At 51.5% G+C, this 286,240-nt stretch overlaps 4 protein-coding genes across 4 annotated transcripts; 1 reads left to right on the top strand and 3 right to left on the bottom strand.

Moving 5' to 3' along the window:
- Positions 1-32,668: 32,668 nt before the first annotated feature.
- C15H1orf159 (chromosome 15 C1orf159 homolog) lies at positions 32,669-43,320 on the bottom strand. The gene is made up of 9 exons (XM_075721732.1): positions 43,304-43,320; positions 43,068-43,158; positions 41,512-41,587; positions 39,585-39,689; positions 38,569-38,634; positions 37,052-37,186; positions 34,888-34,913; positions 34,514-34,544; positions 32,669-32,784 (listed from the first exon to the last, which is right to left on the bottom strand). The coding sequence occupies exons 1-9, from the start codon at positions 43,318-43,320 to the stop codon at positions 32,687-32,689; spliced, it is 645 nt and encodes a 214-aa protein (XP_075577847.1). The 3' UTR covers positions 32,669-32,686.
- Positions 43,321-73,463: 30,143 nt separating this feature from the next.
- RNF223 (ring finger protein 223) lies at positions 73,464-74,705 on the top strand. The gene is made up of 2 exons (XM_075721711.1): positions 73,464-73,515; positions 73,858-74,705. The coding sequence occupies exons 1-2, from the start codon at positions 73,464-73,466 to the stop codon at positions 74,703-74,705; spliced, it is 900 nt and encodes a 299-aa protein (XP_075577826.1).
- A 5,474-nt stretch (positions 74,706-80,179) lies between these two features.
- LOC104028853 (tyrosine-protein phosphatase non-receptor type 11) lies at positions 80,180-136,495 on the bottom strand. The gene is given in 14 exon segments (XM_075721585.1): positions 80,180-80,326; positions 81,789-81,856; positions 82,259-82,413; positions 82,628-82,681; positions 82,683-82,760; positions 83,755-83,897; positions 84,532-84,645; positions 85,241-85,337; positions 85,766-85,879; positions 86,184-86,291; positions 86,403-86,604; positions 89,715-89,909; positions 99,918-100,040; positions 136,464-136,495. Coding segments are annotated over 14 exon segments (1,587 nt in total). The 5' UTR covers positions 136,478-136,495; the 3' UTR covers positions 80,180-80,204.
- Positions 136,496-145,334: 8,839 nt separating this feature from the next.
- AGRN (agrin) lies at positions 145,335-276,651 on the bottom strand. Its single transcript, XM_075721584.1, is given in 40 exon segments — positions 145,335-145,492; positions 147,129-147,232; positions 147,916-148,140; positions 152,769-152,856; positions 153,587-153,776; positions 154,102-154,218; positions 155,598-155,609; positions 156,744-156,855; positions 157,208-157,372; positions 157,808-157,904; positions 158,070-158,204; positions 159,272-159,501; positions 159,760-159,975; positions 160,636-160,828; positions 162,850-163,206; positions 163,932-164,051; positions 164,385-164,499; positions 166,798-166,925; positions 168,353-168,487; positions 168,642-169,025; positions 169,259-169,364; positions 169,798-169,922; positions 170,301-170,444; positions 171,016-171,180; positions 172,867-172,980; positions 173,340-173,445; positions 173,619-173,764; positions 175,432-175,632; positions 176,869-176,943; positions 176,946-177,062; positions 178,816-179,037; positions 184,790-184,996; positions 185,145-185,369; positions 187,513-187,737; positions 188,842-189,057; positions 210,212-210,259; positions 225,591-225,611; positions 267,234-267,495; positions 276,096-276,596; positions 276,598-276,651. Coding segments are annotated over 40 exon segments (6,561 nt in total).
- Between the last annotated feature and the right edge of the window lie 9,589 nt (positions 276,652-286,240).

The raw sequence follows: 286,240 nt of genomic DNA, 5'->3' as shown, positions 1-286,240 counted from the left end.
TTTAAGTGGAAGATGCTGACCTGAGACATGGTACCACCAGTCTGGAGTGTCAACAAGAGTCAGTTCCATGTTATCATATTCATTTTATAATAAATAAACAAATCCATTTCCATCTAAGGTTTTTGTCATCATCCCCCCCCCCGATCCTACTTTTGGTTACTTTTAGGTGTCCATGAAGCACCCAGGTTGGAGCACAAAGTCAGCTGAAAGACTCTCACTGAACTCCATGGATATTAAATGAGGCTGAGGCTGTGTCATGCTCAGGTTGGCTATAACTACAACATGAATAACAAGAATTTCTATTTTTACACTAGTGTTGATGCAAGAGGGTGCATTCTGGTTCCATTCTCTCAGTATCAGCATATATTAATTTTGACGTTATTCTTACATCAGTATATGGAATCATCATTCTATATAAGATAGTATAAGACAGTATATATGTTATACAAGAGAGTATAACATGGATTTCAGACTGAGCTACACAAGCATTTCCAAAATCACCACCGAGTCTCACAATACCTCTGTAGAATATGCAGTATTATGATGCAGATTATAATATCATAGCAAGTATCCCTGTGGACCAAGTGGTGGGTTCACCTGAACACAGAAAGGAAAAATAGGTTCCTGCCTACATTAGCCAGTTGCAGCAGACCTGGAGACATACGGCTTCCAAGGCACACAGGACAAAAAGGAAAGTCAGCATATATTGCCCCTTGGATCAAAAACTATCCCAAATTCTGCTTCTCAGTAATAAGAAAGGAAGAGATCTGCCTCGGGGGTTCCCAAGACACATCAAGAGATGTCAAAAGATGTGACCCTGTGTACCCCCCTGCCCCCGGACCAGCTGCTCAGCAAGGTCAGAAAGCTCCTGAGTGTGATTCCTCCCAGAAAACGTTTTGCCATTCTTTTGAAATGTGTTCTCGTATTACCTCTCACTGCCCCATAAATCATTAGCAACAGTTATCCTTTTCACTTGAGCCACAATGAAAACAAACCACTTTTTTGTTAGAAAAGAGATAGTAGATACTAATCAAAATCCTGATCCAAATTCCAGGGAAGTGGGTCAGAGCTTTTCTGTGGCCTTCTATGAGTTTTGAATCCACTGTGCTTTTTTGACATTTTTATTGCATATAGCCTATATGTATACTACATCCAGCCTAGAATCCTAAGGGGTGATTTTATCTAAAGAGTTGAAAACTTCAGTAGTCCAAAGTGAAGTTTTATCCCCTGCAACTGGCTCTGGCCCCGTACATGCAAGCAAAGATCCCTCACATCACAGCGCAGTGTCGCTGATGCTGCTTTCATTATTGCCACCCCAGTTCAACTGAAGGGCACAGTACTAAAAAGGAAGGTCATGACACCTGAGGGCAGGTTGTGGCACAGCCTCTCTAGAAATACGTGAAGCCCAGAAGCACAAGAGCAAATAGGAAAGAAAGAATGGGAATCAAGAAAATCTTGCAAGTCCAGCACATCATTTTTACATGTTGTCGTTTTCAAAATAAACACACGCAATCATTAGCAGTAAGCAAACACTTCCTTCAAAGTCCTGGCTCCGTTGACATTGTGATTTGCCTCCGCAGTATCTGTGCCCCGTTCCTGGTTTGGAAGCCGTTGTGCACAAGTTTCCCTGCTAGAGCGTAAAGAAAAGGCACCACAATAAGAAGGGTGCTTATTACTCTATTTAATAAAGCCCAGAAAATTTTTACAGCTATGCAGAGATTCTCAAAAGGAGGGGACAGACACTTGGTGCTTTGAAAATTTCCCACTGAAATAAATGGCAACCATTCCTACAGTGTTCTCAAGAGCAATCTGAAGCAACCTTAGGGCTTCATTTGCTTTTTCAAGTTGCCCTGAATGCTTGGCACCGCATCAGTGGGGGCTGCAAATTATTGTTGCTATGTTCTTTTTGATGATTGTATTTCAAGCCCAAACCCAAATTTTTCCTCCTGCATTGTGCTATAGTATTAACCTGAATTTGCAATTTAGAATATGTAGCTCTGCTAGGATTTCAGTATCTTTTTAAAACAAAAAAAATTCCCTCTCCCACAGATGTTGGACATTCATAGACATATAAAAGCATCCCATAAAATAAGAAAATAGTACCTAGTTACTTCATTTTCAGACGGCAAGCTGGAAATATTCCTACAGCTTAACCTTTGCATGCATTTTACATCTGCCTAAGAACTGTACCCCTCTATCCAGTCACTTTTTTTTTTAGCTAGCCACTCATCAGAAAGAACACAGGTTTTGTATTAGGCCTCCTTTGTTGAAAGATTCGCTGCATACCTATTTCCACAAAACCTACACAGCAATGTAAATCTCCTGACTTGGCTGCTAACACTTGTACAACAAATCTAGGATCCCTCTGAATAGGAAATGGGTTTTCACAGGCTGACTGGTGATTACAGCAACAAGCCAACAATGGAAGTTCACATCCCCAAGTAAATATCCAAGATACGATTACAAACAGTATCAATCACTACAGATCCCTGTGTTTAAAAAAAACAAACTTAGAGAGTGTTTTGTCTTTTTCTTCCACTGGTAATTTCCCTCCTGCTTCTCGAGCAACCATATCAGTGGCTGAGCATTTTCAGAAATTATCAGAAAGCTAGGAAGTAACTTGCAGGTAGCTCTTTTAATACACAAGTCGGCAACAAGCAACACCTTGCTACTAATCACTGTCTCAAGAAGTCACCTGGGACCAGAGAACTGTTGCCATTCAGCCTTATTTCATTTGACTCGAGTGCCTTAAAATTCAGTAATTTTTACCCTTTTGTTCCTAAACCATTTTCAAAACTGCATCAAAACACTGCAAAGCACAATTACACCTGTCCCTCAAGAAAATTCTTCATTAAGAGAAGATAAAGTCTAACCACTTACTTGTTCTCTCCAGTCGTCATTTAAATGCGAAGAAAAAAACACCACCAAAACAACATCTAGCTTCATTTGGCATTGTTCGCATTAAGAAAAAAAGTCAAGTAAAATATCGATTCTAAGTTCACGCAATAGCTTATTAAGCAAAGGAAAAACAAGGTGGAAGATGAACACCCCGATGGAATCTCAGAACCGTAGATTTATTCCACCAAGTGCTTTACAGTGGCTGTTATCTCAGCCTTGGCTAAGCAAGAGAATGCTGGTGAAAATCTTTGCCTGGTACAGTACGGAGCCTCTGTTTCACAGGCCAGGAATTTTACATTGAATAATTTTTAACTTCAGCTCTGGGAGGAAAAACAGGGTCTCATACACTCTGTCTGCTTGATTAGGTTTTATTTATTTATTTAATGGAAAGAGAACTCCTAATTGGGAGGGGGGGGGGGTGGAAACACGTGCTAACTATCCCTTCCAGCTGCTACTCTGGGGTGGAAGGAACAAGGGGAAGAGGTTAGCACAAAGATGATGAACTTTTCTGGGAAAATGAAGAGATAGTGACACAGCTGAGAGACTGTATCTTTCAAGAACTGTAGATTATGTGATTCCCCAGTTAATTTTCTTTTTTTTTTTTAAAAATATAATTTTACTCATCTGTGGCTAACACAACCTAATCCACTCAGGACTGCTAAAACAACAGTAGTTAGCAATTCTAATCAACTCTATTGTTATTTGTATTATGTTACCTCCGTAGAGGGCCAGCTGAAATTCAGGCCCCACTGTGCTAGGCACTTTACCAACACAAACTAGGAGAGTCTACCTTAAGTCACAAAATAAATATGCAAAAATCTAGGACAAGAAACAAAGGAACACGTCAGCTCAGCTCCGTGAAGAAGTTACATATCAAACAAGTGGGAGAGCTGGGAATAGACCCCATTCTCCCGAACTGTACCCACACACTTAAAAGATCAGATTTTCAAATGGACTGATATTCAAACAACTTTGTGTAATGTGAATTATTCAAGTACCCTTCCATCTGGCAACGCGGGCCAGGAAATTGAGAAAGAGGTGTAGCAAACGGCATCATTCAGTAAGACAGCACCAAGAAGCCACTGAACCCCAGACCCATGGTCATTCCACGAGTCTGTGATATTTCCAAGCGATGTTTTTCTTCTTCCAAGGTGATGAAGTCCTCAGCAAACAATCACAACCCAATCCAATGCCCACATAGAACAGAACAGAATACTTCATTCAAGGCTTTCAGAATCTATTTCATCATCCCCATTTTTGGCCTCAAGTCCATTTTACCATCCTTCTGGTAAGAAATGTCTGTTCTCACAACAAAGCCCAATACAGAAACTGCCTCCTTTCCTGCAGGCAGAAGCACGTGCAGACGCACTAAACCACAAACCTGGCAATGCCAACTGAGCCCCACTGCAAATATCTTGGGCTTTCATAAGGCACCATGTCATTATTGTGTACGTCATTGTTATACCCAGGTTTGATCGCTTTTCTTCAATACAACAGCTGCCCTTGCCACACTGAAAGCTGTGGAGTTAGTAATATAGTTGCTGAGCACCTGCACAATTAAAGCTTCATTAAAACAGACATTTAAAATTGCTGTCTCTGTTGATTACATGTTGTTAGACCAGAAAAATCAGTTGAATAAAGCCTCTGAGTTGGTCAGGAAGAAGCAAACAAAATTCCCTGTTTTGTTCCCATCTTGCTTTCTGTAGCGAACATAGAGAACACGTGTAATTCAGTAAGTTGAAGTGTCTGTCCTCAATTAGTGAACTGGAAATATAGCATAGCCAGATATGAAAAGAGAAAAACATTCTCTTAAAACAACTTGTCAATGCTCTTAACTCAGAAAAATGTTTCTGTATACCTGTTGTCCCACACAGCATTTATTGCACAACATAGTTAAGCAAACACCTGTCTAGGATGTATAAACAGGTATGCATGTAGTTATAGTACAGACCAATGGCTTTCATTGTTTAACTGCAGCAAAAGCATAAAAGAACTTGGATGAAAAAAAAATGTGGAACCTTCCAGGCGGGTGATGTAGCGGTTCTGGAAAGGGAATTGTTCGGAACACATGGATATTGGATATGCGGCAGATAGCAACATAACTTGCAGCTCTTGTGTTGCGGAAGCGGGGGAAAGGGCTTGCTTCTAAACTCAGGTGTGGACTTTGTCTAATGGACAACGACGTGGCTTACTGTAATGGCAATAGATGGCATAATGCAAGAGTCTCGAATGCTTCAGAGACTCCATCCAGCCCAAGAAGTGATTGGCACCATTATTTCAAAGCACTCAGCACCACAGTTACAGGTAAATAACAGGCAGAAATAGGATTTGGCCAAAGCACAAATAAAAGAGAGAAGTTTATAGAAATAAATAATTTCCATCTCAAATACAGCACTAGCAGAAGCATCAAAATTTGAGCCTATAGCCAGTTTTTATACATTTTAAAAGTTATTTTATGTTGGTATTGAAGTGTGACTTCAAAGACACTCTCACATGCAAATACAGACAAATGTTCATAGTTAGGCTCAATGAAAACTGCAAAGATTTACCGTTTAAATCCGAAAACAATAAATTTTCCCAAATTCAACTTCCTGATAGCCATTAAAATTTGCATCAACTGAAAATAAAGGCCTGCTGGGGAAGGGCTGAAAGACCGGCTGGCCTGTTTTTCAGGTAGGCACACAGCAGCATGAATAACAATGTACATTAGCTGAAAGCACTGAAACAAAAAACCTGCAAAACATCCGTGACTGACGTTGCTGAATGTAAACCTAATCACGCCCATCTCTGGACAACTCAGTAACACACACACAGGTGTTTCTTAAACGGATGCTGCCCATAGCAATTGGAAACTATCACTAAGCAACATCCACCATAGTGAGTTCAAAGTCACAGCTCACTTCTCCACCCACACAGTTGACGAAGGACAAACACCTTGTGTTGCTTTTATGGATAGAGAAGGCATGGAGGCATTTAACATCAGGCTTACAAGATTAATTACAGGAGCTTAACTTTCCCAATACGTACGTCCCAGAGCAGGGCTACTTTGTGCAGCACCAGGGAATCTTCACTCTGGAAAAAGCAGCTAAGTAACATCTGTAAAAATTATTTTCCACCTTTCTATCTGTAGCAGAGTGGAAGGTACAGCCAGACTGGTTTGCCCTCCAGTGACAGTCAGCCACCGCGTTCTCCTGCGGGCTGATGCAGTTAGCCACCAGAGCAGTCTGAAAGCTGCTCAAGTTGACAGTGGGAAACAAACAGGTCCAGCATGGATTACCTTTGTCTGTAGATTCCTCACGTTGAGCACAGTTCACGTTCACCACTAGGTTTATATAGCTTGCACCAGATAGTTTATTAATTACATGTGCCTTCTCAATTACGCCCTTCATCTTAAATGTATTCAGGTGCCAATAAAGCAGAAGAGAAGAACCTAACGAGCATCAGCTCAGGTCTTCAGCAGGCTGAGTCACAGGCAGCAGACAGCCTACCTATTGTGCACAGCAAAGGCAACCCAGTAGTTTTTACGTAGTCCTGAGGGGGGCGGGGGGGGAAGAGTCCTAATTTCAGGTAAAATTAGTGCTCAGGATTAACAATAACCTTGCCCAATTCAAGAACTGATTGACACGGAAGGCAAATGGCAATGTCCTCCTTTTTCAAATGCATGCAAAAGCCTCCCATGTACCTCAAAAAAAACCCCAAAACTTTCCCCAGCAATCCCCACATCACAAGAAAACCTCAGACCTGTATTTGTACAACACACTATCCCTTCCAAAGCAAACAGACACCATCAAACTGCAGCAGGCATTTCATATTGAGATGCATCAATAAAATGTGATTTATAGCAATGTCACAGGAACATTTTGTACTTATCAAGCTCAAGATAAGATAGGAGGCATTGAGAAAGGCTCATTAAAGCACAGGCTGGCAGTCAGCACATTAACGAACTGGCTTTTCAAAGCTTATTAGCAAAGAGGCAACTGGTATAAATGAACAGCTTGCAGGAGTAGGTGTGCGTTGAGAGGGGAGGATTAACCTGCCGGTGATGATTATATGAAAATTCTGGTTACAACACAACTTCTGTGTTCAAAAAGTCCACTTATTTTATGATCCTGAAATATTCAAAAGCTCCCACGAGGATGAAGAGCTCACCATGCTACTCCCATCCATATCTATTTCTAGTTCAAAGTTTAATAAGTTTTATTGTTTTTCTCCTACAGGAGTGCCCTGAAATAGTACTTGTATTTTTCAGGAGCACACAAACACAATACAGAAACAGCACCAAAGTTAACTGCCTATGTTTAGTGTCCTGTAGTCTTCGGATGAGGTAGCAGTCGGACAAAACCACCAGCTGAAAGCCAACTGGTGGGTGGAGAGAACTGGCTAGTACTGGGAGTTACTGCTGTTGGGACACCCAGATGGGACTGCACAATGCTGAGAGGCAGGTGTGACACCACTAAGAGAAGGGACTCGTTTGTCTGCAGTCCAGGTGGGGCCCTTTGTTTCTTATTCCAACAACAGTTAATGCTGCAAGCCAAAAATCAACCTCTTTGGAGAAAACCCAACCTTGTAGAAGGAGAAAGGCTTCATTTCTCTTGCTAAGATGATTTTTTTTTTTTTTTTTTTGGGGGGTGGTGAATGGCTACCAGTTTGCGCTTGCCATCAGCCATCAAGTCTCCTGACACTCAGAAATTTGACCAAGCCAGGAACGCTGACTAAAGTATCTCCTGGAACACCAGTAACCCCCATTCTTCTCACCGCCCTGCTTTGCTGGGAAGTCAGGTGCCTCCTGGGCAGGAGGAGGGCACTACGCCTTGCCTTCACCACCCCCAAGTGGCCACAAGGACAGGGCGCTGCTTGCTCCTCTCCATGGATTTCCACTGCCCAAACATCAGAGGGAGCAGACAGATTGTGCTGTGACTGCAAAAGGAAAACTAAAATAAGGGGAAAAAAAGGAGGAGAGGGGGAGGTGCAGACTTTTTATAGTAGAAAGTCTAAGTTTTTAAGGTTGAGGCAGAACTGGTGAAAGCAATAGTCTGTGATAGGCAAGGTCCTGATCAGAGAGACCCAAGACTTGTACCAATACAGAACAAAGGGTAGAATAGTCAACTGTCTGGAAAGATACATCCAATACAGTTCAGTCTAGTTCAGCAAATTGGTGGCCTCCTTTTACAGCCATGTCCATTTTAATTGCTAAATGGCTGTATCTTTTTCCCTCTTCAGCTGCACGTTACATTTTCTAGCAGAAGCAGTCATCAAGACTGACAATTTTGCATGCATTACAACTTAGATTCCTACGTCTCAAAGACATGTCTGAAATCCATAGAGCCTCCTGCCACTGAGGCTAAAGACACTTGGTTGGGTTGCAAACTATGAAAAGCTTGTAGCTTTACAACCGAGGTGCAACTGCATTGCAAAGTGACGCCACCACATTTACCCTAGTTCTACCTAGAGCTACATAAAGAACCATTGTAAGCATTCAGTGAAATTAAAAGCTGCTACAGCAGTCAGTGGCTCTACATCAGCTTACCCCAGCAGCAATGTGATATTCCACATGCATCAAAAAAATTAGCAATTAACTGCTAAAAAGTTCCTCAAGATTGATGGGGGGAGGGAGGAGTGAGGAAGGGAAACAACAGCTCACGACTCCCACGCATTTCCTTGGGAGACCCACTTAGAACAAACCCATGCTCTGAATCCCGCAAAGTCCGTTCCTTTTCAGCTGGGGTGCTGTGTTTCTCACAGAATGAATGGGCATTGTTGTATACATCTATTTACCACCCAGAGTTGTTGACAGCTATGCATGCAAATACCTGTCCAGTGTGAAAAATACCTGAAAAGGGAACCAATGGCTTAAAATAGATATTTAATCTGTACCTGCCCAAGGATAAATGTCTCATATACTACTTCAGGTATTTAGGGAAACAAAGGTAAGCTGACACTGAAGTTGTACCTAAAATTTAGAAGTGCTGTAATGGTTTGCTTTTCTTGAACAAAGGTATTTTAGAAATGCTTACAAGGACTTCCTTCATCTGCCAGCTTTCACTAGGAAAAGAACAAATATAGACACTAATCAGTCCTGTATCTAGTCCTACCACTGATCAGTAATAGCACTTGTTGTTTCACATTCTCTAACTCCATTCCTTCTCTCCATCAGCAATTTGCGTCACAGTTAGGGGTACATCCAGCAGCTTGTCACATTTGAAGCCCAAAAGACTGCTACCATGCAACTGTAAGTATAAAAACCAGACATCTGCTGCAGTAATCACAGACATTTATCCGAAGAGGAAAGTAATAAGAATACACTTGTTCTTCTAATTCTACTACATAGAGTCACACTGAGAATGTGTTTGCCCGACATTTTAAAAAATTGCCTATTACCAGCAAAGCAGCAAGAATGTGCACTATCCCAGAGCTCACTAGTAGTCCGCTACTAGCTAATGAAATAATAAAACACAGCTCATGGAATCAATCTGGATACTCACACATCTCTCTACCAAGTTCTATTTTTGCGTTCCCTCTCAAGGCTCATTAATACTCAGTGTAATAAAAATACCTTTAAAATAGATAACATCACTAAAGAAGAGAAGAGCATGAGTAAGGTAATGCATTTTCTGCTGTCTGTGATGCTAGTAGAGGAAACCCTAACCTGTACTTTCAGAATTATTTGACCATGTCAGTCAACGTGCCACATCTGAAATACCCTTAGAAAGGACTTGATACAAAGAGAATGTTAGCTATTTTGGAACATGCAGTCTTATACACCGCAGGGGCAACAGTGACCTAAAGCATTCAGCTCTACCTGCCCTGAAGTATTCAAGCCTTCAGCCTCTGAGCCCCCTCTAACACCAGCAGAATGCCAAGTTAAATCCTCAAGGTTTGGGATATTCACTTATAAGCTGCTTCACTTTCATCCCTCTGTCCTCCAACTTCTGCCCCTGCAGCCTTTTCCCTCCCTTCACGAACCATCCTTATCATTGCCTTCCTGTTTTTGAGCAGGCATTAAGATAAGTCAAACAGATAAGTAACCTCTCCCACACAGATTTACCTGCATAATCTGATAATTTGCTCCAATTAGAACACAAAATACTTCAGTCTCTCCATCCTGTTTAACCCAATTTGTAAAGTAAATATTTGCCTGGTGGTAGCTCCTATTGCCGAGGGCACTGGGACGGTACACAAAAGACATCAATAAATAGATCATTCTTCATCTTGCTTTAATTTGAAAGTGGTCTGCAAATGTAAAAGCACTGCAGAAGTCATCACAAGAGAAATTAAAACATGGGAGCAGTTTACCTAAGAACACAGGTGATTCCCCCATTTGACATCTTTGGAATCAAGGCTGGGTGTCTTTTAGGAAGCCATATCCTAATGCAACTAGAAGTTAAGTGGGTATCACTAGTTCAGGGTTAGAGCTTGTTGTTTAAGAGGGACCAGACTAGCCGACCTTTATGTTCCCCTCAGATTTAGAATTTCTAGCTCTCACTGCAGACTCCAACAGTGAGCAGAGCTGGCAGGAGGAGGAGGAGGTTCAAGCAACCAGGTAAGATGATGGGGTTTAGTGAAACTGGTTTTCGTCTTGGTTTTGGTGGAAGTTTGGTAAGATGACAAGATACATGCAAAAAGTATGAAGCTCGGTTCAGTATGAGAGGCGACATAGGATGCCACCTGTTGCATTTCGATGGGAACAGTACCAAGTCTCATGTTAACCATGAGACACATTTTACATACACTGCTATTCCTCTCCTTCCCAAAATCTTGAAGTATCACAGAACTTCTGCTGTACGTGCTGCCTATCAGCCTCTCGCATACTCCTATTTATCAGCTGACGATAAAACAACTGTAATAGAGACCACTGCTGCCAGCAGAATTTTTACAATAAAGAACACAGAGAAACAATATTTAAATATTTTTTAAAAAAACTACAGCAAACACAGGACTTCAAATAATGCTAGACATAAATATCCTTGAGCTTTAAGTGATTTCATGTTTGGAGCAGAACCTCTGAACAAAGAAAAGACCATCTCTGATGAGATATGCCAGTATTATGCTCCCTGTGTTTAGCTGGCCCACCCACGTGAAAGAGTCAAGGCCAAAGGGAAGAGAGCTGGCCTTAATGTACGACTTTTCCCCACTGGTTTTCAATACCTCTTAGCACATCTGTTCTCCAGAGCAAAGCACAGACAATAATATTTATTGATTAGTAATTGTTGACTTCCTGCTTCTCACAATGGCAACACTCACAGCACTAAAACATTTTTTGAGGTTATTCTATCATGTAATACACAGAAGTAGAGGGAACCAGAAAAGAAATGCATGAGGGTTCTTATTCAATACAAAGTTGAATTAAATCATGCAAGTTTAAATAACTGTTGCTTTCCAAAAGCAGTTAGTTGGCATGAGAGTTGAAGATGGCAAACAAGTTAACTAAAAGTAGCAAAGAATCATGTTTCATTATAAGTAAGATGGGCTGAGCAGATATGAAAGCTAAAAGAGCAGGCTTCATTCTTCTTCTGAAGATAAATTAACCCAGTATGTTAGCTTAGCGTTTCAGCATATTCACGTGACCTGGCTGGCAAAGGCTTTCTTCCCAATACGTGCTCAACAAACCCCTTAACTTTATAGGCTTACAAAGGACAGGAAGAACACCTTCTCTCATCATGGTCATTTTTAAAGATGTTACTTTTTCAAAAGAAACAATGCATGGGTGAACTTGTTTAAGTGAAAGGCACTTCTGTGGCCAAAACCATCCATGATGGTGCAATTCTTGGGCCAGAATGAGAACGCTAGCGCTCCGTAAATGAGAAAAGGCAATAGCTGCCTGAAGGCCCCTTTTCCACTCCCTGCTCTTCTATGAGCTTTGCAGGACCTTTTGCTTTCCAGTTGTTCTGGTAGGAGATGGTACAGTTGCTAAGGTCCTGCCCAGGGACAGCCCCTACAGCTTTAGCATTATTATTCCTTGTGACACCTGGAGGTGAGGTTTATGAGCCTCAGGTCTGCAATCCAGCAAGACGCTACCTAGCCCAGATTTCTGTATGGGTCTGTTCCTCAGCTAGTCTTCTGTAGGCAGCAGTTTTACTAGAAGATAGGAGTCTTTACAGGTTCTTATAAAAAATGTCTGCTGACAGATGGGGAACAGATCTGTTATCTGGAAATATTGCAGCTTTAAGTAAATCTGATTTTAAAAAATTGTCATACTAGACACCTTCTGGAGTAATTACGCATCTTCTTTAGAAGTCATCATCTGTATGTTCAACTTCTTTGTGGCTCTTTCCACTATTCTGTACACAGGGAATAGGCATCCTGATCTACTGGACTGCTTTATGAGCTGCTTTGGATTCAATATTAAGCTTAGTTTGTCTCATCTACACAGCTGAATTCATAATGTAAGCAATTGATTTTACAATATAGCAACATAGGGTGCTCTGGTCCATGCAGTAGATGTATAAATATCTCAGCATCTCATATTAGATATATGTTTGGGTGGCCATACCTGGAAACTGGTCTTGAAGTTACAGAGCAAGCCAATTAGCCAAACTTACATAGCGTGGGAGTTCTGGCTTTTCCAAAGCCAAATCTGACACCACAAAGGACTTGAGGGGATTGTGTTGTTAACTTCTGAAACACCTTGGAAACAAGCCTTAGACAGCAGCCACTTGGGATAAGGGGGGAAAAAAAAAAAAAAATATCCTCCTGCCTGCAACAGCAGACAAACATCCCTGTTTAACCAAAGTGCTTAGGGAAAAGCAAGCAACTCCAAATATCTTTTAAGAGGCTTTAAAGTCTGTTTTATGTATGCTTGCAATTGGGAGGAATAGTTATGAATGTGAAGTGATTAGCAAACATCCATATCCGTTAAGTATAAAGGCAAAAGGCAGACCAAAACAACTGTCAAAACTTTGCTGCCTTTGTTGCTTTATATTCTGTTATTTGAGCTAGATAATCATTTGCCAAAACTCAATCTTAAATCTTTAAATTAGCATATGGTAGGGAAACAAGAGTGAAAAGCAAAATGTTTATGCCCAGCTTTATATGCAGAGGCGGCTTTGTCTGATCAGAGCAGAGAGGTTGCAAAATGTAAACATAGTAATTAAGGCACTCATTCTAATTGCAGGCAGTTAATTGTACTGTATACTGCCTAATTGAACCACTCTCTGAACTACAAGCCTTACATTATTACAGCCTCCTGACAGATCACTGGAGTTTACTTGGGGAGAGGTGTTAATCCCCTCACTGTTAATTAGCCTGACTTTTAGGGATCCCCTACTTCCACATCAGCTTTTTCATTCTCATTCAACTCTAACCGCTATCCTCTTCAGTATGAGAATTACTTAAAGAGTTAAAGAACAGTGTCCCTGGGGTTAAGGAAACAGATGTGAAATGGGATTTGCAGAAGCGTGTTTTATAATGTTGAAATGTATGGTACTGGATTTTCCTTTTTCTGAGCAGTTTTATACATGACATAGCGCTAAAATGAAAAATACTTTATGAGAAAGTCCCCCAGCTAGTCAAAATTATAACTACACTTCTTCCAAAACCAGTTTTGATACTTCCTGAAAGTGGAAACCATTCCCAAGACTCAATCCTGACAACGGTGGACCAGGTCTGTAGGTCAAAGACTTTCTTATCTGTTCTGTGTTTTGCCTTTCAAGCTGCAGCTGCATTCACACTCTAACAAAGATGAATTAGCTGCCAAATCCAGGACAAGACCAGCTCCACAACAGTTGGTCTTGGTTTCGAGGCAGACTAATAAATATCTGCTGCCTGCTCTGCATAAATTCGCATGCAGTAGAGGAGTGTCCTTATTCTTCCATCTTCACTTAATTATTTAGATTACTAATTGTGAGAGTCTACATACATTAACTATTTCATATTCTGCAAATTTCCCACCAATACAGTAGCACACAAAGAGGAAAACATCAGCACGGATTCACCGTCAGGTCCACAGATAAAGTTTTAAGTGGCCTTCCCAGCAAGATTCTCCCACCCTTAATCTGCCCTGTGGCACATACGCTAAATACATGGAGATACCATGGCAAAACTGTCCAAGCTGCAGCAGAATCCCCTCTGTGTTCATCAATGCTAAAAAGAAGTGAAGCAGCAGCAGGGACACTCAGGCTCTTAAAGTGGGTTTTATCAGCCTAACATGCACTATTAAACTGTGATATTAAATGTTTACTCCCTTATAAAAGTGTAATTACCACAACCCCTGTATACAGAGAACTCATTTTAAAGACAGCAGCACCAAGGAAGAGCTACAATGTGCAGATAACTGGTTTTATGTTTCTCCTTCACAGTAGTCAACTCCTGAATAGCAAGTGCTTGGCTAACCTTTTACCAAAGGCTTGTCTAATATCTTCTAAGTTTAGAGCCCCAAGAGTTCAGCAGGCTGTCTCTCACTACAGATCATGCTTTTACAGGGGATTACATTCTTGGAAGAGTAAGGTCAGAATAATAGGTAAGGCAATAGCAGAGTGCTGTGGCTAGGACAGTGGAAGAGTAAAACAGGCCATTCCCTAAAGCCTCCCACCAGCATATCAAGAGTACCATGGCCAAGTCTTCTACGCCCGAATGTCACAAAGCCTTCCCTAGACTGAAACAACCACCACAGAAGAAAAGGGCACTCTTTCCATTTCTATTACAGTTTTGGGTGTCTTAGGATCTCAGCATGTAGGACTGGAGCACTCAATTCATACCACACACACAAACTGGCTCCTAAACCTTTACTAGAAGGTTTCTGTTTCATTTTGGTGTTGAATAGGTAGCAGCCATCTATGAAAACTGGGCAGTGAGCAACTGGCAACTCTGTGTGGTTGTAGGCGTTTGGGATTGGCGACACTGACAGCTATCCTGTATTTGAGGGCACTGGATCCCTTCAGATGGAACATTCACCCTCTAGATTGCCTAGGCTGTTCCAATAACTGGGCAAAAGTACAGTAAATGTTGATTAGCCACATCTCTATTAACGAGGTCCCATTTCCATCACCCCATCTCACGCATCTCTCTGCAGCAGTGCAGTGTCAGAAGGACAATACAGAATTCATGTTGCTCAGACCCAAATCTACTCACCTTTTGTTTAGAAAAATGCTGTTTTCCACAGAAAAGCACACTCAGACAAGATTTTCTCCTTCCAAATGCGCTTATTTTTTGCCGTTAAAATTTGATGCATTTCACATCACATATTGATTTGCTTACATCCCCATTCTCTGCTGAATAAAAATTTGGTTCTAGCAACTCTTCAGCGACTTATATTCACTGTGTTTAACTGACCTTTAGTCCTAATGGGGCAGATATTCACATCACAGGAGAACAGAGACTCATAAACTAAAACCCATATTCACCTGGGGTATGCTTACACTGTTATCAACCATACTTTCAGGGCTCTGCCAAAATTTAGAAGCCTTCAAGCCAACAGTGTTATTGAGAATTAAAATTTGTTTTAAAAAAAATCAACACTGGAGATAATGAAGGTTTCATCAGAGAGTGGTTCAGACATTTGTCTTCCTTTTGGAATTAGATAAAGCACTCTCCCTGCTGAATCTGAAGTGGGAATATGGATAATTCATGAAATTACACGCTCGGTTCATCTTAATCACTGTTCAGCTCTGAATCTCCTGAAAGAATATTTACCTGTAGAACCAGATTAGCTCTTGCTGTGTTATCTGAGGGCAGCATATGCTTTGAATTAGGTTTTCAAATATTATCTCCCCACTTGTTCTCTTTGTTATATTTTCCAATTGAGAATTTCTCATGAAGTAGAAGATTTTTGACAGGTTGCAAACTAAAATTAAATACAACATTAGGGCTTTTTCTTTCCTCATTCAACATAAAGCCCTTCTCCTATCATCACGACAGATAATAGGATCCTATTTACCACTCTCAATCAGAAATAAATTCTCTTACTGAAAGTGTATTGCAGAATGAGGAAATAATCTCTAGTGAAAAATAAGGCAACCAACATTATTTTATATCTGTGACGTACACATTCAAAATTATTCACAACCAAGCCAATTAAAATGTCAAATACTTCTGCTGAACTGATTCTTGATCTGCTGTAAAAACGTAATCTGGAGACTGCTACTCAGAAAGACTGGATCCTTTTTGATGTTTAATACTTTGCGTCTTGCCATTTCACTGCCGTGAGGTGCTACAATGTGCAAAGAATCAGCTCTGGAGTGGCACCCAGCACATTCCAAAGCCAAAGAAGTGATTATCTTCTCTTTTTTTAAACAACTTCCGCACTGGGAGAAGTCCATCAGCTTCTTGCACTTTGGCCTTAAGGGAGCAAAGAGGCAATGAAATTTTGGCGACAAATACATCAGGCTACTGTGTGCACACTTCATCACAGAGCAAGAGCTGCGGACTGGTTCAGCATTCATTCTGCAGATACGCAAAACGAAGTGTAATTTTTGATATTTTGCCATGTACCACAAGGTGTCACTCATATACCACTTACGACCCCAGGAAGCCACTGCAGAATGAGTCATCTCTTCAGAGCATGTCAAACTTTTGACAAGGAGCAGTTTTTCAAGGGAGGGTGGTCCAGAACATGACACATAAGATCTCCGTTTTACTCAATAGTGATGATAGACACCCCAGTGCTTTCCGAACTAACTCTGGCACAAAAAAACCCTTTACTGCCATGAGAAGTACACTAAACTTTGCCAAATCCCCATGAAAACCCCCTCAGAACAATATTGGAAATTTTCAGTGCAGCTGACCAGTATTACTATTGGTTGAAAAGAAGGAAAACATCCCTGTAGAAACATGGAAACCTGAGCTTTCAGAAAAAGCTTCTACAAAAGTTTTGCACATCCAACAGCCATTATGATGCAAATAAACACAAATAAGCATACAAGGAAAGTGCTATACTGCATTGCTTCCTTTCAAGTAGCTTCTGCTAAGACAATTTTAGTTGTTCCTCCAAAGCATACTAGCAGGATATATTAAGACTGTACAGTTTGCACTAACGGATGAAAACTGTACTTTGAGAGGAAAAACCTCTGATAGCTGATCTATGCCAATTACAAGACAGTTCTATGTCCCTGGAAGTTTACCAAGGAGATATTTTAAATCAAGATAGTTTGGGCAGGAAGCTCAGGGAAATGGAGAAAATCTCTTACAACTTCAGCATGAAGAGGCTTTAAGGCCCCCTGCCTGTTTTTGTCCAGAGCTTCTATCAGCTGGGAGCAGGGGCAGCATTCCTTTATTGCCTTTGTTGCTTCTGTACAATTGCTTCCTATCACATCCTCCTCTCTGCCTTAGTGCTCTTAAAGCGCTCTTTAGAAACACCAGACACCAACTCCATCAGGTAGTAGAGTGCGTTAAACTCTGATTAAAGACTGCCTTCTCCTTCCCCTGGAGACAAAGAATCCTCATGTAAGTGGCACTCACTGTGTTCAGCTGCCTGGGGTTTTTGAGCAAGCACTGCCCAGGGGATGTTTAGAGCATGAAGCCTTTGACAAGCCTCTGAGCACGTAGCACAATGCCAGCTTTGTCCAACCAAACAGGCTTGCTTTTCTTCCCGCGTATAAATATGACCGCAGGACTCTGCGCCTCCCAGGAAAAGCAGAGGCCTCGAACACAGGGCTTGAGCGGACAACCAGAAAGAAGCCCTGTTATGTGCTGGCAGAACAATGGGGCAAGGGTGGAGCAACAGCCGTGTGACCATCAAATAAAGAGCAACCTCTCCTCTACCATACGCCCCACCTCCTGCTGCAGATACAAGATGGGAGGAAACTCTGCTTAACCAGTGGAAGTAACACTCTCGAGCCCTCCTAACTCCCACTGAACTCGAAAGCAGAGCAGGACTGAGCCCCAAGGTCCGAGCACTCAGCGGAGTGCTTCAGCACATAATCCATCTTCTGATGAACAGACACTGGAAATCAAACTGGCTGGGGTCTAAGCCAGAGGGCTTGCATGGACAAAAAGGCTCCTGCTTTGTAAAAGCGGGAATTAGCTCTTTTCCACGGCCTGATGAAGGGCACCAGGAGCCTAAAGAAAACACATGCCGCATGAAGTCCTCAATACCTGACACCCTGCTTGCAGGGGCCATCACCTGCCTCCCACAGAAACGCAAGTTCATACTACAATACATATTAGAGACAGAACTGGCTATCGGTATCAGCCTACAGCTCTTTAAAGAAAGAGACACCAGAGATCTATATGCAAATAAAAATACTAAGGGGTGCAAACTACAATCACTAGAATCTGTTTCTTGCACACATCACAGCTTTTACACACTCAGCACCCCAGCCCTCCTACAGTTTTCACTAATGTGAACACAATGAAAGACCCTTTCCTTTCAGTTACAGTAAACACCATTAGCACTAGAAGCTTATCAGAACCCTTGCTCCTTAGATGGGCAGGAACAAACACACACACACACTCTCCCTGTGTCTACCCACCCGCCCTTTTAGGCAAATTGTTTCTTAGAGCCCAAGAACTGCAGATCTGGTTGGAACATGATTTCACTGCAACAGGACAGGTCCTGTTTCCATACTGGTCATAACCAGCTTTTTGTTTACTTGTGTAAGTCAGGGGTTATAAAGAAAGCACTTATCTCTTCAAGCCATCATTGTTAAAGAAAATTCATTCAAGAACTGACGCAGGTACAAAGTGTTTAAAATGTAAACAAGAACAAGTATCTCCATCCATCTCTTCCCTGGGATTTAGCTGTAAAACTTGTTTTCAGACTGATTTTGCTCTTTTAACAAGAGGAACGTTCTTAGAAACAAGTCATGAGTGAGAGCACTCGTGAGCAGGACTAGCATTTGCTTTGAGCTGTATCTAGTTAGATATTATGACAGCAGAGTCTTTCCTCCAGAAGGGGCAGTTAAGTTTTTTTTCAATTTGTTCCTGCATAAAGACTCTGGAAACTAAGTTCTGTTTTGGAGAGGCAAAATTTTCATTCACCTCCTTGTCTTTAGAAGATGCATTTTTAGCAAAGCATACGTATCACATGGGAAGTATGTAAGGTATAAAGGGGATCTTGTAGCTGGCATGAATAATGATTTTCATAAATCAAACTTAAAACAGTTTGACAACTGCTCCAAGTCAGTTTTGAAGGAAATGGAAGCCTCCAGTATCAAGGTTTTAAATAGAATCTAACTTTTGAGACACACAGATCAGGTGACAGCCACCACCAGATACCCGATACTTCACTGGATAGAATGCTATGAAAAAATTAGGCAGGGGACTTGTTCCCCACTGCTTAACTGCAATAATCAGCAAGAAAAGTCAGCAATTTACTCGTGAAGTTCCTTAGTGGAGAGTGAGAGCTTTCCAAAGGTCACGGTCCTGGACTTTGTGTCACCCAGCAATAAAGAGCTGTGTGGTGTGCTGTAAAATGGCACATCAGTAATGTATATCATGTCTTCAAACAATATTTGCTGGGATGCTGGTAAAAGCAAGAGTAATCAGACAGGCCGCACAGATACTGCCTGAGGCAGTGGGAATCGCCTCGTACAAGAAAGGGGTAGGGTGGCAATGCCGAGCAGATTAAAGAGTTCCTTGTTAGGAGCAAGGCTGCAAAGCCAATCTCAGTACGCCTGGCCTTTGGGGTGTGGACGCACCAGCCGGTCATAAACCTAGCACGCGGTGACAGCCTAGAGGTTCTGTGTAATACACAAAGCCTGTAAGCAGCACCATTTGCCCACATGCAATTCAGTAAGCCAAAGACAACTGACAGGGTTTGGGTGTGGAAGAACAGGGCTTAAGACTCCCACATAAAAAGTCCCCCTGAAATTATACATTTTCAGAAAGATCCTGCTATCGGTATTATCAGGGCTGCAAGGCCACAGATTTGTCACTGAAATGATCTTTCCTCACATGCATTTACTTCAGGAAGATGCATGCGAGACTCCCAGGTTGTAGCTGGACAATAAACATCATCCAATTTCATAATTTTCCATTGTGAGACTGGGTATTCCAGATTCACGATGTGCACATACAGTACCAGTCTCGCAGAGCTTCTCAGACTCTTCAATTTTCCTTGCCAAATACTTGGAAGATTAGCAGAGGAACCAGGTTATCAACCAGATACCAATAGCTAGAATCTTTGCCCCAAAGACATTCGCCTTGGCTCCTTGAGCTTGTCTGGCCTCAGTAAATCAATACACTCACAAGGGCATTTTGGCTCTTAAAGGACAAATCTCAGTTCAGTTACGTAAATCCGATGGACAGCTAGAGAAATCCTCTAGACGTGCTGTATTTTAAATACACCAAACCACACCTGTCCTAAGACTGAGTCTGCACCTAATCCCCTACCCTTGTGTCTGCAATTGGGTCCCATCTGATGAATCTGGAGATGCTGTTTAGCAGTCTGGCTGTGTTCTAGTAAGCCTTAAAATGTAATTAGCACTTGTTTGCTGTGATGTAAGAGAGAAGATTCTAAGCATTGCTGATAGAGCTGTACTTAATTTATAGTGACGGACATTTTAAACACCAAGAGCAACAAAACAGCTTTGTTCTAACTTTGAACAACAAGCCACGGGAATGCAGGCAATGCTTCAAATACAATAAACAAAAGTAATCTACAAAGAGCAATATTATAAAGAACCTTCAACAATCCTCATTTTGGAAGTCCACAGAGAGTTGAATGCATACAGTAATAAAACCAGCACGTCAAATCCCTTCTGCTAAGTCACCCAGTGCCCTCATTGTAGACATACTCATGTGAGATCTACTGAGAATTTGGGCTGCAGCATCTCTTAAGCGAGGGGTATGGCTTTTTACACAGAAAGTCAAAGCAATCACACTGAGTGTATGGGAGAGTAAAAATCTGCTTTGTGTCTCAGAATAGTTACATGTTAAGTCCTGGCTTAAACATGCAACCCATGGGTCTTCGGAGTCTGATGTGCGATACGCATGTTACCTATCATTCTCCAGATGTCCTGCCCATTTTTCAGATCAGCATCAGATTCCATTCTCCCAACAGTAATCTCTGTCACAGAGTACAGCAGGCCTCCATAGAGTAGTAAGCAACTACAACTCCCCAAGAAACAGCCACATCCCTCAAGTGTTTGCTTTGTGACCTGGCTCCCCGTGGAGTAATATTTTAACTATTGTTTTCCTCTCCCACTCCCCTGACTTCTATTGTTGGCCTAGCACTGGATTTAGCAAGCTTCAGGGTAAGTTGCTCTTGTTAACAGATCTTCCTGTTCACACTCTTTCTTCACCAGTCCTTCAGCATTCCTTTGCAGTTAAAACAGGACTCAGATATGTCAAGGAGGGCAGAGACATGGGCTCACAGAGAGCGCCATTCTGAGATGACACTCTTAGGCATATATGTCTGAAGCTGCTCCCATTCACTCCTCACTCCCTTGAGTTTTCAAGTGGTGCTTAAATTCCGTATTTGCATTGCACTTTCTAATACCATAGAGCTAGAAAGTCTAGATAGCGCATCACACACTTTTGTAGAGCCTGAGCACTTCTCCGCCCTTAATGTGCTCTCCAGTAAGTCTGAAAATAATGCTGCCTTTTTGTTCTCAAGTAACTTGTTCAAGGTCAATGAGGAAAGACTAAAGGAAAGTCTCTTGCATTGCAGTCACAGTACTATCCCTCTTGCTCACCTTGAATCTGTACAGAAAAGCAATATGCTCTCATTCATTCTGGATATTGTTTTGAGCGTAACACAATAACTCTAACACTGAAGCACAATGCAAGGGCTAAGAGAGAAAAGGGGTGAAGATTGCAGGCTACATTTCCCAACCCTGACCTGAAGGCACAAATTGCAACACAAACAATAGTTCCAAGACAATATTCATATCAACAGGCATGTAAACACTCTTTAAATTCATCAGCTCATGAAAGCTGCTGCAAACTTGCCTCAATGCTATTATGAGTACAGAAAGCCTGATGCAATTCTCTCTTTCCATGTTTCTTGCCCAGCGTAAACCCTTGTTGCCCCATGCTCCAATGGGCTGTTAAAATGATAAAAGTTCATTGATACACACACAAAGAAAGAAAAAGTATTGTTGAGAGCAGATTTAAGCTGATGTCTCTCAAAAGATAACAATTAAAATGTCTCCCACGTTATGAAAGCAGAACTACAATAGTGTACTTAGTAGACTGGAACATCAACTTCCATTTGGAATTTCATGGTTTCTCTGGGTAGGGTTGAGGGTTTTTTAAAAAAAAATAGTGCTTATTTTAGACTGTATTGAAGTTCAATTTATGTCTGTCTTTTTTTTTTTTTTTTAAATTAATTATTTTTAAATAAAAGGAGGAGAAAAAAGCTAGTGCTCCAAAGGTTTTCAGCACTGGAATACTCTGCGTGGTTCAGACCGCACCCTAATCTATCATGCAATTAACTTAGGATCTTTGCCATCCTCCTTGGAAATTGATGAAAAAGTAATTAACAATAGATGCACACTTACAGCTGCTAAAAGCTAAGAGAATGATGATTGATAGCCTCTAAAGAATGGAAGTGCTTCTGTGTACAGAGCAGCAACAATATGAACAGAGCCTACTGCTTTGCTAGCACAAAAATTTGTGCCTCACAGGCGATAAAATCCATCCCACTTGGTAGCCTACCTGATCTTTGAGCATGGCTGAGACCACTAAGGCAGGAGCCAGCAAGTTATTCATAGTACTCATTTTCACAGTTCATAAATCTGCACCCTGTCTGAGATTCTCAGACTCAATACCTGCAGAGGTATCAAACATTAATGCTGCACTGGCCCAGCCCAGGTTTGGACTGGTAATCCAAGCCATCCAGCACTGTCAGTGATTTGCAGGACTGAAAAGACACTCACTGCTCCTTTCTACACCATATTCACAACTTGTTGCAGGGCAGGCAGAACCACTAGCAGCACCTTCATCACAAATTCCAGAGAAGGAGAAAGGCAAGGTAAAGATTTCAACACTGTCAAGTAAGTGCCCAAGTCAAAAGAGCATATAACAGAGCCTTCCAGCTGCTTGAGGACAGCACTGCCTGGCTACAGGCTAAATCCAGGACACCCAGATCAGGTGTCAGGCATTTTTAATTTTCTTCCCCCTTCTTTTGTAATTAGCATTAAATTAACTACCTTTAACCACCTCCCCTTCACCTAATTTGAAGAGCTAGAATATTGATATCTAAAGGATTGACTGATATAACTCCAGGTGCTAGAGAGTTCAGCTATTTTCTGCCTTAACAAAATGAGATTGGGCAGTGAAAATTAATAGTAAGCTCTCCTGCAGTCATATATTTGCAACAGGATGTACTTCTCCATTAAGTCTTCTTACTCTTTTTTTCACCACTTTTTCACTTCGCGTCTTCAAGATTGAGACTGTTAAACCTAGACAAAGAATTACACCATGACTTTCCGTGAGTCAGACTTAGATTCCTACCAGGAGCATAAAACCATCATCAGCATTGGGCCGACTGAACTTCCCAGGGAGTTTCTTAAGAAAACATCACCCTATTTTATTTTGATAAAACCTGTCTTCCTAATTATGTAAAACATAAAGGAAGTCTAACCGCAAAATAGCAATGCTTTCAGATTCAGGATTGCCAAAGTAAATAAATTGGAAAAGGGTTTACAGTCAGCAAGACGTGCTTTCCCGGGACTGGAAAAGAGCCCTGACCGTTTTGCCCAGGAGTAACTGCGCTTCATAAAGCCAGGCCCACACAAAGACACCACCCAGCTGGAGCCAGATTCAAAACCAAAAGAAAGTCCAAACGAAGCAGTGCATTTGGAAGAAGAGTGACATCACCCAGCAATAATTTTCTCGATGCCACCCATCAGCAACACATTAGAGAAGAGTATTCACCGATTGTGTTTTCCCTGCTCTCCACACTCCCTCACCCTGTAAAATGCAAATGCAGATGCAAGAGATTGTACAGAAAGCAAAGCTAAATGCAAGAAAAATGGGGGTTTTAAATTCTGCTGCTGTTTCTTTTTTTTTGGGGGGGGGGGGGGGGGGGGGGGGGGGGGGGATAGTGCAAGCACTCCAACCCCAACCCATTTTTGCCTGGATGGATTTAGGACCTGCTTTACAGTTCACTAAAACCAGCAGGCAGCCTTGCTTTACTTCAGCGGGACAAGCTTTTAAAAACACCCACACAGACACAGCGCAAACCTACAGAGAAACGAAAGCACGCCACAAACCAGAGCTGCCTGCCGCACCGAGGGCTGTCTAGACTTCACAGCCGCCCTGCTACCACGCTCCGTAGCTGCCTGCGATTCGCACAAGAGCCAGGGAAAGGCTCCAGGCAAGCTCAGGCCAAGGAACGCAGGCAGGCAGGCTGGATCCACATGGCTAAACCGACCTCACAGATAAAGGGACGGGCACAAAGGTGCTTTCACAGCCCCTGGCAAGTTACCACAATCTCTGCTCGTGTTCTTTGCAGCCTCCCAAGGTACCTCCCAGCACTCCCCAGCCTCGCAGGCGACTCAGCCGCCCTCAGCGGGGACGAAGCCAGGCCGCAGAACAGCCCCGCACCACCCCCAGACCCACAGCCCAACACGAAGGCGCAAGCCAAGGAGCCGGAGCAGGTTTTACCTGAGCCACTCCGTGCCCCGCAAACCAGCCTGTGCTGCCGGAGGAGCCCTCGCCCGCCTGGAGCCCTCACAGTGACCGGCTGCACCTGAGGGATCTGCCCCCACCCAAAAGCCATGAGCGGGCCCAGCTGGGGTCACACCTGCAGCCCCCACGGCACCACCCTCAAGAATTCGCCCTGCAGGCACCAAAGCAAGCAGTGAGCCCCTTCAGAGTCCCTCGTGTTCTCAGGACTGCGGCGTTTGTGCGGTTTTTGGAAGACCGGTTCCAGAACACCGACTCCAGTAATTCTCAAGGCCTGCTTTGCTCCGTGGCAGGTTGCAGAGCGGGCACGGCCCTGAGCCGAGCGAGCAGCGCAGGGTTTGCGGTCAGGCAACCTTCATTGCCTCAGAGACAAGGAGAAGCCTTCACGTGCAGCACCGAACAGCGCTCGCAGCCCGCTAAAGCTCCACTGCGCTGCCTGGAAAAGCCGTACGTGTCAAAGAGGCAATGCAACATGGAGCACTCATCGACCGCCTGCGCTTAGGCGAGCGTGGGATGTTCAGCATCCCAGATCCTCCTCTGCCTGGCCTTCTACTGGTCGGAGGGGTTGTCCCACAGTTTGGGAAGCTCTACTTCTGTACCCGTGTTGTGGAAATTTGCACGTAGGACACTCCAAACTCTTCAAGACTCAGATTAGCCTGTGCAAACTCAATAGGAAAGCCAGAGCTATTTTTCTGGTTCATCTTGCTTAGGGATCTAAAAGACCCAGAATGTAAACAAAACAAAACAAAACGAAACAAAAAACCACCAAAAACCCCCCCCAAACAGAAAACACCACGCCCTGTGCCACCCTCCCCACCCCCCCCAAAAAACCCTCAACTACAAAATTTACAAAATTCAGAAGAGTCTGATCAAGTTAGCGTCATATAAGTAAAACTTAAAACCACCTACATAAAGATCAGTACTTGGCTTGTGACACCAGCCACTGGACTTAAGAAACACAAACCATACCGAGAAATCAGGGCATGATCAAGACATGAGGTTTAATCTCACACCGAATTGCAGTGTACAACACCATATTCCATCTAGATAATCGTCTTTATCGCTCCAGCAATAGAAATGTAACTATCTGGCCTGAGTAAAATCTCATCCTCCCCTGCTTTAACTGGCTCTTTAGTTAAGATACAGACCATAAACCCTCATCAAATGAGGATCCAGTTCAAGTAATACTTAACCTTTGCTAACGCTCTTTGCATTTTGTCAGATACTCGACCACTGGCATTGCAGGTTCAACCCATTCCTCTGAGAATGAAGATATGTTTTACTTCATCCAGTCGATGGCACATATATACAAATTGATTATCACAATTTGTATCGACTGTGCCATAACTGAAAGCTGTTACTGAGCTTTTGTCTGTTTAGTTTGTCAGCACAAACAACAGAGAAAGCTAAGTCAGCCTGGATGCTAAAGGCTTAGTGAGAGTGCGCTGTGGAGCATGCTTTTTCTCAGCTGCTTGGATTCAAAGCACAACATTAAACTAATCACACCTCCTGCCTTTTTGACTCTTAATGAACGTGGGGAAGCTTCCCAATGATTTAATTTCATAGGTTTAATTTCATAGGTATGTGAAATATTATGATATGGAGACTCAGGACTGTACATGTGTAGCTCTCATTAGACAGATACGTAAAATTGTGGATTAGCTCCCGCCAGCTCTCTGAGCCAGTAGGACAGAAGCCAACACTGATTCAGGGACTGTTTACCCACAGAGCTACTAAGAACCCCTGCCTCTCAGATGGATGTGTTAGCATGGGCACACGTCCACACTATCAAGGCCGCAAGGGTTTTGGAGAAGTTGTTCAAATCCTGCTAACAGCAGCAAAGCTACTGAAGGAGTGTTTGCACCTAACTATGTAAACTTGCCCTTATCAGGTAAGGTTGTGCTAAAAATAATTATCTGGTGATAGGGGTCCCAAGACCTGAAGAATCTTCTGTCTACATCCACAATTTCTGCACTGCCAAGACTGATTTGTAGTTTGCTTCTCATTTTAAAGATCATGGTCCAGCCAACATCATTGAAATATGACTGACTGCCATTTTTGTCCTTTCTAGAATTTTCTTTTCTTTTTTGCCAGCTATGATGTATACTCAGTTTTCACATAGAAAGGGGTGGTGGTGACGGGGAAAGCAAATCCCACCCTTATTCTTGAATGCAGTAGGCACGATGCAATCCTGCTGGGAGGGCAGCAACAATATCAACCAAATTAACAAATGCCCCAGTTCTGGAGGCCGGGGACATGGTCAGTTATGTACTGGGAAGTGGACTGCCAAATTCATTTCACAGCAGTCAGGCTGCAGAAACTTGCAGTCAGTCACGATTTGGGCTTGATGTGAATTGGCAGCAGATGCTGATGAAAAGCATTTTTCCCTCATTGTAACATATCTAATCGCAAGTGTCCTCAGTCAAGTAAGGTCCTGAACCTTACTACTTACGGCTCATTTCTCAATACATTGTAAACTAGCAGTTCATTACGTAATATATAAAGTTGCATGAAAACAAGATGCCTCCCCATAGTTAATTTATTCCTAAATCGTTACCTTCAGCACAATTACTGCTAAAAACATTTCTGTAGCTGTTTTAAGCTCTGCCAAAAACAGTTTGAGCAGCATTTAAAACTATCTTCATTTTGTGTGTGCGTGTATATATATATAAAAAAAAAAAAAAGTCTAAATGAACTCTTTTTGCAGGTCTGCCTTTTCCTTACCCCCATTGAAAGTTGCAGATTTCATAAGTCTAGGAATTCTTGATATCATAAGGAGCACATACAAATGTTGATGCCACCTCCTGTCCTTCGCAGGTTGTGTCTTGGGGGCCTGCAGTGTGAACACAATGGAGATAACAGAAAGTAGCAGAATGAGGTTTAAGTTTCTAAGAAAGGATCGTGCCCTAGGAAAGAACAGCTACATATTTAAAGGGGAGTAACTGTCATCAGAAGAATCACCGGTGTTTTACAGGCACTGACATCAAGTTATAGTTAGTTTGATGAGCTGATGGACTATACTACAGCATCGTGGAACAGCCTGAGCGTTTTAGGAAGCTGAGCACTCCACTCCAAATGACTGCATTCCTGTGGGGACTGGGATTGTGAAGCAGAAGAGAACATTACAATTTGATGGATGTAAAATTGCAACAAGACAGATGACTTGTTTATAAACAACACTCATTACAAAATCAGTATGACATGTCTAAAACCTAATCCCTTCTATATTAGTCCTGTTACAGAATACAGCAACCTTAATGGGAAACACCTAATCATTTGGAGCAAATATCTCAAAGCTGCATCACCTCTTATTGAAACTATCATTTTAAAACACTTTTAACACTTTACTAAGGGACATAAATCACCAGGCTCTGAAACAGGAAGTGCAATTATCTGAATATTGTTGCTTCCAATCAGTTAGCAATAAAAATATGTCAAGGCTATTAAAATGATAAACACTATATAATTTCTTTTTTTTTTTCCTCACCAGGGAGCATTAAAAATAGATGACAAAAATGCAAAGCAGCCTTTAGACATTTCAACAAGCCTCACAGTGTTGGTAGCAAGAGCAATGCAAGCACACTTCAGAGATTGACTGTATCTTAAGTGCATTCTTTCAAACAACTTAAAATTACAACCAAATTAATTCTGAGTGCAAGCAGGTACAACTTTGGTTTGTTTGTTTAAATCAGAGTTACTATCACACCATTGTGGGCACTAGCTTGGCACAGCACAGCGACATTTTCCTGCTAAGCTCAGCCATTTGTAGCAGACAGCATTTCCCTGCAATCTCTCCACCCAGTTATCTACAAATGTCAAGCAGATGAGAGCCTCAAGCTTTTGTATCAGCTTAGGTATTCTTTCCTACTCTTCCACTCTGTTTGCCCACAACTTAGATCACATCCTGTGTAACTCAAGAGGGACAAGAGCAAAAACCTTATTGTTCCTTTTTCCCAATTAGCACCTAAGTTGTCTCCCCGGCTTCTTTTTCCACTCCCCTTCAATTTCTTCTGTAGTTTAACAGCTTTCAGCCTTCAAATCTTACTGTCAGGAAGTTACAGACTTGTGCCCGTAATCCCAGATGTATTTCCAACCAATGTTCCCAAGAAGCTTTTGATGGAGGCGGGGGAAAGAGAAGAGGGGAATTAAAAAAAAAATTGCAGAGAAAGACACAAGAGACAACCTCAGGACAGAGTCTCTGTGAACTTTGATTAATACCTGGGGGAAGGTAGGTTGAACCCAAGTCATTGCGTTTGCACAAAGCTTTATCACTTAATCTAGCAAACTTCATGCAGTTTCATACAGCAAAATACTTTAGAGTGTCTGTATGCAGTATCATTTCTGTTTCATTCTTTATGCATATGACACCAGCCTTCTGGAGGGCCTATAACTGGATAACAGATTTTAGTGAAACACAAGGTTGTAGACTTACAATTTTAAGAAGTGATTGTCATGGTCTTCCATCTACGACGCACTCGCCTGCAGATGGTGTCATATGGGTAAGGGAGACGGCTCCTCTCAGGTGTGCAAAATACAGTCTCAAATTGCTCCCTGTTGTTGTACATCCACTTACTGCCAATTTCACCTGCTGAATTCAGCTGGGTGACTAATGGCAAGGCCACTTAGTACTTCCTCTTCCCAAAGGCTGTTATATTTTGGTGTGCATGGTGGTCAGAGTCCATTTAACTGACAAATCCACTTTTAAGTCTTCCTCTCCCAGTGGGATAATTTTCCAGGTCAATGTGTGTATGTATGCAACACTGTCACCTTGGCTTTGACAACAAAGTTTACTAGGCTTTCCACAGTGCATGCACAGTAGGCATTAAAGCATTTGGCTTATCCTTCCTCATCAGCATACTTCACTAAAAGCAGCATCTTTCTCACACATCAGGCTAGTTCAGCTAGTTTTGTGAGGGAAAAGGGTACTGGCAAATTTAACTACTAGTATTTCAGACCACATAGCTCAGCATCCAAATTTCCTTTGGCTCAGCTCTCGTTATGGATTGTTTTGGCAACTAGAGTTAAGAACACAAGATACATTTGTAAGGAAAAAAAAAAAAAAAAAATCTAACAAGAGTACCAAATTCCCAGGGAGCAAAGGGAAAGGAAAAAAAGAACACACTTTTTAAATTAATCAGAGATCACATGGGGAAGATATCCAAACCCAAGACCATAATCTTCCCTTCAACTGGTAAGAAATTATCCTGATTATTTCAACTTCTGGTGCATTTGGCACTGTTTAGCAACGTCCTCTTTTAGAGTTTTCTTGCTACCGCTATCATCTTTGAATGAGAATTAAGTAAACATACACTAATGTAAAAATTCGGTCATTTACTAAAGCTACATTCTCTGCTTTCACGCCACGACAGGTAGGCCATTATGGGTGGCTTTTGCCATATGGTTGTAGTTATAAGGTGTGAAGATAAGGTTATAAGGTGTGGAGAACAGCCTGGCTATCCTACTGTAGAACTGGGCAGGATCATTCACTAGACCTTTTTTTCTTTTTAAACTTCAGTTCTGGTGGAGGTAACATGCCATATGAGCTGAAACAATGATCTGCTTTGGGTGCTAATTTTGCTCCCTTCATTCTGTGCTTGAAAAGGAAACACATGAATGACCTCCACAGGCATTTAAAAAAAAAGCTCAAATATGTTTATTTTGGCACAATTTAAAAATATACAAATACATTCAATATCACGGTTCATTAAAGCCAATTTTTTAAAATATATGTATGATTATTTTGGAGTGAGATGGAAACCAAAACACCACATTGTATATTTAATTTGACAGTGCAAACGAATGAGAAACTGTTTAGACCAGGAGTCCACTGTGTCAGACAGCAGTAAAAAAAAAGCTGAACAGTTCCTGAAACACACACAAAAAAATAGTAAAAATACCTGCTGCATTTAAGAGTTTGCTGGCAGGGGGAAAGAATATGCGAAGAGGAAGAGAGATGTTATCATTGAGGAAAAATTTAACTGCACAGAAGTTAGAGCATTAGACGTTTAACAGTAAACTAAGTTATGATACGCACTTGAGGGTAAGATAGGGTTCAGACAGTACAGTGAAATGAATGATTCTTCAATAATTTATGTGTAGAAAGAATATATTAGCAACTAAGCAATACAAGAATGCACTATCATTGACAGATTTGCAAGCAGAAGTGCCCTGCTTTCAAAGGTGCAGTTTCTTGGCATTATTTGCATAGTTACTCCTTTTCCTTAGCGGTTAGGAAAATATTCAGCAACTAAGTTCAGAAAAAACCTATGACCTCCAGACATAATTTCTACCTGTGGAAAAATCACAGCAGCACAAAGATAAAAAGACATCAAAATGACAGAAACAAAACTGCCACCTCCTGAACTTGGAACATACGAACTATAAAGCACATTTCATACCGAAAGCTGAACGGTCTCAAAATGGCATTGTCTGCTGTCTTTAGTTTTGTCCAGTAGAACAAAAGTTTTATTTATCTTTGCAATAGAAAGACAATCTTAAGTTTCTCCATATAGCAATTCAGGCTTTTTTTTTTTTTTGGCACAAGGGCCTCTTCATGGTTTGTTCTTTATTATCCCCAATCTTTGCCCTAGCTTGTTCGGATGCTACAAGAGATCTCACTACCTTGTAAGGAGAGAGATAAAAGTAAATACAACTGCACTGAAAGTTACATAAAACCAGGTCTATTCAATAAGATATATTTATCTCCTCCCATCCCGGTTCTCATCTTTTAGAAGAGGGAATCTGGATCACAAGGTTTGGACTCTCCATATGGGTGTCGTGTCAGCTCAAGACAGTTATGTTCACATTTTCCTAAAAAAAGAGAACCGACTGTTCCAGTTTACGTTCATGCCAGTGGATGCTCATGAAGATCTTCCAAGTAATGTATTTTCGGAGCACAGACCCATAATGGAGTGCCAGCTAAACCAAAACAGGCAATAGCAACAGGGGTAGGTGGGAATGCACAAGCTGCATAGTTATAATTTCACATACGGTGACAGTGACACTTCAACCAATTTAGCAACCTCAGGTTTTTCACTTATTTCCCAGTCACCCACTCTTATACCCACACCACTGTGCCCATTATGCCGATACATGTGTTCACACGGCAAGAGAGTGAACCATGCCAGGAAAAAAATTGCTGAAGGATAACTTAGACAAAAAAAAAAATTTACAGCTATTTTAATTTCCTGATCCAGTGACTACCAGCCACACAGCTGGCATAAGATGGGCAAGAACAAGCATCTGAGAGTGGGGGCAATTTAGGCTGGCAGTTTCAACAAGGAAATACTTGTTGAGCTCTGTCATAAGGTGCTGGCCTGCAGATGTCAGGCATGTTAATGAAGGGCTTAACCAAAGAAACCCCTTATTGCATTGGCAGACATTTAGCTGCCCTCTCCAGTTCATCTCAGTACCCACTGACACGTCTAATGGATGCACAGCTACCCTGCAGGAATTTTGGTTTCCCTTCAACTGCTGTGTTAAGGGAAGGAATCTAGCAGAGACAGTCTTTGCAGGACAGACATAGCAGCTTATCAGTTACAAAGCCATAGCAAATGGCTCTTTATCCAAGGACTGAGCTGAAGCCAATTGGAAAAGCTTCCCAACAAATTCCCACACTTGGGATTGGGCCCATACTGACCACAGCCTTCAAAAGCACCAAGAACAACAGTATCTGGGTAGTGGGTCTATATTCACAGTTATAAAACCAGGATCAGCTACGTCATAGGCTGAAGAAGATGCTGCAGGAGGGATCATTTTTTGCTTCAGAAGGATACTGCGTGTTAAGTATTGTTATATTGTCCACAACGTTAAAGCAGTGGCACTTAGTGTTAGCATTTACAAGTGGGTCCTTCAAACGAGTCCACATCCTTGAGTAATGCCAGTATTTTGTGTTGGCCTGCAGCACAGAGACATTCAGCTCTGGGGACACAGAACACATCACAACACAGGAAGAAGAACTTGCCAGAACTGAAAGTGGACCAAAGAAAGGCAGATTCTTTAAAGGTTTTAAACACAGCATCTGTAGGAGACAAATGAAACCACAGAGCTGGAATAGTGCATTTCAAGATCACCAAAGCAGTTCACTGAACTGGATGTAGCCTGCCATCAGTATCTTTGCATTAGTTCATTTCTCTCAACATTTGGCACAAACCCTTTGACACAGTAATTTGGCTTCCATTTAGGTCAGCTGCTTGCGTTGTTTTCCTGGCACTTCAGTGGATTCAGAAACAGTTTCTTCGACACCGTGTACACTTATAAAGTCCTCAGTCAAGAATGAAGGCTAAACATTGCTGACCCTGGTTTCGGAAGAAGAGATCATAGCAGCAGATGCAGACGTCACTAGTGACCGTTCTCGTCTGACATATCGTGGCTTCCGAACTGAAATGGTGGGCACAGAAACATCATTAGCACCTGCTGTATAAGCATGCCTTTATCATTAATTCATAACACCACATGCCATCCAACAATTCCTGAGTGACAACGTCATTCTGGACCTTAAAAAAAAAAAACAAACACCACAAAAACAAAACACAAAAAACCCTACATAGAGTTGATATAGCAAAAGTCCACAAATAAACTTTTTAAACAGGCTTCTAATGGCCTCCTAAGTAAGGTGCTCATTACAAACTGGCATTTCCGTTATTTGTAAGTGTTTACAGTACATGTAGCTTTCCATTTTCAGCCCTAACAAAAACCCCCACAACTGTACTTCCTTTTTAAACGGGCATATAAACTAAGGTAAGGAAACTAAGACTTTTCACAAGCAGCACTGGCTGTCAGTTTAACAGCCAGACCCAGACCAAGTTTGGAACACATCTGTTTAAAAGTTAAAGACTGCATTAATAAAAATAAGATTTTAATTATACCATCTTGATTAAAAAGACCTGTGCATACACAGAAGCGAGACCAGAAATTTTGCTGAGCTTAGAAGGCCATTATTTCCTAAGTTCTTAGAAGATTTGGTCTGTCTCACTTTTCAGTCACCACAAGCTCTGTCATTGTCTTGAAAGTACGTGGATCAAGCATAGAGACAAGATATTTTACTGCATTACCCTGGCCAAATAAATCCACTTTCCTAGCCATTCTAAATTAATTTCCTGTGTAGATATAAAAGTTTCTATCAGTTGCAAAATATATCCTTTACTACCTACTTCTTTTTGAACTTTGTTACATGGTCAGAGACACTTAAAAGAATGCCTTGATTTGATTAGGTGTAATCCATTGCCCTTTTAAATATGTATTTGGGGAGAGTCATATTTACATATTTCATGCTTTAAGCTCTCACTGGCTCATTAATAATATAAGAAGAGCATGTACTATTTCCTAGAAGCAGCACAAATTTAGAGGCCCACCAAAGCAATTTTTTTCTCTTGGGTTACCCAGATCTAGCCTAAAACAGCAGATTAGAGTACAAGCCTTCTCAGTAGTATTTATAGGTTGAAATTATGAAAAATTGGGGAGGAAAATTGAGACAAGCTGATTAGATGAAATCTTCCCCAAGGAATAAATTTTTGCCCAAGTTTCACACATATTAAAAACCCACCTTGCCAAAAAGGCCCAACCTACAAACACCCCATACACTACATACACACAAAATGGTATATTCCAAGCAGTCTGTGTTATTTGTTTCAAGAAGCTGATAAGCTTCAAATCAGCAAGCCTGAAAATGAGCCAACCTGGCATTGGCAAGAAGATTCCAATCCTGAAAATATGTCCCAAACTGAATAATTTATTTTTGAGCACTTATGAAAAAATACTGCATCTAGTTGTAAGAATTCTCTGTTAGGATAGAGAAGTCGAAGATCTATTTTAGGAGCTGTCAAAGACCTATTTTAACATAAAGCACTCCATTAATTAATGTAGGCATATAGTACTGAAGCAATAAATCCTATCAAAAAGGTCTACTAGACAGATTTCATTGGATTTGTCCCCTCAACAGGTTCCACAGTTCTATACCAGGCTTTACAGGTAATTGTTTTGACTTGCTTTGTGTTCTTAGCATACCCACTTGGAGATAGTTTGCCTGCTTTTCAATAACGAGATGCATAAAAGGGAAGCCAACAGATAAAATATTTGTAGCAGCATGCCCCAGAGAACAGTTCCTCACCTGAAGAAGCTGGGGGAGGTATCATGGATGCCTGCATAACAGAAGAATGACCATGTCAAACAAAGCACCTTTTGTCTTCACAGTCTTTCATTAAAAAAATACAGGAACATTTTAGGGTTCCAATAATATTTACTGTGTACATAGTCTGTCTTGGAGAAAGCAACTCAAGTGAATCAAGTGAATACAGTCAGTATTAATCTTTCACTTTTTTTTCCAGCTTGGACAAAGAACCCCAAAACATCTTTTATTTTTTTATTTCAGTCTCTCATACATCAGATTAAGTAGCTCCCTAATGAACTGCTAAAACTTTAAGTTATTGTTTACTTGATGTTTTATGCTTGCTTGTTCCTGTTGGAAGGACAGAATTTACTTACTGTTTCACTAGGCTGGAGAACAGATGCTAAAAGAGAGAGAAAGAGAGAGACTAACCATCATTAATCTAGAAGGCTAGAACTGCTAGTTTTCTAAAAATACATGCGTGCAACAGAATAGTTCTATTGTTAAAAAAATAGTTTTGTCAAAGACTACCAAAACAGATCAGAACATTCAGAAATCCTATTAGTAGAATACATTGTAGGATTGTCTTCAAGATTACAGATAAAGGTTGCAAAGGTCTCCAAGAATGACTTATTTTGCTTTCAAAGAAGATAGCCACAGCAGTATCTCTTCAATATGAAGAAGCTTCAGTAGGAAAAATGGCACTTTGAGCCAACTACCAGAAAAAAAGTAGTACAAATAGGAAACAATTGAGCAGTGAAAGATGCAACCCTTTTATACAAGAGGTTGCTGCCTTGATTGGCCACATGATAATCATCATCTGGACAGAATGAAAGCTAACATGATAATAAGCCAGAGAAATGTTTCTAATGCTTCTCCTTCAAAGGAGGACATCAATGCTTTAGCCTGCCGGACCAGAGTGAACTATCAGTACAAAATGTGGAAGTCATACCAATATCACTGAAGCCTCAACAGATGTTTGGTGTCCTGCCAGCTTAGAAATGTCATAGCACAAGAGCTCTTAACCCACTTAAAAACTGAAGGAGAATCTTGTACTAACTAAATTTACTTGAAAACACATGCAAAAGCAACCTAGAGGTTTCAGTATGGCAGTTGTGATTCGGACACTAGCAGTTCCTGTGGCACTGATCAGTTTAGACCTTAGGTAGCTACTGTTGTGTACTTTTACATGAAATGATACCACAGAGACTGGAGTTGTGATGTTCCGTGAAGTTACTATGACTAGATACAACAATCCTAGCCAAACAATACAATTGTATCTTTCCACCCACCCCCTTCTTTTTCTCTTTCTAAGCTTATTTCTATTGTGACACTCTAGCTTGAGTTTGGTCCTGTAAGACATGAATGAAAATTACAGGAGGTCTATTCGTTTAGCAGACCTAACCAGTAAACAGCTTGCTTTCAACAGAAGGAGCTCTAACACAGCAAATGCTGCACTAGAGGTTGTCATGAGACAGAATCATTCAAAGTGACTGCACAGAAGGGGTGAGACAGAGTCATATAGATCAGCTCCAGTTTCATGCAAAACACTGGGCAAAATGGAGACATCGCCTTCCACATGTTTTGCTCACCACCTCCCAGAAATTAAAAGAGCAGTAAAATGTGGACACATAGAACAACTTCACAGAAACTGACGCATCTGAAAGAGCCAGATGTCTACAAAAAGTCCTGGTGCCCTATGGCTAAGCACATCCCAGGTGTTCTTTCCCTAGCTTTTCTGCAATCACTTTGGCATGAAGTCAGGTCATTGCATTTTAGTTACATGGCTTCAATTCTCAGTAACAGAAATGGCAGAAATAAAGAATAAATTATTTAAAAAAAAAGCTAAGGGGTGTTTGCTTTAAAAAAAAAAATCAGGCAGTTAGCTCTTCCAAGCCCCAGTAAATCCTGCATTTAAAGGGCAAACACAGTTGAATGAATAGTGCAATAATGAGGAACCTCAAATTCCATTCCCTTTCTCCTGCTGCTGACACACCCATGGTAAATACACTGCCCTTTAGTATTACAGGTCCCTTCTCTCTAAATCAAGAATAAACAACTGCTTTTTGTAAGGCTTTATAAATGTCTGGCATTTTGTGTACTGAAATAAACAAGTATTACTAAGTTCTATAATAATGCCCTCTGTGCAAAAAGCACTGACTGATTTTTTTTTTTTTTCCCTTTTTGAAATCAGATATCTACTATTCAGTGACAACTAACGTCAAGTATTGTACTCTGGCAAATCTTTGAAAGCTACAAAAAACAATAGCTGGGTTAGTGAGAGATACTGTGTAATATGCACCTAAGCACACTTAGACTGAGAACAGACATCCTCCGCGCTGCCATGAAAACATGATATTGTAAACACATATCAGGAGACAATTTTTCATGAGTTTGCATTGCTTTGGATGATCAAAAGAGACAGCAGTAGCTACATGAAGTTAGAACACTGACATGAAGAAACTTAAAAGGTTTTTAAATTAAGAAACTGAGCAAAGGCCGAAACATTAGAGATTAAATAGACAATTAGAGGTATTTTACCTTTGTTTCTTCTGTAGAAGACATTAGGAAGTTTATTGGCACGTTTGAGGTAGAAGAAAGAAGCAACAGACAGAATCAGGAATAAACTGATGAAAAATGTCCCTAAGATGAGAGAGGCTGCCACTTCTGGGCCCCCTGTATAAAAAAACAAAACAAGAAAAAAAAAAGAAAAAAAAAGAGCGAGAGAAAAGACTATTATTCACTAGAAATCTCTTCTAATAGAAGGGTTAAACAAAAGATAAAGACCAACTTCCTGATATTCACAGGGGAGAAAAAAAAAAAACAGTGTGGGGTTTTTTTTAATATATAGACAGACCTCACTGAAAAATTTGCAAAGATCTTTCAATACTCATTTTGTTACATGACCAACTTCCCCAACCCCACTTGCCAAATGTCAGGAGAGCCTTAGTCTCTACTTTCCTGAGGGTAGCCACAGATTTTTAATCCATCGTTCTGTTTCTTTTATATAACTTTCACAACCAGTGCTGGGAGGCACTCAACATTAATATTGTTCTTTTATTCCTTAAATGAAGTCTCCTAAAGACAGAACTTGTCAACAGACAATATACCACTGGTACAGTACACCCAGTATTACGTTTTCCACAAGTGACCGATACAGAAACCATCCCAAGGAGGCAGACACTAGCAAAAGGCACCCTGCTCACCTCTCTTCCGCTTTCCCTGCCTCGAGAAATGCCCTGCATATTTATTCTGCTGTTTCATTTAAGATGATGCTCCCAAAAAGCAAGTATTTTAAGAAACAAAAGTTGTTTATGACCTTGTTGCAGACAAACTAGAACAACAGATCTATCTGACAAGCTCTGCTTGAGAAGTCCACATTCTGAACAGCACTGGATACTTCAAGTATACACACATGATAGGACAAATGTTAGAAAGGGATCAGCAGCACCCACGTGTGACATGGCTGTTTAGCTTTCCTTTTAAGAGCACTGATGATAAGCACTCACCCTGTAACACTAAATCGCTTCATTTGGCATCCCATCTCTTGCTCAAGTGTGCAATACTGCTATCTAAATAGTCTCAGTTTGTATTATTCTTACCAGTGTTGAACAAGTATTTTTAGAAGATTAAACAGAAATGACTGCTCAGCAGTGATAAAATCTACCTATAGAAAGGCTAACCAAGATGTAACAGATGTGTCGCCTCACCCCTGAAAACCGAAACTCTTGCAGCATAAGGTTCAAAACTCAAGTTACGGGGTTTCATAAATAACCAGCTCAACCTGTACCAGAAAATCACTTCAAGATCACTAGGACAAGATGAAAGAACCATTCAGTAAAATGCAGTTACCTCAAAATTCAACTCTAAGAATTCTAAAAGATTCTTGTTGAGAACAAGCCAGAAAAAGTAAAAATGGCTACTACATTTAGAATAAAACCTATGCTGCAGAAAAACATATTTTACAACTTGTTGTTTCAAGTGCCACGTCATGAAGGGGCTGGTACACAGTGAATAATCACAAAGACTGCGCTCAATAGCTGTTTCCATTTACTCACCTATGTTCTGTATGAAAGGAGTTATGGTGCTTATATTCATTTGGAAATTCATTCCTCTGATACCAGCTGTAATCAAAAAGAATTTTTTAAAGTAAACTCTGACAAAACCTACAGATTTGTTGAAAATCTTACTAAAAGGCTATTATACTTCTCAGTAATTATTTGAAATTGTATAAGAATCCTGATTTCTCCCATAAAAAAAAAAAACATTCTTTATATCACTTTGGAGAATTTTTAAAAAAAGGAAGCAAACAAGCATCATCATAATTTGTCCAAAAAGAAAATAATTCACTAGTGCCTTTCCCAGAAACTTAGGTCAAGTTTCTTATCTCTCATGAAAAATATTTACAAGGAATTGAATGGTTCTCACCTCTCAAACAAAGCACACATACAAAATGAATCTAGCCTTCTTAATATAGATTTTTCAAAGAACAAGTACAGTCTGAGCTATTTTGTGCTCTGAAGAAGTCCCTAGCAAACGCCCACAGCAAATGCCTTTTTCTTACAGCAGAAAGTAAAGCAGCCACAAAATTCAGTATTCACTGTATGCTTGATACAGGTCCTATCCTGGAAGTTTGATCATTTTGATGTTTAGGACTTTTTTACTTTAAGAACTTACATTGGGCAGAATGATTTTTTATTTTTTTTTAATGTTGCATTTGGCTTTGCAGATTAGGTACTGTAATACATAACAAGATTCTAATTCCACCCACCCGCCCTCCGCCCCTGCCGCCCCCCCCCCCCCCCCCCCCCCCGACTCTGGAATGGTTCCACAGCACTCTGCACAGTTTCTGCAAACTAAATTTCAAAGTTTCCATAGGTTTTGTTGCATGTTCAAAAGCTCAAAGTTATATTAGGGCTTTGGAAAAGGTTGAAGTTTTACAAGGGGGGGGGGGGGGGGGGAAATCTGCAACATTTGATGCCTTCTTGAACAGTCTTTGCTGGACCACACATGCAAGAAGAGATCTCAGCACCAAAAAACACCCGTCAAAATAAAGGGATGGCAAATGACTCACTGTTTCTGCATTCAGTCAGATTGTAAACAGATGAAACAGGAAGGGTTTCATTTTTGCATTTAATGCAGCTGCTACTACCATCCTCATTCCATCGTCTGTAACAACCTGCATAAGAATAAGATGTACAGAGGTTTGAAAACAACAAAAGTGACACTGGAGATATTTCCTAGTCTGCAGAAAGAGGTAGAGGCAACAGAAATTCCCTCCATTTGGTCTAGTGGTTACAAACATCTCGTGCTTCCTATTATATTACACAAGTTAAGAGGTTTCATTTCAAAGTGTTTATTCCAAAAAGAAGCAGAATTTTACTGTTTATTTTCAGAGGTCATACCCCGTCGAAACAAAATCTAATACCATTTTAATACATAGTATTGAAAATAGAAGTAGGCAGAGACAAAGATGCTGAGAACCAGAAAGAGTGTACTTGGATGAAAAAAGATGCTGGTGTCCTTACAGTCAATCATTTGAAGCATGGCAAGCTAAAAATACAAATACTGCCATAATACAGTCTTTTCCCCGTGCCTCAGTCCTCTCAAGTACTGTACTATTTGTTTCACTTTAAGAAGAACCCAAGCCTGTTTATTCTGTGACAGATGGCGAGTGTTTTATATCAGTCACCCTACCATGCAGGCTGGAAACTGATTAAACTTTCATCTTGGCCTATGTCTTCGATGTTCAAATCCCTCCATTCATGTTTAAATGCACATACTGCTATGTCTTTGTTAAGGAAAAAGAGATTTTAGGGCACATCTTCAATAACAACTTCATTTAATACAATAAAGCTGTGGTGGTTTCACTTGAGGCTTAGACTTGAGACATGAAGATTAGAAGGATATTCCTACTACATCATATTACAGTCTACGTTTAAAGGAAAAAAAAAAAACCAACCAACTTTCTGTGCTGGCTAAACTCCAGTTCTAGAGAGCCTTGAGCCAAACTGGTATCAATTATCCCATAAAGCAAACCATTAGTAAGGTGCTGATTTGAAAACAGCTCTGCTGCTATGTTTTCTTTAGAGAGAAGCAGCGCATTTGATGCCCACAGTAATAAATTACATCTGACTTTTAATCTAAACACAACCAGACCCAATGTAAGGGCAAGTACTTTCTACAGTAATAGGAAGAAAGCATCAACACACTTATCAGACACCAAAGATATTGGTAGATTATCAGTTTACAATAAGATTTAAGAGAACACAATCCCGTAACTTGGGAGACAATTGTTCATACCATATCTAAGATCATTTAGAAGCAGAAATAAATGCATTAAATGAAGCAACAGTTAGAGAAGCTAACAAGGCAGTGAGGAAAGATAGGCTTAAAACACTTTAACAACCATCACAAGGAAATGACTGAACCCAGAAGTGGACCCCAATTTTTAAGACACTAATTCTCTTGCTACTGTGGGCTCTGAAGCCATTTTTCCCACTTTTACTCTCTGATTTTAAATAACATGGCATTAAAAAAATAAGACCACCCTTTTGCTACTGCTATGACAAAAGTTTTCAACTCCATTTAGAAGCAAACAACTGCATATATGGCACAAAGAAGAATGAGGCATTTGGTGCTAACAAGACAATATCAAAATTATTCTTAATGCTCCCTTAGATACGCGTTACAGCATTTTTGCTTTTTATGCTCATTATATGGGCTTTTAAACATTTACAATAGCTCTTACATAATCCAACTGCACACTACATAAAAAAGATAAAGAATAACCTTATTAATAATTGTCTATTCTCCTTACCGTGCAAGAGCAACATTTGTGAGTCATAAGAAGCATTACCTTGTGTATATAGAGGAAGAAAGACTTCACTATGTACATGCACTAATTATTTTGTTTTCACTCACCAATTAATCAGGCACCGTATTTTGGTGTTACCTGTCAAAAACAATCTGGAATTTTATCAAACAATGACACACTCTACCTGGACTGCACTGGTTGGTTACTGGACAGGAACTGTTTGAATCCAACATATCCACACAGCATTCTGTTTCTGAAACCTAAGAAAAGAAATTACATTACACTTCACACAGTTCTTAAGTTTACTAAAATGCTTCAAGAAAAAATCTACAGAGAACATAGAGGAATAAGCACTAGCCACAGTTAAAACTTGCTGTAACTTTCTCTTTTTGCATTAAGCAACCTTACAAGGAGAAAACAAGCTAGATGCACCATGAAGCTGATTTTGACCTGGCAGCTGCTACCCAAACTAACACTTTGAGAACAAATGCACACTCTACTGGACGAAGCCTCAAAAAACTGCTTTAGAAATAATACTTGCTAAATTCTTCAGTGACGCACAGTTCAGAGGGGGAGTTACCCTTCCCTCAGCACCACACAAGAGCCCTAACAGATTTGCTCATAAATAGTATTGGCAAAATGACTGGCAAAACCCAGTTTTCACTGAATGCCCATATTGCAAGCGATGAGAACATCTCCATTCAGCAGAACAATCCAGCAGAACTACAAAAGCTTCTTCCTTCACCATTTAATATCAAAGAATAATTTCACATATCCTAAAGGCACATAGCTTATTTTTGTTTGTTTATATAAAAGCCAGTTTCAAAATTATTTACAAATTACAACAAGCTGTGACATAAGCTTAGAGATCAATGGTTGTTAGAAACTCTGTGGTTCTTTCGACGGATATTAGTAACATTACGTATAGACTTGGGCATATCCACTCTCTGAATCTGTACAAGAAAAATAAGCCACAAAACTCAAGCAAGTCAAATCAGTCTTAAAAAGGGATGAAGTATTCTTGGTCTAAAGTAACAAGACCTGATCTACATTCAGCCATAGAAGTAACTTAAATATACCTGACGTGTAACAGCCAGTATTATTCTGCTTATCAGCAAACCCCATGAAATCCAGGGGTGACCAAGATCAAAGCTATCAGGAGAGATGGTTGGGACTGTCAAAACTGAAATTAGTAGGCTGACTTCACACTGTTAGTGCACCATGGGGAGGTAGACTACAGGAAAGAATCAGAAGATCTATAGATAATATGCTTAAGACCAGTTTCTTAAAAAGTTTTGTCGGTCAAACTCTCTTGCAAGCAGAATTTTATACTCTGACCTTTTTCCGTGCCTTGAAGCAGTGTATGCTTCAGAGCTTCTCAGTCATTTGAAAAGTTAACTTTTGGGTATCCATGTTTTGGATTGTTTGTAATTAAACAGCCAAGCAGCTTGAAAAGTGTTTTTTTGATCATCGGGGTGCTTTTTCCACATGGTACGAGGTGTTATCAGTTGCATCTCTGCTAGCCTACAGCACATGACTAGGAAGAATTCAAGGCTTTAACAGGCAATCAGTCGTCATAGCAAACTGACCCACTGTAAGAGTTTCAGTTCATGACTGCTCGCGGTATAGGTCATTTCTGTTGAATTCGAAAGCCTTCTATAAACTGCAATGTAAGAAGAAAATAATCTGATCCTTCCGTTTTTATCGCGCCTAGCGTAACAAAAAACGTGAAATACCTACCGAACTTTCAGTAGATTTGCTGGCAACTTCTGCTACGAGTCTAGTTAAGAGAAGGACATATGGCACCTCCATGCCCAGGAAAGACACAGGTCTAAATAAGAACAGGGAAAGAAATTAGAATGTCTTATTAATGACAGAAGTTACGCTTCCCCTTTGTTAAGGAACTTTTGCCAACACATTCCTTTTATTTGAATGCAAAGGCCTTTAAATTAAATATGCCAGAGGGAATGACTTACCTTGGTTCAAGATACATATTTGAGACATTCAGAATTTTCCCTCCAGCTGCAGAGGGGCAGGTTTCTGGCTATGGCAGACTGTGGTTGCTAAGAAACAAGGAGCCTTATCAGTCTGCTCCAAACTGGGCCATGCAGAGACTATTCCACACCCAGGATCTAAAAATCAATGCGATTGCAATAGAACGGTTACCGCCTGGCACCACCACTGATAAGCCTCCCCACAGTTACAGGCTCCTCTGGCTGCAGCATTGAACTGTGATGGATTTGTATCAGGACAGAGAGCACACGCCACTTTGAAAAGGCAATGCTGCAATTAATTTCTCCCTTGACAGCACAGTCACGAAGCATTAATGAAGTCTGTCTGTTAGTAAGTAGTATTTCTCAATTGCCTGAGAGCAGACCTTCTCAATGTGGAACAGAATATTGTGGACAGTCTGCTACAAGCCTTGCTTTTTTCCCTTCCACTTTTGTCATCTAACTCCACACATAACCTAAAGGAAGTTCACATTTTGAACACTAAATTGTTTGGATAAACTAAAAGGCACTACATCATGCTTGATCTGCATTGTTCAGACACTCCCTATGTCAATATTATAATATCTGCCTATTCTGTAGTCCATATAACATTGGAAGCCACATCCTGTTCTCAGAACTACTGTACCTGCAGCCTGGTAGCTTTATGAAAACATAGTCTTTCATATGATAAATAAAACATAGGGACAGACAAGGCCCTCTAACCAGAGCTTAATAAGAGGAAAGCGTCTGAAAGAAAGCCTTCAACTGTAAGGGAAAACTCCTTTAGTGACTCATTTTACAAACTGAAATTTGTTACTATTTTTGTTAAATAAAAATCCAGTGGGTAAGTTTTAAATTACTGCAAAATATGTATCGTGACCCTTGGCAAGTTGTTTTTCTACAGAAAAAAAAAAAATCATTGAGCAGTTCCTATGATTAATTTCTGTTCAGTTTTTTAAATCACTTACACATAGCCTGTTGCCTCAACTTCAAAATAAGATTAGTTCAGCTTGGTGGGAAAACTTATTATTATCCCCTGCTATCAGCAAAAAGCTCCAAGATCAAGGACTGAATATCCTGAAAACCACACTCCAGTCTTACTGCTACAACTCATTTCTACAGTTAGTGAGGATTGGGGCAGAGCAGGAAAAGCTTGCACTTTCATGATACCTTCCAATTTAAGCATAACAATGGATGTCAAGTCTGTCAGCGTCAAGCTGCAGCATCCATGATTTCATCACATTTACATACACGTAAATAAAATGACACCTATCCTAAAATGAAAAGCAGACAGTCAATATAAGTGCACTGTGCATGCGATGCCAGCTGATGAAGGCCAAGACAGTGCCCTATTAGCCTTGCTGTTGGCAACGTAGATTATAGGAACCAAGGAACGTAAGCAGCAAGAAGCCGTTGTACATACAGAGATTCTCCAGAATGAGATACTAAGAGCTAATTAGCTTCAGGAATGGTACCACTGCATCCTGGAGTGAAAATTAAGATGGATTATGGCAGTTTATGGAACTGCTGGAAAGTGATGGCACTACCAAAAACAGCGGTGAAAATTTAGCTTTGGGAATTTTCCACAAGGATGGAAAGATACATTTCTAATCTACAGCTAAGCTCACGAACTGCTGACTAAAAAGCTTTAATGTTATTCTTCAATAATACCTGAGGTGACAAGATACCTCAAAGCAAACACCTGCTTTAACAAAAAGGTGAAGTCATCTCAGAAGATGAAAGGAGACAACGTTTCTAGAGCGCAGTACATACCCCCAAAAGCCAAGAACACCTAGCTTATGGCTTTGATGGTAACAGGTTCTTCTTGAGCACATTTGAGCAGAACAGAAGCTACTTACAACTCAGTAACTGATTGCTGATGTAGACGTTGCACTTACCTGGTTTGACAGAGAGCTTTCCACTTGTGTATGACAGTCTAAGAGTACTTATATAAACGCTATGAATAATTCTGTCTTAGATCACATTGGGTGTAACTTTAATTTGCACATTTAACCTTTTAAAAACTGAGTTTTTTCTTTTTATGCCTTTCTATTGCAGTAAAAGTTGAGTAACACAACTTTAGGGTTTTTCAAGGCAGTCCAGCAGAGTCTAATGTTTAAACAATCCTCAGGATGTGCATAGGGATGGATGCATTTTAAACAAATAAATGAAAATACTAATCAGCGATACTGTTACATTTATGGGCAGATACTTGTTCACAGCCACTAGTGACTCTAACAAACTAGAGCATCTGCCCTGCAGCTGTTCCCATAGAAATAGGACACGAAATCTATTTGCCTTCAAATCATCAACCAATATTTTTTATTTCTGTGAGAGACACACAATATCTAAGCTTTATATATATATATATTTTGTTATTGTTGTTTGGTTGTTTTTTGTTTGAACCAATTTTAACTGCAGGAAAAGGAAAGCAGAGATGAACAAGCTGTTTTAAAGCTTCCAAACATATTGGACATATGTTATAGTCACCCAATTTACATTTTACTCCAGGTCCCAGAACCATATCTTCACATCCTGCTGGATTCTCTATTGGCCAGTAAAAATTAGAAGCCTATTAATGTAATATATAAATAACACCTGTCCGAATGAGGCAGAAATTCAAGCCATGAAGGTAACACTAGATATCTACTTTTTTTTTAGGGTAGCCTATGAAAGATATCAGACAGACTTGAGCATCCATATTCTTTATATGTAGTAATATGAAAACCACAGATATATTCCTAAAGTCTGGTTGTGCCACACCTCAGCAAGGTTGGAAAGAGCTTATGACTCATAAGTCAAAAAATAAATCAGGTGCAGAAAGTCCAAACAAGACAGAAACTTCAAGTAGGGATTAGTACTGTTAATTGGTTTCCCCATACAAAATCACGGAAGTAGCACAACTAATTTTACTGCTTTCCAGCCACAAGTCAATCATAACCATTCTATTGCCAACCTGAACAATATTTTACACCATAATTTTAATTTTAGAAAGGAAAAAGCCCTGGAGCCTCTAAGATACTCAGTATAAACAAATACTAACCATGCCTCTGAATGAGGTAGCTGAAGTTTTAGTTTTCAAATGAAGTACATGGATTTGATCAGGATCAGACACCCACAGCAAAACAATTTACAAGCCCATAGAACATGCTTCATGTTTAGCGGAGTTTTCTCTTTGAATTATGGAAAAAAGATAGTATCATGCACAAACTGGAGCCCAAATTAGAAAGTATTTATGCTTGAGATGCCAACACAGTTTTGAGAACACAGACACTTTAATTAAAACAAGTATTTCACACTAGAGTTCCACATTTGAAACAAATCTCAAATCACTGTCAACTTGCATCTCAAGTGCCACAATACACATAAGTTAAACACATCAAGATTCACTAAGAGAATTCTTCCTCTTGCTGCTTCTGAAACAGAACACAAACATGCGTTCATGAACACTAAGCACTAGAAGACTTTCCTCCCGCTCCTGGAAGCGAGTGTTCTTTAATTCATCTTTATGTCTACATTTTCCATACGTACAGCTGTGTATCTATTATTTCTGTTGTATTATCAGTATCTTTCTTGCTTAAAGGGTTGCTGGAGCATTGTTTGAACAAGGTAATTTTTTCTGATACATGGAAAAAGATGGCAGTAAAAAGAAACATTGCCTAAATTTCAGGTGGTTTTATAATTCACTCAGCAGATCACAGTTTGAAACTCTATCACACTCATTCCGCTGCCAAAGGCTTCTTAATTCTGATGAGACCTTGAATTAGTCATCATAAACCAGAGAAGTCAAACACTCTCACAAACAACAGACTTGTAAAGGCCCAAACTCTCACTTACCAGCTCCTTCAGAGGTATGCACTAGAACACTGCATCTTCCTTAGATAATGCTTGCGGTATGTGGTTTACTGCTAATTTCTCATTGACGCTGCAAGTTTCACAATAAACCTGCATGGTAGAAGAACAGATAGGGGTTGTGCTTACAACAGTCTTTTATAAATTAAAACTGAAGGAGGACTTGTTTTTCCAGCTTTCTTACCATGCACCCATGGAAAGAACTACTATCCCTACCCTTACATCAAAATGATTATGTAATAGGCCAGCAACCAACAATTAAAAATATACACCTTCCGCTCAAGACAGTGAAGATATCTACATTAAGCTAGGCTTTGCTTCAAAAGCAGTTACCTACCTGGAACGTGCCTGGAGCAAACACTAGTTAACACCGACATTTACTGTTGTTCAGCCAACACAAATTTGGCAGTAACACGTTGTGCTGTTACAAGTTGTTGCAGCCTTAAAAACTGAGAGCAGAAATGAATGCTGGTGCGATTTGGTTGCCAATAGTATAGCTATACGCTACAGGGGAAGGTGCTTTGGAAACTCAACATATGCATGGCCTGTTTAGGTTCTTTTTCTTCCCCTAAGCAGTGCAACAGAAATCTGTTACAGGGGGACATATTTGTTTGAAGTTTATGCAGGGGGAAAAAAAACCAAACCACCAAACACCCACAACCCTAAAAAGCCTCAGCACGCCAAAAACTGTAGTAAACTGAGTTAGCGTATTAGGAAAAGAGTATCCAAAGTTTTACTGAACCATGAGGAAGAGATGATCCGCTTCCAAATGCGTCTCGAGGATACCGCACTTCACTGTAAAATGTAGCAGGAAGCCGGTAGCCTGGAAAAAGCTGGGCAAGGAGGAACGAGGGGCGACTCTTCCCCAGCTTTACCCTACATGGCAAACCACCGCCGCTGCTCCCTCACCGCCCCCCCCCGGCCCCGGCGTGAGGGTCGGGGGCTTTTTCGGCGGGAACGCGCCCTCCCCGCCCGCTCCGTGCTCCCGCCGGCTGCACCGCCCGGTAAAAGCACGTCTGCCGCCGCTGCCCGCACCACCGCCTTCCCCGGCAGCGGGGCACCGCGGGGGGCGGCCCTGGGCCGCGGCTGGCGGACCGCTCCCCGCCCGGCGCCGCTGGCAGGGCCCGCGGCCCCGCCGAAGGCTGCAGCGGTGCCCTCGCCGCCTCGCCTCACCTGCCCGGCGGCGCCTCCCACGCCCCGAACAATGGGGCAACGCCCGGGGGCTCGCCGCTCGCCCGGGGGCTCGCCTCCCTCCTTCCCTCCCGCCGCCACGCACCCCTCCGCCGCCTGAGGAAACCGGCCGCCCTCGCCCGCCACCTCCTTACCTGAGGGAGCAACCTCCGGCAGCACCGGCGGCGGGTTCCCTTTCGTACCCCCCGCCCTCAGGCGGCGCCCTGCCCGCTCCTTCCCACGGCGCCCTGGGAGTTGTAGTTCCCGCTCTGCCGGCCCACACGCGGGTTCCCCGAGGGGGCCGCTCGCCGAGAACTACAAGTCCCAGCAGCCCCCGCGCCGCGCCCTACCTGCGCCCTCCTCCCCGCAGGTAAATCCCCTCCCTCGGCCCCCTTTCCCGCAGCGTCTCCGCCAGCGCCGCTCTCCTGCGCGCGGGGCCTGCTGGGAAAGGGAGTCCCGCGCCCGGGGACAGCTCGAGGAACAGGCGAGCCCCGGCACTGCGGCTCCCGCAGCGCCTGGCGCGGGCGCCGCCATTTTAGGCGTTGCTCGGCGACGCAGACGCGCCGGGAGGCGGCCTGTTGAGGCGTCCCTCTGCCAAGCGGAGGATATCGCGATGAAAAGATCAAATATTTCATTAAAGACGTGTCAGGATAGGGGACACAAAGTGGCTACGGCACATCTAAACTCCTCACAGGCCTCGTGCCAAGTGGAGGATGTCGCGATGAAAAGATCAAATATTTTGTTAAAGCCGTGTCAGGATAGGGGACACAAGGAGGCTACGGCACATCTGAACTCCTCACAGGCCTCGTGCCAAGTGGAGGATATCACAATGAAAAGATCAAATATTTTGTTAAAGCCGTGTCAGGATAGGGAACACAAGGTGGCTACGGCGCATCTGAACTCCTCACAGGCCTCGTGCCAAGCGGAGGATATCGCGATGAAAAGATCAAGTATTTCATTAAAGTCGTATCAGGAGAGGGGACACAAGGTGGCTACGGCGCATCTGAACGCCTCACAGGCCTGCTGCCAAGTGGAGGATATCGCGATGAAAAGATCAAGTATTTCATTAAAGCCGTGTCAGGATAAGGGACACAAGGAGGCTACGGCAAGTCTGAACTCCTCACAGGCCTTGTGCCAAGCGGAGGATATCGCGATGAAAAGATCAAATATTTCATTAAAGCCGTGTCAGGATAGGGAACACAAGGTGGCTACGGCGCATCTGAACTCCTCACAGGCCTTGTGCCAAGCGGAGGATATCGCGATGAAAAGATCAAGTATTTCATTAAAGCCGTGTCAGGATAAGGGACACAAGGAGGCTACGGCAAGTCTGAACTCCTCACAGGCCTTTACACATTACACAAATCCTTTGATGCCACCTGCTTGTGCCATCCTACAGCAGCCTCCTGACAAGCACCGGGATTTCAGGGAAAGAAAGGAAGAAATGCAGGGCAACGCTCGTGTCCAACAGGACGACAACCAGCGCAGAGCTGCTCACCTAATGTGGTGGTGCATACTGATACCATCACGTCTCAGCCCAGTTAACAACTACTGCTGAAATGTGGCAGAAAGGGCAGGATCTCTTGGCAAAACTAAGACTTGAAACAGGAGGAAAGATAAAAGCTGCGCTTCTGATCTGAAATCTACGCCTTCGTGCAACAGAAGTTACCTAGCTCCTTGAAGAGGAAAAGTAAAATTTGTTCCAAGTTTGAGATGGAAGTACATTTTGTAACAAGTTTAAAATACAAAGATTATAGACAATGCCAAATGTCATTTGGGTAAAGGTATAAATTCTATAGAATGCTTCTTTTTAATAAAACATTTTGACATATTTCAATTCTTTGAAAGTTGCTCTCTCCTGGACCACATATGGTGGTATTTTTTCCAGTAAGGAAGAAACTACCTAGTTGAGTGTAATAAAGAATAGAAATATTTACAAAGAAAATTTATGTTCAGTTTTACTGAATATTTTATATAACAGTTGAGATGAAAACTAAATGCAGCCTTTCACAAATTTCCTAATCTGGATACCTCAGACGATCTGCAATTTACTGTGATTTTTTTTTTTTTCTCCCAAAGTAGGTGCAATGTTTCAGAGCAGAACCTAGAACCTCAGAGAAAGACTTAAGCGCACTACTTCTTCTCAAGGCTGAAGAAGTTGGCAGGAAAAAATCTTGCCGTGAACTTTTGATACAGCAGTCCTAGAGTTTCTCCCCCAAAGTGTGGATATATGGTATAATTCAGTACCCTTTGCTAAAGAGAGATGAAAATGGGGAAGTGGGTGGACAGACTGCTTTGCTTTCTGCTCTTTGTGGGTAGCACCCAATGCTGCACAGAATGCAGCTTCTGATAAATATACAGAGTAGCTAAAGTCCTGAAACTGCAAGCAAATTGTCATCATTGGTTTCATTTGCGGTTACACAGATCTTTCAGAAATGCATAGTTTGCATGTTAGCAGAACAGTTAAAAAGATTCTCAAATACCTTTGGATTCAGTGAGTTACGTAAAATTACACTATGATGAAGTATTTTGACTTAAAAGCACTACTTCATCTCAATATCAAGTTCATCCTTACCTCTTCAAAGATTAAGCCTTCTGCCTTTTATTCTGTTCACTAGCTATAAAACTTACAATGACTTCATAGCCAGGAAAAAACATTTCTCACCTTTTTTTCTTAGCTGTGTAGTTTTGTGGTTTGCATTGCTTTGTAAATGTGTCACTTGAAATTTGTTCTGCAGCTTCGTAAGCTTTTTGTCTTCGCTTCCCACCCCAGCCTTCTATTGGCATTTCACAAAATAGGACACTTGGCTGAACACGTAGTGTGACAGTGTGATTGGAATTTTTCTTGCCTAACAGATTCAGTGCATGTAAGAGGCTGTTACTTAAATCCTACGAGTAGTTTAATAGTTGACACCTGAACTTATTACATTTCTCCATAACCAGTTACACTATAAAACTCAGTATCTTTCTCTACAACATGCCTGTGCAGGACAAAATATGTTACTTTCAAGTTTATAGATGGGGGAAGGAAAGGTAGAGATTGTGAGTTTTGAATTTAGGGTCAACAAACATCTTAATTTAAGAGGCAGAAGAAGTTCTGCACGTGGACAGGCATAGCTAGTTTTTTTGGTGAGTTTCCCCCCCCCAATTCAGAGGCCAGCACTACTGTGAAATAAAATTGCTGGAAAAGAATTGTAGATGCTGGCAAAAGAAAGTGAATACACAAAATATCTGTCTTTCTGACTAAATATCTGTCTTTCTGACTGGTCTTATAGTTATTGCCACTGCAACACTAAAACTAAAGTGCAGACCTTCAAAACTAGGTTGCTGCTCACGAGCACGTATTTTACCAGAACAAGAGAGCAAGTAAATGAACAGGTCATGCAGCTGAAACAGCTTTTTGCAGTGACCTTTCCAATCTGAGGGTGGGGGGAAAAGTGGGAGATTATGGAAAGTTTCGTTGTGTGAAAGTGCAAGCTACTATGACAATGAACTACAACCAGATACATGATTAATAAAAATATTTTCCAAATGTATCTACTATACCACAACAGTGCTTTTAAAATAATTCTTACTGTCTTGAATTATTCCATTCAGCTCTGTTTATTACAGTTGTGTTACACCACGTGCCCAGACATCTCTTCAAAGTGATGTTGGCAGATGTAGCTTCGCAGTGGTTTTAGCTGTTATATTTTTTTGAGCGCTTGGCAGAAAAGGTGTTGAAATTAACATTCCTTTAGTAGACAGAGAATTACAAATTGCTTCAAAATAAACAAAGCAACTATTAATGCATGTTACTTAACAGAAGGATCTATCAACTCTATTGTCAGGCTGCGAGAAAGGGAAACAAAATACTCTTTTAGATCATATTATCAACTTTCTCTGTAGGGTATTTCCAGTATATCTGTGTAATATGCAGGCATCTCCAGAAGTTTGTAGAGCTGGGAGGAAACCACACTGTTTCTGCTATGCTTAGGAGGTACTTCAGCATCCTGCAAGTTTAAGTCTAGCCTTGCTTTTACAGTGGTTACATGAATTTGGTTTCTGTACTCAGCTTCCTGACTTGTCTCTTTTCGCACACAACTGCCACTGAAGTGCTCTGTCATTCAGACTTCCTCATCTGTGGCTTTTAACAATTGGTTGAGGCAGTTACCAAGATTTCCCCTAAAGAGGCAAAGCGAAAACACTCTCACTTTGCATGTTACATAGCAGCTCTGAAACAAAGCAAAAACGGGCAAGTATTGTCTTCAGAGAGCTTTCTGTTCTCTGCAACAGCTCCTGCTACAGAAAGACGTCTGTAAAGTTGATAAAGGCACACTAGCAGCTAACCTGATTCCTTCCATCCGCGGCAGAGACGATGACCAGCTGCTTTGTGATATTGCTGTCTGAAAGGACACTTTGATTGATTTGGGGAATGGGGATGAGACTACAGGTTATTGTAGAAAGCTGGGTGCCTCTGAGCATCCTCTAGTCCTTATTTCTTTGACCAATGACATTTTTCAGTGAATACCATATCCTTAAGGAAAAAGCTTGGAATATTGCCACATGTGGAGCATAACACTACCTGTACCGAAGCTGACAAGTTTTCCTAGATCTAACCTACTATACTTCTAGTAAATTAAAGCATCAGTTCTTATATGTACTTCGATCCTATTCAAACTGCCCCAAATTAGTCATGATCTTTAATCTCCCGCTCTGGATTTCTATCTATTAGGTTGACAGTGCCTCTAAATAAATTTCCAGAGTCTCTCTTCACTAAGCAAGCACTGCTGATTTCATATTGACAGTTTCGAAGGTCTGCTTTTGATCAAAGCAGAATAGGAAGGCTTAAGCCTTTTCTCTTTCAAATCAGCTTTAAACAACAAAAGTCTACTGGTAGACTTGCATTAATATTAAGGAAAAGCTCAAAAGCTTTCTGTTTTTAAGAATAATATACAAGATTTTTTTGTAAAATTTGTAATAGGACTCAAACAATGCATACCAGATGGTGAATGATACTCCCTTTCACAAGTACATTTGCTCATCCTGTACTTGGAAGATTACCTGGGTGGCACACAGCTAGGCAGTCAAGCAGAAAGTTACTGCTCTTGAACAGATATGACCTACATAACGGAAGTAAAAACATTAGTTGCCTTGTCAAGAGAATCACTGCTAGGACTGACATAATTTTATGGTCTGCTAATCCACTGGCATTATTTCTGTTAAGTGGAAAAACATCTTGGTATATTCCTGATACATATAGGCAACCCTTCAGAACTATATTACCAGTGTAATTGGATAGAGTGAGGCAGTTTAACAGTTGTCATTCTGAGGTTACTTAGCTGTTAATTGAGAAATATGAAGAGGATTCCCTGACTTCTCATTGTATGATTTATGGGAATTGAAGACCTCCTTGAGAAACACCTTTCAAGTCAAGCCAAAGGGTATTCAAATGTTAGCCATAAAACATATGGGTCCTATCTACTGACATTTATGATGCTCCCATCAAGCAGAAGCCCTTTGCTTAAGATATTCTGCTCCCAATGCACCCTTTACTTCTTTCATTTGCTAACTTTTTCAGGGGAGGGGAAGGCAGGGAGCGGGCAGTTCCAGACCAATTTTCATGGACAGGTTGAAACTAATATAGAATCATCAAAGTAGCTTGCTCTACTATTATTGTTAATCTGGGATTTTTAATGCTACCAGGATGAACATGCACACCACTTGATTTACCAGCTATATTTTATTTACAAGTTTCCTTTAAACATTTTTTCCCTTAAGGCAGTGCTCTAGAAAGGAAAATGAACTCACAAGTGCTTTTTATGATAAACCCTGAAAGTTTAGAAGTAGAAGACAAATGAAAAGCAGTCACAGACTTGATGCATACAGGAGATGTTTCCAGAGTTCAAAAGAAAACAACAGATGGGCATAATAGCTGTCTGGATTACGGTAGGGTACAAGATAAACAAATGACAGGCTACATGTAGTCTGATAATGAACAAAAGGCATTCAAAACCAACAAGAATCATAGAATCGTCTAGGTTGGAAAAGACCTTTAAGATCACCCAGTCCAGCCATTAACCTAACGTTACCAAGTCCACCACTAAACCAATTAAGGGGAGAGTAGCAATTCCATAAAAAATTATTCTTATGTCCAAGGTTGTTATAACTTATGACAGAAGTCAAGTCCTTTTTTCTCCCCAAGCTAGAACCAACTTCCTGCCTGTTAATTTCCCAGTGCAAACTTAGAAGTACCTTTCCATTTAAAATATCTGTTTAAGATATACCAGCTGAAATTCAAGTTGTAGCCTGAGAAATACAGCTAGAAAGAACCAAACAAAAAGCAGTTCAAGAAAATTTGTTCAAGTATTATTAAGAATATTGCATCAAAATTGAAATTGTTCCTGTTTAAAACAAACAAAAAAACCCCCAAAACAGTAAGGTCAGGAGCATACAATATTGTCCTTGTTGATGGTAAACCTTCTTTCCGTTCAAAATATGGAAACCAATGCTCTATAACTACATTTACTGTAAAAAGTATTGCCACACTCACTGGCAATCTACTGCTGTGTTTGTGGTTTTCTTGACATCAGTCGAAAGCTAGGAGTTATTGTAAGCGTACCGCTTATCAGATAGCTAAATGGCTTTGCCTGTGTAATTACCCTACTCTTACTGTAATATGCAAGCAAAGAATAGAAGCTTGAAAACTTCTGTTTTGTACAGCGCTTTTCAACCATTTCTGATTTGCTATATTTTTCTCTAATGGAAGTGTAGAGTCCTTTATGAAGAACTCCTGCACAGGAGAAAATACCTTTGTTTTTCTTAGCTAAATACTGATATGTAAATTCCTTGGAAGTAATCTACATATTCCCAGATATCTGCAAACGACAGATTAGGTACCATAGGCACAGCGAGTTTATTCTGCAAGGGGCTGTCATTATTATGGCTTGCTTTTTTGTGTGGTTTGATTTTTTTTTTCTCCCTTTAATCTGTTGCTATTTTGCAGGGATATGAGGACTAGCAACCTCCCCAATTCTAGAGCTATCCTATGGCTTTGGAGCACATATGTATTTAAATTTGGCTTTTTTAAGTCAACTATTCATTTGCATCAGACATTTTGCCATTAGGCAGTTGCAGGTTGACAACAGAGTTGTGGCATGCAAATTCAAAACATTTTAGCCTTCATCTGGAAGTCAGACATGCTGGGAATTGCTCATCACCTTTATCTTACCTTTGCCCTATACCTGCAGCATGCTAATAAGACCCAAGAGCCGCTTTCTTGCCCAGCTGCATTTGTGACTGCTACTCCATACTTCGTCCCCCATTGTGAGCACAGCTATCATGCTATGAAGTACTGCCCCATGTATGACCTTGGCAACAAGAACCAGGCTGAGAGGATCCTGAATGTCATTACATCATGACTTGGACCATTCATTCCTGAAACAAAATGTTATTTGTTAGCTTTGTCTAGATTTATGATAGAACCTTAGATGTCAGCATATATTTCTAGTAATTTTATAAAAAGCTTTGTCCCATATTGCAATACAATGATCCTATATGCTTTTTGACCAGATAAATGCTGATATATGATTTGGAAATTTTGACACTGTATAAATGACAACTGTAAAATACAGCTTTTAAATGCATAAAAAAACGTAGTAGTTGAAGGTAAGGTACATGACAAGTAAGCACTTTTGTATTTTCTTTAGTAAGGAACTATAATTTCAGCTTAGAAATTTAAGATCATAAATATTACATAGTTTAATCAGTCTAAACACCTATGTGTAACCAAAGGACTATAACCTCCAAAGCAGATTGTCCCATCCTAAATATTAAACATAATATTTGCCTGGAGAAAGGTATTGAAAAGAATTATTCAGGTACAGAAATAGTCTATAGAACTAAGCAATTTGTATAGAAGATTGTAATACTGATTGAAAATTCTGTAGATGCCACTGTATTATCTGCTGATTTGTAACATGAGGAGAATCTCGCTTTCCACTTAAACTATTTCTATGTGGACATGGAAGGGATTCATGGGGATTTATGATGTCTGTTAGCTAAACTTTTGTAGTACTGGAAGTTGTACTCTGCAAATTATACAAGTGGTATTATAGATTTGGGTTTTTTTTCTCTCCTTAGGTGTTCATTCTTTGTTATAAAACAAAACAGTGTCTTCATATGCAAATATTTGTAAAGCACGCAAAGGTGGGAGGTGGAAAAACATAAATATTCATCATTCTTAATGAAATTTATTTCTGCATGTTAAGCTGAAGGTAGATTTATCAAAGATGATAATTATATGAATTACAGCTAATAAGAGTTAAATCTTGTTCAATTTCCCTGGCTTTGCAAACATTATCTATACATTTCACACAGGGAGAAGGGGAGGAAGGGAGAAAAGGGGGATGGGGAATCACGCTTGAGGCCCTTGCTGTGAGTACAAAGATTAAGTATTAGCTGTATAAATATATGTGAAAGCGTATTAAAGGTTTAATGCTTCCAGTAATACATAGCTTTAATTACTATCACATTGAAAAGAGATTTTCAGTGATATATTGACTTCCATTTAAGTTTTTATTAAAAAGTAAATTGCATTCTGCTTTGGTAGGATTTTTCATTTGGCTTGATAAGCACAAAAATCGATGTCAGTGGAAGTATATCCTAGCAGTCTGCAGAGATCAGTGTATTGCATAGGTGTCCCAGAATGCAATACGTGCTGGCACGCATCATGTGCTTTAAAACTAACTAGAATGTGTTTGTGAATGAATGAGCAGTATCTGGGCAAGATAAACAGCCATGGGTCTTACTAAGTTAAGGGCAGGAGCAAGAGCATAATGTTGCTACTGCATTTTAAAAATATACTGTCATAATTTATGCAGCCCCTGGAGTTTTCTGGGGTGGGTTTTTTTTTGTTGTTTTGGGTTCCCCCCTGCATTGGTGACTGATTAATTTACTGGAGAACTGCTTTATGGAGTAGTACTTTTTTAAAAGATAAACTGTGCTCTTAAGATGGAAGACCCACGTTTACAATTTCTCTACCCATTATCAATGCAAGACTGTGGATGAGCCTGTGGAGCAGAGGCTGTAGAAAGCTAGGGAAACTACTCTTGTTTCATGGTTGTTCCTAAAGGCCTAACTGGATTTAGAAGCCTAGACATGCAAGAAAGTTTCCACAAGAAAAGTAGCTCTACAGCTCTAAGGGCCTCTTTTTTACTAGTTTGAGTCCGTTAGAGGAACACTGCATTTATTTCTCTCTCTCCATGCGTCCAGCCATCTTCTAACACTGCACGTAACAGGATAAACTGGGCATCTGCTTTTATTTTACAAACTCTGTAGCTCCATGACATTCTGCAATGCATTCACAACACAGCAACACTTGCGTTTGAATCTAAAGCATCCAGAAGTACTGTTCAATACAGCCAGTGCACACAGGGTACCACCAAAGTCACTGCTCTTCAGGGAGTTTGGGCTATGAGGCCATTTGTGCTATTGGAGAATACAGCTGTTAAACAAGGTGGACATACATCTGCCACGTGCGTATTTTGATATCTCTCCAGCAGTTACTTAGAGCAATGATTCAGTAGATAGCAACTTATTTCTTGTATCTATAAAAGACACATATATATTGTTTTATATGTATCTTTACATAGATGTATATGTGTGTGTGTATATGTAAAACCAGAAGATCACGGTCCTTTCAGTATGTGAAGTACATGGTCACGTATACAAAAGAAACTTGCCTTTCCTTTTGCACCAAAGAAAAGAGTCTCGGGCATCCCAGGCACATCTGAGCAATTACCAGTGGCACAAGTTCAAAAGCTGTGAGGCAAATCTGCTCTACTCCCCTGAAGAACTTCTTTATCAGGACTGATGCAAACTCCTGCATTTTCTCACTGCTTTTTGCGTTGTCCCAAATCAGTACATTCCTCCTTTATCAGCACCTCTTTCCATCTGTGCTCTGCTCACAGAAGTCTCAATTGCTGAGTCACAGAAAAATCAGCTCACAGCTCAATACTTACAAGTTTTCCAGAGTGAGCAGAAAGAGCACTAGGGTGTCTTGGGGAGGACAAGCTTGGCTTCAGGTTTTCTCAAAAGGACCTGAGAGAAAAGTCGAGCAAAGAATAAATCAAGACACAGCAAAACCTCGGTTCCCTCGGTCCTTCACAGCATCCAAGAGATGGATTGTTTCTGAAAAAAAAAAAATTACAGCACAGGAAGTAACAAGGAAACAGATTTGCGCAACAGGATTTCCTGCCAGGAGGCTTCTGTTGCAGAAACTGAAACCGGGTAATTTGATGGTGCTCCTACTTACAGGAGTATGGAATAGGAGGTTTCTGCCATTTATTAAAGTGTCCCTGGGGGCTTACATTTTCCATTCCTGAGCAAGCAGCTGATGCTTTTTAAATACCTTTCTCATATCCAGGAAATTCACAACATACTTCAAAAGGCATGCATGTAGATGCAGAAAGAGGAAGGAGTCTGGCATCTTTTTTTATTGCTTTTATGAAAGTAAGTAGTTCCCATGGTTTTTGAGAACAGCAGCACATGACAGCCAGCCTCAGATCCATATCTCTGCATCTCTTCATTAAAGCTCAGGGCACTTTTCTTTCAGCTGTTCTCACGGCTGAAGCTTAACAGAATTTGTCTAGGAAAAGCTATTACCTCTTCCTACAAAACCTCACTTTTCTTGTTCCCAGACTCTCCCACAAATTCAGCTTTAAGCTGTTGTCTTGAGTAACAGAAGAAATCCATTGCTAGCTTTAAAACTTTTATTTTGATTTAAATTAGTTCAGCATATGGCAAGAGAGGCTTCTAGAAAATAACCTGTTCACTAGGTTTAGCTGCCCAATGCACATACTAGAGAGGAAATTCCTTTGAAGAGTCAGTCAGACAACATTGTGCTATCTTCCATAAGACTTTGCTGAGTGGTATAGCTTCTGTAAAATAGAATTCACCTCCAGCTTCCATCCTGCAGTTCACAGCCTGTCAGGTAAGACATTAATGGATATCAAAATTATAATTACAACTCACTTTCTTCAGGTTAATCTTCCAGCACTTGATGAGCACTACCCTGTCTTCAGTTCATGAAAGAAAAAAACACAAAAGAAAAAAACCCTTCCTAGCATTGGGCTTTCCTATTTATATTCCAGTCCTCCCAAATTAACACCTACTCAATGGGCACACCTGCAGGAGCTTGCTAATCAGATCTCTGAGCTGGAATTTTTTTAACCCTATGCTTGCCTTATATTAAGCAAAAGATACAATAATTTCTCTTTTATTTAACAGCTATTAAACCTCTCATTCCATACCGCCAGTCTTCTGAGTCCAGAAGCAACGTCATGTCCACATGCAGCAGTATTTAAATACTACTTTGTTCACAGTAAATACAAATAAATATGTAAAATAAACAAAAATATGTTCTATGAGTATCTGAATGTTGATAAAGATTCTACAAGGAAAAGTAAATAACTAGACCCAGGGAAAAGCATAAAGAATATGGCAAACCAGTATAACACAATAAAAAAAATAAGGAAGTCATCTGCCAGCTTATGAAAACGTTTGTTTAACCCTTCAGAGAATGAAATCAAATGCTCCCCCTAGTGTAATTTTTAGCATTTTGTCTCAATAACCGAGGACTGGATGAGCGGTGGGGAAGGTATGTTCTGATCATGGCTCTGCCCAGCTCTTCTGCGCCCAAGGCCACAGCTCCACGGGGGCTCCACGGGGGTCTGGTGGGCACTGGCACCTTGTGGAGTTTCTGCCAGCTGCTTGTTCCCATCCTACTGCACCAACTACAGCCATCATGAGCGCTGGGAACCCAGATCCCACAACCAGGCTGCTCCTCCTTTCCTACCATGGGATTCCTTCCCCATCACCTGGGGGCACGGATGAGGCAGTGCATGTTTATCCAGGGCCAGAAAGGCAGCACGTAATGTGCATCCTTGCGGACACAGGACGTGAGCAGAGGAACCAGCAATTTTCCAGACACCCACTCATGGCTGTACAATCCGTACTGTACGATACTAGAATATGGCACTTGTCATCTCCCGCTTGCTGGAGGCTACCATGCTCACAATGACGTCTGGAGGGCAGTAGTAGTTTAAACAGCCTCAGCACACAGTCAGCAGTGTAGGTTTAAAGAGCTCGCTTACAATTGGCCACATCTTGTTATAAACAAAAATGCAGACTGAAGTGAGTTGTATTTTTGTTTCCTGGGGGTGGGTGCTTTGGGGAGGTGAGCGTGGGATCAAAATCTCTGAATCGAAGTGCTCCATACAAAGAGGAATTTCCTAAACAAAAGGTGCTTGGAGCCTGGCGTGTTTGAGCTCCCAGCTTATGCATTGAACAGTTTTTAATTTTCTTTCTCTTTCACTGTAAAATCTACAGGGACAAGCCAAGGCTTTCTGTGGGTCTTGTAGCTCACCACCTGTGACCACCACAGTTACAAAAAAGAAAAACTACTGCACTCTCTCTCTGTTACTAATAATAAGACTAAGTAGGATGTTCCACAGTTTAAAGAAAAACCATGGAGATGACCTCTCTCATCTGTAAATGCTTCATCTATCTTTTCTAAAGTGACTCAGTTCGTAAGTGGTGCAGCACCATCTATCCCACTGATCAGGCAACAAAATCTTATTTTTACGTTATCGCACTCTGTTTCCAGGACTATAATTCTCCCATCAACTCAGCACTGTGATTGCACTACATTTGAAACATGAAAGGAGTAGGTAATATTGGGCGAGGAAGGCAGCTGTATGTCATTTGAACTATCTCAAGAACATTTAAAATAAATATGAATGATGCACAAAATAAAACATATATAGCAAAAAATTGTAACAATATATTTTGCTGTAGCATTCTTGATTATAGAAAATAGCAAAAAAGCAAGAAATGGAAAGACAAATCTTCCTTATGTTTAAGAAACTAAAGCCCCAAGATTCCCACCTCCCTTCAGAGATATCAGACCTGTCGTTATTTAACTTTCTTTCTGTAAAGAGAGGTGCAATGAAGTTAATAGGAATAGTCATTGATGTATCAGTTTGTATTTGGATATTAATTTGAAATATTAGGTTTAATCGAAATTGCAACTCAAAAAGTTGCCATTGAATATTATCCCAATCATTTTCAGGTCATGGAAGAAAAAGAACATCAGCTGGTTCCAGAGCTTTCTAAATTTTTGTGCCTCCTTATCTATGTGAAGTGGTACATGATGGGCTGAACAGTGCTAATAAAGCAGTCATTTACCTGGCCAGTATGTCCATTACTGGACCAGTACTGGAGCCATGAACCAACCCCTTAGCACTGGAGCCACACTTTCAAGAGCTGCTTTACGCATAGCGTGGAGGACTGAGGTACCTTTATTATGCCATAGATCTGAAGAAATACAGAACCAATGAATTTGTAGTGCATCTCACAAATCTGCAAAGCAGTAGACATATGCTTTATTTGTTTTCTTCTCCATTTTTTTGCCACCATTGTCACAGTTCACTGACACCTTCCTAGGTTTTTTCCTCATCTCTGTCTCCCTGATATCAGCTTTGATCAAAGCCCCTTTTGTAACATAGAGACCCAGCCCCTCCTGACACCTGCATCGTAGCCAATATTTATTTCCCTAGTGGAAACTGTGTTAAGCCTAACTTAGGCTGTTCACAGGTCAGGACGCACAAGTTGTGGAAAAGAAAGGCACTCAGGAGACCTAGGGAAGCTTGATACTCTTAAAAAAAAGAATTTTCTGTCATAAATATTGATCATTAGCAAGAGTGGCAAGAAGGATTAGAGAAACATAATTATTTATTTCATGTTAATTGTACAAACATTTAAGATTGCACTTAAGAAAAGCAAATTGGTACACAATTAGTTTAGCTGTTAATATCACATCCATTGCTAAAACACTCACTATCTGCAGTAGGTACATTAAAAATACATCAAAGTCCCTCCAGAGGAACTCTTCTCTCACTTCACGTTCTGATCAGTGAGAACTATTTACTTGTGGACTAACTAAATCCAGGTGTTGACCTTCCAGGGCGATGTTGCCCGGGTAATTCTATACCTGGGAGAAGGTCCAGACAATGGGATGAGAAGTCTACAACACGAACTAATGTGGGAAGGCTGGAGGCCAGCCCTTCCCTGGCCTAAGTTCAATCGGAATATCTGTTCTGATAGTTCCCTTTCACAAAAGATCCACAGCTAAGCAAGAGAGCTTAAATGTCTTCACTGATGTATTTCACAGAGGTGGACTAGTGGTAGGAGGAATCTCTAAGGCGCGCAGTTCATGTAGTATCTTGAGGCATGTACATCCATATGACATCCTTGAAAGCTGAATTCAGAATCAGGTCTCTGGGGGGTTTGCTGCCTCAGATCCACAATCTAGAACGTAATCTTTCATCCTGCTAACTAGATGGAGGATTTCTATGGAGGCTATGCAGCAATTATATTTCAACTTTAAAAGATTTCATTCCTCTGTTGGAGTATAGTTTTTTTACTCAGAATGAGTGGAAGGGCACGACGCTGAGTTTGTCTGAGCGCCAAAGGTCTGCTCCCAGAAGCTGCTGAGCATCCTCATTTTCCACTGAACTCAGTGTAAGTAGCTGTTGTTTAGCACAGGATTAGGCTTGAAGGAAGTGAGTGTTAAAAAAAACCCATAAACATTTGCATTTTATATGTAAATGAGAGTTAGTATCTGTATTAACAGATGGGAAATGGTCTGCACTGTGAATACAAATACTGTAACGTTCCTCTGTGTTTTATCACATGCATAAGGGATTCTGCCTTTCCATTATTTGTAGAGGGCCAAATCCCACAACCCTCTTCCAAGGTCCTACTTTCGCTGTGCTGGAACAGACAGCCCTGTCTGGACAGAGCTCCTGTCCAGTAATTACGCTGGAATATTGTTATGCTAGCACTGAAAGGCATCAGTGCTCTGTGCTGTGCAAAGTGCTGAGCAAAGGATACAGGGCATATAATTTAGAGCATGTGGTGGACAAAGACCATGGCAGGATGATGTAACCAGGATGAGAGCAGCATTTATCTGTGCAACTGTATGCACACCTGTGTATGCGCGCTGAAGGTGAGAGAGCTGCCCCAGGAGACACTGAGGCCGCTCAAGGGCCAGTCTGCTTATTCCGCTGAACCCTGGGTCCTCGGTGATTGTGAGCACACTGCGGAACTCTAGAGTGGCCCAGTGTAAAGCCCACTGGTGAGTTATCCCCTAGTTTTTCTCCTTGTAGTCACACACTTACCAAACACCAGCTTTTGTCAGTCTACCAGTCCCTAGAGCGAACACCAAGTGACTTGGAGCCTGAGGCGAGAGCCGCAAAGGGCTCTAGTGTTCTACTTTGCTAAAATAGCATGATAAATATGTATATGGAAAATAGCAGAAATATATTAAAAGGACATCACTCACAATTGCTCTTTCCCTTTGAATCGTTAACTGAAATGATGTCTCTTGCTGGAACGCCGAGCATGGGAGTGTCTCTCCAGCTCAGAGCCATATGTCAGAAAGTGTTTGGGGACAGAACCAGACCCAGGGATGAAGTTATAAATTAAACTTTTATGAAGGCACAAAGAACATCCTTATGTTCTTTTTATATCTCCATATAAGGGTAATGGTGATAAATTATCTGATGCACTAGAAGGACGTTTTACCCTTGTGCCAACACTGACTGCTTTTCACTTTGCCTTATCTTACTGGAACTCAGTTTGCATCTCTGCATCTACTAATGTATTTACAAATTCCTGTGAGGATATGTTTTGCATTCTTGTCCCGCCACATTCTTTAGGATTGAAGTATAAACTCCTCTTTTCAGCGTGGACAACTCACTAAGATATTTTTGTTACTGTACTTCTAGCCAGTCTCACATCTGGGCTATTATCCTATGTGCCCTTAAGCAGTGGAATGATTAGCTGTGTATGTTAGTAACACAAATGAATGCCCAACTGCAGATATAATTACAAGAACTAAACCTATTATGCATTGGCCATAACTGAAGTGTCACACTTGAAAAAGCATTCAACCACTCTCTGGAGAAGATCAACTCTATCAATACTTCAGAAACTCAAGGAATGCAAAGCAAATATTGACACCATCTATAAAACAGGGATATAAAATGATCAGAGTTTAAAAAGGACAGCTATGATGGCATGTCCTAAGTTTATTAATCACATCCATCATTTCTGTGTTGGGTGGGTAGAGGGCAAAGAAGGAACAATTTCTCTCTGGGACTTTAGAGAAAGGGGAAAAAAAAGAAAAGAAAGAAAAAGATAAGCAGCACTGCCCTACTGCAAAGTTTTAGGACTATGATATGTCTCAGGCATAATTCAGTTTCTGGGATGGGAAAGGGAAGGAGACAGTAGGTGGAGTTCTGTGCTTGCTCAGTGCAGGAGAGATACAGTGTCACTGAGACCGAGGCGTGACGGGGTCCTTCCCCCAGCTGGAAGTTACAGAGGTTACCGTGTCCACCACTCTGCTTCCTTAGCTGAGCTTTATGGAAAAGTGTCTCTATTGATTTCTCAGGTCATACGCAGGGACTGTGGGATTACATCCGTGGGGATAAGAGAAGGAAGACTGCTGGGTCATCCTTGGGGGTCGGGAGAACACGACAGAGAAATAAGAGAGCTTAGGGTCACGCTTGTCCTTGGAGATTGCTGAGAAGGTGTGTCAATCATCTGATCCTTCTCAAGTTGGTGGACTCCTGCGGGGTGAAGAAAGCAAAAGGGATCAACTCAGCATGCGCTATTCTAACCTGAAAAGATCAGTACTAGTAGAGAGATCTCAGGTTGTGAGCACTTACCACAGACGCCACAGAGGAGCCTGTCCCTCATCTCTGCTAACGTCAGACCCTTTGTGTAGTGATCCGATGGGGAGCCAGATGCTGGAATTCAGGTCTGCTGTGCCAGAAAATGCCCCTGGTCAGATGCATTAGCATCCCAACACCCCCTTCCTGCCTGGATGTGCTCTGACGAGTGCAAACCAGCCCTGCTGTGGGGTGAGGCATCTGTTCCACTGTACAGAGCCAAGTCGAGCAGAACACGGTTCCCGCGTGGAAGGGGAGGATTTAGCCAGCAGAGGGCAGGTGGCTTGGTGCATGAGGAAAAGTCTCTGGTGAGGAGAAGCAAGCTGTCCCTGCAAACGTTCACTCCTCAGCTCTGACATCACAGGCCGTTTCCCAAGTTCATCTTGTCACCACACCGGGCCGGGAAGTGAGTAATGCTGCCGGAACATGACCTCTGTGAGACAACCATGAGAGCAATTAACAATGTGTTGGTGAGAGCTTGTTAACATTGCCCTTCGCCTTGCTTCTATTGCCATCTCCTCTAGTCCTGCTGATAGTCTCCCTCATCAGCAACACGCCATGACTGCAACTGCCTCTGGATAACTTATTCTAGGGCTGGCAGCAACAACAGCTACCTTACTGGGCCATGGGAAGAGCCTGTTTGCATTTCAGGAGAGTCATTACTTTGGTTCCCATGCACTTTACATGCACTACGTCTCAACTCCAGCTGCACTTGAGCCACTTACAGCATCCAAAAGAGCTGGTGCTGCAGTTCTTGGGAACATCTAACAACCCTTCAACTCCTTTTATGGGCCACATTGTGGATATCATCTTAACTGAAAGAACTGCTACACTCACCAAATACTTCCAAGGACCTTAATGCTGGTGTGATTTACTCTTCCTTTGAGCTACTGTTTATGGTTGTTGATATCAAACTTTCCTTGCAAGCCACTATAGAAGCAGCATAGACATTTGGAAAGCCAACAGTCTCCTGGGCATGGTATCACAGATCACCAGTGATTTACAGACCACAGTTTAGCCATTGGTCCAAGTCACTTACTCCTTCAGAAATAATGGGCTAGAAAAAAAAAACCCAAAACCTGACCTTATGTCCAGGGAATGGATGCTATTCTTGCTATTTGGGAATCTAGCCGCGAGTGGCTGAATCATACAGCCTCAAGCTGCTGAAGAGTAATAGCCACATGAGTTGTAGAGTAGCAGGAAAATTGCTATGTTGCATCTGCACCTTGTAATGATTATCTAATCATGGTGCTTTCCTGGTGACTACAGGAAATGAAGAACAGTGCAAAGTTAGGTGCCAGGTGGATCCAGTGTTTGAATGAGATTAAACTACAGAGGCACACAGTTCCAGAACTTGGGCTTGGCCTAGTCACTAAAGATGGGCATCACTTAGAGGACAGGAGTCACCCGAGGGGCACAATCTGTGGCCTTATCTAACAGGAGCAGTTTTTCTCTAAATCTGTATCAAGCTACCTTAGTGGACATTCATTGGTAACGCACAACTCTGATGGTGTTTCCCACTCCGCCGCCTGTTTAAATCTTATCCCTCTGCTCTGGCAAGTCACTCTACCATGCTAAAGGACACAACTTGTCCAGGCATTGCTGCTTGCACAGAGGTCACATCAGCATTTCTCAACGTTGTCTGACCATCTTATGTGCCTCGAAACTTCCGCAGCTGTAAAATGAGATAACATCCTCAAGAAACATAGTTATTGGAAGGCTCAGTTCACTATGTCTGTGAAGTGTCTTGAGATTGTCTGATAGAAACAGTTAGAGAAGGATAAAATATAATTATATTAAAAGTATCCCACGGTGTGTTCCTGTCTAGCTTATCTGATGACTCACCAAGGCTCTTTCCTGATGGTACATAATATGTACTTTGGAATTTAAATAGCCCCGTCTAGCCGTAGGTGCAAACTACTGCAACAATGATAAGCCTTCACAGCGAACACCTGGTTAGGCAGCTAGCTGCACGTGAAGCCAGACAAATAAAAGAGCTCCATGAGCTAGCATGGGAAACATCACTTAATGGTGCTGTTTACCACCCTGGAGCATTAACTGCATAGAGCATCAAGCCTTCTGACTCCGAGGAACACTCTAGGATCAAAAAGTGATGCTAGCTTGAGGCCAAAGAATTGTTTGCCAAGAAAACTCAGCCAGTGCTGGGTCTTACCACTTCTTCTGCATCCGATTAACAGACGATAACAGCGTAAGGTGGAGAGCTCAGCTACCGAGCTGGACCTGTGCCAAAAGTCACAGCAGTTAGGGGGTAGGTGCATGCACATGTGTATATTTTCACTGGCTTTCAGTAGCTTGTGAGCAGGCACGTGAATGTGTGAGCTAATGGAAAACACAGTATAAGTAGTATCCTCCTGCTGTAAGCGTTTAACCCTGCAGAGACTCCTATTCTGTGCTGCACAGGAGTGTTTGATTTAGACAGGCTTGTGCTAGTTTTAACTGGGTGAGAACATCTGTCCTAAGCCATACCCTTATTTTTTCCCTTAAAAGTAAGGTGCAGCTCCATGAACCTAGTAGATACATCTTTTGTAGGCAGGAATAAACTCTACATACATCAGAGTTTTGCCCTGCAAAGGCTGAGTCCAAAGCAGTTTGGCTCTTGACACTTTGGTGCTTCCGTAGGAACTGCTCCCTTGGGTTTCTCCCAGCACAAAAGGCCTTCTAAAGCCCTTCCAGGCTTTATACATGGCCTTAGGATATAGCCCAACAAATCAGAGCTGTAAACAATACCCAAAACATGAACAAAATGGTAGGACCCCCAGATATGCTAAGTGGTACATAATAATGAGGAACTAGCTAGCCTTAGATGAAGGGAGAGACAGATCAGAGGAAGCTTGCTGCTTATTGCTTGGTCATTTTTTATTTTGATTTTTTTTCCCACCCACCTTTATTTGGTGGCTTTAGTTTATCCACTGAGATGAACTACACAGAGCATGAAGAGAGTTCTATACTTGGGCACCACAGAGGTAAAGACAAGCCAAGGAAACAGCCTAAAGCTATAATCAGCCATCTGTTTTTATTACTCTGCAGTATACTTTGCTTTTTCTGCATGCTAAGGAGCCTGGCTTGCAAGTTTTTAAATGGTCATGTCCTCAACCAGGTGGTAGTTGCTGTTAGAAATCATCTTTTTCATTACAAACCTTCCTAAATCCCCCTGAAAAGATACATACTCTTTAGAAGATCTCATCTCACAGAAGATCATAATCTCACAGTCCTGGATGAGATGGCAATGGTTACTGATGCTGGTAAAATAAGGAGACGTGATGGTGGGAAGGGTCTGATAATTGAAAGCTTTGATGTTTCAATGACAGTTGCTCGCTGCAGGTGGGATCCTACATCAGGTCTCTGGCTGGAGCCACTGTGACCAGCCCCATGTACTAGGCAACACCTACCCCTCCCAGGTTCCCATCGAAATACACAATCCAGACAAAGACTATAACAAAAAAGCAAGGTTTATAATTTATAATTTCTCTATTTATTTATTTATTTAGGAAATGAGCCACAGAAGTCTATGGAAATTAAGTGTTTTGCTCAAGGTCACAGTGCTTATACCAGAGATATGTATCGCCTACATCTCATCCCAGTGTTCCAGTCACATCCTCTTCATTCCTGCATGGCTTAGCAAAAGTCAATTTAGAACAAGTATTTTCAGACTGCTGTTTGCATACCCCTACACCCGTACACAGAGAATACCTTTGAGAAGCACCTGAGGTGTGCATGCATAATGCAAATTCAAGGAAATAACAGTATTAATAAAGTAACTGTTTCTACTTCGTACCATTGCTCTTTTAAGTGCAAATATGAAAGTATGCGCTCCCACAGCTGATTGCTCCCAATCCTCTGGGATCCACCCAAGACCAGCTGCAGCTCCGGATGTGCTCAGTCTATTCCTCCAAGCAGAAGATAAAAATAACAGCAAGCCTCCCACTCACTTTTGGAAGCCAAGCCCTGATCGTCATCGCAGTATGGTGCTCGGTCTCGGCACGCTCAGTGCCTTGCTTACCCAGTGTATCCTTGCAGAGGGAGGAGTGTGCGGGCATGTGTGGGGTGGCCCAGTTGGCCCCAGGCTCTCAGCTCCTGAGTTGGATTCAACCCGTTCCACGCAGCAGTCACGTTGTGGCTGATGGGAAACCAGCCTCAGAAACACTGAAACTCTGAATCAGCAGTGGTCTGCTTGCTGCGGTTCAGCAATCCTGGTCTCGTCAGTGGATAAAGGGCTTCAAATGTGCCTGTGTCTTTCTTCAGAGCATGATCAAAAAGTGATTTCAGTGTTGCTCCACTGACTACCGGGGGAGAGGGTGCCCGCTAGACCCAAAACAAGGACTGTGGTGCCTCGGCGCATTACTGAACACAGCATACCCCTGTATGTTACTGAAACATTGTTAATTTTGAGCCCAGTTTACCAAAGTGCTTATGCAGGTGACTAAGTGAGCAAGACTTTTAAAAAGCTGATTTACAGCCATTCATCCAGCATCCTGCTTTGCCGGCCGTAGAACAGTGTTTGCTCCCAGCCTCACTCATCCCTGAACAGCAACATAAATAGATGGGGGAGTACACCGTGCTGGTGTTGCACGCCCAGGCTAGTGTATGGATTGTTATTCCAATGGCATATGCGCGCTCCACTATTGAGATGCAGATCTGGGAAACTTTAGTCTTAACCTGCATTCTCCACTGGGGTGTTTGTCTTCTGGAGTCACCCATGGAGCTCATCGTGAATCCACAATGCTCTAGACCAGATCTTTATAGCTGTGGAAGGATCAGGTAACCTTAGTTTTAATCCGAAAACTGATTTAAAACATTGGTAATTTCCACATGCTTCTCTTGTTCTTAAAAGCCTCCTTTTGGATTTCAGCTCACTAGAACTGAACAGTGTGACCTGAAGTAGAGGAACGTTCAAGCCAAAGCGAGTTGTATCTGACTGCCACGAACATCTATGGGATTTAGACACTTCTCTGTCCCGGGAGATGAATACAGTTCCATACGTTTTTAGAGTGAAGTTTCTCAACCATTTTTGTAAGAAGGGCCTTCCTGATACCATCCTGAAAAAAATCCACAGACCATCTTGTGTTGGTTTTTTTGAGAAACTGAACAAAGAAAAGTATTATTTGCAACAAGTAAGAACTAGAGTAAATTTTGAATGTTTGTCTGTTACTCCTCCCACGCCCACACGCTTGTTTCCTTATCTGCACAGGAGTACAATATGTTGGTTCTTTTTTCTGGATCATGGACTGCTATCCTTTGACCCACAAAAGGTTTGCAGGTTGAATAATATTTCTCGATGTCAGTTACTACCAAAAGCTGCAAAGAATGAAATTCCTTCTCCGTGACAATCCACATGGCATTATTTTGAACAATTGTACGGGAGCTTGAAGCCAGTCAAAGAACTGCCAGAGTTTACCAGAAAGCAGGCGGCCTTCCCTGTTCCAGAGAAGATGAAGAAAGAAACATTTCTCACATCGTTTCCCTAGGGCAGACCCAGGCGGGTGTCCTCGGCAGCGCTGCCCCTTATCGGGAGCATTCCAGCCTGCCCTGTTTGTCACAGAAACCGGCCGGAGCGGGAGCGCGCTCGCAGCCAATGGAGTGATTCAGTGGTGATGGGGAAAGGCAGGTGGAGCAGGTCAGTCACCTCCAGACAGGAAGGTATAAAAGATACTTGAATTACAGCGGCGGGGACACTTGTACACAGGGAGCTGTTAGAGGTGACTTGTCTTGCCAGACCTACCGTGCTTGGAAACAACTCGGGAAGCTACCGGGGAGCTCGAATACCAGAAGGCAGCTTATAAATACAAAAGACCCTGAGCCTAAGACTATCCTCTGGAGAGAAGACTCTTCAGGGGTAGAAATCAAGAGCCCAGAACATGCTTTTCTCCTTCTAAACAGCACTCTGAACAGGTATTTATAGACTTTAATCTGCTGTGCACCTCTTAACTTGCTGCGTATTCAGTTGCTCTGAGTTAAGGATACCATTAGGGAATCATATTACAGAACAGCGCTGGCCACTATCTTAACTGCGTGTTCTCTTTTGTCTGGTTTTATGGTGTGGAAAGAAGTTTTCTAGAACTTTTCGGGACGTAAGAAGTACTTCAACTACTTAGTTTTAAATCTGAGTTTGGGTATCTCTCCTGAATGGTTTAGTTATTTACTGATGTTCCCAAAGTTTCTGGAAAGCCCAGGTAAATAGCTAGGAAAGAGAGGTAAATAGCTGCAGGGTCTGAGGAAATGCAGTGTGACCATGGCGGTCTGAACAATTGAAGATATTGTCTTGTATTAAAACAAAAATCATGTGATTGTGTAGTGAAAAAAAAAAAAACAACCAGAAAAACAAACCAACCCCCCAAATCCTAACTAATTCTATTGAGATGCCACACTGCACATCTTCATTGGGACTCTCCAGCTTTAGTGACTGGCTCTCATTTAGTAGTACAGCAGTAGTGCCCAGGAGAAATCTTGGTCCCTGCGTTAGCTGCTGCCCAAACCCAATTTAACTTTCTGAGCATCAGCACTATGGCAACACAGCAAAAGGCACAAGAAGCAGGCAGAGGCTGACCTGTCCAGTGTGGCAAAGTATGAATTCAAACTCTCCCCATGCATAAGTAGACTTTAAATTTATTAAAACTAACAGGCACCTGTAGTGTCACGATCATCGTTAACAAAGGGAAAATGTGGGCAAAAGCTTGTATCTTCATTTAAAAGCAACTGTTATGAGTAAAATTGCTCAAGTTTGTTATCAAGATACTGCTGTTGCTATAGCTGTCATATTACAAACCAGTAAAAACCCCAACAGAACAGCTTTTTCACATAGGTTATGAAATTACAGTTTGCATAAGCAAAGGCTCTCTCATTCTGAGGTTACCTTCTGCCAGTGGTTTTCCTGCTCATAAGTTCTGACAAACCCTCCAAGATGAGGAACTGCAAAGAACTGGGTGTAGGGGATGGAGTTCTGCAAAGCAGAAGATCTAGTAAAAAAACAAAACAAAACAAACCAGGGGTTTCCCTCATCTCTGTGCCAGCTTGGGCTTGGATTTGTAGTTCATCAGTATCTGCCAGATTGTGATAAAACATGCATGGTGATCTGTAGCCAGAAAAAAATACATTAAAAAAAGATTACAATTTGCTGAAAAGTGCAGATAGTCTGTGACTGAAAATTTAACTTGAGGAGAGGCTTCACAAAAAATGTCTTCATTTAGAATAAGAGAAGAAAAAGAAGGAAGGTTCTTAAAGTTGGTTTCAGCTCTGGCAATGCGGGCTGTGATGGGAGAGGGGAGAATACTTCATTCTTAAATAATGGAGACTTTTTTGTGCAATGTGAGGAACACACGGTCTTTCTGATACCTTAAATTAGCCTTTTCTGCTGAGACGTGGAGTCTCTAGTCCATACAGGTGAGCCATTGCTGGATTGCCTGGAGACCTGTAATTACAGCAGCAATCTGAACATTTCTGGCTTGTCATCGGTAAATCTCCCAACACAAAGAATCAAGCCTAGCTAGTTCGGTGACACATCCTACAAAAATGTTCCCCAGGCATACAGCATCAGGGCTGTCGCTGGGAATTTCCTCCAGCTAAACACTTGCTTTCAGGTAAAAGTGCTCAATAGCTGAAAATATTGAGCTGAAATATATGCAAATTCATGTATCTGGGTATCAGAATGTACGCGAAGCAGCACATCTAGCTTAGGATAACTGGAATTCAAGGCAATACTTAGGCTGCTGAAAAGGCTGGAGTAAGCTGTAAATCAGTTTGCTAGAACTGGCGCATTAGCCACTCAACTCAAGGCTCCTGCTTGCACACCACAACAAAGCAGAGGGCACATGGCGGCACACAGCAAGGCTTGGGCCCTGCTGGCACTCCTCCAGGGCTGAGGACAGGGAAGAACTGTGTTTCCCTAGGGAAACCAGAACAATAAGGAAACAGTGGAGAATTCCCCTCGCTCTGGCACCAAGGCCATTTCCTCCAACATTGCTTTTCTTGCTGTGTCACGGTGACAAGAGAGAGATGCTTCTTGTGCTGCTTGGGGCCAAGGATGGAACAAACTTTGCAAGACAACAGTGTTTCCTCACCTCCCTCGGGTTCTCCTGTGACACGAAGGAGCTCAGATCCCACCGTGGAGAGACAAAACCAGGCAGCATCGCTGGGCGGTGCCTCAGTTGCCTGCTAGGCAGCATCCAAGGCACAAAGCTCTGTCTGAGCACACCAAAGAGAAGAGATTGACCCCCCTGCTACCTCCCCAACTGAATAGTGTTATCTGTCTCTTAGGCCTTGCTCATGCTGCCACCATAATATCTGAGTGCCTCCTAGACTAATAGACTGCCATAGCGAGGTCCCTACTTGACCTCATGGAGTCTTCTGCTCTCCTCCCTGCTCAGGTGTCGGGGAGCACCAGCTGGGGTAGGTTTTTGTTGTGTTTTTTCTGCCCAGAGGGAGGCATGTACGGGGAAAGACTGCACCCATCTCTCATGCCATGGTGGTTCTGGTGAAAAGGCTTTGGCTGGATGGTGGATCTCTGCTGGTTGCTTGCTTCTTTGCAGGATGTTTAACTTCACCTTCGGTATGCAGCTTCGAACAGGCTACCTGTGTCATCCTCACTTCTAGCAGGGATCTATTCCAGGCTCAGGTTACAGTGGAAGTCATGGACTTGCGCTTTGTTCCTTTTAAGGGGTTAAACATAGGTCTGGTGATGGGTGTCTTCACGTTGTTTAAAATTAAGGCTGTGGTTTTCTTCTCTTCTAGAGTCTCCCAGGGCTCTGTTTATTTCCCCGGGCTCCGTCATGTCATGCTTCACGCAGCTGTGGCACTCCAACACGCCAGACTCTCCCACCAGCCCAGTCCCTGCATCTCCAAGTGAAATCCCCATCCCCATCAGCCCCATTGTGGTCACCTCCCCAGGAGATGGCAAGAGGAAGGCGAGGTCCCCAACCGACAAGCCAGGCTCTCCAAACCCAACATCTCCAAAGCCAACCTCCCCGGTTGAGTGTTCCATTTGCTTCAACACCTATGACAACACCTTCAAGACGCCCAAGCTACTCCAGTGCTCCCACGTTTTCTGCCTGGAGTGCGTGGCCCGCCTGAGCACAGGGCTGCCCCCAAACCAACCAGAGGACCAGCTCCCCTGCCCCTTCTGCAGGCAGCTGACCAGCATCCCCGTGGAAGGTGCCCCAGCACTCGAGACCAGCAAGGAGCTCCTTGCCACGCTGCCTCCTGAACTCCAGCAGGAGAAGGTGCTCTGGATGGAAGGGACCAAGCTTTGCTGCCGTCAGTCATCTGATGACCCTGAGAATCCAGACTCATGCATCTCCATTGATGTCGCCATGAGCAAGCCAGAAAGTCCGGAGGCCCCCCCGGCAGGGTTAGCTGGGAGGCTGTCCCGCTGCGACATGTGCGATGACTGGAAACGCATAGTCCTCCTCTCTGCTTTGATCATCATCCTGTTCTGCATCATTCTGTGGCCAGTCCAGTGTGCCCTGAAGACAGGGAACCTCCGCTGCTTCACGAGGACTGTTGCAATGAGCAGGCCAGAGTACCTTCCCCCTAAACACACCACAGCGGCAACACCTGTGACACAACCCCCTTTCCAGTAGCAGCAAAGCAGCCCCTCACTCCTGCTGTTGGCTCTCCCCCCGCAGCACGTCGGGGAGGCAGGAGCAGGGCCTACAGCCCCGACAGCGTTCCTTGGTTTGCTGGCAGACCCCGTGGCCCACTCCCCACATTCCTTCTGTGTCTGCACTTGAACACGTGCACCCACCTCTCCAGGAGCTCTGCTGAAATACCTGCCTGCAAACTGTCTCCAGCCCAGAAATGCTCCCAGGAGCTGCCTCAGCATCCTGCTGCCAAACTCTCCATGGAAACCGGAGCTTGGAATGCAACAGACAGGTTTCTAGGACTGTTTGCCTCGAGTGGCACACGGCCGTGTGCTGTCTTGGCTGGATACCAGATGACAGTGGGTACAGTTCCTCTGACTCCCGTAGGGAATAAAGGGCTATTTTTGCAAACTGAAGGATCTACATGATTATTCCTAAAAGGAGCTGGGATTGGGAGGGTAAAGACATGTCACAGTCGTATAAGCAGATGAAAATGATCCTTATTCCACACGCTTGAAACATTTCCGTTGTGTTATTCAAGGTTGGAGGTGTAAATGCTGCCTCCTGCTGACAAAACATGGATCGATCACTGCTACTCACCACCTGAGTTACCATCCTGATGAGCTTTTGAACAGAACAGAGTAGCCATTCTACTCGTTTCTCCTAAGGTGATGCTTAAAAATCACTCATCCCTACCTGGAAAGCGATTTTGAACACAGAGGGTGAGTTCTGTTAGGCACGCTGACACAGCAGCATAACCCTGCCCCTCAAGTTACTTCATCGGCGAACTTCATTCGTACTTCTCACAGGCAAACTGTTGCCAAAACGATAGAAGTTCCATCTTTTGACAGCTTTACCCTCCTAATCTTAAAATGTGTCAGTATTGAGACACGGGCCAGTTGCTTACACTATATTTTTATTTAATGCAGTGATCTTCTGACAGCGATTAACAAAAGTCTTCATGATGAAGGCAGCTTACAATTAAATGTTTTCTATTCCAACACATGGATGTAAGACGGTATTGTATGCAAGTACCATACATGTATGTATTAAATTATGTTTTATACAATGCAAGGTGTCACTCTGTAGCAATTACTCCACATTTCCCTTCTTACTTGCAGTTGGAAGCGTTCCCTTAGCAGTCCTGAGTCCAGCTGCATTCCCAGTTCATGGTAGCTACACAGCAGGCGGCATGTCGGTACTCTGGCCCATGCATCAGCTGTCCCAGTGCTGTACAATCCTGCACATGTGGACAGCTTTATCATATAAATTCATACTTACTACCATCTAGGCAGTGTTGTACCAGGTGCGACTTCCCTCTGTGTCTACCTGATTTGACCTGAAAAATGAGAAGCCGCAAAGACTGCTCATCTTTTGCTTCTTCCCAGCTGGATGAAGGATGCTTCCAGCCTCCCTTTCCAGCAAATCTAATTTGAAATAGAAAAGGCTGAAACAATGGCAGAAGTAACTCAAGTCTGTTGCTATGCAAAACTTCTGTGGAAAGCTGCTGCGTGTGCTCTATCTGCAGCACCTTTGCTGTTCAGCTGCAGGCTGGTATTATCTGTGCCAGCCACACGTCTGCAGAAACCACTCCAGGCACTGTAACAACTTCTGCCAAAGTCATTGGGCTTGACAGGGATTCTCACTTGTATCTTTCTGTCCATTCCCCCGTGCTTGCCACTGAAAGGATATCTTCACAGCACCAATTTAAGTGTGTTCTTGGGAAAAGTGACTCACCAAGACTTAAGGCAGAGAAGGCACTTCCATTTTACGCAAGGTGCACTTGGGACTAAGCCCGGCAAATAGACACTACTAGAGATGAAGTGCTTTGTCATTACATCTTCCTTACCATTCAACTCCCACTGATGAGACCTAAGGGCAGGGGAGAGGGAAATAACATCTTCAGCCTCATAAACTCTATTGTTACGGTGGCAAACGGGCCACAGGGATGTGCTCACAATTCCAACTGTTCCTAGGAGTCTGTCACAGCATCCTTGGGGGGGCTGTCCCTTTGCACTTCCCCTTCTCACCACGCACTTTGAAACAAAGGTTGAAGGTTTAGCTAGCACGCAGCTGAACCTATTACTCATGCACAGTCTAAAGGAAGATTCAAAGCAAGTGAAAACAGGGCCCTGAACAGTAGCATTTGGCAACGGGAGACACTCAGGATGCCCCATTGTCCGCACCAGCTGTCAGTCACTTTCCCAAAAAACAAACTACTTAAAAAAGAAAGGGAAAAAATAAGCTTTGAGAATATTCAACATTTATTAAAAGTGCAATAAAAATAAACAGTTCTCCTGTCCCTGCGACAAGGGACCAGAAAGACCAGCCAGGGAATACAGCCAAGGTATGTCATTGTGCTTTTGTTCAACCCCTTCTGCTCAACACGGAGCCAGCACTCCAGGCACTAATACCCCAAACCATGCAGCAAGTCCAGCCAGTTCCAGAGACCTAGGAGGACTTCAACATCAGCCCCACGCACGCTCTGGAGGTTCAGGCACTGGTACTCAGACCCAAGGCTCCCCACAGAGCGCGCTTTCAGGCACTGATGAATCCTCCAGGAAGGGGTTCTTTGGCAGGACTATTTGCAGGCCTTAGGGCTGGAACAACAGGAAGCACTGGCAGTCACAAGTCAAGACTTATCGACAGAGCTGGAATACTCCACTCAGTGACACACTCATCTTAATGGCACTGGTCAAGTCACAAACCACTCCCTACAACACCCCTACTCAGCAGACACAACGCTTGCCTTGTCATATAGTTGCGGGGGGGGGGGGGGGGGGGGGGGGGGGGGGGGGGGGGGGGGGGGGGTGGGGGGGGGGGGGAAAGAGGTCATGCAGCGAGGTAATGGCAGAGCTGCATCAAGCTTAGAGGGGCCCAGCTCAAAAAGTTCAGCTCAGATTAGTATCCTAGGCTGTTACCTCGCTAGGGGTGGCTAAAAGCACGGCGCACAGTCAAAGCTGCTTTCCTACTCTTCAGCACCCATCAGCTAGGCGGATTTCACTTGGCTCAACATTCAGACCGCACAGTCAAAGATGGAGATGCTCACCTCTGTCTCTCAATTCTGCTATGAAACCCACGTGCAGAGCAGCTAGCAGACTCTCGGGCACACACACACGCATCGCTGCTGTACTACAGCAGCAGGGATTGCTCGGTGTGCTTTGGCAGGGTTGCATAGAAGTCTAGAACCGGTACAGCCAAAAGGAAGCGTGAGAAGAAGAATCAACAGAGGTGCAAATCTCTGGGTCCAGGCAGTGCTCTCTGTTTCTCACCCTCACAGGCAGCAAAGTTACTCCAGGATTTAGTCTAAAACCACTTCTAGCTTAGAAATGATTGACTAATGAAAACATTAAAGTGTACTAACATTTTACTAACGCCCTAGGTGGGCAACCCTGGGAAAAGCTCCTAAGCGAATAGTCATTTCTGTTCCTTTTAACAATTTGTGTGTAAAAAATAAGAATCTTAAATTAAAAAAAAAAAAAGAAAAATATTAAAACTGAGCCTTGATGCCCTAATGAATGTCCAGAGGCACTTCCACATAATATCAACCTACTGATACAGGGGAAAATTGGAGAAGATCCTTCTCATGAATAAGTTAGGCTCAAGGCATGTTCTTAGGCGCAGACTCTGTTTGCTTCTTACAGTCAGCTTCTTACTTCCTCGCTGAATCCAAGGGTGCTGGGGGAAGGCAAGACGGGCAAAAAAAATTGTCCGCAATTGCAGAACTTGGAAAGGGTGGACGTAAACACTGTAAATCCTGCATTCCAAAACAAGAAGGAAGAAGGGTGGGCATGGTTTAAAACTGGGAGAAAAGTGCATTGATAAGATTACAGAGCTGAGACACTCCCAGCGTGTGAAGTCTCTCGGACTTGTTTGCATACATAGCAGCCTTGTTTTCCGAGTCTGACAGCTTGCTGACATTAACAGTCCAAAAAGCAGATCTCCCCCCCTCACTGGTAGCGTTGTAAATGTGTTTCCCTGTTGAGATCTCATTACCTCCATTCCCCCCCTGTTCTCCCCACCAGCAGCTGGCCACAGCCACATCTTTAGGCTCTGCCACATTTCATACAAAGCACAGCTGCCTTCCCCGACGCAGGCAGAGCCACAGAGATCTGCGTAAGCCGAGCTGAAGAGGAGCCGGGGCCGATGCAATGTAAACAGGCTGCGGTGACACGCTCAGTTAACCAAGGGAAGCATTCCTACCTGTACAGCCTCCATACAGCTCACCTCCGGCTCCTTTATCGCCCCTGTATTACTCATCCCTGAGACCTTTGGGTTTTTGATGTTAAGGTTCTCGTAGGACGGAAGCTGACTCATCGTCAGGCCTGTCAAGAAACAAAGCCTTGTTATGAACAGCCTCACGGCTCTGGATCTTTTCCCAGAGGCAGGTGGCCAGTGGGAAGCGGGTAATGGCCCAGCCAAGCTCCCTTTTTCCCCTCCCCAGCCTTGTAGATAGGACGACATTGGGTTACCCCGCTGTGCTCAATCCCTCTTTTCTTTCCCTCTGGCTGGACCACCCCTCCTAGGTTCAAATACAGCTTGGGGATGGAGCCCTGAACCTTCCTCCAAATGTCAGCCTTTCATAGATGCAAAGCTTCTGCAGGATCAGCAGATACAGCTCCTGCTACTTCCCACTCTTTACTTTCTCTACATACCAAATTTCTCTGGATTTTTCCAAAATCCTATGGAAGGAGAGAGCTGCTCCAAAGGCCAGATATCAAGTACCTTTAAAGCAGGTTTGACCACCCCCAAAGCTGAACTCATGGGAGCTCTCTGGACCCAACAGTACCAGCCACGAAGACCTCGCCTTGCTTGGCTCAGTCCCACACAATCCTCCCCGCCCTCATTCATTCAGAGCTGCACTGTCAAAGTTGGGCATTTTCAACAGGACACAAACGTTTCTAGAGTCCAGCGGTGGAAGATCCCAACTGGCCAGATCCAGCAGGAGTTGGAAGGTTCATAATGCCAGCGAAGGATCCAGATTTCCCTTTAGCACCTGCGTAAAAGCAAGGGTCTTTGCAGTTACTAATGCGTATGTATGTATGGGAGAGGCAGGCTGGCAAAGGATAAATAGCGGGGCCTTTGCTCAAGCTGTTTCTCTCTACTGCTGCAGAAGTTCTTAGCCCTGGCAGAGGGACATTCAGCTTACACAGGCTGGCCCGTGGTGAAGGGGGCTGCCCTTTGGCTCTGCCTTTTTCCATAGGAGAGTAGCCGATATTCAAGTAGTCCTCGCTCTTTTCTTTTATTCCTCTGAAAGAGAAAGCAAAGACAATAAAACCCCCACCCAAAGCAGACACAGAAGAAAGCCTTACAAGATCCACAGGCCAGCAGAGGAGCAGTGGGTGTGCGTTTATTTCCACGTGTTCAGGGCAGTATTTGATTTCCAGGGAGAAGGTGGGAGTGGAATTGCTGTTTGGTGTGGGCTGAGTTCTGCCCTTGCTTTTCCAACCAGGCTGCATGGAACTCACCTGTTCTTCTTCCAACCTCTTCTGCTCAGCCTCAATGTACTGCTGAACAGCCATGTAAACAAACTTGTACTGTGCCTCCGTCTGCACCATGCCCGAAACGCTGCCTGCGCACCATCTGGATAGTTTTGGGGATGTCAATATCACAGTCCAGACCTGATCAAGAGCGAGAAGGTGAGCTTTAGGGAGTGGGAAAAAATCATTTTCTTAAGACAACTTTGAAAGCTTTCAGTATCTTGCTGAACACAGTGTCAGTGAAGCCCTGGAATATTGTGAAAGGATTTGCTGCATCTCTGTGTCAGGAGATTTTTAATTCCCCCCCCCCCCCCCCCCCCCCGCCAGAGCACCTTGGACTGAGAATGGTTGAGGCATAGGCTGAATTGCTTGGAGCCAGAAGAGGGGAATTAGGTCTGTTCTGCAGCAACTTCCTAACAGATCCAGACTCGCCTTGCATGGTTTAATGAAATAGATACAACCATTGCTGAAGAGGGTCCACCTGCCTCCAGCTTCCCAGACCAGACCCAGAGACACCATGGAGAGTTCCGTATCAGCTCTAGATTTCAGGTGAGGGTGACAGCCCTTCTACACAGAAGAGTTTGGGGGACTTATTTCTAAAAGGCTACTGGAGTTACAGCCTTACTGAACCTGTTTCCCCCTGCCCTGCCCTCAATAAAAGAAGGTTTTCCAGGAGACCTTGAAAATCCTGACCCCCACTGATGCCAACGAGAAGGACTCTCCTGTGCTGTGTTGCTGAAAGCATCTCCCTTACTAGAAGGCTGTCCATTGTGTGCACTCATTTGGAGAGGGTGTCCTGGTTTCGGCTGGGATAGAGTTAATTTTCTTCCTAGTAGCTGGCTAGTGCTGTGTTTTGGATTTAGTGTGAGAAGAATGCTGATAACACACTGATGGTTTAGTTGTTGCTCAGTACTGCTTATGCTCGTCAAGGACTTTTCAGCTTCCCATGCTCTGTCAGGGCCACAAGAAACTGGGAGGGGGCACAGCCAGGAGAGCTGATCCAAACTGGCCCAAGGGCTATTCCATACCATACAGCGTCATGGGCAGTATAGAAACTGGGGGAAGCTGGCTGGGGGGGCAGCCGATCGCTGCTCAGGAACTGTCTGGGTATCGGTCGGCGGGTGGTGAGCAATTGTATTGGGCATCACTTGCTTTGTATAGTATTATAACTATCATTATTATATTATTATTACTATTCTACTTTACTTTATTTCAATTATTAAACTGTTCTTATCTCAACCCAGGAGTGGTTTCATCACTCTTACTCCTCCGATTCTCTCCCCCAGCCCACTGGGGTAGGGGGAGTCAGTGAGTGGCTGCGTGGGTGCTGAGCTGCTGGCTGGGGTGAAACCACGACAGAGGGTTCCCATTTCATTACAGTAGAGCTCCATTTCTCGGCCCACAGAAATGGGGAACTGGGCATAGTCCACAAGCCCTTCTCACCCTGCATGCAGGCTGAGCCTGTGCCCACTGTTTCCTGGACAAGTCAAACCCCACTGCTTGGAGATCACCTACCCACTGCTTGCGCAAGAGCAGGCTTATCCCAAAAACTGGTCAGAGCAAGGCAAATGGTGAAAGCCACAAGACAGACAGGGAGACATACCTTGCCTGTGAATAATGTCCACCAGAATATCTATCACTATGATGGTGCCTGTGCGTCCTATTCCAGCACTGGAAAAAGAAAAGAAAAAAAAAAATCATTGCAGGAGGAAACATTCCCCCAGAGTTTGTCAGCTCAGCTCCAACACTCAGCTGCACGCCTGGTCCATCCTGGGCAGATTTTGGAACGGCTGCTATAAGATAAGCGCAGCACCAAATGATGACCCTTAGGAGATCAGAGCCTGGCAGGCTGCAGCAGAGCTGCCAGCTCCAGATCAGGCCTGCTCTCCCCTGTGCTATCACCAGTGAGGATCTGGAGGAGGGCTGCATTTTCCCATGTGTATACTTATATCCCAGTTGCCCACCATCAGCTCACATGATGACCCAGCTGCAGGTGTAACGAAAAAGGAGACGCGCACATTTCTATTACCCATCTCTACTGCAGCGCCCCGCTGACAGCCCACTTGTTCGTACCTGCAGTGCACTATGATCGGCCCCGTGTCTGGAATGCTTTGCTGTGCCCGATTCACTTGGTCCAGAAAGCTCAGAACCCCTCCTGGTTCATTGGGCACCCCGTGATCTGGCCAGCTAAAATACTGATAGTGCTTCACCAGTCTCGGGCGCTCATCCTGCAAGGAGCAGAGACCCACCAGCTAGTCAGAAAACCCCACACTACTAGGAGGCTTCGCCTTCCTTTCTTTTTATCAAAGCTGGGGCATAAGTGGCCCAGAACTTAAGCAATGGGACCATTCAGTAAAAAAAACCAAACAGAAAAGCCACAGCTCCCTCCCTGGGGTTCCAGCAACCCAAGCACCGTGGGGCAGACAGCCGCAGAGGACTCACCCTGTCAGTCCGCAAGATCTCAAGCTCCCGGAGGTAGTAGCCCTGGGCCTCACCGCTCGCTCACGTTTCGCACACAGATGCACCCGTATTCTTTAGTGCAACTCTTGTCTGGCCAGTAGCGGAAGCATTTGTTCTGCAGCAACATCAGATAGCTGCTCATTAGTCGAGACTGGGGAGCGGGGAGGATGAACCCCCTGAACACCTTGCTCAGGGATGCTGCTGCATTCAAAGGGTGTGTAGCCCCAGCGTAGAGGTTTAAAGGAGAGCCATAACACACAGAGTATTTCCTTTGAACTAGGGATGTACCGGAAAGGGGCCATTGCTATATGAAGGACGTGATCCCTAGGGTAATCTCCCTCCTCAGCTAGCCCCAGCCTCAGGGAGGCATTGCTTTGCCAAAGGCATAGCCTTGACACACAGCACCCCGAGCTGCTGGTCTGGTCATTGCCTAACTCCCTGAGCCAAATCTCCACGCCAAGGGGCTACGCAGTCTGCCTATATCCCTCCTGTCCTCCAGCCCATCACCTCTTTGCTATAGTGACTTTGCCAATACAAAAGAAGGCTTGCAAGTAGAGCTATCTTTATCTCATTTCTGCACTAGGCTGCTGCAAGCACAGCCTCCCCCTCACTCCTAAGCAAAACTGCTAGTGCCAGTCATAATTGGATCTTCTGTTTACTAGGGAAGGCTGTTCTGCTAAATGGCTCTGCATGGAATTTTACTGTATTCCTTGGCCCCTACCAACCCACTCTTAGTGAAATGCATACTGGTGGTACACAGATAGGTTGGATAATTACTTTTGTCCCTCACACAGCTTGCGACACCGCCCCCCCCCCCCTCCACTTTCCAGCTTGCTGTAACAAGCATGATGCTTTCTCTCTCTCTGCCACCTGCAATTGTGGCCTTGAAGCAAGTCACATGAGGGACACTCCATAAATATTTATGGGGCTGGGGAGATGGGCTGTGCAGAGCAAAGTGCTATGTTTCTTTCATGAAGAAGAGCTAAAGCAACATTACAAGACAGAGGAGAAATTAAATGAAAGCTAGCCAGAGACCACTTAACTAAAAACTATTAGTACTAGCAGCAGGTAAATTTCAGGCTTGGGGACAGTGCCCTACAAGTGCTCACCCGGCCCCTCTCCACCTCCTTGGTTGTCATGACAATGACGTGACTGTTCTCTTGATACACCATGGCCCAGAAGTCATTCACTGTTGTCTGCAGGCAGCCCTGGGTGGCAATATAGATCTTGCAGTGCTCTGAGTTCCTTCCGTCTTCAGGGATGCTCTGAGGAAGTGCACCTTTAGAAGGCAAGTCAGCACACCTTGCCACTCAGGATTTCTGAGCTAGCTGATTTTCCTCTATTCATCAGACCTGCAGACACGAACCGCTCTCATCACCAGCTTCAACAGAGTCGCCAGCAAAACGGTCTGCCTGCCTCCAGGGACCTTTACGCTGCTGTAACGCACGTTACTGCGCAACAGACTCCTGCCAGCAGGCAGCTGCAGAAGTTGCAGGTGGATGTGGCTGGAATGAAGCCACCTTGAAGGTTTCTCAAAGGCTGCTGCTCAAGTGCCAGAGCAACATTGCTGGAAATGCAGCTTCAAGCAGCTCTTAGCTTACAGATGACAATTATAATTTGACCTCAGAGATAATGTTCAATGACAGAGAGTCTGGGTCAGTCCCCTAGGACCTCCTGAACAGGTAAGGAAAGGAGGGGGATTGAGATAAACTCTTAGATGGGGGCAAATAGGACATGATAGAACGATGAGATCCATTGGGATACAGTAGAAAAATCCAGCATTTGGCCTGGACCCAGTGAAAGATACTGGTCCTGACAGGCCATTCCCTCAAGACTTACACCGTTACTGCACTTACCCACCAGAAACCTAGCACTGGGCTGAAGACAGCCCCCACATGGTGTCCTCCCTTTCCCAAGTACCTTGATATAGTTGGCATTGATGTAGTCTGACCCAGGCACGCTCTCATCTACGTCTCGGAGTGCCACCCGCGTGGTGTCAACTGAAGGAGAAGAGAGGCCAGAATGAACACAGGCATAAATGACACACAGGAGCACGGACGGGCTTTGCTGCAGGGCAGTCACAGTGGCTCCCAGCAAGGGCTCCAGCAAGGCTCTTACTATGAAGTCACCTGGGTAGCTACTACAAAAGAGGGTGTAAAATGCTCTCCTAATGACACTTAGCAGTACTGCATGCTACCTGGATCACAGCTATGTTGCCAGTCTGGTCTCGTGGATGGACGTTAGTGATGCACAGTGTTGCAGATTAACCTGAGTTCAAGTTCTCCAGTATTTCCTTTGGAGGCTCTAGCTCTGGCTGCATACAACTTCTGAACAACACTTGAGCTCTGGAAGTGTATTTGGACTCACGGCACAAAGAGAGGAGAGCAATTTACCAGTTTCCCATGCAAAAGGGAAGGACCAGGTTAGAAAGGGGATGGAGAATGCCATGGACTAACTGGACCACTCTGCTAGGACAGCGTACGCCTCTCTCCAACTCAGCTATGATCAGAAAGCTCTGCAGGGTTAACTATCCCCAGAGAAGGCTGCAGAAATTGTGGTGGAAAAAAACCAAACCAGTATTCAGTGTCTCCTTACAGGGAAGGATGTTCTTGTAGCGATTCTTAGCTTTGTTCTCTGGTCGCTGTCCCTCCTTCCTTGGGTAGAGGAGCTTGCACTCTTGCTGCTGCAGCATCTGTGGAGCAGAGTACAAAAGAACAAACTGTTCTGGGCAGACAAGGGGAGTCAGAGTCAAAGGAAGGGCTCTTTCGACTAGCTGCTTGGCTTCCTAATGCAGAGAAGAGCAGAGGGCGTGCTGGCAGGAAGGGAAAGGGAGCCAAGAGGCAGCTTGATGAGAGAGTTAATGGGGGGAGAAGGCACAAATCCCTGCAGGGAACAAAAGGCACGCAGTTCTAGGATGAGGAAGGAGAAACTGCCTCGGACATGAGAAAAAGCGATGAAAAAAAGGACCAGGAAGTAACTCAGTTGAACATGGAAAACAGGGAAAGGAGAAACAGTGTTGAGAAGAAGTCCCCAGTGTTGGAAAACCATGACACTCCCATGCAAATACGATATTCTTCACCCACAGGCACAAGTGGGACAGAGCACAGGAGCATCCTGTACCTCAAACTCTTCCCAGAACCCTTGCTTGGCCTTCTCACTGTGATCTGCCATTTTGTTCAGCTCTTTCACTCTGTTTTCAATGTTAGCTGCGTTGATGCGCGTGGCATTGAATGGCTGAAAGACAGATGAAGACAGAATAGAAATCACTTTCAGTAACAGAAAGACAGATAATGTTCCCCTTGAAAAAAAACAGTTCCTGAAACCCTGGGGGTATTTGCAGGAGTTGGGTCCATTCCTGAGGCCTTGAGTGCAGGGCCAGGGACCTCTCTGGCAAGTGTGAGCTTGGACAAGCATGATGAGTAGCCAGCGGGATGTTCTGGGGGCAGGGACTTCCCAAAGAGCAGGGGCAGATCTGTGCACTCCCCCAGGAGTCTGGGCAAGCCCAGAACCAACACATACGTGCTAGAGCAGCTATTACCTGCTTCAGATGAACCACAGCTCCAGATTTCTCCACCATGGGGTTTTTCTTGTAGTGCTCTACCAGGTCCGTGAGCGTGTCAAACCTCTCTCCCCCTCCAACGTCATACTTCCCGTCTGGCTGCAGGAGAGAATGACAAACCCACAGCGAAACTCGAATGCACAGCTCCCAGCTGGGTCACCCACCCAGCGCCCATGGCAGGGCGAGCAGGGACAGCACGTTTCCCACCTGGTAGTGGATCATCACGTGGGTCACATGTGGTTTACGGTCTCCAGTCTCCATCTTATCCTCATTTGTCAGCACCGACAATACAAAGTCTCCTGGTTTGCTCTGGCTCTCCCGCACCAGAAAGCTGCCCGGTTTCCCCTTCTCTGTCAGAAGCTTCTCTGCCTCCTTGCCAGTGAGGTGCCCATGGTACCACCTTGGGGAGCAGCAATGGAGAGCAAGGTCAGCTCAGAAACGCACAGAGCATTGCTTTTGGACAAGAGCTACACTCACTGCTGGGGACGGTGTTCATGGGAGACCCATTTCCAGGCTCCCAGTCTGACTGCTCTCCCCACTGGCATGACACCGGCCTCAGTTATTTTAGAAAGAGTCCCCAGTGACTTTCCTCCAACACCTTGCAATGTCACATCAATACCTTAGCCTGAGGCGGGAAGTGACTTTGCTCAATCCTCCAGCCAAATGTGAAATGGCATCAGTATATTAAACTGCCACGTGATGTACGACAAGCACTCTCATCTAGGGATAGCTTCCGACGAAGCTATAAGAAACATGATTCTGGCCATTCTCACTTGAAGGTGGCTATGTTTTCCTTTATTTTTTCAATATGGAAGAAAAAGCAGAACACTTGGAGTCAGCAGGCTGTAGTCAGACAGTATCAGACACAGAGCATGGCCAACACTGGCCAGGAACAGGATGCTTTGACACAGTTTGGGAAGGATTTTCAGAAGGATCCTCCTAGCTGTAGTTACTGCTGCTCCCCTCCCAGGTCACCAACCGCAGCTCGGGTCCGGCTGAGGGATAACAGCTCTGCACGCTCACCTGGAGTGGCAAAACCGGGTTCCCCACCGTGCCCAGGAGGCCTCTCCCCCTCCAGCTCTGCCTACAGCCGCGTCTCCGGGCAGCAGCGATTACAAAGCGCAGAAGTTTGTGCTCAGCTCTTCCCAAGCCTCGCTGCGCAGGCATGAGTTGCTCCACCTCTCCGTCTGCGTACATCTTTCACGTGCGCGCCCCTGTTTCTCCATCTGATCTCTCATAATCCTTTCTCTTGGTCTGCTGACATACTTACGCTGCGGTCCCAGTGATACGCAGGCTCCCCTTCAGCCGGCTGGGTCAGAAGCCTGTAGCGGCCCTGCCACAATGCCGTGGGGTTAAGCACACAATAATCTGCCCATTCCTGGGCACGTCCTCTGCAGCTCAGACTGCAGCACTGTTGGGCTAGCTCAGTGCTCTGGCCAGGCAGCTCGCCCGGCCTTTGCTGCACAGCGAGGCAGCACGTCTCACCCGCCCGCACAGCGGCTCCCCGGGGCGGGCGTGCTTCACGGGCTAGCACTCCGCTACAGCCTTCCGGAGATACAAATAACGCTTTGGAGGGAAGCGGTGTTTCTTTTTGCCTCGGAGCCTTCGATCCCCGCACTCCATCAACGCTCAGCCACGGCTCTGGGCAGATGCCACAGGTCCCACTTTGAAGACACTGGCTCCTGGCCGGCCAGCCAAGCTGCCAGGAATTCAGAGAGGCTCAAAATAACCTTCCAGGGGCAATGCGAAGGCATCACGTCACGTCTCAGCAACTTTGTCCCAGAGGACAAAGTTTATAGAACAGCAGTCAGCGATGTTGGGCCTTTTGACTCAGCGTGCTGCAAAGGCAGCCATTTCAAGCCTGATTGGGAAGATCTGGAAAGAGCAAGATTCCTTGCTGCAGGCTTGGGAAGGCATTAGGATCACGGGGCTGCACGAGTCGTACGGCTGCAGAGGGCAGAACGCCCACCTCTGGTGAAGCACCTCAGCACCTGCTTACAGCGCTGCTGCTATTTCGGCCCAGGTCTTGGAAACACTGCTACCCTGACGCACGCCGCTATATTCTGACACCGTCATCATTTTGTATATTTAGAGGACTTGGACCTTTTCCCCCCTCTCTTCTCCCTGATGCCACCAGATGTGTGGTCTGGAGCAGAAATCTTCATGGAGCTTCCTTGCCAAGCCAGACTTTCCTTGGCAGGAGAAGAGGGGAAAACTCAGCTGAAGGGGGTTTCCACTTTTCCAGAGCTTCTGCTAACACGAGCGGCTGCCCGGCTGCTTTTCCCAGGGCAATCTGTCAGGAGCAAAGAAACCTCCCTGGCAACAAGGGAACACATGAGCTGCAGGGACTTCCCAGTGCCTTGGCCCAGCTGGCTCACATGATGGCGTGGTGGGGAGCGCTTCTGCTCCGTTTCGGGAACCAAGAGTAGTCACAGCCTCGCCTTACCCTGGCTGCTAAAGTTTGAGTAACGAGGGGCCCGCTTTGGCATCGCCAGCCGCCTGACCAGGTGTTCCCCTTTCCAACTACCCACCATGTCAGCCACTGCATATGACACTGGGGAAACTGAGGGGGAGGAAAAGGGAAAAAAGGGGTCACCGGAGTGTCACAGATGAAGGGGAGGAAAGAAGGTCACTAATTGGCTGGTGGAAACATCCGGAAGCAGCCCGGGGCAAGCCGCTTATAGAATCATAGAATCATTTAGGTTGGAAAAGCCCTTTAAGATCATCCAGTCCAACCATTAACCTACACTACCAAGTCCACACTAAACCAATCAAGGGCAGACTAGACTAAACCATGTCCCCAAGTGCCACGTCTGCCCGTTTTCTGAACACCTCCAGGGATGGGGACTCCACCACCTCTCTGGGCAGCCTGTTCCAATTCTTGACCACCCTTTCCGTAAAGAAATTTTTCCTAATATCCAACCTAAACCTCCCCTGGTGCAGCTTCAGCCCATTTCCTCTCGTCCTATCGCTGACTACGTGGGAGTAGTGAGTCAGCCATGCCCATCCCTGCAGGACAACAGCGTGGGGCTGCTGGGATGAACAGCGGTTACAGGCTGAGATGGGATGGGGGAAGACTTTTTTCAGGGCGTTTCTGCCCAGCATTCTGCAGGCAGACACAAGACACTTGCACGTGTTCTGTTTCTTTTAAAACCAAAGCTGCGTGCCTCCTAGGATACGCCTGCAGGACCCTTTGCGGATCTACTCGCACCGCTCGCGTTCCCAGTTGCCTAAAAGCTAGAGAAAGCTTATCAGCACACGCTGACACTGAGCAAGCATCAGCTTCTGGGCCTCGCTACTGTTATCTAGCCAGCTTCTGCACACAGAGCAGCTAGGGAACCCTATCCCAGAGACGTGCAGCTTTTGGGTCATGCAAGCTAAATCACACCCAAACACACTCTGTTTCGGGCTCCTTTCCAAACCCAGGCCAGGTGCAGCCGTAGGATCTGAGCCAGTTGGGAAGACAGCATCACCACCCCTGGGAGAGGCTGTCGGGAGAGCGTGGCTTACCTCTCTGAGGTGGGGTCCTGGCAGTTGAGGGGGTACTTCAGCTCGATGACATTGCTGTTCTTCTCCCGCAGCAGCCCCTGCTGCTCAGTGTAGTACTGCACCAGCTCTGCAAGGGTGGCAAACTTCTCACCTCCGTAGAGGTCATAGTAATCCCCCGTGTTCTGGATCTTAATGTGCGTCACCTCATCGTTTCTTCTGAGGAAGGAAAGCAGACAAGATTGTAAGCATGAGAGAATGGAAACCCAGCACTGGCCTTGAGAGTCCAGATGCCTCCTGAACACCACCTACCTCTTCAAGCCGCACCACGCACTCTCCATTCACTCGGATGCCACTCATGCTGGCCATGCTTCTAGAGCAGGGGAAGGGATGGACGCTCCTTGGCCAAGGTTACTCAGCCAAGAACTGACTCTGTACCTCGCAAGCTCCCAGCCCGCTCTGCCTCCTAGACAACCTCACACAAAGGAGGTGAATAATTCGTCCTGTGCCATCCCTTCCGCTTCCTACACTACTTACCCTCTCAGCTAGATGAGACTCTGACCTCAACTCTGGTTTACAGTGAATGGTTTTCTATGCACAGGTGTACTTGCTATCATCTAATTACTTTAAAAAGAAAAAATACGGGGCGGGGCGGTGGGGGGGAAATCACCCAAACCAATATATTGCTTAGTATTTGCAAGCCCTATAAACCGTACCAAAGGGTTAATGCTTTCCCCTCTCCAGGCTCAAGGGAATATGGCTGGGTGCCTTTATCAGCCTGGTCAAGAGCCCCTTCACCCCAGCAAAGCCCAGCCTCCTTCATCAGAAGGCCACACTAACCCCCGAGAAGCAGGTTAATTGCATTTTAAATGCACTTAGCAGCAGCGCCCCTGAGCCAGGGAGGCATGGCTGGAAGCCCATTGCCTGATGGACGAGCTGGGTCAAAGAGAGATTCGTAAATCTGGGCAAATTTCTTGTTCTTTACCATGCTGAGCTGCTCCCAGCCTCTCTCAATTTGTTGCCAAAGCAACCGTGACAGCGAGATGCAGGAGACTCAAGGTGGTATAAGCAGCATAGAGGTCAGACAGAAAAGCCATTTCACTGAGTGGGCAACTAGAAAAGCTGCAGTGGTCTGTGCACGAGGTTAAATGGAAGGAAGAGCTGGATCCATGGCAGGGGCTCTGGGGGTCTCAGTAGTGATTCTGCCCCCGTTTCTGCCATCTTTCTGCAGCCGGGTGCAGCCCCCATAGCCATGCAGTGAAAGACCAGATATCTGGATGGTATTGGGAATCTAGCCCCAGCTCCACAAAATCATCTCCTGTTTAGCTTTCTTGGGCTGTAGGTATTGTCTACCTCAGAGTCTGGACCCTACCTCTTGATTTCAGAGAGAAGTTAAGATCTGGCCCTCAAATGCAAGCAGTGGCAAAAGGCTCTGCCTGCCTTAGGGGATTCTGGTGCAGCTGCAGGAACACAGCCAGGCTGTGCCAGCTGGATGTGCACACCAGGGTGTGTGCTAGCCTCATTTCCCTGCACTTGTCACTCCCGAAGGTTCCCGGTATCACGCTAAGTCTGCACAGGGTTTACAGCGGTGTCATTTTATTTGGATACCTTTGTGCAAGTTCCTCTAGTCTAGAACAAGCACTTGGAGCAGCACCAAGGTGGCCGAGTTCTCCTCTGGCAGAGGGGATCCAGCTGCTTTCCCATCCTGCCTTGCAGACGCAAGATGGACAACTGGCTCTGCAGGTGAGGTGAGAAACCACCTCCTCACTGGTACCTCCTCTTGAATTGAACTGTGCACTGCAAGGTCCAATAAAGTCCACCTGGGAGGACTCTGCTGACTTTGCAATAACTCACTCTCCCAAAAGGCCTGACAGCCAAGGACATCAAATTCCATGAGCCCGGGGCTGTGTATCTGCAGGACTGCGGGATGAGCGGTGAAGCGCACACAGAGCACTGTGAGAAGTACAGCAGCCTCTCACGGTGACAGGACGGTCGCTACCATCCCTGCGATGCGCTCACGTTGCCCAGAGGCGTGGCTGCCTTTATTGTAACAACTGCCATAGATTTTGCTATTTCCACATGTCTTGGGGATTTTAACAGCCACGACTTCTGGCATGCGAGGGGCTTGTCACATGCACAAGCAGATTAAATGCTGCCTGTCCAATGAGCCGTGCTAGAGTACACAGCAGCAGCAGCTCAGCAACAAGCCAAGGCCAAGCTGGAACTTGGCAAGGAGGTCTGTGTGCTAAGCCTTGAAGAGCCCGCAGAAACATTAACAGTGGTGCGCTAGCACAGCCACTGCATGCCCTTCCTCCAGACCTGCCTTTATTAGAGGCATGACATGATTAGACAGCAACAACCCCAGCCACATGCAAGCCACAGTCGCCACATGTCATGCGGTTCTCCCTAAAACACTGCCCTGACAGATGGCCGTATTCACATTTACTCCATCCCAATTGCTAAAGAGGACTTTGTCAATGTAGAATCAGCAGTTCCAGTTTGTGCTTACACAGCCCTCCTTGGATGCTTTGTCTGGCATTGAGGTGATTTCCAGCTAGTGCCAGTTCAGTGGCAACAACCAACCGAGTATGAACAGAGACAGCATCCACAGCATTACCATCATTCCACATGAACAGCAGAACAAAACCAGCCAAAGACCGACAAACAGGCCTGGGGTGCAAAAAATTTGCATCTGGATCCCAAACAGTCACACTACACCTTGACAACAAGGTCTTGGAGACAGAATCCAACCATCTGTAACATAGGGAACTGATGAGTGGCAGCCGGAGTATTTAGAACGACACAATTAACTCTTCTGCTACATCTGATAAGTGCAGTTCTGACCTGGCCTGCCACACCAGCTCCAGCTGTCCTATGGGCACAGACTTCAAAGTTTGGCAACCTAGGTTATGAGCAGAACTCACTAGATGGAAACGAAAACTGGCTGTGAAAGTCAGACCCCAGCCAGCCCCCCAATGCCAAAGCCTCTTCTCCGAGAGGAGCTGGCATGTGAAGTGCTTCGGCCGTTCACGCCAGCAGCTGGACACCAAGAGCCTTTGTGTAGCGCAGAAGGCAGCAGACGAAACTGTGGTTTTGCCACTTGGCCCGAGGCTCAAAAGCTCCCTTCTTTCCACAGCTCGGTCCCCACATTCCAACCCCATTTCAGACCTACAAAGGCTCAGTTCACAGACATCCCCCCGCTCCACTCCCAAGGCCTTTGAGCACTTCAGGGATGAAAAGCAGAGAGATAATCAGGGTCCTTTATCCCATGAGCACTCAAGGTCATGCTAAACACGGAGGGCATTGATCGAGCCCCATTTCCTTCCCATTTTCTTCTCTTAAAGCACCAAACTGAGCAGCAGAACTGGACTGCACAGTAGCAGCATCCATTACGCTGTGCCCTCAACATGCCGGCTGGTGAAATAAAGCACAGAGGAGATGCCCAAAGTCCCCAGCTGCGCTGTGCCGGAGGGCATGGCTACTTCTGCCTAAGAGACACAGCTCTCATACAGGGATGCAGCACTGCTTAACAGCAGATGCCAGCTTTTTTGGCAGCTTCAGAGTCAGCAATCAGACAATTGAGAGTTGCCTCCATTCCAAGCTAAGCTTCTTTACACTATCAGCACAACTCCTTAGCTAGATATCCAGGAGGGTTTCTTGATCCAAAATATTCCAAGTTGTGAATCTGTGTCCATACTGCAGTGACCACCAGCGTAGATGCAGTCTGCTCTTCTTCGCAATAGAGCACAGTCAACAAGAAGAGGACTCGCAAAAAACCCAGACGCACCCTTTTTTGTCACTGAAGGCAGAAGAGCCACTTCAAACGTCAGAAATACATTCGCCTGTCGCATCCCCAAAAGTCTTTTTTGGTCACGTGCTTTTCCTGCCTGCGTCAGACAGACAAAGCCTAGAACTTCACAGCATGCATATATGACCCCTCTGACAAGCTGCAAAAAGCAACCCAAAAAACCCCAAAGTCTCTCTACGGAAAAATAAAAAGAATCTCCCACAGGGTTTAGAAACTTCGCTGAATGTTTGCTTTCAATTAAATGATAGTTTGGCCTCTCAGAGAAAACTCACTATCTGCCAATACAACACAACAGAAGCAACTGTCATTTGCATGCAATTTCATATATACAACCCCGCGAATTCTAGAGATTAGGTACGGGTTTCAAATTCTCATACCCTATTCCTAGGAAGAAGCAATTCGGCTGACCGCCTGAGCCCTGTGCTCCCTTCAGGTGTGAGGAGCTCCAGAAGGTGCATAGAGGAGACCCGGGACATCCAAGTGCCCAGTGAACTCCCACAGTGGCACTGCTTCCCTATAGGGCATTTATGCTTTTTGCATTCCTGAACGTGCTTCCTGCTCCAAAGAGACCCAGCCTTTGGCCCTGGGAAGGGATGCGAAGCACAGACCGTTTGCCAAATGGCTGCCATGAAAAGGAGGCTTTCACCACCCTCCTCTGCCTTGCCAAACGTGTAAATAGCAGCAAACATGAGCACAAGTCAGCCAAAGGTATCCATCCGTTAGTATCACATCTCTAACTGAACGACGTGCTTCCAAATAAATTCAAGCCACTCCAGGACAAAAGGAAGATATTGTTGTCAGAGGAGAACATGCTTTCATCAGGGAAGAAGGGTCTTGTGACAAAAGCACTTAGCCAAGATTTGATAATCTGATGTTCAGCGCCTTCTCAGAGGCTCTCAAGGTGACTGTGGGCACATCATTTGTTTCCTAGTTGTACCATGAAGACAGCCCTTCCCTCAGTTGGCTGGCCTACCTTGGAAGCAGCAGAATCAGGCATACCTCTCACTGAGTATTTGTGTGGGTCTGGATTACAGGGTCTCAATAGGCAGGTGCTATTATGACAGGACACAAGGACAACTGTTTTAGAAAAGAGCCTCTTTCAAGCCTCCATCCATCCTTCTCCAGACCCAACTTTCTTCCTGTTCTGTATTCTGTTCCTCCTGCATCTGTATTGTCCACAGGCAGCAACTCAACCAACGTAACACACTTGTAGTATTGATTTACCCCTCTTCGCAGAGTGCATATTCTATAGGACATAAAATCCTCCTTCTTGATTGCATGTCTTAACCTGTACCCAGAGTGTATTTGTACACGCCTCTGGGGGTGGGGGGGGAAGTCCAGTTAAATATAGGAATGCTCAATGGAAGTGTTAATAGGGAAACTGCTCTGGGAGACTGTCGCTGTAACAAGATTTTGTTACCCAGAAAGACTTTTTACTGTATCCCGTGAACAAGGATAAGATCCGTTCTCATAAAACGTGACGCAGTTACCAAGTTAACAGGGTCTCTAACGGATGGTTCTTAACTGGCTTGGCATTTGCATTACTGTCATGGCCATAGGCCAAGCACCACTCAGGCAAACTTTCAACATGCCTTTCCTTTTGTTCAAGCTATTTACTCAGACCTGGCCAAATCTGTAAGAAGCTGTTCATTTTCTTCAGAAGCGATTCCAGATACTTGGTCTTCTGAAAACATGTTCTGGCAGATCCGGGCAAGCGCTGAAGGCTGGAAACTTGGGGCATTTCCTGCGTGGCCACCCATATTTCTCCCCCAAGAGCCCTCACTTTCAAAAGGAGGTCTATTTTCTTAAGAATCACAATTAAAATTTGGAAGACTCAATATCAAAAGCAAACGCAGTACCAGGTCCTTCTAGGAAATGAGATGTGACATAGCATACAAGAAAGGCAAGGAAGCTTTTGTAACAGCCACTCATCAGAGCTGCAACAGGCAAATAAACCCCACTTGCATCCTCCAAAAATCCCCTAACTAGCAGGCTCTGCTCCCACTATCCAGAACAGCTTCCACAGCTCTCCTGCAAGCCCAGCCCCAGTTTACAGCCCTGTCCAGGCTCAGAAGCTGAGGCATTCCTCCAAACAATCCCATTCAGCACGGGTTTTGTGAGCCACTCTGAAGAAAGCATGACGTGTTGGAGTGCTGTCGTTACCTCCGACAAACACTAGCACTCATAACCTGCAGGAGCCGATCCCTGCAATGAGGAGCGTCACCCACATTAAGTGACCCACTGATACAGAGCTGTCGTACCGTCTGGGTTGAGGCAACACTGAAATACCTGCAGAGAGCAGTGCTGCAGCAACTGCGCGGAACAAAACAAGACAGCTCACGTATAGACGCAGTGGGTATTACTACAGCCTTACTCAAAATGACTCTCTGTCATCATCACACTTCAGCTGAAGCTGCCAGACCGCTTTCCTCCCTGTTGATGTGCTCCACATATTTGCTGAAGTGCCCAAAGGATAAGAGGAGCCAATAAATCCAAGTTCAGTATCTAGTACTGACGTACCACCAGCGCACCAAACAAAGACTTCTCAGAAACGCAGCCCTCTTGGCACTGGACTAGGGCAGGTGTGTCTGATCCTCTGGGTGGAACAAGCTCTTGAACTTATCTGCAGAAATGTCCCAAGAAGGAGCATGTTTCAGAAGAGGAAGTGCTGATGAAAGGAGCCAGGTTTGGCCAATTACAAGCTGCCAGCAGCTTGGACTCAGAGCTGAGGATTTTTTTGAAGAGTTTTTTTTCTATTATTTTAAGACCAGGACAAACATCATCCGTTCATTAACTGTATCATGTCCTTCTCCATGTGGCTTGCCTCTTTCTCTTAAGAGCTGAAAAAACAAAGCCCTGTGAAGACCTATTGCTGTAATGGTAAAGGCTGAAAGAGTGCACAGAGGGAAAGAAAGAAAGGGAAAGCAGCCACAGAGTTTCATGGAAACCTTCTCATCACTTCTGCAATATTATTTCCTAGCTTCTCTTCAGGGACATGTATCTGGATACACACCAGCACACGGTCACTTGGTGTGTGGTCTGGTCAGCCAAAACTCTACCGTCTGCTTTCTTTTCAGCCCACATCCTCTCTGTAATTAAAAGGAGCTGCCTTTCCCCTCACTGGCTTTCAGAAACCCTTGAAGAAACTGAAGAGGGGGTTGAAGGAAGGACCAAGAGGTTTTGATTGGTTTCCTAAAGGTACTTTCTCCCACTGACACCTCTATTTTAGGTACTTTTTCAAAGATATCTGTATTGTTTCCTTTGAAACCTTTTATTTCTCAGAAAGGAAAAAAAAGAAATATATAGACCTGTCCAGTGCAGAGATTAAAAAAAAAAAAAAAAAGCAGCTCTGTCAGGATACAACTAGGTGAGAATAACAACACATTGTTCCATCTGTGTGTGTGTAATGTAACACGGAAAGGGCAAAAACATAGCGGGAAGACGGCCACCCAAATTTGCAGCTTTCACAGCACATAAAGCTACTCATTCTATACTCTATTCGGTGTTGCAGCTCTCATTCCCAAGAATGTTTATGCACATGTTTTGGGGCCATCATTGGCGGGAAGAGAGCATATCGCTCAGATGAAGTATAAGCAAAACTGGCCTACCTAACCAGTGACCATGTCCAAGCAAAGTTTCCATGCTCGAGACTACAGGACAATCCTTGCCCCAAGTCATGGAATAGAGATGGGATGAGCCAGGAAGGAGCAAGGACTTGCAGGTAAAAGTAGTCAATGAAAGAATTCTTTCTTTCCTCGTCTTCAATTTGTGATGCCTCAAAGCTCAACGCGTTGCCTCTAAGCTTGTGTGTCACGTTTAATGTACTTTCCTGGAAACATGGTATGTGTCACAGCTTTGGTTTACTCAGAACTGTGAGAGTTGGTCAGACTTTCCACTGAGTTACAATCTGTCAGCAGGTCGTGGTGGTATTGTTCAATACTCTGGTATTAAGGCATGCTGCATTGCTCTGCTCTTAACTTGCATCTCATTACTGCAGGGCACCGCTCATGCATTAAGGGCATGAATTGGCTTGATCTTATAGCCAAAACAATACTGTTATTAAACATTTACCGCAATATAAAGGTCTCCCTGCAGTAGGAAGCGGTCCAAACCCCCTCCGATAATCTGACACTCCCTTCCTCCCCCCTCTCTGCTTTTTGCCACAGAGAAAGCAGAAAGGAGTAAAGAAATAACAGCAAGAATAAAAGTGCTCTGAGACTCCGTAGACAGCTGTAGCTGTTCCACAGGAGGCCAAGCTGTTATCCACTCAGTCTCCAGACGTGCCACAGCTGGAAGAGGGGAGGCAGCGGACCCACACAGGTGGGAGGCAACAAACTGCGGCAGCAAAAACACACGTGGCCTTTGGCGGAGGCACAGGGACAGAGCTAAGGGAAGAAAACTACGCGAACTTACGGACTGACTCCACAGCAGAAAGCACGAGTGCAGTAATGCAGGTGTGGGAACTGGCTCTCCTGGCAAAGCAATTTACCCTGCTGTTTCGGGGTAATTATGCTGCTAGCTGGGTATCTTTCCGCATCAGGACACTGTTGCACAGCCATAACCTGCATCTGCTTGCACACTGCCTAGCTAAGCAGGTGCTGTCAGTACTTCACTTTACGATCAGACAACACCCTGACTCACAAAATTACATGAAAAGAGACACTAAGCTCACATGAAGATAACTCCCCATTTGACACGTATTCCCTTGCTGTCGTAGCTTGCTCAAGGCAGCTCTCTGTGACTGAGTTTATTTTCCATTCCAATTAGAAGCACTTCCTGCCTCTCTCATTAACTCATGGCCACTTCTGATTGCAAGATTACTGGGGAGCTGGTGAAGTCAAATCCAAACACTCCCCACCCAGCCAATGCACAGGAAAAGCCGGACTTTTTCCCTTCCGCTGTGTTGCTCCATAGCGTGAGGAGCTGTGGTCAGTCAGAGCCATCCGAGAGGCGAAGGGTCAGACTGCTGGGTTGTGTTCCCCAATGCAGAAGGAGGCATTTGAAAAATAAGGCAGCTGCAAACGCTCCCTCTTGCCAAGCTAAGGCATGACTGCACTTGGCAGACAGGGCAGAGAGGAGCGCAGGTTCGAGTCCAGTGACAATTGCAAGGAGGGAAGAAATAATAATCATAGAATCATCGAATGCTTTGGGCTGGAAGGGACCTTTAGAGGCCACCCAGCCCAACCCCTGCAGTGACAGGGACAGCTTTAACCAGAGCAGGGTGCTCACAGCCCCGTCCAACCTGGCCTGGGATGTTTCCAGGGATGGAGCCTCCACCACCTCTCTGGGCAAGGCCAAGAAGGGTTTCATCTGAGCTGTTAAGGCAACAAGGAGAGGGTAAAGTCTCACCGGAGGCAGTCGGCATTGCCATGCTGCTCTGACCCACCAGCAGCTCCGGCAGCACCTGGCTGTGGGGGGAGAGGTACGCGGGGAGGGACCGAGGCTCAAACCGTGCTGGTGTTGCTCGCATCCTGTTCGATGTCAGTGACCTGCCAGGTGGAAATGCTCTGTCCATGCTGTCATTTGCACAAAGTTGCTCTAAACGCACTGTTGATCAAAGGATTTATAAACTCATTGGAGTTTCCTAAACAAAATTAGGGTTGTTTAAACAGAAGCTACCACAAAAAAAAAAAAAAAAAAAAAAAAAAGAGTAAAAAACAGTCTGTGTTACAAGTGCCTGGAGAAACCTTTGCTGAGCTATTTCCCTGCAAGGCACCAGCTGGATGGCGCTCATGGAAGGTTCATGCCTCGAACCCACAACCTGCTCCTTTTATCTCAGGGACTCATTGGGTCAATGTTATTCTTTGCCTCTTCCTTTTAGTTCACCTTCAGAGAGTTCCACCCAGTGCATCTGCTCCACCGCATCGTGAGGGGCTACATTCGCAAAGACCATCAGCAAAACTGCAGCTTTCCTTTCTGACATTGCCTTGGTTCCAAAGAACACAAGAGCACTTTAAAGGTGATGCACGTGGTACTGTCTGGGAACGCGGCCACCGTGAGGCTGCTCCCTCTCTTATGGAGGTGCTGCTGGGATCCCTTACAAACACAGAAAACAAGTCTCTCCCAAAGGCAGCTACATCGAGTTCCTTTAAAATGGGAGTGAGATGATTCATCCCTGCTGGGATTGAACATGCTCTCCCCGGGAATGTAAGTGGGCTCCTTATCTTCCCTGTGCTGGCAACAGGGCCATGTGCAACCCACAGGGATGAACAAACCGGCGGAAAGTAGCGTGTGGCTTCCAGCACAGCCTCTGCAGCGATGGGGAGAGTTCAGTGACCCTTTCACTTCAAGTGGTACCACAGAGAGCTCATCTCTGCGCAGTGCCTCTCCCCTTGCACGTACGTTAAATCGGAGCAGGGTGTGCTGGAGCGTTCAAGACAGCCCCGTCCTCCAGTGCCCGTCTGCTGCTGTCTGCTTACCTGACAGAAAGAGTGAAATCTCCTGGGTTGCTCTTGCTGGGTCGGGCCAGAAAGCTGCCATGGACACCCCTGGTCAGGAGCAGCTTCTCTGCTTCAATTCCACTGATGTTGGGATGAAACCACCTGCAAAGTGCAAACATGATGTATGAAACGGTGATCAGCCTGAGCCTGCCCCAGCTGCCTTCCCTGCTGCCCAAGGGGAAGACATTTTCTTCCTACCTGCCAGGCAGGCACAGAGCCCCAGTCCCCTCTAGCAGGACACCTGCCTTCCGCCCCACCGCATCGCAGTAACAGCTTTCAGTCAGAAAAGCTCTCCATTCAGATGTTACCATGGAGAAAGTCTTCTCAGACATCCATCAAGAGAGGTGTCTCTCCCAAAGGACTTTGTCCTCCTCTCCCTCAGCTCAGGCACAACAAGAACCCTGCACACTTCCTGCAGCACAGACAGGAGATTCCCTCTCCGGAGGAAACCACTGGCTGAGAAAAGAGTTTTGACTTCTCTGACTCCAGGTCTGATCCTGGCCGGCTGCTTCCCACCCAGCACTTACCAAGCTCACACCCTCTGAGCTGTCCTGTTGCGGGCAAATGAACTGTGCCCAAGACAAGACCTGCATCCCTGAGGGCACTTCAGGCATTTCTTTAAGGGCTTCCCAGCATGCTTCATGACAGAAAACCAGAAAAAGCTCCAATATCAAGAGCACTAAACGGCTTGTTCTCCCCAGCAAGAACAAGTCTCAGGCCTTTGCCTCTCCCATTTGAATTCTGTTAGGAAGAGGGAATGCTCAGAGCTGGAGAGAAGACAGGCTTTCCTTCGAGACTCCGTCCGGGAAGGAAAGGCACGCTCTGGTCTGCAATACCCTGCAGCAGCGATGAGCCCTTATGCTACGAGAGGACTTCCTAAGTGTTGGTGCAAACACAACGGCAAGTGCACGTTCCAAGATCACCCTCTTTGCCCAGTCCATGGAAAATAACAACTCTGCTCCAGCCCTAGCTAAGGCAGCTTTGAGTCTTCAACCTCAAGTGAAGCAGCTGCTTTTTAACTCCAATTAGTTGTAGCTCAAGCTGTGGGGCCACCTTTCCCAAGAGCACAGCAGAAAATGACCCAAGCTGCACAACTGCTGTGTCAAAAGCAAAGTTCTCCGCGCAGGACCAGTGCACAGCCAGGGAAGCAGCAGAGGAAACGCTGCTTTGCACGCTGCTGGAAAGCAACGGTGCAGTTGGCGTACCTACCTAACAGGACATACTAGAAAAGGAAAGGAGAGACGGCTCACCGTAAGGGGAAAAATGTTTCATCATAGTATGTGCTACTTTAATGTAATCTTTGTATTTTAAGTGTCATCAAACCATCTGCTGACCTAATTTCGGATGCTATTAGTCTTGATCAAGTTTTCTTAAAGGAATCGTAAGAACTGGTGTTTCCCCAGGCTTTAATGTGTACTAAATATGCATACTAGACCAATGATTTCCCATGTGGCACCAGTTTCATGGCTCAATTTTTCAGAAGCTGCTGAAAATCCACTTTCTAAATGCCAGGCTCTTTTGAGTAATCTCACAAGTCACACGAAGAGCACCCCAAACTGCGAGTCACTCAATTCTGAAAGTATTGCTCAGTTTTAGATCATGTTCCAGCAGACATTTCTGCATGGGACTGCTGTAATATTTTTCATGAGCAAAGAGGAGAAGATGAGCCACGACTAACACTGTGTGATAACAAAGATAGCTTACTGAGTTTCTGGGCAGCACCAGCTGCCAGAGAACAGGCTGCCCACTCAAAACTCCCTTCAGAGCGAAGGACGATGCTCTCAGCTTCTGCATAGGCAGACAGGTCCGTGGCACCGCTCTGAACCAGACGACTCAAAACTGCAAGACTTAGTTTTCCAAGCAAAGTGAAATGCGGGTTCTCGAGAGAGGCGCGTATCTGGAAACATTTAGTAAGCTAGTTTCTTTGATCCAGACGGCTGTACACGACTAGCTAACACCGCTGTCCGTCCCCCCACGCCGTTGCAGAGAAATGCGTAACCTAGCATTTCACCAAGCGCCTGCGTTAGGCAACACACCCGAAGACTAAACCTACAAACATACGCACACTCAGACTCTGTTTGTCTCCGAGATACACATAGAAAAGGTCAAGAAATGTCACCATCTCCTCCACAACGTGGGATTTCCTCCCTCCCACCACAAGCCAAACAGTTTTGATTAAAGATCCTTGAATTCTGGAGGAGGAGAGGTCTATTAGGGAAGGGCCGTGGAAACAGATGGTAAACAGGAATCCCAGTGTTTCCAAGCCTTCTATTCCTGACATCACAAGAGTGACACCCTTTCATAAATCCACTGTCTGCAGGGCCAGCACTTAACTGTGCCGCAAAACCGCTACTGGCATAGGACCGAATGCCTCTAATGGAGCTTAATGGAGCTCAGGGACAACGCAAAGCTGCCAAAGGCCACACATAACGTTTCCACTGAATGCCTAACGGCAATAAAGCCAGCACAATATTGCTAGCCAGAACACAGTAGGAAAAACCTAAGGAAACATCTCTGGTAAAACGGTGGGATGAGAGCTCTCGTAGGCACGTACCCATAGCTGCGAGCACACACCAGTTCTGAGAATATCCCGGTCAGTGTGACAGCAGCGTCCTCCCGGGATGGACACTCCTCAGAGGCTGCCCTGGCAGCAGGAACCACCTACCCCCACACCTCCCCTCGTCGCCCTGTCACTCAAGGCTCCCATATAAATACTTGTCCTGGGATGCCCTCAGCTGGAGCCAGACCTGTGTGATGCTGAGAATGGACAACTCCGTGTAGGTTGCCAATGTCAGGAAGGGGGCAGAGGTGCTGGGGCTGTAAATCTTCCAGCATCCGAGGCACTGGGTTCCCACAAGGAAGAAGGCGACAGGAACAAAAAGACCTTATGTCCAACATCCCCTCGAAGTGGAAGGCTGGATGCTTGGGAAGGGAGGACCATAACCCTTTTCAACCCTGTTGACCACAGCTACAAAACTGATTCACATCAGTCCCTTTTCAGCATCTTTTCCTCAGTGAAACACTGAGAGGGAATAGCAGGGGCCACTTGCAAACTCTCTGCAAACACTCAAGAGTGGGACAGGACTGTTTAACAAGAGAGAGGGAAGGAGCATATTGGGGGCAAATTTGGGGCTCCGTCAACTTTGATGTTGTCTTTGTGTCACTGAACAGAAACCTAAATGCCCGTCCCCTTAACGACTCCCACCACTTGGACAGGAACCAGTCCACACACGCATACACAGCCCGCTTGTTATTTAGCTTGTGGGAAACAAACAACGAGCTGAGCAGAAAATCTCTGCAGCCCTCACAAACAGAAGAGGGAGGAAAGGCAATTTCCAAATTCAGCAGCAAAAAAAAAAAAAAAAAAAAAACCAAAAAGAGAAGAAAAAAAGGGAAAAAGCCCTCTGCAAGCATAGAGACCTCTCCCATGGATTTCCAGACCAAAGAAAATCTCCTTGCACAACTCATCTTCGGAGGGCTGCATATGAACGGGAACGTATTGCTTGGCACTGCCTCGCACAGGCCACCGCCTTGAGCCAGCGAAGACACCACAGGCCTGTGCCATGAAAGGGTTGTTTTCAAATTCAAGGTCGTCTCCATTTGGGAATTCCGGTCCCAAAATTGAGCACTGGCTCCCCAGAGGCTTTTCTGCCTGGACTACATGGGAATTTGCAAAAAACCCACGAGGTTTGTTGCAGCGCACATCCTCAACCCCTCATGCAGCTCAGAGCTAGAAATGGCTCAGAACTCCTCTCCCACTCACAGGATATTCTGGCACACCTATTGCCAGGTCCCAGCTCCCTGTTCCTGTAAATGGCGGAATCAAAAACAACAGCAAAACCAGCCAAAACTGAACTTCAGGCTCTTCGGCTCGCGAAGGTTGCCCCATCCTACTCGGTGTACACCAAGAGCCCGTCCGCTCTGAAGCTCTCCGCCGCTTCATCCTGTGGGTGAAGGCACAACTGCCACAGCCGCTAGGTAGCCTGAGGTGCTTTTAGCAACGCAGCTTGTTTTTCTCCTGACCTGGAGTAAGCCGTACTTGCAGAAAGCATCTTTAGAGCTGTTTTTCATTACGTTTTGTGCTGGAGTACATTTGTTGGTAAGCAAAACTAACCCACAACAGAGCAGGCAAGAAAAAAGCACCAACCCACACATCCCTCGCTAAATGGCAATACCAAAACCTGCAACGAGCTTTAGACAGTCCCACAGACTGCAAGCTCTAGCCGTACGTCAGGGGAGCAAGCACCGCTCACTCGCAGGTGAGCCCTGGCTTCAAGTCAGACCTTTTGGACTCACAGATTGTTTATGGGAAGAGCTGCAGTATTATGAGAAGGAAAACAAATAAAGAGGATCCCAGCTAGATCCCCAGACTGGTTGGGGGGGGAAGCATTATTAATGTCACGCCGTTGTTTTGACGTCAGCAAGTGACAAGCGTTACGGTGCAGCAGGTCATTCAGGCAACCCGCTCAATTGCGCTCTTTGCAGAACTGAGTCACCCCTAAAGAATTGCTTTAAATAAGAGTGGGGAATCTAACAACTTTTCATCTCTACCGCTACAAGTAAACATACACCGTCTACTTCAGGCAATATTGCTTTCCTGCAGAGAAATGCATTTCCCTTCCATCATTCAATCCATCTAAAATCAAACGTAAATTAACAAGCCATCTGCAAGTGCCTTTCAGGAACCAAAGGCAACAACCACAGCTACATGAAGAAATTTATTAAAATAAACAAAGAGAAAACGGAGAGACTTGCATGCAGTGCTCAGTCCCCAACACAGACTCACAGGAAGATACTGCTTGGGCTGCGGGAGGGAAAGGGGGCATGATCCGCTCAGAAGGGGAACCGACCCCGCACGGTGGGAGAGGGCTCTGTGCAGGGTTCAGGTCAGGCTGACCAGCACACCAGAGCACGGCACGTTCAGCAGCGGAAAGGTCTGATTGTCACAAGAACACCACAAAGCCCGTCGTGAGAAATCCGGCGTGACCGAGGGTGCCGTGGGGGTGGTAGCCACTGACGTGGCGTGCCCTCGACACCACTTTCCTCGCGGGGAGCCCCTCAAAACGCCAGCTCCGGCTCCTGACTCCTCGCACTGCATCAGCTCTTCGCCAGCTCTCGCGCCCCTACAGCCGGCCCTTGTCGAATGGCTCCCCCCCAAAAAAAAGCCTTGTGCACGCACGGCCCCATTCAAGCGCTCAGCAGCCAGCACGAGCAAATCTGGGCACGGGTCCGGGCAGATCCGTTTCTCCGGATGGGATTTACCCGCTTACACAAAAGGGCAAACATTAGGTAGGTGCCAGCCGTCCCCCAGCCCTGCACTGCGATAAATGCTGACCGATGCAACGCTGCAGAGCCTGTGGGCTCCAAGAGAAGCGACGGTGGTAGCACAGCTCCCCAGGCCCAGGTAAATCGGATACAGGGACCTCTGGCTTCAAACCAGGCCCTTGGGTGGGAGCAGCGCTCCAGCAGAAGCTCTGGAAAAGGAAGCCTTTCTCCATGTTAAAAATTAACAAATAATTTCTCTTTCATTACTTAAAGAGCCATCTTTTCCATACAGTGTTACTCATTTCCTCCCTAACGTGAGCAGGAATGCTTTCTTTCTGCTGGAACGCATCCTTGTGCCCCTGTCTTGGGATAAACAGAACAAACAGTTGAGCAACACCATTACACCCTCAGAAATCTATAAAACAAGGCATTTTTAAAAGCCTAGCTAGGAATCCCGGTCTTCTAAAGAGCTCCAGCAAACATCCCATGGATAAAAAGCACCATACCTGAAATAATACTTCTGAAATGATTCAGAGGCCACTGAATGTGGCATCGGGGAAGCAGGGTGCCAGCATCCTGATCCACCATGAACTCTTGAAAACGCCTGTCTGAGGTAACACAGGGGGCTACAGCTCCCAGCTAACACTTACAGAGCTGCTGGGGCCTGAAATCCTTTAACCTATAGGTAAACAATAAAGGTCCTAAGTGAAGTCCCAAAGGAGAGGGAAGCAAGTTATTCCAGATCACCACCTTTTCTTTTTCCCTTCCCTCACACAGCTCAAAGAAGGTACAACGTGCATCTTGCACGGAAAAGAACGCTGCCAAGTGAACACGCTGGCTGCTGAGACTCACAGACCCGCACCCCCCAAGCAGGCGCAGGATGTCTACCCCAGAACGCTGCACACATGAAAGCCAGAGTCACCACTGAAGACTTGAAAGCAATTGCCACAGGGCTTGGGAACAGCATGCGCGCAGGGTTTCACTGCGCTTATTTTGGGGCATCCCCAGAGAAGCCAGCACCCGGTGCGCACCTATTGCAGCCCCCCTCGTGCCTGGGTTTGAAGGCCAATTTAGCCCAACCTCAGCAAGAGAATTTGGAGCATTTGTAATGGTGAAACTTCTTTTTGTTAGGCTTGGAGAGGATCAAAGCAAATGTGGCTCAAGAGACAACGCCTACGCACTTCGTGTGCGGTTAGTGCTGTTTGGTTCAGCACAAACGCCAACCCGGCGAGCTGAGGTGGTTCAAGAAACTGGAAAAGGGGGAGGGGGGGACACCAACTGCCACCAAACTTCCCTTCTGCTATGCTACAGCCTCTCGATGCTAGCCAGGAGCCAGGGCCAGTGTTCACAGCAGATGCTGTCGACACGGGGCAGATGGACACCCCGGTTCCACAGCCAGAGACACCCCGCCTCCCACCGCAGCGAAGGAAGGGCAGCACGCGGACCCTGCCCTTGGAGGCAGCCAAGCAAATAAACAACTAAAGCTTCTTCCAGCAGAGAAACGAGGAGGCTGACTTGGGAGAGCAGGCGTAACTTGGGGCAACGCAGTGCTTTGCAAGACTAAGTTTCCTACTCAGCAAATTGGAAGACATCTTCAGAGCTGCTTAAAGGATCCAGACACTTATCATCCATGTAAAGGGAATATAAAGACCCATCAGTGTGTGTTTGCACACAACAGAGACGCTCCTTTCAGTGCTGAACAGCGAAGAGTGCATCATTCTTGAGCTCTCACAACATAGTTGAAGCAGAAGCAAAGCTGGGACAGTCGCAGAAGCAATTCATGTCTCTGTAAGGTTATTAATCCTTAGAATGGGACTAGAAGGTGCAAATTTGTGGGCTGAGTGAACGCTCAGCAAGGTCATTTCAGCCTCTCAGCTGCCTGGCAACTTGGCCAAGGTACCAGGTTACAGTGGGAGACCCAGAGCTAACAGTAATATTCGGACCCATTTGTCAGAGGAATGCTCCCTGCCGAAGAGACCAGTATCTGGCACGCTCACTGGTTTCCAAGAGGAATGAAAAAGGCATTCCTCACTTGCATGTTTAGGGCTTTTTGCAGATATGATTGAGGGTAGGAAGCAGTAGAAACTTGCTCGTGTGAGCCGGCCACCTGGGCTCAAGCTGAACAAGGAAGCCTCTACTGTGAGAAATCGTCAGCGGACCACATGCTGCCAGCAGCTCTTCAGTTTATAAACCCCTCAAGCTGCAAAAGGAAGAGCAGACCTTCTAGAAATCACTCAGGACTCCACGCAAAACAGAAAGCATCCCGAGTGTCAGTAGTGTTAAACGTCAAGCATTGAAATAAGCGGTTAGATTTGGAGTGTGGAGCTGACGTATAAAATAGACAATAAAAGCAAGGCTGCATTCTCCTCGTTCGAAGACACTCAGCGTCACCTTGTCCAAGCTTTGCTCTGGATCCACCAGGGCTGAAAGTTTCCTCTGCCCAAAACACAGATGTTCTGACACTTGCTTACTAGGAGTAGACACTCTGAGAAAGGTGCTCCATTTTGCAGCAGGGCCAGCGACAGCGGACCACGCAGACCCGCCTGCAGGATGGCACTAAGCAAGATGCAAAAACATCGGCCATCAGCAAAAATCCACAGCAAGGTGCTTACATAGCATGGCATTTCCCAGATCTTCTGGGGGGGGGAAGAATCATAGAATCATAGAATTGTTTAGGTTGGAAAAGCCCTTTAAGATCATCCAGTCCAACCATTAACCTACACTACCAAGCCCACACTAAACCAATCAAGGGTAGACTAGACTAAACCATGTCCCCAAGTGCCACGTCTGCCCGTTTTTTGAACGCTTCCGGGGATGGGGACTCCCCCACCTCTCTGGGCAGCCTGTTCCAATGCTTGACCACCCTTTCCGTGAAGAAATTTTTCCTGATATCCAACCTAAACCTCCCCTGGCGCAGCTTGAGCCCATTTCCTCTCGTCCTATCGCTAACTACGTGGGAGAAAGAAGAGACAGACTTTACTAAAAAGATGGAAATAAGCAATTCCATGTTAATTGAAGAGAGGTCATACTTGTCCAGCGACAGTAAGGCTTAATTTAGCAAACTGTGTATTTACTATACAGCAAGGCTGCTGTTGGTTTCAAGATGCTTCCATACTGAATTACTAGCCTGCACATCTTCATTGATAGCTGTTCTACACAGGCGTGGCTGCGTATAAAGCATTTCTCAAACCTGACAGAGCCGCAACAGCCTCTTTTGTTGGTTCTAGTCTGGTTCAATTCAAATCCCATCAGAAGACCCATTATACCAAGCATAGCCTCAAGGGAGTGTATTAAATAAATATACCCTGCAAATCTATTCAATTCTACATACAGGTAAATATGTTCATTTTCCTGAAGCAATTAGCATCATGACAGCTGACTATGCCAGTGTACATCATCTAATATCCCCCAAGACTTCTGTAAACAACTTTAAAACAAACAAAAAAATTTCTTACTACATTTCTAAATCAGCATACCCATTCCCAGAGCAGGTAGAGAAGTCTGCAGTGCATTCTCAGGGGTGCAACAGTCACTTCTACAGAAACAGGCTTGCTTCCTTCCCCATATATTTTACAGAGCATTTTTCTAATGGATCTCATACTCCAGTGAGAATGGTTAACTACTTTCTCTGAGAAGGTACACACCTTATTTTCACCAAATTCCAGTAGAATCTAGATGTCTAACATCCTTCGGCTCCTTTAAAGGGTCCAACTTTTGCACAAACCAGGTTCCCACCGCTAGCACAACAGCCAACTCAAAGCAAACAAGGTGTTTATGCAGAAAGTCTGGCCTGTTTCCACAAGCAGTGCTGTTTACTCCAACACTTAAAAGACAAGGAGCAGCACAAGCAATAGGAAAGAGCAGATGGACTGGTTGCTGAGGCCCTGACCCCGAGCAGAGGTTGATAGGATTGCTCCCAATAAGCAGATTCACAGTTTCCACCCACTTCTCAAATTGTCTCAGCCTTCCCGCAGCCTCCCCTGATCACTCACACGGCCAGGACAGAGTGCCTTCAGGCCACTCCATGCCCATTTGCCAACAGGTTTGGCCACCCAAAGAAAGAGTCCAGTGAAAGAGTCCAGCGCTGAGGAGCGGCTGAGGGAACTGGGGTTGTTTAGCCTGGAAAAGAGGAGGCTGAGGGGAGACCTTATCGCTCTCTACAACTACCTGAAAGGAGGTTGTAGTGAGGTGGGTGTTGGTCTCTTCTCCCAAGTAGCTAGCGATAGGACAAGAGGAAATGGGCTTAAGTTGCGCCAGGGGAGGTTTAGACTGGAAATTAGGAAAAATTTCTTTACGGAAAGGGTGGTCAGGCATTGGAACAGGCTGCCCAGAGAGGTGGTGGAGTCCCCATCCCTGGAGGCGTTTAAAAAACGGGTAGATGTGGCACTTCGGGATATGGTTTAGTCTGGTCTACCCTTGATTAGTCTAGAGTGGGCTTGGTAGTGTAGGTTAATGGTTGGACTGGATGATCTTAAAGGTCTTTTCCAACCTAGATGATTCTATGATTCTATGATTCTATGATAAATATGGGACAGAGAGGCACAGAAGCCTGGGTCACACAGCACAACCCACACTTCGTGGGCTATCGTTGAGGTTCTTGACGAACCCTTCAATAAAAATAACACAGGATCTCAGAATAACCGTACAAGAGCAGGTAAGTAGGATAAAACCCTGCCATGCTTCTGAGATGAGTAACCAGCTTCCCCCACCCCTGCCCCATAGCTGGACAATGGCTGAACGGTTGAAAAGAGAACGATATTAAACAGCAAGGATGAAAAAGCGTGCTGGGTTGGAAGAGGCCAGAGACCCTTTGCTGCTGCGAAGCAGAAGTCAAGCTCTCATTTCAGGAGGGGCAGCTCGGTAGTTTTTGCAGGCAAACTCTGTAGCTATTCACAGGGTTTTGTAGGCTTCTCTTTTAACCAGCTGATGTGCCCCACTGGATTTAGATACCACAAGAAAGAGCTGATGCTAGCCACCCACTTCGTGTGCAAGAGCCAGCCTAGGCTGAGAGTGCACACACGTTTCCACCAGCCCCACCTCCTTGAGAAGGGACAGGTTTCCATTGACACCCTGTGAAAAGAGCCAGGGTTTTGCTCAGCGTTTTGTTTTTTTTTTTTTCTCCGTTCAATTTCAAGGCATATGGCTAGCGAGTGTGTGTGCACAGAGGGACTTCCCCAGAGAAAACACAACCAGAACAACGCAGAGCGCTGTCGGAGAGAAGAGATGAGGCACAGTAGTCGAGCAGAGGCTGGACAGAAGCAGGCACAGGCAGCTTTGAGGCGCAGATTAGCCCGACTGTGAGCATTATGCATGGCGGGGTCCTGCAGAACTCTTCTGCTGGGCTCAGGTCAGAGAGGGTCTCACTCAGGCCCAGCAAAGCAGCAGGAGAGCCAAAGACAAAACCCAGAGCCCTGGTCCTGCATGCCAGAGCCCAGGCTGCTTGCCCACCGGCAAGCCCCAGTGAAGCCCCTGGTGCTGTTTTCAGCAGCTACCAACGCTGCCGTGAAGGATGACCAGCACTGCTCGTTCTTCACGAATGCCGAAACTGCTGCAGGAACTGCTTGTGCCCCTCGGCAGTTTAGGTATCAAGCCCTAACGTGCCCAGGGGAAGCCCTCCCCTCCATGTCTCTGGAAAGCCACATTCCCTTCCCAGCACCCACTGCCTTCCCAGCAGCTTTTCAAGCCAGCTGACATGTCAGAGCTCAGTATCAAGGCAAGGGCAACTTTTCCGCTTCATTCAGCAGTCTCTGGGCCAGTCCTTCATGAGACCAGCCCACTGCCCTTCTGCAGGATATGCCACTGGTGGTTGTGCAGAGTGGGAGTGAAACAGCTTGGGCTGCAGCAAAGGAAACCTCAGCCTACATCTCTGCACATTAGATGATGACCTTCACGAAAGGCAAAGCACAGCTGCTTTGAGCTGCAGAGCAGCAGCGTACCTAATGCTCCTTGATGTCACATTCAAAGAGGGGTTTTAATTCACCACCCACGTTTTGGTTTGAAACTCAAATACTACAGTCAGAAATGGCATCATACAGCTCTTTAGAAGAGCTTTTCCATAGATTTCACTTGCAAGACAGTGCACTGGGCAGAGCAGTTTCAGTCAAAGCAACTGGTTTTAGCCAGGGATTAGCAGTGACCTCTGACTACATGGGTGAATTCAGTTTTATGACTTTGTAATTTAATTCCAATTTCAGTCCTGCCCCTGGAGACCTGGAGGAAGCTGGCCGGACAGACCCACAGCTGCCATCCTGGGGGCAGGGGGTGCGGCTTTTGCTGAAACAGGAAGAGGAGAGTACACATACAAAACCCAGAGACAGCAGCAAAAGCACTCCAGGAGCTCTTTCCTGCAGGCCTTACAAAAATAGGAGCAGGCAACACCCTCCTGGCAGGGAGCTGGTGCAGACAGTTTCCATTTACTGGCTCTGGAGCCTCAGCTGGCATTAATTGTTAATTAATATAAATTCATATCTGTCCTATCTCCCTGACACATGCAAGATTCTGCACTCATCTACTCCCTATGACTCAGTCCCTTTATCTAAATTATTCTAGTCCATGCTTGCCATTGGCACATCTTCCCTTTTCGTGCGTTGTCCCATTCATTCACCTTCTGAGCCATCCACCCCACCTCCTAAAAGCAGCAACACATTCATGATCTGTCACAGTCTCTTAGCAAAGGGTTTCAAGTTGGTTAGGTATCTAAAGCAATGATTTTGCCTAAGAAACTAGTTAGCTTGTGAAATCTGGCTGACATCAGAACGGAGAGAAATCACTCCAAGGACAAATACCACAAAAAACCCCCGTCACATAAATAGCAGCCAGTTAAGGCTATGCATCAGTTCTTCTGCCTGGGATGGATGCACAGGCAAACACATCATCCAGAGGACCTGGCATCTCTCTGTGGTCCCAGACTCTCTGCTTTGCAAAGTCTGCAATGCTTCACTCCGCTTTAATGTGAAACTGTTAAAATTAGCATTTTGACTGATGTTCTTTCCACTTCAGAAATAGACCCCACTCTTTTCTCATCTCTCACTAATGCCAACCAAAGCACACAGCTACAATACGCCCTCCATCTCTGCAGCCAGTACTGACTGGCCACTTAACGGCAGAGATGTAGCAGCTATGCTACCCGAGACAGCTTTGCTCCAGCTGTGTGCAGGAACAACGTTCCCCTTCACTAATTTGGTTACCGTGTAGCCAGGACACGGTCTGGACTGCTAAGTGGGTAGCTAAGTCCCCCTCTGAGCTGCCTTCAGGTTCAAAGCCTGCAGTGACAAGTGCAGGCACAGAAGCCCTTCATTCAAGCATGTGAAGGTATTTCTTTTCTACATCTTAACTCCCTTTATAGCACAGTCACGATCAGGAGCAAAGCCCCACCACGACAGATACTGCAGAAAGCTTTCAAAGGGTGGTCCCTGCAACAGGATCTCACAACGTGAAGCCTGGGAAGAAGAGCGTGGGAGATGCCAGAAATAGCGTGGCTTGCTGAAGTTTACCCAGTGAGACCGGGACTAGGACTTCACACTCCTATTAAATGCAGCCTCCAAGCTGGACTTAATTTCCATTAAGGCTGACCAGCCTGGAAGGACAATACATACCCTTTAATTGGTTTAGTGGTGGACTTGGTAGTGCAGGTTAATGGTTGGACTGGATGATCTTGAAGGTCTTTTCCAACCTAAATGATTCTATGATTCTATGGTTCAAAGAACCTGAAAAGGAGTGAAAGCTTGCAGGGTGACCTAGCGACTGCCAGTGGCGTCAGGCAGTGACCTGTGTGCTTGCCATTGGCACATCTTCCCTTTTCGTGCGTTGTCCCATTCATTGACCTTCTGAGCCATCCACCCCACCTCCTAAAAGCCGGTCCCCGTTGCTGACCGCTCTGCTCTACGCAGGCCAGAGCACAAGCACTGGGGGAAAAGAAAAGCCTGGGAGTACAAGTTCACTCCTCTAAAAAGGCTATGACCTAAGATGCGAAGAGTCAAAATGCAATCACACGGTCACCTGTTACCTCTCTGGGAAAACCCAAGACTATTAATCAGGGCATCAGCTCAAAAATAGCAATTTTCAGAAGAAAAGCCAGAAGAGTATAAAGAAATGGCAAATGCAGACCTTCCCTTTGTGGAGCATACTTCTATTCACAGTGCACCGCACAGGATTTTCACTCTCTGTGTTAAGGAAGCCTGGGTGAACTTTACAGACAAAAGATCATGTTCTTACCCTTCTCGCTAGATACCCAGTATGACAGCCTTGCATGGGGGGGGAAACGGGAAAAAAAAGATAAAAAAAGATAGCCACATTCATATTCCTCCTTTTGACCCAAAGAAGCGCTTGCCAGGCGGGAGGCCGTCACACAAAGCACCTCAGCCAAGCGCCCTCCTACAGACCCTCACGGCTCCATGGAGGCTTTGTCCCAGCCAACACAGGACAGCCGCGGACACGGAGACCGGCAGCTCGGCCGCTGCAGGCAGAACAGCCCCTCAGTTCATCTTTTCTGCATTTATGTCCAGCTGCTTGCGGAAAAGCTAGGATGATTTCCTGCTGACAGTTCAGCCAGGGCCTTTGGCACACAAGCTGCCCCGCTTCTGACGCTCGTTTAGTCACACGCCTGTTTCAGGGGCATTTCTATCTGGATCTTGCAGCTCTGGTTTTAGAGACACAGCTCACCCTGGCTTCAGGAAAGATGGAGGAAGGTCAGCAGGTCTAAAAGGGAGGACAGCTCGTGGGAGATGCTGATTTCACAGCTACCGGTCGCGGTGATCCTCCCAGCAGTCAATGTTAGTCTAGGCCATAGCCAAGCTGGAATGGCTGCAGAGAGCCCGATCCCTCCCCCTGGCCTGCACACACATTGAGCCAGAGCGTTGGAAGGCTCCGTCTATCGTAGGGACTTCCTCACAGCCCGTCCCACACCGCTGATATGGAAAACCTCTTTCACCATCATGCCTTGCACTCCCCAGATAAAGGTCCTGCAGTGACAAGGAAAGGAAGCCACGGCCAAAATTAAGATCCAGGACACAAAAATACATCATCTGCAGACAAAAAGGACAGCGTGCTCTGCAGGACTCGAGCAAATAGTAGGGCACCGGAGCATGAGTGTGTGACCTGGCCTTCAACTGCAGCGCGAAGCTGAGCTGCGTTACGCGCTCCCATGGGTGCACATAAAGGATGTGAAAGAGACTGGCACCTGCCTGCTGTATCGCTGTCTGCTCCTCACCTCACGTCAGTGAGCAGCTGCTGTCATTTCAGCCCCACCGAACCAGCTCCTGCCGCCCCCCCGGGAGGCTGCAGTAGATGAGGGACCGTGCACCCTTGTGCACACGTACAAGAAATGAGAGGGATTACGCCTGTGTCATTTTGGGGGTCTACCATCACTCATGGGCCAACGTTTTGCAAACACCTGGTCTCGCAGCTCTAGTCCTTAGAGCAACAGCTCGTAAAAACCTGAGCACATACATTGCTCAAGCTCTCCCCTTGCTAAAAAGGCTTCCTGCAACAACATCCTAATGCCCAGCGTGCTGCGCCTTCATTCAGGCTGGCTGCAGAAGCAGCAGCTCTGGGTTTCTCTTTGGCCAACTTGTGCAGCCAGGAGAGTCTATCCTAAGGGTGTAGAGAGAGCATCACTGCGTCCTAATGTGGGGCATTTACCACACATCAGAGAAAAGTCTAACAGATCATTCCACTCTGTTGATAGTGGATCAATGCAAAATGGAGTGTGCCTGTTCGCTTTTATGCTTGGGTATTCTTGCACCCACGTTGCCTTGTGGCTACCATATGCAGCATGCCTAACTATAGCCACAGAAGGCCACTGTCAAACATGGGGCTCCAGCTGGTCCTCTCTAGCCACAGGAAGAGATGCTTCAAACTAAGAACTGAAGGCAGGAAGGAAGGACGAGTTGTTAGAGAGCTTGGCCTCCCACCACAAGTGCAAACTTACATTTTCACTTCCAAAATAAGATATTACATGCTCTTGCTTGGATGCAAGAGTTCCTTCTTTAGAGCATCACATGGTTATCTATCCCACAAGGGCTTATCCCCACCAATTTACATGTGTTATCAACGGACCCATGTCAGAGCACTCTGAGGACAGTCACATCAGAAAGATGACTGTAGAAACATTGGCATATGGGCCACAACAGATGAAGAAAATCAGCCATTTGCAGACCAAAACCTGTCAGATCTCAAAGATACTACTGTAGACTCAACTAGCTGCAGGCAATAGCCAAGAGAAGAGCTCACCTCGTGAAAAGGTTTCCCCTATACTCACTTTCTCTGGGCGTAGCAGAGCCCTCCTAGCATGGGCTACCAGCAGTGCAAGTAGCTTTTTTTTTTTCAGAAAGTGAAGTCTGAGCGTGCTCTGCAAAATCTGAGTTTTCAGCCCTCACTTCTGCATCTCAATAGTTTGTGTCTGGAGCATCTTGTCAACTCCTCCTCTTGGTCTGAGTAGCAGGGTCTCTCCAGTTGCACCTGAAGCCAGATATGGGAAAGCAGCATGGGGAGTGTCCCACGGAGATTTGACTCAAAAGAGAGAGTAGGAGAAAACAAGCCCTGTTCCACCTCACGGTGTTAGGTCAGAATGGACTGCCCTACCACCACATTGCAGTATGGCGTTAATCCATATCCCCCATGCTTCCCCAAAAGAGCTATGCAAAACTCATAACCAAGCTAGAGCAAAGTATTTCAGCATCTTGGGATACAGCAGACCTGGCATGTTAACACTTACCTCTCCACGTAAATCTGTCAATTGTCAATAGTTTCCCCATCCTTGAGCACTGAAATTAAACATGGTATCTCCACTCGTCATACATCTGATTTAAACACATGGCCACCTCAAAAGTTGGTTTGGCTGCTCAGGAAACGAACCACACACACAACTACAGCCCCTCTTCACTGCCAAGAATGCATGTCAGTGAGGGGATACCCACGTGATTTGGGCAGAGGGCTGTTACGTAAACTTTAACTCAAATTCTGTGACTAGTGTAGTAAAGGCTTGGGGCAGAGAATGCAGGGTAAGCCATCTGTCCACCTTTCCTCAGAAGACAGTCTTTGACAAAGGACAAATTCTAAACCTGCCACCTCTCCCTTTGAATCATTCATGCCAGCGAAGGATTTGGCTCTCGGCCTATCACTAAAATTTATAGCTGATAAAACGCAGATGTGAAGTAGCTGGCGAGGGAAGACCACAGATTAGCACCTCTCTCTGTCGTCTGCAGAAAAGAACCGATGGGACTTGAAGAAAACACCCCAAGAGGCTGGAATGGTGCATAGAATCATAGAATAGAATCATAGAATCATCGAATAAAAGACCTTTAAGATCATCCAGTCCAACCATTAACCTACACTACCAAGTCTACTCTAAGCCAATCAAGGGTAGACCAGACTAAAGCCACGAGCAGCAGAGGACTTCAGACACCAGGCGCCTTTACAGACATTTCCAGCCAGGAGCTAAGGCCGCTTGATAGGCGTGCAGAAGGATGCTCCAGGACGATGGCAGGGTGCAGCAGGCGAGGAACTGCTAGGCTTGGTAACGCTACCCGAGTGATTTACCCACAGCTATCCCAACCTCCACGCTGCCTGCACAGATCCAGGAGCAATCGCAAATCCAATGGGTGCTTTCAGGAGCAAAACCCATTCCTGCCCAGTACCCAGCTGCTACAAGTACAGTCCCCACGGATCTTGCTGTGAGCTTAGGGCTTAATACCCCAAGGGCAGAGAAGCTCTCGCTGAGGCACTTTGGGTTTGTTTTCACAGCAAGCGTAAAAATCCCTTACAGGATATGCACGGTGTTAATTTCCCCCTTCAGAGTCCACATATTTCCTCACTCCAGAAATAACATTAATATTCAGCATGCTGGGTCCTCCACGGTGGGCAAGAAGTCAGCTGCTAGTTTAGCTGCTAGTTTAGCGCCCGGGTGCAGCATGTGCTACCCAGAGGCCAAGGACAGGATGCACAGCACAAGACCAGGACTGCTGGGAAAAAGACACAAATTTTGCCTGACAATTCTCAGCTTCCACAGAATGGGAGAGGCAGACCTATTTGTGTCAGGCCAATGTGCATTTCAACACCCAGTTACACTCACCTGCACCAGCAGGAAACTGGCAGCTGGGGCTCTTCCAAGTCGCCCAGAGGATTTACACCCATGTTCTCTTAATTAAAGAAGGCGTAGCTAAGTCCCTCGAGCTATTTTGAACACATTAGCCCCAAAGGTGTGCGAGGTTATTATTTTCAGCTGCAGTTTTCAAATTTTCTGAATTAATTCTCTGAATCGAACTTGTATTTGAATCAGCCTTTTCTACTCAAAGGGCATTCCACTGTTAGGACCACAGTAAACACTGAGCTACACTTTAACCTCAACCAGAGAAGGCCTTACCTACTAGTCTCAAAAGGTCTAATAGCAGGAGAAATCTCTTTTGAACTCCCTCCATTCATGGAAGTTTACTGGCCTGTATATTACAGATGTTTTTGTTCTCATAAAGCAAGTTAAAATTAAATTGCAGGCCCACCTGCCAGACAGTTGGGGCATTAAAAATACATATCACCAGCCAGCACCGAAACCAGCCCAGCTGTTGTCTGACTGACAGGCTTCCTCCTGGAGCAGAAAAGTATTTGTTTAGCTGCTTTGCTATGATCCAATGAAGCAGAACACACCCAAAGAAGAGACCAGAAACTGAGAAACCAGTCGCTTCTGCAACACGTGAGAGAACAGCATTGAAATGAGGTTAGTGCAAAAGCCTTGGGATGCTCTTGGGATACAAGGGAATGTAAACTACCAACAGGCTGTAGCAACTTGCATCATCTGAATCCCTGCAGAGTGCTGCAGACCAGCCCACGCCCTCTGCACGCCCATGGAAGGAAGGAAGGAAGGAAGGAAAACCCAAGGCATGCTCCACATTACACTCGGTGGCAAAGAGCCATAGCCACTTGCACAACGATCCCATTGCATTTAACAACCTCAAACACGGCTTCAAACACAGCCCAGTTCCTGCCCTGGCTCCGTTCCCTGCGTTTCCAGCAGACAGGATTGCTTTCTTCACACGTGCGCTTGCCTGCTCTGCCTCCCAGCCTGGCAAAGGCATCATTTCACGCTCCCTTCCCTGCTCCAGCAGACCCTTTCTCTTACAGCTGCTTTTATAGTTTATGCCCCATATAGCCTTCACTACTTTACAAACTGCCCTTCTGACTAAACGTCGTCATTTCATGCCGCTTATAAGTACCTACAAAATTCAGCTAGAGGTGTCCAGCACCTTGAAATTACAATGCTCCAACACAGGCAAGCTAGTTCCCGGCACATGAAAGCGTGCTCAGCTAGAGACACAGCAAGGCAAATGAAGAGATAAGTGAGTAACTATTAACATAGCATTGCTAACAAGGTAACACAAGATAAAAATCTAGTAACATCACAAAACAACATACTGCTCACAGCAGGGATAACCTCTCCCCAGCTGCACTCTGCACCAGAAGCCTCTTCAGTAATCATATTAACAGTAATCATAGTAATCATATAAATGAAACTGCTAACACACCATTTCCCAGTGCTGAAGCCAGCACAAGGAGAAAGTTACCATCACCCATGTGCTGCAGAAGCATCTGAAGGGTAGTTTCCACCGGAGAATCTTGCACTGCTGCAGAGAATTTGCTAGTCTGTGGCTAGCAAGCACTGTTAATCACTATTCCCACCCTAATAGCGCCCACACCTTCGTAGGTGCTGTCTGACTGTTAGTAGCTCACATCCTCCTAGAGCACAAGTGTAACCTTTCCGTGCAATCTAAACTACACAGATGATCTCCATGCCTTCTCCCCTTTGCTTTGTTCCCACTCAGCAATATCAGCTTTGTTAAAAATAGAAGCTAGACATACAAAGAACAGATATCCTACCTCACCATAACTGGTCAAGGCTCCTGACCCAGCAGAGTGTGCAGAGAGATCCGTTAGTCCACAGAAACCACAGGACAGCTCAAAAGGCAGTAAGATTTGTAGGATATGGGAGGTGGGGAGAGCTTTCTCTAGGATGCGGAAGGCAGTTTGCTGCCCGATAGGAACGTTCCAGCCTCCAGCATCCTTCAGGAGGGTTGGCCAAGGTGGTGGAGCCTGGAAAGTTTCAAGCGAAGAAGTGACAGCTAGTTATTTACCAAAAAACAGCCCAGCTTATTCTGGAAGGGAGTGGGGGTGGAGAGAAGAAAAGGAAGTCATCTCGTTCTCTTATCGGTAGAAAGCCGGCAGCTGTGAATTGAGTGTTTAGAAGGGGACTGGGGAGGGTAACCACCATGCACACATGGGGCGTGACGACATCTGTCTGTCAGTTTATGGGCAGCCAAAGCTAAAGAAAGAGAAAGCAAAAAGAATGGCTAATGGGCAAAGTTATGTTCCATGGAGCTGCTGTATCTGAACTGATCATATCTTCCTATGACAGCTTCCTCCTCCATGCAAAGCAGCAACAGCGATTTCTGCTCCAGGCCTCCCGTACCGAGCGACTGCTGAAGCAGCAGTCGTCGCCTTGGGCCTGGCTGGGAGGGGAGGGCACCAGCTCACGGATCCGGGCGCTGCGCCTGTCGGGGACGGGACTGCCACGCTCCTTCGGGAGGAACCTTCAAGAAACTCAGAAACTTCTTTGCACCCCTGCTTGTTCTTTGGGTTTCCGAATTTCAACTTAAAAAGCACTCCCTTCATTTGGCTCTGACTCGGTTCCTCTGCCCTCCGAAGCAGGGCTCATAACCCCAAACTCGTGCACCTTATTTCCCTGCCCTGCGAGCTCTTTCAGGAGACACGCTGCCCTGCTCTCCACGTTAACCAGCACGTACTGCTGGGCCCCGAAGACAACCGCACCTCAGGCAGAAGCGTTTCTACACAGCCCTTCCGAGCTAGCTTTTTCTGGACAGTTGACAGGAGCATGTAGACCACATAGCTGTAAGGCTATGTAAGTTAGAGTCCAGTCCCCTTATTCAGGCATGGAGAGAAATAGTCACTTCCTGAGGGTGATGCAGAACAGAACCCAGTTCTCTCCCCTCACTAGACAGGGACACTCATCTCAGCCACTCAACGCAGGTGCCTGAAGTTAGACAGCCCAAGCATCTCAACATGTCTGCGTCTGGGGTTTAATGTGGAGAGATAGCAAGGTTTTCAGGGAGAGATAACATCTTTTATTATGATTTATATGATCTTTTATTAGATCAGGTGATATAATTGGAAAAGGCAGACAAGCTGTCAGGCACGCAGACCTTTCCTCAGGCCACCCCTGGGCAGAAAGCACTCCTGTTCTCAGTCCTGCAAGAAGCCAAAGGCTGCAGTGACAGAGCACAACTCCACTCCTCCAAACAGAGCCTAAAACCACCACTGATCTTCCTTTCTTGTCTCAGCAAGCTAGGGAGCAAGACCGCAACACCCAGTCGTAGCAAACTTGGGATCATTACAGCCCTGCAACTAGACGACTGGCCAAATAGCTCGCTCCTGTCTGGTTCTTGAACATCCTTGCATCACCAGCTTCATACAGCAGGAGAAACAAGAGCTCAGAAGGCTGTCCTCCTGTGGGCTGGCAAACAACTAAATATACATCAATCGAGGTATTAAATAGCTGGGAATGCGGCTGCCTCTGCAATCCAGAGTATTTAGTCCATTATCCCACAGACACTTAGCACAATTATGGTTGCTTTGCGGCTAGCCTTTAATGTGCCAACAGAGCAGCTGAGGCACAGGGGAGATTAGAGATCAGCAACAGCCTCAACCACAGAGCAAAGCCGAGCACTCTGGGAGCCCTATCTCGCCGCAGCGAGCTCGGAAATGCTGGGCAGGACCGGGGACTGACCCCACAGAGCCTGGCTGGTCCTGAATAGGGGGAGCGGGAGGTGAACAGCACAGAGCTTGGTCTGCTTTTAGGGTTTGTCCCCACACCCAAGTGGCTCGTAGAGCAAGAGCTGGGCTTCTCATCGTGCTAAAGGAAGACGAGCAGCTCTTACGCTCAAGAAGGATGCTCACTTCCAAGTCAGTAGGAAAAGCTGACAACCCCAGAGGGAGAGAATCGGAGCAACTGGGGGGCGTAATTCCCGCTAATGGAGAAGATCCAGGCAACCCTCCAGTAGTGCCAAGCTTCCCCATTTGCTCCCCGGGTGCCTGATGCAGCTGGTGGGAACAGCCCTCAGAATAACGCTTCCTGTGGGGGCCTCCGAACGCTGCAGTTGGGGCAGCGGGGTGCTCAGGATTAAGTGTTTTGCCCCAGGATGTGCAAGGAGTCAGTGGCAGGGCAACAGCAGCACTCCGTCTTCCCTTCACTTGGCTCAGTTCACTGCCATCTCTGCACAATCTGCTGTTCCTGCTGCCCCTGTTTTGATGGTCAAAATGGAGGCACCCAGACTAGAGACAGAGCTTCAGTGTTTTCTAGGTTAAGTGCCGTAAGACATCTGTTCAGCCAGAACCTGTCATCCTTACTTTCTCATGCCAGCATTGTAGCATCCATGACAATGCCACCATCCTGAACAGCAGTCACCAAACAGCACCCTAAATGAGCAATGTTCCTGCCATAGTTTTCAGTGGATTTGGCGAGATTCCAGCGTTCAGAAAGAACCAACTTTTGCTCCATCTTGGAGTGAACAGAGGCATCACACACTGCAGGGATGTCAGAGAGTAAGAAATATCAAAAGCCATCTCCAGCAGGTACGCTGATATCCCAGCTTTACACAGCTGGAGCCTGTAAGGAGAAGTGCTACAGAAGTGCTACTATGCACGGGGAAAGTGCTGCAGAAGAGCACTGGAGATGGTCACTCGGCCACAAGGCACACATGCATCAGAACTACCCGCGACAGCCGGGCTGACAACTTCCCACCTTCCTCCCTTGCCTGCACGCAAACCCAACCAGTTTTCACCATGAGGGACAGCCCACAGGGCTGATTTTGCACAAGGGCAATTCCTTGCTTTTTCCCTGGACAGACCCTCCGTCTGCACCGAGCACGTGCCTGTGTGATTCTGCTTAGTCAAAGCAGGATCAGCTAAATCGCACAAGGGAGCTCTGCACAGCCGGAGCCGCCACCCTGCGTGTGCTACCGACTGCTCTTGAAACGCACGGTCCATCGCACGGCACATCACTGCTGCCGGCAGCGAGCGCTCAGCGGGGGGACCAGCTGCTCCGGTGCTAGCTGCCCGCCCGTGGTTCGTATGCCAGTGAAGGCTTTTAAGCTCCCATGGACCCTAGAGGGCCTTAAAGTACCAGAGAGGCTTAGCGTGGCCATTCTGCACAAGGCTGTGCTGGCTCTGAGCTCCTGGCACTGCTTTTTCATCCTTTCACCATTTCTCCGGGTCATTCCCTAAGCCACGCAATGTTGCTTTTAGTAATATGAGAGTCCTGGAAAAGCAATCCTAAACCATGGGTCATGGCCAACCCTGCACAGTACTTATAGATCCAGGAGGGCTCAGTGGCCTCTTTTTCAGGGATATTTCTGTGTCTCTTCTCATAGAAACCAGTGCTGTGCTAGCAGTAAAAGGAGTCTACACAGCAACGAAGCCTCAAAAAACTTCTGTCTCTGGGACGGCACTGCTTGGAGCTGGCACCTGAGCTCTCTTCTTATCCCTAGAATACAAACAGAAGACATTTTCCACTGAGATTACCTTAGCAGCCAACAGGCAAACTCTTCCGAAGACACTCAACAAAATAGCCAAGGAATAAAAACGCACCCTATGTCTGTCTCTCTGTCATCATTCCAAGGCTGAAAGAAACACTGAAGAACAAGCCATGTTCTGCCAAGGAAGAGCTGAACTGGCATCTAACAATCAAGGGCATCAGTGATTTCACAACTAGAACAGGACTGTCCTTTGTTAACTGCCAGCACTTCCATGCAAACCTGTGCTTTAAAATATACACCAGTTTCCTACTTAATGCTCATACACTTTTCCGCTGCTCATGTAGGCAGACGGCACTACGCCAATGGTCAGACGTCAGAGATGCCAGAGATAACAGCTGCAATGATACAGCAAAAAGGGGAAAAAAGTAGCTGTGCTGGCCCTCTGCGGAGCTGTATCTTCCCTGTCCACTATTCGTACATCCCAATGTATTTAGATACACTGCCCACAGGGCTCTTCTGTCATTATAGCCTTGGAGCTCATCACTAGAAGCAAACTAACTTGGGACTAAAACTTCTGTCTCGTGAAATTCATCAATGTCCAAACCACGTCAGTCCCGTGTACAGAGACCAGACTTCTATTCCCTTCCTCTGTGCGTGGTGTATGTGATAGCAAAGCCTATGTGTTGAAGACATGCATCTTCCATGCCTGCTGGGAGCTATTACTGAGAACTGCTACGCAACCCCTGCTCCCTGCAGCTTCCACATTGCAATCTGCTGCTCCTGGGCTCAAATCAGCCAACCTGCCCCCAGCTCATGGGAAGCGGCCACGCAGGATATCCATCACAGGGCTTGCAGGGCTGGGAGGAGAACGTTGTGCAAGGAGACACCTTTGTTTCCTTCACCATCACCCAGACTCGCTGATTTCAAAAGTCTTCTGTCTACTCAGTACTGGCGAAAAAATTTTAATTGGGCCTTCAAGACGCTGTGCTTAAATATAACCCCCAGGACATTTATCATTTGGAACCAGATTGCTAGAGCTAGGGCCAGCTGTTTGCATGAGATCCTGCACTGTCTGCCTCTAGCTCTTTCCTCTGCGCTTTGTTAGCGTGCTTCATTGCCGCAGTAAGGATTCTTCACAGAGTTCAAACTACATCTCAGCTTTCTCATGTAGACACTACCTGACAGCATCGTGCTTTCCACTGCTTTTTAGCCATCCCTTCATGCAGAAACCCGTTCAGAGTTCCCTTCTCCCCGACACGCTTGCCAGAATCCTCTGCCATGAGCCACGCAAGCCTGCAGCAACTGAGGCAAGAGCCGCCGTCTGGGATAAATATTTGTATAAGCCAAAGCGGACAGAAGAAATGGCTGTCCGCCTTTACATTAGACAGAGTCACTGCCCAAACACCAGTGCATGAAGTACGAGTGACAAGAGGTGGGAAGGCTGCCCTGGTTGATGCCGCAGTGCCTGCTGCGGGCGCTGGTCGTTTGTAGGATGGCTCATCACGCAAGAGGGAGCATATGCAAACAGCCTGCACTCCTATTTGTCCCACGATCGCCGGCTGGCTGCTTTGAAGCACTCATCTAAAAACCAGCTATGGGAAATTCCAGCTTATTTTCATTTGCACTAGTCTGAAGACCCTTAATTCTGTAGCTTATGCCCAGCTCTGCTAAACCCCAAACTAGAGGTTTAAGGTTTGGAGAAGCCTGTTCAAATCCCAGAGATGCATTGCATCCCTCTTCTTCGAGGCCAGGAGGGACACCAAAACCTGCCGATTTCAACCCAGTCGAACACTTCAAAATTATGCCTTCCTCACTAAATTGCACTTCTCAAAGTATGCCGGTTCCTCTTAGCTTTGACCATTGAGATGACAACAATGAAAGTTTCCACTGCTTTAAAGTTCTAGCAGCAACAAATGCTGACACCCAGCTCTCCCCGGAGCAGGACTGAAACTGGTCGGAGACACAGGTGACAGCAGGTGGTGGGTTGGTTCAACTCAGAGAACAAACGGGCATTGCTGTTGCAGCACATCCTTCCCTTGCACAGGTTGGAATAAGCCCTGACTGAAGACGTGCCAGAGAGTGGGAACTGCAATCTGTACGGCAGGTTATGACCAAAGGGCAAGGAACAGGCTTGCAACGCACGTGCAGCTTGCGCTTACCTGCCATCTTGCCAAGACAACCAACAGCTATCTTGCCCGGGACAACCCTGAGCCCTGCTTTCTAGGGAAAGGCTTGACAGAAGGAAGTCAATGGAAAGCCTGGCAAGAGGCAAGTCCAGCAGCTGCCCTCAGGGCAGTGGTTACACTCCAGTGCCCAGTGGCAGCCCTTGGCCAAAGTGTCAACCATGGTTGTTTTAAGTTCCTTTGCACCATCTGGTGGTTAGAAAGTTTTTAAAGCTGTGTAGAGCAAACACATGCTGCTCCCTTGCATGGCCTGCTCATCTCCTGGGCCATCTGTCCAGAGAGGCTGAAGAGAAGCTTGGGGTGGGCCACTTGGTTAAGTGCAGGGAAGCACCTGGAAAGAGCAGAAGACTGCTGACTGCTCATGTGAGGGGATCACCCCCACATTGGACGATGAGGGTCGTCGTGAGTATGAGAACCTGACGAGTCAGCCAGGCTCCCAAGTGCAAACCACAAGGATGGCCACTTTCTACAGCAGCAGTCCTCAGACAGGCACTCCAGAGAAATGTTTCGAGAGCAAGTAAAGCAGCAGCGGCAGGGCCAGAGGCGCTGCACAGTCCAGCGCCTGACAGCATCAGAGGGAACCATTTGGCTCCCACCTTGCATGTTGGATGATGGCAGCAGGATAATGCTTAAGCATTCAGACCTGGGCTGTGGGAAAACAAACGTGCTGCTCTCAGCCAGGAGTAAAACGCCTTATTGTTAGGATGATGCCAAGGGCGGAAAACCCCTGACCCATTCTCCCAGGAGCAGAGGAAAACCAAAACCAGCCCTCAAGGCAACACAGACAGCCAAGGAGCCCAGGAGCCTGCAGGGTTAACCAGGCCCTTCCTCATTCAGCAGGTTCCTCTCCAAGTACCACAACGAGATAAATAAATGAGTAAGGCAATAAGGAAGAAAGGCAAGAGCAGAGCCTAGGATGAGAGGGACCAGACGGGTGGCCTTATGCTACGGCATCTTGGCTTCCCCAGGCTCCCTCCCCCTTGGCACCAGGGCCAGCAGAAGGAGAGGAGATTCCTGCTGTGTTGCCCCTACCCGACACGCCACCTTTGCCTGCCACGATCCGCCCGAGCCCGCAGCATCACGTGCGTTCTGGCGGAGCCCAGAAATCCTCAGCTTTCAGGATTATATAACCCGGCGAGCTAATTAAAAATGAGGAGGTTTATTTTGGACCCGGGCAGGGTGACAAGACAAAAATATAGCCCATAGCAGGCCCACGTCCCCTTTGAAGAGTCGCCAAGGCTATTTTTTCCTAGATACATCATGTAGAATTGGAGAGAAAAAAAAAAAAAATACCACGGCTATATTTAGAATTTAATCAGTGGCAGGGCTTGTTACACTTCTTAGAGAGGAGACCGATGGAAATATTTCAGGAGGGTGGGAGGAAGGGGGGAACAAACAAACAAACAAACTACCCCCAAAAACAAACCAAGGACAAATACAGCCCTGGCAACTACCTTACATGGTAGGGATGCTGCTCAAGGGTGTGAAGGGGGATTTTTTTGTTGTTGTTTTGAAATTAAATCTTTGTCACTTTCTCACCCTCTTGAAATCCCCAAGGCCAAACAACATGTCCCGAGGGATGGGCTCTCCTCTGCCTATGTCAAGTATTCATAGTTACCCCAGCTCCCGAGGCTGTTCAAGCCGGCCGTTTCCCTCTGTCACGCGTGCCCAGCGTGACGGGCTGCGGAGGGGAATGGCGAGCCGCAGGAAGCCACGGCTGGAGGAGCGAACAAAGTCCTAGCCTGTGAGTAACCTCACCGTTACCCTGGAGCTAGCATCGAGGAGAGAGCCCCAGCGCAACAGCCGGCAATCCTGCTAATTGCTTGCTCTCCCGTCGCCGCCAGCAGGTCTTCCCTCAGTTTCTCCGACTGTAATCACTCCATTTTTAAAAATATTTCAAAAGCTCGTTGGAGCAGGGGGGAAGTTGCATGTTCCAATCTCTTGCCTGTGTCCTATTCATATTTTTAAGGCGGGTCTTTTATCCTTGTTTTGTCAACCCAACCACTGCCTTTTTACGCCCTCTTGGCACCCAACAGCACCCATCTCCTCAAACCCATCTCAGTCAAGCCAGAGAGCCCGAGCTGCTCAACCCTGATGCCCTTAGGAGCTCACGCTCCGACAGAGACAAGCCGTACCCTAGAAGGAGAGGAAGAAGAAATGGGATTTTCAAAGCGGGGTGGGAAGGGGGACCAAAGACCCTGGCTGGTAGAGCAGTGGGAGGGAAAGGGAACCATCTCCTTGGCAGTGCTGCGCAGGCTGCCCTCCATCAGCTCCTCTCTCCCTTGGCTGGATTAAAATAGCTGGGGCCGGGGAGAGACAGTTCCCTTGAAAGCTAGCTGGTACATTCAGGCTAACCAAAAAGGGAACTTTGAAAACATATCGTTGGCGGGGGAGCCGCATTCACTTAGGCACGGCAGAGGCGAACTGCAGTTTGCAGCCGTATTCTCAGTTTTGACACCACAGGGTCGGGGCGAGGGAGCAGCCCAGTGTAGAAGCAACCTGCAGCCCAGCGGCATGGGGGAGTGTGGCCAGGTACAGAGAAGGGCTCTGTGGCCCAGCTGACTCCCCCAACAGATGGAAGACAGCCTCTCTCCTCCTGCTGACTCAGGACAGCTGGCTCTCCACTTGCATGCAGCTCTCCTCCACCCCGGTACAGAGTGGCAGATTTCTTGTTTAAGCATCTGCTCACCACAGCTGCTCACAAGGAGAAGCTTCTTCCTATCTAGCTGTCCTCGTGTGGGCTATTGCAAGCCTGAAATTTATTTAAGTGGAAAAAAAAAATCTCTTTTGTAGCACCCACAGGAGATTAGCAGACAGCTAAACGTGGCACTGTCCAGATAAATCTAGTGGCTGTACGTTGGGAATGGGAGGAATTTCCAGACCTTCTTATCTTAAGGTCACAGGCAGGTTCTCGCTCAGCTGGATAGGAAAAAGGAAAGGATGGGGTTGTACGAAAAGCCCTTGTGCATCAACAGCACCAATATCTTCTCCCCTGGATAATACTAAAGGTGACACCAAGGCCTGAAGATTGCCTGGACTGCAGGAGGAAACTGAGAACTCAGCCTGCCTCAGCATGGCAGCGAAGGCTGCTGCCAAGGATGCTGGAAACCTGCACAGCAACCCCATCTCCGTGCCCGAGAGGGACCGTGTGGAGGTGCACGCTGAGGCTGCCTGCATTCAGCACGTGCCTTTCCCTGCCGTCGGTGCCTCTTCTCTCAGGTCAACAAGCAGTCCTACATCTGTGCCTGCGTTTTCCTTGGGAAGATGAAGAGACACCAGCCACAGCAAGTACAGGCTGGGAACCACCCCCACCAGTTGTGCTCACAGGAAACCTTGAGTAGATACGTGCTACGAGACAGGCTCTTCACCTGATAAAGTAATCAGGACGGTTGCAGCAAACACCAGCCCAACTAGAAAACTCAGCTCAGCCTCTCCTCCCCCAGTGCTTCTTTCAACACCAAGAAGCTGCAACAAGCAAGATAACCTTCATCGCTCCTCGCTGTGAGAGGCTTCCCCAGCCCTAAGCCCTCGCAAGGGGGGCTGTAGGGAACGTGCTGTGATTTGCCCTGGGCACGCACGCTCCTGCCAGCAGCCGTGGCATGGGTGCCAGCAGCAGCAGGCAGACCAGGAGACCTCCTCCTCAAGGCACCCGTTAGGGTGCTTGCTCACTGCCCGGTGGGGGCAGAACAAGAGCTCATCCGTCTCCCAGACAGGGGTCCGTGGAGGCCCCGCAGCCCGTTCTGCAGGACAGATCGAGGGGCCAGACAGACAGAGCAGAGGGGCTGGGGCTGCAGTATGGAGACACTGAGACCATCCCAGCGTTAACAAGCACAAGGGCATTTCAAAGAAGATGCAGCAGAGGATGAGGCTCATCTGTTTCTCTTGTCCACATGGAAATGTCTGGGACTTGACGCAGAAAACCTCCTCCAACACAGAGCCAAGGGGGGCAAGGTAGAGCCCCCGCAATGATCCTCCCAAGGCCTGAAAGCCCGATCGATACTCCCAGTCACGCACTCCCAGACTACCTGAGAGATGCTTTTACTGCAGCTGGATGACAGCAACATCCTTTCCACCTGGGATACCTGTGACAGCCACAGCGTCTGCTACAGGAGAGCAGCAGCTCAGAAAGCCCAGGAGGAGATGCTGAAGTGTGCATCTCTTCCAAGTATGTCCCTCAGCCACTGCAAGCAGAGGTCTTTGGAGAGCACCATTGGTACAAGCAGCAGCATGAGCTATTTGCAGAAAAAACGCATATACAGGAAGCACACAGTTCCTGATTTCCAGCTTGGTTTAACGCAAAGAATTTCCTTCTTCCCTTCAGGCTCACGCAGGAAGCCTGCAAACAGACCAGCTCCGTAATCCGATTAGGCCCCATCCTACGCACATTTCCTGGAACATGCAATTGGACTGCAGGAGCCACTTTCCATCCCTCCCCACCACTCATCTCCTAAGGTAGCAAGTGCAGCCCTGCCCAAGCCACTGCTTGTGGTCAAGGCAGTGAAAAAGCAACAGAATAAACTCATTCCTACTGCAGAAAAAGTATTAATCAATGCTTAAAGAACTGCAGCCTTAGGAGTACTTCTGCCCCCCACTCCTCCGAGAGAATGTGGGCCTGTTTTTAGCTTGGAAACAGGTATTAGCTTCATTCATCCCTCAGGGCAGGGATGGAAACCCAAATGTCAGCATTTCGGAATTAAGTTTTCAGTGAGCCATTTGGGAATCAAAGGGCATCTACACTGCAAGGGTGGGAGGGTGAACACCAGAAAGACACTATGGAGATAGGTACTAAATCAGTGACCCAGCTGGGAACAGAAAAGCTCTCAGCTCCAGGTTCCCCACTCATGGGACCCTCCTGAAGAGGGACCAGGCTGCTGGTTTGCTCATGGAGTGACTGGCACCACGGATACAGGAGCCCTTTGGCTAGACCAGTCCTTTTCAAATTGAGGAATATGTCAAAGCCCCCATTACAGAACACAAACTTGCCCTCCAGCTGCCTTAAATGGAGCCAGCGAGAGATCCAGCAGGTAGTGGTCAACATGAAAAGCCCTCTGCGAAAAGCTCCGTGAGAGCAGGGTTTGCCTTGCTGAGCAGAGGGAAAGGCCAATGCCCACATTTTTGCACACCAAGAAGCATCTCCGGCTGGGCTTTGGGGCTGACACGAGCCAGGTTTTCCGTGGCAGTGGTAGAGGCACTTGAGCTCTGTTCTCCTTTCCACGGGGCAGCGGCTCCCAGCTGCAGAGCCACAGGCACGCTTCTGCTGGGCCCCCACGGCACGCCTTGGCCAGCCGAGCCGTCCCTGGGGGAGAAGCCTTTCCCTGGGGGGGCAGCTCAGGTGCTGGGAGAGGTGGGAGCAGCCTTCCCCACGCCTGCGGGCTCGCTCGCAGTGGTCACACAGCTCCGCGCCAAGCCAGACCCGCACCCGGACACCTGGGAGAGTCCAGCTGGCTACCGCTGTTCCGCTGGCAGAGCTCCGCTGCTTCGCTGGAGCACAAAGCTCCGATTCATTCATTCAGGTGCCTCCAAGGCTCCTGAGAAGAACCATCTCCTAGAAACTCGATTAATTTAAACCCTGCTGGAAGCAGCAGCAAGCAGCTCCGGTACCACCCAGCCACAAAGGAAGCTCGCCCTCAATATAGCTTTGGCAGTACGAGCTGGAAGACTGGCTTCCTCTTCGGTGCTCTTTGCCTTACCCTGCCTCTGCAGACGGTGAGGAATTCTCCTTGGCAGCCTGCAAAAGAGGTACAGCTGCATCAGAGAAATGTGTTCCGGGGCCGAGAGCGCCTAATTTGTCTTGGGACCATAACGAGAGCAGCTCACTCTGCCTTGGGGGAAACCATAGGATACTGGAAAATCACTGAGGGCCTGATCCAAAAACCTCTCCCAGGCAAGGCTAGTTCTCTCCCTTTGAGCAAGGCCATTCACCATTCTTAATCCCTCACCAGAAGACAGGAGAGAACAGTGCATTTGTGCATTTCATGACCTGCAGTAAGGAACTCACCCTAGCTGGAAATAAACAGCAGGCTGGGGGCTCCAAACTGGAGCGTAATTTAAGTTGCCGCCAATGTTCTTGTCCTCATTTACCACAGTAAAGCCTGGTGAAAAAGCACGTCTGCTCCTTTCACTGCATTTCCCATTTCTCACCTCCCCACCTGTCCCCGCAGAGTGTGCACAGACAGTATCAGCGCACATTTGCACGAAAGCCTTTGCGCTTTGATTCTCCCGTACTACTGCTAACAGAGCCTGTGTCCAAAGACATCTTCATACAGACTGGCCAGAGAGAGAAAACCAGGAAAAAATCTGAGCCGAGATTCAGGTGTAGCAACGGCAAAGGAGGGAAGCAAAAGGCACCAGCTGCCTTGCTGGGAAGGTCTCGTGAAGCCTGCTCACGTGAGCCAGCCACTGCAAAGGAAGCCAGGGTGCGAATTCAAGCTGCTGCTGTAACCTGCCTCCAGCTGCCCAGGCTGACCGACCCTTTTCGTGCTGGAGCTGAGCACAAGTCAGCTCCAGAGCCAAGTGCTGAAGTACTGCCTGCAGGGATGGAAATGAACAGCTCACAGAAAATTGCCAGAGGATGTTTCTGAGCTTACCACTCGGCGCCTGCACTTCAGAGGCACAGCAGCCGTGGGCTTGAGCACGCTCCCACCAGCGAGATCCACAATCATCCCGGTTCCAGCCAGCGCTGCCTTAGGCTCTGCCCATGATGCGTTGTTGATGAATATCCAACACGCCAAAACACTGACCCGGTTTTGCTTTCTGGACCAGAAACTACCACATCCCCACCACCACCCAAGTTGCCAAAGTAAGCAGCTATTGCAAATACTTAAGGTTAATATTTACATTTGGATTCAGCACAGGAAGCATGTGTTTTCTCACTGGTGAAGGGAGTGGGAAAGCTGGGACCACAGGCTGCTCAGGGGACTGGCGTTGTGTTTCCTGTCACTGCAGCAGATGCTCAAGGTTGGACAGCAAGCAAGGTTTCAGGACCCAGCTGGATGCATTTGATGCCTCAGATGTGCAGCAACGTGGCCTGCACGAGCGTGGTAACCCATCTTGGAGAAAGCATATGCAGGACTTTGGCTAATCCTGACTTACCAGCCACGCCGGAGCAGCCACTGCTTCCCACCCTGGTGGCTGCAGCCGCCTTGCTTATGCTAGTAATTACGAGCGATCCAAGACTTCAAAGGGAACCACCCACAATGTACATAAAATCATTGTGCATAAAGTAATTCAGCTGAGCAGCAAACTAGATTTTTAAAAGGTTCACCTGAATGCAGGGAAAAAGTTGTCAAACAAACGTACTCAGCTCTGGATACGGGATACCGCTCAGCAGCTCTTTGTCGAGTCTGCTACAGGAATAGAAGCATTTCACCAGCGTACCGATCTCCCCAACACCATTAGCCTGCTCATTCATTGCCCGGAAAATGGGAAACTTGGTCCCTTCAGTCTCAGTGTTCCCTTCCAGGGGTAGTTTCACGCTTACGGTGCCGTAAGCTGCCTGACACGCTCCATGTTGAACTCTCCGGGACGGGAGCTGTGCGATCCAGCTGCGCTCCTCGGAGCTGCGAGGCAGCATCTCCCCAGCCCGCTTTGAGTGCGGGAAGATCATTAGCCAAAGCGGGATTTGCACAATCACCACTGCTGGCTAGCACACGCAGGCCCGTTGTGGCCCTGGAGCCAGCAGCACTGTTTCACTGCTACCACGGCCTTGGAGCCAAGAAGGAAGGCTTCTCTCATACACGCACAGGTAGGAAAGCAAAGTAACTGCACCGGGACCAGCTTCACCAGCAGTAGCAAAACTCAAAGCACCAGAACCACAGTGCAGAGAGAAACAAGGGAAAGGGCCCCCCTAATCGATCGCACACAGGCGCCAGTTCTGCGACGGTACCACTCGGCGCCGAATCCTGCAGAACTGGGGCCACCCCTGCTTTGGAGGCAATCAGGCTCCAGGAGCTGGCATTTACTCAATTCACTCATTTCCTCCAAACTTTCCCTTCCTCCCAGCCACAGCATCCCAGGAAACCTGGCTGTAAAGAAAAAGCCAGCCCTGCAGACAAGGGCAGTGCACAAACCAGCTACCCAAGTGCTCCAGACACTGTGCAACTCCTTTCTAGGAGAAGAAACGGTGCCTTTGGGATCTGCCAGCCACTCGTCAGCAACGGGGACGTGAGGTTTACCCACCGGGATCCCTACGTCACAGCAAAAGGCCTCTAATTGCACCCGAGCGGACGTAAGCACCAAAGCAGAGCAGGGGCAGCAGTTACTCTTAGATTTCCAGGCTCTCGCTGTTCCAGAAGAACCGTGATTTCTCCGTCCTTGCTGGGGGGGGTGGTACATCCCTGACCTCCAAACCTTTCCTGCAGTTGAGAGGTCACATGCCAGCAAAGCCGAGAGAGGGAAAGAAAAGGTCGTTCTTTCAACAAGCTGTTTTTAAGAAATAACACAATAAGGCCCTGGCAGCAGCTCGGAGCTCAGTATTTGCAACAGCTTTGTGGGTTAGGCTGATGGCGACAAATTTGTTTTATCCCTACAACAGGGCCTGATGCCTCCTCATGTCACACACGTGCGCACCCCCCCACCCTGACACATGGCCACTGCTTTCCAGGCTGGGCCCTGTGCTCGCTAGCATGGCCTTTCAGAAGACCATAAGCATGGTGGCCAGCATCCACCAGTCCTTGACGCCTCTCCCCACAACACGGCACGGCCACCGGGAAAGCTTACCAAACAAGTCCAACACCCAGGAAGAGGTTTATTTCCCCTTCTGCGTGCCTTCCTTGAAAAGAATTAGCACACACGAGTGTCCTAGGTGTGCTAGGGTAAAGCTGTTCTGCTCAGCTAGGGGGTCGCCCCATCTCCTCCCGGTCCCTCCACGGATACACTCCCACGCGGGGAGGAGGAGAGGCATTAAGCAGCGCCCAACACTCGGCATCAGTGTTACTGGCCCCAGCGCTCGTATAAGCCGGTGCTTCCCATGAGCCTCTCTCAGCACCACTTGAGAGGCACGTGCTTATCCAAACAGCTCGCACACTGCTAGAGTCACACAGCCCAGGAAGAGGAGCGAGGGCGAAAAAGAGCCCTTGGGTGATTAGATACGTCACTCTCTCACTACAGGCTTGTGGCCCACCACGCCTGCTCCTGAAATCATCCCCCCAACTCAGACACCCAGATTACCTTGCCCCTATGCCAGGGCAGAAAGGAACGCAGCATCCTGCAGCCCCAGCAGATCCTCCTGAAAGCTCGATTGCCTCCACCAAGGCATCCTGCCTTGCAGCCATGGGACAGCGCTGTGGCCGGGGGACAGTCGGGGCAGGTCAGGCACGCTCCAGACCCGAGTGACAGTCCACAATCACACCTGTAACCACACCAGCTCCCAGGATTTTCAACTGGCGGCAGCCTCACTGCAGTCCGCTGACGCAAAGCCGATACGCAGCCACAGAGGTGGTCCCTGAAGAGAGGAGCCAGCACCTCAGCTGCGATGGAGCTACTGAGAAATCACTTCCTCACGGATCCCCCTGCTTCACAGTACCCTCTTTCAGCACAACGGGCCAACTGTACGCTGCCTTTCAGCAGTTCCACACCTCCCGCCTTTGTAAGTCAGCCTGTAAGCCCGTTAATGCCAAAGTGCCCTTAATTCCAAGGGTTCCCATGCAAGCCTGAACGACCTGCAAGAAAGGATGCAGGTGCGATGCTGAGAGCACGCAAAGGATCTGCTATTCAGTACTTCAGCTGGGCCCTGCAGTGACCATCCCTCCTGAAGGACTGCTTGAGCCTCTCAGCACTCCACCAGCACAGGTCATGATCTCAGTAGATCCACCTGGGCAGAACCACACTTTGAGCCAGAGGGAGAACAGCATCAGCCAGGGTTCAGGCAGAAGAGAAAGATGCCATACAAATCTGGTAGGCACCCTGCACGTTGGTAGGCAAGAGAAGAAAGGCTGGGGTCAAGCCAGTCATGCCACAATGTGGGGAAAAAGGACCTGAGCGGTTTTACAGACCCAGGAGCAGCAAAATCAGCACTCCAGGGCACAGGTGGAAAGGACGGGGGCAACAGATGCTGGGAGCAATCAACCCCCAATGCAAAAGCCAATCCACACAGCTCTGTCCCCTTCTGGGCAGCAGCACTACTGGCTAGCCAGATTTCTCAGGGCTCCTGCGAGGGCTGAGCTGGCAGCAGCATTACAGCCATTTTGCTGTCTCTAGCAGCGTGCTGCCATAGGTAACTGCCCGACAGGGTGAAGCTAGCAAGGTGTAGGCAGTATAGACAAATACCGACTTGCCTGTGGGCACAGAGCGCGCTACCAGAGCGGAGAATGAAATCCAGAGGCCCCGAGTCCCAGCCCTCTGCTTTATACTCCATCACCCATCAGCAAGCACATTTCGTAACTTAACGTGACACCGCCCAGATGAACACTGCCTCTTCCTCAACTTCTTCTGCATGCTTTGAATCAGACACTCACAAAACACGGCTCAGCACTCGCACAGGAGAGACAGCCAGTGCTGGACGGCAAAAAGAGACCCAAAAAACCATAAAGCACCCAAGCCCCTGAATCCTGGCGTTGCAGGAACACGCGTGAGGAGAATCCGGAGTTTTTACACATTCAAGAGATGGTTGCGGAAACCCCACTCATGACCTGCCTGTGTTCGGTCCTGTACCAACACCAAACAAGCACTCCCTGTCCTGTAACCGATCCCATTTCTCAGCTTGAAGCGACCGTCAGCTGTACGGCTGCTCCCCAGCCACCACCCTCCTCAGGGTTTTTCAAAACACACTGGACTTCTAGCAGCAACGTACGCTTTTTCAGGTCACCTTAAGGCTGTCTCTGTGGAAGAGCAGAGAAGGACGAAGAAGCCCCAAACCAGCTATTAGGAACCCGCTCCGCGCTGCAGCACGCGGGAGCCGTGCGCGCGACCCGGTGCTTGGAGCTGGTTGCCGAACAGGCACGGAAAGCGCCCATCCACTCGATGGCCATTTACCCCTTCCGAGGCCATAGCAGAGAAGGAGGAACCAAGAGGGGACGACGTCCCCAAGCCACACAGGCTCCTGCCGCCACTCGGAGACCGAAGCTTCGGAGCAGTTTCTTTGGAAGAAGCTGGGGGAGGCACCGACACCGCACCAGATGCACCCAAGTATCTTTTTGTTTTTTTTTTTTTTTTCCCCCCCGCTCGCGGCCCACAAAGCTATTTCAAGCAAGTTTTAAGGCTCGGTCCCGTTTTGGCATCCCCTCGGCAGCATCTCCAGCGGGCGTTACAGAGCCTGCTGAGACAAGATGCTTTAAGGCAGCAGCGAGGGGGGCACGGGGCGGCCCGAAGCAGCCTGAGCGCCGCGCCCGGGGCCGGGCAGGGCTGGCAGCAGGTGCCCGGGCAGGGCCGGGGGCTGCAGCCCCAGCACGGGCACCTCGCCCCGCCGCCGGCCCCGCCACCGCCGCCCGCTCGGCCCCGCCGCGGGGAAGGGGGCAGCTCCGAGCCGGAGCCGGTGCCGGTGCCGGAGGAGGCGGCGTCCGGTAGCCGCGGGTGCCGGGGCGGTGCCGGCGCTCGGCCCTTACCTGCGGGAGGTCATGGCTCCGCGGAGCTCCGCGCAGCGCAGCGGCCCCGGCCCCGCGCCGACTGCCCGCACCGCCGCGCCCCGGCGGGGCGCCTGGGCCACGGGCCGGCGGGGAAACCCCTCCCTGTGACGCGGGGGAATCCCCGCCCTCCGCCCCGCCCGGCTGCCCGAGCGGCCGTGCTGGGGAGGCAGCGCCCGCCGCCCTCGGCCCCGCTCCCGGCCCGTTCCCGGCCCCGCCCCAGCCCCGCACCGGCCCCGCGCCAGCCCCGTACCAGCCCCACTCCGGCCCCGCTCCCGTCCCGCTCCGGTCCCGTTCCCGACCTGGCTCCAGCCCCGCACCAGCCCCGCTCCTTCCCGGCTCCGGCCCCGTTCCCGTCCCGCTCCGGCCCCGCACCAGCCCCTCTCCGGCCCCGCTCCAGTCCCGCTCCTTCCCGGCTCCGCACCAGCCCCGCTCCCGCCCGGCTCCGGCCCCGCACCAGCCCCGCTCCCGTCCCGCTCCGGTCCCGTTCCCGACCCGGCTCTGACCCCGCACCAGCCCCGCTCCCACCCGGCACCAGCCCCGCTCCCGCCCGGCTCCGGCCCCGCACCAGCCCCGCTCCTTCCCGGCTCCGGCCCCGCTCCGGCCCCGTTCCCGTCCCGTTCCCGTTCCCGTCCCGCTCCCGTCCCGCTCCGGCCCCGCACCAGCCCCGCTCTGGTCCCGCTCCGGCCCCGCTCCTTACCGGCTCAGGCCCCGCTCCGGCCCTGCTCCCGTCCCGCTCCGGCCCCGCACCAGCCCCACTCCAGCCCCGCTCCCGTCCTGCTCCTTCCCGGCTCCTGCCCCGGCCCCACACCAGCCCCGCTCCTGTCCCACTCTGGTCCCGTTCCCGACCTGGCTCCAGCCCCACTCCTGTCCTGCTCCGGCCCCACTCCTGTCCTGCTCCGGCCCCGCTCCCGTCCGGCTCCGGCCCCGCACCAGCCCCGCTCCCGCCCGGCTCCCGCCGTCCCCCCCTACCCAAGAGTCCTGCAGCCCCCGCGCGCTGCTCCCTCCGGCCCCGGTGAGCCCACAGCGGGTCGCGGAGCCCCCCGGCCTGCCAGTGCAAAGGGCACAGCGCTGACAGGCACAGCGCGGGGCGCCGGGCGAGCGACATGAAGCCTCCCGTCTCCCCTTCTCCCTGGAGCCATTCCCCTTCTGGTGCCAGCGCTCCTTCACCCTCCGGGCTGCCAAGCGTGCCCTCCGCGCACACCGCATCCGTGCTCCTGGCTAGGCAGCTCCACGGTACCCGAGTCTGGACAGCACGTGAGATTGCACGCCAGCAGCGATTTCAGTTGGCACTCAGTGCCCGAACACCATGGAAGGTCTAGGTTTTGGTGTTGAGTTCACAAAGCCTTGGGAGTCATGCTGCCAAGAGAACGAAGCGAGCCACCACACCGAGCGTCTGGGTCTGGCAAGGCTCAGCCACGTTTGCCGTTATCCCTAAACACCGCCAGCTCGGGGGCCGCTTTGGAGGCAGGAGGGCACAGTGTCCCCTGAGTGGGTTCCCCGCTCTCATCCCAACGTCTATGGTGAGGCAGGGATGGTGACACCCAAAATCTTCCACCGGGGTAAGCTGGGGTCAGGTGTGCTATAGGCCTGCTATACGCTTTGTACCAATGGAGCAGGTTTTGCCATCCGAAGTGTAAATTCAGAGGCCTTTAACAAACTCATGTCAAATACATGTTGCTTCACGTAAAAGACAGAAATTAACCCAAAGAAATGCCCTGAATCTGGCACCTTTCATGAATGCTGGGTGAGAAAACAAAGCCAGCTGTCCAAGAGAGAGAAAAAGCCAGGATACAGCCAGTGAGCCCCCCCCCCCAGTCCACCCGTAGTGGCAAAAATAGCAGTTTTATAACTATAATAAGACTCAGCGAATTCCATGTCTATTCGGGGAATACCCAGAGAGCTGGCAGCAGGAGCCAGCTCATTTCTCAGCGAGGAGGACTGGCGGGTCGCATAGCTGTCCTGCATGCCACTGGATTGCTCACGGGGCAACAAGGACCACAGAGGGCAAATAGCAACCCTGATAACAATGACCCCTGTCCTCTCCTTCCTCATTTCGCCTGCTAGCGAGGCTCCTAGTTACTGGGACCTTCTTTCATGGCACTGAGACTTCATTGTGAGAGACCAAACTGTGACTTCTGTGTGTGCCTGAAGCATACGGCGGCGGGGCGGGGGAACAAGACCCCCTTCTCAGGGCAATGCACACAGTCAGGGACCGCTGTTCAGCTTCTTGGTTAAAAACAGATCAAAAGGAAAGCCCTGGAACAGCTCTCCCCCCTTCTTGTAAGATCCTGGCTTCTAGACTGTGCAACTGGGACGCGGATAACTGGTGAAGATGGTCCCCTCCTGCCAGATCTTAGCCCTCCTGTCTCCTGTCCATTGGAACGCTTTGATCCCATGTGAATACCCAGCAAAGAAATCCAGACTCTTGGCCTGGGAACTCTCCGCAGCCAGAACATGCCACGTTGTCGGTGTTGGGATGGTGCCTGTCCCTCAGGGGACCTGCCGCGGCAGGAACGCACCGTGACAATAGCGGACGTGCTGGGTGTCTGTGTGACCCCGCCGGCTCTCTGACCTGCTCCGTCTCGGCTGGTGGCTGGCTGGCACAGGCTTTAATGGTGGCTGGGCCCTCCCCGCTACACTTGCCCCGGCAAGGACGGATGTTGCAGGCTGCCGGGTGGTGGCTGGAGGCTGCTGTGTGCCCCAGGAACGGGGGAGCAGCCAGGCTCCTGCGTGCCTGGCACAGCGGGCCCAGAGACCAGGAGAAAGCGGGTTTTGGTCCCCTCAGGAGCTCTGGAGTCTGGTATTCCCGCCCCAGCCCTGAGGTGTTTCCTGCTGCAGGGACAGGAGGGCATATTTTTAGCTCTAATCTATATGTTCTCCTGGGAATATCTACAGGGGTGGGAGAGCGGCTGGAAGCGCCACGTGTTAATAGCCAGGACAATAGTGGCAGCGCATCTAGGAGCGAAGAAAAGTGAGAACGCTCCTGGGGAGGCGTAACGTTTGTCTTGCGATTACAGAGTGTGTGTCTGGGCTGGAGAATTCCCATGGGACAGGGCAGAAGGTCCCCCGTGAGAACAGGGCTGACGTACCACCAAAATGTTGGCCACTGCTGGGGGGAGAAGCAGTCACAGGGGACAGGAGACTCAGGAGAAAGCTCATCAGGAGCCTTTGTGTCCAGGCTGATCTCTGCGTTAAGACACCAGGCTCTCCCCAGGGAGTGTCTCTGAAGATGTGAAGTTCTGGGAACGTCTCCAGGTGCCTTTAATGATTGCAGTGAGGACAGCTATAAAGATCCCATTTCAGCTACGTCCGTCATCCAGAGGAGCACCCAGTGCTACTGGAAGTCACTTACGATTTCCTCCTGAGCTGTTCAGTGATAGAAGCACAGATTCGCACGCTTGCTCTTCCTTCCATTTGCAGGCTGGAAAGGGATAGCTGGGTACCAGGGCACAGCCCCAGCCCACATCACGTAGCTCTCCAACAGCTGGTGCTGGGAATGCAGAGGAAGTGACTGGGATTCCAGACTGACGGAAGGGAATTCCCCCAGGTGCACTTTGGCCACACGCTGTAAACTAGTCCCATTCCCTCAGCTCCGCATGGGGCCAGGACCCTCATGTTACATCCACCTGAGAGATGGCAACTCAGGCAGCCCAGCACAGTGTGCTCAGCTTTGGGAAGACGTTTGCACTCCCAGCCACAGGAGCTCCATAAACCCTTAAATTCAAGGCGTCTGCATAGCCCTGAACTGTAGACCCTGTGACAGGCTCCTTTGATGTGGAGCCAGAAAGACTGGGTTCATGGGCCAAGTTGTCTACTTACAAACATTGCAGCCCCTTTTCTCTCTGAATAATCACGTTTTCCCAGCCAGAGACACACAGGTACATTACAGAGCAGGGTAATGGATCATTACGCTGCTTTGGCAGGTGAGGAGAGCGCAGTGCAGGCAATGGAAGCAACCAGCCCAAGGCACAGGCTGCATCAGCAGCAGAGCAGGGAAAGAAATCCACGGCTCCTGCTCCCCACCACACACGCTGCAAAATGAGGCCAAGCAGCCATGGAGCTGAGGAGTCCAGGTCTGTTAACAGCACTACCGCAGGCTACAGGGGAAAGGGACGTGGGCCACAAATAACACTCAGCAGGGATTTAGGTCTCATCTGCTGTACTGCAGAAGGACTAGCCCCGCCACCAGCGTGGCTAGCAGCAGCAACCTCGGGAACAAGCAAGCTAATCAGTCTCTCACTTCACACTAACCAGCTAAGCACAGCGGGCAACTGTAAAAAGGCGATACACCGGATCCAAATCCCATGGGACAGCCCTGTGAGACCATCCACACCATCGCCAAAGCAACGCGCTCACTGCCCTTCCTTTCCCCCGGATCCCCCCATCGGCTTCCCCGCCATCCTGCTGCAGCCGCAGCTCAGTGGCTTGAGACGACTGGAGCAAGCTGCATTTCGCCCCGGACTGAAGCCCCCGGGCGTGGGAGAAGCTCACAAGGGGCTTCAGGGTTAGCTGTTCCCAGAGGCTACGGGTGCCGGAGCAAGCCAAGGATGGGTAAAGACCATCCAACCCCAACCCCTCTCCTTGACATGAGCTGATTGCCTTTGCTCGCGGTGAGCGCAGACTGGGCAGTCAGGCTTGATGTTCGTGGCGCGTTCGTGGTGCGTTCCTGAGAGCACCGAGCAGGCTGCTCTCAGAGCAAGGGCTGCCATTAAGTGCGGCCAGGCCGTTTGCCTGAGCCATGCTTGCTGCCTGCCCAAGCATACCCACAGCGTGGCTCCTGTCCTTTCCTTCCTCTTTCTCCTCACAATGGGTTTTTCCAGCTTGTAGTAAAAAAAAAAAAAACCCATCCAGCTGCCAGAGCTCGGCTTTTCCTTCTGGCCAAGACGACGATAGCTTTTCCTCCAACTGCTTTGCAGCAAGCTGGCAAAACGCCTGCGAAAGAGGTACTGACTTTGCAAGCCCGTGCCTGTCGTGGCATAATAAGGTCATTGTCAAGAAGACGCTGCACCAGGAGACTGATCTTGAGCAAAACATGGCCCCAGTTGTGAGTTGTGCAACCCCTGTGGCTGTTCAAACACTGGCCTCATTGTTCCCCATTGTGAGTCTTCGGCGTCTCATTGTCCATTGAAAAGCCAGTCCCCGCTGAGCTGGTGCAGACACCAATCAAACGCGCATCATCGCTGGATATCAAAATGACTCGGTTTGCTAAATTAGCTGCCTCCCCAATGGCAGGAAACCCACGTTCTTTTCTCACTTCACACCACTTGGATGAACACGAGCGCTTGATCAAGCAAAATTCTCTACCTCCCACCTTCTTGCAGAAAGATTAATCTGCAGAGATCAGAGAGCTAGGGCTCTGGCCAGGTGGAAAGGCCCCATTAGGAAGACCTGTTGAGAGCAGGAACGTAGATGCTGGTGTATCTCAAACCACATCCTGCTTGCATGCTTGCGACTGACTTTCCATGGCTCCTCAGCTTACAGAGGGTAAAACCCAGGGGAAACTGCTACCATCAGTAAGAAGCAGGCCACAGCAGCATCGCTTCAGTCTTGCTGACATGGCATGATGCCAACGGGACACAAAACCTCTTTTGAAAATGCGACCTAAGAAGAGGTGATAAAAGCACGCACGGCAAAGAAAGCAAAGCTAGTGGATACCTGAGTAGGTGAAACCATTCAGAGCCCGGTCGGACGGCCACAGAGGAGGGGAGAGACACACAGGAGCCTTCCTCCTGCAAACACTGGCTGGATAGGATTGAGGTAGGCATTCGTAAAGAGGCTGCATTTAGAAGATGCAGCAGGTACCTGCGTAAGACACTCTGGTTCTAAGGGAGCTAGAGAGGGAGATACTGGTTCGGCTTCACACAGTATCTGCCCAGGAGACAGACGCCAGCGAGCAAGCGTGAGGCACACAGTACAAAAAGAATAAAAAAGCAACAGGCCCCTTAAAAACGTATTTAATAGTTTTCAAACTTTATTTCATGGTGATTGACGAAAGACACAAGTTAGTAATGGTTATATCATGCTGCTCCTCTACTGTGCATTGCCCTTCAGAATTCATACAGCAGTTCACAACGGTCATTAATTTACCCTATAAATGAAGCCACATGGACATCTTCTTTTTAAAAAAAAAAGCAAAAAAAACCCCCAGAAAAAAAAAAAACAAACCTCAATGTCTTTTTTTTTTTTACATACATGTTATAAATGCTATTAAAAATAAAGCCGAAGTTAAGTGCACAGCCCCTAGGGAGCACTGCTGAATCTGACCTTGGTTCAAGATGCTCGACAACGAGGACGCGAGGTCCTGTTTTAAGGCATTTCCAAGCCCCAGCAAAAGCAGACAGAGTTTTTTTTTTTGTTTTTGTTTAGTTGGTTTTTTTTGCAGTGACCCTGGCTTCATTTCAGTGGCGTTCTAAAAAAAAAAAAAAAAAATTAGCAACTTCCTCTGCGCATGCCCCTCTCCCTGTGGAGTTGGCACCTTCAGCCCTCAGTCTCAGCCAACGCGGTTGCATTGCCCAGCTAGAGCGCGTGTTCTCAAAACACAGAGCGAGGGGCTCGCACTTCCCTCCCATCCCACCCCGTCCTGCAGTCCTAGTTAGCCCCCGTCTATCTACACCTCGTGCTCAAAATACAGCAGTCCATCCCTTTCACAACACAGTCACAGTACTCCCCGCACCAGGGACCACAATTTATATACAGTAGCCACTTAAAATGTGGTATTGCCACACACACAGCCACACACGCACCCCCCGGAGGCTCCATCCCACGGAGGGCACAGCCCCCCGCGAAATATTTAACCACTGGGTTTTTAGAGGAATGTCAATAGATTAGGCATAGATTTGGCCGGGGGTGGGGGGTGGGGATAGATTTCTTTTAATTAAAAAAAAAAAAAAAAAGAAAAAAAAAAAAGAAACCCAAGTGGTTTTACACTACATTCTTCCCCTTTGTTACATCTGTGTTCAGAGCTCACCCTGAGAAACGTAATTTGACTTTTCGTGGCTCAAAATTTAGTGCCAACAAACACCATTTTTAAAGGGTGCGCTACTTCGTGCATTGCTTTGTAAAGGCACACTACAAGGCCTGCCAGAAACTGGTGGTAAAACTGCAAAATGACGGCACCCTGGATATTAAGTAACGCTTGATACCTGGTGGGATCCTCCAGATCAATTCTGTACGCTCTGTAAAGCTGGTTTTACGCGGAGAAATGCCAGCTGTCATCTCAGGGTAGGAAAGGGACACAGTTGTGTCCCAGTGGTGGAAAGGGACATAGATGCTACACAGCATCAGTAAATTCTTCCCATGGAGAAGGAACCTGAATGGAGAGGGTCATTTCTTTCTGCAATCCGTTTGTTCTTCTCCTGCTTACAGGAGATTCAGTGTTTGCATGCAAATGGGTGCTGGTTGACAGACACTCGCAAACACCCATACATTCATTCAGAAACACACATACTGGCTTCGTAACTGGCACCACAGTATTTGCTTTCGAGATTTGCATGGAGGAAGAAAATACTTAAAAAAAACCCTCCTCCCAAACACTACTGCCTCAACAGCTGACTCGCGCCCCGTTCCCATTTCAGCTATTGCTGCTAGGCTGGCAGTATCCAGAGGAGCTTTGATCATGGCGTGGAAGACCCTGCATTGCACTGGGCATTGCAAAAAACTTGAAGTCAAAGGTAAAACTCCAATTACTCTTCATGGGAGAGGCTCTAATACCAGCTCTACAGCTGGCCAGCTGCAAGCATCCTCATGGTAGAGAGAGGGCAAGTCATGCCTGGAGGCTGGAAACCGGACGTGGGTCATGGAAGGACACATCCAACAGATTTTTTTTTTTTTCTAAAGTGAAAAGGAACCCAGTCCCTGTGCCCTGGCAGCCCGTTTGACAGCGCTGGAAGAGGGAGAGCACTTCCAGCTCTTGAAGACGCGCTGCAAGTTCTCACTGGTGCACGGGAGGGCAACACTTGATACACAGAAGCTCTTGGGAAGAGCAGCCAGGGCAAGCAGGTGGTTAGGACATGTCTGGATAAACACAAAGCGTGGAAGTGAGGTTTCACAGCTGCTTCTGCACATGTCCAAGAGGAGGAGGAGGAGGAGGAGAGCCAACAGAGAAATCAACATTTCCCCCACAGCACCTCTCAGTCCAGCAAACAGTCATAAGACAACCAAAGAGCAATGCTTTTCTGCCTGCTCAGAGCAGACCTTGGTCTCTCTTCCAGTGCATGGCATCCCTGATTTTAACAGAGCATAAAGGAGAAAAGCACTTGAGATTCTTACACACATAAATTATAGTGAGAGGAAGGGGGGGGAGGAGGGAGATAGGGTGAACACAGGGCCAGGAGAAGGCTTGGCAGAGCCAGGCCCCAAAGCAGGGTGGCAACTCCCGCTTCTCTGATGGCCACTTCCCTGCTCAGCCAGCGCTGCAGAGGGGGACTTTGGGGCCAGGCCCGAGATGGGAAGGCAGTGAATCCACGAAGGCCACACATCTCACCAGCACCAGCATCCTTTCCCCCCGCGGGCATGAACAACAACCCAAGAACACAAGTAAGGAGGGGGAAAAATAACCCAAAAAGAAGCTTCAAGTATGAGTAAGATTTACAATGCCGGTGCAATGGGGAAGTTCTTCTGTCACTTCTTGGAGACTTGGTTCAAGGTTTGTTCTTTGTTGCTGCTGTTTGATTAGAGTCTGACTGACCTGGATAGACTGCAACCGAACAAATAACCCAAAAGAAAAGGTGTTTCCTCCCCTCCCATTCCCCCCTCCCCCCAAAATATAAAAAGCAATAAGTTTACAAAAATAGAAAATAATTACAGCAATAGGCAGGAGGGAGGGAAGGAGAAGGAAGGGTCCCTGGGGGTCTATTTGGCTGAGCAGTGTAATATCGTGGGGTTGTTTAAAGCGTCCTCCACCAGATGCAGTTCTTGGCGGTCGACAATCACGTCCCTTATGCAGCCAATAAAGCCAGTGCTGTAGGCCTTGGGCAGCTTGTGAGCCACACTCAGCTTCTCCATTCCCCCTGCAAGAGACAGCGCAGGAGGTCGGGGCGGGGAGGACAAAGAACGCGCTGCTGAGCGGGCCAGCAGCCTGCCCCGGGCAGCGTCGCACGCTCACGCACACCGTGCCGGTGCAGGCGCTGCTGGGAACGCCTTCCTCAGCAGCGGGGAAAATCCTTTTTCCCGGCCAGTATTTATTTTCACTTAAATCAGAGAAATGCCAGTTCCAACCAATACACACAGGTTTCCTTAAAACAGTAATTTGCATTCTGAAATACCAATTCAACTTAAAATACTTCATTTCCTTGGAGACCGGTCCCAAATTCAAGCTAAATTTTATTTCAGTTACTGAAACATCAACTATGGCTCATTCCAGGCCGTGAAATTATGAAAGGCTGATTGCAAACAAAACCTTTGGAAGAGCCAGTGGGGAAGCCAAGCAAAAATTTCTCAGGGAAAAATTCTGCTTTCCACTTAACTTCTAGGTTGATTTCAGAACAAGAAATGGTATCTGGGATACTGTCTTTTCAGAGGTAAGGCTACATTTTTGAATATGAACTCTTTGTAAGTCAGGTTAGACCTGCAACTACAGGCTTAGACTGGAAAGATAAGAACAGAGGCTTCTGAGAAGCGTGAACAGAATCTAATTTACTCTTTCTTGGTTACAGATGATCAAAGTCTCCAGATGAACATTTCTGTCCATTGATTTCTGTGGCCTCTGTGCCTCCTTGCAATCCTGAACCCTAGGACTGCGATGGTACCTGCCTGAGGAGAAGCCCAGTCCTTAACTTACAGGAGCTCAGTCAAGACGAAGCCCAGGACCTGCAGCATCCCCCATCACTGGGCATTCTTCTTTCAGCCCTTCAGGCTCCAAAAAGGACTTTACTATCCTCTTAGCTCAGATTAGTACTGAGAAATTGCATTTAAGCACAATTACCCTATGCTCGTGGGTGGATTTCTTGCCTATTTGGGCTGTTACAGGACAAATCTAGCCTCCGTCTGTGCTAACAGACCTGCCACAGGCAGCGCGAGAGGGATGCAACGGGCCAAACTCTGTTTGCAGGATCAAAATACTTATGTCAACACAAATGGGACTGACTCTGCTGCACACAGAGGCACATTGCGGCATGTCTGCTTCTTCTGTTATGCAAATAAAGCAACATTTAAAATCTGGGTATTGACGTATTTCCAGACAGAATTACCTTTCTCTCAATTCAGCCATTTCACCTTTGAGAACCGGCGTTAGCCAAACAAGAAACATTTGGGAGGCTTGTGAACTAACAGAGGCTCCCCCACACGAGGGACCCCGCAGGTGGGAGCACTCCCAGTTTGAAGAGGGAGAGGGTGCTCCACGCCATCGGCAGCAGGGGATCCAAAGCTGCAGGCCAGCTAACGGCTCTCTTCAGGGGACACGGTGACATGGAAAGGACTGGCATTTGATAAAGCCAACCAACCGAAAGGTTCTTCATCCCTCAGCTGTCACCAGCATCCTGCCCTAGCAGGCAGAGAATGAGCGGACTTTGACTTTTTAGGTCAAACCTGTCAAAGCCACCTGGGAGGCAAAGGTGTCCCGTTGGAAGAAGTGAGGGAGCATCAGCGTCCCAGCTCCAGCTCTGAGCCCCGCAGCAGAGGAGGTTCACCCTTTCCACACCGACTTACCCAGCCACAGGGCCCCATCTGTATCCAGCTGCGTTGCACCAAGCGGAGAAGAGCCAGCAATGGGGGCTTCGTTGCCGACTTGAAGGGAACCTTCTCTCTGTACCCTGCGCCCGGAGGGAGGGAAGAAGAAAAGGAAGATGATTAGCTACCTTAGAGGGAAAAACCCCGAGCTGTCCGCTGCTTTACGCAACATCCAGAGGCTGGGCACCATCAGCCCTTCTCCACCTGGGGAGTAGCAGGGAGCAGAGCTCTCCCTCAGGCCATGTAGCACAGAGCAGTGCTCAGCGCAAAGCCTTGCCGGGGAGTGCCAACACAGCCGGCAGCGAGTGCTGCCCTCCAGCATCCCCTGGGCATCCCGCAGCCCCGCCGCCAGCCCTGCCAGCAGCCACAGCTTCCTCCCGCGCCCTCCAGAACCATCAGCAGAAATCCCTGGCATGCCGACTGCATGATCCGCTCACCACTCCCACCACCAATAAAAATAAAAGGGACGGCTTGGGCTCAACATGAAGAGAATGTCAAACCCTCAGCCAGCTAAAATAAAAGGCACGAACCTTTCGTACCTCCTTGAGCCTGCCCCTTTGACATTTCCAGGCGTGTCACAACACGCACCCCTCCAACGCGGCACTGCCCACATGCCTCTCCTCTATTATTATCCAAGAAGAGGATTGACCCTTGGGGATCACAGGGCACGGAGCCACGGCCGTGACTCAGGCTCCCTCGTTCACAGCTTGCCCACCCCAGAGCAATCTGCCACGGTCCTGCTCTCCCCTCCTGCTAGCCTTCACACCTGTATGCTTTGATGTGAATCCACTGGTTGGTGTTGACAGGGACCGTGGATCGTAGGACGACTGGCTTGGAGCCGAGGTCATAGGTCATTTGTACGAAGCCATCCACTATGGCAAGGGCGATGTAGTCCGATCGCTCCAGCCCCTTCCCACTCCACAGGATCAGCCCCTGAGTGGCTTCTGTTTTGATGCTGAGTTCAAAGTGGTTTGACTGCAAGGCCTTCTCGCTGTACGGGGAGGCGGGAGCAGGGGAGAAGACAGAGCAGCATTAAAAACATGGCTACAAAAGCAACAGGCCCTTGGAGCAGCCTTCTCTGTTCCCCGCCAACTAGCTCACCTGCTGAGGACAACCTTCAACCGACCCCTGGCATCAGGCTATGCACGGGGTCTCCATTCCTACCTGCTGCACTTGAGGGGTCACAGCCTTTGCTCAGAAGGCCTGGTGCATGGGGAGGGGGGAGCAGATGGAAAGCTCTGAACCCGGCCACAGGATCAAAGAAATGGCCCTCTGGAGTTCTCTAACCCAGCTCCCGCTCAGAGCAGGGCCAGTGCCAGCACTAGGTGAAGGCAGCTGTGGCTCTGCCCAGCTGAGCTGTGGAACACCAAGAATGGAGCTTCTCCATCTTCCCGCTGACCTGAGCTGGAGTGGCACAGTTCTCCTGGGGACGAAGTGTTTTCCCCAACATCCAGCTTGGAACCTCCAAAGACACAGCCTGGGGCAACCGCCCCTTGCTTTTGCCCTCCATGGAGCACAAGGTTCAGACACATCAACCCCTGCAAGCTGTGACAGACAAGTCTTGGTTTTGCCTCCTCATATGCAGGCGCTGAAGGAAGCGGTCTGGTACGTGGGCTGGTGAACAGCACCGGGCTGGTCCTGATCTGGCCAGCAGAAGGGCTTTCCCCACAGAGCTGCCTTTGATTTGGGAGAGGTCAGAACAAAGAGGGCTCTGTTGGCCAGACTGGGAGGGCCGTGGGCAGCAGCTAAGCTGGGGTCGACACCATTCCACCATCCTGCTGGGCAGGCATCTGTCTGAAGTGCAAGCAGAGCTGGGGTGCCTGGGGACCACCGCTCCCCATGCCATCACCACAGAGCCATCAGCCTTGGAGGCATTTGCTCTACACCGCTGCCTCTGCTTGACCAAAGCCCAACAGGAACCTGAGGCTGGGGACTGCGAGGCGATGAGCACCCTGCAGTTTGAAAGGGATGGAGACCGTCCGCAAAGGCAGAAAGCCTTCTTTCTCCCAGACGCGGTGTCTTTTCCCAAGGGAGGAATGAAGGATGGACAGGATTTCCACCATATTGGCATCCCCACCTTTGCTCAGTCCCTTTTGGAGCAGGCAAAAGGCTCTTGGCAACCGGTGGCATTCCCATATGGAGTCACCATCCGCTCCCCTGGGATGCTCTGAGACACACTGCTGACACATGTGCACACACAGACCAGACAACATGGGCAACACAGACAGCTTTTTATTCCCAAGGGACACTGTGTCCAAAGGGCTGGACGAGGGCTGTACCGTCAAGGTAATTCAGCCTCTCCCCTCACCAGTGGCTATTTGCTGTCTAGGTCCCCCAGGAGCGAGGGCCAGAGCTGGAGCTGCATAGAAGCTGCTATTCCTATGCTGGAAGGACAGGACTTCCTTCGTGTTTACTCTAATCATCTCCAGAGCTGTATCCCTTATAAATAAAAAGCCGAGGCTGTGGACACACAGAACACGCACAGAGACAAGAGACATGCTGAGGCAGCAAGAGCAGAGCACAAGACACAAGAGCTGAAAGCCTGGCACAGACTCACCTGGGCTCCGCAGGATAGTCCAGCACTTCGGGACTTAGATGCAGGAAGAAAGGGGAGCATGCGATAAGCGCAGGACAGCGGAGGAGACCCTTCCCTCCCACCCCACTCATGGATAGGGAACAGCCCTGCTCAACAGCGAGAGCTCTTCACCCTACACGATGCCCAAGCTGAGAAAACCGCCCAGCGTGAGCGGAAAGCCTCAGCCGCTGTCCTTGGGGCTGTTTCCTCAAGCCAGCGAGACAAGTTTGCAAGTTGTTGCTTAGCCAGGGTGAGCATAATAATGCCAACAAGTGGATACAGCCCTGTCCCAGAGGTGCAGGGACTCTGCAACACTCTCCTGGGTCAGGACTATCAGTGTTCCTGCTAATCACCCATGCTGCCCCGCTGGGATGCGTATCCCAGGATAGGACAGAAGCAGCACTGCTGAGGGAAGGGAGCTTTTGGTCCACGGCCATGTGCAAGGACCCTTTCCTGGGCAGACCTGCAGGGAGAAGATCTCAGGCTGGTTCTTCGGGATGCCGCAGAAGGGGCTCCCATTTAGCCAGAGCGCTGAATGGTCACATAAGGCCTCTGAGTCAGCCTTGGGGCACTTGGGCAGCAGGGTGTGCATGGAGAAGGGGAAACCCAGGAATACAGCTGTCCTGCTGGCACTGCCTGCAAGCGTTGGGGGCTACGGGCCCGGCATTACAATCAGCTCTAACTAGATGTATATATAAAAATGTACGTTCAAAAAAAAAAAAAAAAAAGTACAGGCATGTCATGGCTAGCAGAGCCCAGAGAAGCGACTCTGGGTTAGTCCTGCCCAAGGCACACCCCGGTGTCTGCCTGGAGACAGAAGAAACTACTTTTTATGGGCAGCCCAATGGGTCCTTCAGCCCTGGCTGGGCTGGCGAGTGCTGCTGCCAAATCGCAGCCGAGGGATCTGGGGAGAAGTGCTAAGCTCCCTTGCAAGATGGGGCATGCACAACCAAAATAGGCTGGCTCAGGCGGGAAGAAGGCTGGGAATGGTGACCTTCCCTTTGCAGAGCACTGGGAGAGGCAGGACATAAAGGTAGCAGCTTTCTGCTCATCTGCAGGGATGTGGCTCATGTCTGTGCAGAGGGACAGCTGGGCACTGCCACGTGGCAGAGTTGTCGTGCAGCCCACTACACGCCTCTCGCTGCTGCAGGGCACTGTCTTAGCTTAGGAGGATGCTTGGCTCCTAAAAAGCCCTTTCCAAAACACCAGTGCACCTCCCAAAATGTTGTGAACGTGCAGCTGATGGGCTCTGTGGCTCCCCAGGTGCTGACATGCATGCATGCCACAGCCTCCCAGGCTTCTGTCTGACCCCAGCTTGTAGAAAATGAGATAAAATGGGGATGTGACAGGCAGGTATCACTCAAACTCTCCCCCGCACAGTGGGGAATACAGCTGCATGAACCAGTGCTTCTCTTCCACTCCTGCCACTCAGCAAGACAGACAGACAGCAGATCAACAGAGCTGTCAAGCCCGCTCTAGGGAAGAAGCCCTTCTCCTCATCTGCCTGCCCAGGCCCTTCTTCTGCCCCCCCGGCTGCACTGCACGTTGTGAGGGGTTGCCCAGGCACGCACCCCTGACTGGGGAACATTCTCCTAGCACCCAGTCTGGCCTCTTCGCTACGGCGGCAACGCCGCGTTTGTGCTGGAAAAAATCGCAGCAGGATTAGCACCCCTTATTTCCGTCGCCAGTGCCTTCGCCACTGATGGAAGAGGTCAGTCACAAGAACTTTCTTCCCCTATGCTCACCCGCTTAACCTAAGGCTAAGTTGCAGCGTGCTGCTGGGACGCCGGCTGCAGCAGAGCCAGGCAGAGTAGCTCCTGCTGCACCTTGGCTGTGTTTGGGCACCTGTACAGCTGCCAGAGCTGCGGTCAGTACCTGTGCCCTCCTCACCCTGAAATGGGAACGCCTGCCCATGACAGAGCCCCGGGAGAGTGCCCGTATTCTTCCTCCCACACCTGCCCTGCGCTCCCCTGCGGCTGGGCTGCGGTCAGGGTGGCAATGGGAGATGTGGTGGAGGGCAGATGGTTGCAGGGAGGAGCTGGGCAGCGGGGAGGGCTGTACTTACGCGGGGATCTCATTGGTCAGGTGGCTTGAAAACAAAGAAACAAGGACGTTGAGAAGAGACAGACGGACAGACAGACGGACAAACAACAGCTCGACACAGACGCCCTCCCCAGGCAGGGTGTTAGGGCCGCAGGGAATCTGAAGGTGTAAGAGGCAGATGGACAGAGCCTTATCCAACACCCTGTCCCAGTGCTGTGGAGCTGGGAATTAACCACAGGGGCTGCAGGAGCACAGTGCTGAGGAAGGGTCCTGAGCCAGCCTGCAGCGGACCAAAATCTCCTGCAGGAGAAACATCCAGCCCGGAGGCTGAAGAGGACCTCAGTCAGCAGCTGCGTACTGGGCTCTGCTTATCTTGAGAGAGAAGCCCCAGGGACCAGTACGGCCACAGAGACCGCAGGGTCCGAACACGTACCCCTAGCCCATGGGGTCAGGGTTGAGCAGCTGCTGGAGAAGGCTAGCCAGGTCCCGCAGCAGCGACGGCCCGTCCCTGTTGGCAGAACCGACCCTCGCTGCACAAACAGCCAGGGAGACAAAGGAGCTGGCAAACAGGCGTGAATTAAACCACAGGCAGAGCTACCTCTCCCCTCAGCACAGCTCACCCAGCCCATGACCCGTTCCTAAGCATGTGGGCAGAGAAAGGCACCGACCAGGAGCAGAGCACGTGAACCATCTTCATGGGGTGCACTCAGCCAGGCTTCATCCCACTCCCAAACCAGACTATGCTAACCCAGAAGGTGGCCCACACGCTACAGAATGAGAACATCCACACCTGCAGCTGGCCAGGCACTGCCGTTGTGGGGAAAGCCCTCTGCCAACAAGGCAGCGTTAAGAGGTAAGGGCTGGAAGCGAGTGCTCGCGGCCCCAGTTTGGCTTGCTCCTCTTCGAGCACAGCACTTGGACTTCTTTGATCCTAGCTCTTCCTCCTGCTAACAGCCCTAACTCCTCGTTTTGATCTCGGTACAGCTCAGCAGCCAAGTTACCTCTTTGTCACGGCATTGTGGTACTCCATATATGTCCTACCATCAAAAGCAATGGCCTCTGCATCTCCAGCAGCCTTCTCAATGATCACTGGAGGTGGGAAAAAGAAGAGCTGTCAGGCAATGTAGCATGGCCTGTCCGTCCTTGGAGACTAGGAAAATCCCCCTTTACACTGAGCATTCCTAACAGGACAAAGGCATGTGCAAACCTGCCGTCCCTCAGGGCACGCCAGCACTGTGGCATTCTAAAAGCAAGCCCCTGGAAAAGTTGTGCCGTGGCTTTAAAGCCTGTGAGTTTGGACCATCTCCCTGTTTCGCAGCCAACTGTCATGAAATCTGCAGCCTTGGTTTCCCGGCTGAAGCTGGGGAGGAACCTGGACTCGGCGATGGCCCAAGTGCTAACGTCGGGGAGGTAGCAGGAAAGAAACCCTGATCTGCTACGGCACCAAACCACGTTTCCCTGCCCCAGGCTGCTTCAAGCGAACACAGCAACACGAGATAGGGTCAGCGTGCACTCACAGGAGGTGACAGGGCTGGGTGATCTACCCGTGGGCAGCAGCGTTTGCCCTGCCTGATGCAGCGTTAACGCCTGCATCTCTGAGAAATGGCACCGCCTCGACTTCACAGCTGCGCGACGGTGCCAGCCTGCAAATGCCATGGCTTGTTTCCCCTGGATCCCTCCCGGCTGCCACGACAAGGGCAAGACCTCAGGCCTGGCCGAAGCGGTGCATGGTCCTGCTGCCACCAGCTAATCGCTGAAGCGGTTTCATTGCCGCGTCTGGCTAGTGGGTCCATGTCCAGCCCTACCCTGGCCATCTCACCTTTCTCGCAGTGAGCCCCGGAGAAGCCCCTCTGGCAGGCACACTCGTAGCTCTCTAGCCGGGGGCTGCAAATGCCTCCGTTCTGGCAGGGATTGGGTTTCTGGGTGCAGGGGTGGCCTCGGAAAGGGGAGATCTCGATGGCGCTGCGGATGTTCTGCTCCTTCAGCACAGGCACCCCCTTGATGGAGATCTGACAGATGCAAACAAGAGGAAGCACAAGAGTCAGCCTTCACCACCCCACCTTTCTGCGGGGCCAGGAGGGGAACAGAGGCCAGCACCCTCGGGGGAAAGGGGAGACGGGAACCTGCCCCAAGCCCCACGCTCTCCTGCAATGCACCCCCACCTTCTCTTCTGCAACCCACTGCTGCCACTTTCCAATTGGGCATGCCCCCCCATGCACATGGATCCACGTGCCGGGGCAGCCCGCTCCCAGGCTCATCCTCGCTCTCCTCCAGCGATGCTGGTGCTGATAGCAACGTCTCCCAGCCGGACACCTGCCCCAGGTAGCACCTTACCCTCTGCAAAGCTCCATCAAAGCTTGTGGAGATGGCGGCTGCTCGAGCCAGCTTGCTGAAATCAGGGGCTCCCCCCACATAAAATGGCTCCTTCAGGTTCAGGAAGGTGTGAGGCACCTGGGGAAGGAGAGGGGAGAAGGTGAGATGGAGAAGATGCCAGGCTATCCCTAAGCTGCAAGCTGGGCACTTGGCCCAGCCCTGCAGGGACTGAAGGAGGCTGCAAGCAGGGCAGCACCGCAGGCAGAGCAGGCACCCATGCACAACCAGAAGCCGGGCTGGTGGGAGAGAAAACACCCCCCACGTCCCCCCTGCCCCGCCACTCCCTGCCTCCCTCCCGCAAGGCAGGGACTGCGTCCTGGGGCAGGGCTGGTGTGGGGCACTGCTAGCCATCTCTGCGGAGGCTGGAGCAGGAAAAACCCTCCGAAAGCGAGCCGGGGGCCTCTGCCGCAGCTGGGTGAGCAGGACGGCCCTGCCCTAGGGCAGGCAGGCAGGAGGGCCGGGCAGGGAGAGGCAGGCTGGGCTTGGCATCCCGCTCGGGACCGGGTTCCCACCTTCTCCTCCGTTCCCTGTGCTGCTCCTGCCCCTGCCAGCCACCCTGCCCCAGCCCTCTGCCTCCCTGCCCTGCCGCCGGGACCCGCAGCCGGCCACCAGCCACGGCACCGCCCGGGCGAGCCGCCGCCGAGCGCGGGGAGCGGATGAGCTCCGCGTATCTGGCACCAAACCAGGCTGTGCAAAGGGCGCTGGCAGAAAGGGGCCTCCAGCGAACCTCCTCATGCCGAGCTGCAAGGCCTTACCTGCCAGCAGGCACGTATGGAAAAGATTTTTCTGTGAATTTAATTTTGGGGATATGCTGTTCTAATGCCCTCGGGCGTGGAGGCCTCTGGTTTTGTGTGGCCCCCAGAAGCAAGGAAAATACTGCTTCAGTCTCGCCAGGGCTAACGTTTAAACCCAAACTCATAGCAGGAGGGATTCAGCTTGGGTTCATCCGGCTGCTACAGGTCCCCTACAGCAAACGGCTAGAGGAGGCTCTCGGGCATGTCACACGGCTGTGAATTTAGAAGAGAAAGACCCGCTCCTTGCTGCCAGCCCCCCAGCCCCAACTGCACCGCACGGGAAGTCCCAGGTGAATCTTCAGCCCCACGGTTCACCGGGCACGCAACAGGAGCCACGTCCCCTCCCGTGCACCCGGGATGGGCCCAGGGGCACCGCAGCGAGGCAAAGATGCAGTTATATGAATCACTAGCTAATGCTTTGTGGAGTTAACACGAGGAACATGACCGGATTAATTGAAATGCTTCCAAAACAAAATGTGACAACTGGCTGGAAGTTAATGACGGAAGAGGAAACGAGTGTCTCTAATCTACGGAGATCCTAAAGCTGCTCGGTCAGATGGGAAGGGGAGCGGGTGGAACACTGAGATCTGAATGGAAAACAAAAAAGAACAACGTGCCAATGGCAGATGAGATGGAGGTGCAGTGGGTCATACTTATCTTTACCTTACGGGATTTCTGGGATCCAGACAGCAGGGGAGGGAAAAATACGAATGAAAATCAAAGGGAGAGAGAGAAAAAGAGAGAGAGAAAAGGGAGATCAGTGGGTAACATCGTAACATGCAGGGCTGCAAGACCACGGCTGCAACCAGTGCCCAGGATAGCCAGGGAAGGGGAAGGGGAGCTGGAGAATGCAACAGGAGCAGCCACTGCCAACCAGGGGTAACCGCTTGGAGAGAAGCTTGAAAAGACGAGAGCGAGGGGAGGCAGAAATCCTGTCTTTTGCAGGAATGCTGCATAATCTCGACGCTGCACTTCTATGTGGAGCGTAAGGATGGGGTCAGTAGCAGTTGGGGCTTTTCCTGCATTACCAGCTTCCCCGCTGGAAAGGTGGATGAAAGGAAGGCCAGCGGCCCTGCCACAAAACCCTGGGGAACCGCTGTTTGTGCGGAGACAGAAGAGCAGAGGGGACAGGACGCAGGAGAAGTCAGAGAGGTAGGCTGCCAGCTTGGAAACGGAGCAGAGAAGGCACTGATGGATTCAGCAGCACCAGCGCAATGGGGCTTTTACTCCTCCGTGACCTCCTCCCAGCCGAACTCCCTGCGCAGCCAGCTCTGTGGAGGGCTCGAGCCCAGCATCAAGGGCTGAAACCCACCCAGGCCCAAGACAGCGGCAGCACGGGCAGCCGCTTCCCTGGGTTGCAAGGGTGCCCTGTGTACCTGCCGCAGTACAGGGACCCTTGAGGACCTGCAAAAAAAGGGGGGGTGGGTGGGGTGCGTGCATGTGTGTGAGGGGGGCTCAGTCAAAAACATCCCTGAAACGAAGGCCCCGAGGATCAGGGCATGCACGTTGCTGGCAGAGGCGCTGCAGCTGTGTGTGGTGGGGGACAAGGAGGGAGGAAGAGGTGGAAGGAGTGCGCAGATGCTGTCCTACAGCACCGGGGCCAGGCTGCGGAGCAGCTGAGAGGCAGGCAAGCTCTGCCCTGCAGCATCCTTTTATCCCCAGGTCTTGCCCACTCCTCCTCCTCCACCCTTAAAGCCACCACACCATAGGGATTAAAAGCCCATGAGCCTGGGAACTTCTCAGCTCATGTCACACATGAGAGGAGCAGGGCTGGAAGCCCGGAGAGCTCTCCCTGGCCCATCAACTTACCGGTGACTCTCCCATCACCCTCTCGCCGTTGTTTATCCTCATTACCCCTTTGCGCCCATTTCTCTCCAACAAGACACTTATCCAGGTGTTGAGGGGAACCGGCTCTTTGCTCCTGGGGGTGAGAAGGGAGGAGAAGACACATGGGGGAGAGCTCTGCCGTCACCACCGGCAAACACAGCGCTGGAAACCTCCCCTGACCAGCGTGGGCTACCCAGGCCACCGCAGCTTGACCAGCTTGGGCTGTCCCAGCTCTGCCCCGTCCCACAGAGGGAGAGCCGACCAAGAGCCATTACTGCAAACAGCCGAGGCCAGTAGGAAGCCTGCTCCCCGCCGCTTCCTTACGGTTTTCTGGGGAGGGGAGCTCAAAGCCAGTGCTAGACGCTGAAAGCCACCACTGTCCCTCTCCTGCCTCTGTTGCCACCACCCCCCCGACAAGCAGCTCCCCAGCCTGCAGCCCACCCTACCTGAGCACAGCTGCCCCTTTGCCCAGGTCGTATCTGTACTCCAGGTAGCCATCGTGTAAGGCCAGAGAGACAAAGTCCCCTTTGCCATCTGTCTTCTGCCCGTTGTAGAAGATCATGCCGCTGGGGTTCTTGGCCAGGAACACCACCTCCATGGTCATTTTGTCCCTGAGGAGAGAAGGATTTACGGATACCCTCCGATCCAGCTGCCCACACACTCTCTTCCTCCGCCCCTGCGTGCCGAGCCCTTGGAAGACCTCTGCCTGCCTGGGACTACAGGAATGGCAGAGAGATGCCATCCCTGTAAGGCACGCTCGCCAGGTAAGAGATACATCTGCCATGCTCAGGATGCCGCTCCACGGTGCCCATTTGCCCAGCCCGTTGCAACGCCAAGCCCCTGGGGAGCGTTGCTGGCTCAGTCTGGCTGCAGGGATTCTGGCGATGCCAGTCCCTCTGGACAAAACCTCCAAAACCTACCGAAAGGGAAGACCTTTAGGGAGAGCTAGCGTGTGATGGGTGAGGCGCAGAGCACAAGCTCTCTCCCCAAAATCAGCCACGCAGGCAATGCATTCGCCTGCCCCTCTCCCGTTCCTTGGCACTTACTGCAGGTCAGGAACGAAGGTCTGCAGCCCATTCAGCTCCAGGTAGGAGAAGCCATTGAACTCCGGGAGGAAGGGCATGGTGTGGTCCTGCTCTGTCACTGGGCACAAACGAGGGAATGGTGAGGAAGAGGAGGCATTGCTGCTTCAGCCAGCGCCCCAGAGCCACAGTAGGCAAGGCTTCCTGGCCGCCCAGGCTGGGGAAATCAGCACCTTCAGTTCCACCCCCTTCCCCAGACCCGCTCCTCTGCCAGCTCCCGTCCCACCTAGCTCGCAGAAGTCTCCTTCCCGGCCCATGGGACAGGCGCACAAGGCACCTCCCTCTGGCAGCACCAGGCAGGTGGCAGAGACGTGGCAGGGCGTAGGGTCGCAGGGATTCCTCTCGTCGGCACACGTTGGGCCTGCGGCAGAAAAGGCAGCCCGTCACATCAGTATCTCAACCCAACAGCCATCGGGCACGATTTGGCTGGAGACAAATGCCTCTGATGTCTCCTGATGGCCCTGCCAGCCTTTTTATCCTGTCTCAGGTTGGGTTCCTGTGACCCAAGAAGCCCCCCCGCAGTGGACCCCACAAACAGCGGATGATACCCTTGTGTCCTGGTTTCAGCTGGGATAGAGTTAATTTTCTTCCTAGCAGCAGGCATAGTGCTGTGTTTTGGATTTAGTAGGAAAAGAATGTTGATAACATGCTGATGTTTTTAGTTGTTGCTGAGTACTGCTTATGCTAGTCAAGGACTTTTTCAGCTTCCCATGCTCTGCCAGGCGCACAAGAAACTGGGAGGGGGCACAGCCAGAATAGTTGATCCAAACTGACCAAAGGGTTATTCCATACCATATGACGTCATGCTCAGTATATAAACTGGGGGGGGGTGGCCGGGGAGCCGCGATCGCTGCTCGGGAACTGTCTGGGTATCGGTCGGTGGGTGGTGAGCAATTGCATTGTGCATCACTTGCTTCGTGTATCATTATCATTATTATCATTATTATACTGTTACTATTAGCATTACTATTTTACTTTATTTCAATTATTAAACTGTTCTTATCTCAACCCAGGAGTGTTTCTCACTCTTACTCCTCCGATTCTCTCCCCCATCCCATCGGGGTAGGGGGAGTGAGCGAGCGGCTGCGTGGTGCTTAGTTGCTGGCTGGGGCTAAACCACGACACCTTGCCAGACTACACTTTGTGCTTCCCCTAAAACACAAGGGGAAATTTTTTTTTGTGCATGAGAACAGACAGATCCCAGCCCTCGTCTCGCATGCATACGAATAGGTCTAGATACTAAATTTATGGTCTTCGCTGCGTGCGGCTCCATCCAACCCTTCTCCCTCTAACCCACTGCTGACTCCACACCACATCCCCCCAGCACTGCAGCTCACAACAGAACCCCAGAGGCTCTGGGGTCCCTCAGGGCCAGCCAGCGGGATCAGGAGCCCCAGCAACGCGCTGTCTGCAGCCCCCTCCCCGTACCGGTGTAGGTGTAGAGACACTCGCAGTGGAACATCTCTGCCTCCTTGACGTGGCAGATGCCGCCATGGTGGCAGGGGTTGGGGTGACAGGGGTCGTTGCCGCACTCGCCCACCCCGCTGCCATACAGCACATCACTGCCTTTCTCCCGCAGGTCGTACATCTGGTTGTTCACGTCCAGGAGGCGGATACAGCCCTTCAGGCCGGTTGTAGCCGCAGTACGATCTGCCACCCTGAGGGGACAGAGGACAAAAGGCGGGGGGTTTGTCCCCGAGGACAAAAATGCAGAGGCCCTCCAAGCACCTGGGTCAGGCTGTGCGAAGCTGAGGCCCCCCAGGCCCGGAGAAGCTCCGCTCCGCAACGCTTCCCCCGCCCCAGCCACCGCCTGGAGCCTGCCAGCAGGCTGAGGGCTGCAGCCGCCACCACGGACGCTCTGCCGGCAGCAGCAGATGCCGCGACGCCCACGGCAGCGGCGCAGCACCCTCACTCACGCAGCCATTTGGTCCTCCGGCGCTCCCCCAATGAACAGGTCCGTGTCGAGGTTGAGCCCGTCGGTGCCCGTCGGGCTCTCACCGCTGACGTGGGGCTCCCCGTCGACAGACAGCATGCCGCTGCGGCGGTTGCGGTTCACCACTAACTGGTGCCACTTGCCAGGCTCAACGCGGACCTTGCTGGTGATGATGCCCGTGCCGGAACCGGTGTTAAACCTGGAGCAGAAGAGGGGGAGGTCTGTGTCTGTTCACCCTGCAGAAAGGCGACATCTGTGCCATGGCACAGGGGCTGCTGCATCCCAGGGAGGAGCTGGGAGCACTCAGGAGCTCCCCTCCCTCCCCACCTCCGGACCAGGCTGCGCTCAGAGCACGTAGCTGTCCCCTGCCAAGCGTCGGGACCGCCTGCCTGAGAACTTGTCCAGACTTTGCAGTCTCCAGAGGTCTGCCCGCCACCTCACCTCATTCCAAATCTGCCCCTTTGGCTTTTGGAACTGGAAAAATCATTTCAGCTCAGATTTCTGGGGCCTTTCTCCCTCTCTTTCTTCCCCTGCATTTCTTTTTCCAGTACAAAAGCAGTGCCAAAAAAAGACCTCTCACTTGCTCAAAAAATATCAACCTCCCACACCTTTTAGCTTTTCAAAATGCAAACTGAAATAGCAAATTAACTTTGTCGAAAAGTGCCACAGGGAACAAGTCTCCTTCATATTCCTATTACATCGGGAAAAAAGCTCCTCCTCTTGTCTATTTGATGCTACGGTTTCTTAGCCTGCAAGTTCAAGCCCAGCATCCTCCTGGTGTTCTGCAGGGACCGTTTCTGGCAAGAGCGGCCGCTCCGCTTCCTCCACAGCACACCGGGCAGAGGGGAAGGGCACCCACCTGAGTTCCACGAAGCCGCCAACCAGTGCCAGGGAAATGAAGTCTTTGCCATGGTTCTGCCCGTTGTAGAGCAGCAGCCCGCTGAGCTCCACAGTCCTGAACTCCATGGCGATGCGCACGGTGTGGTACGCCTTCATCATCTTGAAGGCCAGGTAGGACTTGCCTCCAAAGCTGGGGATGAAGTACCTGATAGCTGCAAGAGCCAGGGGAGGTAAGAGAAAAGGAAGAGGGGATGAAGTAGCGGAGGGAACAGGAGGACAGAGAGCAGAAAAAGGCCTGATATGAGCCTGTGAACACTTTCCTACCCGTACAAGCAAAGAGAGCTCTTGTGAAATGGCAGAAAGAAGCTTGCTCTCTCCTCTGGACCCATGCTCCTGTGCAATTATCCCCCATCACCGCCTCCCAGACACTCACACCGGTAGCAACCAAATCCTCTCGTGGTGGCATGCCCCCCAAAGATTGCTCCCAGGCTTCAGAGATCTGTGGCACTGCTCCCCCAGTACTTAGCTTCAGTGGCACCCCAGTCAGCTCCTCCCAGTTAAGGACCCGTGCTGTCAGCCCTTTCCATGCCCAGCGATCGCATCCTCTGCGCCCTCAGCTGAGCTCTGCTGCACACACAGCTCCTCGTAACTCAATTTCCCTGCTCCTTAGGCAATTTTTATCCGTCCTCCCAGAATCCCACAAGACAGATCTACATTCATCACTCCAGGCTTTTATTTATTGCAGCTGAGATTTTCCAAGAGATCTGGAAGGCCAAGCCCTATTAAAATTAACAGGACTGGACACCCACATCCAATAGCGGCTTTGAGCGCTCCAGCTTATTATAGCTTTAGGGACAAAGCTTTTCAGGAATAAGCACTCACAACCACCCAGAGCCCCCGGTGTGACACCAAATTGCCTGTGGGAGCTCACAGTAAATAACAGCAGCTCTGGTTAAGCACGCTGCCAGCCTGCAGCTGTTTGCTAAGCAGCTCCGAGAGCCGGGGAACAGAGCCTGAATTATCAGCACACATCTCCTGGTGTTTGAGAGGACGGTTAGTACCTGTCCTCTGTTACACTAGCTAGCAGTCACTAGCTGCAGGAGCTGCGAGCGACAATGCCACGAGCAGAGATTAAAAAAGCAGAAGCTCACAATCCCCATGCTTCGGGGCACTGGTATATCAGAAGTGGAGCCAGGAAGAAATTGCCCCTGGCACCTTCTTACCCTGCAGCCTCGCCGTGCTTGCCTCTTACGACACACGGTGCGTGTACAACCTGTTCTTGTCAGAGTTAAGCAAGCCAATTAAACCGACCCCTGCAGTGCCTCCTGCCTGGCGCCAGTGCAAGTTATGGGGCCGGGTTTGCATGTGCCCCCCCGTCTGCCCATTGCCATGCAGTCAATGCAGTCTGCGGGAGTACGGACAGACGCAGGAAGGGCCGCACCGCACGGAGCCCAGCCCTTCAGCCCTGCTTGTGCCTAGCAGCACACGCTTAGGGAGAACAGTCCAGTTTTGGGCCCCTCAATACAAGAAAGACATCGAGGTGCTGGAGCGTGTTCAGAGAAGGGCAACAAAGCTGGGGCAGGGTCTGGAGCACAGGGCTGGTGGGGAGCGGCTGAGGGAGCTGGGGGTGTTCAGCCTGGAGAAGAGGAGGCTGAGAGGAGACCTGATCGCTCTCTACAACTCCCTGACAGGAGGGGGCAGTGAGGTGGGTGTTGGTCTCTTCTCCCAAGCAGTTAGTGATAGGACGAGAGGAAATGGGCTCAAGCTGCGCCAGGGGAGGTTTAGGTTGGATATTAGGAAAAATTTCTTCACGGAAAGGGTGGTCAAGCATTGGAACAGGCTGCCCAGAGAGGTGGGGGAGTCCCCATCCCTGGAAGTGTTCAAAAAACGGGTAGACGTGGCACTTTGGGACATGGTTTAGTCTAGTCTACCCTTGATTGGTTTAGTGTGGACTTGGTAGTGTAGGTTAATGGTTGGACTGGATGATCTTAAAGGTCTTTTCCAACCTAAACGATTCTATGATTCTAAGAGTTACGAAAGGGGCAACTGCAGAGCAATGCTTTCCCATTTGTGTCCCCCCACCTTCCTCGGCTGGAGCCTCTAGGTGCAACTCAAAGCTCCAAGAGACATGGTTCCCCTGATGGTGCTGTCCCTGCTTTTGGCCCTCGCCCTCCTACAGCTGCGAGCCCCATACCAGCACCCAGCAGCGCCGCAACAAGCCAGAGGCACGTACGTTTCTCACAGACGGCTCCCCCTTTGCCTGCCGGGCAGCTGCAGGTGAACTCCTTCCCGTCGTCCTCGCAGGTGCCGCCGTGCAGGCAGGGGTGAGAGTCGCAGGGCCGCGAGGGTTTCTTCGTGGCAGGGGGCTGGCGCGTGGGCTTCCGCCGGGTGGTGGCAGGGAGGGTGGAGGTGGGTCTCTTGGTGCTCACAGCTCCTGCCACCTTGGTGCTGGGCCGGCCCGCGGCGTCCGGGCGCAGGACGTGGACAGTGGTGGCAGCGGCGGCTGTGGTGTACCGCCGGGTGGTGGCGGGTGCCATGGTGGTGGCCGTGGTTGTGGTCACAGTGGTGGTGAAGAGCCTGGGGATCCAGTCTGAAACACAGCAAAATGCAGGTAGAGGCTGGTGCTTTGCAACCTCTCTGGGGGCAGGGAAAGCCACTCGGGCTTTTGGGGTGAGATGGCAGCAGAGAGGCTTGGACAGACGGCTCTGCCAGGCTCCTGCAAGCCCAAGAGCCCTCTCCCCTCCGCTCTCCAGGCCCCAGGGCTTCTGCTGCATGGCCCGGCTTACGAGTCCGGCAGCTGCCTGCGCAGGGTGGGTGCCTGCGCAGGGCCCCCCTCCGCAGCACCGTACTGCTGCCTGTCCTCCCAGCTGGCGTGGGGGTAGACACACTCCCAGGTAGAGCTGCATGCCTGGTGCGGGTGTGGCCATGCACCTTTTCCCCAGAAAAATCAGCGTTTCAGGTTTATCAGCACAAGATCACGTGGGCTAGGCTGGCCACCCCCTTGGGAATACCACAAAGGGCTCGCTTTCCAGGACTGCGGGCAGCGGCGCATCGCCACGGTGCAGCACTGCCGCTTTGCCACGTGCTGTGGAAGAGGGCAGCAATTTTACCCTCCTTATGGCCTTCCGGATTTGAGAACAAGTCCGGGCACATGGACTAACCTCTGAGCCCTGGCTCTGGAGGGCACTGCCTGGGGAAACATTTGACGGGTTACTGCTACAGATGAAAGGCCCTGGCAAGACCAGAAGAGCCAGCCTGCCCGTTTGAAAGCCCAAACCAGGAGAGCGGGACTGGCCGCAGACAGAGGGGGCTCACCAAAGTCCATGAATTTGACATGCTCCTGCTGGGGCTTCTTCACCAGGATGGTCTTCTTCTTGGAAGCTTTGATCTGCTTCAGCAGGGCCCCTTGGACATCAGCTGCCGTGTACGAAGTGGCTGATGGTAGCCAGGAGGAGAAAGGAGAAAGGCAAGAGTGAAGATGCAGGCCTGCCTAGCAGTTTCCCTCCCGTGACCTCCCCGCAAAGCATCCGAATCATTCCTTTCCCTAGGAAAATGCTTCCAGCCTTCCAGGCACCAGCTTAGGGTGCACCTCCTCCCAGCTCTCCTCACAGCATCTGTTGATTTTGCTGGACAGAAGCCACGGCGCCAGCAAATTTTAATAAGGTTCTTTCATGCTCCTTGCCGCACGCATGTTTCTCAGGCTGGCAGCCCCACTGGGAGCGGGCAGATGCTGATGCCACAGTGAATCAGCACCGGGAAGGCTCTTACCTGGGTCAAAGTGGGACTCCACAATGACACGGACAGCACTGCTCTGCCCCAGGTCTCGGACACGGATGCTCTTGAAATCCTTCTTAACGTCAGAATTGCGGAAAAGCTCATCCAGCTAGTTGGTCGGAGGTGAAGGAGGAAAGATAAACAAACTGAGTAATGGGAAGTCCCTAGGGCGTAGGTCCTTTCAGTAAAAGATCTTGAGTCTCAGCGAGTCTCCTCGGTTTCAACCCACAGGGGTTTGCACCCAAACCTTTGCAAGACATCCCACTGACACACGCAGAGAACAGGGCTCCTCTGGGTAGGGTGATAATTTCAGATGGTGCCTATGCTTTATGGCCTGCAGTCAAAGGTAAGAACAGGATCCAGAAATCGTGAGGAAAGTGAGCTATCCCCATCGGACCCGTGGGGAAGAGCGGAACAGAGCGAGACCAGAGACACCCTGCAGTTCATACAGGGATTTTCTATTGTGTGGCATCTAAGTCTTACTGATCTCTTCTAAAGCTGTGTAAACCTGCTTAGGCACTTTGGAAAATCCCATAAGGCACCATTCTGCATCTTTAAGTACCTGACTGCCTTTTAAAACTTGGCTCTCAGACATTGCAGGATTTGTCTGAAGTCACATGAAGGAGACGGTGACAGTCCAAGGCTTACAGCGAGTCAGGGCTTTAACACCCCTGCTAGCTATCTGCCCAGCCTCATGTCGGACTGGTAGCCGTCACCACTTCCTTCCCTCAGCGTCAAGGCAAAGACAGAAGAAAGTAATGAACTGACTGATAGCCCCGCGGTAGAGTCTCCCCCTATAAATTTGGGCATAGCCATCTCCGAGGGGTAAAGGAGCACATCGCATCCGTGGGTATTTGCAGGTAGCTTGCACAGGGACAACATGTCTCTGCAGCGCAGGGCTGTGGCAGGGACACTCAGCCCAGCCACGGACGGCCTCGGGGACAGAGGGCCTCTGCCATGCCTTCATTTCCCCCAGCCCTGGGAAAACAGAAACCAGCAAAATCTCCTGCCTTCTCACAGCGGGTGGATGGATGAACCAGTGAATGAAGCTTTTGTGTGCACGTTTGCATCCTCAGATTGAAGCCACTGTTGTATTGGGAAACACTGCTATTGTGATACAGAACCGCATGAACCATATGGTCCATATGCCAGGCACACATCTGCTTATATGACTGTACTGAGGGCTTGCCAACTTCTAAGTGCAGCTTGGAACCAGCTCTAAATATGTTAATCTCCTTGCAAAGATGCTTTGTGTTTGCTGTGCCACACTGCAGGCTACAGTATAATGTTGCCACCCCACCCAGCGCTTCCTTGGCATACCCATATGTACATATTGCCACGCAAAGTCCGCCTACTCCAAGAGCTGGCAATGCAGGGGGGTTCTCCTTTAAGGTGGGAGGCGGGATTTACATAAGCAGCTTCCCAAGTTGTGTAGCTGGACTGGAGGGACAAAGGGGTTTTGGACACGTTGTTGTCTAAGGGCTTTTCCTGGAGATAAGGACACTCTGGGAAATCCAGGGCGTTAAAGCAGAACATCTCATCTGAACAGCCCCACCACCAAGATCAAGCTGAAAAAGGATCATTTTTGATGCAGCACATAAAGCATGGAACCCACTGACACAGCACGTGGTAGAGGCTAATAACACACATAGATTTAAAAGGGATCGGACAAATTCACAGAGGGTACCTCTTAGAACTGGTGCGTGATCTCCTTACACTCTAAGTGCGCACCCCATAAAAGCGCTGCCCCTGGCGATAAGCCATGTCCACTCCCAACTTTTATAGGTTAAACCCTTCTCAAAAAAAAAAAAAAAAAAAAAACCCAAACCCAACATGGAGCAATGCTCCTCCAAGGCACCCAACACATTTTGCAGATAGGTCTCTGTGCTCCCATCTGACAGACAGCAACGACAGGCCACGGCCTGCCCAGAAGCCATCGCGAATGAGAAGGCAAAGCAGGAGGGAACCCACTGCGCTTCCCACGGCTGGGACAACGGTGCCTGCAGTCACAGAGGGGGGTGGTGGCACAGCGTACCGTACCACGCACCCGGGGAGCAGGGCTCGGAAAGCAGAGCTTGGTCCCTGCTTCAGCGGGGTGGCTGGCACGAAGCGCAGCAGGCAAGCAGCCTCCCTGCAGAGCGCGGGCACCTCCGAGGCCAAGTGGATGCAAGCAGGCGAGCGTGCCAAGGCTGGCTCCCCACGGGAACCCAGCCACTCGAACAGACAAGCCTGCTTATTAGCAGCAGCTCGGAGAACGCCTGCTCGCTTCCGAAGCGGAGGACTGTGTTTCTGGAAGTCAACACTTGGGATTTAGTCATCTGTCCACCACAGAGGGCAGGGTCCTCTCTTCTTTTGCCGAGGACGGAAGAGCCCTAGCCAGACCCTAGACCAAGTGCAAAGGACTCACCGCACTCTCAATGCTCCTGGCCGTCTCCCCAAAGAGCTCTGACTTGGGGTCAGCCATCTCAGGTGTGTAGAACAGCTCCTGGCCTTCCACCTCCTCCAAGATGAGGACTCCTTGGAAGACTTTGGTAGCTATGGGAGGGAGGGTAAACAAGACAAATGCCTTTAGTCGGCTTGCGGGCAGGAGACGGGCGTGTGGCTGACAGCCGCGAGGAGCGTTCGAGTCCCTGGGGGGAAAGGGTGATGGCAGTGTGCGGGTAGTGCCAGTGTTGGGGTTAGTCTGGATGGGTCTGGGAGAGCGCCATGGAGGATTAGTATCAGAGGGTGCTGGAGCAGATGGCAAAGACCAGGCTGGAGATGGCAGCTTTTACCATACGGTTTCCTCTGAGCTCCGGCCCGGAGAGCAGCCCCCCTGCACCGGCTGAGTAACAAGAGAAAGACGTTAGCCAGAGCAGCACATAGTCAACACGGCAGGATCAGACACGTGCATGCAAACAGGGGCAGAGGAGGGCGAAATGTGGACTCTGGACAAGAAGACCTGTGCTGGGAGAGGGAAGCAGAGATCCTGCCAGCTAACAGGCTGTGGCCAGCCTTGCAAAACCAGACAGAAACTGCAACAGGAACCCAAGGTGTGGTTCCCTTCCAGGGGAGCTGTGGGAGTGCGGAGGCAGCTACAGAAAGGTCCCCGCTGTGGGTAACCATATGGAAGGTTCCCAGCAGCTGGCCTTTTGTGGGTTAAAAAGGGAACGCTGTGTCCAGAGGAAAAGGGGATGTCCTCCTGGAAACCCCAAGGAACAGGGACAGTTAGGAAGGACCTCAGTGAGCTGTGCAGAAACATCTGGGAGACAGAAATATCTAGAGCAACAATTTCTAGGGTAACAAGGATGCACGTACAGGGCAACCAGTGCTCTGACTGAGCACCGGTGGCTCTGGGTTTCCTCAACATGGACAGCACGAAAGGGGCTGTGAGTGGGCAAGACAGACCCTGCCGAGGTCACGAGAGCAGCACGCACCCCTGGGAACCGCAGCATGAGTCAAGAAGCTCAGACTCCCCAGGAAGCCCAGCAGGGACACCCGGGGCTACAGCTGCTCTCCCCGCCTGCCCTGGCACAGAACTGGTCCCGGTCAGCCCAGCTCCCTTTACAGCCGTTGATGTGGATAAAACGGGAATCCAAGAAATTCCCTCATCCCCCCTAGGGCCAGTCACGAGCTCTGCAGAAGCGTGGGCAAAACACTGGTCAAAATTTTAAGGCTGTAGCAGTCAAGGAAGAAAGCGGTCACCTAAGCGAAGAAAACTGCAGAGTGCTGCAGCGGGCGGGCACAACGGCTGCCAGCTACCACCAGCATGTCCCCATGAACACCCCCTCAGGGACACACCAGCCCCCAGACTGGACACGGGTACCGTGCTCACTGCCAGCTGGGCAAGCACAGCACCGTGCTGCTCTCCCTGCCAGGCAGCTCTCAGTGGCACCTCTCCCTCTCCTGCACCCTGCAAGAGCTCAGTCTGACTCCTGACCACTGAAAAGGAGCCCAGAGCCCAGCCCCGAGGACAAACTCACCCGGACAGTTGCTGCCTTCCGCATCAGCAGCCGCAGTCTTGCCATCAGAGCAGCATCCCAGTGGGGTGTTGTAACACGTTGCTCTCTCAATGGCTGGGGTGGAAGTTACCTGGCTTTCCTCCGCCTCCTCTTCCCCTGCATGGCATTAAGAGGAGCGTTCACCAGCGGGAGGTAAGACCTAACCTCTGTGTTCGAGAACGACGCTGAGACACAGCTTCATTTTGTCGTGAAGGACAGGGTATGGTTTAGCCCGCAACCAACCTGCCAAGCCTAAGCAGCGCACACTCACCAGCAGAGCCTGCCCCACTCGATTCCTGGTCTCCGCTGATGCCCATCTCTTGGTCTCCACTGCCTTCTGCGCTGCCTGACTCAACATAGGCAGGCTGGGTGGTGGCCAGGACCACTGGCGCGGTGGAGAGAGGACGGACGGTGGTCTTGTATACCCCGTGGGTCATCCACGGTGTGGTGGCTGGTCTGGCAGTCGTAATGCGCCTTGTTGTAGGGTGACCTCTTTCAGTAGGCCTGGCTCCCAACGGCAAGGAGCTGGTAGCCAGCTCGGTGGGTTCTGGAGCCCGGGTGGTGAGCCGCAACGGTGGAGGAAGGATTAACTTGTCCAGGGGCAGGGTGGGCAGCGGTGTGGGCGGTGAGGCGTGGCTTGTGTGAGTGATGGACTCTGAAAGGAGCAGGAAGACAGGGTAGGTAAGGAGGGACAGGTCCGGGAAAGGCTGGCCATGACACTGGGAAGCATGTTGCAAACCCTCCGGCACCTGCCCCGGGCAGCGCATCTGCTGCGCCATGAAGGGTCACGGCACAGCGAAGAACCACAGAGGGAGGCAGCCAGACCCAGGTCCGGCGTCAGGCCAGAGAGCTGGCACTGCCCCAGCACCGAGAGCCGCTGACACTCACCGTGGCACTGCCCCACATGCTTCACGGTGATGACCTGTCCCTGACGGCAGGCGATGGTCTTCAGCTGGCACTGGTCCCCGTAAGTGACACCATCAGAGCCACACACCTGGGAAGCAGAGGGGAAATGTGAGCTGCACCTCTGCCCTCCTTCAAGCCCTGGGCAAACTAAACTGGTCGCTAAATGCTGGGAGCAGAGGCTTTGCAGGGGTCCCTCTGAGGCAAAGAGGCAATGGTCTGCAGGGAGGGACCTGAGGGCAGGCTGCGGAAGCCCAGGAGCAGAGCAGAGCAGAGCAGCGCAGCGCAGAGCTGCCAGACGGGGCACGGAGCACCCAGCTCCATCAGGTGACATCTACGCCTCGCACGTCACCCTTCCCCACACGCTAAAGACGGTGACTGAACTTGCCCCTGCCTGCTTCTTGTTGGGGGGGCGGAAAGAGACATCAGACTCCTGCACTGCCTGCACCAGCCCGACGCAGCGGAGCGAGCCACACGTCCCTGCGCACGCCACTCAGCCCCCCATGGCTGCCTCTCCCGCAAACCTTGGTCATGTTGGCCTCCGAGCAGAGCGGGGATGGGCACTCGCAGTGGGCAAAGCCGCTGACTTCCACGCACGAGGCCCCAAACTCGCAGCTCATTTCCTCACAGGATTTTGGGGCTGACGGGTCTGGGGTAAGGAGAGAAGGGGGAAGAGATGACCAACAAAGCACATACCAATGATACAGAAACAGGCTGTGCTGAATCAAAATCCCTCTCTCCTCCCAGTGGGTCTTAGCTCTCCCAGGGACCCGCCAGAGCAGTTCAGACCAGCGGACAAGACAGACTTTCACCAAACAGAGAAACAGTCCCTCATGCTGCGCACGAGTACACAGATAACGGGAACCCAGCCAGGAATGGGGGCCAGGGCCCCTCTCCCCCGAAGCACAAGCACGCAGGGCAGGAGGGACGCATTTCTTTCACAGACCTATGTGCTGCCCCGCAGCAGTACCCAGGCACCTATTTCTCGGCGTCCCAACACAACCCCTCTGGCACATGGCTCCCTCACCTTTCTCGCAGCCAGTCATGCCCAGCTTGCTGCCATTGGGGCACTGGTTGCATTTCATGCCGGTGATACCAGTCTTGCAGGAGCACAGCCCAGTCATCTGCTCGCAGTCATCGCGCACCGAGCCCACCGGGTCGCAGTTACAGGCTGGGCAAGAACGGGAAAAAAAGTCACTGTTTTGCTGGTGGATTTGCGGAGCCAACAGCAGACTCATTCGGGTCCCCCCGGCCCAGCAATCCAAGAGAAGAGCAAGGAGAAGGGTCCAGGGGAAGACCTTAATGGTGACTGCTACCCTGTGTTCACTGACCCCACGTTCTGACCACGGCCCTACGGCTTGCGATCCCACATCTGCCCCACAGGCACATGCAGGGACACCGGGGCGCATTCACGCTGGGCTCAAGCAGCCCTGCAGAACATCTGGTCAGGGAGCACGCCCATGGAAGGAGATGCCATCTCCTAGCCAAGCTGCGCTACGGGGGAGCAACAGCACCCGTGCAACGCTTCGGGCCACCCTGTCTCTCTTGCACAGAGCAAGTCATCAAGCTCTGCAAAAACAGCCACTGGAGGTGGCTTACACCAGGACCAACACGAGGGCTCATCGTTTTCAATAGCACGAAACCCTGCCGTGCCTCGAGCCCCGCGGCGCAGGCCAGGGAGCCGTGCCAGCGGAGAGTCGCGTGGGCCGAGGGGCACCGGCCCCAGCCCTGCCCGCACTCACGTGTGCAGCCGCTCTTGCTGTCGGTGACGATGCCACGGAAGTTCCAGAAGCCAGGCTCGCAGCGGTCGCACTTCAGGCCCCCCACGCCCGGCTTGCAGGAGCACTGCCCTGTTGCGGGGTCACAGGATCCCCCGTAGGAGCCATAGGGGTTGCACTGGCAGGTGCCTGCGAGCCAGAGAGAGAGCAGGAGGCTGAGTCCTGGCCGAGGAGGCGAGGGGACGCATCAAGGTGGAAGGACTGACCGCTGAGCCCCGAGCTGCTCAGCCAGGGCAGGAACGTGGCCTCACGCTGGGCAGGAGGAGGTTTCACCAGCTGCTCTCAACGCTTCTCCTCCGCCCCAGCTACAAGGGGGAACTGAACCTCCAGGGATTAACCCGCATGCTTTGCTGTCATCAAGAACTCCTCTCTCATTAACATCAAAGGGGGAGGAAGCTATTAGAAGTTTATTATTAATTCATTAATTAGGAACTTGATGGAGGGAAATGATCCAAAGATAGACAGAGAGATGCTGCCATTATCCACAGGGAGCCATAGAAAGGGGACATGGGGCAGAGCTGGAGAAAAAGAGAGACTTGGGAGCAGCAAAGAGGGTGCGTGCGCACCTCCCCAGACTGCCAGAGGCCGGGAAGTGGCACGTCCAGAACAGGCAGCAATGGATAAATCTGCTCGAGGGGCTTTGAGCTGCTGGTTAAGTGGTAATTACATCCTGATGTATGCTTGCTGCCAACACAGGGACACAGGTGGCACAGAAACTGGTGGGATACTGAATCCCAGACAGTTGGGAAGCTGTGTCCATGGATTGGAGGGCAGGGGACAGGACTTCCATCAGAGGCACATCACTACTAACTGCCACTGGCACGGTGATGCTGAAAGCGAAATGCTTGTGTCCTCCCTAGCATCACTGTGACCGGCCACTCCCTGCTCTGCTAGCCCCTCTTGGCCAGCACCCACCACACCAGCACCCACCTGCTCTTCCACCTCAGCCTGCAGCCCGCCCCACACACCCCCTGCCAGGAGATCTCTGGACATTCTCTGAATGCTGCTGCTTTTTAAATTATATGGCACATTAAACAGCACTGCATCCTCATCAGGCAGGCATTAGCCAGGCTCAAGCGCAGCATGAATCGTGTCTCCATGGGGTAATGTGTTTCCCTAACAGGCGGTCACAGCCTCAGCTGTTAAGAGTTTGCTAATGCTTTTCAAAATGCACCTTCTGCTAAAGTGCTGACTGATAATTATTTAATAAATATTAATGAAACGTGCCAGCTCAGCTTCCTGCACAGTGCAGTCACCCACTAGTCACTGGTCCTGGAGTGGCCTGCAGAAGGTCCATAGGTGAACCCAAAAGCTCTGTTCCACCTCAGCCTGCAGCGCAAGGATACAAGCAATGTTTCTGTCACTCAGGCCGGTGAAAAGCCCTAAGCTTCTAGCAGTGGGTCAAAGGCACAGAGGGCACGGTCTGTCCCTAGGGGCACCTTCTGGGGTGTCCAGCATGGACTCAGCACCAGACAAGTTCTGAGCCACCATCCTGTCTTCCTGCATTTCAGAGGGACTTAGACCTGGAAGTTGACTCGGGACTTTTGAAAGGACAAGAGCATCACTAGCAGATACAGAAGGCAAAGCATGCGTGCGCATCTCCACGTGTGCATGCTGTGAGCCTGGAGCTGGGGATAACCAGAGGCTTTCTGAGCCTGGGAGATCACTAGTTAGCTAAGGCATGGGGAGGGTCCACCTTTCTTTGTTTCCCCTGGGATGGGACCCCAAATCCCCCCTCCACCTGATCTCTCCTGCCTTCCAGCCATCCTTGAAGGTTCTTCATGCCCCCCAGGTGGGAACACAACATTCACTCACTTGGGCATCCAGCTGCACCCACTCCTAGAGCCAAGGTCATGTTGTCTGGGCAGCATCCATAGATGGTCTGGCTGCAGTGCACAACCAGGAGAGGTGGCGGGGTTGTGGCAAGGGCTGGAGAGGAAGGCAGAGAGGTACAGGTTATCTTTGGCACGCGGGCTGCCGCAGGGCAGTATTGCCAACGTACAGATCGAGCAGCTAGCAGCATTCCTGCAAAAACACGTGGTCTTTGCAGAGATTCTGGGAACAGGTGATGAGGTGAGGTCCTACCCTTGGCCAGGGAAAGCAGAGGGCACGAAACAGGAATGACGCAGCAGGGATCAGCAAACCAACACAGACGCTGCTGCGTCTTTAGTGAGCACTTCCTTGCTTAGCCCCAGGGAAAGGGCACGTGTTACGCAGGGCACCAGGCTGGGGACCAGCGCACACAGCTTGTGTCAGCCTGCGGGGCTGGCTGCCTTCGGGGCACTCACCACGGCAGGCTCCTTGGCTAGTGACATAGAGATCCTGGCGTTTTTCACACCGTGTCTTCTTCAGCTCACACTCGTTGGTGTAGGTCACACCATCAGAGCCACACACCTGCCAGGACAGGGAGGGAAGCCACTCAGGGCAGTCCCTGGCACAGGAAGGCAGGTTCCCTATCCATGGGATGCCCTCTCCTGCCCAGGAAGCATGCGGGAAGGCCACCAGGGAGAAGAAAGGAGGGGAGCGAGGACTGCAGCAGGCAGCCCTGAACTGCTCGGCGTGCTTACCGGGTTGCGTGGCACTGCCAGGCAGGTGAAGTCACACACGCAGCGGTCATCCTCTGCATCCTCGTCCCACCAGCCCCCGTACTGCCGGCACCGGTCCTGTTCACACTCGCTACCATCGCCGGAGCCTGAGCCCCCCGAGCCGCACTCTGGAGCGAAGGAGGACCACGGTGAGAAAGGGCTCAGACCCAGGAGGGCAGAGCTGGGGAAAGCAGAGGGGATGGGACCAAAGCCCTCTCCCTGACACGGGGCTGTGCCCTGGACAGGGGAAGCAGCCCACGGCTGCACAGGCCCATCCAAATCACAGCAGATTTAACCTCTTCAGCACAGGCAACCCCAGAATCCTGGGCCCACATATATTAGGATGCTTATGCCCGGACCTCAGAGAAGATCCCTCTCCCTTGGAGAAAGCAGATTCTCCCACCGCTGCCACGAGCTTGTGCTAAGCCTACATAACGCAAACGTCACAGGGAAGCTTTAGCAGGTGGCCTGAGGTCTTCCTCTCTCCAGCATCACCGCATGAGCAAAAGCAAGGGTCCTGCGGCTACCAGCACCCTGCAGGCTACCTGGAGATCAGACAGCTAATAGCCATGCACAGGAGGGAGGGCTGCCACTTGACTGAGCGACAGCTTCACTCCACGCTTTGATCCGACCCCTTCCCCTTCTCCTGCCCTCCTCAACTCATAGTGCAGCAGGGAGATCGCTGCTGCTAATATAAACACGGAAACTGGAGCAGAGGAAGGGATGGTCCCTTCCAACCCAAAGCATTCTATGATTCTATGGTGTTTGGGTTTCGTTTGAAGTTCAGTTAGGCAGATATTCTTAACAATATAGAAACTCCGTCCCTAGCCTGGCTGCCTCTCCATAAAATGCTCAGAGCTCCAGCAGCAAGAGAGATGTTGCTGATTTCAAAGGCTTCTTAAAGGGGAAGGGGGGGGGAGAGGAGAACCTGCCCCTTTTTATTGAGTGATCAAAGGCTGGGATTTGGCATTACACAGAGAATTATTTAAGATCTTTTCCCAGAGGGACATCAACCTGAAATTCCCCAAGGAGGCCTGTGATCAAACACCATGTTACGGCTTCCCCTCTCCCTGAGCTCTGCCATAGCACTGAAGGCCTTTCCAGCCAGACTACATGTGCAATGAGCCAGAGAATCTCAGCTCACCGGGTCTGCACATCGGGAGTGGCGAGGTTTACACGCCTCCTGCATTCGGATTCAGCCAGCATTAACCCACAGCCTTCCCCCCTACAGTGGGAAAGCTCAGCAAGTCCCAGTTCTTCGCCTGGCCAAGCAAGGCACAGCCAACCCCACGACCTCCCCAGGCGCTCGTACCGAGCCAAGACCGGCCACAGGCCGGGCCCTCAAGCAGCCCCCGGGGCGGAGGGCAGCAAAGCGGCAGGCAGGCTCCCTGCCCCAGGCACCGCTCCATTTTCCCCCGGCCGAGGCCCGCCGAAGCGTGAAATTAAAGCAGCGATAAACTCCTTGCCCAGCCGATTCGGCGGCGGCATCTCTCGTTACTGCTGGGTACAGAAAGACGGAGGGGAAAGGGAGGCAGCAGGGGTGCTGGGTGACGGCGGCCGGCCCCGAGGGACGAGAGGGCTGCTGGCACGGGACCCGCAGCGCTGGGGGTCTCGCAGGGCACCGTGCCCAAGCTCCACGCAGCGGGGCCGACGTGGCGGCCGGGCACAGCGGAGCAGCGAGGGGAAGAGCCTGCTTCTCTTGTATGTCTCAGAGCGCAGCCTCAGCCCTTCCTCTCGCCCTGTCCCCCCCGCCTTCCCCACCCGCGCGAGCCCGAGGAGAGAGTCGGCCACCCACCGTCCTCACACGGCCCCATCCTGGCAACCTCAATGCTCCTCTTCTGCTGGCAGGAGGCCACCCGCAGTTCGCACTGGTTGTCGTAGGTGAGGCCATCGCTCCCGCACACCTGAGCGAAAGGCTGCCTCTCGCACTGCGGGCACACGCACTGCCCGCCCACGCACTTGCTGCCGAAGGAGCACACCGTGCTGCCGCAGGACTCTGCGAGGGGAGAGAGGAACCGCCGTGAGACGTCGCGGGGGGCCTTCGCAGCCAACTGCCCAGCGTCACGGAGCTGGGCACCCCTAATGCCATGCCCTCAGAGGCAAGGGAGAGAAGTCCTCCTTCCCCAGAGCGCTTCGTTCTTGCTCATTTAAACCGTGCAAAGACTCTGCGACAGCCAGGTGATAGCCCGGAGCGTTTCTGATTCCCATCAGCACCCACAGGTGTTGTGCCCAACCGCTTTTTCTAGGACACCGGCAAGAAAATTCCATTTACTCTCATGGTGACTTCAGCCTCCTCCTGCTCGCAGTCCCCACAGAGCACCGAGAGCCATCTGTCACACTCGGTCGCTCTTCTCTCCCAATGTAGAGAGCATCTCCATGCACAGTTCAGCCTTGGAACACAGGCCCAGCTGGACAGGTTTTATGAGGCTCAAAGCATTGCTTTTACCGTAGTAGCATTTGTCCTAATGAAAAACCTAGGCAGGGCTTTTAATTCATTAATTCATTAAGAAATTACCACAAGACAGTTTCCTGCGCTGGGGGAGTGGGGAGGAAACACATGAGCAAAGATGAATTAACCCCAGGAGATGGAGGGAAGGGAAAGCTACTGAGATGAACTGTGTGATCAAATAGACCCTCGATGCTTTCAGTCCTGGTGGTAGCTATAAACATGTCTTTAGCCTAATTTCTTTGCTTGGCTCAATGGACATTAGCCCAATTTCTTTGCTTGGCTCAGACGAGTAACAATGAGGGCAGGTACCACCTACGATGCGTAGCTGGGGCTAAAAAAGGGGAAGCTGCTTGAGAGACTCAGGATGCCCAATTCTTGTGAAGCCAGAAGGGAAGACCACGCCAGACAAGGCGAAAAAGCCTCAGGCAAAGTCCTCGAGTGACCTGCCAGGAACTGCAGCCCAGGACCAGGCTGCTGGGTGTCCATGGCAAGCCCTGTTACTCTGGAGCTGATATCCTCTGGGAAGTCCTGAAAACAACCACTAAAGGCACCAGGAGGAGCACTAGGGAGACCTTCCACGCATCCCGACCCATTTCTCAGATGCCTCCCAGGGCTGGCAAACGCCCATGGGCTGCAAAGTGCTACGAACGGCTGGTGAGCCTTGGATGGCCACGGCCAAGCAGCTCAGCAGGACCCGCGCAGCCAGCGGGGCTGAGCATCCGCTCTCTGAAATGCCACCAGCAGGAGTGAGACAAGGGAAGGAGGGGACCTTGCCAGACTCACTGCAGTCTCCTTGGGCAGCCACCAAAATGTTCGTCTGCTGCGTGCACGCCCGGACGTGGAGCTCGCACTCGCTGCGTACGTGTTGCCATCTGTGCCGCACACGGGCTGAGAGGAGGGAACGCACTCCGTGGGGCACACGCACCTTCCTGTCTCCGCCTCGCAGATGGCCCCAAACTGGCACTTGCCACAACGGTCTGCGCAGATGAAGAACAAAATGGGCAGGTTAAAACAACAGCTCAGGCAGGCATCGCTGTCTAATGAAGTACCAGAGCAGAAATAAAACCCCACTGCGACCTCCTCCCCCAGGTCCATCCCCCGCAGATGCCAGCAGCCTTGTCGGGAGCACAAGCCCCAGGGCACAGCGCAAGGGAAGGAGCCGAGGCAAGGGCTGCAAGAGGAGGGAGAGCCAGGTTCGGGGGCAGAAAGGCAATAATTACTCGTAAAAGCCGTCAGGGCCAGGAGCAGCCGGGATGAAATGTCACCAGAGCTGTATGCCGTTACAGCTAAATAGGAGGCGGGAGAGAGCACGGGGCTGAGTGCAATTACAAGGAGCGATAAATCAGTCCCAGCCTCGGGAGGAGGAACGCAGCATCCCAGCCAGCCAGTGGCCAGTCTCCCAGGGGAGAGAGGCGGCAGGATGCACACACGGCACAGCAGCAGGGCAGGAGGAGGTGGTTGGCGGGGAAGGGGAATACCGTCTTCCCTTAGTTTATCAGGGTGCCAGCAGCACCGGACGCACATATACCACAGCACCGATTCAGAGCGCCCCGCCACCTCCCGCAGCGGGATCCTCAGCTAGCCGGCTGCAAACACGCACAGAGCACATCCACGCAGGCTCGGGGCAGAGAAGACGTTTCTGTTCATAATAACTCACTTGCAAAGGCGCTATCGCTCATTGCGGAGAGACCGGACTCAGCCAGCACACCTCCCCTCTCCTCACTCCTGGGTATTTACTGATTCACGGCTTCATTTTCTCCTTCAGACCAACACCCCTCTTCCCTCCCCGCCATTCAATTCACGAAGAATTTGGCTCAAAGATGGTTTTTCTTATTTTTCTTTCACACAGCAGCTGCTGCCTTTGCATGGGGGAGGGAAGATGCAGCCACCCCCCGCGTGGTTCGTGCAGACTGTTGGCCGGGAGGTTTCTATCTCCAGCACAAAGCCTGCAGCCACGCCTGGGCTCTGCAGGTCACGAGAGGGGCTGCTCAAGGCAGTCTGCGTGCAGACAAGGGCAGCTCTTTCCTACGCAGCACTCAAGCGCGTGTGCCCGGCAGCTGAAGTATTTGCATCCTTCACTGTTTCTCCTGTCACTGCGTGGAGTTGGTACCAGCATTTTCTTCTGACCTGAAGCCCACGGGGCCCTCCGCTATGCTGCAGCAGGGAGGTCCACAGGTTGGAGGAGGTCTTCCTTTTCTGGAGGAAGGGTCTTCCTTTTCCCTGCTGTCTCAAAGCCCTTACAGCTCAGGAGCATCTTCCCCAACTAGGACTGCACAGCGCAGCTCAGTGGGGAAATGTCCGTAAAGGGATTAAGCCCAGTTTTGACAGGGGTGCTGCTATGCCACACCAGCCCTGGGTGCAAAGCCAGGCACCAGCTCCTCATACCCAGGCCTGAAGGTTAGGGGCAGAAAGACTGTATTTGGACAAAATCGTAATAAGCCTAGCCCTACCTGACCATCCCGGCAGATTTTGCCCCAGAAGAACCCAGCCAGCTCGGGCTGTACCTATCTGCAAACACTTTCTGACTGGCAAAGCTGTGCTGGCATGGAGAGCTTGCAGACGGAGCTGCCTACGCTACGCGGCAGCCACCAAAGTGCAAAGACACCCCAACAGCCCTATCTCCCTGCCGCTGGGGCCACGCTCATGCTTAATACACCACCTGCTCGCAGCAAGGAAACGCAGCTGTGGCCAGCAGCACGAGGAGGAGGAAGCCCAGAGATGGGCTCTTACCACAGGGCCCCTTGTGCTTCACTTTGATCTCCCTCTTGAGGACACAGGCCATGGAGTTGAGCTCGCAGGGGTTGCCGTAGGTGCGGTTGTCGGTGCCGCAGACGGGGTCGTAGCGGCCCTGGCACACCTGCTGGCACTCGCACACGGCCTCCTGGTTCTTCACCACGCACGTGGCCCCGAAGGTGCACTCCACACTCAGGCACGGGCTGGGTGTGCCCAGGTCTGCAGAGGGGACAGGAGAGAAAGGCACTGGTCTCAGTCCGCTGCTTCCCCAGCCCTCCTGGGGCACTGTGCACAGCAATGCATGCCAGCAGCCCCAGCCTCAGGCCCATGCCTGCCTCCCCCAAGCCGTGGCAAATGCACAGAGCTCCTGGCCTTGGCACCAGCCCAGCCCCTGCACCCTCCATGCCACCCCGACATGCCCGGGCTCAGCATCTTCCCCATGCGTGGCAGAGGTTAGGGATGGGAAGCAGGCACAAGATCTTCTCCCTGCACACCATGAACAAGACTCCTGCCTTTGTCTCCTCCATCCCATCCCCATCCCAGCTACATTCTGCCCCGAGGGGCTGGCCGGAGGCGGGATCAGCCCCGCAGGTTTCTGCGCTGAACCCCAATGTCTGGGTGTCCCCAGCAGCTCCCAGCCAGCATCAAGAACGAGCGTCATGTGCTGAGGGAGGGCAACACAGACTGGGGCCCCTCACTGCCAGGAAAGGAGCCGGCACTTCTTTTCCTGGGCAACAGTGGTGCCACGAGCCTGCCTGTGAAGTCGGACCTGAATGACCAGCTCTGTGGCAGAGGGCAGGGCAGGAGGCAGCAGAAAGCCCTCCTCAGGGTGGTCTCGGTGCCTCCAGGACACTCGCTACGTCGTCACGCAGGACCTGGCACCGGCTACTGAACCCTCAGTAGCCAAAAAGCTCGCACAGGGATACTTCTCTTCCCTGAGGCCTCACATCCTCAGAATCACACTGTCCCCTGAACACCTCATCCTAACACCCCCTGTGGCCATACCCAGGAAGATCTGGCTGGAGAGGACACCTGCATTTGGCTTCACCACACAGCCTGCCTCTCTCCTCTCCCCAGCAGCTCAGCTCCCTTCCCTTCCTCTTGCAAGCTGGGGCTGCGAAGGCCAGGGAGCTGCCGTGCAGCAGGATGAAGAGACCTGGTGCCTTGCTTCAGCCCGGTCCTCAGGCATCTGGCCCTAGGAGCAGAGCCCTGAGGCTCCCTGGGGACGGGCAATGCCCCGCAGCATGGGCTGTGGGCTGAGAGGCAGCCTGTGCTCAGTTACTGTGCTCAGTTACTGTGCTCAGTTACTGGAGCTGCTTAATCAAAGTCAGCCGAGCAGGCAGCACCCTCCCTGCAAGACGCCCGGCAGCGATGAGGTGAGCAGCCAACCCTGATGGTGACAGCAAAGAGAAACGGCTGCGTCCGACTCCCTGGTTCAGCTCTGCAACTGCGCGCAGGGAAAGCCCTGTGGTTCCACCCGCTTCCCAGCCCGCTTGCCAAAAGCGGGCAATGTCCCTCCAGGAATGCCCTCCACCATCCATAAGTCAAGACAGGCACCTAAAAGGCAGGATTGGCTGTGCTGCTGGGGAGAGACACAGCACTGCCCAGCAACCCCTTCTTGTGACAACAGAAAAGCCCTGAGGACCTGGGGCAAGGAAAGGACACGGATTTAATCCATGCTGAACACTGACGAGGACACATGACAAAACGGACGTGGGGAACAGACAATGCAGCCAAGGCGAGATGGATGCAACAGGCAGACACAGCGCAGCCCCACCAACACCAAACAGCGAGGCAGGCACAGAGCCAGAGCGCGGTGGGAAAGACAAAGCCTTCCGGAGCCTGCTGGCACAGTGGACAGGAGCAACAGGACCATTTTTCCTCCCCTGCTAGGACCAAGGTGGCATCTCCGCAGAGCAAGAGCAAGGCTTCAGCCCTCGGGACTCTGGCTGCGTGCTGTCAACCAGTGAGAAAACGGCCCATAGCATGGGCAAGTCTGAATTTTGGATTTGGCTCTTTGGGAAGCACCTGCCAAGTCAAAACTTAGAGCCAACAGTCTGCAAATGAACAGGGAAGAAGGGGACAGTTCAGGCACATGGCCACTACTTCGACCCAGCCTTTTCAACTGTGTCCCCAACTTCCCTGCAGCGAAGAGTTTATGAGCAGTTCCCAAGGGCCAGGAACCGCTCCCTGCTGTGCTCAGCCCTGCGATGCTGCTCACGTCTCCCGCTTGTGTTTCACTTGTTTTTAAAAACAACATTTGTAGCGCAATCATGTCCCCCAAACAGAGACACACATGCTTGCATGGAGAAAGCACCTCTGCAGGACACAATTAGGCAGTAAGGATGCAACGAGCTAGGCATGAAGCAAATGCACTCATTCATTTGGATTTCAAATTCACGCTCTTGTGTTGGGGAGCAAGTGAGCAGTGAGTGAGAGTGCAGGGAGGTGCCGAGTCTGATGGAGAACACTGCCCTGACATTTCTCACCCTTCTTAAGCAAGCAAACCTGCAGAGATGCAGCACATGAAGTTCCTTCACAGCCTGAACCTCAGCCTGTGAAATTTCCCACACAGCCCTGGGCACCTGCAGATGTTAATGGGAGTTTTGGCACCAGTTTTGATGTGGGTGGATATAATGAGGACCTACTGAGGGGGACCCCAGGCTGCGCTATAATCAAGACCCGCTTTGATTCCTGGCCCTTCTCCATCTCGTAGGCAGGGAAATGGAGGCAAGAGCAAAAATGCCCATTCTGCACCCTGACTGATTAAAGGGCATGATCCCTCGCCTGCTGCCAAGCTGCGCAGAAACCTAACCAAGCCCTGGGGACGCCGAGCTCTCCTGCAAGCCTTGCCTGTGGATGGCTATAGGGAAGAGGCTCTGAAGCTGCTTTGTAACCCATCACACCCCATCGATCTGTGCCCATGACACCCAGCGGGCTCCAGCACCAGCTCCACAGGCACACAGGGGAGTATTCTTAGAGAAGAACCACATCTGAGCACAGACAGCTCCTCAGTGCTTCCAGAAGGCACACGGTGCTTTGCTGGATGCTGGGGAGGGGAGCTGCAATCCCTTGCAGAGCCCCTGCCCACCGGACTTGCACAGACAAGCGTGACACACACTGCGGAGAGCAAAGGGACAAGCATCACAGTCCCAGGCAGGCAGAAGTCTCTGGGAAAGAGGAGGTGGGGAAGAAAGGGGGGTTAGTTGGGGGCAAAAGGAGAGGTAAGATCAACCAGGAGCAGTCCAGACTGATGTATCAGCCAAAGAGGGGCTTGCTAAGGATTGGGGGGCTCACAGCACCCACCTCTGCTCCCACTCTCATTTGTCTCGAAGGGTCAAGCCACAGCAAGCACCAGACAAGACCCCACTGCACTGCAAGGCATTTCCATTCCAGCAGGAAGTGTTTGGGGTGAGGGATGGGAGCAAAACCAGAGCAATCTCTCCATCCCAGGGGCTCTCAAGCAAAACTAGAGAGGAGGGGAGTAGTGAGAAGAGGCCAGGACTGTCACTGGCTACGGAGAAGGAGAGAAAGCCGACCTCCTAGCAGAGATGTCCAGGTAGGGAGCAGAAGGGTGCTGCAAGGACACAATTCCTTCCTCCAAACAGGCAACACTGTAAAACACAAGACACAGACGAAAAGGGGGGAGAGGGAGAGGAGAGGAGCGCGGAGGGAGAGAGAGAGCAGGGTGGGGGGAGAGAGCAGAGAGAAGCAGGGAGGAAAAGACAGATGCAACTACAGACACCTTCCCTCCACCTCCTGTCCACATCGGTCTCAGCCCATCCCTTCTTTCTCAACCGCCCCATCAGGGTGTAAAAGTAGAGAAGGATTAAAAACAAGGTCTGGACTGTTTTGCTTGGCTTTGCCTCCTTTGCCTTGCCGCTGGAAAAGACAGCAGCAGAGCTTAGAGCTCATTACACAGGTACGTGTGATAAGAGATTAAAACACAGCGACCATGCTAACGGCCTGTCTCTCTTCCTCCCCTGGTGCTGGGTGCAGCCCGTAGCTCCCTCAGCCCCCAGTCTCGCCCGCTGCCGAGTGTCCCCCGAGTCCTGCCTCGGGCTGTGCTGGCGGACTGCGCCCTGCATCCCGAGGAAGCCAGCCAGGAGAGGAGTTAGTGCCACCAGCCGCGCTCGTGCCGAGAGGACCTGTCTTGACCCAAAGGCTGGCAAGCAACCCCACCGCCCCGTCCCCACTTCTACATCCGCTTCCCATCTCACATTGAGTCTGAACTGGTGACACAGAGGAGGATGTGCTCCCTTCCCAAAGGGCAGCACTGAGCTCAGAGAGAAGATGCTTTCCTAAGCTGACGGGGAGACCAAAGGAGAAGTTGGGGGAAAGCTCAAATAAAAGAGTGTAAGATGGAGAGAGGAACAGCAGATGCATTAAGGACCATATCCTATGGTCCACTGGCCTCACTCCACCGAACGCGGTGGAAAAGATGCGCGTCTGACAGCAGGGTAACTAGTTACTCTTGCCCTAGAAATTCGGGAAGCCTTAGCAAGGGCCTGACTCTAAAGGAGGTACAGGGAAGGGTTTGGAGCCACCCAGCTGCAAACCACCACCTCCTCCTGGCCCCACTGGCCCAGATCTGCCTCGGGAGCCCGGCGTAGCCCAGCCGTGGGCACCTCGCTTCACGCCCACCCTCCCCTGCCCCAAGGCAGCCTGCCTCGCCAGGAGCGGCCCGGTGCCTTCCCATGCCAGCCCCAGAGGCCAGCAAAGCTTTGCAGCAGCACAACAGGGCAGGAAAAACGAGCGCCAGACTTGCCAGCGTGCACGGCTCCCTGTCAAGGCTTGCTGCTTGCCATCCAGCACCAGCTCCCCGTGCCCCGGGGAGGCAGGGGCCTGCAAGGTGCCTCCGTTACCCTCCCTATAGGGAGAACTTGGGGAACTGACTCCTCATCAGTCAACCAGCAGAAACGCGGTGAAACGGATGATTCAAAATAACAGTTGTGGCTATATTGAGTGTGATTGTGGGAGCCTGACAATCACTTTTCAAGCAGCTGGGCCTGGCAGCATTAAAAACCTACTGCAGGAGCACAAAGCCAACAAAACAGATCCGCGACATGGGGCTTAATTTCCAAGTACTTCAGAAGGTTTGATACAGCTGATACCTTACAAAACATCAGCTTAAAATAACAGGACACAGTTCTAGATCTAGTAAAAACCAATTCGAGATGAAACAAACAGTCCTTCCAACTCATACTAATCAATCCGGTGACGGCGTTTAACCTCCTTCGTTTTCTGCGCAATAATTTTAAAATTGGACGTTCCCAACATCCTAGGGACCCAAAGCCCCATCCTATCACATACGCCTGAAAAAGCATCCATTGGAAAGGTCAAAAGCTTCTCCCAGAGATGAGACAAAGACATGGCGAGACCTCCAGAGAGCGGGCGCGCTGGGCAGAGTTCCTTATGGAGAGTACCTGGAGCTGAGAGAAGCAGGCAGGCATGGAGGGGGAAGCATGGAAGGAGCTTGGGGACTGGCACTACCCTGGGAGGAGAAATGAATGGCGTGGGCTGCACGGGAACTGCATGGTGGCAAATGTGCGCCTGGTTGCGGCGATGAATGAGAGAAACCAGCTGGACATCACAGACACTTGGGTACTGTTTAAACACAAACGATTCTTCCCCGTGTTACTGAGCACATCAGACAGAGACAAGACACTGAGGAGGAACACACGCACATACAAACACACGGACTGCTGACTGCTGGAAGGAAAAAGAACAGGGAGGAACGGATATTCAGGGCTTGTCGGCCGCAAGACTGAAGAGAGCCTGTGGCTTGCTCCAACGGTGGACACCCAGTGGCAACTTACCTGCGGCTTTCCAGCATCAACGCGAGCACCGTTGCCTGCATGGAATGCACTGACACAAGCTGGGCTTAAAGTGGCTGCTGGGGCTGGGAAGTGAGAGGTGGGGGGGTACCAGCGTTCCTGCGGGCGACCAGCCCAGCGGCACCAGTGCTTACCACAGGGTCCGCTGTGCTTTACTGGGATGGCAGCCTTCTGGTGGCACTCAGCCTTCTGGCGCTCGCAGTCGTTGCTGTAGGTCCGGCTGTCCCGCGCACAGACAGGCCGGTAGGCACCGTCGCAGGTGATGCGGTCACAGGAGCAGCGAGCAGTGCCGCGGCGGTTCAGGCAGACAGCGTTGAACTTGCACTCATCCTTGCATTTGTCTGGGAGGAGGGAGGACAGCGCCGCTCGCACCCGCCCCGAGGACAGGGGAAGGGCGTACACTCTCGCTGCCGAGAGCACGGCACGGAGCGGCGGGGAAGGTTGGGAACCCAAGCGCTCCTGTTCCCCAGGAAGCAGAGATGTACTTACCCTGATGCTGGCACTGCCCTGAACGCACCTTCTGGATCTCCAGTCCCCGGATGGCCCCCGAGCGCCCCATCACGCACTCGTTGTCATAAGTCACCCCGTCGTCACCGCACACAAGCTCCCTCTTTGGGGGACAGTTCTCGGGGCGGGAGAGCAGGTCTGCCTTTCGGGTGCGGGGGTTCACCCGGCAAACGCGATTCATGTCGTTGAGGACGCCTTTACAAGGGTCTGCGCAGAGAGCCAGAGCAGATGGTTAGGCACGCTCGTGTCCTGCCCGGAGAGGTGCTTTCTGGCCTGCCCTCCTCCCTCCCAGCTGGCCCCAAGAGCCTCCGTACCTTCCCCAGCAGCACCCAACGTGTGCTCATCTCCTCCTCGGGGCTGGACACCTGTAGGGCTCTGCACACATAAGGACTCATTTTTTTACTGAGCTGCGCACACTGAGGACACGCACTCTTTCCAAAGTGACCGCTGGATGGGATGAGCTCTGCCTTTTTTCCCATCCTGAGCTGCCTTCACTCCCCTCTGTCTAGGGGACAGGGCTCCCTCACTCCCAGGCCAACCTCCTGAGTCCGAGGGGCACTCGCTGGGCATTGCACGATGCCTGGTGCTCCCATCCTGCTCCTCCAACTCTCCCCCCCTGTCTTTCCAAAATGCTGGAAGAGCCCCGAAGGCAGCCAGGGCCACACGCTGCCTTGCCCCACTGCTGTAATCTAGGCTTACCCAGATCACCCTCTCTGATGAGCGGAGCTCACATTAGCGTACCAAAGACATGAGCAAACCAGTGCTGACTGTTCACTAATCCCTACTCCAGCCCTGGGTTTTTCTCTTCCTTGTCAAGCAGGGTGCCTGGAGAGTGCCAGTTCATTTTCTGCAATTGCAGAAACACAGTCCCATGTTTCCACCCTTTAGTCCTACTAGTCTGAAATCCCTGCATTGCCCACAGTCCCAGGCTGACAATGGGAGGAAAAAAAATACACTACCCTATTTCCCCAGCCTCTCACAAGCAGGCGAGGGACCTTCCTTTCCGCTGTTCCCACATCCCTTGGAGAAGGCCAGCCTAGGACAGGGTCACAGGTGAAGTCTTTTGCTTTGTCCATTCTAGCACGTGCAATAATCATGGAAGCAAAGCAGATGAAGGAGCTCCTGCAGGACCTACCCAGTCCATCGCCCATTCCCCCTCCAGCCCTTGCTCGCTGCCGCCCTGCAGTCACACCAGCAGCCAGCCAGGGATGTGTCACCTCCTTGAAGGCCTCTACAAACCCCAACAAAGTCACAAGAACATCTTGCGTGGACTCAAGGAGCTGGGGGTAAATAAGGCTGCTGTAGCGGGGCAGGGATGCGGTACAGCTGAGGAGATGGGGACTGCGTCAGAGGGGCTGGGGATGGGGCAGATGCACAGACATCTCTCAGAGACTGCATGACGAGGATACTTGAGATGTGCTCTGCCTGCACTGCTCATCCCTACCTGCTCCCCTACCTTCGCGTCCATCCCTCAAGCCTTACAGCGCACCCAATAGAGTCCAAATGCCTTCAAGTATTTTCAGCTTCTAGAGCCTGGCTGCTCAACCCAGACTGCCTGAGTTTCTGCTGAAGCCCAGCTAAGATCAGGAGGACCTCAAAGGAACAGTGAGGCTCAAAGCCTCCTCTCTGCCCTAGAAATACGGAGCACCCGGCGTGACATCACCTCTTTCGCACATCCCACTTGCGCCCAGCTCACCCTACTTGGGACTGAGCAGCGAAAGCGCAATTAAAGCTCTTCCAGGTTTGCAGCCTGCCCAAACACACTCCCACACTCCTTCCCCCAGGGACAAACACTGGTCTGGCACGTGTCCTGGCTGATCTCACGGTTTTCCTAATGAATACAGTTGCTTTTAATTACAAGTATCCACAGCCACCGTTAGCCAAAGAGGAAGCCATCCTCGGAGTGGCAGGACTGTGTTTATGCTCTGGGATCTGTGCCTGTCGGGCTCCTTTAATTAGAGGGAGCTGCCTGCCCGCGAGCCCTGGGACGCCGGCTAGCAGCAGGCTCCTCGCCAAAAGCAGCAGCCGGGGGACTCCAGCCAGGGGAAACAGCAGGAGGGAAAGGAGGCGGCACAGATGTTGCCACCGCTCTCTAGGTCAGTGGGTCCCGAGCAGAAATGCCCACAGCCAAATGCCACGGGGGAAGCGCTGCCTTGGTCTGAGTTTCAGCAGCCGTCGCCCACAGACTGACCTTCTTCTGCCCAGCCTGCATTTTTGAGCTGATGACAGCCCCAACATTTCTCCCCAACCCTTGCCATTTCCCGCTGGTCTGCCCTCAATACTCCTGATACAAGAGGAAACGTTTTTAAAGCAAATCCCCCTGGGGAGGTGGGGGGGGCAGGGGACTCACCACAGGCACCATTGAACTTCTTGAAAACATTCTCCTGCTTGTCGCAGGCGTGCTTGTTGAGGTCGCACTCGCTGCGGTAGTCTTTGCCGTCGCTGCCGCACACCGTGCTCTCGGGCACGCCGCTGCAGGACGACGGGCAGACGCACTTGGCTGCCTGGCCGTCGGTGGAGCGGACGCACGTGCTGCCAAAGCTGCAGGTCACCTCTGCGCAGGGGTCCTTGGAGCCTGCGGGAGAGAGGAGAGGACACGGCGCAGGCGTGAGCACAGCGGCCCGTGCTCCCGCGCTGCCCTCTCCCGCTCGCTCCTCTCACGGGACAAATAAGCCCAGCACACTACAATATCTATCCAGACAGCCCCAGCCCCTCCGAGCGCCCAGAAACGTGCACAACGGCAATGGATGTCCTCCCCTTGGCTTCAGCAGATGCTGGAGCCGGTGCCGTATACCTGGTCGCACAGCAGCGAGCTCATCCACCCCGACGTCTGCAGAGGCAGGCAGGATCGCGAGGCTGTAGGATCAGCCCCAAACCCACAGCACGCGAGGAAGGGAGCTCGCTCCCCACCTGGCGCTTGAGGCAGAGCCCCTCCTTTCTAAACCTCGCAGCCTCACTGCTGCAAGCTCCCTCCCCTGCACATGCTCTCCGAGATCCTCTGCCTTCAGCAAACGAGCAAAACGAGGATCCTTAAGGCACCTCCTGCAAACCATAATTAGAGGAAGAGCTCAAGGAGCAATTTCCTCACTGATGGGGAAGGGCCAAAATTTATTTGCCAGCTTTTTTTGCCTTTTTTTTTTTCCTTTATTTGTCTTTTTTTTCTGATTATTGTTTTAAATAAATCACTCGGCACTCTCTCCTCTCTGACAAGAGCCCCAGCAGGAGTGCCGGGTGCAGATTTATTGCAAGCCAGAGCACTGCATGAGAGAAAGGTCAAGTTAATTTACTCTGAGATGAGGAGACTGGGGTCTCATTTACACAGCTCCTTGCTCACAGCTGGTGAATGCCAGGCTGGGGAAGGGCTTTCATCCTGGTCCCTCCAACTCCAACTTCTACCTGTGGCAGATGTGACCCACGCTGGGGAGGCAGCGTGGCGCAGCAGGCAGAGCTGCTCGAGACAGAAGGCTGTTCCCCGCTGTCTGCCACGCACCTCTTGAACGGTCTTCAGCCATCAGTTTGCCAGCTTATTAAACTCCGCCGATCACCAAGGCAGAGCTGGTGATTGTCTCACAGTGTCCCTTCCCATCAGACCTGTCCCCATCCCTCGGGACATCACCAGCACCGCCGTGACAACATGAGCTCGGGCCATGAAAGCAGGAGAGCCCGCCCTCGCACTCACCGCACGGTCCCTTGCTGATGACTTTGATCCGTCTCTGCTGGTTGCACTGGGCCTTCTCCAGCTCACACTCGTTGCTGTAGGTGGAGTAATCGGAGCCACAGACAGGAGCCACCACGACGGGGCAAGCTGTCTTCTTGCAGACGCAGGAGGCCTGGGAGGGGTCGGTGGAGCTCCTCTCACACACCGCCCCGAACCCACACAGCATCCCTCGACATGCTGTGGGCACAGACACGGAGAGACCAGTGAGCCGGGGCTGCTCCTCTGCAAGCGGGAGGGATGCAGAGCAGCACCCGTGCCTTTATCTCCCCTGGCAGAGCTGCTCACACCACCCAGGCTCGGGGAGGGGCTGCAGCCCTCCCAGGGCACCAGGACCACAAGGGCAGGGCCGGCGAGACGAGGACGCTCTCGGCACAGCAAGGTCCTTTCCTGGCTTAGGGCGAGGACGTCATTGTCTCGGCATGCTGCCTCTTGCTGCCTGCCAGGAACCAGGCGGTTAAGTTGGGTCCTTCTCCAGGGTGCATTTGAGGTGCAGGGGTGGCGAGCCAACCTGGCCAGAGCCACCCACCCCAAAGCCAGGCGCCGGAGAGCAAGGCTCTGCCCAGCGCAGGCAGGGAAGGGCGCGAGGCTGCCAGGCTGCCCGGCCGGGGCTGCTGTGCCCCGAGCCCCCGTCTCCTGCCCGCGCCCGGAGCACGGGCATGAAGCAAAGGCACAGGTAACCCCACCGCGACGGTACCGTGCGGAGCAGACGGCACAGAGGCCACGGGGAAGGGCAGCACGGACAGCGGGATCGGTAAAGCCTGCGACCCAGAGAAAGCTTCCTCTGAAGGGCGGCTGTCCTGGAAGGCAGCACCCCCTTTGCTCTCAGGCACCGCGCTACCATCCACGTTGGCTCTACCGCAGTCTCTCCTGAGTGACTGAGCCCAGATGCCCTTTGAGAGCGGCCGGGTACTGCAAAATATGTGCGACGCACCTTCATGCCATGCAAGGACAGGGAGGGAAGAGGCTGGGGTACAGCATGGCCCAAAAGGAGCTAACAGACCCATGGTCAGCACTCTTGCCTCCTCCGTGCCCCTTCTCACTCCAGGCTGCCTGTTCTGCTTATTGCCAGCATGAATTAGAGAAAGAAAGGTCTGTCACCAGCTCAGCACCACAGCAGGGAGGTCAAGGTCCAGCCTGTGAGCAGGGAGGTGCCTCCAGCCCCACTACAGACATGGAGGAGCGTCCCCAGGGCTCCGGAAAGCACTTGCACTACCCAGAGCCCCTCTGCTCAAGCCTCTGTGAGTCCTCCACAACACAACGTGTTTTCAGCTAACCGTCAAGAGAAAGGAAGGTCAAGAAATGGCGAAGAAAACATCCTCACCTGTCCCAGTGTGGGACAGATCATCCCCCCGCCACACACCGCTTTATTCATTGCCGTTTATGCAAAGCAGCTGAATCACGTGGCTGGTGTCTCTCTAAAGGAGATGCACGAATCTCTTTATCACATCCACTAATCAGAGCAGGCAGCGCAGCCCAGTTCAGCATCTGAATTGCTAATGCGGTAGGAAATGCGATTCTTCAGTTGGAGGGAGGAAGGGAGAGGACAGGTGTCTCCAGACTCAGCCGTCTGCAGGTGAGACAGCGAGAGCAAGAAATGCCAGAGCTTTCTGCCCAGTGGTCACTGCCACAGGCAGAGCCCCACGCTCACACCACAGGTACATACGTGCATACATACACAGGCACACAGGCACACGCAGGCAGGGCGCGCACCGCACACCGCGCACCCACCGCACGCGCAGCCGCTGCGCCAAGCGCAGTCCCTGCACCGGCACCCACCGCGCTGCTGCTGCACCCACACGCAGAGGGCACCTCCCGGCACACCTTACCCCCCCCGCGCTCTCCTACGCACACGGCATGTGTTAGAAATGGAGACTGACCTACATAATGAGAGAAAGACAAATCATAAAACGCAAAATGAAATGCTCGACAGCAGCCGATTTACACTTCAATTCCCGGGCGTTTGCCTTTGACTGCCTTGCGATTTTGAGCTCATGCACAGCAACAATGCGCCACTAAGAGACTAATATCATCAAATAAAAAAGAGCTCTCTTTCTCTCCTGCCCAATATCTAAAAGCAATTCATCATTTTTATGAAGCGCTCTGGATAGTCTCTCCTGCTCTTTCCATTGCTGCTCTCTCTCTCTCTCTCGTTTTTTTTTTCTTTTTCAAATGCAGATGAGCCTGTTGAGCTCTGAGATTAGAGGGTGCAGGGGAGGTCTGCAAGTGAGGAGTGCGAAATGCAGGACAAGCGGGGATTCATCCTGTCCCAAGGTGCAGGTCTGTGGAGCAGAAGCGTAACTGTGCTGTGCATAATCAGCTGCCAGCCGCAGGGGAGGCAGAGATGGAGCTGTCTTAGCGACCAGACCAAGGGAAAGGAAGGGAAAGGAAGGGAAAGGAAGGGAAAGGAAGGGAAAGGAAGGGAAAGGAAGGGAAAGGAAGGGAAAGGAAGGGAAAGGAAGGGAAAGGAAGGGAAAGGAAGGGAAAGGAAGGGAAAGGAAGGGAAAGGAAGGGAAAGGAAGGGAAAGGAAGGGAAAGGAAGGGAAAGGAAGGGAAAGGAAGGGAAAGGAAGGGAAAGGAAGGGAAAGGAAGGGAGCTGGCGTGTGCAGCAGACACGGGATGCAGAGCCAGCCTGGAGCAGAGTTCAAGCAGGTGCACGCTCCAAGGCGCGGGGGTGAGAGGTGCCTGGCTGAAGGCACTTGGCCTTCAGGACACACCAGCCCAGGTTCAGCAGCACACCAAGGTGGGAAGCATGTTCAGGGTTTCAAAGTAGGCGTCAGGGACAGCTCTCTCCTTTCTTGAGCTCTTCTGTTCTTGTCTTTTGCCTCCAAGTACGGGAAAGGAGCCGCACACGTCCAAGCCGAGGGCTTCCGAAGTGAACAGCCGACCCGGGTCTGGTCCTACCCAAGCTGAGGAAGTTTTCAGTGGAACCCAATTGAGGGCAGCACCGAGCACTTCCAAAACCCTGTCCTAAGACACTTGTTGCTATTTTCAGGTGCATTCCCTTCCCACACAGCTCACGCACCATCGGCACTTTTGCCTTCCGTCCCCTGCCGTCCCTTTCTCCTCCCGGCCTCGCAGCGCTCCGCAGCAGCCAGCCTGCGAACCTGGCAGGAAAAAGCTTTCAGCGCTGGACAGGACCTCTGAAGAAGTTAAAACACTGCTGATGGTTTTGACTCCTCTTCAAAGAAACTTTAAAAATTGTCTGTTCAGATTTGGAGCAAAACTGGGTCTTGTCACTTTTTAAGTGATCCCCCCTGTAATCGTTTTGCCCACATATATCTAAGAATCTCTTAATCCAAAGTGATAAAAGCAATGGTAAACGACAAAAAGGCCACAAAGTATTATAAAGTTCATTGGGTCAAGCCACATAAAGAAAACTGATATTTTATCAAAGTTTCAGTCTATCCTTGCACCCAGAACCATATTTCATAAACACATTAGGGACATAATAGGCCAATATGTGAGCAAAAGAGGTGATATAAAGGGTATTTATTTACCTCCCATTCCGCATCAACCGAGCGTTGTAAAAGTGAGCTTTCACAGCACTGGTGTTTGACAGACACCTTCCCACTCCCTGCCAACAAGCTCCGTCCCCGGGAGAGCAGCTTGCACACCGCGGTGCCTCGGAGCTCATCCCGACTCAAGGGGACGGCCCCGCTGCCCCGCAGGCGCCCGGGCAGGATGGAGAGCGGGGGTACGGCAGGGTGCAACCCCCAAACACCAGGCTTCGGTCCTTCCTGCGGACGAGGACCCAGCTTCACTGAGTTTCAGTAATCAGGCTGAGAAGCCGAGAAAGCGAGAAAGAAAAAGAAATGCTTCAAACTAGAAACAAATTGTGACAAGCAAATTGGTTGTTTAGGTTTCTTTCACTTCTAACCATTGTTGGTGCTGCTGGTGAAGAAGCCTATTTACAGCAGATAACTTTGAAAACTCACCCATCCAACGATGTGATGCAGTTGGATGATGCAAGCTCAGAACACCAACAAGAATAAAACAAAATGCCTTAATTCCCCTGCCAGACCCAGGAGATGAAACAGGTTTATTATGCCTGCTAAGATGACTCAACTCAACCAGCTCTGCAAAAGATGAAATTCAGAAGCAGCTTTCTTCTTCCCCAACATCCCTCTCTTTCTCTCTCTCTAATTTTACCTGGGAGGATGCAAGAAGCATAATCATCACTGATGCAGAAGGAATAAAAGTTGGGAAATTAGAAGCAAAAAGAAGAGGCTACCAGCCCAGTTCCAGGGTACTCAGCACCGACCGAGCCTTCCCATCCCACTCCCCACGCAGAGCCACTACAGACAGAATCGCTTTGCTGGGTGCGGGCAGAAGGCAGCAATAAGCGAGGCACAAAGCACTCCTGTCCTAACGCTTGTACCCAACAGCCCGAATAAACTCCGGGCAGCAGATAAAGTGTACAGAGGTGCGAGGACCTCTTAAATTTGATTCCTGACACTGCCGGTGAAGACCACACTATCAAAAGCGCCCCACAAACGAGGGGCTGCAGACCACGCTCTGTTCTCAGCACCGCTGCTATTCCAAGCACCCAGGGCTGGGCCGTGCTCTGCTGGGCATCAGGCGAAGATACAAAGGGATCGGCCTTGCCTTCACACTCCTGAGCTTGAGATGGAACAGGGCAGACAGGAGCGCAGAGACAGCGCTCACCAGCACGGCAAGGAAACCATCTACCTGCCCACCCACCTGGGACAAGCACCAGAGACCCGGCGCACGCAGACAGCCTGCCTGCTGCCCCTCTAGTGACATCTCTACAACATCACCGGGATAGCCACCATCCGCTTTCCTACCAGCGTGCCTCCGACATCACCCGACAGACGTGCCAGGGCAGGCCTTGGTTGAGACCGAGCCCAAAGCTTGCCTTATCCACAGCAACGCTGCAGCTGGCAGCTTCTGAGCCAGCTATGAGGGACACCTCTGCAGGGTGGACACTGGAAGGCGGTGGTGAACCAGAGCCAGTGTGAGCTTGCAACAGATGAGGTCCCTGCTTGGGATGTTGGAGGCTCCAGCCTCTCATGCCCGTCCCTCCGGTCGCAGCGGAGAGGTGGGACCTCTCAGCGCTTGTTCAAGACCGTGCTTCAGAACTGTCTACAAAGCACACGACAAGGCTGCGCAGCAAGATCAGAGAGCAGACCGGATCTAAAGCGAAGCACGGCTCTGGTTAAATCAGCCTAGCGCTGCAGAGGCGAGGCGCAGCAAGGCGTTTGGCAAACAATGAGAGCAGCACTTGTCTGGAGCAGAAAAAAGCTACAGCTAGGAGCTGACCTTTCCCAAACCTCCTGAGCCGCCGAAGATGAGGGAGAGAAACAGCTAAAGTGAGGGATCTATACAACACTTGAGCAAGCTGTACAGAACAAAAGGGAGGGCTTGGGCTTATTGTAACCACGCTGAATACCAGCCAAGCCTCTCCATGTCTCTTAGCAGCGCTGTAGCAGAAACAGGATAATAAATAACAATAACAACAACAACAATAAGAAGAAAGTGCACTTGCTGGAGAGGAGAGGAGAGGAAAAGCGAAAGGTGTTGCTACAAATAATTCATGGTACCGTGCTTCCCGCCACAACCGAGTCAGCATGACTCCATGGGCGGACCGAGCAGTCTCCTCTCCCTCAGCAGCCCCAGGCTAAGCCTGCAAAAGCAAGAAAGGCTTTTAGAAGAGATCAAGGCTAGGGGAAAGCCCCGGCTGGGTTCAGAGCCTGGCTCCAGCTCCGATACGCTATGCTCCAAGGCTCTACCTCGCGTCCCGCAGTGACCACCTGGTTCAGGGTAAAGAGCAAGAAGGGACGCTAATGAGGGTTTCCCATCCTCTGGCTAATTGGGGAAGGCGAGGGGCACACCAAAGCGCTCTGGCCCCTCCTCCGAACAGCCCGGAGCAGAGGAAGGTCAGGGCACTGCCGCAGCCCGGAGAACAGCCCTGCAGCCGCATTCGCCAGCAGGCAAGGGGAGCGTGCCGGGCAGCTCCCACCCCGCAGCAGCCATGGCTGGCCTCTGCCTGCCGCCTCCTGCCCCCCCCGAAACGAGCAGATGGGGGGTGAACACGGGTGCCTATGGTGTCCCTTTACTGCACAACCACCTGCAGAGCGAACCTCGCCTGGCCCGGGGGCTCGCAGCGTGGGGCGTTCACAGAAAACGCTAGGGTGAGAGGGGCTGGCTCCTCCCAAAAGGCAGAGGGGCAGGAGCACCAGCCAGGCACGGCAACCAAGCGACAGAAGCCACCTACGGAAACGCCTTCGCCGGCGTGCCAGCGATCCTCTGGACTGACGCACGGGAGGCCAGGGTGGGACGCCTGCATCGGTGAACCGCAGAGCAGAAAAGGGGAAAGGAGAGAGATGAGAAGCGGAGAGGAGCCCCTAGGAGCCCATCTACGCTGGCAGCTGAAACTGGGGTGGGAAGAGGCAGAGTCAGGGTTGCAGAGCGCTTCTCACTGCGGGCTGGGCCCGGAGCCGCTCGCGTTCAGCAGAACTGAGCCGTTCCTGCAGGAAGAAGGACGACAACCCACTGCACCAGGTGTAATGACACCGGTTCAGATCCAAGCCTCCCACCCCATCCGTGACACTTCCTCAGGCAGCCCCTAATTAGCACCAGGGAGGGAGTGGGATGCTTCATTACCAGGGAAGCCCCTGCCAAGATTCAGCTCAGCATTTCCCCGAGCAGGCTGAGCGGGCACAGGTGGCTGCTACTCCACGAGTAGCTGCCAGGGCAGATGGCACCAGCTCCACCTCCTCGCATCCAACAGTGCCTGCAGATGCCCAAAACGGCTGGAAGGACAGCTGAGAATAGGACGGCTCCACTGGCCAACGGGAAGGGCCAGAGCCACCGCCAGAATGGCTACGAGCCACGGAGGCTCCTCGCACGCAGCTCCACTCTGCAGAGAGATGCGGGAGTCGGTGTGAGGCTGCAGGCAGCTTGGGAGAAGACTGCCGCTGAAATACAGGCGCTGCTTGAGCCGGGCCCAAGAGACTGGGCAAGACAACGATGCCGCACAGCACACACACATACACCGGTCCATCCTGGAGCACTCCCGGGCCGGAGCTGGCAAGACTATTCTGCCAGGTGAGAGCCCGTGACAATACGTGTTTATGACCCACTAGTCACTGAACGTATACGAGCTTGCTCTGTGCCTCAGCAACCCCGTCTCTCCCCGCCCCAACGCACAGGCTTGCTCTGTGCCCTCTTCAGTGTGGAAGGCACTTGCCATGCGCCCCCGCATCCTAAAAACACAGCAGCCAAGGCTTCAGGTTGTGCACTGCCCTCCCCAGCCTGGACCTCCACCTCTCTCCCAGCTGCCAGCTCTGGCCACGCTGCAGTTAGCACCAAGTGCTCCAGGTTGAGCTCTTGCATGAGCTTCTCGATCCATCCCAACCTTCCGAGCCTCCTGGCCCGGAGCAGTGAGGACAGGCAGCAGGAAGATGGCAGCCAGCTGCAGGCAAGGAGGGTGGAGAGCAGCTTCAGCTTCAGAGCTTCCAGCTTCAACTCCCCATCCAGTTCCGCACCTCGGTTCTCCCATTTACAAAAAATGTGGATAATAATAATCACCAAACCCCCAATGTCAGTAGGTAAATAGCTCAATATAAGTAGTAGGGATTAATAACAAGCTGGCTTTGTCAAGTGCTTTGAGATCTTGAGGTGAAGAGCTCTATCTAATAAGCCCCAAGCATTCACATTAAAATGTTTCTCCAGCTTAATAACAATAATCATAAATGTAATGTCAAAATTGCTCTTTTCCACTGCACAGAAAAGAAAAAAACGCTACTGGAGCAGCTTGCTGATTGCTTATTGCACCCTGCCAGGCTCTCTGCAGCGCGTGCCCGCGTGCCCACCCCGGGTTCCCCGGCAGCGCCTGGCCCCGCAGCCGGACCACCGAAAGCAGCACCTGAGAGGGGCTCCGGACAGCACACGTTCCTCCCCCCCAGAACCGAAGCTTTCTCCCCGGCAGGAATCTTGCCAAGGGAGAAGGGCCCTGAACACCCAAAAGAGGAGGGGGATGCCAGGAAAAGGCTCAGGTGATGACTCCTGGCAGCTCCCCCCTCCCCAGCCAAGCCTGCCTGCTGAAGGCAGAGCGCGTGTTTGCCAGCCTGGACCCGCTCCAGATCCCAGGGGAGTCTGTCCCTTCTCCGAAAGGGCCGAGAAAAACAATCAGAAAAGCACAGCCGGAAATTTGATTACAGCTCACGGGTGGGAGATAGGAGATAGGAGGGCGGGATGCACCTGCTTTCATCGCTTAAAGCATCTCCAGTGACTCCTAGGAAAGGGGTAGGAGAGAGGAAAGGCTAACAACGCACGACAGCCCCACTGCCATGCTCCGGACAGGCACAGCCACGAATCCCTGCGGCAAGGGCCGCCGGCAGGAGATGAAGAGAGAAAGACGCTTCCCTGCAGCACACCCAGGACGGTGAGGGCAACCTGCCCCTCTGGGGACCCACTAGTCGCTGAACCGCTGGCACTGGGTATTCTTCTTCATAGGAAGAGCCTGAAATCGAAGAACGAGGATGTCCGTGCCAAATATGCAAGGTGGCTGCCTTTTAATCTAATGCTGTTGGATTAAAAACTCTCCCTCGCTGGACAAGCGGTGGCTGCTTCCCTGCTAAAGCCATTTAAAGCAGAGTGGAGCGGGGAATGCAAAGCGGAGAGCAGCCCCGAAGTGGCTAGGCTGGGCAGCAGAGGGGAAAAGGCTGTGATGCTCAAATGCATCGTTTTGGTCCCTAACGCCCGCTGAGCAGTGCTGAGCTGGTGTGCACCTCTGCGTCCCACCTACCACTGCTCCCCGCCTGGTCCCCAAGCACGGGGAGGCCGCTCGCAGGCGGCACTAGTGACTTGTCCGGTCCCAAATCCTGCCTTGGAGCAGTCACTCCTGAACAGCTGTGTTAGAGAGGAGAAGCCACCATGCACGGAGCAGGCTGGAAGCCATGAAGAGCGCTGGACGGTGCCTTGGGAGCCCAGCGGGTTGGGGGAGGACGGGCCTGCTGAGGAGCCCGCCACGGACAGCTCCTCCGCCAGAAGACAAGAAGCACAGGCGAGGCAGCAGCAAGCAAGCACGCAAAGGGCAAGGGCACGATAAAGCCCACGGGCCAAGGTCGAGCCTTCCTTCTGAAGAAGGGGCGAGGCCCCACCGCGACAACCTAAGCAAGCCTGCCCCGCTGCCATCCGACGTGCAAGGACACCGCTGGCGCGACGGGCAGGGGAAGCAAGCAAAGAGCAGGGCAGAGCTGCTTTTGGGGCTTCCTTGCGCCAAAAGGGCAGAGGGAAACGCAAGGCCCCGGGGACGGAGCCGTGCGCGTGTGTCAGGACAGCAAAGGCCGGCATTAATTCTGCATGAGCGCGAGGTGCCCGTCGCCATGGAGACCGGTTAGGCTGGCGCTCCAGCCGAGACTCTCGCCTGTGCACATTTAATCCTCTTCCCGGGCCCATCCTCCCTGCCATCGATATTAATTGCATCAGCCAGGGCTTGCTCGGCGAGGGAGAGCCCTGCTCAGAGGCCTCCGTTGCAGGGCTGGGAGAGCCACACGCAGGCACCGGCAGCAGAGCCAGGGTTCCACCCCGCCGCCGCGGCCGAACGTCGCTCAGCACCTCCCAGGTCGGGCCTAGATCGGCGCCGGCTCTCCCAGGAAAGAAACGCAGAGCTGTCAGATCGTGTGCCATCAACACCATGCTGCTTAACCCAGACACTTTTGCTTAGAGCCCTTACCCCTGGCACTGCGAGAGCAGCATTAGGGCCATGCTCGCCCGGAGACCTCGAGCCCCAGTTTTGCCCATCTTCACTCACTTCATGCTCTATCCCCACCTACAACACAGAATCATAGAATCGTTTAGGTTGGAAAAGACCTTTAAGATCATCCAGTCCAACCATTAACCTACACTACCAAGTCCACACTAAACCAATCAAGGGTAGACTAGACTAAACCATGTCCCAAAGTGCCACCTCTGCCCGTTTTTTGAACACTTCCAGGGATGGGGACTCCACCACCTCTCTGGGCAGCCTGTTCCAATGCTTGACCACCCTTTCCGTGAAGAAATTTTTCCTAATATCCAACCTAAACCTCCCCTGACGCACCTTGAGCCCATTTCCCCTTGCCCTGTCGCTAGCTACTTGGGAGAAGAGACCAACACCCCCCTCACTGCCCCCTCCTGTCAGGGAGTTGCAGAGAGCGATCAGGTCTCCCCTCAGCCTCCTCTTATCCAGACTGAACACCCCCAGCTCCCTCAGCCGCTCCTCATCAGCCCTGTGCTCCAGACCCTTCCCCAGCTTTGTTGTCCTTCTCTGAACACGCTCCAGCACCTCAATATCCTTCTTACATTGAGGGGCCCAAAACTGGGCACAGTATTCCAGGTGCGGCCTCACCAGCGCTGAGTAATGGGACAGTGACTTCATGCAACGCCACCGATACGGATCTGGAAAGCTGCAGGTAGCCTGGGCAGCAGCCGGCTGGGGCAAACGCTGGCTGAAGGTACTGCCAGCACCCCTGCGTACAGCCCAACAGGCACCAAAGGGGATGGGGAGGACAGCACCTCCACGCTCATCAGGATTGTGCACGTCTTTATTTCCACAGTCTAGCCATGGAGCTGAGCTACACTGCACCTGCAAATCTGTGGTCCCCAAGGCTGCGAGAATCTCTCCAGAACAAGTCCCCAGACCACTTAAAGTTTTTCAAGCTGACATGTTCTAAGGATGGAAAGTCCTTAAGAAGCTGAGAGAATGGTAGGCATCCACCATCCAGTTTGGGAGCCTCTGTGATGCTCTCAGCTCTCCAAGGATCTTGCTTGCAGAGCTCTACATGTGCCAGAGATCTCTGGGAAGCCAGGTATCACCTCCTGAGACATCAGCGTGTTAGTTCAGCACCCCCGAACACGCTCTGCGCTCCTGCGTCACACGGGGAGACAGCGAGGGGAAGCCCAGAAACGTGGTCGTCACCAGCCGCAACCTTTTACAGCCCGGCTGCCTGAAAAAAACTCTTCACTTCTAAAAGCCACCATGAGTGGCATCTAACAGAGCAGTCAGCACTGCAGCCCGTCCCCACCCGGCAACGCGGGCAGCACGGGCCAAGGCAGACAGAGGAGCAGAGGGAGGAGAGCTGACCACACAGTCTATAATTGGGGGTCAGGAGGGGTGGACAGCAAGGAAAAAAGTTGATCGGCTGAAAGATCTGAAAGCAAAATCATGTGCCGGAGGCAAAGAGATGGTAGTGAGCGAGGCGAAGGCGGTGCTGGGGGCAGGCAGGGCAGGGTGAGCAAGGAGAAGTTGAAAGCATCATGTTCTTGGGTCTAAAACATCAAAGTCACTCTTGCAAATCAAACATCATCTTAAAAGACTCTCTCGCCAATCTGTCACGAGCCCCCCGCGAGAGCGGCTCCAAGCGGACTGTCACGGCTCCTAATCACTAGAAGAATTCATCAACCTCCATCAGAGAGCGGAGCAGTTTGCAAACGCGCTCCACGAGGGATGCGAACGAGAAGCCAGCCTCAGCAGCGGGCTCCCGCTGCCCTGCCTGCGCACCCCCGCGCACACAGATCCCCCCCAGCCTCGCCACAGAGCGAGCGGCCAAGAGCAGGAATCTGCCCCGAGGAGCCACGCCGCAGCACAACACCCAGCGCGCAGAAAGAGCGCACCCAGATGGGATGGCAGCCTGTACGTAGCCCACGCGAGGGAGGGAGGCAAGGGCGAGAAACAAAAAAAAAAATACTTGGATTGTTTTAACCTGCTCCCACCTGCCTGCAGAGGCCACGCTCTGCAAAACAAAGTGTTTACAAATCAGGGAGATTAGAGAGCTCAGCAAGGAAAGGAGGGCTGCAGCAGCCTCTGGACGCCTGGAGGGAAAGCCGGCTCCTCCCCAGCTGCAGCCGGTCCAAAGCCAGCGCTCAGCTGCCCGGTCGGCAAAGCCAGCGCACCGCCCTTTGCCAACCTTTCCCAGGCTGCCGGGCACTCTGCAAGGTCTACTCACGCTCTTTGCACGGAGCTTGCTCATACCCTGGGGGGTCTCAGCCAGCTTCATGCCTCCTGCTGTCCTTTGCTCTCCCTCCACGCTTCATACGAAGTATTAAACGTAGCGACCGCATCCCTAAGCCACAGGGTCTGCGCTAAGCCCGGCCTCCCCTCAGCTGCTCGCTGCCTCCCACTGCACAACACCCAGACGCCTTGCGTCACTGCAACCTCGGGGCACGTTCCTGCAAAAAACGTCGCTCGCTTGGCAAGAAAGCCTCTGCCACAGCACAGCGCCAGGTGGTATTTGCAGCGGGCTAACTTGGGAGCTGGTAGCGATGCACTAGCTCTCTCTGAAAGGTATCACGCACCGACTTCAGCGTGACACGACCAAGGGGAAGAGAAGACAAAGCAAGACAAATGCCATTTCTTTGTCACAACGCCTGGAGGAGAGTCTTGGGAGACGTGAGGCAGAGGTGTGGGGAGAGCGAGGCCAGCTTGGCGATCTGCAACCTTAGCAAGGACTTGATACAGGGAAAACCAGGAACACCTTAGCAGTTGTCCCATCTACTCCCCCTCTAACACTTAAGCCACGTAACATGAAAGTGCATAAATTGATCCCCGAGAGAAAGCTCAAACCTCACTGTAAATGGAGAAGAAAATGCTCTCAAGAGATCAAAAGTGGTGTCTAATAACTGCTGCTACCTTATCTACCGCTCAGCTTTTGAAGAGCTATGTTTAGCATCTCTCCTCTCTCCAGAGCAACCCTGAAGCAGTCTGAGCTGGTTCGGCTGAAGCACACTTTGCTGCGGTGCTCGGGGTGCAGAGCCCAGGCACAGAAGCCATCGCTCCCACTGTGGCAGCAGGCAAGAAAGCCAGGCTGGGCCGTGGGGCGAGGGCATGGGGATGAAGCTCCACAAGCAGCCCCCAGTCCTGGCTCCTGAGCTGTTGCCTCACTGCCACAGGGTGCAAATATGAGCAAGAAAAAAGGGGAAGCCAAAGACCTAACCGCGGTGCGACGTTTATATCCCCTTCCCCCTTCAAAGGGTAGTCAAGCATTGGAACAGGCTGCCCAGAGAGGTGGGGGAGTCCCCATCCCTGGAAGTGTTCAAAAAACGGGCAGACGTGGCACTTTGGGACATGGTTTAGTCTAGTCTACCCTTGATTGGTTTAGTGTGGACTTGGTAGTGTAGGTTAATGGTTGGACTGGATGATCTTAAAGGTCTTTTCCAACCTCAATGATTCTATGATTCTACTCTATGATTCAGTGCGGGACCCCCTGGGCCAGGTAGGGGATGGCCAGCTTCACCCTGGAGGCGTGAATTGCCCAGGATCCTGGGGCAAACAGAAGAGCACCCCGGGTCCACCCCCATGCCCGAGGAGGCAGCGGGCGCAAGCGCCGTACCGGCAGCGCAGCAGGTCAGCGATTCAGCCTGTGCTGCAATGAAGACTTAGAGAAGGAGTAGGCACTGTGTAATTAAAAGGGAGCAGCTGCTGAGAAGCCTGGCACAAAAATTCTCACCTTGTGCAGAGAGCGCGATTTTTTTTTTTTCTTCTGTTCTGTGATGTGTGACAAGACTTCCCGCCATGCTCCGATGCTCCCAGTCCCTCCTCGCTCAGCGACGCCAGCCTCGGCCCAGCCACCCGCGGGCTGACGCAGCCGGAGGTGCAGAACCACCACCAGCGCCCACGCTGCTGGAGCCAGCGGCCGGCCGGGCTCTGCCCGCCTGCCTCGGGGACGGGCCACCCCCGTGCCGTGCGGCAGGGCGCAAGGCGTTCGGGCGCGGGGTGCGAACAGCTCCCTGCTCCCCACCACGCTTCTCCGCACGTGGCCTCGGCGAAGGAGTCGTTCCTCAGCACAACGGAGCTTGCGAGGGGAATATTGACGGCGCAGTCAAGCAGGAGAGTATCTCCGCTGAGCCGCCACGGCCACGGGGCAGCCCGTGCCCCAACACACGTGCCTCCATGGAGCACCTTCCCCACACACGCCTGTGCCGCTTCTCGACGCAGAGAGGAGAGCTCAGAGCAGCCCAGCAGCCACTGCGGGCCTGCAAGGAGCACCGGCAAGGCTTAACGTCAGCCCCGCTGTCCATCAGCATTTGCTAGGTGGGGAGCTGACACGGGTGGATGCCACGGCCCGAGGCCATAGCAAGACGGATTACTGCTGGAGCGGGTTGCTTTCCCCACTCCTGCTGCTGCAAGTCAGCTCCCGACATTTCAAACCGTACATGCGGGAGAGGGCTGGGGCCGGGAAAAGCACGGGTGCAAAAGGAAGAGAGTGTGGGGTGGTCAGAAAAGACCAAGGACCGCAAAAATGCATCTGTGGGCAAAAAACAGACAGGTCTGCAACACCTTCCCGTCCTACCAACTGAGAGCAGCCCCGCCACAAAGCCTGCGCTGCGAATTCATTTTGCGGCATCCAAGTCTTATATTGGCTTGTGTCAAAAGAGAAACAGGCTGGGATTAGCAGCCAAAGCCAGCAGGGTGTTCCAGTACTGCCATGCACAAAGTGAACAAAATTGAAGAGCTTGTGTTTTAAGTTATATTTTCATGGCTCTCTTCCCAGGGCAGTCGAGTGTCCCCTCCCCTGTCCCCCCGAGCAGGCGCAGAGCCACCTGGCTCCTTTGAGGAACTAAAAGCCCAAGGCTGCCTCCCAGTACTCTCTCCGACGGGGACCGGAGAAGGAAGGGCTCAGCGTGAATTTGGCGGCGGGAGGAGGGTACGGACAGCACGCGCGTCTCCCGAGGCGTGGGCCAGCCCCAGCCTTCTCCCCGCCAACACGCCGCAAGGTTTCGCCTTCTTGCCGCAGGTAGGCTGTGGGCAGCACGCGTAACCAGGCACAGCAGGCACGGGGAGGTAAGCGCCTTACATGACTTCTAAGCCCAAGGCAATTATTTCCCCCTCGCTACATCCGTGCCAATAGCTTACTGGCCAGACGACGCTGTTCATCAGAATTATGGGATGTTCATTAAACCGTAAGAGGAAGAAGCGTCTTCCCCTGAAGAAGTATCAAACAGGAGCAGCAAGACTGGGACCTCTGATATGTGGCTGCTGCTTGGGTACAGACAGCGCTGTGATGCAAGCCTATGTCTTTGTCATCCTCCTAAGCCTATATTTACAAGAAAACATCTAGTGGCTCACCAAGCACACTCCTACCACACAGTAGATCCAAGCCCCTGACCCATCTTCGGAGCAGCTGCCACCTTACCACCTCAGGTTTAATCATATGGTTCCACCACAACTCATCACAACTCCTGGCCCTAGGCCTGCTCTCCATAATCCCAGTTATAATCCAAGGACGACGAGACACTGTACGAGAAAGCACATTCCAAGGTCACCACACCCCTACTGTCCAAAAAGGCCCACGATATGGAATGATCCCCTTCATCATACCCAAAGCCGCCTTCTTCCTGGGCTGCTTCTGGGCATTCTCTCACTCCAGCCTAGTCCCCACCCCTGAACTAGGCGGCCAATGACCCCCAATAGGAATTAAGCCACTCAGCCCCCTCAAAGTACCCCTAGAAGAGCACCACAGCCCTGCGCAGCCCGGTAAAGCCTCTCCCCGCACACTGCCTTCCCGGGCATCCCCTCCTCAGCTGCCAACGCACGCGGACACGGGGCTGGAAGAGAGCAGAGAGGTCACGAAACCCCGCTTCCCCACACCACGCGGCTGTCCCTAGCAGAACGGTCCCCTTTTGCAGGGCAGCAAGGCACATCCACCCTCCAGGCTCTCTCGCTGCCTCAGCGCAGCCGAGGTAACGCTCGCTCTGCCCCAACTCAGAGTCATCTACAGGTGGGGAGCATTTCCTAACACCCCCCCGGCACAGACCAGATGCTCCGTAACATGCGGCGCCGTGCGCACCCCGTGAAGGCGGAGATGGCCACCAGCAGGACCGCGGGGACCGGTCCTCGCAACGCTGCATGTGGCTGTCTCTCTCTCCATGGCAGAGGGGATGCTATCTGGAGAGGGGGCCCCGTTGGAGGGGAAAGGGAGCTGGACCTGACAAGGCAAAGCCGTAACGGGGTGCTGAAGAGAGGCAGCGGCCAGGTGAAAGACCATGCCTGGGACCGAGAGCATTGCAGGATTAATCTGCTAACAGATTTCCTATGCAGACTTGAAAAGCCACCTGCACCAGCATTTTCTCTGCCTAACCCCATGCCTGGACGAGTTCTGCAAACCCTGTATTTATGGGGCTGCCAGGAACAAGAAAGCATTTTTCCAATATTTAATTTCTCAGATGTCCTCATCTCATGCGTCACTGCTGCTTTTATACATCCATAAACAAGCGTTCAGCGCGGCTCCCTTGGCCCGGTGCGACGGGTCGGGCCAGCATCACTCTATCCATGCTCGCCAAAAGGAAATGGATGTCCAGCCCTCTCAGCCTTCTCAGATGTTTCCAAACCCAGCAGAGACACGACCCACAGCTTGCTGGTGCCATTAACACATCTGCAAAGGTGCATGGATGCCAGCAAAAGGGCCGGCTCCCCCCAGCCTGGCGAGCTATCGTGACCCTCCCCATCCATGAAGGATGCTTGTTGGAGACAGGCTGAAGCAAGATGTAGCTCTGAGATGAGGATGCACTCCTGTGCTTGATCCAGAAAGCTGCTGGGGCCAGCAAGAAATCCAAACCTGCCAGACCAAAGAGCTGGCGAGAGCAAAAGGGGCTAAACATGCTTCCCGAGCCTGCGCCGCATCGAGAGGGCTTCCTTCTCCCTCGCAGGGCTGGGAGACCGCACGGGCGGAGGGTGCTGCCCGGACCCCGCCGGGGAAGTCCCAGCTGCAGCTTACGCCGCGTTGCTCCGCGCTCAGCCCCTCACCTCTGCTCACACCGGGGAATGGGGAGGAGGTTTGCCCGCACCAGGAACGGGAGCAGAGCGTGTGCGCCGGCACGGTCAGAGCCAAAACTGCCCCCAGCGAGGCAGAGCCCTGCTCTCCTCCCCTGGCTCCCACGCGAGCGGGTCAGCTTTGTCCCCCGCTTGCTGCTCTTGGCTCCGGTGCTGTCTGCCATTGGCTGTGCCATCGCGCTCCACGCAGACCTCGCTAACAAAGCCGAGAGGGCTTTCCGCATCCCTGCGGAGCACCCGGGGGAGGAGGGTGGCAGGAAGAGAGGGATGATGCGGAGCTGACCCCAAGAGCCCGGTGCCTCATCCTATTGATCCATCTGAGCAGCCAGCCCAGCTCTGGCTTCACGGCTCCAAGTGGGCTCATTGTTCTCCCTGCCCTCCCCAGAGCAAACAACAAAAGCAATCTCGCCTCCCGCACGCAACTCCACCAAGGGATGGTGCAAACAAACAGAAATCAAACCTCTCATCACAGACGCTGCAAGAACAAGGAGCGGGGAGGAGGTACCCTCCAAATCCTCCCCCACCATTTATTTCACCCCAGGGGATGCAGGAAGGCTCAGCCCACCCTGCCTGCCCCCTGCACCGCAGCTGCCAGCCCCCCCTCCAGAGCACTCGTGCCCCGGGGGGCCGCAGCTGAGCCAACATCCACCCCCTCTCCAGCTCCCCGCACAGACACTCCCCAGCTCCTGCCTACCACTGACAAGAATCACAGAATCATAGAACCGTTTAGGTTGGAAAAGACCTTTAAGATCACCCAGTCCAACCATTAACCTAACACTAGCAAGTCCACCACTAAACCAATTAAGGGGAGAGTAGCAATTTCGTGTTTCCTGGCTTGGTGGCTGGGTTATTTATAATGAAAGTAAAAACTAGGAATCATTAAGGTTGGAAAGGACCTCTAAGATCATCAGTCCAACCGTCCACCCAACACCACCATGCCCACTAAACCAGGAGAAGAATCAGCCAGCTTGGATGCCACGGGCCAGTCCCTCAGCTGGGGAAAAGGCAACGGCCTTCACAGAGCACCGCATTAAAGAAAGCCAGGCTCAAGACCTTATAGAGCTTAACAATCCCCTGCCCAGCTGCAGGAATGCCAGAGGTGCAGGAGATTTGGGAAGAAAGCGGCGAGTTAACAGCATTAATGGCCTTGTTTCAAAATGAAGCAGAGACTGCTCCATAAATCAATGCGTGGCTGAAGAGTTTTCTAGGGTAGAAATCAGTATTGGAAGAAACGGAAGAGATAAACAGCACACAAGTGCTAATTAGAGACACCTTCCTGCTGGCTGGCAAAGTCTTTCACCCCCAGCATTGCTGGAGCACCGGGGGAGCGGTCAAGGCTGCAGCACCTGTTCTGTATGCAGGACAGGGTCTTTGCAGAAAAGATGCCCAAGGTGTGGGAAGCCACCTCCTTCAGACGAAAACTGAGGTCTGACATTGCCAAGGCAGACGACGATTTCTGTCTAGCTTTGCACCACCATTTGGAAGGGGAAAGGACCACAGCAAACCTTCCAGTAACAGGGTTTCTGGACAGAAATACCAAGTTGCGGATCCTCAGCTGGTACCGGTGGGCAGAGATCTGTTGGCTCACGGCACAGGCTGCCAGCTGGTGGCAACCCACTGCTCGCCACAGAGCTGTGCAGACCTGTAGAAGTTGAGGATCGGGCCCCGAAGGATCAAGAGGTGACAATGCTGAAGGAGCCTAGCTGGAAAAGAAGCAATCGACGGGCCCTGCTTGTGCTCAACACTGGCACCGTCACATTCTCATGCTGGGACACAGTCCCCACCCCAGAGCGCACACAGCCCGCCAGACCCACCGAATCCTCGCCTGCCGCCTTTGTCGCACCACCAGGTACTGCCTGGGGAAAGGAACGTGGTACAGCGAGGCAGAGACCCTCCCCTGCCCGGCCCTCTCAGATGTGGCTGGTTAGGGGAACAAGGAAGGGTTTGGTGGCTCCCCAACCAGCCCTCCCCAAACAGTCGGCCAGCTGGGCACAGCTCGCACTAGCACAGCGCCTTGTCCCACCAAAGCCACCCCGAGAGCAAGCCTAGGACGGGAGAGCCTCGCCCAGCAAACCTCAGCCAAATCCCAGCAGGCAGAAGTAGAAGCATGGCCCCATCTAAGGCAGCGGACTGTACGCAGGACCAGAGCCACGTCTCCAAGCCGGGCCAGGCAATGAACACTGCCAGTCCCTCCGGCATGGGCGAAGCAGCAGGGACCAGCCCCTTCGCCCCAACGGGGACCTCTTCCCCATGCCCTGTGCTCCCCTCTGCCCAGAAACGCTTCCCAAAGACGACGCGGGGCATTTGCACCGTATTAAGACCTGCAAAAGGAGGCACCTCATTTGGCAACCCACCAAGGGTGGTAGTTTTCCATCTCCTGTGGGGACCAGAGATCTTTTGGAGTATGACATCTGGATGGGCTGGGCTGCTAATATTTTGGAGCCCTAAGCTAGGAGTTACACCTACGTTCGTTTTTATTTTTGCTTTAGATGTCTTCTCTGGTCCAATTATAGATTAATCACATTTTATCTAGCATCCGTTTCTCCCCCGCCTCCTTCCCCACCCCCATCAGAGATGGAAAGAAAGAAAGAAACAAACGTGTTATTAATTGGCTGCTGTTTTCTTCTAGGTTCTTATCTGTGCACGTGAAACTCGGAGGCTGGGGAAGGTGACTGAACAGCCTGCCAGCAGAAAGCAGGGCATTTTAAGCCTGATTTTCAGAGAAAACAAAGCTCCTATGATGACATTATCTGAGCATGTGCTTGCCTGCCTGCATCCAACAGCTTTTAAAGCCACTGAGTGATAACAGCATGGCCTCAAAAACCAAAAGTTCCTACAAGTCTGTGAAGCCAGAAGGCTTTAGTAAGCCCAGAGAGGAGGTGCGAGGTGTTGGTGAGTGCACTGCTCATCAGACACCCTGGAATCCACAGGCGAGAGGCAAACCACAGCTGAGAGCCCCAGATCCAGGGAAAACGCAAGTCCATACAAAACCCAGGTGCTGTCCCACCCGCTCTGCCAGGGGAGGACCAAAAACTCTGGAAGAGGACAAGGAGAGCACCATGCTGCCTCATGACCGGCAAGGTGAAAATTTGGAAGTGCGGACAGAATTCTTAGGAGAGCCCAGAAGCAGAAACCCGTGGGACCCAAGCAAGGAGGGGAAAGGAAGGAGGGCCGCGTTACAGCCCCCCAGAATTCACGTGCCCACACCCTTTCTGGCCAGGGCAGCGGAGATGCCTGATGACCAGCTGAACACCAGCTTCCATTTTGCTCTCGATGCTGATACAGCTGAAACCTTTTGCCAGCTGGAGCACAGGCACAACAGATTTTTTGGTAGCATTTATACAGTGTTAGTAGCTGACTGATCCAAGACTGGATGGGTTGGGATGATTCAACTTTGGCTGCGCAGCAGAAGCAGTAATTTAATGAACAGCCAAGAGCATCTCAGCAACCTCTGCTAGCCTCAAAAAACCACCTCTCCCGGAGCTGCTCAGCCCACATCCCACATACTTGCGCTGGAGAGATTCCTACCTGCTTAGTGTCCATTTAACCTCCTGCTGTCCTGAGCCAGCACAACCCACTCCAGTCCTTTCCCAGCAAGACCAAGACCTGCTATGGCAGCAGAGAGTCCCGGGAAGACACCGTGTCCACATCACTGCCCGTGTCCCTCCCTGCTTGCCCTGCGCCTGCTCTCAGGGCAGGGTGGGGGCGGCAGGGAGGGCGTCTGCTGCCCAGGCCCCCGCAAGATGCAGCCCTGAGCTCCAGACCTCACAAGCTGAAACTACTCACCGCCCTCCCTGTCCTCCCCTGGGTGGCTCTGATGCTACACCAAAAAAAAAGGAGGGACCAAAGGGAGGCAGAACACTGTTTCCGGCTATTTCCTCATGCTAACAGCCCATCACCTTCTCATGGTCTTTCCCTCACCTGCAACTCTGCCCATACCGTGGGCACACATGCCATTTGCCTTTTCCCCCCCCCCCCCTCTGTGCTTGCAGAGCAGCAAGCCTTTTGCACCTCCTTCTGCTTCCCCCCTCCTTTTGCCAAAATCCAGAAAGACCCTTAGGGCACAAACACAGAATAACCACTGGATTCAACGCTGCCACTTTTAAGGATACGGTCCCTTTCTCCAGTCCCCTCCCTTCCACGGCCTCAGCAGATAAACCAGTAAATCTCTGCAAACTGCTGGAGCACACAGAAGACCCCATCTCCCTTTCCAGCCCTTCCCTACCTCCACCACAGCCACCCGGGAAACCCTCTGCAGAGAAAGGGCTGCTCTGCCTCCCAGGGAGCAACCAGGGACCATCGCTCTGCCCTCCCCTCCCTCCTCGCCCCGGAGGGTCATGCTCCTGCATCCCCAGGGCAGGGGCGATGGTAGGGCACGGGTGCGATGCAGTACCGCTGCGGGCACAGGGAGCAGCCAGCCCAGCTGCAAAATAGATCACTGGGTCAGGAGGCACCGCTCCGCCGTCAGCTGCAGGAAGCACGACAGGCTCAAGCCATTTACTCTCAAGTGCATCCTGAGCGCAGGAACCGAGCTCCAGCAAGCGACGGTGTACTTACCATCTCGCGGCGTCGGCGGCGTCTGAGTAAAATAGCTATTAGGCTTGTCTGCAAAGAAAAAAGAAACACAGGGCTATCAGCAGTTCCTTTTTGCACACTCTCCCCTCCTCCCCCCCAGACCTCTGTCCACAGCTCCCTGGCAGCTTTTGGGCCATCACTTCATTCCTTCAGCACACCCGCCCTGCACAAGCAGGCATCGACGGCCAGGGAACGTGCGGGAGGTCCTGCAGCAAGAAGGAAGCAGCAGGAACAGGAGCCGGGGGCTCCGGCTCTCCCACTTGTATCGATGGAGCATCTCTGGCTTGGGATCTGGCAGCAGCCCTCTTCTGCTTGGCAGGCTGGGGCTTGCCTCAGCCCGCTGCGTGCCGTTTCACCAGCGCTGCGACGCAAATCGCGCCGCGTCTCGCTTCTCACACAACGCATCCACCTGGGCGCTGACTCACCAAGTCATTTGGGTTGAGCGGGACCGCAGCGGGGAACGCTGCAGACTCCGAGGCAAGGCGGCAAAGGTGGGAGAAAGGGATGGCCTGGGGCAGCAGAAGGTGCAAGCTCCTACGGATGTGACCGCAGGTCCCAGAGCAAGGTGGCACGGCCTCGTCACCAGCCAGCCCTCTACGTTGGGTCACCCCTGATTAAGCAGGAGGGCGAGAAGAGTTCCTCCCAGGCAGATAGCTCCACAGACCGTGGCATCCTGAGTGGGAAACACCCTAAAGCCAGCGTCAAACTGCGCTCTGCTAAGCGATGTGCCCAGGGCAACAAAGCCAGGCCGTGACAGAGCGCACACCGCTCCCTACCAGGCTCTTTCCCTGCCATCACCTGGGCCGTGCCCCTGACAGCGCTTTGTAAATGCGCTTGCACGTTGTACAGTTTCATACAGCTTTTTTCTAACCACGTACACACCAGGGGAAGCAGAGCATCCCAAAGCTGGGCTGAAGGATTTGCCTGCCCTCTAAAAGTTTCTCTCACAGCGGGTGTTTGGCACTTTCCAGCATCAAAGAGGTCACAGACAACTGCTGCACAATGGAGTCCTGCTCCACAGGCTGCGCCCAGAGAAAGCCGGGCGTTGGGAGGGTGAGAACCTGAGCAAGGATAAGGCAACAGAGCCCAGTGCCTAGAGCAGCTGGCAACACGGGGATGTACCCACGCCCAAGCGTGCGATCTGCTCAGCCACACCGGGGATCAGATCGACAGCCCAACCGCAGGGAAAACTCCTCTGTCCTGCCTCAACCCTCTGCTGATTCTTCAGAGCAAGAGAGCATGTGGAGAGCAGGGATCCTGAGGCAGCCTAGGAGACGCATCTCCCACCCATCGCACACAGTGACAGGGCCCTGAGGGTTCAGCAGTTTGTAACGAGGGAGCAGCAGAAGCCCCTGGCCAGGGCAGGACTCACAGGAGCCCATCTTTTGCCCCTCACCCCCCAAACAGCCCTCCTGAGATCCCCACCTTGTAAGCAGACTGCATCCCCCCCCAGAAGCATCACCCGCGCTCAGACCTCACGCAGCAAGTCGGCAGACACGGTATTTCTGGGGCGGGGAGAGAAATGGGACACGGGACACGGAGGGTGCCGGCGCAGCTGAGAGCGCGAGCGCACCGTGCACGGTGGGGAGCTGGCCCACGCACACCCGCCTTCGCAACTCCGCTCCGCGGTTCGGGGCCAACACCGTCTCAGGGAAAAGCAGGGCAGAGCTGCGGAGCAGGTTGCCGCCTCCCCGGCTCCTCCCCAGCCAGCAGCAGGCAAGCGATGAGCACCTGGGTGCAGGGTGAAGCCCAGCCGATGGCTGGGAGGGCTGCCCCGACTCCTGCCTCTCCCTCCCCTGCTCCTTCCACGCGCCCGGGGACACCTACAGTTGTTGAGAAAGAGCAGCACAGCAAATCCCAGCGTCGAGGTGGCCAGGAGGATGAGGCAGATGTTGCACGGGATCATGAAATACCGCACCACCAAGGAGACCTTGTGCTGGTACATCCGGTCCCGCTCCAAAGCCCCCGGTGCCATGGGGTACTGGCAAGCCGTCATGCTCAGCTGTCACGCTGCGGGCCGAAGCTCTACCCGCCGCTGACCCATCCAAGGCAGAGTAGCCGCAAGGCTCACATGGATCCCTCTTCCCCCCTCCCCAGTCGTCTTCGGCAGCCGCAAGACCTAAGTTTTCCCAGAGGTTCCCATCCTCCGCTCGCAGGAGGGCAGGGTGGGCCAGGGGCACCTTCAGGAGCAAGAGTTTGGCCCCACATCTGCCATCTCGGAGGCACAGGGGTCAGGTCCAAGGCCGCTCCAGAGGGACACCCACAGTCCTGCGCTCAGCAATCCCTCTTCCAGCCCAGGGAAGCGTCAATCCACACCTGCCCGCAGAAAGCAAACTAAACAACCTCAGGCAAAAGTGCTGAGAGCTCAAGTTCTGTGGGCAAACCCACCAGGACGGGGAGAAGCTGCTACCAGAATGGGAACAGCACCAACACGCGACGGATCCCGAGAGCAGGGCTGGGACAGAGACAGCACGAGGGATGCCGGCATGGGACCCCTCCGCTCAGGCTCACAGCCTCGGCAACATCCGTATCCTCTGGGCGGGGATGGGAGAGGAGGTCTCACCACCCCAGCAGCGTGCAGCTGCCTCTCGACTCCCCGCTCAGGCTCTGCACCAGCCTTGCTCCAGGAACGCCGAGCTTCCTCCACTGTCCGTGCGTTTCCTCCGGCTGCGGCTGCTCCGGGACAGGCGCTCCCCGCGCTCACCGGCTTCCGACCCTCCGGGGCAGGTCCCTGCAGCCGGGTGCCAGGAGCAGCCCAAGGGTGCCGCTCAGTTGGCCCACGCCCCGGGCGAGGGCAGGCGCTTCCCTTTCCGCGCCGAGGCTCTTTTCACAGCCGCTGCACATCCATCCCTGCTCGGCTCCGGTTTCCTCCGGGGCAGCCGGTGCACAGCGCTCCCCTGCTGCCGCCCCTGCTTGGGCTCCAGCTCTCCGGCACCCTCCGAGCCCTCCGGTGAGCAAAAAGGGGCCGCAGCTCAGCTTCTCCCCCTCGGTGGGCTTCTCCCCTCGCCAGCGGAGAGCAACGCTGCCCACCACGGGCACCGTCACCGCCACGGCGGCGGCCGGGGCAGGCCAGCTCCCCTCCTCACACCGCTGTGACATGCCAGTCCTTCCTGGAGAGATTCCAGCTCCCCGCGGAGCCCGGCATGGAGAGGCAGCGCAGACACCGGGCGATAGCGATGCGAGCGGCGGCCGCCCCGGGTGGGTGGGTGGGCGGGCGGGTAGGGTGGGCGGGTGGGCGTGCAGCCGGAGCGCGGAGACCTAATTCCAGCACCCGAGGTTCACCCCACGCGTGAGGAAAGGGCCGCGCAGCATCAGACAACAGAGCAACGAGGAAAAGCAGCCCGAGCAACCGGCTGAGCGCCCGCCCCACGCCCCGAAGTTTCCCCGCCCGCTCCTCTGCCCCGCGGGGGCCGGCGGTGCCCCCCCCGCCCCCGGCAGCGGGGGCTCCGCGCCCGCCCCCTCGGCTCCGGGAGCCGCGGGTCGACCCCCGGCAAGCGGGGGGGGAAGGGGCGAGCCCCTCCCGAGCGCTCCGGCGGCCAACAAAGGGGAGGCGAAGGCGAAGGGGGCCGGGGGAGCGGGCGCGGCACAGACAAAGAGCAGAAGGCGGCGGGGTCGCGCTGCCCCGGCTCCCCCGGGACTGGGGGGGGGGGACGGGACACACGGCTGCGGCCCCCACCGCGCTCCACAGCCCCGCCGGGCACTGCTCCCACCCTTGGGTTAGGGGGGAAGCCTCGCTCCCCCCTCCCCGCCTGCCCCTTCGCCCACTCGAGCTGCTGAGAAGCGGCAAAACTCCTCACGCTTCCGCCAGCATCACCCCTGCGTGGGGCTCCCGGAGGGGGCTGAGACCCCCAGGGCCGGCAGCGGTGAGGCCGAGGCACGGCGCAGCAGAGCCCTGCAAGGAGCAGCCCCATGGCACTATTTTCTAGGGCATTTATTGGAGGTGCAGGGAGGCATAACCCACACGCCCCAGCACGCCCCGAGGGACCACAAATGTCTGGGGAGCAGGACCAGGCTGCGGCCACAGGAACCCAGCCGGGGCTGGAACCCGCTGCGTGCTCTGGGTCCGTGCTGGCACTGCCAGCGCAGGGGGAGGTGAGCACGGAGGGGAGAAAAGAGGTGCCGGGACGCAGACGCAGCATCGAGCTGCGCTGCTGCTCTCTTCCTCGCCTACCTGGGGACTCCTGCCCTCGGGAAGCCAGAAGCCTCTTGGTCACCGCTTTCCTTGGGCAGGACGCTGGCAGCAAGGACAGGAAAGCTGCCAAGAGGAGAGCTGGGCTGAAAGCCAGAGGGAGGTGAGGGCCAAGAGCCAGATTTCTCGAGTGAAGGTCCAGCAACAGGACAAAAGCAAACGGCAGGGCAGGGCAGCCCAAACACTCCCAAAGGCACTGATACCTGGTGCCCACAAGAAAAGCCCAGGTTCCCAGGGCCTCCACGCCTTGCTCCCCACAGCACCTCTCCAGGCTGAAGCCCCGTCTCTGGTGAGCTGGCGTCCCTGGCAAAAAACACAACTCCCAGCAAGATGTTTCCCTGCCCGCGGTCCCATGTGTCTAGAGCACCGTGACCTGCCACCTCGCTTCAAAGGCAGCGTGGTCCTTAGCAAACAGGCTGAGCTCTTCCTCACCATGGAGGAAGAAAGCAGCTCTGGAGACTATGAACAAAACTCTGTGAGAGGAAGGCCCTCCGGTTACGGAGCCACCTGAACACAAGTCTGGGCTGATATGCACAGCCTTGCAGTTTCAGAAGCTGGGCTATTGTCAGGCTGACTACACACAGCCCCGCAGTTTCCGAAGCTGGTTTATTGTCCAAACCATAGGACAGGAGGACTCTTGCAGCCTCCGTCCCCCAGGCACTGTGGTGGGGCTGTCTGTACCCTGCTTTGTCATTTGCAAGGCAAGGAAGGGGTCCGCAAACACCCGTCCCGTGCTCATAGGGCAAGATGAGCGCTGTGGAGATGTGGCAGCGGGTAACGCTGCTGTGGTCAAACTGGGAAGCTCATTGCAGGGAAGCTGCTTTAAGTTCCTCCCGTCTCCCCCTGCTCGGCACCGACCGGGCAGCTGCCGCAGCCAGGAAGGCAAGGAAGCGCAGCTTCCTCCTGGCCACTGCTGGCAGCCACCGCGCAAGCCCGGGCCGCAGCGCTGCTGCACACCTAGGCAGCATCTCCTCTCCTACCGGGATGGCCGGGTGCCGTGGCTCCACGTGAGCCCCCTGCGCTGCTCCGCCAGCGACTCCGGCTGCGAGGGCTGCACAGCCCTGGGGAGGAGCCCAGCTGGCTGGACAGCAGCATTCCCACCACCCACTCCACCAAAAAGCAGCAACTTGAGACAGGAGAAGCACATACCCCTCCCAGCCGCAGCCTGCTCTTGCTGTGCTGCCCCTCCCTCCCTCGCCTTGGCAATCCACCTGGAGCCCGAGGGACGCAAACACGAAAGCTGAATCCACCCACTCTCCCCTCCAGCGGGGAGATGCAGAGGAGACTGGGTGGTCCTTCAGCAGGGCATCGCAAGGCACCACGAGTCAGGAGGCTGCAGGGTCTCCTGGTGGGATTGGCACAAGCTGCCCTAGAGCCGCACCGCAAAGCCGCGCTGCTCCTCTCTGCTGGAGACCCGGGCCAGGAGCGGCCCGGGCGTCCCAGCGCCGCAGGTGCAACTTGCCAAGAGCGGTACAGGGAAGAAGAACAACGGAGAAGGGAGGAAAGAAATCCAAGTCACGTCCTAGACATTGCTCCTCTTTAAACCTGCATCGCTCCCTCCCCTCCCCAGGGACTCGCAGAACATGATCCCAGCTTGCTGCGAGGCACGGGCTGCATTCTAACCACCCTGCCAGGAGGAGAGCCCACACAAGCAGGGGTCCTGATGGCCTCACGTCCGAGCAGCAAGGCAGATCGGCATGCAGCCCAGGAGCCGTTCTCCTCCCGACACGTGCAGGGGCTGCGAAGAGCCCCTGAGAGCCCAAGCGCTACGAGGCCTCAGCGGGAAACACTCTGCCAAGCCATCTCTCCCAAGCAGACCCCCGCTAGGAACCCATCTCAGGAGCCCCCTCGCAAAGAAAGCCCTCTGCTAGGGAGAGGGCTGGTGAGCCAGGCGGAAAAGGGCTCCTCAGCCAGCACCGGAGGCCACGGGGCTGCCTCCTGGGACATGGCACAGCACCCCTCCCTTCCCCAGGGATGAGGCATGAGGACTGGCCCAGCATGTCAGAGCGCCCTGGCGACTGGACAGAGACCCCCGGCAACTGGACAGAGACCCCTAACCTCACCACACATGGAGCCCCCCACCCCTCCAACCCAGTATTTTTCCCCTCAAAGGGTAAGCTCTGGTCCCTGCCACCGCTGCCCCATTTCCAGTACCCTCCCCCAGCTACTGCAGCCCCCTGGGAATTTCTGGAGCATCACACAAGAAGCCAAGACCTTCCCAAAAAGCGAGCAGAGCACCCTGGTCCTCTCCTTTGCTTGGTCACCGTGTGGCCACCTTGGCCTGGTCCTGCATTCTTCTGCTCTGCCCTGGGACACAGGTGCCAAACTGCTTCCCGACGCCTTCGCCGTGCCGAGGCCGGCCCGGCAGCACCCCCCTCCCCTCCTGACCTGCTCCACACCCCGCACCCCCCCGGTAGGGTGTCAGAGTCGTGCTCGCTTGGCAATCCCAGCACATGCGGGCTAAGGCCAAAGGCTTGGCTTCGAATAAAGAGAGAAAGAAATCCCCAAAGGGAAGTGAGGACATTTGCATCCTCCTGCATGCACGTTTGCACGTGCAAATCAGGCACCGCACAATCCTCCCTTTCTTCCCAGGCCTGCAAGGACTCTGTCCCCTCCGGCCACCTGGGGGCCACTTTTAGGGGCAGCACTGCCTCAGAGCTGAACAGCCTTCGCATCCTGGAGGAGGCAGGTTCAAACTCCAACGTGGGCAGACGGGCTCATCACCCTCTTGGGGAAAAGGCAAACATAGAACCATAGAATCTTTTAGGTTGGAAAAGACCTTTAAGATCACCCAGTCCAACCATTAACCTACCACTGCCAAGGCCACCACTAAACCAGTTAAGGGTAGAGTAGCAATTTCGCATTTCCTGGCTTGGTGGCTGGGTTATTTATAATGAAAGTAAAAGCTAGGAATCATTAAGGTTGGAAAGGGTCTCTAAGATCATCAGTCCAACCATCAACCCAACACCACCATGCCCACCAAACCATGTCCCAAAGTGCCACGTCTGCCCGTTTTCTGAACGCCTCCAGGGATGGGGACTCCACCACCTCTCTGGGCAGCCTGTTCCAATGCCTGACTACCGTTTCCGTGAAGAAATTTTCCCTAATATCCAATGTAAACCTCCCCTGACGCAGCTTGAGCCTATTTCCTCTCATCCTATCGTTAACTACTTGGGACACACTTGCATCTTTGCCCCTTGCGAGTCTTTCAGATGAGACTTTATAACCAAAAGACCCTTTTGCACTGGGGAGATGTCACGCTTGCCTGGTCCATCCACATGGGTCGTCGTTTTTGTCTGTCACCCCCCTCCTCCCCAGAGCTGGCAGCACGTAGGCACCCCTGTACAGCTACAACATTGCACAAATGCCTGCATCCTGTTGCACCAGCTACAGCACGCAGGGACAGCCGGTCTCCCACCAGCTCCCTCTGCCAACCGTGCCCGCCACACACGCTCAGCCCTTCCCTTTACACTTCTGACACCCGTGCACAAAGGACCAGGCAGGAAAATACAGCAAGACCTGACAAGGGAAAAGAGCACATAAAAGCTGCCTTCAGCTCAGAAGTGAGCAGCTTGAAGAGCTGGCCAGCGAGCCCAGCACCACTGAACGCACACCACCGGCTCCAGGCCGGTGTGAAGCGGAAAGAGGTAGCTGTGCATGAGCCAAAGGCACCCAAGACATATGGACAGCTCAGCTCCAACCCCCCGGCACCTCTACGTCTGGCTCAGTCTGCGCTGGGAGAGCCCAGCCCGGCCAGCCCCAGGCAGAAGGGACCCATCCTGCAGCCACGCCAAGGCTCCAGAGCAGCTCATCCACTGCTCATCCCCCCTGCTCTGAGCGACGCCACGCGCCTGCGCCGGCGGCATTTCTCCCTTTCCTCCCGCTCGGGACTGGAAGCAGCCTGGCTAAGGCTGCAGGTGTTCGGAGGAGGGCCAGCCCCAGCAGGCTGCAAGAGGCAGAAAGTCACCACATCTGCCAGGCAAAAAAAGAGGGGGGGTTGGGGGACAGCGGGCCAATTTAACACCCTCAGACACAGCTGCTATTCCTCTACTACAGGCAAGAAAACATTATCTTTGAGCTCACCCATATTCCCCCCTGCCCAGTTTTCTAAATGAAAGCGTTCAATGCATTAAGGCCTCCATGTGGTCACCAGCCAGTTTAAAGCCTGGTGCCATTAATGGGTTTTATTTCTGGGCTTTCACAGCAAGGATGTCACAGCTGCTGCCAAAAGGCATCAGACAGGCAGAAGGGGCTGGGCCGGGTGCAGCTGGGTGCGCGCAGCGTGGCAGGACAGTATATATATATCTCTCTCCATATATATATATCCTCTTGCTCCCGAAGCACGGAGCTGGCAGGAGGTGCGTACTCCGTCTTGGAGCCTGGGCAGGCCCTGGCACATCAGCACTGGGAGCAGCACAACCCGCGCGCTCTGCCCTGCATCTCTGCGCTGACCTTGGATGGGGGGGCTCACAGGCATCTCGTGGGACCCCATGCCCTCAAGCCACCGGTTACTTGGGAAGGGGTAACACCAGCAGGAGACACCAGTTTCGTTTCCTTCACCTCCCCATGTCTGCCTACCAGATGCCACATACCAGCCTGCAACAGCAAAAAAAAAAAAAAAAAAAAAAAAAAAAAATCAGTGCTACTTTGGGATCTGACTGACAGCTGTCAATCTCTCCCTCCTCACCGAGCTAGAGACCTTGCAGAAGCCCCAGCTCCTGCTGTTGTCAGGCTGATTCCCCACCTGGCTCCCTTCTCGCTAATCCTGTTTGGCAGGGAGCTAATTGGGATTTATCTGACAGCACCCAATGCCTAGAGAGCCATTTTGTGCTTCCTCTAGGGAGGGCAAAGAGGAGGAAGAGGAGGAAGAGGAGGAGGAGGAGGAGGAGGAGGAGGGAGCCTGCAGAAGGCATTTACACATTCTCCCTTCCCCATCCTCTCCTGCAGTTTTACAGGCTAATTACCAGCATTACAGAGAAAGGAGCAGGAGGGGGAGAAAGTGGGGATTTTAATTATTTCATTTAACACTTGGCAGGACCCAGCTTGACTCCTGCTGAGCAGCACTTGGAAATAAAGAGCTTTTAAACCCTATCAATGGGAGACGGGGGAGAGGGTGCGGGAGATGGGGCTGGGGTGGCCAGCCTCATGGCTGCGCGTGCTGGGAGCGGAAAGGGGTGTTAATTCACACCATTCCTAAAAAACACCCGTGCCAGGCGGTGCTGGACAAGGGGTGCCTGGCTGCCACCTCTGAAGAGTAGGGTTTCCCCACTTAATGACTCTGAAACAGCCCCCTCCTACCATGCGACACTGGACCGCACACCGGTCTTCCAGACGCGCTTAGGGATGCCTGAGCGTGGAGCACTGGAGCGGGGAACGCAGGTCGCCTTCTCCCAGGACCGCAGGCACTTCTCCGAGCTGGCGGTCTGCGTGCCATAGCCTGCGCACGTGCTGCATCGCGACCGCAAGACAGCCGCTCCGTTAACAGATATTCCCCCACGCGCGCCGCACGAAGCCAGCCCCTCTTCCACCTAGCCACCCATATGCAATGGTGAAGGGGTTTTATGATGTCTCTGCCTCCCCCCTTAACAAAGAAGAAAAAAATAAAATAAAACAAGGTTTGCACACAGAACTCTGTCTGGATCTAAAAGTACAGGACAGCTGCCCAAAAGCAGACACACAGCAAAGCAAAAGCAACCCAGGGGAGGGAGGCAACGCATCGCAGTGCTAAGCCACGCAGGTCCCCGCTGTTCCGGCCGAGGAGCCCAAGCACTCTTTGCCCAGCCCTCTCATCCTCTGCCTTCCCAAGGGCAAACCGCTGCCCTGGGTGACTGCTCACATGGGTGACTGCTCACATGGGTGACTGCTGGCACCCGCACTCCCGGCCCCAGCTCCTGGCTCCCTGCGAGCCCAGCTTGCAGGCTCCGAATGAGGCAGCCGGGCTTGCACCCACAGCCTACGAGGGCTTTCCTGACCAAGGCACCGTGCTAGGGATTCCGTGCCTTCAGCAGCCACCGCCTCCCTCTCCCCTGTGGTTCCCAGGAGAACCGCGTCGCGCGCTGGCTCGCTGCGCTGGCAGGACAGCTGCCCGCTGCAGGACTTGCACTCAGGAGCGATGCCGAGAACAGCACCTGGGGTGGAGAGAGGCGAGCCGGAGCGACGCTGGGACACAGACCCCTCAAGTCTATCCCCCCGCGTTCTCTCAATGCTCCGAGAGTGTCCGGGGCAGGGTGCGTGCAGCACTACAGCCCCAAGCCTGCTGCCGTGCAGACTGGAGGCTTGCCCCGAGCTGCAGCCCTCGCTGCCTGCCTGCAGCCCTCGCTGCCTGTGCCTGCAGCCCTCGCTGCCTGCTCGCAGCCCTCGCTGCCTGCCTGTGCCTGCAGCCCTCGCTGCCTGCTCGCAGCCCTCACTGCCTGCCCGCAACCCTCGCTGCCTGCCTGTGCCTGCAGCCCTCGCTGCCTGCTCGCAACCTCGTTGCCTGGCTGCACCTGCAGCCCTCGCTGCCTGCTCGCAGCCCTCGCTGCCTGCCTGTGCCTGCAGCCCTCGCTGCCTGCTCGCAACCCTCGCTGCCTGCCTGTGCCTGCATCCCTCACTGCCTGCCCGCAACCCTCGCTGCCTGCCTGTGCCTGCAGCCCTCGCTGCCTGCTCGCAACCTCGTTGCCTGGCTGCACCTGCAGCCCTCGCTGCCTGCTCGCAGCCCTCGGCTCCTCCGGCGGGCTCGCACTGCCACCTGCCGCTCTCGCCAACCCGCGCCGCGAGAAAACTCGGGCCGAGAGCAGAGCTGTGAGCCCGGCAGCATCTCCACTGACGGGGCACGGAGGGGATGATGTTAGAGCAACACGAGGGTGATGAGGAAGGGAAGCCTTCCCTTGCTGGGGGACAAATAGACCTTCCAAACACCTCAGGGGCTACAGTCTGCCCTGAACCGACATTGCCCTGTGGCTACTGTTTCCCTGACACAGCATCAACTCCTTACACCAGAGGAAGAGCCTTGCCTGACTACTGGAGTGGCTGAGAGCGAATCATCCAAGCCTTCAGCCTCTCTATGCACTGCTTGAGTTGGCTGAGCTGTAAGACGTCACTTCTGCCAACCCTCTTCCAAACGCACACCAGTTGCTTTGCAAGCTGATGTAAACTTGTTCATCTGCAAGGGGGTGTGAGGATCAGCTCGTGTTGCAGAGTTCCTCAAGGATATGATAACGTGTGTGTGTGGGGGGGTGCAAATAGGAAAAAACAGGAGAAAACAAATGATGAAGCAAACCTACAGCACATTTCTGGAGCAAACACCCAGCAGGCTAAAATTAGCACGTATTCCTAGCACTCTGGCTACCTTCCCACCGAGAAAGCAGCTGTCACCAGAGCGCTTCCCGACAACGCACGACATCCTTCAGCAACAGGGCTGGGGGTACGCCTCGTGCCAAGTCTGCCTGAAAGATCAGCACTGGCCAGAGGTAGGGTACTGCCAGGAACCTCATACAGGCCTCGGAGTCCTAAAACCGCATCAGCAGAGCCCAACGAGCAAGAACCAGGCATGCAGAGAGTATGAAAGCAGAGGCACCTCACTAGAACGCCTCAACTCCTACCCACCCAGCCCTCAAGGAGCTGGGCGATGCAGAAGGGCCAGCGTGCACCCTGCGCAAAGGCGAGACATCCTGAGAGCCGAAGCATCCGATTGCCGTGGCAGCTGTACAACGTGCCGCAGGCAGAGGGAGCGCTGGGAGCGATATTCAGCAAAGGGCCTTGCCAGCCTTCAGCCAGAGCCACCCTAGAGAGCAGAAGCTGAACGCCGCGTGTGCCACAGGGCACCCGGCAGCTCTCTGCCACCTCCTCCCAGGCGGGGCTCCGCAGGGGAGCAGGGGGTTGCCCCCAGTTCAGTGAGACACCTCATGCTGCTCCCTACCCTGGAGCCCAGTCACGCCAGCCAAGCGCTCTCGCCGCACCTCTCCCCTCAAGAGGCGGCAAGTCCAGCCACCCGGGAGCCCGCACCGGCTAGGGATTACACCCGCGCTCCCGAGCGACGCAGCTCCGCGCCACTCAGCGCCAGCCACAGAGGCAGCGTGCGGGGCTCCCGCAGAGCGGCTCCGAAACAGGCGCTGGGTCGTGGCTGTCCCCGGCACCCACCGCAGACAAGAGCGTCAGCCCCGGGCCCCGGTCCAAGCCGTCTGGTGCGGCAGAGCTTTGGTAACCCCTTCCCATAAAGCGGACAAACCACAAGAGCCGCGGAGCGGTGCGAGACGGGCCTCCTGGGAACGCACAGAGCCAGATTTCCAAGCAGGGCGAGAGGCGGCAGCGCCGTCCCCTCCTGCAGCAGCAAGGGAGGACGCGCAGCCCGTCGCTCAGCTCCACGGCAGCGGTGCTCAGAGAAACCCAGCGCAGGCTGCTTCCCTGCGGAGAGCAAAGGGGCGAAGCCCCCCAAGCCACACAGTGAGGTGAAGAGAGCTCCAGCAAGCAAGCAGAGCTTCTCCCAAGTAGTTAGCAATAGGACAAGAGGAAATGGGCTCAAGCCGCGCCAGGGGAGGTTTAGATTGGATATTAGGAAAAATTTCTTCATGGAAAGGGTAGTCAAGCATTGGAACAGGCTGCCCAGAGAGACGGTGGAGCCACCATCCCTGGAGGTGTTCAAAAAATGGGTAGATGTGGCACTCTGGGGCATGGTGGTGTTGGGTTGATGGTTGGACTGATGATCTTAGAGACCCTTTCCAACCTTAATGATTCCTAGTTTTCATTTTCATTAAAAATAATCCAGCCACCAAGCCAGGAAACATGAAATTGCTACTCTACCCTTAATTGGTTTAGTGTGGACTTGGTAGTGTTAGGTTAATGGTTGGACTGGGTGATCTTAAAGGTCTTTTCCAACCTAAACAATTCTATGATTCTATGATTCTAAGCACATCACTAGAAAGGAAACACAGCCAGCAAAAAACGTGTGCTTGCAGGTGCCCTCAGGAAAGGAGGGCAGCTGCTCCAGTTGGATCGGGAAGGCAGGGAGAGCCACAAGAGCCTACGGGAAGGAGAGGAAGGGAAGGGACACTCTCTCCTCCGACCACCTATGGTCCTGCTCGGAGATTGCTCGCAGGCACTTCAGAGCGGCTTGCGTGTTGGATGGGGACACAGCAAGGGGGAGTGGGCGGCCCCGGGGAACCCAGACCCTTTTTCTCCTGCCCACCTGCTCTCTGGGAGAGACAAAAGCAGGCAGCACGCAGCTATCGCGCTGTCCGCCGCGCACAGCTGAAAGTAAAGCGTTTGTGCCGGTGCTGCAAGCGGTGAACAGCATCCAGCCGGCGGGGCTGCTGGCAGCAGCGGCCAGAACCCAGGAGAAGAGCAGAAAGCTCTCGGCTGGGTTTACGGATCTCAGGGCTGAGAAGCCTGGGAAGCGTTAGCCAGCAGAGGATGCTGTCGGCTTGGATAGCTTCTCTCCTTGCTCCTCCTGGACCCAGAGAGGCCCAGGGTCCAGGCCAGGAGTAGGCAGCTTTCAATAAAACTTTTATGTCCCTCTGCTCCCTTCTCCAGCGCCTTTGCAGCAAGGGCACATTTCCAAGCAGACCCTTAGCCTGCCCCTCCCAATCTGCACAATACGAGCTATATATTATACATAACGAGGGGCACAAAACGGGGAGGAAATACAGCAGCAGTAGCTTTAAACAGCTCACCAGCCACAGCTGGCCCAGTGTAACTCCCTTTTCCTCGGTTCAACGGGGCTTGACGCAGCCAGCCACAATGCCCAGCCCAAGGCTAGCTGAGCCGCCGCAGCTCCGTCCCGCCCCGCATCCCACCAAAAAGCCAGCTGCTTATCCAGCTACGCACGCGGGTCAGCGGTGAACTTAAAGGTCCCAAGGTGAGCACAGCGTGAGCGGAGGAGCAGCCCCAAAGTCAAAGCTGGTGCAGAGAAGCGTTTTGATGCCTCTACAGCCAGGCCTGTCCGTACAAGCAGGGGACAGCTGCCTGTCCACGGCAAACACGGACCCAGGACCTTTTGCTAAGGCGGGGTGGCTGCCCAGGCGTGCTGGAGAGGGCCAGCAGCGCAGGGAGGCATTCCGCTCGCCCCGTCCTCCGGCCCCAGCCAGCCGTGCCGCCGGCGGATGCGCGCAAAGGTTTGTGCGTGCCGGGGGAGGGCGTGAGATGAACTGCCAGCCCCCACCGCATGCCAAACGCCTTCCTTACATACGCTCTGTATCCACAGCCACCAAACAAAGGAGCTGGCCACGAGGCTCCCGGGATGCTGGGATTCCCAGCACCAGGGATCAGAGAGAAGCGGGCACCCAGCCAGCCTGCAGCCGGGTACACCCTCGCCCGCTAAGGGCTGCTCTCATCAGCCAGGGCACGCACATGGTTTGCTTTAATGACTGGGATTCACTGTTTAAAACAACTGTCCGTGCAGACGACAGCTGAGGAAGAGATGAGCCACTGCCGCCACGGCGCAGGGCGGGCGAGGGGACCAGAGGAGCGGGGACAGGAGCACCTTAGGGACTTCGACCCGTGCCCACACTTCACTTGCTTTTGCCAAAAAAATGCCCAGAAGAATTGTCTGTGGCGTGTTTGCCCCACACCTGGAGCTTCGCAGCTCAGCCAGGACGGGGGCACCCATGGCCTCTGCCCTCGACCTGCTGGCAGCAACGCTCTGCCCTTGGTCGTGAACTGCATCAGGTGCAGCACAGGCGACAAAACCCCCGGGCCAGGTCAAGAGGCAAACCTGTCTGGTTTACCTCCAGTATGAGCCGAGACAGTGCTTCCCCCACCCTCCCCAGGAAGCTGGTGAAGGTGAGAGGCTGAGGATGGAGTCGGATACGAGACAAGCACTAGGTGAGAGGTGTCCTTAGATCACAGTTTCGCTCCCACAGCGCTCCAGGGGCTCGGTGCCGCAGCAGCCATCGCTTGCTTTGTGCAAGGACAGTAGCAATCCAATTGAGCCCAGGTGACAATGTCAGGCTGGGCAATGTGGAGGCAGAGGGGAAAGCAGTTCTTCAAACTGTGATCTAAAAGCAATAGCTCCCTTTGAAGCGGGTGCACGGTCCACAGCCAAGAGGCCACGGCGATGGGTGTGCCTGCACCCGCCTCCAGAAGGTTGCTATTGCTCCAGCACGTTCTGGGTGGATGGACGAATGACACGGACTAGCCAGTGAGTCTGATGGTGGATGGAAAAAATGGTATTTTTTTACATGACACACCACCACTTACCAGCAAGAAGCTTCCTATGTTCTTTAGAAAGCAGGGAAGGGGGAGGAAAAAAAGGAGAGAACAAAACAGTTAGAAACACAAAAACAGACAGCTAACACAAAGCTTTCCTGCCCTCCCCCAAGCCCCCTCCTCCAATTCTCCGCTACCACACCACGTGGGGCAGCTTTCATCCACCCCTTCCAGCCCCCTGGCAGCACCAGGCACTGGCCCCCAAATCACCCCAGAAGATCGTGGCCGGGTTGCTGGCCTTCTAAGCTTATTGATTTAAACATGTTTTCATGGCACAATGGGCTCCCAAACCTGCAGATAGCCAGAAAACAGCAGGATCCTGATGTTACTGATGATACTGCACACTGCAACAGGCTAAATCACGCACCGCAAAACAAGGGAGAAACAGAGCGCCCCAGAACCAGAACACTAAATATGTGCAAACGACGACCACAAAAACCCCATCAGGAACATCTCAGCGGTGACCACGGACTATTAGCCACGCAACACAAGCATGCTGGATTAGATACCACAGTTGATTTGATCCATGGAGAAGCCTGCACTCTTCCCGTACAAGGACGGCTAAAGGAGCTCCTGGAGAATGTAACAAGTGCAGCCAAAGACTCAGAAGCCAACTTGCATTAACTGTTAAACTCTGCGGGTTGCTTCGTCAATAAAGGGCTTTCTGAAACCAAACTCACGATCTGGAAATGTTCAGGAGCTAAGCCTGGAGCTATCCGCAGCCATGCCAGCTTCCCAATACAGGCTACCAAGGATGAGACGTTTCCCATTCAGCTCAAAGGGGCCCATCCTTTACCATCGCAGCTCGACACCTCCTATCCAAATGCATCACCTGGGCTGGAACTACTTGTGAAGTCTAGGAAACCAGAGCACAAGATAGAATCATAGAATCGTTTAGGTTGGAAAAGACCTTTAAGATCATCCAGTCCAACCATTAACATACACTACCAAGTCCACTCTAAACCAATCAAGGGTAGACTAGACTAAACCATGTCCCAAAATGATGAAACAAGGTTCCCACCACACGTGATGAAAGAGAAGGTTAACAGTTAAACAGCTGAGCATTTTCAGAGTTGTTACTGAGCACAGCTTATTTATCTGCAAGTAACCTATGGCAGTATAGAGGTCCTGTAACCATTATAGCATTCATTCTAGATGCCTACGGAAATAGGAGCTGTCCTCACAGCCAGGCTTGCGTCCCACCAGGACACGGGTATCTCCTGGCGTGAAACGCAACTCCGAACCCCTCTTTTCTATTCCACCCAGACCGCAGGACCACACGCTAGCTACTAGACAGTTAAAGGCAGGGTGGAGTTGGGAGCACGTGGTGCTTCTTGTGTGCTTTTCTCAGGCTGGACTCTCTCAAAGGCTGCTGGAAGAGGACAGACACGGAGCCCCAGGGGAAGCGTGGCCAGGCGGGTGGGATGCAGGGGTGAAGGTGGGCAACTTCCCAGCGAAAGGGAGCGTGCTGGGCCGCAGAGCGGAGGAAACCGAGGAGGAGGAAGGCAAGGATGCAGCTGGAACAGAGAGGCTCACCCGCTGCCCCGGTACCCGGGCTGAGGGGCACCGAGGCCTCCCCCGTGCTCTGCATGCCATGTTAGCAGCAGCTCCCACAATGGGCCGTGGGACATGGGTAATGTGACACTGTGAAGAGTCCTGACAGCTCACTGAGACTATGAGGGGAAAAACAAAGTGAGCATTGAGGGCTGGAGACGGCCCCATGTCAAGGAAGTGACGTGCAGCCTTCTCCACTGGCAACCGGGAGCCCTCTCAGCTATAAGCTGCGGGGGGACGCAGGGAAGAAAGGACGAGGGGAAAAAACAGCTTAAAAATCTCCCAGAGCAGCACAGTTATTTTAGGATTTTAATTTATAAAAAGAGGAAGAAAAACAGAAATGAAAGCCAAGATCCGATGGCCTGCTCTGGTGCGGATGAAATATTAGTGTCTGGCTGCAGGACTGCAGCACCCCCTCCCTTCCTTTGCTCTGACGCCTCTAAATTAAAATTATGGGGATTGCGCTATCTCCATCACATCCTTTTGTCACCTGGCAGAAGAGATAGCATTCCGGGGCTCCTGGACAGCACGGTCTGGGACTGCCGGAGCAAAGGGGGCCCACCTCCTTTGCAGCAAGAAGGGGCAACAGGAGAGCCCCTTCTTGCCCAAGCAGCACCTCTGAAGAGCCCTGTTGTCAAGGCGAAAGGAAGGCACGAGAGCAGCGGCAACACGTTTGGGACAGCAGAATAAACTTGATTTTGCCAGCGTGGAGGGAGGGGTCAGGGGCTTTTCCTGGGGCATCCAGATACAGAAGCCCTGAAGACAAGGCGTGCTTGGTTGGGGTTTCTACAAAGCTGTCTGCCCACCGTCTTTCAGAGGATTCGACTCGATCGCTGTTCCCTGCCAAGGGAAAGGACGCGAGTGCCAGCGTGGGAGACAGGCACTCGCTGCGGGGAGCGGAGTCTGGACAGTCATTAGGTGTCGCATATTCTGGGGGACGTTCCCGCTGAGCAAGGGAAGTCTCCGGTCCCCCGCCTTTGCTGTGCACGCGTAAGGCAGCTCACCCAGCTCAGCCTGGTCACCTCGGGCACGGCGGCAGAGAGCCAGCGGCCGCCTGGCAGCAGCCACCGCGCAGCGCTCGCTCATCGCTTACCGCGCACGCGGCGCTTCCCACCCCGCTGCTTCCCAGCGGGCGGGCCCCTCCGCCGCTGGCACACGCGGCACAGCCCTGGCACCCCGGGGAGCCCCCCACCACCCCGGCAAGGCACCGCGTCACACTCCACCGTGCCCCTGCGAGGCGGCGCGGACCGCATCGCCTAACACGCGCGGGACGAGCGACGTGCCCGCGGCCACTGAGTGAGGAACTGCGGCAGAGGTATACAGCGCACACGCAGAACGGAGGCAGAGCTGGAAACAGAAGAACTCATGGAAACAGAAGACTTCATTTCCCATGTGCAAAAGCAGGGCATTCCCAAAGCAGCCCCTTTTCTTTAAGGTGCCCCTGCAGGTAGGTGCAACTGGGGCGTGCAGACCCGCAGGTCCAGCTGGGGCTTTGTGCTGGGTAATGAAGCGTCCCTGCCTGCCTGACGGGAGCCGAAGCTTTCATATGCAGATACCAAAACTGGGACTGTAACAGCAGCTGCTTGTCAAGAGTCAGGGGAAAACCAGAAGGAGCAAGACAGAAACAAAGAGAAGATGAAGTTGCCTGGCCAAGACACCCGCAGAGCTGCCAACTTCAGTGCTGCAGCCCTCAGGAAATGGGAATTGCAGCTTTGTAGCACCAGGACAAGAGACACGAGCGCTGCTCCCGGCCCAAATCCCACCTGGCTGCCTGGGCTGCAGAGCAACGGGGAGGAGCACATGAGATGAGGGCTGCTAGCTCTCGTTTACAGGTGGGGAACAGAATCCCAGAAGGGTTAAGGGACTTGAGACTAACCCACTGGGGCTGGCGTTGCCACAGCAAAACTGAGCACTTGACCCCGCGGAGCCAGAAGTCGCCTGTGACTCAGAGAGGCCTCGGAGCCCAAGCAGCCCAGGCTGCTCCTCTGCTCGGCAACAGCCGCCCACTCACGCAGCGCGGCTCCAGCGCTGTGGGACGGAGTCCCGGACACCCCAGAACCTTCCCACACGCTCCCCTTGCAGAGCTTCCACCCCACAGCTCCTGCTCCTTCTTCCTAAGGCGCAGGAGGTCGCGCCAGCCCGGCGGGGTGCACGCGTTCTCCCTCTCATTTTTATACCACAAGTGCAATTGAGATGAGTAGCCCCAGAGCCTGACCTGCCTTTCAACTCCAGCAAATGTCACTGTGCTTTGATTTCCCCCTTCATCATGCTGTGGCTCAGTGAAGCAGCTGTTAACATCAAGAAGGGGAAAATAAGTTTATTTTACTATATATTAAATAAAACAAAAAAGGAAGGGAGGGAGGGAGGCTCTGTTCCAAGGTCAGGCACTTGACTGCAGAAAGTCTTCCTGAACTGAAACACACTTGGAGCAGGGGAATACACCCGAGTTTTGCAGAGAGGCGATGCCGAGCAGGAAGCTGGTGCTCGTGCCGTGCTATTCCATGCCCGGAGAGTGCAGGCCAGGTGTGCAGCCATGGCTGGAACTAAGCAGACCTACGTCTCCGGAGCACCCAGTACATGCTTTTTGACTTACTCCTGCCAGGGGCTGAGCCACTACGTCAGGAAAAGTGGTACTTCTGAGAAATCACATGAAACTTGGACAAGTCACCCAACACAGCTGTTGCAAGGCCAGAACTGTCTCCTGCATAACAGCTCAGTTCCCAAGACGCTCAACCAACGCATATCCCAGACCATTTCCCTGCCGCCCGGGTCAGAAGAGCTCACCAAGGCAAGCTGTCCTCTGGGAAAACCCTGCCTGGAGATCCCCCAGCCCGAAGAGGGGGCCCTGTAAGTTGACCTTGCAGAAAGACAAATCGCTAACCAAGCGAGGGCTCAACCCTGGGGCACTAAGCAGGGCAGGGGATTTCATCTGCAAGTCTTCCTTCGAAGCGGGAACCCCCTGCGTGCCAGTGAAGGGTGCAGGGGGTGGACATTGTCCACCTGCACCCCACCGCTCTCAGTCAGATGACAGTGCACCCAAGGGAGGAAGCTGAGCCACCTGCAGAACCAAAAGAGCTGGGCTCTGAGGGGCCAGGAAGGATCCCCGATGGATCCCAGGAACCCGACAGCACAGTGTTTTCTTTGCCCTCACACTAACGTCCCCGATAAGCCTGCCAGTGAGATCCAGGTTGGGCTGTCTCATTCCCAAGGAAACAAGCCAAGGGTTCCCACGCCACCTTCCCGCTGCTCAGTGCACAAAAGCAACACAGACTTCCTGAAATCCCTCTCTCCGTGACCCTCCCTACTGTTTCTCTGCATCCTGCTCCAAGGCCACTCTCTGTACCGAGATAACAAGGCAGTTGGCTGCCAAAACCAGCAGCCAGACGGGCCCAGCATCCACGCAGACCTGCATCCAAACGCCCGATCTGAATTGTCAGAAACGAGCCAAAGCCCTGGGGCTCAGGCTCACCTAATCCACGTTAAGGCCAGCGTGGGACCTCTGGAAGAGCTCGGGGACTGGGAACCAAGGTCCCACCGAAAGGCAGGGGCACGCAGGCAGCGCCGAGAGCCAGCAGCCGTGTGGGCTGACAGCTCAGCCCTGCAAGAACGGGCAGTTCTGCCACACGTGTTCAAAAAACAGGTAGATGTGGCACTTGGGGACATGGTTTAGTCTGGTCTACCCTTGATTGGCTTAGAGTAGACTTGGTAGTGTAGGTTAATGGTTGGACTGGATGATCTTAAAGGTCTTTTCCAACCTAAACAATTCTATGATTCTATACCTTCCGTGTCTGGTGAGCAAGACCAGGGGCTGGAGAACGCCAGAATAGCCAGTTTCCATCAATTTAACATTAAATGGCTACACAAACCCAAATGTCTACATGAAACCTAAATGGCTACATGAAACCCAAGCAATTGCACACTAAAAAAAGAAATTTTCTCCATTTTCTTTGCAGTTGGCACTTAATTCAGAAATTTTCTTAAGTCTGGGGCATCCAACCGTCCCTGCTCTTGTAAATTACACACTAATTAAACACATTACACTCACTCTCAAAAACATATCAATCAATTGGCATGCGATCAGCATCCGATAATTGCTGCTGCTGCAACTCAACCTCCCTGGAGAGGTGCAATTTTCTGTGTTAATTGTTTAGGTTTGGCAAGCTGGATGGGAGCTAACGAGCAGCCCCACTGCCACCTTGGGAGGAGGGTGCTGCTGAAGGGAGAAGAGGAGGCAGGGATTTTCCCACCTTCCTCCATTCCCAAGCTCGGAAGAACAGTCCCCAAAACACACCCAGAATTGAAACCAGATGTGTAGGAAGCGTCTCATTAGCAGTAATTGCTTCGCAAGGATTTGAGGTTTCCCCTCTGTGCCACCACCAAACACGCTTTTAAGAAGCTGCCGTGGGCTGGGTACCGGGACGCACGGGGGGAACCCACAGGGCAGAGTCTCTACTACACTAACATTTTTATTGAAGCCAGCGAAAGTTTACTCAGACTGGGCTGGCTGCAGGCATCAGCCTGCTGAGTGGCAGAGGATCACCACTCCAGCAGATTAAGCTGAAAAAACCCCAGCATCTCAAACCCTCTTTCTTGAGTACGGCTCATCACAGCCAAATGATTCGTGAAATAGCCTCATGATTAGCTCCCTTGCACCCTCCCTGCTTTCAGAAGGGGGGAAACAGGCACGAGACACTCCAGGAACTGGTCTCCACAACTCAAGGCTGATTAGAGGGGTCTGGCAGGGACGCCAGGCTTCCCTTACCCAGCCATCCCCACTTGTAATTTTACCTGGGAAGTCATCTTCCTTGGATTACAGGGCTGAACCCAGAACAAATCAAAGCCAACGGCACAAATCAGAACAGGTCAATCAGGTCCTTGCACAGAACTGCAGAGCTATTTCTGTTGCTTTGAATAGGGAGACCCAAAACAAGGCAGGAGAGCCACGAGCCGCCTCGGGGGCTGGATGAGACCGGGGACCCTTGGCCCCCCTGAGCCCCTGTGGCATTGAGAGCCATTATTTTCTCCGTACTGCACAAGTTTCCTCCATCAGGTGACAACTTACCACCTATTTATTCCTTTTACTAAACCATCCCTTTGTTCTGAGGCGGAATTTCAACTTCTTTGAACAAAAGCGCAGGCAGAATCTCTGATTTATAGCAGATTTATCTTCATAATTCTGCCTTCCCGCACCCCACGCAGCGCTAGCTCTGAGCACACGGCGGAGGGAAGCGGACGGCGGTTCAGCAGCCCGCACACCCAGGCCACGCTGCCGTCCTCCCCAGCCCGCCTCATCCCCGAGCGGGGGGCTGAGCTGTCCCGCAGACCCTGCCGCCGGGACCTGTGGTTTATCATCCCAAGACGGAAAACCTTGGGAAGCAGCACCCTGTGCTCTAAGCCCACGCCAGAATCGCCCCGACACATCCCTCGGCGAGGGGAAGGAGCTGTGAGGGCACAAAGCTGAATGGGAGAGGGTGGTGTTACCTGCCGCCCACACCACCAAGTTCACCAGCGGCTTTGTCACCTCCCTAGAGATGGGCGAGTCCATGCCCTAAACAATTTCCCTGTCCCAGTGCCAGTCCCTACAACCAGGGTAGCGTGAGGGACCCCAGATCCAGCCGGGGTATGCTCCCCGGAGGAGACTCTCACTGCAGGACCACTCTTCCCCCCTATTTCCTTCTCCAGCCCACGCAAGACAAAGGGCCCAGTCTTTGCTAGACATAAACCAACTGTAACAGCCGCCCCCAGGGACAGGCTGGAAGAGCAATTCGAATGTCAAAGGAGGAGCAGGGACCCGCATTATTTTTGGCGAGATGAGCATAACTGAGAGCCTGCAAATCTCCCCTATTCCTCGGGCTCCTTTCTCAAGTCTTTTAGCATGCTGTACCCCCTCTCCCCCCCTCCGCCGCCCCGCAACGACAGCAGAGCTCAGATCGCAGTCTCCGGGGCTAAGACAATAGCTGCTTATGTTCTAAACTAGCGCTGCTTTCTGGGAAGAGAGCCAGGCCTGGCAGCTCTCAGCAGCAGGGAATAAAAGACGTGTTTGTGCTACGGAGCCCCTCTGCACCAGTGGGGCACCCTCAAAGGGAGGCAAGGCATCAGCTTGCTGGGGATGCGAAACAGAAATGCAGACAGATGCCCTGGGCTTAGCGAGAAAGACCACAGGACCGAGATAGAAGCAAGCGCCTTGTTCACGGAAGCGAGCTGGCGCGACCAGCAACAAGCAAGGCTCTCGGGCACAGGCAGATGCGCGGCATCCCCCCTCCAAGAGCCGAGACGGCCAAGGCTGCGGCGCATCAGGCTGCTAAAATCAGCAGGAACCGGGGATGCTCTGAACACCAGGGCCACTTGGAGCAAGAGGCAGGGTCACAGCAGGGCGCAGTCCCCACCACGAGCAAGCTGCTGACATAGCAGGGCCCATCCGAGCATGGACAACGGGGATCTCTGCTGCAGCGGGGCTCCCTCCGCCCCACGGCGGGGAGCAGGCTCGGGAGGCAGGCAGGCAGCCCTGTGTTTTGCCGGGCGTCTCTTCACGCTCGCTGCTGCCAAGCCTGAGCGCACGGTCCCAGGGGATCTCCTCCTCCGCAGCGCGGCACCCTGAACGCCTGTACCGCAGGCCGGATAACAAGAGGTGCCCTTTGCGTCCCTGGAGAGGCAGAGGGTCCCGTGGATGTCCCAGTGGTACCCAAGCCCTGGCAGCAGCAGGCCAGACCCACTTGAGAGCCCGAACACGGCTCCAATGCTTTCACCGCCTGCACACAGCCGGCCAGGAGGCGATGAAACCACACACTTGTCCTCTTCGCCATCACAGCCGCGGCGGCAGGCTCAGCCTCAGCTGCTGGGAGCGCAGCGGGGCGGAAAGCCCACCACAGCAGAGGCACCCCCTGCTTGGCTGCTGCCCTTTGCAGAAAGGATGATCTTAAAGGCCTTTTCCAACCTAAGCGATTCTATGAAAGGCCCAGCACCAGCAGGGACAGAGCCACGGGCAGGCACAAGCTGTGGCTTGGCTTGTACCTGCCCTTCCTCGGTCGGAAAGCGGGAATGCACTTCTCAGGCCAGGACTGCGTCCCTTGTCTCCAGCCGGGACACGCAGTCCAGCACCGAGACCGGCCACCCCTCCTGCTGCTAACAGAGGCATCACATGGAACCGGGGCGGGGGCTAAAAGCACACGGGGCTTTCCCCCGCAGGCAATTTTCTGGGTTGAGCAGCAACTGCAGCAGTCAGCCTGCGACCCCGTTAGCTGCCCGGTACGGATACTGCCTCCATGTCCTTGACAACGCAGCCCTCTGCCCCACTGGGCTCTTCTGGTACCTCTACCATGCCCCAGGCAGTCCGTAAGTCATTGCCTGATATCCTTCCTCCTCAGCACTGCTGTCAGATGGAATAACCAACACCAGTGTCTTTAAAATGTCCATGTTTCACTGCAGTGAAACAAAATGCAAATCAATCAATCTAAAAAAAAAAAAAAATAAAAATCAAAACTAGCCTCTTCTTTTCCTTTCTTTTTACAAAGCTTTAAAGTTGCTTTTCGACTGTCCTGAATAATTGAAGTTAACATGAAAATTTAAAGTCTTTCAAGATTTCATTAAAATTCATTCTCTTTCCCTTTGGAGAATTGTCATTGCCAGAGTCCCATGTAGGGCAGACAGCACAAGCAGCTGCCTCCGTTCACAGCATTTAACTCCGTTCTCTGTGGCTAAAGAAAATTCCCTCTTAATTATTTAATGGAGACCCTGAAATAACATCCTTCACTGCTCCCTGCCATCAGCCTACTAATCCCACTCCCACCCGACACCAGCACAAATCCTGCATTTACCCTTCCTCCTTCGATCCATTTAAGCTCCGCCATTTCCCTACCGCTCCTCCTATCCCAGCAGCAGGAGAACAGCACGATAACGGGCTCCTGCACGGAGCCAGCAAGGCAGCCCCCTTGACCCCTTCCTCACAGTAGCTGGGTGCTGTCCTCCCTCCCCAGCTACTTCTGCTTCGCGTCGCGTGTTCGCCGGTGGGCGCGGCACTTTGCAGATGAACGAGGTCTTGCATCTCCCAGCGGGAGGGATCCAAGCAAACCCTCCAGCGTAAGCCGGCCTCTAGCAGAGGACGGTACGCAGGGACGTGCCTCAAGGGCAGCGCTGCTATCACAGTCCCTTCCAGGATGCCTGATGCTGGTGGCCGTGGTCCTCAGCGCATGGATCTGGTGGGAAGGCATGACTGCAGCACTGCGGGTGTACCGGGGCAAAGCCGATCCCCAGCAGGCAGGGGAGCACGGCTTGGCGCAGCCACGGGGGAGAGGGGGGTTTGCGGGGCACTACAAGGGGGTCCTGCACCCAGCAAGCGCTCCGTTCCTGCAGCGGCAGCAAGGGACTTGGTCTGCTCCCACTGCTAGCCTCAGCAGGCAGCTGCCCACCTCCTTCCGAACAGCAGACGGCCACCTCCAATTAAGTTCCTCATGAAGAGAGCGACCCTAGCCCGGGAAACCCAAGACAAATGTGTCCCTTGCCTCCAGCCGGGACAATGTTTTTAGAAATACGTATTTTTAAATTGCAAGACTCCGGGTTGTCTTTAAAAGGCCAAAATGCACTTCTCCAGAGCGTCTGCAATGCAGGAGGGGTGGCCCTTGGTTAGCCATCAGATAAACTAACGCACACAAGGAAAAGAGCAGAGACCAGAAAGAAATTAAAGGCTAAAGCCGGCGTTAGTGCTCTTGAAATGATGCTGAGGTTATCAAACCCTATTGAGCTTTCCTGAGAGAGCTGTCTAGCAGCACCCTCGGCAGCTGCTGGGCTCCAGAGGCCGCCCAGAGAGCGTCAGGTTTCCTATTAAATCACAGCACCAGACTGGAGGCACTGTTACCAATTAAGTGTTATAACCTTTGGCGAAGCTCTCCCAATTTACCCCACTTGACCAACTGACCCTGAAGATTTTGAAGAGTCTCTATAAATCCTATTGATCTTTACCGAAGTCAAACCTGTGTGGGCTTTGTTTTTAGAAGGGAAGTTATCGTGGAGCGAGAGCGTACTTACACTGAGCATTAACCTCACGCTTGCCTTTTAAGCATAAGCTGGCCCTTTTCTCCTCTTGGTAAAGGAACAAGCTGGCACTTCAAAATAGATGCATGCTCCAGAAAGCTCCCAGCAGCAATAGCAGCACTGAGCGTTCACTTCTCCACATGCTCATTCGTGTGTGACCCTTTTGGGGAAAGCCGCTGCCCCTCCAGGTGCAAGGAGAGCCAGGGCGGAGGTGCCTTCGCTCTTGGGGCTCTCTTCTCACAGCAGGGCTAGAACATTCCCTCTTCCAAGAGGATATAACAAGGATGAAACTACAGCCATCATGCCCAGCCATTAGTGCCAAGGCCAAGGACTATGGCATGAGTCCACGCTCAAGACGGAACACGAGGCAAGGACGCAGCGCTCCCCAGGACATTTCCTCCGCGATCCACCAAGACGGGGCAAGTCCACCACAAGCAATTCAGAAGAGAGAACCCAAACAGGACATCTCCCACTACCACGAGATCTTCTGGACCAGAAGTGGCAAACCATGAGAGATCTATAGTTCTTTCCAGGTACATGATGTATTTAAGGATGCAGCAAAGTCCAAGAGACAGATGCCAGGATGCAGAGCACTCTCTAGCTGCAAAATGCTGTGAGCAAACAGGGCTATTATAAGGGATCATTAGCACGAGAGGAAGCAGCACGGCACAAAAGCCCACAGCATGGCACAAAAGCCCACAGCCAGGTGAAGAAGGATTAGAGAGGCAGCAGCCAGTCACTCCAAGCAAACAAGTTTTTGGCCAGCAACAGAGGCCAGCAGAGCTGGCAGTGAGGTTCAGTGAAGGTCTTGTAGCTGCCTGCTGCAGAGTCTTAGGGGTAAACCAAGGGAAAACCAAAACAAGCCTCATTAAAAACTGCCTCCCCCCGTTACTTCTCTAAGCCACCATACTGCCAGTGGTACAAAGCAAAAGCCTGACAGTCTCCGACGGCACTAGCTCCCTTCTGCTTCCGAGTCCTGCAACTCCCAGCATTTCCCGTTGCCTGCCCCTACCAGGCTCTTCCGCAGAACTCAAAAGGCTCTGCATCATTTCTGCCTGCAGGAGGGCCAGGAAGACAGGCTGGGGTCTCTTCTGGGATCCTGGAGCATTAATGGTCCTAGCAGGAAGCTGAGATGGCCAAGATTTTTATTTCTTTTAATAGAAGATTTAAAACTGAACAGAGAAGAAAAGGTCAATCCTTCCACAAAGGATGTCCGGTGTGGGTCCCAGTCACACAGTGGGAATGTGGGAGCATCAAGAGAAGCCAGCCCTGTCACCTTTCCTAGGATGGAAAGCATCACTACCAACTCTGGCTGCTGGTGCAGAGATGCAGGAGAAGGACAGCCCGCACTTTCAAGCGTTCCAGGTATCCTTGTCTCCACCTTCATGACCCCTCCCCAGCCACTAATGCCTAGGCAACCAGTTGACAACTCAGACACAGCCCACCCCACTTCTGCAGAGTGGAAGTTTTATTCACGCTCCTCTAACATCAAGGAGAAAGGGGCAGAGGCGGTTTCTTTTGTGGCAGTGGGCAAACGGGACAAGCTCTTCCTACCCCCTCTCCCCGTGTGCTCTGTTCACCCCTGCCACCTGCACTCCCCGCTGAGAAGCCCTCCAGGCACCCACACACGCTGGCTGGGCTAGCGACTGCCCAGGAACGGGCTGATCCAAGCAATCAGCCTCCCACGCACACGTACTCCACTCCCTTGAAGCTCCAAGTTCCCATCACACAAGGCGTCCTTGTGTGTCAAGACCAAATGCGTCCCAGCCTCCCCTGCCCCACTTTCAGGCCAAGAAAGCAGATAAATGCTGTTCTTACCTAGTAATGAGTAATCCAGAATCCACATGGGAGAGGACAGCACATGCAAAAAAGAAAAAACAGAGCAAAAACGGTTGGTTAGATCAGAGTAAACTCTGCCCACAGGCTCGCCACGCAGAGCCGCTCTGCCCCGCTCCTCGCAGGCTGGTTCCGCTGGCCGTGGAGGAAAAAACTCGCTGGAGATGGGGCGAGGAGGGGGGGGTCACCGTGCTCAGCCAGCCCGCGGGTCCGACTCCTCACCCCCTGCGTGAGAGGTTCCCCACGCCGCTCTCGCTCACCCCCAGGAGCCTGCAGCCCCCCAAGAGCAGCCAACTGCTCAGCAAAGCATCATCCCTCACCCACCCCAACTCCAAACCAGAGAAACGGTGCAGATCAAAGCCCCAGGAAGAACAGCCTGGATAAAAGCAAGGGAGAAACCCTGACCCCTGCAGATCTACAGGGACTCCAGCAGAAGGCAGATAAGCCTCATCCGTGGCAGAGAGGACTGCAGAGTCCCCGATTCCTGCCATGCCGCTGACAAGCGGCTCAGGGAGCAGGTCTGGCCCCCAGCAGAAGGAGCCTGGGCAGCACCCCAAGTCCCAGGACAGCAGCCCAGCCGCGCCTCCTCTTCTGCGTGCTACAGCAAAAGTTAACCCAAAAAGGGGGAAAGTAGACAGATCAAGTGGCAGAAGAGCACTTGCCTTTCCCCAGGAAGGGGAGATGGCTGAGCAGTGCTTGAGCCAACCAGACAAGGAAGGAGGTGCCCCCTAAAACCCACGCAAAAAATTTATTTGGTGGCAGGGAAGAGGCATGGTGGTGTGGAGCACAGCTGGGTAACATCAGTTAGTGCAGTGTGAAATGGGTCACACACCTCAAGGGAAAAGGACATTTCTTTGGCAGATGGATCCGAGTGGCATCTACCAGGAGCCCTGCCAGGATAGAGGGGTATTGCCAGGAGTACAGCCCAGGACACGGAGCAGTCAAAGGACGCACACACAGCGAGGATGGGAAGGAAGAAAGCAGAAACCAAGTTTATTTCGCTTCTGGCACCTCCCCTCATGCTAGATTTCCGCAAAGCCTCAGACCTCTCTGTGCCGAAGGCATGCACTCTGCAGTGCAGCAGCCAGGGTATTGCACGGGATCTTGGCAGAGAGAAAAGAGACAGAGGAGCAAGTGAGCAGACTCTCGTGCCCTGGAGTTCCCAGGTCCCCCTGCCTCAAGTCACCACGTGCACCAGACACCTAGCTCACACGGCAGAGGCTAGCAGGACCTCTGAAGGCTGTTGCTGGCAATTCCATTATCACCTCTTCATAGAATCGTTTAGGTTGGAAAAGACCTTTAAGATCACCCAGTCCAACCATTAACCTACCACTACCAAGGCCACCACTAAACCAATTAAGGGGAGAGTAGCAATTTCATGTTTCCTGGCTTGGTGGCTGGATTATTTATAATGAAAGTAAAAACTAGGAATCATTACGACTGGAAAGGATCTCCAAGATCATCAGTCCAACCACCAACCCAACACCACTATGCCTCTACCACCTCCCCACAACGCCTGTTCCATACAACAATCAGACCCCTTTTCTCCTCTGCTGCAAGGGATATACCCGAAATGCTCCATGGGGGGGAACACACGACTATTACAGGAGTCTTATTCTGCAGTCCCCTCCAAGAGCTGGGATCAGGTGGGCAAAGCTCAGGAGATTTGAGGGAGCCAATGAATCACAATCAGCCGGAGGAGCTGAAAGCAAGAAACTGCTGCTGGCCCACGCTGCATCAGTCTCATTTCCTAATAGCAGGTTTTAATCTCCTAATTGGGCTGCAGCAATGCTCCCAACACAGGGACAGGGTGATGCAGCTGAAGTCACCTGGATGGCTCAGGAAAAGCCAGGGCTGGAAAAGCCCCAACACCTCCACCAGCACTCAGGACAACCCAGCGCTCTCACTCACCCTCCCCTGGAGAGAGGGATATTGCCCTGCTTAAATCAGGGAAGAAACCATGGGACAACAGGGACTCACCTGCGGTGACCTAAGGATGTAAATGGTAGGCACAAGAAAGGTGCGCTCCTGTTGAAGAGAGCAGCTTGCTGCAGATACGCGATACCCCCTCCCCACCCGGTGCTGGCATACAAAGCACCAGAAGAAATACAGATCTTGTGTGGACTGCACAGAGAAGTGACAGTGGAGGAGGACTTGTGCCTGCACTTGCTGAGCCTGCCCCAGCCCTGATAAAGCAGTTATGAACCCCAATAAGTCCCCTCGCTGTCTTTTTCAGGTGGCCACTTATTTGTCCACTCCTCCCACAAACACGTGGCGTGTCCCTACTTTGCTTGGCTGAGAAGATGCCTGCAGACGGGCAGCTCGCCCTCCCTGCAGAAGGACAGACCCAGATTAAACGTCCTCTAGAGAAAGGCAAGACCCCAAACAGCCCAGGAAGCAAGACACCAGTAGACGCTCCCCCGTGTCTAACTGAGGGGCCAAGCCACAGGGTAGGCTGGCTGTTCTCTCCTTACACCTCCGACTGCCCAGGCACGGAGCCCAAAACGCCGTGCTGCAGCCGGGAGCTGGCTGGGGCTGTGTCCCAGCTGCAGGACAGTGCTCTGCCCCCAGGACCAGCCCACCCGCTCACCTAGTCAGTCCCTCCGGGCTATAGTGCAGCATAAAGATCATACAATCATAGAACCGTATAGGTTGGAAAAGACCTTTCAGATCATCCAGTCCAACCATTAACCTAACACTACCAAGTCCATCACTAAACCAATTAAGGGTAGAGCAGCAATTTCATGTTTCCTGGCTTGGTGGCTGGGTTATTTATAATGAGAGTAAAAACTAGGAATCACTAAGGCTGGAAAGGATCTCTAAGATCATCAGTCCAACCATCAACCCAACACCCCCATGCCCACTAAACCATGTCCCAAAGTGCCACGTCTGCCCGTTTTTTGAACTCTTCCAGGGATGGGGACTCCAACACCTCTCTGGGCAGCCTGCTCTAGATCAGGAGCCATGTCCCACTGTACCACTGGGCATACCCTTGGGACTGGGTCGATGTCACTCCATTTTATGTAAGGTCCTAAGCCTAGGGCATCATTCTTGCAGCTCCCCTCCTCGGCAAACAAGGAGATACCCCTCCAAGAGATGCCGAGACAGAAATACAGGTTAGAGGCGCTCCAAAATTCCCTTAAGATCAACATGGTGGACACTACAGACTCAGAGAGCAGGTAGAAATGACACCAACATAAACTGCCTGGAAGGGGTTTGGGAACAGCAGACCAGGGGAAAGCAGAGTCACATACCCATAGCACATACCCTGGCTCCCGTAGGGAGGGAGCGGGCATCTCTCCCAAAGCGGTAAGGCCAAAAGGGCAGCGAGAGCCCAGCAGAGCCAGGGAACAGCAGCAAACAGCTGCTGCCAATGCTCCAGCCAGCAAGGGTTGCCAAGGCTGCTGGGCTCTGTATACGCAGCAACAACCTTTGAAGTCAGGGCAGAGGAATGCGCCCCGCTTCTCTCCACCGAGGCAGGGCAGGAGAGACCGTGCTCCCGCTGCCACCTCTCTGCTCTTCACCTGCCACCTAGCCTTGGACCAGCCCCACGGCACGCTGAAGTGGGGGTCCAGGCTCTTAGTCCTTAGGCAGCGAGCCACAGCAGGCCAGAAGGAGCAAGCTGTGACCGTGAAGCATCTTGCCCTCTAAGCACTTGCGAGCCGAAGGACAGTGCCCACCAAGCCCGGCCAGGTCACGCTGCTGGCCTCAAGGCACCAGGTCACAGCTCTCCCCTCTCCAGCCCCACAACTCTCCCATCTTTAAGCTGCTCCGACAGCCCCTTCTCTCGGAGGGAGCCCGCTGCACACGTCCTTTACTGACTGAGGCCACGGACTCCTCCTGAATACATTCCAACAAATTTTGGGTGTCGATTCCCACGTAGGCAGCTTTCTGCCTGTAAACAATTATTCCTGTATTTTGACACCCCCGTAGCGTAGTCAGACCATCTGTCTGAACGACAAGGCTGTTAACTGGTGTTAAGCTGCCGCTAGCTGCAGATGCGGCGCTCGCGCTAGGATTAGTCTGAAACAGCCACCAAACCCCCGAAACGCACACACCAGTTAAGATTGGGTTGGAATGCACCGGCGGAGCCATTTCTCTGTCCCCTACGGCCATTAAGTGCCACGCAGACCCCACATCCTCGCCGCGCGGCTTCCACAGCCCGAGCTGTGACTTTGCCCACCCCGTTGACCGAGACTCCCACAGAGCGAAGCCGATCGGTTCCCACCCCCGCTTGGGAGCAGCACCCAGCACGACACCCAGATCTCCCACGTCGTACGCAGGCGCGATTCCTCTAACAGGTCAGCGTGACGGTGGCTGGTTTCCAGCCCCGCTCTAGGGCAAAGAATGTAACACGTTAAGATGTAAGACATGCGAGATTTACTGTGAAGGGAAAGCCTTTAATCTGAGGCAGGCTTCAAGCAAGTGCCAGCTCCTTTCAACTCTGTCCTCATACACGCTGCTAGAGGACCGGCTGTCGCTCAGGAGGAGCGCGGCAGCGAAAGCAGCGCTCGGGAGACACGGCGGCGCGGATTCCCAGCCCCACCAACCGTGGCGGGGCTGCTGCTCGTACGAGCGGGAGTCAGAAGGGTATGCGTACATAGGCTGGCACGTAAGGCTACCTCACGGCCCGTGCCGTAGGCACCGTGATGCGTGGAGAGGCAGGCACGCGCCGTCACGAGCCGCGCGTGTGCCAGGTGCGGCGAAGCTGCTTCTGCCGAGGACTCCGGGCCACGCGTTGGCGTGAATCACAACGGCTCCGTGAGCAATGTGCCACGCAGAATCCAGCCTGTCTGGCACAGCAGGGAGCAGAACCCTGGAATCCCACCTCATGTAAGTCCCATCGCGCCCCATATAATGGCGCAGAGAAGCCAGAGGGCTGGGAGGGAGAAGAAAAACACCCTCTGACAAGTCAGCGTTCCCTATGCAAAGCTCCGACCATGCCAGGCTGTGCCTGAGGCCCCTTTGCAGGGTGCCCTCCTGCAGCAAGGGCAAGCCACGCACCCCTCCTGTTCAGGCAGAAACAGCACAGGTCCCACAAACGCTGTGCACATCCCTGGTGCCCTTCCAGAGCCGCTGCGGCATCCTTCCTCCTCCCCCAGTGCACGCTCCCAGCGGGGAGCTCCCAAACCCCCAAAGTGCAGGAGGCAAGTGAGGTCTCCTGCATAAAAGCCCCAGTAGCCTAACCCCTTGCTGCCATCGCCCTCCTTCCCTGGGACAGGAGCCAGGCCAGAGGTGGGGGGACCCCCACCCCAGGATCCCTCTGCAGCAAGAGGCACCGCTCCGCGCAGACAGATGGACACACAGCAGTGCGGGAAGCGCCGCTCCTCCGCAGCCCAGTCCTTGCAAATCTGCGCGCGCAGGGTCAGGGCGCAGACCTCTGCGGCGGGGGAGGAAAAGCCCCCGCTGGAAAGCGGAGCAAAAGGCACAGAATATGTGTGAAGGAGCCAGCCAGCCACCAGACTCTGCTAGGGAAACAGAAGCCCCGGAGCAGTATTTTCTCTTATCGTGACAGATGCAATGGCCAGTGGGTCCCTAGGGGCTGGAGGCTCACTGGCCAGGTTCACAGTGCAAGGGCTTCAGCCTCCGCTGCCGCTTCCCTTCATCCTCCGGCAGAAAGGCAGCGACGCGCTGGAGGGACCCATTTCCGGGAGCAGCACTTCGCCAAAGGGTTCCCACGCTTCGGCTGGGCGGAGGGGGTGGGATGTCCAACATCCTCGCTTTGGGGGGGGGGCAAAAGCACTCAGCACGCGCTCCCCCTTCTGCGGGGGCGGCGTAGCACCGGGCGCACAGCCCCCGGCAGACGGGGAGCAGGCAGCTCCCTTTGGGCGTGCGAGAGCCCGGCGCTCCCAGCCATCCCTGCCCCAGCGCCATGCTCCCAGAGAGCGGGGCCAGGCTCTGCGGGAGCGCGAGAACGCCGGCACGCTGGCCGAGGCACCCGCCGACTCGGGCACCCTGCGGGCGGGAGGGCAGGCAGCACAGCCCTAAGTGGCAAGGCAGGAGGGGGCATCAACACAGCCCCCCGCCTTCAGAGGCAGCTTGCCCACAGGCCTGCGCCAGCAGGAGCGGTCCAGCTGCCATCTTAAAGCATCTTCTGGTCGCTCTCCTGTAGGCGGGGTTGTAAAAGCCCAGCCCGAAGCAAAAAGGCAATGCTCCCGGGAAAATGAGCGTGTGGGGAAGACTGGCTAAATCCAGATGGACCTGCAGTTCCTGCACTGGACTCTGCACAGCAGTGGCACATGGGTGGGCACGATGTCAAGGTAAGATGAGAGCAGCTACACTTAATGCAGAAAGCAACGCTGCACGCACACCCTGTACTCCCACTGGCAAGGCTGTTCCCAGAACTGTACCCCCGAGCAGACGACGCTTCCAGCTTTTGTAAGGCTACACCACCATCCGCGCACCCCCGAGTCACAGCCAGCTTCTCCCACCAGCCCTGCCCCGCTCCCTTCTGGCTCCCCGGCATTTAAATACAGATGCCGCAAGCAGAGCTGCACAACTGGAAGCATCACGGGCAGCCTCAAGGGAGCCAGGCTGCGCTTCCACAGGGCCTTCGCAGAGTCGAGAAAAGACTCCCTTGGGCAAAGAAAGTGCAAGTCCAGCTGGCTAGGAGTCGAACGGAGAGCTGTCTGGGAGAAATTATCAGTCTAGAAAAACAACTCCAGCCTGGGTTTCTTTAGATTCCCTCCTGCTTCAGTGCCTGGGAACTGGGTCCCAGCCAGCAGCTCTGAGCTCAGCAGGCAAGGGTTCTCATGAGCCAGAGGAGCATGAAGTAGATCAGCTGGTGTCAGTAGGAGGCTTGGGACGAAGGCAGAGTTTAAGAGGAATTCGGCAGATATGCCGCCCTAGCTTGAATCCAAAGCAGACATACTCCCAGGCAACCAAAGTTTCACCCGCTAACGCATCTCCAAGCTATTTTTGCCTACCGGCAGCTTCACTTTCACCCACAAACGGAAGGGTCTTGTTCTGTCCGAACAGATTTGCCCATGCTGCTATGAAACCCTGCTGAAAACAGACTCCTAGTGCTTTACCCCAAAGAGCACTTGGGATCTGCGCATGCTGCTATGAAACCCTACTGAAAACAGACTCCTAGTGCTTTACACTTGGGATCTGCGCATCTGCCACTCCGACGCAGCCCTCTACGGCAAGCGCAGCAGCGAGCGCCACGGCACAACCAAGCACCGTGAGAGCTGCCGTTTCTCTTCCCTTTGCTGAGCAAACGGGGTGTTACCCTGGAAAAGGCAGAGCAGGCACCCAGGCCCGCCTGTAGCATGCTGCCTTTTCAAGCGTGCCCAGGGCAGACTCCCTTTGCAATGAGACTAGCAAAAGGAATGGCAGCTTTAAAGTAACAGATGTATGCCTGTAGCCTTCATCCCACCAAGGCAGCTCAGAAATCCCTCCTGCAGTTTGTTAGCAAATAAAGCCTGGAACATGAGCTGGCCTGGGAACTGCCCTGCCAAGGGGAGAAACGCCCTGCAAACCAGGGAGCTGTCAAAGCCCCAGCGAGACCAGAACTTTTGGCAGGACCCTGCAGGGAAGGACGAGGAAGCAAGACTGCTCCTTTCCCAGGGGATGAGAACTCAGCATACTTGGGGAGAGAAAAATCAAGTTCGTCTGAAAAGGAAAACCACACGGTGTGAGATTAGGAAGTACATGTTTACCCTGCGCCACATCAGACAGCCAGCTCCTACCGAGCGCCCTTCCAGGCTTCTCCGAGGAAGCTGTTAGTAGCAGGGTGTTTGGTTTTTAACTAGAATCGCAGGCTTATAACAATAGTGGTATCAGCATCAGCTAGCTGGAAAGCCTTGTTGTTCACTCCCCAGCTCAGAGGGCTGCAGCTAACAGCCCCTGGAAATGGGGTGCAGCCCAGCAGACCCCTGCCTGCAGCGGCAGCCTGGCATGGGTAGCCGGCTTGCAGCTTTGCAAGCAAACTGAGGGAGGACACCGTGAGCGCAGCTGCGTAGCCTGAGCCCGGGCTGCCACAGGGAGCACACCTCATCTCTGCCCGGGAAAAAGACCAAGAAGGTGGCAGGTGAACCTCAGCTGGCACAGGGCTCGATGAACAGATACAGGAAGAATGCCTCCCCGCAGGTGAGGTGGGGAGAGGCAGGGATCCAAGCCCGTCAGCCCATCTGCGCTGCCAGCCGCGATTCACTGCCCCAGAGCCTCCTGGCTCCAAGCAGCTCAGTCCAAGCAGAGCCCTGTCTCCTCTCCAGCGATGGGAAAGCTGCTGCCTACAGCTGGGGTGAGACCAGCTGACAGACCAGCCTGGAACTGTAAGACCCCCTCAGGTCTTGCCATCTGTCCCTCGTAACGCAGGCGGCACCTCAGAAGCCACGAGAAGCGGGATTTTGCCACGTGCAGGCTCTCCAGCTCAGCGCTGCACAACTGCTGGGGCCAGCTCCAGCTTCTCCCCGTGCTGGCGAGTGGCCCTTGGCCAGGCTCGGCAGTGCCAGCCCCTGAGGAACCCGCTACGATCGTTCCCCAGGCAGGCAGGTCCTGCCAAATTGGCCCCAAATCCGGAGGGGTGCCCAGGCTCCCGCAGCTCTCGCCCCTCTGCCCCACCTGGGTCCGTGCGCAGCCCGACATCGGGACATGCGATTTCATCGGGGGGCCAAGAGTTTCTCAGGGGAGTCCAAGGGCTCCCCTTTCACAAACCAGTGAAAGCATCAGATCCCTTTGATACGGGGTCTAAACTCAGACATTCTTTTTTTCTATTTACCAGAGCCACTTCTGGAGGCAGAAGCTTCTCTCTCACATTCCCAGTTTTGAAAGCTTGACAGGACTCTGTCAGTACCTTTAAGGCTGGCCTGGGTTATTGCTCAAGATCCCTCGGCACATGCAGAAGCGAAGCGGGCACTTGCTCCGATGGCTCTCGCCTTGCCGTCAAGCAGCACTGCCCCTAGGCTCAGCCAGCTGCGTACTTCCCCGAATAAGTGGGTGGGAAAATCCAGCCTTTGATGTTCCACTGAGCGGCTCCAAAACAAAGATGGACTACAGGAGATAAAAACACCAAACAAACTTCACAACAGGATATATCCGGTAGATAAAGTGGGAAAGAATTTCATTTCCATGGAAGGCAGGCTGCACGTGGTCCGTGGAATAACCAAATGGCAGCTGTTTTCCACTCCCAGCACACGCTGCCTTTTACAGACATCGCACCAGCGGAGCACAGACTGGGTGGTACAGACTGCCCAAAACCTGGCTTAGGGCTCTAGGAACAGCCATGCCAAAGCTGCTTCCTGCCCGCGTGCTCAGCGGGTAGTGGTTCTGGGCAAGGCAGCTTCCCCACAGCCTTATCTCAACCTGCCCAGAGAGCCGGAGCCTTTCCCAGGTACCCGGGGCTGGATGTTACGCAGCTCATCATTCACGCGGTCAGCACAGCAGGCATCGGACACAAGTCAGCAGGTTGAAAAACGCAATCTGAAAAACAGTAGCCATCCATTGCCAACGTGGATTTTGGTCCTAGAAACCAGAAGCAATGACAGACTAGCACAGACCAGACGGACCGTGGCTGCTCAGTCTAGAGGAATGGCACCGGAGGGGAGAGGTGGCCAGCTGCTTTCCAGTACGTAAGCAGCTTCTAAGCAGAAAAGCGAGCAGGCTGTTCTCTGTATCAGGGTGGACAGGTAAGATGCTCTGTGCAAGTCGCTACTGTTGATTCAGACAGGCCACCCCAGAAAGCAAGTTTCCATCATATTTCTGTAGCCATTTCCCCACCTTTAATGATCTTCGTAGCCAGAGCATTGAGAAGATTAAGTCTGGCTCCGTCTTCCCGCAGCCCAGACCGTGACACCCCACCAGGCAGCACAGCAAAGAGAGGAAGGTGCTTGCATCAACACCGTGCTCCAGCCAGGCATTTTCCAGGTTGACGGGGCAGCCGCACAAAGCTGCTTTTCTTCCCAGCTCCAGCAAGCCCACGGCCGCCCCCTCCCCACCTCCTCTCACCATCCTCTTCCCCCCGCAAGGAGCCCCAGAGCTCAGTGACACAGACGAGCCCAGCACGTGGGGCTTTGCTGCTGCAAAGCCCAGCTTAAGGCAGCAGGGAGGGAAGAAAGGAATCATGAGCGACAAGGCTCATTTGCAGTCCGGCAGTGCCACCTCTACTATCAAAGCTGCAACAGAGAGCCCTCTGCCACCACATCTACGCAATAATTAACACACAAAACTGGCAGAAGTTTTAACAAAGCTGAAGGAAGGGCTGTCATGCGGCAAGCCTTGATGCAGGAGCTTTGTGCACAGCCCAGGGCTCTGTTCAACCGAGACACAAGAGAGTGACCAGCGGGCACAGCACATCACCGTGAGCATCAGGGCTCGCCCAGGAAGCGCACAGATCCCTCCACCCCACACAGCTGCTACTCGCTGCTCCAGCTCACCCATCGAGAGAAGGCTGCACGCAGCCTAGAGACCAGCGTTACGCGGCACCGCTCCAAGGAGCGCCGTGTCCCCTGGTATTGCGTCCGGCCACGCACGACGTACCAAGGGGCTCAGCCTTGCAGTGCCTGCTCAGTGTGAGGCAGCGGTTCTCACGAGTGTTACGAGGAGACAGAAGCTTCCACTACCAGAAGCAGCACGACCTCTACCATCGGCACCCCTCTCATGCTGAGCGCCTATGAATAACCTCCGAAGTTCAGCTTTTGTGCACCAACAGGGGCAAGTCTGGGAATAAGTGACCACCTGAGCTCAGCTTAAGGTAGCCAGCTGACTGGGACCTTGCAATTCTTCTGCCTTGAGTGACACAGCAGAGTTCAGAGGCAAACGTGAGCACTTGAACCACCTATCCCAAAGATTTGGTCCAAACAGCGGAGCACAGCCCCAGCCAAGGAGCAGGAGACCCAGCCAAGTAGAGCAGAATTCTGCTTTTCATGAGAAGTACCTCTAGGGGCACGGGGTACTCCTCTGGCATCCTCCAAGGAAACTGTCTCCAGCCATACTACTCCACCAAGCAAAACAGGGCTTGTTCCGAGAGCTAAATATATGCCTCGGTCCCTAGGGGTTACTGACAAACCCTGGCAACAGGACTGCAGGAACCCTGATAATATTGTAGGATTTACCCAGCCCTCTAAGAATAACTGCGCTGCCGATGAGAACATCACAGGAATTAGCTCCCTCCTGCCCACTACACCCCTGGTACCACACAGGAGCCAGGAGTCTGCCGCTCCGGGGCAGGCACTGAAAGAACATGGATTTGCAGCCTAGTTCAGCGTTGCCTCAAATGGAAAATTGCTTTTTTCTACAGGATTAGAAGTTTCACCCTCAGCTTCCTGCAGAGAACAGTGCAGCGCTGTGCCTGGCACAATCCTGCCTGGGTGTCAGTGGAAAACAACCAGCAGTTCTCTCCATAAAGAGATTAAAACCTTTTTACGTGAACAACAACCGATGAGGGAGGGAAGGGGAACTCTGCGGGAAGCGTGTGCACGCAGGACATCACGCTTCTACTCTTCGGGCATGAGCTGCTAAGCCAGCGGCAGCCGCCGCGGGAAGGCAAAGCCCAGCTCTTCCCCAGCGGGGTCTGCCCCAAGTTTCCGCAGCCGTTCCGGGGCAGCGCTGCCTTTCCTTGCTGGAGCTCCGCAGGCACTCTGCAACTCCAGCTCTGCTGCAGCTCCCCACCCCACAGCCTCCCACGTCTCCCGTGGAGGGAGAGGAGCAGCTCCCAGCCTCGCAGCACCCGAGCAAGTTCACACACGAAGCCCCCGGGAAGGCAGGGGTGCCAACTGCTTTCCAGCAGCCTCACACCCTAACCACCAGACCCAGCTTCGCACCGGCACCGTTCCTCATCCAGGGCGCCTTTGCCAGCCCGGCACAGGCGCTGCCTCCCAAGCCTTCCCCCTCTCGCATCTTTTGACAAGCTCTGGCGTCGCCCAAATCCTCTCCGAGAGGCACCAGCGCTGCAGGAAAGCTACTGGCACGTTACAAGTAGGTGTCTGCCTCTGCATCCAGGGGATGCATAGCTGGCATTCCAGCCTGGCAACGCTCTGCCCCACATAATCCACCTGACCAAGGCGCATGCCAGAGCAGGTTACGCAAACAGAGCACACGCACCGCAGAGCACACACACCGCGAGGGAGAGCGGTCTTGGGCAGGGAAAGGGGAGAAAAGGCTGGAGAAGGAGCTGTATCTTGATATGCATTTAAGGGTCCTCAAGCCAAATCTCTCCAGCTGGGGTGCAGAGCACTCTGACCCTTCCAGCTCACCCCTGGCGAGTCAGTACGACAGAAATTTGTCCTTTCTGTGCGCTGCAGAGGGAGAAAGAAGAAATCCCAGCCCATCTCCTCATCTTCCCCCAGTTCCCCCAGAGACAGGAATGGAGGGGGGCTGCTCTGCCAGCGTTGCCACCCTTGCCTGGGCACTGCAACCACAGCCAGGACACACGCTCAAACGGGACTCACCGGGACGCTGCCGCATCCCCTTCCTTCCTCCCGACCTGCAGCGAGGAGCAGCGCAGGGAGAGGTACGCAGGGTACCCATGGCCCACACGGCCGAGCGATCACTCACCCCAAAACCTGCAGCCCGCTGGGCCGGCAGCGCAAGGGAGGACAGGCACAACTGAAGGGAAAGCAGGCCAGGAGGGGACTGGAGAAAAACAGGCAGCTTCTTAGGCAAGTTTTTGCAGCATAAGGACCTGCCCAGCCTTGCGCCGAGGAAGCCACGCGCCCGCCCTGCAAGCAGCGAGCGCCCAAGCATGCACACGCAGGCGGGCGTGAAACCTCCCCGCTCCTCAGAGGCTGGGGCACACCAGGCCACCCCAGGAGGGAGCACTGGGGGCACTGGAGCCTTGGCAACTCCCGTACGAGAGCCTGGCTTTGCATCCCCTTCCCTGTGCCGGGGGACAGCAAGCAGGCAGCGTGTGACAGCCACTGCTCCCACACCGCTGCTCACCACCTTAGAATCGTTTAGGTTGGAAAAGACCTTTAAGGTCATCCAGTCCAACCATTAACCTACACTACCAAGTCCACACTAAACCAATCAAGGGTAGACTAGACTAAACCATGTCCCAAAGTGCCACGTCTGCCCGTTTTTTGAACACCTCCAGGGATGGTGACTCCACCACCTCTCTGGGCAGCCTCTTCCAATGCTTGACCACCCTTTCCGTGAAGAAGTTTCTCCTAATTTCCAACCTAAACCTCCCCTGGCGCAGCTTGAGCCCAAGCCTTATGGTGACAACGCCGGAGGAGATATGAGAACGAGAGAGGCCACTGTGTCAGGACCAACCATCCCTCTGGTTCGTGTCCCGCCGACAGCTGCTGGCAGCAGACGTTTAACAGAAGAGCAGCAGAGCCAAGCAAGGACTGAGCAAGCTTGCCTGTACCATCCCATGGTCTGGAAACAAGCTCCTCAGGGACTTCCTCAGCCAGAACCAGCTTAACTTACACAACTGCCAAATAACTGATTGACTACCCATCGTGATTTTGCGTATTCCTTTTTCAGCCCCTTAATATTTCTGGCTCTTGCACCACCCATCAGCAAACAATTCCTTAGCTCAACTTGTCTCCATGGAAGAGTGGCCTCCCTTTGAGCCTGCTGCCTAGTTCCTCCACCCCTCCAGTCTTTAACAGGAGAAAATTCACCTCCTATACACTGATCTGCATCACACCCCTTTACACCAACCTTTCTTTCTAAGCCTGCCCCAAGCCAAAAGGCTGCAGCGCCTGCACGGGCAGCACTGTGGGCTGCCCGGTCCTGCCGGCATGCGCCGGCAGCGGTGCACAGAAGCCGGGGAGATGCACAGTGTTTCGGAGACAGGGACATTACTCTTCAAAGGCTGGAAGCCCCCGCAGCTAGCAACCTCTGTCAGGATCTTTCCTCTCCCCGCCACACGCCCTTGTGCCCAGAGCCACCAAACCCGGTACCGGTGACACAGCAGAGCCACTGGCCCAACTCCAGCCCCATGGCTCCATCCTCCCCCTGCCCACGGCAGCAGGCACAGGGGACCACGCACTCGGTGTCCCCAGGCACGGCGGTAAGAAGCCATGCCGAGTGACCGGAGATTTCCCTCCCCCTTCCCAAGCTTGCGGGGATCCAGAAATCTGGTACCCAAGGCGGAGATTTAACCAAAGGCAAGGGAAACACGGCCCAGAGAGCTGCCAGAGGCAAAGAGCAACCTACGGAGACGGGGTCTCTCCCTTGCCAGGGTTACGTCACCCATCGCCGTACAGGGACATGCATCGCCGTGCCATTGTTTGCAGGCAACCTCACTGCCCAGGAATGCAGCGGCCCGTGGGGGCAGGGAGACACGCCGAGGGTGGGAAATGCTTCCTGCACAGAGGAGCTCACTCCTCAGCACATCTATTAAACAAAGCCACAAGTGACCTGGCTACTTATCTGAGGGAACGCCAGCTGCCCCTGGAGTGGAGGGCTGCTAGGCCACAGCGGCTCCAGCACCCAGCGCCAGGTCTGGCTGCAGGACGGCACCATGGGAGCGCCAGGTCACGCAAAGCGTGCACAGATGCAGGAGCCGCGCCACGATGGGAGCGCCAGGTCACGCAAAGCGTGCACAGATGCAGGAGCCACGGCACAGTCAGAGCGCCAGGTCACGCAAAGCGCGCACAGATGCAGGAGCCACGGCACGATGGGAGCACCAGGTCACGCAAAGCGTGCACAGATGCAGGAGCCATGGCACGGTCGGAGCGCCAGGTCACGCAAAGCGTGCACAGATGCAGGAGCCACGGCACAGTCAGAGTGCCAGGTCACACAAAGCGTGCACAGATGCAGGAGCCGCGCCACGATGGGAGCGCCAGGTCACGCAAAGCGTGCACAGATGCAGGAGCCACGGCACGATGGGAGCGCCAGGTCACGCAAAGCGTGCACAGATGCAGGAGCCACGGCACGATGGGAGCACCAGGTCACACAAAGCGTGCACAGATGCAGGAGCCATGGCACCATGGGAGCGCCAGGTCACACAAAGCGTGCACAGATGCAGGAGCCACGGCACGATCGGAGCGCCAGGTCACGCAAAGCGTGCACAGATGCAGGAGCCGCGGCACGGTCGGAGCACCAGGTCACGCAAAGCGTGCACAGATGCAGGAGCCGCGGCACGATGGGAGCGCCAGGTCACGCAAAGCGTGCACAGATGCAGGAGCCACGGCACAGATGCAGGAGCCACGGCACGATCAGAGTGCCAGGTCACGCAAAGCGTGCACAGATGCAGGAGCCACAGCATGATCGGAGCGCCAGGTCAGGCAAAGCATGCGCAGATGCAGGAGCCACATCTGCACTGGGCCGGAAGCATCCCCACACCTAAATCCACCTTCTATCCAATCCACTCAGTTACACATCCTCCGAGACTTTCGAATACTAAGCTAATGCTCCGCTTGCTGCGGAGATGCCCCGTAAGAACTACCTGAGCTTTGTTTTATGGCTTACTTGGCACTACCGAGGAAGGCAGCCCCCAGGCTTTCACGACACATTAAAAACTCATACTGAGGAACAGGTTGTGCCCTGCAGAGCAGCAGGGATGGGGTAAGGGAGAGGGAGCAGCAGGCTGTGGGGTGGATCTGGGGCCACAGGCCACTTAGAAACAGCCCACGGTCACTGCACCCCCAGGCGCCAGCCCAGGCAGAGTCCGCCCCAGCAGAGGCAAACACCTCTCTCCCGAAGCCCTGCACCCATCAGCGTGCCTCTCCACCGCACTGGTATTCCGACCGCAAGGCAAAGGTGGCAAGAAGTAAGGTGTTTCCGCAAGTCTTGGTCTCTGTGCTCCATCTGGGACAAGTTTGTTAGGAAAGCAACCACACCGAAAGAAGCAGAAGCGGTCACCTAGATGGAGCTCAAATGGCTCCTCATGACAGAGTTTCCCCATGCAACTGCCAGGAGCTTCCACTGATCCTAGTTTATCTCTTAGATAAACAGCATCAGTTAAAACAATTTGCTCAGGGATTTTATCACTACATAAACAGACAGCTCAGTGGAACAAGGAAAGCTGAGAGAGAGAAACTGGCTGTAAGCAGGAGAGGGACAAATAAAACAGGCAAAGAACCTGTTTTCTCAAAGGCTGACTCCCCAAGAGCACCGCTGTCCCAAAAAAAGCGAGAGCCTACCCCAGGCCAAGCTCTCGCCAACCCCAAGCCGCATGAATGGCTCTCATAGCCCAGCCAAAAGGGCTTGCTTGGGTACTTAACTGAGGAAGAGAACTCAATTCTGACCCCACAGCCTTGGTAGATCTGTTCATTAGTAAAGTTTTTGGGTACCAACCGAATGAGAAGCGGCAGAAAAAGGATTCAGCCCGAAGGAATCCCTTGGCAAAACATCACTGTGGAAGAGATGGAGCCACAGCACAATCCCACGCCTCAGGCGGAGGAAAAACGTTCCTCGGCCACCAAGATAAAAACGCCAGTGTTTTCAAAACACTGAAGATGATCCCGATTGTATAAAACATGACAGTGAAGGAGCCATTCCCTCCGGGAAGGCACGCAGGGAAGAGCAGAGTCCCCGGACGCTCACCCCGGTCTGTAGCCGGACCGCAGCATCCCACAGCGCAGCCAGGCAGCGGCACACAGCCCCTCTCCCGCTCCTCTCCCGCTGGGTGTCCGTGAAATGCAGCGATCCTGGAGTTACAGGATCGGTCCCGAATTCAAAGCAAGGACCTTTCCGGTCTTCTGCACGATGCCAGGCACTGGGTTTTCCCCAGCAATCGCTGTACCAGCATCTAAAAAAGAATCAGCGTATGTCCTCGTCTCCCAGGACGGCCACCAAGAGAACGAAGGCAGCGCTGCTCAGCGTCACAAGGAGCAGGGGCCCAGAGAGGAGAGGAGCAGCAACAAGAGACCTCCCCACCCATGCCAGGGAAGGATGCCAGCCCTGCCTGCACCCCCGGGGCTGTCAGTGCCACCACCGCTGCTGGGCCATCGCCCCGGCACAGCTGGGAACGCCGTGCTCCCCACAGTGCCCCTTTCCCGCGGGCAGGCTGCTCCTCCTCCACCTCGCTCCGCAGAGAGCGTCGAGCAGGGCTTCTCCTGCCAGCCTACCTGGCTGAGCTATGACTGGAATGCCGCCCCTGGCCACCTGCCCGGCCGCTGCCCGTTAGCGCGCAAGAGCGGATTAAGGTTTATTGGCAGAAAGGCGCGAGGGGGAGGGCTGGTGCTGCCGGCGTGCAGTGCCCAGCCAAGCCCAGGGAAGCGCTTCTCTCCCAGGCTGGCTGCACAAGGCAGAGCAACCCTACAAAAGGGGTCCGCCACCGCCCCTGCCCACTGCCCGCCTCCGCTCGCAGGGCTGCGAGGTGCACGTCTTGCACAGGCACTTTGCTCCCTCGCCAGAGGTTTCTCGCTCAGCCTCCGCTGGTACCTGTGGGAAACGCTGCCCCAGGGGCGAGGGCAGGGCGAGCCCCAGCCTGCAGCGCAGACCCCCAGGCAGAGCCCTGGGGTACCGCTACAGGCACCGGGAGCGGGGGTCTCGGCACCATGGAAGGGGCAACCGAGGAGCCAGCCTGTGGTACTGACAAAGGGATCCCCAGGTACCGAGGCACAGCCCCCAGAACACGCCCTAACCTCTTTTTTTTGCTCCTCTCCTTTCTTCCCAAGCTCGGATGATTTTTTGCCTTCCACATGAACCAGGAGTCTCACCACATTAGCAGGGAACACAGAGCTGGAAACACACCTTACAGCTCCAACTGGCCAATCTGATTTTCTGCGTCCGTACCCATCGCTGCCAGCCGCTTCCTGAGCCACGCAAATCAGGAAAGTTTGTTTGGAGCCGTCCTGCCCAAGGTGGGAAGCCAGGACCCCGCTTGCCTTGCGCGGGCAGAGAATCCGTTCAGATCCCTTTTGCACCCTCACCACCACTTCTTTGGGGCTGATGCCTCCTTTGTAATGCAGTTATTCCTTGATTTTACAGAAGCACTTGAAGGCCTGAACTGACCTAAGGCCTCAGAGCATTGGTTTTTTTCCCAGAAACAGAGCGAGATACAGTGCTTCCTGGCCAAGGAGAACGGCTTCAGAGCCAAGACAATCACACTTTGGCAGCTGAATTAGAGTTGGCAAGCAAAGTATTCCTTGATTTTTCTCCCCTCCACCACCCTCCAGTGACTTCTCTTCTGCAGTTTGGGGGTTCAAAGTACTGCAAGTGCTGGAAGACCACAACTTACTCACCCCTTTGGTTACCAAAGCTGAGCACCTGACAGTTTCTGTTCCGGTAGGAGTTAATGTGCACCCAGCCAGGCTCAAGGCTTTGGCTACAATCCTCCAACTGCAAACATTGCCACAGCTGGGAAGAAGTTTAAAGACCAGTTTTTCACAACATGAATTTAGACTCAGAAGAGGGCTTTAGTTCAACACCACACAGCACGCACACAACAGTGGCAAGTGGTTACAAATAAACTTTTGAGCATCCCTCCTGGCCTTCGGGTTCTGCAGCATGAGCTGTCTTCCAGTCTGCAGCTGTATTTCAGAGGAATGGATAAATTCCATTTAACCACACCAGTGGTATTTATGCTAGAAGGACGACAGGAACTAGCTCTAGCCTTGCATGCTTCTCTTTAGCTAAAAGAGCTGAGAAGTCCAATTTCAATGCCTCTTCTATTTGCTTAGTCCTCCAGAGCAGCAGGGATGCCAGGATTTTACACAGGCAGAGAAAAGAACATGCCAAGGTACAACATCCGAACGCATGTTTGGCAGACCACCCCAGCACCATGCATGCACGATCACCGTGCGGTGCTCAGAGCAGCCCTGTGCTCCCGTTGCTGCGGATGGAGTCGGGAGCAGGTTGATAAAGCGTTGTGGGCAGCCTGGAAGGCCAAAGGGAAAGCCAGCAGGAGGAAACTTGTAGCACATCTACGTTTCCAGTGCATCCAGGGGAATGCCATAGCAGGGAGAGTCCCAGGGAATCCACAAATAACAGGAAAGAGTCGACAGCACCTCAGTGCTATGGCAGGGAGGATCCTGAACAGCCCCTTCACAAGGGAAACCTCCCCTGCCATCAGCTCTCCTCCCATTTTAGGTGCCAAGAGCCCGGCTATCTGTAGAGCTCTGGCATTCTGGCTGCAGCACCAAGTGTCTGCCCCATCCGTTCAGGCTCAAGATGCAGGTAGGTAATCACGGTTATCCTGAGCTCTCCCCTTCTACTGCTGGCAGCCGTGAGCAGCCCCCCAAGTTAGAACCCCTGGGTCCCATTCCCTGCTTGGTCACAGACTTGCTCTGCAAACTGGGACCATCTTGCTGCTTATTTACCAAACCTGTCTCAGTCTGCAGAAATGCAGACAGCATCAAGGGGAGTTAAACGGCTTGTTAACATGGGCAAATGGCTTTAAAGCCCTCAAACGAAAGATAACCGCTTCGCTCTGTTCTCCAACAAATTCTGAGCCTCCGCACTTGCCTCTCTCCCCAGGAGGAGCAGTTTGGGTGAGACCAGTCGCAACCCAAAGCATTTCTGCGTGTCTGAAGAGAGCTGCGGGCTGGTCTCCATGCAGGTCTGGCCCTGCTCACCTGAAACACAGAACTGAGGACTAAATACCCGAAGAGAGGCAATGCACTTAGAAGTGCAGAGATCAGCGAAAGCTCCCTCAGCCTTTCTCTGTTCCCCTTGTTTTAATTGAGTGTCACCCACAAATCAAAGATGCTGAGGCACTGCCAGTCCTCCAGTTCACTTAAGCTAATTAGCATCCCTGCAAGACAGAGAGAGCACAGTGGTCTAATATTAGACAGAAGATGCACTTACAGCCCATCAAGATGACACAACATCCTCTGGGAGCATGCAGTTCTCTTCCAACATCCACTACTACACAGAGGAAAAAAAAAAAAAAAAAAAGGTGTGACAGGAAGAGGCAGTCAGTCATGGAAGATGTTAAGGTTTGTCTCCTGAATCTGGAGAGGGGCAGAAGAGGCATTTTAACCTGCTTTCCTTCTCAGAAAAAGGCAGCCCAAGATGAGATATTGGAATAAGCAAGCTACAGAGCAGGGCTACAAGCAAAGCCCAGCCGTGAAGGAGCACCACTAGTCTCTGAACAGTAAGTAGCAGTGCTGATCCTCTTTCAGGGCAGAAATCCACTAAATCCAAGAAATCCAGCTAAATCCACGTGGCCTCAGCTTGAGGAGAAAAACCACTGCCAGGCAAACACCAGCTACGGGCTCCTACTCCACCAGCTACTTAAAGGCAGAGGTAACAGACACCACTACAGTTTCTGTTGCAAAAGACCTTTTACCAGCAGGCTTCTGCATGATCCACAGGACCTCTGCTGCCTGGCACTACCTCTGGGGCAGGACAAAGCAGCTGTGTCAGTGCAAGGTAGCGCAAACAGGCAGCACATTTACCGACCAGAGAAAGCAACTTTCAGGTGAAGCTGCAATATGGACCTAAGGAGGCAAGGGGAATTAACAGGGCTGGGATCTGGCCAAGGCACGAGAGCTCACGCAGAGGCACCGGTCAGCTCAGCTGCAACGCTGATGGAGGTCGTCTGTAAAGCAACCAAGCAACAAGAGAAAGTGGGAGAGCGTGAGCGTCGGAAGCCCAGCAATTCACATGGGCTTGAGGCAGGAGCGGGGACGGAGCCCAGCCTGTGCCGCCGCACACACCCAGCCACGCTGTTCAGCTTGCCATGGTTTCATAAGATTAACGGAGACTGACGCGGCTGCTGGACACAGGAAGAGCCAGAGGAGTAAAAATTAGGAGTAAGAAAAAGTGGTTTGAAACCTCACGCGTTCTTATTCACTTTGTAGTCTGTACTGCAGCCATACTGAAATTAGCCAAATTGGGTATGAATTATTGAAAGCACTAGAGTCCCATTTCCTTTGCTAATCAAAGAAAATCATTCCAGGGAGCTGAAAATGCGGGAAAAGCAGCAATTTTTCAAGGAAAAAAGAAAAAGGTGCTGCTAGAATGGCTTCTGTAAGGAAGGAGCAGCTTGCAGAGCACTGTTCACCTCCTCCCATCCCTTCTCCCTGCTTAGCTGCCCACAGCCCGTCAGGGAGCAGAGGCGATCCATGCAGTCCTGCGACCCGGCGCCCGCTCTGTCCCCACCACGCAGCACATCAAAGAGCTCTCCTGCTCCTGGAAGTCATCCCGAAGGAATGCAGGATCTTTGCAGAACGTTTAATAAGATAAACAGACCCAAGTCACACTCCGGGTAAAGATTAGCACCAAGCAAGCCCGGGCGGGCGCCGGCAGTTCCGGCAGGCGCCTGGCAGCTCTGACAGGCAGAGCCCCGCAGGGCTCACGGCAAAGGCTGGCCTGCCCGGTGCTGCCCATCGCCCCACCACGGCTCTGGACAGCCCGAAGGCTGGGGCAGGTCAGCTCTGTCCTCCTCGTCAGCAGAGCCCAGCTCCCAGGCTTCATTTGGAAACCAGGTGAGTCCCGAGGCATTTCCCTCGCATCCCTTCTGCTGGGACAGCTTCTGGGGATACCCGGGCTGCCCTGCGTGCCCATATGCCACAGCTCTCGGCCAGAGAGAGTCTGGGACAAGCAGCATGAGCCTTGGGCGAAGGGAAAGCATCGCCCACCTCGAGCGGCAGGAGCCAGCAATTTGCAGAGAGAAACAGAGGCACTTCCAGAAAGGCAGAGCCACTCAGTCCTAGGTGGCTGCAAATAGGTTACAGCAGTAAAACAATCTAGATTGATACATGTGACTGTCTGGCAGAATTCTGCAAGCAGCCACGCCTGTACATTTAATTTACACTTCCAGCACATACAGTGCGACAGGGCAGACTGCTCCCTCCCATGTTTGATGCTGCGCAGAGATAGGGAGCAGACAGGGAAATGAGTGACAGGGAAGGTTTGGGCAGAAGCAGTTAGAGCACAGCAACACCTTTTGTTAAAGTTACAGGTTTGTGGCCTGGCGACACCGTGACCAAAAGCAACAGGCAGTGCTAAAGGCTCGTGCAGCACAGGCTGTCTGCAAAGCCTGGCCCCAGGAGCCTGCAGCATCAGCAGGGCTGACCTCCAGCACGTGAGCTAAAGCAGCACGGGCCCAGGTGTAGTACAGGCTCCCAACCTCTCATCCAGCTGGAGGAGGGAGGGAGGGACGCACGCAGCTCCCCATTTTACATGCTGGCTGCAGGGTGTGGGCAGGGGGTGTCAGGGAGCCGCAGCGAGACAGTAAAGCTGCGCCCGAGTCCTGCCTTGCAACAGGTTATCAAGGAGTCCAAAAACCAGTTCTGCAAAGCCAGGGGATGCGAAGAGGACGAAGGAGATGCCAGAGTCGCGAATCCGCAGGCATTCAGTTTCGGAGAGATTCAGAGCCAGCCTTGTCAACAGGAACGGCGATGCCTGCCAGCAGGAAGCATCACTCCACTTGCACCCACTCCCTGCCGCCCCGGGGGAGCGGCTACTCCCGCAGCGGGATTTCCTCTCACGCATGCAGCCCTACTCCCGCAGCGGGATTTCTTCTCATGCACGTAGCCCTACTCCCGCAGCGGGATTTCCTCTCACGCACGCAGCCCCCAGCACCGCCACCAAAGGCTTCACCTGCTCCCTGCAGCAACCCCCTGCCTGGGAGCACTGCAACACAGCCCTCGCCATGTCCCCCCAGCCAGGCTGATGCTGTGCAAGCATCCTGCAGCACGAAGCACCGAAAGGAAGCTGCAGGGACCGAGAGTGGGACGTGGAAATGCGTCAGATGGATCCCCTATGGCAACTCACACCACCTTTCCCACTCCCACGTGCCTTCCCTTCTCCACCCTCCTCTTCTCCTCCATGTCTGTACAAACAGGGAGAATGCTGCTTCCCTGTGCATTCCCAGCAGCCAGGACGTGATGTGCTAGACCCAGACCAGCACCCAGCAGCTCAACAGGAAAACACACCACAGAAGGAGGCACAGAGCCTGCCAGAGCCCGCAGCAGCAGCTCCCCTCTGTAGCACAGCAGACAGCAAGCCGCGGTCCCCCTCCAAGTTATGAGAGGGGCAAAGGAAAAGCAGGACTGTGAGCACATGGCCAGGGCCCAGCACTTGGCATAACTGCACAGCCGGCATCGCCAAGAGATACGCCGTCTGCGCTGCTGACCAAGAAGCCCTAGCCGGTCCCGCAGAGAAATGCGGCAGGATGTGCCAGAGTGGGAAGTGGGGCCAAAGGAGCCTTCCCAGACCAGTAGCCTCCCACACCAGATTAAAATTCCATAGGAATTTGCTAAACAAGTCGACTCTCTTAGCTACTGCCATAAACCCATGGGATGTTTTGCATTACTACCATGCAAGGGAGGGAGGGAGGAAACAGACCCTTATGCGTGGCCCACGCACGGGACCCCCCACGCTATCGGCCAGTTGCCTCCTGCAAACGCTGGCCCAGGCAGCGCGGCAGGGCCGGGCTGGTTCTGCAGCATCAGCCGCAGCACCTGGCTCCATCCACCCCCGAAGCACCGGCACCTCACCCGCACGTAAGTCCCTGCTCTCCCTGGTGCCAGCCTCCGACACGGCAGCCCCACGAGGAAATCTGCCCCGGCCCCAGCAGCGAGCTGGGCTGCCTGCTGCGCCCGTGCTGCCTGCTGCGCCCGTGCTGTCCCAGCCCGCGGACCGGGAGGCGGGAAGGGGCCCCCGGAGCCCTCGGTGGTGGATTCTCTCCTCTCAGTTTACCACATTTTACAGCTGCTGGCTAACTCTCTCACCCTCCCGAGACGCGAGGTGTTGATGCTGTTCTCATTATCTTCAATTCAAAACAGAGCCAAGAAGAGGAGGGAAGGGAAAAAAAGACCCCTTCGTTAAGAAACCCCCACACTAACGCTCTTCCAGACCCCTCCCTTGCCTGTTCTGAAGCACAATGAAATGCCAGGGATAGATTAAGAAGAAATAGTTGCAGGGGTGGAGAAGGGCTGCAGAGAGACCAGAGCATGGGAAGTGACCACAGCCCAAATCACCTAACACAAACCCATGCCAGCAATTTCCTTGCTGAGAGGAGCCTACTGTGCATGCCTTACAGTCTCTGTACGGAGCCTGAAAAGAAAATTTTGCATGGGCTGGTTTACAAGAACAAAACGTCTCAGTTCTATGGAGGCAGAGACCTAAAAAGAAAAAGAGAACGGAATAAAAGTGAAGAGGCAGAAGACAAAACGGAATGGACGGTGTAACTTAAAGGGAGATGCTTTCAAAGCAGCCCCACTCCCAAGTAGACATGGGAGAACTGAGGCTGCGGAACTGGACGCAATTCTTCCACAGGAGTAATTAATAGGGTGGCCACAGAGATGAAAAGTCAGAGGAGAGTTCTGGCCTGGCTAGAATCAGAATATCAATAAGAGCTAAGTGACATTTTTAAACATATGGAGCATCTGCAGCACACCGCACGTTGAACGCGAGCCAGAGTAGCTGGCTTTATTACGGGCATCTCTGTGGAACGGAGTTTCAAAGGCCTGCACGCCAGCCCTGCGGCAGCGCCCCGAGACACCGCACCAGCCCCCTCCCGTTCCTCGGCCGGGTGACATAGAGCACCCGAAGGCGCCCAGCCCAGCCCAGCCCAGCCCAGCACACACCCGCCTTGCTGCCCACCCAGGCCCCCAGCCGCACCAGCGCTGGGGGAGGCAGCGGGGAAGCTGCCGAGCGCCGCGGAAGCACAAGCGCAGCGCTAGCCGCAGCCACTCTCAGAAGCCTGGGAAGCTAGCGGGTAGTCCAGAAAGGATTTGGGACGGCCGCTACATGCACACATACAAGGTCAGCCCTCAGCCTTGCTCTCGCCGCTGGAATCATTCCCATCAGGGAGGAAGAGTACTGCCCCCAAAACAGGCAGATCTGTCCTTACCAAAAGGCTCAGGATTCCCCCTCTTGGTTCATGGGCCCTATTTTCCATGTCACCCGAGAAGTTTTGCTGACACCATGCTAGTTAAAGCACAGCGCAAGAGTTTCTTGAGGATACGTTGGACGTGCTGCTCTGGGACAAGGGTCTCAAGCCACCAGCAGGACCTTCTGTTACAACCGCGTGTGCTTGCCGTACCCAACACCACCAGATTTCACGACGCACTGTACTTGTAAAGCCGATGGACGCGGCTTTTCCCAGGAGGTTCAAAGTCCACGCACGTCTCCAAAGCTGGCAAAGCAGCCTCAGCTGGGGCAATTGCACCGGCGTTAATGCAAATCATGCCACAAGCAAGGCACTGTTTAAAAGGAGCCCTGGGTTCTCATTAACCAAGGCTGTAACAAAGGTTTAATCTGAACTTCCTTCCACCCAGACGGCTCGGTATGGAGTCACCACACAGCCCCTCCCACACCATACACAAAAAAATCTCGATTTTCTTCAAGTGCAGTTGCGATCAAAGTGAAACTTGAGACGCACACACACAGGGAAAAGATCTCTCAGGGATTAGTCAGCTGTTGAACTCGAGAAGAGCGTGCTTGATGGCATTGTCAGGGAGAGCAAGGAGGGGAAAGCACTGCACCTAGCACGGAGTTCTAACACCTGCGTGGCAACTCCAGCCCTCTTCATGCAGTACCAGTGTTTAAGGCACAAATACAGCAAGGCTGTGGCTTACCAGGCTAATTCTTTCCCTGGGAAGCCTCATCCAGATGTCTTGAAGAACAAGAGGAAATCTACTCCCGGTACTACGCAGCACTGTGCGCTGCTCGGGGCTGGCTCCCTTTCTGTGCATTCCCCCACAGAGGCACCAGAGCAAACATCGTCCTTCATAGAATCATCAAACATTTTGGGTTGGAAGGGACCTTTAGAGGCCACCCAGCCCAACCCCTGCAGTGCCAGGGACAGCTTTAACCAGCCCAGGGTGCTCAGAGCCCCGTCCAACCAGACCTGGGATGTTTCTAGGGATGAGGACTCCACCACCTCTCTGGGCAACCCGTTCCAGCGCTTCACCACCCTCACTGTAAAAAATTTCTTCCTTATATCCAGTCTATCCCTTCAACAAGGGCCCAGTCCAAGCCTGTGTCCCAGCCTCCTGCCCAAGCCCCAGAGCTGCTCCTCTGCCGTTCAGCACCAAAACGCTTCCCTCCAGGCACCCTCAGTGCTGAAGCCAGTTTGCAGAGCTTAGCTGAAGTCTTGCATTTTGACTACAGCTGGTCAAAGCATTTTTACCACAATTAAGTGTAATCAAAACACACTGTTTTTACTCTAACCTGAGCTGTTTCACAGAGATGCCCTGGTTTGAACTCCGTTCTTAGACAGGAAAGATTTTGATGTCTAGGATTTTTCCAAATCTGGAGCGACAGGAGATGAAGATACTCAAAACATTCATGTTTTTCCACTCAACTGCCATCATTCTTCCAATTCTTTCTGCAAAAGCACTCAAAGGTTTGTTTTTAAACTCAAAGTGCAGCAAAGAGCAGTGTTCCGGGCAGCTTTGCTTTGAACCCTCCTGTGGGGAGCTGATGGGAAACAAGTCCTGGAGCTAAATTCTCAGACTTGGAGCACAGAAATGGTTCCCAGAGTGGCAGAAGCAGGTTCTCATGCCTGGTTTTGCATGGTCTCCCAGCAGCCAGCAAGGCAGTGGCCCTGGGCAAGCCAAAAGGGACTTTCACAAGCCTCAGGAGAGGCCTGAGCTTTGCGTAGGGCTCAAGGGAAACCAAGGTTTTGGGGGTCAGTTTGTTCCATGCTTACAGCAAACCTGCTAGCACCCAGCATATAGGATACTCACGCAATGACCAGGCTTCCAAGATGTGAGAAGAAGAAAAGCAAGTCCACTGGATATGACAAGAAAGGTGGGTTTATCAAGGCAAGTGAAACAGCTGCTAAGTCAGCCGGTTGCCAAAATAAGAATCGCTGCATCTCCCCTGAGCAACACTTTCTGACCTACCTGAGGTAGTAGTAACTCAAGGTTGCCTTATTTTTGTCATTTCTCAGCAACACAGTCTGGACAGGTCTCCACCAGTTTGGAGAAATCAGGCCCAGCACACACAGAGAGCCGTCTGCAGCCTGTTTTCCAGCCCTCTCCAGTCCCCACTCACCCCATACCAGCCTGCCGGCCCTGAGCCACCAGCCAGGCAGGCTGACCCCATCTCTGCATGCCAACAGCATCCTGGAGAGCCTAATCAGCTAAAGGAAGCAAGCTATGCAGCAAATGATCTTCAGAGAAGAGGGGACTCCCAGAAAGAACCATCTGCTGCCTGGCATCAGGAAGGGTTAATATAGCAGGGAGGAAAGATAAACCCACCTATAGCTGCATGGACCTGCAATTTAAGCACACAGGAGGGAGAGAGAGAGAGTTTAGACATGCCCGGTTTTGGCACCTTCAACTCCCTTGCACAACAACATGGGAGCAACACCAAGCAAATCTTTCCTATGGTACTGCATCAGAGGGCATGCTTATAGACAACCACATCCACTTACAGCCTGGTGCACGCGGGTACTTCACATTTCTCCCCTCCTGGGACCAAGACACCGGTACAGCTGCCAAGGTATAGCACACTGGGAACGACAGTCCCATCACCACCATGGCCCTCTACGAGAAAAGCTGTCCATAGCTAGGATGTGTCCTTGACTGCACCAAGTCCCAGCCCAGCTCAAACACAGCCTGCCCCAGCACACCAGGAGCTGGAACGAGCATTACACCAATGCAACACAGTTTTGCATCTTCTCCCACTAAAGGCAAAAGCAGGAATGGGTCCCAGTGATAAATTCTACATTGAATCTATAGTATTAGGAGGAAAACTAGATCTCTCATCATCTCCCAGGGGCTTTAAGGGATAATATGCTTCACCACAAACAGGAACCACCTAGCTCAGCCACCCCAGCTGCCATCCAGTGTGTGCAAAACAAGCATGCCAAAGAATACAGCAAACCAGGTGAAGACAGAATTCTTCCAAATGTTTGCTACACATTTGATGCAGGTTCTCTGCATCTCTGCAACCACCACACACACTTCTTTCTCCTCCCTCCCTCTCCAGGAGGTGCAAGGAAGGAGCACGACTGATACCTCTCAAGTACAAGATGGAATATATATATAGGCAGAAAATCTACAGTGTCTCTCCCTCTTACGAAAACCACTTGAGACGGGTGCCTCTTGTGAGCCACTTTGCTGAACTAGCTCTCTCCCAGCCTCCCAGACCGAGAGTTCGGTCATTTACCATTGTCAGCATTCACAGCTGGAAAAGGGGGTTATGGCCTCTCCTCTGCACATCCAAGGGGGAGGAGGGAGCCAATCTGCATGTTTATTTGTTGTCTGTGCAGAATTCCTGCATTCCTTCCCTTGTTTACTCATCTGCTCTCAGGACGTACTCAGATCCCAGCAAAGGGCTTTTGGGGCACCACATTCCTCATGAGCTCAGAGCTCTTGCTGGAACACAGGACAAACATAAGGGGGAAGAGAGAAGCCAGCAAATGGGTTATTACAGAAGTATGTTTTCAAGGTGGTTGGGCAACAAGTAGACGATGGATCAATTCTCTCCAGATCTGCTCTCCATAGAGGCAGATCTCCACACCCGGAGGTCCAAGACCCTATTAAAGAGCACATATGGGCTGTCTCCCCCTCAGCTCTTCCCAACAGCTATGCTGTTATGCCCACAGCAGCACTAGGAACTCAGCCACCCTCTTCGGCACGGGCACGTCAGCACTCCGTGGTGCACATGTACTCCATGAGCACAGCACAACATTACAACACTCCTCATCTGAGCTCTTTTGGGAGCAGACACAAAGGCTCCAGAGAGATTAACATGCAAGGGATACAGGGCTTCACCACAACACCACAGAAGCACAACTCATACCCCCCAAAATCACTTAGCTGCTCGGCTTGGTTCCGACTTAGTTGTACCTTAGAGAAGCAAGCTTCACCCCCAAGCAGAACTCGACTGGCTTCTTGGAACGCTACAGGAGCCTGCAAGGCTGACTTAGCAAGCAAGGAAGCTCTGAGACAGAGGAAACTAGGAGTGACTACCACAAAGGACAGGCCCTCACCACAGGATTAACCCATTAACTTATTAACTCTAAACCTACAGGAAAATCTAACTCAGGTGTGAGGAATCTAAATTCCCTGGTAAGTGCCTGCCACACACTTGTGTCAGGACAGGACTTGCAGTGGGGATTCTCCCAACCACATCAGACTCATTACAGAGAGGATTGAGAACCTGCATCAAATGTGGAGCAAAAATAACATAAAGTAACTCTGCTTGGCTGTACCTTGGTTGCAACCACTGCCTTTGACAACAAGGTCAATGCCAGGCACCGTCCCCATCACTTGTCAGTACGACTCTACCCCAGACACATGCAGAACAGCGGGATCGATCCACCTCATCACCAGCGGGACCATTTGCCAATCAATCATTGACAAGTGAAGAGCACAAGGTGGCCAACAGAGCCAGGGCTTGGCCGCTGCTGCGTCCGCGTGCTCAGAGCACCCCAGGGAAAGCCAGGCACCCGTGCTCCAGCCTCACCTTCCACGCAGTGCTCCACCTCCTCCAGGTTGCGCAGCGTTATCCGCATGAGGCTGGAGTTCAGCATCAGCTCGTTGCGGTGTGCCGGCCACATATACTGTGGGGCAGGGTTGACGAAGAAAATCCGTGTGTCCCCAGTCGAGACTTGGTTGTCACAGATTAACGGGTCCCCGAAGCCACCGATAACCACCTTGTTCCCACCATCCAAGAGGATCTCATGAGTGACGATGTCTTTGCCTTTCAGGTAACGCCAGACTCTCACCTTGAACGAGAGGGAGAAAGAGCACGTGAGACCATTTCACAGCCACAAACAATTGGCACCTGCTGGCCCAGTTAATTTTGATCATGTTGTCACAAGATGCACAGGAGTGGTTCAGGCTGGCAAAGCCCTTCCAGCAGAGCTAATCTCATCAGCCATCCCTCTAAAAAAAAAAAAAAAAAAAAAAAAAAAAGAAAAAAAAAAACAAAACAAAACCACAAAATCACAAAATGTGTGGGCATCAGAGACTAAAGCACATACTACTCTTTCCGCCAAAGCTGCGCTCAACTCTCCAGCCCAGGTACTTGGCGCTCCCAGCCCCTTCCCCGCGCAGCCTCGTGGGGAGCGAAGGGGGACAGGCTTCGTGTCACAAGCGGCCCCTCAGCCACGCAGGTTCTCCAGCAAGGGACAGAGCCCCCTCGTCCCCCCAGCGCGCGTCTCTCCCCTGTGCGCTGGGACGCACTGGCCCTTGGTGTCGAGACCCAGGATTTGCCTTTGGCTGGGTCCAGAGCCTGCCCGGAACCAAGTGTGCACCAGCCCAGTCGCTGTCCGAGGCTCAAACCAGCCTGATGAAGAGCTGCCCCACACCAAACCCGACCTCGAGCTGCCTCAACTCACCTCCCCAGGGGCCCTCTCTGCTCGTGGGGGCACAGGGACCCAAAGCAGCCCTCTCCTTGCTCTCTTCTCATCACCAACCCCAGGGAGGGCTCACCTTCCCCACCCCAAGCGCAAAACCCAGCAAGCCCCTGGCACAGAGGATCCCGGGGCTGGCAGAGGGTAGCAATGCCCCTTTCCTTTGTTGGGGCAAGAGCAATGGCCCCAGATAAGCTGCCGCTTCTCAGCCAACATTTGAGGGCCACCAGCAGCAGGCCCTGCGGCTATCTGGAGACCCAGAGACCAGCCTCCCGCACGGCACAGGAGGGTCCAGCACGGCCACCAAGGCGGGGGGTCCCACGGGACAGCGGAGCGCAAGCAGCCAGGTAGAGGTCGAGGTGGGAGAAGGGACGAGCAGACCCCGGCAGCCTCTGCGGCACAGCTCAACTCGGACCAGGAAGGCTGCTCGTGAGCATCTTGGCAGAAGGGGAAGCCTCTGCTGCTGTTTCACCTCTGCGGTACGCAACCGTTAAGACGGAGGATGAGCTAATCAACCTTTTCCCTCTGATGCTGTTCTAATCTTTATGCCCACAACAGCCATTTCAGTTACCACATGACTGGTTATGGCAGGGAACACTGCTCTCCAACAAGGGACACTGCACTTAGCCAGGGGAAGCTGGCACAGCCTCAACGAGGAAAATAATTTATTAAAAAAACAAACAAACAAAAAAATCAGAACTGACCTGATCCTGCCCATTGCTAATAAAGAATTCTGATTCATAGCAGGAGATCCACTCGTGGACTGGATGCTTGGATAGAGGCGATATCCCCCTCACCTGCCGCTGACCACTTCCACATACACGAGCTGGAAGCCTGACCTCTGCAGACACAGGCCACAGGGTCAAGGACAGGATGCGAGCCCTGTCAAGGGCAGCTTCCAAGTCTCAGCCTTGCCAGAGGAACCTCCCTTCTACTCCCAGGCAGCATCATTCAAGGTGACAGACTCCAGCTGGTGCAGTTCTCCCACAGATACCCCGACTCACAACAAAATCTCAGTGGTGAAATGCATCAAGGGAGAAGAAAACATTTCCGAATAAAAAAAGCTTTGAAGGGGACATTAAACGGCTGGAAGCCCTCAACTGGGGAAGTCTGCATAGCTAAGGAGAGCCCCGTCCATCCATGGGGGAGGCTCTGAACAGTGGCACGGGAGCCTTAAAACAGGGGCAGGAGGAGGCAGGTGGGTTGGGTGAATGAAAGAAGGGAATCTCCTGGCTCCGACAGGCACTGGTACCTTGGGAAGCCAACAGGCAGAGCAGATAACGCTCCATGTAGAAATGTCAAAGGCGACTTATGTTCCTATAAACAGCTAAAGAAAACCTTTCCGTTAGCGGACTGGATTTGCTAAATTACATGGAAGATTTGGCAGCAGGAGCCCATTTCCCTTTACTCATCCAAACTTCGAGAAGAAAAATATGTCCTGGCCACAAGAGTTAGTCCCGCTCTCCCCCCTCCCACTGCCAGCCGTTCTAGAGCGGTCTCCCTGGACCTCACTGCTGGCTCATCCCCCTGTCCAAAAAAGGCACGAGCTGCACACAACCGCCAGCCAACCTCTCTCCAGCGCCATGCTCCCCACAGCAAATCGCCCAAAAGAAACACCCGCGCAGGAGGGAAGAGGCAGCCCTAAAATTAATCTTTAGCATGCACAGGACACCAGAGACACGTCCCCATCCACTCCTGATCGGTTAGAAACCCTCCTGCTGCTGCTGCAACCCTATTGCGGGGGAAACGTGACACGGAGCCGAGTCGGGGAGTTGCATGTAATAGGAACAGCTCATCAGAGAGCTGCCTGAGGTTTCAGCTCGGAGCAAGGGCGGCTCACCAGCAAGGGTGGCTGCTGCAGCGCACGGGTATTATACTGTGACCACAGGCATCCCCGGCCTGGCGTGCTCAGAGCGTGCTTTACCACGCTGTCTGCCAGCATCTCCCCTCCTACACCACAGCCTGAGTGCCCAAGTCACCTGCATTCTCCAGCTGTCTTCACCGCCCAAGGAGCACTTCAGCACACCGTGCCAAGCACCAAAGCAATCAGGGAGGTCGCGGCTCAAAGATAAGGGGGCTCTCGATCCCTTCTCCGAAACGGGCACACACGTACGTACTGTAAGAGTGCAATTCCAAAGGGAACGCAAGGGGCAGAGAAAGGATGCTCACATGCCTGTGGACAGACAGGCACTTGGGGACATGGTTTAGTCTAGTCTACCCTTGATTGGTTTAGAGTGGACTTGGTAGTGTTAGGTTAATGGTTGGACTGGATGATCTTAAAGGGCTTTTCCAACCTAAACGATTCTATGATTCTATGACACCAGGGAGGCAGGGAGTTGTTCACACAACAGCTTCTATGCTTGACACAGCAGTTGCGGTGGGGGGACTTGTTACCGTTGAGGAAAGCACACAGCAGATGTTATCCTGCTCTAGAATGAACCACTTTCATAGTTATCTGCAACTGCAGCTCACTGGCCTCTGCCCTGCACGGCCCTTCAAGTGCATTGTGTTCCCCTATAAGCTTCTTTGAGGCCATCCAGAGAGACTCTTGCTCTTTGCCAAATATCTCCATCCCATTACTTAGTGGCTACAGAAGACACATGCAAAGATCTGACACTGCGAAGTTCAAATAAGAGGGTAAAAACATGTTGGGGGCTCAGGGGAATGCAAGTCTCATGACCTTTAATCAATCTTGTCATGTTTTGAAGCCCTAACTCCAGAATTTCAGCACTATCTCAGTCCTGATCAAGAGGCTTCAAGGTCCACAATGATCTGGAGCTGAACTCCCACACACCGTCCCTGCCATGACTAGGAGTAGGCAGCTACGGGTGCTGGGGCAAGGGAACACGGCCATTGCCACCGCCACAGGAGCGAGCAGGCCAGGGCGAGACCCTCCTGCTCAGCACAAAATTCACCTGTCAAGCAGAGAAAGGGAATTAATTTAGTGTTGCTGCAACCTTCAGCTGCAGAGTAAGAACAAAGTTTAGGAGTGTATTTTATTCTCAGATCCTCCTACTTCTCACACCTTCTCCTGAAGGTGTGATATTTGCCCGCCTTGGAGAAGGACTCTGGACTTGATGGGTCTCGGCTCCCACCCAGCCCAGCAGGTCCTGTGATCCGAACAGCAGCCACTGTCTATTGCCGAGGTGAGCCCTGTTCTCCTGCACGCCCGAGACCAAAAGCCATCCCTGGTATAAACACCGCTGCGACAGCTCCTCTTTGGAAGCCGCACATGCCATAGCTGCCCCCAGATGTGGGGAAGTTCACGAGGGAGGTTGTACCCACGTGCTCTCACGCTCATTTGTCTCCCAAAAAGGGGGAGTCAGCCGCCCTTAGGCCAGCGCTAAGCAATGCCATGGCAAGCAAAGGACGAGCAATAACTTACGCGCAAGCTACCATCCCTCCCCGCACATTCCAACTCCAAGCTGTGCCGGGCAGGGGCAAGAAGAGGGGCTGAGAAAGCAATGCCTTCAAAGCCATTTGCGCAGCCTATTTCAGCCCGAGAAGAAGCTTGCTTGCAAAGCTGACTGCTCGGTTGTACACAGCCCTGTCAGCACGAGCTCTTTTCTTGAGAGAGATGGCAGTCGACCAGCAAACAGAGGGAGCTTCAGATGGCAAGGAAGGGTAGCTGTGACAGGCAGCTTTCCTCCCCTCTGATCTTGCAGCGTTGCCGGCATTGACACCGAGACATCTGCTCCACCACGCGCAGGTGGTGCCACACGAGGCAGCCCCCTTCGAAGGGCCAGTCGGGGCCCACCTGCGAACGCGGCACCTTGGGTGAGCCGAGGAGGCAGGGTGCTAAGGAGCACAGCGTGCACAGCTTCAGCGCAAGCCTGCACCGACACAAGCCTCCTGCTTCCTCACCTGGGACCAGCTGCTTCTCCAGCGTTTTGCAGCAGCACAGCTCCCTGGGGTTGCGCTTCTCCCCGCAGTCAAGTTAAGACACCTTCCTGCAGCCCCACCAGCCCCACCTCCTCTTCCTTCGGCAGCAGCCTGCAGCCCGCAGGGCAGGCGCTCGCTGCGAGGAGGTGAGGCGCACAAGGCAACCAGGGCAAAAACCCAGGAACACAAAGGAGACAAAAGGAAAAAGATACGCCAGGCAGGCAGAGAGCACGGCCCCAGGCTTGTGCCGAAAGGTAGCAGTCGGGCATTTTCACAGCCAGGTCTAAGGGGGAAGAAAGGCTAAAGCCTACCCCCTCTTCTGAAGCAGATGGTAATTGGAGTTAATTAGCATGGCTGTTCTAGTCATGCACCTCAGAGCCAGGCCACAGCATTCACAAGCAACACCAGAGTTCACCAGCTTTCTCCCCACCCTCATCCTCTATAATGAATGGATGTGAAGGCACCAAAGACCAAGCAATTACCTGTAGGGCATCCCATTCATCATCACACACAATTAAGACTTTGTCACTGGTGACTCACCGGCTACATCAAGGATCGGGGAAGAAAAGGGGGAGAGACAGAGAAAAAAAAAATTAGGCTGGAACCTAGTTCCAAGAGGTCCCTTCCCTATAGCAGACTCACTCACTCTTTTGCCAGCGAGCACATAAAACACTGGATTAAGACTGTTTTACAAGACTCCTGGCAGCTACGGGGAGGCAGAGTAAGAACAGCAAAGACTTTATTTAAGCAGATCCTTGCCAGGGTATATTTTAAGTGCAGTACAAAACCAGAAAGTAAAAGGATTTTCCAATATGCCATGGGGGTCCATCCCACAGGAGGGAATGGGACCACCTATACAGGCACGTGCAGTGCTCACGCATTCCTGCCAGGAAGATGCTTTGAGAAATGCCAGCTTTGGTCTTGTAAAGAAAGATGGGAAGTTAGAGCATAGTCTCCTCGGGAAGACGGCTGTCACTCCGGACAGAAGTAGAAAGGGTCACCACTAGATTTTGGCAGTTCTTAAAGATGAAGGGTACTGGCTAGCACCAGCTCTGCTTGCAGCTTCACGCGCAGCTCTGCCAAATCCTTCCCTTCTGCCCGCACATCGTCCCCCTCCCCTCGCTTGTCACTCTCTGTGCCTTTCCCTGGCAGAAGCCAGCTGCCCTTTCCCGAAGAGCTAGCCGAGGACCAAACCCACCTCCCCCAGCAACTTCCACATCCAACCCTGGCTGGAGAACAGCCGCCGTTACCCCCAAAATACAGGCTCTATTGTTTGAAAAGGATGTGGATCCTGTTCCAACACTTCCTATAGCACATATAGAACCTGTATTTGTCCTATAAATAGGAGCTCTCTTCATAAATATCAGATCAGACCAGAATAAGGCCCATTCCAGGACTCAAAAGCAGGAAGGGACAACGCCAACACACAGGCTGTGAAGAGGATGAAGAGCAGCACCGCAAGCTTGGGAAGAAGAGCAAGGCCAGGGCTGCGGTCAGGAGCAAGCCCAGCGCCCGGTTCCCGTGTCAAATCCCTCAGTAAAGCGGCACATCAGCCAGCTTCGGAGTCAATTTTGGGAATTCTGTCAGCCTGTTCTTCCTTATTATTCACCTCTAGTAGCAAATGAATGGCTGGTAGCTATTTAAGGGTGTTTACCTAACATTAACTTCACATTTCTTCTGAGTTGTAATGTGCTTATCTTCATCTATCAAAGGCTTCAGCTGGGAGGGTTTTGAGTTTAACTGGGAAGAACAATACGCTAATGCAGCACTTGCAGATACTCCCATGCCTGCTCTCTCGCAGACCACCCAGCACCAATAACACTTGCTATTTTGGGTGTGGGCTCTAGGGAACTCCTACCGCACACTTGGCCCTCGCCTTTCCTCTTCAGATAAAGAAGAGCCTGACAAGAGATAACTGTGGTATTTGGAGGTAACCCCAGGGCCTAAGGAACGGTTACTGGAGTACGACAGCGAGGAAGTGGACGTGTGTTTTCTCACCAGCGAGCCAGCAAGATCCCCTCCGCAGCTGGGCTCGCTCGGGCTCCACAGGGCACCAGGGTGGGTGCAAGGGCAGCAGGAGCCAGCGGTCAGGTTTAACGCCCAAACTGCCCTTTGGAATCTAGGTGCTTTGTGAAAAACCAACCCAAAAATGCCAAGTATGCCTAACCCCGCAAGCCAGCATCAGCAGAATCCACGGCAATTTCAATACTTTGAGAGATCTTATGAGTGAAACAGGCCAACAGCTGCTGCAAAGCATTTACAAGTCACGAGCATTATGCCCTGCTAAGTCACAGTTAGGAGAGATTTATCTGCTCGGGTCCTTAAGGCACTCCAAGTCCCATTTCAAAGCTTTTTTTCCTGCAAACACACTATGAACATACCATTAAAAATTACATCGAAAAGACTGGTGTAGGTAACGGAATTGAAGAACCACTGTTCCAAGAAAATTACCAAGTGTCACAGCATAACTGGGGGAGTCGGCAGCACTGCCACGATGAAATGGGATGGGATAGGCACTTCCATCCAGAGCAGGAGAGGTTTTTCTCCTTTCTTTTACAGGACTCTGGGACTCGAAAGGTATCTTGGGGACAGGTTCTGGCCTTCGGGTGCCATTAGACACTAGTAATCGGCAGAAGCAAAATCCCACAGTTAACTCCAGAGTAAGTAGCACAAGCAATCTCCGCAGCATTACTGGGGATGGCTCAGGGAAAGGGGGGCAAGAGACTCTCTTCCCCAGCTGAGCAACGCAAACCGTTTCAAATAAAGCCACCACCTGCAGACCAGCTTCCTCCCCACACGCTGCTCCCTAGCTGCTCTTACTTGGACTCGATTGCACCCTTTCAAAGGCAGAGCTGCTGAGCAAGCAGCTTTACCATCACAGGAGCGCAGGCAAAACAGTTTTCCTGGCCCATAGTCTTGCTCTGATGCAGCAAGATGAAGCCTGGATTTTATGCTAGCCAGACCCCTTGCTGCGTGTCCGCAGTGGGAGCACCAACACCCATTTCTTAGATGAGCTCTTCTGCCTTGTCACTTGTTCTGGACCACCTCCTGCCTTCTTGCAGGACCAACCCTTGCCCCAGCATCTGGTGGCCCACGTCCGTCCAGCCATATGTGTCCCAAGCTGCCGCAGGACACCGGCTGCTCGCAGCAGCTTATTAGTTTTCTACGTAGCACCCAGGATGTGCCAGACACTTTGCAAACATACGGTCTCCACACTAGCCTGGAGGGTCTGTGATCTAATTTACAAGAGCAGGGTACAGATTGTACCGTGCAGTATCGAAAGGGGCAGAGCAGTGGGAGCAGGCGCGAAGCAGCAGGCACCAGCTGGACAGACAGAAGCTGTTCGACTAGTTTACTGGGCTGAGAGATGCTCCAGAACAGAGGCCATGGTATAAAGTGAACCTGACTCTGCACCGGCAAACCTCTCCCACCGCCACACCGCTGCACATCACCCCAGGCCCTGCTTAGCACTAACCACGGGCAGGAACCGCAGTACTTTTTAGGGATGGGCAGAAGAGGGGCTGGGGAGAAAAGGAAAAGGCAATGTAGCAGCATGTCCCCGCAAGTGAGATTCCTGCCCCGGGAAGGGTTAAGCCATACCGCACGTTTTCTGACAACCAGGCGGATGGTATTTCAGGTTGCTCAGTACTTCACCGTCTCTCAGCTGAGGGGGGAGGAAAAGAAGGGGGGGAAAAAAAAAAAAAAACATAGCCAGAGGGCAGATTCGTAGTTAAACAATAGCTTGAGCTAGAGGAACTCAAGATGCTGCTAAAATAAACAGGGAGCTGCGCGTGGAGCCAGCAAGCGGCTCCGAACACCTTCCCCGGCAGCCCAAACCCTGGCAGAGCAGAAAGTTGGAAGTCAGCTCCGCATCACGGAAAGGAGGGAAATGCCCATAAAAAGCAACCTTGAGAGATTCCCCTCGACACAGCTGCGGGAGCTCTAGCGGGGAGAGACTCGGCAGTCTAAAAATACATAATTACACACCAAAGCTCGGGCGCGTACAATAAAAACCACATGCGCCCGCCCGAGAAGGCGCCGGTTCGGGGCTGAAAGTTTCCCCGCGGCGCCCCCCGCCGCGGCCTCACCTTGCAGGAGTAGGTGTGGTGCACGGGGTCCACGTTCATGATCTCCTCCACCGTGCCGGTCAGCACCACGTTGGCCTCCTCCTCCCGCCGCTCCAGCTCCCGCTCGGGGCACGTCGTGGCCCCGCCGGCAGCAGCGCCCAGCGCCAGCAGCGCCAGCAGTGCCAGCAGCGCCGGCAGCGCCCGCAGTGCCGGCAGTGCCCGCAGCGCCGGCAGCGCCCGCCCGCCCGCCGCTCGCCCCGCCATGGCCCAGCGGCCCGGCCCGCTCCCGGCCCCGGGCAGCCCGACGGTGCGGGCAGACAAAGCCGAGCGCTCTGCAGGCAGGGCTGGCGCGGAGAGAAGGGCTACTTTTGTTCTTGGAGGTGAAAAGGAGGAAGGAAAGAAAGAGAGGGAGGGAGGGGAGGGGACAGCAGGGGAGGGGAGAAGGAAGAAAATCCCAAGAGGAGGAGGAGGAGGAGGAGGAGGAGGAGGGAGAGCGCGCTCTCCCCCGAAGCCGCGGCCGGGGGAGAAGCGCTCGCTCCTCTGCCTTGCCCCTGTAAGAAAGCCCGCAGATTTGCATGCAATCTGAATTGCTGATAAGGAAGGCAGCGGGGGTAGGCGAGCGAGGAGGGAGGCAGCCAGCCAGGCAGCCGGCCCTGCTGCCGGCTCTGATTGCAGAGCTGCCGAGCACGCCACCCCCAGGAAAGGGAGCTCGCATCAGGTTAATGGATAATCAGCGCGCCAACGTGAGGAGACTTTTAAAGGTGTAGGGCCCGCTGCCGAGAGGCTGCCTGCCTCCCTGCCTCCCCCCTCACACCGCCCCCCCCACCCCCGCCCCGGACCCCGCACCCGCGGGGATGCGCAGGGGCTGCCCGGCTCCCCCCGCCTCGGCCCCGCAGCCCTGAGGGGGGGGGTGGCCGGGGAGAGCCGTGCAGCTGGGGGGGGGTCGGGGAGAGCCCCCCCGGGCCGCGGTGCAGCTGCGGGAGGGGTCTGGTCCCTCCCTGTCGCCCCCCCTTGGCATCGCCGGGGTGGGGGGTGGGGGGCTGCCGGCAGCGCTGCTCCCATCCTCCCTATGGAGAAACTGAGGCACGGGCAGCCGGGCACCCCGCTCTGCATGCTCCCACGGGGACCCCCGTCCCGGGCCAGCCCGAGTCACCCACGCTCCAGAGGCACCCACTGCTCCATCCCCGTCTGCTCCGTGACCGGGGGGAGATGGAGCTCGGGGCTGCCCACCCCTTGCCCCACGCACGGCAAAGCCACCCCCGGGTGGGAAGGGCCTGGGGCTGCCCCTGGAGCGCTGTGACCTCCTGCCCCGACTTTCCCGGGGGACTGGACGGCAGTTTCTCCAGATGTCATGTGCAATTACTGCAAATATAAAATGAAAAGTTAAGTGGCACCAGGGGAGGGATATTGTTTCTCCCCTCCATAAATTAGCCATTCCCCGGAGGCGTTTTACAAGGCTGTTTTACTTGATGGCCCTAAACAAGTCATGTTTATGACCCAGGGCCAAGCGGGTGAGTTACTGATCACCGGGTGAAGTTTAACCACACCAACGCCACGATGCCGGTAGCGGACATGACGTGCCCCATGTCGTTCTCTGATGTTCCCTCTCGATACGCGGCAGCATCCTGCATTGCCAGGCTCCGCAGATGACCAGCCACCCTGTTCGTCCTCCAAGCGTTGAGCAGCGCCGTTTGTGCTATTTGCGCTATTTGCCCCTGCAATTGTGTATGTGCCAATCCTTTTTTTTTTTTTTTTTTCTCTCCCCTGGAACATAAACAGAAATTAACTACAAGATAGGAATAAATGAATCTTAGTGAGTGTTCAAAATGCTGTCCAAGCCTACCTTCTACCCTGAAGAGCGCGAAATACGAGAGATCGCACAAATCTGTCTGGAGATATCGCAACTGCTGTGGGTTTTACAGGGAAGGCACACTGTACATATTCTGCCTTAAACCGTGTACTTGGCATTTCCACAGTGACTTTGGTCTCAACACTGGAGCCGTTCCTGTAAACCCCGCACCCTCTCCCAGGTCCCCTTCTGCTCAAAGCTTCAGTTTCTGTCTTGTAAAACTAAGTTCCCGGTTCAGCCCCGAAGCAAGGCTGCCAATTTACAAGCACGCAGTATTTGATCACCTCAGTGAGGACTTCAGAGACACGATTTTCGGAAGAAAGCGGCCCGCAACATACTTCCATCTGCAGGAAACCTGGCTTCACCTGGCAGGGCTTAGCTTTTCTAAACCTGCCTGCCTTCTGTGCTGCTCCTGTAGAAAGCCCAGGGAGGAATGGGTGCCTGTGCTCTCCCCCACCGAGAAGGTGCCACAGAGCAGAGGGACCCGAGGCAGGATACACAATGTCAAGTTTTCTGCCAGTGCCAACCGAAAAACTTCACCAAAAACGTGTGGTGTCTGGATGAGGGGCAAGGGAGCAGCGTTCAGCTGCAGTGGGAAGACTCCATCGTAAGCCAAGAGCTACGCAGAGTCCAGGCTCCGCAGTCGTCACCGTTACCCAGCGGAGGTTTAGCACAAAGGACTCCATTATTACATTGCTGCTATTATAAACTCAAGCAATCAGCTAAAAATACTTCAGTGCCTGGCAGATTATTTTTGCTATTTTAATTATTAATTTTTATTGTATTCCTCGAGCGCTGCTCAACTGTAAATCACAGAAATAACCTCGGTTCAAGGTGGAAGAAACCAGCTGTAATATTCCGCTCCCCCACTTTGCAAAGGAGGAGAGGGGAAGAATTATTTACACTGTGTTTGTACTATTTTCTGTTTGTTAGTTCTCTCCTCCTAGCCCCACCCCGCCATCTGCTTTCAAAGCTGTGAAGAGAAAAATGAATTTCACAAGCCGTTCTGATGGATTTGCCCCTATACGGTCAGTTCTTTGAGTGGATTTACTCAGCCTTGTAGCCTTTCTGGTGGAGGTGCCACAGCAGCCCCCCAGGATCTCTGCTCTCCTTTCCATCTGCAGGTTTAATAAACTTCCTAAGGAGAAGGCAGCTGGCTTTTCCAAAGGCCAGCACCAAAACACAAGCGAAGGAGCGCGGTGACTCCGAGCACCCCTCTTAGGGACAACGTGCGCTGCGAACCGGCACGGAGCCGCACGTTCCCGCACGGCATTGCTCTGCTCCGCCACCGCCGTGCTGAAGCCTCGCGCTGGCAAGAGGAGAAACCGGCCAAGAAACTGATCCTGCTGCGGGAAAACTGAAACAAACTGTGTGGCAAATCAGTGCGCAAAATAAGCAAACTGTAGCTGACAAAAATGCATAAATCACTGGGGTTTGTCCAGGCCCTTTACAAGACAGCTATTATAAACCTGGGGCTCGCAAAAACTTCCGTGAGCTAAGTTTACAAGCAAAGTAGCTCAGTCAGCCCCTGAAAAATCAAGCGATCTTGGAAAACGGACAAGGGCTTACGCAGCGTTTGCTTTCTGACACCTCTGCACGCATTTGGATTGCATTTCCAAGGTTTGCTTGCAGGAGGGGCCAAGAATGTGGAGGGAGAGGAGAGGAGAGGAGAGGAGAGGAGAGGAGAGGAGAGGAGAGGAGAGGAGAGGAGAGGAGAGGAGAGGAGAGGAGAGGAGAGGAGAGGAGAGGAGAGGAGAGGAGAGGAGAGGAGAGGAGAGGAGAGGAGAGGAGAGGAGAGGAGAGGAGAGGAGAGGAGAGGAGAGGAGAAGAGAAGAGAAGAGAAGAGAAGAGAAGAGAAGAGAAGAGAAGAGAAGAGAAGAGAAGAGAAGAGAAGAGAAGAGAAGAGAAGAGAAGAGAAGAGAAGAGAAGAGAAGAGAAGAGAAGAGAAGAGAAGAGAAGAGAGGAGAGGAGAGGAGAGGAGAAGGGAGGAGAAGGGAGGGCTGTGACACTTCCAGTCAGGTGGTTACAGCAAGCAGCAGTTTCACAAACCCCTCTGGTGCTGCGAGACCATTGTGGCACTGGCTGGCACTGGCCGGCTGAGCAACGCTGACCTTTAGACACTCGTTTCACTCCTAGCCCTCAGCAAGCTTCGGCGATGTCCGCGGCATTTCCTACACATCTGAAGTTCACTGCCTGGGTAAGGCTTTGCCTGATCAGGGCTTTTCGCTCCAGCGGTACCAGCTGTCACATTTTCAACAGGACTGTAATTTTTGTCATGTCCTTTGAAGATTTTTCCAATTTTAACAACTCATGGCACAGGCAAATGAGCTTCTTTTGGGTTGGGCTGAGTAACTCTGTAAAGGTCTCCCATTTATTGCGAGTTATTGCCTCCTCAGAATGACTGTACAGACACTCCTGCTGCACTCAGCAGTTTCATGCCAGCATCTCTCTGCCGTTTGACCCCGCAGCACTTCCCTTTCAAGATATTTGTTATCACAGCTCTCAGCCAAAGCTATCACAAGTGTCATACCTTCATTCTCCAGCTGCTTCCCTTGACGGGGCCTTGGTGTCTGAGGGCAGGTGCTTGCTGAGAGCAGATCTTAAGGTGTATCAGGTTCGGTATCCGAAAGTCGCAGCAGCCACGGTATCCATAACCGCAGGAGAAATCCCTCCGTCTGCTCACCTCTCAGTACAGCGCAGGGCAGAGAGCAGAGCTCTTCATTCACACTGGTGTGGCACGCGCGGCGGTGCAGGAAACCCACAAGGTTTTAGGCCAAGCCCTCAAAGCAAATAAAAGACCTGTGCAAACACCCTGGCAAAGCAAAACAGAGCCCCGACGTCAATCGGAAATACTTCCCCAGGGGTGAGAAAGCGTCCCCGTTCCTGCTTGGCCTGGCCCCTGATTTCTTCACTGGTTGCCTCTATGCCCCACTGGCTGGTTTTTCTGCTCGGTGGCTCTCCATCTCTGATAAGCTCCAAGACATGTTTTAATGCATTTTTTTCCCCTTTTCTCTTTTAAGTTAATCCCTCTCAGTGGTTTCTGACATTGTCAAATGGCTTTTGTGTACTGTCAGAAAATCTCTTGATGTAGCTACAGAGCAGCTGCTAACAAGTTGCCCCTGGGATCCTACATCTATGAGGCTGTCTGCCTGGATAATGATTTTCAAATAAGTAAATCTATTAATGAGATCTCGGTGGGAGCAGGGCTGAGGGCCAGGGAGCAGCTCCCTGTCAGAGGACCCGCACAAGAGGGGCTTCGTGCTGCAGCAGCCCCCCGGGCAGGCTTGCTTTGGCCACGATGGGCACTGCAGCGTCACGGGGGGGGTCACGGGGAGGGACTGTCCCCACGCAGGACACGAGCTGCTCGGATCGGCAGCCAGCACTGGCTGCAGCATAGGTGCGTGGCAGCCCCCTGCACAGCCCTTTCCCCTGAGTTTGGGGTGGGGGGGGGGAAGCAAAGAACAAACTGGGATCTGTCGCATGCTCTAGATAAGTCTCAAGAGATGAATTCAAGATGTCAGCCTCTTCCTCCCCAAATCGGGATGGCAGCCTTAGTATTGGGTTAAAAATTCAGAGTTAGTCTTTGGGGTTTGTCAGTTTTGCCCCAAGGTTTAGGAGCTACTGGGATCCAAGCTTTCCTCAACAGCATGACCCTAAACCTTCAACTTTAAAACAGGAACGTATGATGAGATTTGCACATATTCACACGACTTCAGGAGTATAAAACCCCAAACCACTGAGTATTACAAGCACTGTGGTATAATAACAGGTTGCAAGGAATTCAGCCTGGATGCATCCAACACCCACACCCTGGTTTACGACGGCAACAAGACGAATGGCTGCAGTCGCGCAGGGAGGCGGTCGTTTCATGCCTGTACGCAGTAGATCAGAGCAGCAGTCGGTCTCCAGAGCCCCCAAGACCCCAGGGACTCCGGTGAAGGCAGAGCCGGGGGCCGGGAGCCTCCACGAGTCAGATCGCGGCAAGCAGTGGCCAGCAGAGCCCGCAGCCCGGGCTGTGCTCAGTGGCATGGGCTGCATCCGCACGCAGGGCTGGGGAGGAGGAGCGCTGGCCGTGGCACTGGAACTAGTCCTGCATAGAATCACAGAATCATAGAATCGTTTAGGTTGGAAAAGACCTTTAAGAGCATCCAGTCCAACCATTAACCTACACTACCAAGTCCACACTAAACCAATCAAGGGTAGACTAGACTAAACCACGTCCCAGAGTGCCACGTCTGCCCATTTTTTGAACACTTCCAGGGATGGGGACTCCACCACCTCTCTGGGCAGCCTGTTCCAATGCTTGACTACCCTTTCCGTGAAGAAATTTTTCCTAATATCCAATCTAAACCTCCCCTGACGCAGCATCTCACGCAGACGGAAACTCTTCCCTCTCAGTCAGCAGCGAGCCCGTGTCCTCGCTCGGTACAAAAGGCAGGCTTCAAGCTCGCAAAGATGGGCTCAGTTTAGCATCGCGAGAGGGACTGGGTATTGGCGCGGAGCGCTCACGCACACACAGGTGTCATCTTGCTGTGTTTTCAGTGGCCGTGAACCTCCAGCATGGTTTAGGACTTAACCTAGCAACCTCTCAGCTTGGAAGCAAAAGCATCCAGTGAACCATAATGACTCTTTTAATTAAAAAAAAAGAAGAAAAAAAGAAAAAAGAAAAAAAGAAAGAAGCAGAAAGAAAATTCAGCGTGAACTTCAGGGCAAATGATCCTCCATTATCAAATCCCATCTTAAAAAGTGCATGGGGCTAATTGAATTACTTTTGCTGGATTTCTATGTAGCCATGAAGTCTTCTTAATGTGGATTGATAGCATAAATCTGTTCTCCATTGAGGAAAAAGTGAACACTGGCCCCTGACATCTATCTTTCTTTCCAGAAATCCCATCTAACTGGACGTCTCCCTAGGCCACTTCCAAGAGAAAGATGTCTCTATCCATTACCCCTGACACGCAGCAGCAAAAGGAAGTGAGGTCCGTTCACATCTAATTACTCCCACTCCTGGATTTATTACAATCATGCCAGGATTAATTGAGAAAGTAAAAATGCTTAGTTGGGTGATCAATCTTCTCCGAGTTACTTACCTTGTCACTCGCTAATAACTGTAAAATAAAAATGCCCCTCTTCGCTGCATCTCAGCAAATGGGTTTCTATAATACATTGCTAGGAATCTTTAAAAGGCATTTGAAAGCAGTAAGGAGACAAATTGGATTAGCTGGAGAGAAAGTGCAACCAAAGCATTTTTTTCATTACCATAAAGCAAAAAAATTCAGCTCTCCAACGCTCAGGTGGCAATGCAGAGGCTGCGCCCACCACTGGGACGGGCTGGTGGACACGGGCAGCCCCGCGGCAGCAGCCCGGTGCCTGCGCCAGTGCTGGCAGGAGCTACGGGGCTTTGCCAAGGGATCCCACAGCGACGGGGTGGGGGGGCTGAAGAATATTCCGAGTGAAACACAGAGAGTCTGCCCTGGTTTAAAGACCAGGTCTCTGACACCAGAGACACATGTTCTCACGTAAGGGGTGCTGGGATTTTTGTCCAGCTGAAACTGGACGTACCCAGTCGCTGCTCTCATTTTGCCCGCTTCCCACCACGGGGCTCCCCGGGTTGCCCCAGCGCGTCCTCAGGAGCCGGGGCAGCTGTGTCAGTTTAGATCTCCTGGCCAGGAAGGCCTGGTTTCCCACAGATGGCTGCCCTATGTCAAGGCAACTTGAAGGACATTACTATCTTTGAGATCAGACCCCTCTCCCTGTCAAATCTGGCCCAAACCTTCATTGCAAGAAACACACGTGATGCACAACGCTAATAACCCAGCCCCATTCTTTCCCGAAATCTCATCCGAGAGAAATACCCCATTTTCCTTCTGCAACAAGCTCTCTAAACCAGCAAGAATCCAGGAGCTCCCGGAGCCAGGGCAGTCCCAGTTCCTACCGATCGCATCCCCTGGCCCGTCTAACGTGCTGCCCTCGGCATGCCAGCGGGTCCCAGCTGCACACCCGGGGTGCTGAGGGCCGCAGGAGAGGCGGGGCGGCGGCAGCAGCCATCCTGCATGTGCCCTGCTGCAGGCTTGAGCCGGCATCCCCGGCGCTGGCGGCCGAGCTGGCAGACACCCGGCTTTTGGGAGCCCTCCTTTAACGGAAAGCATTGAGGGTTCTGGGAAGCAGGACTCGAGCTGAAAGAGAAGAGATTAAGATTCAGAGCATGCAAGGATTGGGCTTTTTTCCTTTCCCCCCGCCTTTTTTGAGGAGCGAGGAGCCAAGGTTTTAGCACTCGGTTAGAGGGCCCTTGGCAACCCCTGCAAAGCTGCTGGCGGGCAGAGCTGCTGCCCGGCTCCTCTCTGCTGGGCTCCTCTGACAAAAGGTCTGCGTGGTGCCCAGCGAGGCTGCCGGGCTGGAATGGCCGGTGCACAGGCTGGCAGGGAGGGGACCCAACCCTCCCAGCTTGTCGTTTCACACTCCCCTTAACCCGTTTAATAGTTAAAGGCAGGATTTATTGGACCAGACTCTCAGGGAGATAGAGGCTTTTGTGTTGAATTTTATCCAAAACAGCTAATGCAGCTGCTGCTGTTGCCATTAGTGTGAGCAAAAAAAAAAAAAAAAAAAAAGGGACACAAAAAAAGAAGAAAAAAAGACATTGAAACTATCAGCTCTTAAAAGATTTCTTCTTCTATCTGAAAATCAATTTCTTAGTGCACGCACATAGAATGGCCAGGAAATATTTCATCCTCTCAGTGCCAAGCTGAGAGAAGCCAGCGCTGGGGCGATGCTGCCTCGCATTGAATCTCCCAAATGCTCGCCTCTGCATTCGTTATTCTGCGCACACACGGAGCAGGGAGTCGGGCTGAGTTAACCTCTTGCTGCCCGCTCTTCCAGGGCAAAGTGAAGGGATGCTGCTGAGACTGAGCAGGACCACCCAGCCCCTGGGCAAGTCACTGCCCTTCTTTTTTTTACCTTTCCCCGGTGTAAATTGGAGGCAACATCCAGGACCCTGTCCCAACGAGGGTGAAGGAGAGGCCGAAGCTTTGTGTGAGTCTTGGTGGCCCATCGGGCTGGTGCAGGCAGGGCAGGGCACAGGGCACCAAAGGCAGAGCTGCCAAGCAGCCCCTCGCATCACTGCAGGCCATCGGCAGGGGTGCCCTGCTTCAGGCCACGTTGCACCAGACTTTCAAATCGAGCAAGATCCCCAACGTCACTTGACATCCTTCTCCATCAAACATTTATTTGTGTCTGCAGGGCACGGGCTGAACATGCTGGGGCAGGCCCTGTGCCGTGGGAAGCCATGCCCAGCTTAAAACCTCCTGGCTTAAATCAGGTCGTGCCAGGAGAGGGGGCAGGAGACCCAGGAGCCGAGGCGGCTGTCTGCCTCTGGCCAGGGGATGGGCAGGCTGTTGGTAGGAATCCCTCCCCGGTAATGTAGCAGCCCAGGCTTTAAGTCCTCAGGCAAAGCCCAGCTGCACTTGGAGTGCATTGGCAGAGCAGTTGCCAGCTGAGGGTCCTGCTGCACCCAGCAACGCGGTCAAAGAGGCTGGAGGGAGGCAGCCTGCCCTCCAAGTGCCCCTGCCCAGCTGGCGCCTTAATGGACTCCACAGAATTCTCCTTTCCCCGGATCTGTCTGCTGGATGCACTGCAAAGAGCCAAATCCAAATAAAAGGCCTGGTGTCATCGAAAAATGACAAGAGAGGGAGAGCAAAATTAGCCACACGTGCCCGAGCAAAAGGGGAGAGTCAGACGGACACAGCACCCCCAGCAGAGATCCTGCCTCCCCACAGCGACTGCCCGCCCCGCACACCTTGCTGGCTGCGCTTTGGCAAACCCCTGCATTCCAGCCTGACCAAAGCAATTGCTGCGCCCACAGCACTGCAGCGTTTGAGAGCTGAACTCCCTTTAACACCTTTCTCTTCACAACTGCTCCGTGAAGCAGCTCCTGCGCAGTCGTATGTGCTCTGATGGGTCTAGGAAGCACCGGTAACACTAAGCGACTGGCCCGAAATGATAAAGGAAGTCTGAGGCACAGCATCAACCAGAAAGATGCCTTCCCCTCCAACCTCCTTTGCTAATCCGGTCTGAGGTGAGGAGGGCATGGCCGTTGTCCTGGTGCACAGCAGGGAGCACGGTCTTGGTGCAGTCCTCTTCACACCGCATAAGCTGCTGCACCTGGCCGGGAGCAGTCAGCTCCCTCCTGCTGGCAGGGCAGGAGCCCGTCTGGGGGATGCACGGCCATGGGGCCACTGCAGTAAGAAACTCCAGGCCAGGTACCGCCTTCCTGCCAAGGCGACTCAGCTTGCTGCAGGGAGCAGGAGGCGAGCCAAGGAGC

This window comes from Pelecanus crispus, chromosome 15, assembly GCF_030463565.1.
Source record: "Pelecanus crispus isolate bPelCri1 chromosome 15, bPelCri1.pri, whole genome shotgun sequence".
NCBI classification, from domain to species: Eukaryota; Metazoa; Chordata; class Aves; order Pelecaniformes; family Pelecanidae; genus Pelecanus; species Pelecanus crispus.
This window is presented reverse-complemented; position numbering and strand designations above follow the sequence as displayed.

What these genes read in the sequence shown, in the direction of transcription:
- RNF223 (XM_075721711.1), top strand. Translation starts at nt 73,464, where the DNA reads ATGGAGTCTTCTGCTCTCCTCCCTGCTCAGGTGTCGGGGAGCACCAGC. An exon ending in GTCGGGGAGCACCAGCTGGG is followed by an intron (nt 73,516 to 73,857) that starts GTAGGTTTTTGT and finishes CTTCTCTTCTAG; the next exon opens with AGTCTCCCAGGGCTCTGTTT.
- C15H1orf159 (XM_075721732.1), bottom strand. An exon ending in AACCAACCAGTGCAGTCCAG is followed by an intron (nt 39,690 to 41,511) that starts GTAGAGTGTGTC and finishes ATTCTTATGCAG; the next exon opens with GTTGTTACAGACGATGGAAT. An exon ending in CTTCTACAGAAGAAACAAAG is followed by an intron (nt 34,914 to 37,051) that starts GTAAAATACCTC and finishes TCTCTCTTTTAG; the next exon opens with CATCTGTTCTCCAGCCTAGT.